Source organism: Bubalus bubalis, chromosome 18 (genome assembly GCF_019923935.1).
Source record: "Bubalus bubalis isolate 160015118507 breed Murrah chromosome 18, NDDB_SH_1, whole genome shotgun sequence".
NCBI lineage: Eukaryota > Metazoa > Chordata > Mammalia > Artiodactyla > Bovidae > Bubalus > Bubalus bubalis.
Window position 1 is genome coordinate 62,874,123 of NC_059174.1, and position 251,975 is coordinate 63,126,097.

At 52.3% G+C, this 251,975-nt stretch overlaps 5 protein-coding genes, 2 long non-coding RNA genes and 1 pseudogene across 63 annotated transcripts; 6 read left to right on the plus strand and 2 right to left on the minus strand.

Annotated features, from left to right (window-relative positions):
- The first annotated feature begins 4,475 nt into the window (after nt 1-4,475).
- On the plus strand, nt 4,476-73,823 carry LOC123464553 (leukocyte immunoglobulin-like receptor subfamily A member 6). 5 transcript variants are annotated; one of them, XM_045163628.1, is made up of 12 exons: nt 4,504-4,621; nt 4,756-4,791; nt 4,962-5,246; nt 5,379-5,681; nt 5,898-6,209; nt 6,429-6,731; nt 70,012-70,128; nt 71,127-71,169; nt 71,249-71,286; nt 71,566-71,618; nt 72,496-72,613; nt 72,810-73,823. In XM_045163628.1, exons 1-12 carry the CDS (start codon nt 4,588-4,590, stop codon nt 72,902-72,904), a joined length of 1,737 nt encoding a protein of 578 aa, XP_045019563.1. In that variant the 5' UTR covers nt 4,504-4,587; the 3' UTR covers nt 72,905-73,823. The 5 variants fall into 5 exon arrangements, with proteins under 5 accessions (XP_045019565.1, XP_045019567.1, XP_045019566.1 ...); XM_045163629.1 differs by lacking the exon at nt 4,962-5,246 and having other exon boundaries at nt 4,518-4,621; nt 72,810-73,817; XM_045163630.1 differs by lacking the exons at nt 70,012-70,128; nt 71,127-71,169; nt 71,249-71,286; ... (1 more) ...; nt 72,496-72,613; nt 72,810-73,823 and adding an exon at nt 7,779-8,770 and having other exon boundaries at nt 4,476-4,621.
- LOC123330187 lies at nt 8,908-22,013 on the minus strand. The gene is made up of 3 exons (XR_006545931.2): nt 21,863-22,013; nt 13,585-13,715; nt 8,908-9,041 (listed from the first exon to the last, which is right to left on the minus strand). It is a non-coding gene; the product is annotated as an uncharacterized LOC123330187 (long non-coding RNA).
- Nucleotides 29,400-35,444, minus strand: LOC123330188. The gene is made up of 2 exons (XR_006545932.2): nt 35,384-35,444; nt 29,400-30,041 (listed from the first exon to the last, which is right to left on the minus strand). It is a non-coding gene; the product is annotated as an uncharacterized LOC123330188 (long non-coding RNA).
- On the plus strand, nt 51,082-56,587 carry LOC123464548 (leukocyte immunoglobulin-like receptor subfamily A member 6). The gene is made up of 7 exons (XM_045163633.1): nt 51,082-51,338; nt 51,490-51,525; nt 51,702-51,986; nt 52,119-52,421; nt 52,639-52,950; nt 53,161-53,463; nt 54,548-56,587. Exons 1-7 carry the CDS (start codon nt 51,305-51,307, stop codon nt 54,667-54,669), a joined length of 1,395 nt encoding a protein of 464 aa, XP_045019568.1. The 5' UTR covers nt 51,082-51,304; the 3' UTR covers nt 54,670-56,587.
- On the plus strand, nt 66,532-241,129 carry LOC102401256 (leukocyte immunoglobulin-like receptor subfamily B member 3). Of its 50 annotated transcripts, XM_045163627.1 has the most exons (16): nt 121,489-121,623; nt 121,776-121,811; nt 121,969-122,253; nt 122,387-122,689; nt 122,907-123,218; nt 123,430-123,732; nt 138,237-138,539; nt 138,876-139,160; nt 139,294-139,596; nt 139,811-140,122; nt 140,335-140,637; nt 141,883-142,017; nt 143,016-143,058; nt 143,140-143,252; nt 239,605-239,657; nt 240,535-241,129. In XM_045163627.1, the coding sequence occupies exons 1-16, from the start codon at nt 121,590-121,592 to the stop codon at nt 240,679-240,681; spliced, it is 3,270 nt and encodes a 1,089-aa protein (XP_045019562.1). In that variant the 5' UTR covers nt 121,489-121,589; the 3' UTR covers nt 240,682-241,129. The 50 variants fall into 50 exon arrangements, 47 of the variants coding, with proteins under 47 accessions (XP_045019519.1, XP_045019539.1, XP_045019542.1 ...); XM_045163591.1 differs by lacking the exons at nt 121,489-121,623; nt 121,776-121,811; nt 121,969-122,253; ... (1 more) ...; nt 122,907-123,218; nt 123,430-123,732 and adding exons at nt 137,324-137,448; nt 137,605-137,640; nt 137,812-138,096; nt 140,926-141,073 and having other exon boundaries at nt 141,901-142,017; nt 143,140-143,177; nt 240,535-240,672; XM_045163590.1 differs by lacking the exons at nt 121,489-121,623; nt 121,776-121,811; nt 121,969-122,253; ... (3 more) ...; nt 239,605-239,657; nt 240,535-241,129 and adding exons at nt 137,324-137,448; nt 137,605-137,640; nt 137,812-138,096; ... (1 more) ...; nt 143,457-143,509; nt 144,401-144,537 and having other exon boundaries at nt 141,901-142,017; nt 143,140-143,177.
- LOC123465163 (leukocyte immunoglobulin-like receptor subfamily A member 6) lies at nt 149,407-153,952 on the plus strand. 3 transcript variants are annotated; one of them, XM_045163637.1, is made up of 5 exons: nt 149,414-150,759; nt 150,911-150,946; nt 151,123-151,407; nt 151,540-151,842; nt 152,060-152,574. In XM_045163637.1, the coding sequence occupies exons 1-5, from the start codon at nt 150,726-150,728 to the stop codon at nt 152,491-152,493; spliced, it is 1,092 nt and encodes a 363-aa protein (XP_045019572.1). In that variant the 5' UTR covers nt 149,414-150,725; the 3' UTR covers nt 152,494-152,574. The 3 variants fall into 3 exon arrangements, with proteins under 3 accessions (XP_045019571.1, XP_045019573.1, XP_045019572.1); XM_045163636.1 differs by having other exon boundaries at nt 149,407-150,759; nt 151,123-151,842; XM_045163638.1 differs by lacking the exon at nt 152,060-152,574 and adding an exon at nt 152,581-153,952 and having other exon boundaries at nt 149,412-150,759; nt 151,123-151,842.
- Nucleotides 166,219-167,862, plus strand: LOC123330186 (annotated as a pseudogene).
- LOC123465162 (leukocyte immunoglobulin-like receptor subfamily A member 6) lies at nt 180,656-185,918 on the plus strand. 2 transcript variants are annotated; one of them, XM_045163635.1, is made up of 7 exons: nt 180,656-181,047; nt 181,199-181,234; nt 181,444-181,676; nt 181,807-182,109; nt 182,328-182,624; nt 182,859-183,161; nt 184,214-185,918. In XM_045163635.1, exons 3-7 carry the CDS (start codon nt 181,583-181,585, stop codon nt 184,333-184,335), a joined length of 1,119 nt encoding a protein of 372 aa, XP_045019570.1. In that variant the 5' UTR covers nt 180,656-181,047; nt 181,199-181,234; nt 181,444-181,582; the 3' UTR covers nt 184,336-185,918. The 2 variants fall into 2 exon arrangements, with proteins under 2 accessions (XP_045019570.1, XP_045019569.1); XM_045163634.1 differs by having other exon boundaries at nt 180,664-181,047; nt 181,392-181,676.
- Nucleotides 241,130-251,975: the final 10,846 nt, after the last annotated feature.

Here is a 251,975-nt window from a genome sequence, read left to right on the forward strand (position 1 = left end):
ACAAGAAGTTTGCACCACTTACGTAGGCCGCAGGCGTCCTTCCGTTCTCCCGAAGGAGAGGAGACACTGAGGCCTCCCCGGTCGGATCTTAGAAGCCCAGGCATAATTAGCAAGCATGGTGGGTTCCGCACTCCAGATGGAGACTCAGCTAGAATTTGGGAGAGAGAGTGACATGGGGAGACCAAGTTTGAGTGAACAAGGCCCGCACTTTATTTTCCAAAGTAGTTTTTATACCTTAAGTTATGCATAGAGGATAATGGGGGAAGGGGTAGAGTCATGCAGCAAGCCAGGCTTTCTTCCTGCAAACTTATCATATGCAAAAGTTCAGGTGATTGACATCATCTTCTGGCCCGGAGGCCTGTTAACATTTTAAGAAACTTATTTTTCTCTAAAGGTGATTATTCCAAAGTCAGGCACCAGCCTTCCAAAAAGCATTGGACAAAGCTGCATTTTACATTTCTATACACCCACTATATCAATCAATACACTGCCAAGGACACAGTAGGTAAGGAGTATGGAGACTTAGCAGCAAACATTGGCCCAACAAGTGAAAAACCCTTCACCAATACAATTTCTAATCAATCTTTTAACTACTCAAAGGAATCTGTGTTTAGGCAGTTTAGAACATGTCCTGCCTCTCACAGTTGGGAGGCTCTGAACAATCACATGTGGCCGGAAAAACCTATTCAGGCAGGCTAGAGGATTTCCAAAGGAGTTTGTAGGTTGAAACACTGTCACACCCAGGAATTATTAACTGGAGCTGTAAGCTAACTCTTTTTTTCAGAGAGAGGTAGTGGGGGACAGCCCCCTGTAAAGTCAGAGCTGTAGGTGAAAGCACAAAGCAGAAAGTAGGCAGACTCTGGTTTGGGGGGTAGATGCTCGAGAATTTCCAGGGGGACTCCTGAGGCTCGATCCCGCCTTTGTGTATGCCGAGCCTCGTTCCTCATGACCTTTGTCATGGGCGGAGTTCCTCACGCCGGCTCCCGGCAGTGATAGAATTCCAGTTGAGCTATTCCAGGTCCTGAAAGATGATGCTGTGGAAAGTGCTGCACTCAATATTCAATATGCACTCAATATGCAATATGCCGGCTCCCGGCAAAATTTGCCTGTTACTCCAGGTGTTTCTTGACTTCCTACTTTTGCATTCCAGTCCTCTATAATGAAAAGGACATATTTTGGGGAGTGTTAGTTCTAAAAGATCTTGTACGTCTTCATAGAATCGTTCAGCTTCTTCAGCGTTACTGGTTGGGGCATAGACTTGGATTACTGTGATACTGAATGGTTTGCCATGGAAACGAACAGAGATCATTCTGTCATTTTTGAGATTGCACCCAAGTACTGCATTTCGGACTCTGTTGTTGACCATAATGGCTACTCCATTTCTTCTGAGGGATTCCTGACCGCAGTAGTAGATATAATGGTCATCTGAGTTAAATTCACCCATTCCAGTCCATCTTAGTTCACTGATTCCTAGAATGTCGACCATCACTCTTGCCATCTTCTGTTTGACCACTTCCAATTTGCCTTGATTCATGGACCTGACATTCCAGGTTCCTAGGCAATATTGCTCTTTACAGCATCAATTTTCTCAATTATACCTCAGTAAAGCTGAAAAGGTTTTCTTTCATTTAATTACACCAGGCACGTTGGGAGTTATTCCATTTCTCATTTTACGCACTTGCTCTCGTGCTTAAAATACGTATTTACATTTTTATTTCTGAACACGTATGCATCCTCCACCTCCTTTAGAAAAGACAAAGTTCTGACGGTGCTTCACCTGAACTCTGGGTACTCATATACACGTGTGTGGGTTGTGCACGGCTCTCTCCATGCACACGTGTGGGTGTTTTGTGCGTCAAGCGTGTGTCTGTGTACTTTTCCAAAGCTCATTTTCGGCCATGCGTTCCTCTGTGTTGCATCTCCCTGTCTCTCTGCCATCTCTTAGTATTCCTTTCTGTGTGAAAACCGTCAATATCCAAGAACTTGCACCTCTGGAAATGCCTTCTTTCACGCTCAGTCTCTTTTTATCAAGTTGCTTGAGAACACTTCCTATTTGGAATCCAGCGTGTGACTCAAGTACTAGGAGAGGAAAACGCTTGTCAAGGTTAAGGGCCCCATGCCCCCAGAGCCCTCCTCCTCTCTCAGGACCTGGTGCGTTGAGGCTGAGGCACGGCCCACAACGGGAGGCAGTGCGGAACCTCCTGGAAGCTGGGGATGTGCTCTGCATGAAGCTCTCACTTGTGCCCCTTGCAAGTGCTCCGACTCAGGGGGAAGTCTTCCTGGTTGATTCCCTGACAGCGTGGCTCCAGTACCCTTTAGCGCCCCCTTTTGGTAGGGGGCAGTCTGCTCCCAGTGGGCTGGTCATTCTCTTGATAATCTGCGTTTTCCACTGGAAGTAGTTTCAGGACAATTTCAGGGCCTCAGTCCACCCTCTTTTTTTTTTTTTTTTTTTTTTTAAGTTGAAATTTACTTAAAATAGAATTAACTGTTTCAAATTGTATAATTCAGTACAAAATACTTTTTAAATTTAACCTTCAGTTTCTCAGTTTACTATGAAAGGTCAAGATACGGATGATACTTCCATTTATTTTTAAAAATATGTAATTAATTAACCTATTTGTTGACGTCGCTGCCACACACAGGCTCTCCGTTGCAGGGTGTGGGGTCTTTAGCCCAAGTGTGCCGTGTCTGGATCTCTGGCCGGTGATCCCACCCGGACCCCTAAGTAAGGAGCGCCGAGTCTCAGTCAGGGGCCCAGCGGGGCGGCCCTCGGGTGTCATGTGCACACGCATGAGTCCCAGCCCTTTGCAGGTCGGTTCTCGTCAGTCAAGGAGGCTCCGTTATTTGCTTCCTCAGCCGTTGCCATCTGTCGTGAGCGTCTTCCCGTCTGACACTTACGACAGATACCACACTGGCCCTCAGCACAGGCCCGCCTCTCCTGAATCTCCCTGTCTGCTCTCTGTGCCGCACTCTGGACCATTTCCTCAGTGCCATACTCCCACTTCATACGTGGCCACTCAGCTGTCTTCTTGACTTCGTGACTTTTTAACGTGTTGAATCTACTGTATTGTTCACGTTGAAAATTTTCAACTCTTTTCAGTGACCACCTGTTCTTCTATAAAATAATCCACATGCTTGCCTCCCTTTATGTTTCTGTGACCATGGTTCTCTCTGTGTGTCCACATGGGTGGACACCTTCCTCTGACCTTGAGATGATCCCCACCACCGGAGCCACATGGCCTACCTCCGCTGCTGTGCTGTGGTTCCCCTCCATTTGGGGAACTTTCTTTCTGCCCTGGTCTGTGGCTACGTGTTTCAGAAACACTCTGCAGAGCACGTCTCAGCATTAGGAGCAGAGGAGGCTCTGGGTGGGCACCACACTCACCCTCTTCGTGCAGTCTCAGTCTGCAGCCCTTCACGTCCACCCTCTCCTGCAGTCACCTCATCTGGAAATTGACCACGATGACGGCAGCAAGAGCCCGCAGCCCCACTGAGGGCTGGGGTCGGGACAACAGGAGAGCAGGAAACTCAAGCGCAGAGAAAAAGGGCACCACCACCCCAGGTTACATGAGCAGCTGGCACATGTTTACAAGAGTATCTGTTCTCCAACAGAGTGAGAGCCCTGACCACAATCAATACCCCCTAAAGCTTGCAGGTGATGACAAGACCAGGGGGAGACTGTGCCCAAGGACCCTGGGGCCCCGAGGAGGCAGGAAGCACCCAGGGGCTTGTTCCCAGGAAGGCAGGCTGGACGGTGATGCGATAAAGAGAGACAACCCTCAAGGGGGCTGTGACAGGGAAACCACACTCCGGGGCAGGAGAGGAGTCATTTTCCTTTCTTATTCCGTGACCATCTCCTCTGGGCTCTCGGCACATGGACTCCACTGAGCCAGGGAGACGCTGACCGAGTGTCCCTCATAAAGAGCAGACTTGTGGACACAGAGGGGAGGGAGAGGGTGGGATGAGTGGAGAGAGTAGCATGGAAATGCGCACACCAGCTTGTGTAAAACAGACCACGGGGGAATGTGCTGTGTGACTCAGGGACCTCAAACAAGGGCTCTGTGACAACCTAGAGGGGAGGGAGGTGGGAGGAAGGGCATGTGACACACACGGCGGATCCATGCTGATGTATGAATGAAACCAGCACCATATTGTAAAGTAACGATCCTCCAATTAAAAAAAAAAAAATGTGTCTCTGGGGATCTGAGTCCTGCGGGCAGCAGGGGCTGGCATCCTCCCCGAAGCATCTCCAGGGCCTGGTGACCCCATCCATGGTGAGGACCCCACAGGGACCTGATGACGGGCGGGAAGAAGAGGAAGCAGACCCCGACACGAGGCTCGCAGAGAGAAGGCCAAGTCCTGGATGCCCTCTACTGGAAGGGGCGTCTGAGGAACACACTGGGACTGTCATGGGGATGACGCCAGGCTTTCAAGAAGAGGCTGTTCCCCTTCCTGCGGGGACACTGATGTGACAGCCACGTGACAGGAAGCCCCAGCCCCGGAGAGGACACACCCTGTGGTCTGTCTGTCCGTAGGACACCCAGGTCTCCTCCATCGTCACAGCCTGGACAGCAGGGAGGAGACGCCATGGCCCCCACGCTCCCCGCCCTGCTCTGCCTTGGTGAGATGGGAGGGGCAGGGGGAGCCCTGGTCTGGAAAGACCCCCCGGTCAGCCTACTCCGTCAGCAGGCTCCCGGGGCGGAGAGGCAATGCTTAGGGCTGAGGGCAGAGCTCTCACAGGTCGCTCTCTTCCAGGGCTGAGTGTGGGCCTGAGGACCCAGGTGCAGGCCGGTGAGTCTGTCCCAGGGCCCAGCTCCCTCTTCTCGAGGGGACAAGGTCACCCCCAGGCTGTGGGCAGGGGGAGGGCAGCTCGGGGCTCACGGAGGGGGAGTCTGGGAGGTCTGGGCTGAGGGCCGGGACCCGGAGGGATGCCTGGTGAGCCCACCCTGATTTCCTTCCAGGGACCCTCCCCAAACCCAGCATCTGGGCTGAGCCAGGCTCTGTGGTCCCCTGGGGGAGCACCGTGACCATCTGGTGTCAGGGGCCCCCAGGGGCCCAGGAGTTCCGTCTGCATAAAGAGGGAAACCCCGTTTTCTGGGACAGACAGATACCCCCGGGTCCCGGGGACAAGGCCAGGTTCTCCATCCAATACATGGGGCAGGACAATGCAGGGAGCTATGACTGCTACTACAGAACCCCCGCTGGCTGGTCAGAGCGCAGCGACCCCCTGCAGCTGGTGGTGACACGTGAGGGACCCTCGGGGGCCTTGGGCTCTGCCCTCGGGAGGGGGTCTGCTCTCAAGGGGTGTCCCTCTCACAGCCCAGCCCTGGGAAGGGAGGGGGAAGCCCCACAGATCCAGCTGCCTCCTTCTCTCCTAGAACGCTACGTCAAACCCAGCCTCTCAGCCCTGCCGAGCCCTGTGGTGACCTCAGGAGGGAGCGTGACCCTCCAGTGTGCCTCCTATCAGGGATTTAACAGATTTCTTCTGACCAAGGAAGGAGAAGACAAGTCCCCTCGGACCCTGGATGGACAGCGAACCCCCAACGGGTGGATCCAGGCCCTGTTCCCTGTGGGCCCCGTGACCCCCGGGCACAGGTGGACGTTCAGATGCTACGGCTCTAACAGGGATACCCCCTGGGTGTGGTCGGCCCCCAGCGACCCCCTGGAGCTCCTGGTCTCAGGTGAGGAATCCCATCCTGACCACATACATTTGTGCAGACAAGACAACGTACTGAGGTCTCTGCTCCCAGGGGAGCCCCTGTGAGAGGGTGGGGAGAGGAGCGTGGGGCTCACAGGACAGACACACAGACTGAGACACGGCCAGACCTGGGGCCAGGACTGGAGAAGGGGGTCCACGGGGAAGCGGTCCCTACAACCCAGCGCGTGTCTCTCCCCAGGGCTGTCTGGGAAGCCCTCCCTCCTGACCCTGCAGGGCCCTGTCGTCCCATCTGGACAGAACGTGACCCTCCAGTGTCGCTCTGACGTCGGCTACACCAGATTCGCTCTGTCCAAGGAGCGGGGACAGGACCTTCCCCAGCGCCCTGCCCGGACGCCCCAGGTGGGGCTCGCTCAGGCCGACTTCCCCCTGGGCCCGGTGGGCACAGTCCACAGGGGCCAGTACAGATGCTACGGTGGACACGGCCTCTCTTCCGAGTGGTCAGCCCCCAGCGACCCCCTGCACCTGCTGGTGGCAGGAGAGGAGCCAGCGGGTCAGTTGGGGACCAGACTCTGCACAGGCCCCACCGGGGAGCCCCAGGGGTTAGGGTTATGATGCTGGGACCAGGGAGACGGGTCCCAGGGAGGGACAGAGATGGGGTGGCAGGAGGGGAGAGACTCGGAAAAACAGAGACAGCGCCGAGGGGCCAGAGAGGCCCGCGAAGTCTCGCTCAGAACGAAGCCCGGTGCCCGCACCCCCTTCCTCTCTGCAGGATGGCTCAGAGACAGACCTTCCCTCTCGGTGCAGCCAGGCCCCTCGGTGGCCCCGGGGGAGACCGTCATCCTGCTGTGTCAGTCAGGAAACAGGACGGACACTTTCCTTCTGTCCAAGGAGGGGGCAGCCCATCGCCCCCTGCGTCTGCGCTCCCAGGACCAAGACGGGTGGTACCAGGCCGAGTTCTCCTTGAGCCCTGTGACCTCAGCCCACGGGGGCACCTACAGGTGCTACCGCTCACTCAGCACAGACCCCTACCTGCTGTCACAGCCCAGTGAGCCCCTGGTGCTCGTGGTCTCAGGTGAGCCTCAGTCTGTCCCTCTCACTCAGCAGCTCGGGGCCTGCCCTGGGAGTGCCAGGTGGTGGAGGAGGAGGCACTGAGGGAGTGGCCCCCTGAGGGAGGGGCCTCGGAGCCTGCGCCCCGCCCCTTCCTCCCACGCTGGGGTCCCAGAGGGGCAGGTGGGCAGTGCGAGGGTCTCGGGGAGGCCACAGAGCCCTTCAGGGCAGAGGGGGGTGAGGTGGGGACCCCAGGTCAGCCCAGCGTACGCCTTCCTGGGCTCATTCCCAGGACCCAGTATCCCAGCCACAGATCCAGATCCGAACCTGGGGACTCTCGGGGCTCTGTGCTCAGGGGAGACAGCCCACCCCAGGGCGCTTTAACATTCTTTGGGAGGACAAGGCCCCTCAGATTGTCAAGGGGCGGCGGGGAGTCAGGCAGAAATGGCGCTGGAGCCACAGGCTGCAGGGGCCTGAGGCTGCTGCATGGGGTTCAGTCTGTGGAGAAGCAGGTCCGCCCCCACCGCATCCTGCCCCCGGAGGCTGCAGGGATCACCTCCTCCCGTGCGCAGAGTCCAGCTGGCAGACACAGAGGGCTGAGCGAGCGTCTATAGGGGGAGGTGGATCCGTGGGAGCCACGGTTGGGTCCCACCCCGGGACCCCACAGACCACTGATCAGGGGCGGGGTTCCACCCCAGGACCCTGCAAACACCACTCAGGGGCGGGCCCCACCCTGGGACCCCACAGACCACCGCTCAGGGGAGGGCCCCACCCCACCCTGTGCTGTTGGAGCTCCTTCAGCTCAGGGTCCTGATAGGAACGTCTGAGACAGTAAGATAGAGAGACCCCAGGAGTCTCCCGAGAAGGAAACGGCCCACCCACAGCCTCCCTTCAGGACACCCGGGCCCGGCTGACACCCTCCCCCAGCACCGCTGTCAGACCCGCGAGTGTGAACGAGGACAGCGTCCCTGTCGGGTTGGGCTCGGGGCCGCGTCTTCTCACGGGAGACGGGTGCCCTGGGCACACACAGGGGGTAAGGGGGCCAGCGCTGACCTGTGCGCCCTCACCCCAGACTACACGGTGCAGAATCTCACCCGGATGGGCCTCGCGGCTTCGGTCCTGCTGCTCCTCGGGATCCTTCTCTGCCAGGCTCGGCACGACCACGGAGGAGCCCGAGACCCAGCCCGGAGCTGAGCACCGGGACCCCGCACTCCCCAGAGCGCAGGAGCCCGGGAGGGGAGCTTCTGGTGTGGGAGCTTCTGGATGAGCTTCTGACCCCGGGGGAGAGATGAGCCGCAGGGTGGGAGGAGGCCCAGGCGTCCCCAGGGGACTTGGCCTCTGCTCATGGGGCCCCCTCCCTCCTGGGGAGGACGCCCCGGCTCCCGGCTGCTCTCACCCCTGGCCCGAGGCGCATCCCACATGGCAGGGGCGGGTCGTCACCCTGTACGCCCTCAGGCTCTGTCCACTCTCATGGAGGACGTGAGCCTCATTGTTCATGCTCGCCATCTCTGCTGTGCACAATGACCTCCATCTCTTCTCAGAAACAGAACATCGTTTAAGTAACTGAATAAATGGGTGGAAGTGGGGCCCCGTTTGGAACAGTTGGATCCTAAACTCTTCCCTGAGCCCCCTCTGGACCCCTCACGCCCCTCCTCCTCGTCACAGGACACCCGCTGTAGTTTCTCCAGAAACACTGTCAGTGTGAAGGGACACCCTGGCGTTTGAAGTGACAGTCAGGGCTACGCTGGTAAATGAGCTCAGGAATATATCGTTGTGTAAAGAGCAACGATATGGGGTTTCCCTGGTGGTGAAGAGTCTGCCAGCCAATGCAGGAGACACGGGTTTAATCTGTGATCCTGGGGGACCCCACGCGCCAAGGAGCAACTGAGACGGTGAGCCACAGAGACTGAGGGCACGTCCTGGAGCCCGCCACAGAGAGTCCAGTGCTGCAGACGCCCAGACACCGCAGCGCGGGAGCAGCCCCGCTCACACAACCAGACACACCCCTGCAGCAACACAGCCCCGGCACAGACAAAATCAGCAGGCAATAAATGCTTAAAGTGCCTAGTGTGAACTGTGTGTCTCCTCTGGGGCAAACGCGCTCCGTGGCCAACCTCAAGGTGCCTGGGTGAAGGCTGGTGGGAAGGAAGGAGCAGGTGGACTATCCTAGTCTGGTGCCGCCAGACTGGCGCAGCCTGCGAGTCTGGTGCAGCCTGCCCCCACTGATGGGCCCACGTGCCCAGATGTGTCTTCTCATTACAATCACATAGGATCGTCTGCACCTCAGTTTTATGCCCCAAGTTCCCTGAAATGAGATGCCCACCTCCTAGTTCATCTGTAAGAGAGGGAAAGAGAAAACGATGGAGGAGACAAGGCTGACTCTGACGAAACCCAGCACATCACGGGCAGGGGTACTCATCAGCCCGGTCAATCTGGAGAGTCGACAGCAACTCTCAGTTAAAGGGCAGAGACACAGCGCTGGCCCACAGTTGTATAACCCAGAGGAAGATGCGTGCACGGCCACGCGTGTACAAGCAGAATATGGACACGTGGGTTGTTCACGTGGGAAAAGTCAAAATCACTTTCACCAAAATGAATGGTTTGGTGTATATATATGCAACATAATTTTACACAAAAAATGCACAAAGCTGGATTGCTACAGGAACACAAGTCAGTTTTCAAGCATGATGGTGAATAAGTGAAACACGACTGTAGGAGTCCAGTCCATCACATCAAATTCAAAAGGCAAAAACATGGGACTCAATACATAAAATAAGTAATGAGACGGGAGGAACAAGAGCTGCTACCAGGTTTCCCTGGTGGCTTGGCGGATAAGAATCCAGCCGCCAACACAGGGGACGCAGGTTCCATCCCTGCTGAGAGAAGATCCCGCGCCAGCCGCAAATGCTGAGCCTGCGGGCCCAGAGCCCTGCCCTGCGACAAGACACGTCACCAAAGCGAGGAGCCCAGGCACCGCAGCAAAGAGAAAAGCTTCCTGAGCTCAGCTCAATGGGAGGAAAGCCCCTGGGCAGCGAGGAAGACCCAGCACTGTCCTCTGTCCCTCAGGCGTGTCCAACTCTGTGACCACATGGACTGTAGCCAACCAGACTCCTCTGTCCGTGAGATTCTCCAGGTGAGAATACTGGAGTGGGTTGCATTGCCCTCCTCCGGGGATCTTCCCCACCCAGGGATCGAACCCAGGTTTCCTGCATTGCAGGCAGATTCTTTACCATCTGAGCCACGAGGGAAGTCCAACACAGCCAAAATTAATTAATAATAATTTTTAAAATTGATACCTCAGAGATACAAAAGTTTATACGAGAGTACTAAGAACACTGTGTGCTGAGCCATCCAACAGCAAACCTGGAAGACACACACGCGTCTCTAGAGACACACAGCCTGCCAGAACGGAGGCAAGAAGACCCAGACAGCCTGAACAGACCGGCCACTGGAAGCGACACAGAATCTGTAATAACACCAATGAAAACTCCATGCAAACCAGAGGCCAGAACTGGATGGCTTCATGGAGGACTTCTACCAAACTGACAACGAGGAACTTCTATGACCCTCTTCACACTCTCCCAGGAGACTGAAGAGGACGAAACGCTCCCAGAGTCTTTCTATGAGCCACCGTCCCCCCGATACCTAAATCACACAGAGACAACCAAAAAAGAAGTTACAGAACAGAGCGCTTTATGAACATAGATGCAAAATGCAAAACAAAATATTAGCTAACCAAATTCAACAACACACAAAAAGAATCACACACCACGATCAACTTGGATTCATACCAGGGTCACAAGGATAATTCAACATGTGCAAATCGATCAATGTGAATTGCCACATCAACAAGAGAAAAGACAGAACAACATGCTCATCTTAATAGGTTCAGAGAAAGCACTGATAAAATGCTACATCCTTTCATCATAAAAGGTCTCACCAAAGTGAGTAGAGAGGGAACATATCTCAGTGTAACAAAACCGATTTATGACAAGCACACAGTCAACACAGTACTCAAAGGTAACAAGCAGAAAGCCTTCCTAGAGCTCTGGGACAAGGTAAGGACGCCCACTCTCACCATCTGTGTTCAACACACCACTGGAAGTCCTAGTCATAGCAATCAGGCAAGAAAAAAAAAGGATTCAATCTGGGGCAGAAAGGAGGCAAAACTGTCCCTGTATGCAGATGACGTGGTACTCCATTTACAAAGCCCTAAAGATGCACACACAAACTGCAGAACCGAGGGAGGGGGCATCCGGTCTGCGGAGTGGGCAGGCGTGTTGTCTGGGTCTGCAGTCTCTTCGTGTGTGTGTGTGTGTGTGTGTGTGTGTGTGTGTGTGCGCTCGCTCAGTCACGTCCAACTCTTTGTGACTCCACAGACAGTAACCCGCCAGGCTCCTCTGCCCAGGGATTCTCCAGGCAAGAATACTGAGGTGGGCTGCCATGTCCTTCTCCAGGGGATCTTCCCCACCCAGGGATCGAATGCGAGTCTCTGCACCTCCTGGGCTGGCAGGCAGATTCCTTACCCCTGAGCTGCCTGGGGAGCCCGAGTGCAGCCTACCATCACTCCGTTTCTCTCATTCCAAAAGGGCGCCAGATACCTGCTTACCCTTCTCACTTTTCCCTGTGTATGTGGACTATCAGGGCTCCCCAGGGGGCACTAGTGGTGAAGAGCCCGCCTGCCAGCGCAGGAGACGTAAGAGACTTGGGTTCAATCCCTGGGTCGGGAAGATCCCCTGGAGGAGGGCATGGCCACCCCCTCCAGTATTCCTGCCTGGAGAATCCCATGCACAGAGGAGCGTGGCAGGCTACAGGCCATGGGGTTGCAAAGAATCAGACATGGCTGCAGCAACTGAGCACGCACACTAGTTAACTACCGTTTCCGTTTTCCATTTCTGGCCTCACTGTGACACATTTCAGAAATTTTAATCAGCGCTTTAAGCAAGATGGCAGATGGGGAAGTCCCAGCCCTCATCTTGCACAGAAACACTGATAAACCGGGATTATCTGGGCCTCATGACCTTTATGCAAACTGCAGAATGCAGCTAGTGAGCTGCAACACCTCGGATGAGCAGAAAACTGAGAAGAACCACTTCGAAGGATAAACAGAGGAGGTTCTGTTTTCCTGTCTCCTCTCCCGCAAGCTGGCAGAGCTCAGCGCTGAGAGGACCCTCCTGGGGCCCAGGCCCCCTGCTCTCCAGGAGAACAGTGGGTGCAGCCACGCCACGTCCCCAGGCTCCAGGCCACTGCCTCAGAGACCGCCTTGCTGCTCAGCTCATGAGAGCACCAGGTCACAGACACACATGGGGCTGCAAAGCAGGAAAAGAAGGGACAAGCTCTGTGCGGCCAGCTCGGCCTCGGGGGTTAGAGGAGCGCAGAGTCCTCAGACTTCTCCCTCAGTGCAGGGGCTCGACGGGGCGGGGGCACAGCATCGTCTCCCCAGACGGGAAGGCAGGGGAGCCTCATATCCACAGAGCACATCTCCTAGGCTCCAGAGTCTCTAACTGGGCTGGGGCAAAATACCACCATAAATCCAAGAGGAGGTGGCTGCTTCTCCCAGCGCACAGACAGCAAAGCAGAGCCACAAGAAACACTGAGAATCGGGAACCATGACTCTGCCAGGGCAGCAGAGAAAAACCCAGAACCAGGAAACATGACTCTTCCCAGGGCAGCAGAGAAACTGCAAGAAAACAGGAGATCTGCGAGCTCCCTTATTATGGAAAATATTGTCCCGAAGCAGCTCAGTGAGCTGATTTTCCACAGGTGCCAGGAACTTAGAATGGTAAAGGACACTGCCTTCAATAAACGATGCTGGAAGAGCTGCTTCTGCTGCAGCTGCTGCTGCTAATTTGCTTCAGTCGTGTCTGAGTCTGTGCGACCCCATAGACGGCAGCCCACCAGGCTCTCCCGTCGCTGGGATTCTCCAGGCAAGAACACTGGAGGGGGTTGCCATTTCCTTCTTCAATGCATGAAAGTGAAAAGTGAAAATGAAGTCTCTCAGTCGTGTCCGACTCTGTGTGTCCCCATGGACTGCAGCCTACCAGGCTCCTCCGTCCATGGGATTCTCCAGGCAAGAGTACTGGAGTGGGGTGCCATGGCCTTCTCCTGCTGGAAGAGGCAGATAACAGTAATTGTCTTAAAGAGCTTCAGTGAACTGATCTTCCACTGGGGTGCCCAGAACACAATGGAAAATCCCTTCAATAAATGGTGCCGGAAGAGCCTAATGACAGCAGGCAGGAGGACAAAACTGGACCCTTAGCTCAAACTATAAGTGAAATCATCTCAAAATGCAGCAGAGACACAGGGCCTGAAACCATGAAAGAACAAGAGGAAGACACAGGGGGAGCGTCGGGACATGGGTGTGGACAAGGTTTCTTTGGATATGACACCAAAAGCACAGGCAGCAAAGACAGAACCAGGCCAGGGGGAGTCCGGTAAATAAAACCCACCCAGCAAAGGAAACAGTCACAGGAAAGGCAATGGGTGCAACGGGAGTAGATGTGTGCAAACCACACATCTGATAAGGAGCTACTTCTCAAATATACAAGGAACTCACACAACTCAACTCAAAGTAACACCAACCCGGTTTTTAAATGGGCACAGGACCTGAACAGGTATCTCTCCAAAGACGATGTCCATATGACCAAACAGACATGGAAAGGCGCTCAACATCCACCAGTCGTCAGGGGAGCACACGCCAGAGCCAGTGAGATGTCACTGCACGTGTTACAGACACTCGACTGCTAGGAAAAAGACAAGTGCTGCCAAAATGCGGAGAGAAGAGAACCTTGTGCATGGTCGTTGGCAAGGCAATAGGTGCAGCCACTGTGGAAAACAGTGTGGAGTTTCCCCAAAAAACTAAACATAAAACCATCTACCATATGATCCAGCAATTCCACTCCGGGGTATGTATCCAAAGAAGAGGAAGCCAAGACCTCACAGACGTATCTGCACTCCTGTGTTCTGCAGCGTTGTTCCCAGTAGCAGGATGCGGCCACAACCTGGATGTCTGTCGATAGATAAATGCACAAAGAAAATGCCAGACACACACACACACAACAATGGAGTCTCACTCAGCCTTTAAAAAAAGGGAATCTCTCCTTTTGAGACAACAGGGGTGAAGCTGGAGGACATTATGCCGAGTAAACTAAGCCAGACACAGACAGGCAAACGCAGCAGGAGCTCACTGACCTGTGGAATCTAAAACAGACCCAGAGAAATGGAGGAGAACGTAGTCCCCAGAGGCTGGGAGCGGGGATAACGGGAAGGTGCTGGTCACGGGGAACAAAGTTTCAGGGACACCGACAACTAAGTTCTGGAGACCTGATGTGTACCAATGTGACTAGAGCCAACTGTACTCTACTGTAGACTCAATCCTGCTCAGAGGGTAGCCCCGAAGTGTCCTCACCCCACCCGCAGACCAAGGTGAACTACAGGAGCTGATGGACACGCTAATTATAATTGGCATGACTGCGGTACTTATTTCACAGCATAGACAGAAGTCAGAACATCAAGCTGTGCATGTGGAACAGATACAATTTTTGTCGATTCAGTTCAGTTCAGTTCAGTCACTCAGTCCTGTCTGACTCTTTGTGACCCCATGGATCCCAGCACGCCAGACCTCCCTGTCCATCACCACTCCCGGAGTTTACCCAAACTCATGTCCATTGAGTCCGTGATGCCATCCAACCATCTCATCCTCTGTAGTCCCCTTCTCCTCCTGCCCTCAATCTTTCCCAGCATCAGGATCTTTTCAAATGAGTCAGCTCTTCACATCAGGTGGCCAAACTATTGGAGTTTCAGCTTCAGCATCAGTCCTTCCAATGAACACTCAGGACTGATCTCCATTAGGATGGACTGGTTGGATCACCTTCCAGTCCAGAAGACTCTCAAGAGTCTTCTCCAACACCACAGTTCAAAAGCATTAATTCTTTGGTGCTCAGCTTTCTTTATAGGCCAACTCTCACATCCATACATGACTACTGGAAAAACCATAGCCTTGACTAGACAGACCTTTATTAGCAAAGTAATGTCTCTGCTTTTTAATATGCTGTCTAGGTTGGTCATAGCTTTCCTTCCAAGGAGAAAGTGTCTTTTAATTTCATGGCTGCAATCACCATCTGCAGTGATTTTGGAGCCCCCCAAAAATAAAGTCTGACACTGTTTCTATTGTTTCCCCATCTATTTGCCATGAAGTGATGGGACCAGATGCCATGATCTTAGTTTTCTGAATGTTGAGTTTTAAGCCAACTTTTTCATTCTCCTCTTTCACTTTCATCAAGACGTTCTTTAGTTCTTCTTTGGTTTCTGCCATAAGGGTGGTGTCATCTGCATATCTGGGGTTATTGATATTTCTCCCAGCAATCTTGATTCCAGCTTGTGCTTTCTCCAGTCCAGCGTTTCTCATGATGTACTCTGCATATAAGTTAAATAAGCAGGGTGACAATGTACAGCCTTGACATACTCCTTTTCCTACTTGGAACCAGTCTGTTGTTCCATGTCCAGTTCTAACTGTTGCTTCCTGACCTGCATACAGATTTGGCAAGAGACAGGTCAGGTGGTCTGGTATTCCCATCTCTTTCAGAATTGTCCACAGTTAATTGTGATCCACACAGTCAAAGGCTTTGGCATAGTCAATAAAACAGAAATATGGAGAAGGAAATGGCAACCCACTCCAGTGTTCTTGCCTGTAGAATCCCAGTGACGGGGGAGCCTGGTGGGCTGCCGTCTATGGGGTCGCAGAGTCGGACACAACTGAAGCAACTTAGCAGTAGCAGCAGCAGCTTTTGTTCTATCTTGTACAGAAAACAGTAATAGTATCATTGAATATGTTTTTTTCAGAACCATATATGTCTGTAACATTAATACTTCCTTTTAAGACAAATATAAATTCAAAAGAGATTTTATTTAGAGAAACTGTTCTAATTAAAATTGTTTTCCTTCACGCTAAGTGTATATTTAGATTCATAATTGTTGAGAGAAAAGAATTCGCTGTAAAATAATGCCAACCTATATAATGCTGTAATAAATTATTTTGTACTTAAAAAAAATAAAAAAAATAAAACAGAAATAGATATTTTCTGGAACGCTCTTGCTTTTTTGATGATTCAGTGGATGTTAGCAATTTGACCTCTGGTTCCTCTGGCTTTTCTAAAACCAGCTTGAACATCTGGAAGTTCCTGGTTCACGTATTGCTGAATCCTGGCTTGGAGAATTTGGAGCACTACTTTACTAGTGAAAGGTTGTTGTTGAATCACGCGAAGACACAGGGATTCTTGGCCCCCAGAGGAGAAGAATTCAATTCAGGGCCAGAGACGAGGCTTGATCGCTCAGAGCTTTTGTGTAATAAAGTTTTATTAAAGTATAAAGGAGATAGAGAAAGCTTCTGACATAGGCATAAGAAGGGGGCAGAAAGAGTACCCGCTCGCTAGTGTTAACAATGAAGTTACATAATCCAAAGAATGTCTGGAGGTTGTAAAGACCTCATCAGACTTACTCCCATAATTTACATTTTAAGATAACACTGTCCTCAGGCAGGATACATCCTTGTAAAGACCAGGTCTACTCCCATAATCTACATTTTAAGATAACAGAAGGTTTAATCCAGAGACTGGCCTTAGTCAGGATACATTATTGTTATATAATCCTAAGGAATGTGGAGAAAGAAAAAAAGTTTGTCCTTTCTTCCTCCTTGAGAATTCCAGACTCCTCTCTCCTTGGGGACCCCTAGACTCCTTATCAACCTGCTTAGGAAATGACTCTCTCATTCCCCTCTTTTCTTTTAGGAGAATTATGTTGCCTAGGGAAAAGGGGCATCGTTCTCTTTCCATAACTGCTTCTGAGCTGACAAGGGGTGTTGTCCCTAAATTGGTGAGGCAACATATTCTCCTATCCTCGTATTGAGGATATCTGATCCAGGGGCCCCAAATAGTAGTTGAAGGAAGCTGCAACAGTAGCAGGAGTTTGAGCAACCATTTGTAACTTAAAAGCTTTCATGCAGCTAGAAACAAATCCAGTTATACACTTACAGACGCAGGGAGCAAACAGCAAAAACACAACATTCAGAATAAAAATTAAAAGTCACATCATGTCCATAGCTAAAGTGCAAAGTGCTGCACCAGTCCATTTTAGGGTTGGCAGATGTCATCAGATGAATAAGAGACATCGCATGTGATTGTTGTCAAAGGTACTCACAGACTTGGAGAAAGTCTTTTCCTTGAAGTGGGGATGTCCACCACGGGAAGCCTTCCACTGATGAAGAGGGGAGTGCTCCCCAGACCCAGCAGTTAGACCGATTGTGGAATGCAGAGTAGGAGTGAGCCCAGGACAGGAAGGCATTGTCTTGAGGATCAAACGGCAGACTCAGGATTTTTGCAGTCAGCAGAAGAAGACTCACATAGATTATCAGGCCCATCAGCTCCCCTTTGCTTAACTCTAAAGCTCGTGTCAGAGCCACAAGCTCCGCTAACTGAGCACTGGTTCCCTGGGGGAGAGAGTTTGCTTCCAAAACGTGTTCAGCAGTCACCACGGCGTAACCTGCTTTACGCTTTCCATCCCGAACAAAAGAACTGCCATCTGTAAATATTTCCATGTCAGGATTGTCTAATGGGGTATCCTTTAGATCCTCCCGAGCTGCATAGTTTAAAGTTAGGAATTGAGAACAATCGTGATCAGGTGTTTCATTTTCCTTCTCAGGAAGGAAAGTGGCAGGATTTAAATTTCCACAAACTTTAAGCTTAGTTACTGGTCCTTCTAACAACAATGACTGATACTTAAGAAGCCTACTGTCTGTCATCCAAATATTAACCTTAGAATTTAATATTCCATTCACTTCATGAGAAGTCAATACAGTTTCGTCCATTAATTATTTTTAAAGCTTCAGGTGCTAATAAAGCCGCTGCCCCAATTACTCTTAGGCAGTGGGGCCACCCACATGAAACTACATCTAATTCTCTGCTTAGATAAGCAATAGTTTGCTGGTGAGGCCCTCGGGGTTGTGTCAAAACTCTCAATGCCACACCTTTTCTTTCAGTGACAAACAAATTAAATCCTGACCCTGTGGGCAAGCTCAGGGCTGGAGCTTGCAGGAGAGCAGTCTGAAGAAACTTAAAAGCCTTTTGAGTTTCTGGAGACCAAACCAGTTTGTCGGTTTGGGCCTGCTGAGTTTCAGCTATAAGTTTATATAAAGGCCGGGCAAGTTCCCTGTAACCCGGAATCCGAATGAGACAGTAACCTGTGATTCCTAAAAATCCTCTCAATTGTCTTAAAGTCATAGGTAGGGGATGATTTAGTATAGGTTTAATTCTCTCAGGGCCTATGGCCCTAGTCCCTTCTGATAGGATTAGGCCCAGATATCTAACCGATTGTTGACAAAGCTGAGCCTTTTCTCTTGATGCCTTGTAACCACAGTCTGCCAGAAAGTTTAAGAAATCTTCTGAGGCTCGCGAACAAGCTTCCTCTGTCTCAGCAGAGCAAAATATCATCTACATATTGTAACACCACTGCCTCAGAGCTATTAAAGTTTTGTAGATCCCGTGACAAACTTTGTCCGAATAAGTGAGGACTGTCACGAAATCCCTGAGGCAAAACTGTCCAGGTTAACTGAGAAGCTGGCTGTGTAGGGTCTTCAAAGGCAAATAGAAATTGACTTCCTTCCGCCAAAGGCACTGAATAGAAGGCATCCTTTAAATCAATTACTGAGAAATATTTGGCCCGTTCAGGAATTTCAGACAATAGAGTATAAGGATTAGGCACCACGGGGTGTAAAGGAACTACAGCCCCACTTATTATTCGTAAATCTTGAGCTAGTCTCCATTTACCATTCGATTCCTTTATACCCAAAATAGGAGTGTTGTGAGGACTGTTACAGGGAATTAATAGTCCCTGCTCCTTTAAATTTTCCATGATGGGTTTTAACCCTTCCTTAACTTCAGGTTTCAGTGGATACTGCTTCTTATGTGGAAATACATGTGGGTCGTTGAACTTAACAACCATAGGAATAGCATTTTGTGCTCGGCCCACAGATTTTCCATCAGCCCATACTCTAGGATTTACACTTTGTTCAACTAAAGGGAGAGAAAGGAAGGGCTCCATATTCATGAAAACAGAAGCATGGACCTTGCTCAGTATATCCCTTCCCAAAAGGGGTGAGGGAGATTCTGGCACGATCAGAAACAGCACATGAAAACAGCACAGAATCCCAGTTGCAAGATAAAGAATAACTGAAACAATACCTTTTGGCTCGTCCAGACAGTCCCATTATGGAAGCGGATCGGGAAGAAAGTGGGCCAGGGGCTTCAGTAAGCACAGAGTAAGTTGCCCCAGTATCTAAAAGGAAATCGACGGATTGCTGCTGCTGCTAAGTCACTTCAGTCGTGTCTGACTCTGTGCGACCCCAGAGACGACAGCCCACCAGGTTCCCCCGTCCCTGGGATTCTCCAGGCAAGAACACTGGAGTGGGTTGCCATTTCCTTCTCCAAATCGACAGATTGGCCCCCCACAATTATTAATACCCAGGGTTCCTCAGGTGTAATTAGGACAGGAGCCTGTGTGGGGATCCCCAGGCACCTTCAGTCTTGATTGTCTTGAGAAGCACCTTCAGTCTTGATTGTTTTGAGAGTCTGACCCAGAGACTTACGCCTCTGGGGGCAGTCTCTCTTCCAGTGTGGTCCTTTGCAGACCGGACATGGAGTCGGGGGTGGCTTAGATGCCTGACGGCAATCCCGCTTGAGGTGCCCCTCCTTTCCACAGTAATAGCAAGCCCATCCCTTTTCACCTGGGCTCCTCTGTGCATTTTTCTCAGGCTGTTTAAGAACGTTTTTCATAGCCATGGCGAAGGCTTCCGCCTTTTCCTTTGTATTTTTTTTTTTTGCCTTTCTTTTCCTCATATTCCCTACCATAATAGACTGTCTGAGCCAGTTCTAACAGAGTCTAAAGGCTGATTTGGTCCATACGCCTGTTTTAATAGCTTACGACGGATATCTGGAGCCGACTGAGTAAGAAATCTATCCTTTAAGATCACTTTTCCCTCTTCACTTTCAGGATCAACCTCAGTGAATCTGCAAAGGCCTTCTCTCAGTCTATCTAGGAATTTACCAGGAGCTTCCTTCTCCTCCTGTTCTATGTCTGCCAATTTGCCATAGTTTAAAGGCTTAGAACGCACCTGCCTAAGTCCTTCAAGAATACATCTAACAAAATGACTCTGATCCCATCTTCCTTTAGCTGTGTTGTAGTCCCAGTCTGGTTCTATAGTTGGGACCGCCTGATTCCCAGTGGCAAGGGCCGCTATCTCGTTCTCCCTCTCCCCTACTGATTCATTACCAAGCCATTCATCTCCATAAGCAACCGCTTTTCCCAAAACTCGAGTCTTTGACTCGGGAGTCAGCGTTTGTCCCAAGATATACATCACATCCTTCCAAGTGAGGTCATAAAGCAGAGTAACACCTTTAAAAGCTCTAATATATTTTTCTGGGTCATCAAAATAGTCTCCCAGATCCTCCTTGATTCTTTGTATTTCTTGATAAGAAAAAGGCTTATTAACTCTCACAGACTGATTATTTCTCCCGGTGGGCGTTTCATAAAGAGGCAACAGCTTGTGTGGCTGTTCCTCAGTCTCTCTGGCTGCTCTGCGCATATGATCCCAGGGATAGATTGGAGAAACCTGTTTTTCCTCTTCTCTTTGTCTCCTGTCCTCCATCTCATCTCTTACTTCGATGGTCTGAGTTTCTACTGAAGCCAGAGTAGTCTGAGGTCGTACTGAGACAGGAGTAGTTTGGACCTCCATGTGGGCAGTTTGAATCTCAGTTTGGAGTCCCAGGTATGGGGGCAAAGTAAGAAGACAAGAGGGAGCTGAAGGTTTCACGCCCAAATCTATACCCTTAGGACATAAGTCTGGCATATTTCGCAGAGAGAAAAAGGGCAACACATATGCTACTTCTACCCATTTCCCTTGTTCCTTCTAGACCCAGTCTAATTGTAGAACAGTATTATACTTAAAAGACCCTCCAACTGGCCACCGTTCACCGTCCTCCAATGGATACTGTGGCCATGCAGTATCACATAGGAAGACCAGGTGTGTCTTCTTTAAGCCCTGGGGATCAAATCTATCCCAGTTTTTCAGGATACAGTTTAAAGGAGTGAGGCTGGAATTGTTAGCTCCCATCTGTAAGAGAGAAAAAAAGCGACCAGCGCCATTTTTCTACCAGAGGCGTCCCTCCCTGCTCTAGATGGGGGTGTAGACAGACGTTACACCAAAAGCTTTTCCTTCCTGGTTGGGCTTAGTCTGTCCCTTACCAACGCAGGCACCGTACTAGTCCCTCCCGGTTCTACCACCAAGATGGGGTGGGGATGTACCTGGGTAGACTTGATGGCATCCTTACTTGACGTCCAGCTCTTCACCTTTCACCTTGCTTGCCTCTGCTGTCACCCAGGGTGAATCAGACTAACCTTCCGGAATGCCTCCAAAGCTAAAACTGCTAGGGGAAACATTCGTCACCTAAGTGCCTGTGCACGGCCCTGAGTATTTCCTGACTACAATAAGACCAACGGGAACATAAAACTGAGATGTTCTTTCCAAGCATCACCACACCAGTATAACAGCCTTCTCTGATCCACTAAGAACCGGCGTTACCAAAGAAAAAAACCCATTGCAGTCCCTATCTGAGTAACCTTTAACCTCAGAGATGTTCTGGGAGCTAGAGCTCCATCTAGCTTCTGAACTTTCGATTCCTAGCAAGGCTAGGCGCTTTCTTGGCTACCAATCCAAGTTTGGGACCTAAGCCACAGTACACAATAACAGTATAGGTCACAAGTCCCTTGAAAGTCTATGATCCGATAGATTAGGTTAGTACTTCTAATTCCCAAGGAGTTATGAAATGGTCAAAGAGACCGAAAAGTTTGACCAAGAAAGGAGAGTTCGGTCCACACTTTGCCCATTTCTGTTCGGTTCCCGAAGGAGACATTGGGTGCCTCTTGGCATTGGCAGGTCGGTATAACGCCCCGACAGGTTTCTGCCATAAGCCGTATGAGATCACCGTGGAACCGCAGAGCAGGGCTCCTTACTTGCTTCACGAAGGGCATGCCATTCATTCACACAAGCACACGGTAGAAAACGTGTTCACTAAGAGAACAAAGAACTAGAGCTCCAAGCATCCTTACCTTGTCCTGAAGGATCCCGGATGAGCCCTCAAAATGAAAGGTTGTTATTGAATCACGCGAAGACACCGGGATTCTTGGCCCCCGCAGGAGAAGAATTCAATCCGGGGCCAGAGACGAGGCTTGATCGCTCAGAGCTTTTGTGTAATAAAGTTTTATTAGAGTATAAAGCAGATAGAGAAAACTTCTGACATAGGCATCAGAAGGGGGCAGAAAGAGTACCCGCTCGCTAGTGTTAACAATGAAGTTATATAATCCAAAGAATGGCTGGAGGTTGTAAAGACCTCATCAGACCTACTTCCATAATTTACATTTTAAGATAACACTGTCCTCAGGCAGGATACATCCTTGTAAAGACCAGGTCTACTCCCATAATCTACATTTTAAGATAACAGAAGGTTTAATCCAGAGACTGGCCTTAGTCAGGATACATTATTGTTATATAATCCTAAGGAATGTGGAGAAAGAAAAAAAGTTTGTCCTTTCTTCCTCCTTGAGAATTCCAGACTCCTCTCTCCTTGGGGACCCCTAGACTCCATATCAACCAGCCTAGGAAATGACTCTCTCACTAGCGTATGAGATGAGTGCAATTGTGCAGTAGTTTGAGCATTATTTGGCATTACCTTTCTTAGGAATTGGAGTGAACTGACCTTTTCCAGTCCTGTGGCCACTACTGAGTTTTCCAACTTTGCTCCCATATTGAGTGCAGCACTTTCACAGCATCATATTTCAGGATTTGAAATAGCTCAACTGGAATGCCATCACCTCCACTAGCTTTGTTCAAAGTGATGCTTCCTAAGGCCCACTTGACTTCACATTCCAGGATGTGTGGCTCTAGGTGAGTGATCACACCATCGTGATTATCTGGGTCATGAAGATCTTCTATGTACAGTTCTGTGTATTCTTGCCATCTCTTCTTAATATCCTCTGCTACTGTTAGGTCGCTACTATTTCTGTCCTTTATCGAGCCCATCTTTGCATGAAACGTTCCCTTGGTATCTCTAATTTTCTTGAGATCTGTAGTCTTTCCCATTCTGTTGTTCTCCTCTATTTGTTTGCATTGATTGCTGAGGAAGGCTTTTTTTTTTTTTTTTAATCTCTCCTTGCTATTCTTGGAAGTTTGCATTCAGATGGGAATATCTTTCCTTTTCTCCTTTGCTTTTTGCTTCTCTTCTTTTCACAGCTATTTGTAAGGCCTCCTCAGACAGCCATTTTGCTTTTCTGCCTTTCTTTTCCGTGGGGATGCTCTTAATCCTTGCTCCTGTACAAAGTCACAAAACTCCGTCCAAAGTTCATCAGGCACTCTGTCTATCAGATCTAGTCCCTTAAATCTATTTCTCACTTCCACTGTATAATCATAAGGGATTTGATTTAGGTCATACCTGAATGGTCTAGAGGATTTCCCTACTTTCTTCAATTTCAGTCTGAATTTGGCAATAAGGAGTTCATGATCTGAGCCACAGTCAGCTACTGGTCTTTCTTCTTTTTTTTTTTTTTTTTTTTTTGCTGACTGTATAGAGCTTCTTCATCTTTGGCTGCAAAGAATATAATCAATCTGATTTTGGTGTTGACAATCTGGCGATGTCCATGTGTAGAGTCTTCTCTTGTGTTGTTGGAAGAGGGTATTTGCTATGACCAGTGCGTTCTCTTGGCAAAACTCTATTAGCCTTTTCCTTGTACTCCAAGGCCAAATTTGCCTGTTACTCCAGGAGTTTCTTGATTTCCTACATTTGCATTCCAGTCCGCTATAATGAAAAGGACATATTTTGGGGGGTGTTAGTTCTAAAAGGTCTTGTAGGTCTTCATACAATCGTTCAGCCTCTTCAGCGTTACTGGTTGGGGCATAGACTCGAACAGAGATCATTCTGTCGTTTTTGAGATTGCATCCAAGTACTGCATTTCGGACGCTCTTGTTGACATGATGGCTACTCCATTTCTTCTGAAGGATTCCTGCCCACAGTCGTAGATATAATGGTCATCTGAGTTAAATTCACCCATTGCAGTCCCTTTTAGTTCACTGATTCCTAGAATGTCGACGTTCACTCTTGCCATCTCCTGTTTGACCACTTCCAATTTGCCTTGATTCATGGACCTGACATTCCAGGTTCCTATGCAATATTGCTCTATACAGCATCAATTTTCTCAATTATACCTCAGTAAAGCTGAAAAGGTTTTCTTTCATTTAATTACACCAGGCACGTTGGGAGTTATTCCATTTCTCATTTTAGGCACTTGCTCTCGTGCTTAAAATACATATTTACATTTTTATTTCTGAACACGTATGCATTCTCCTCCTCCTTCAGAAAAGGCAAAGTTCTGACGGTGCTTCACCTGAACTCTGGGTACTCATATACACGTGTGTGGGTTGTGCACGGCTCTCTCCATGCACACGTGTGGGTGTGTTTGTGCATCAAGCGTGTGTCTGTGTACTTTTCCAGAGCTCATTTTCAGCCATGCGTTCCTCTCTGTTGCATCTCCCTGTCTCTCTGCCATCTCTTAGTATTCCTTTCCATGTGAAAACAGTCAGTATCTAAGAACTTGCACTTCTGAAAGTGCCTTCTCTCACAGTCATTCTCTTTTTATCAAGTTGCTTGAGAACACTTCCTATTTGGAATCCAGCGTGTGACTCAAGTACTAGGAGAGGAAAACGCTGGTCAAGGTTAAGGGCCCCATGCCCCCAGAGCCCGCCTCCTCTCTCAGGACTTGGCGGGTTGAAGCTGAGGCACTGCCCACAGTAGGAGGCAGTGCCGAACCTCCTGGAAGCTGGGGATGTGGTCTGCATGAAGCTCTCACTTCTGCCCCTTGCAAGTACTCCGACTCAGGGGGAACTCTTCCTGGTTAATTCCCTGATGGCACGGCTCCAGTATCCTTTAGCACCCCCTTTTGGTAGGGGGCAGTCTCCTCCCAATGGGCTGGTCATTCTCTTGGTAATCTGCGTTTTCCACAGGAAGTAGTTTCAGGACATTTTTAGGGCCTCAGTACAGTCCGTCTTGATTTTTCTTTTTTTTAGTTGAAATTTACTTAAAATAGAATTAACTGTTTCAAATTGTTTAATTCAGTACCAAATACTTTTAAAATTTACCTTCAGTTTCTCAGTTTACTATGAAAGGTCAAGATTCAGATGTTACTTCCATTTATTTTTAAACACATGTAGTTAATTAACCTATTTGTTGACGTCGCTGGGGCACACAGGCTCTCCGTTGCAGGGTGTAGGGTCTTTAGCTAAATGTGCCATGTCTGGACCCCTGGCCGGTGATCCCGCCCGGGCCCCTAAGTAAGGAGCGCCGAGTCTCAGTCAGGGGCCCAGCAGGGCGGCCCTCGGGTGTCACGTGCACACGCATGAGTCCCAGCCCTTCGCAGGTCGGTTCTCGTCAGTAAAGGAGGCTCCGTTATTTGCTGCCTCAGCCGTTGCCATCTGTCGTGAGCGTCTTCCCGTCTGACACTTACGACAGATACCACACTGGCCCTCAGCACAGGCCCGCCTCTCCTGAATCTCCCTGTCTGCTCTCTGTGCTGCACTCTGGACCATTTCCTCAGTGCCATACTCCCACTTCATACGTGGCCGCTCAGCTGTCTTCTTGACTGCAGGACTTTTTAACGTGTTGAATCTACTGTATTGTTCACGTTGAACATTTTCAACTCTTTTCAGTGACCACCTGTTCTTCTACAAAATAATCCACATGCTTGCCTCCCTTTATTTTTCTGTGACGATGGTTCCCTCTGTGTGTCCACACGGGTGGAAACCTTCCTCTGACCTTGAGATGATCCCCGCCGCCGGGGGCCACACGGCCTACCTCTCCTGCTTTGCTGTGGTTCCCCTCCATTTGGGGAACTTTCTTTCTGCCCTTGTCTGTGGCTACGTGTTTCAGAAACACTCTCCAGAGCACGTCTCAGCGTTAGGAGCAGAGGAGGCTCTGGGTGGGCACCACACTCACCCATTCGGTGCAGTCTCAGCCCACAGCCCTTCACGTCCACCCTCTCCTGCCGTCACCTCGTCTGGAAATTGACCATGATGACGGCAGCAAGAGCCTGCAGCCCCACTGAGGGCTGGGGTCGGGATAACAGGCAGAGGAGGAACCTCAGGCACAGAGAAAGGGCACCACCACCCCAGGTACATGAGCAGCAGGCACACATTTACAGGAGCATCTGTTCTCCAACAGAGTGAGAGCCTTGACCCCAATCAATACCCTCTAAAGCTTGCAGGTGATGACAAGACCAGGGGGAGACTGTGCCCAAGGACACCAGGGCCCTGAGGAGGCAGGAAGCACCCAGGGGCTTGTTCCCAGGAAGGGAGGCTGGACAGTGATGCGATAAAGAGAGACGCCCCTGAAGGGGGCTGTGACAGGGAAAACCCACACTCTGGGGCAGGGGAGGAATTAGTTTCCTTCCTTATTCCCTGAAGCCTCCTCTGGGCTCTCGGCCATGCGGACTCCACTGAGTCCCAGGGAGATACTGACGTGTGTCTCTGGGGAATTGAGCCCTGCGGAGAGCAGGGGCTGGCATCCTCCCCGAAGCATCTCCAGGGCCTGGTGACCCATCCATGGTGAGAACCCCACGGGGACCTGCTGATGTACGGGCATAGGAGGAAACAGACCCCGAAGTGAGGCTCTCGGAGGAAGGACATGCCCTGCTTGCCCACACCTGAAATGGGTGTCTCGGGAACACACTGGGACTTTCACGGGAACGAGAGCTAGGTTCTCACGAAGAGGTAGTTCCCCTCCCTGTGGCGTTGCTGATGTGATGTGAAGCACCAGTCTCAGAGAGGACACACCCTGTGGTCTGTCTTTCCGGAGGACACCCAGGTCTCCTTCATCCTCACAGCCTGGACCGCAGGGAGGAGACGCCATGGCCCCCGCGCTCCCTGCCCTGCTCTGCCTTGGTGAGATAAGAGAGGCAGGCAGAGCCGTGGTCTGGAGGGACCCCCCAGCCAGCCTGCTGTGTCGGGGGACCCCAGGGCCCAGGAGGCTCCCTAGGTGGAGAGGCACTGCTCAGAGCTGAGAGCACACCTCTCACAGGGCACTCTCTTCCAGGACTGAGTGTGGCCCTGAGGACCCAGGTGCAGGCCAGTGAGCCTGTCCCAGGGCCCAGCTCCCTCCTCTCATGGGGACAAGGTCACCCCCAGGCTATGGGCAGGGGGAAGGCAGCTCGGGGCTTACGGACAGGCAGTCTGGGAGGTCTGGGTTGAGAGCCGGGGCATGGGGGGGACGCCTGGTGAGCCCACCTCTGATTTCCTTCCAGGGACCCTCCCCAAATCCACCATCTGGGCTGAGCCAGGCTCTGTGGTCCCCTGGGGGAGCCCCATGATCATCTGGTGTCAGGGGCCCTTGGGGGCCCAGGAGTTCCACCTGGATAAAGAGGAAATCCCCGTTTTCTGGGACAGACAGAAAGCCCCGGGTCGGGGACAATGCCAGGTTCTCCATCCAATACATGGGACAGGACCACGCAGGGAGCTGACTGCTACTATGGAACCCGCACTGGCTGGTCAGAGCGCAGTGACCCCCTGGAGCTGGTGGTGACACGTGAGGGACACTTGGGGGCCTTGGGCTCTGCCCTCGGGAGGGCGTCTGCTCTCAGGGGGTGTCCCTCTCACAGCCCAGTCCTGGGGAGGGGAGGGCAGGGTGGGGGCCCCACGGAACCAGCTACCTCCTCCTCTCCTAGGACGCTACGTCAAACCCAGCCTCTCAGCCCTGCAGAGCCCTGTGGTGACTGCCGGGGTCCAGCCCCAGCTGATCCAGGGTATTCGAAGGAGAGACGGCATAGGCGAGGGTCAGGAAACAACTGCTTAATTAAACGTTAATTAAGGAAAAGAATAAGGATAGCTCAGTAGGAAAATTCAGTGGAGAAAAGAGGCTGAGTAGCTTGGTTTACGCGGGGGACCAATAAAACTTCAAGACAAGAAGTTTGCACCACTTACGTAGGCCGCAGGCGTCCTTCCGTTCTCCCGAAGGAGAGGAGACACTGAGGCCTCCCCGGTCGGATCTTAGAAGCCCAGGCATAATTAGTAAGCATGGTGGGTTCCGCGCTCCAGATGGAGACTCAACCAGAGTGAGAGAGAGAGAGACATGGGGAGACCAGTCTTTCGAGGAACTGATCCCCATTCTTTATTTTCCATGGTCTACTTTTATACACTGAGATGTTATGCAAAAGTCACGCGGGGTCAGCAGTCCTGACTTTTATCAAAGTCAGGTGCTTCATACAAATGTATACAGAGGTCTTAGGGGTGTTACATCATCTTCTGGCCAGGGGGCCTGCTGACAATTTACGACCCTCTCCTTGTGACAGCGGTCAGTCAACCAGGACACTTATTTCTCCAGGGGTGATTATTCTTAAAACAGACGCCACCCAAATAAAGTTACATTCCTATAGGGTGAGGGTGTAGTGGGTTTTAGTTAAGGAAAGAATTTACTTAGCCTAAGGTCTAACGTGATTTATATCAAACGTTAATACTTATTTCTTCTATATATTCATTAATGTGTGTAAGGGCAGGGGATATGGAGACTTAGCAGTAAACATCAGCTCAACAAATGAAAAACCCTTCACCAATATGATTTCTAATCAGCCCATTATACTTATACTAATAATTTTCTAACTTTTCTAAGGAACCTGTTTTTAGAAGGTTTAAAGCATCTCGTGCCTCTCACGGTTGGGAGGCTGTGAGCAATCACATGTGGCCGGACAAGCCTGTCAGGCAGGCTAGAGAACCTTCAGAGGAGTCTGTAGGTTAAAACACTCCTATCATGCCCAGGAATTATTATTAACTGGAGCTCTAAGTTAACTCCTTCTCCGAAAGAGGTGGTGGGGGACAGCCCCCCATAAAGCCAGAGGTGTAGGTGAGAGCACAAAGTAGTAAGGTAGGCAGGCTCTGGTTATGGGGGTAGATGCTTGAGGATTTTCAGGGGGACTCCTGAGGCTCGATCCCGCCTTTGCGTATGTCGAGCCTCCTTCCTCATGACCTTTGCCATGGGCGGAGTGCCTCACGCCGGCCCCCAACATCTCCCCCTTTTTTATTTCTTAAAACAGCCAGATGCAGCTCAGTCCCGAGCTTCCAAATGCTCTGCCGAAGAATCCTGACAATACAAGGAAGAATGTTTATGAGAAGTAGGATTTGAGCACCAACGACATCATAACTAGGGATATTAGACAGAATATTTTTTCCAGAAATAAAGTTAGAGAAGGTGTGAAAAAAGTCATTAGCTGCTCCAGCGGCGGTAAAATCCAGTCAAGAGTGTTCCAAGGTCTGTATTTGATTATGAAGTTTCCCTAAGTCCAGGCCAATATCAGAACTATTCCAAACACCTGAGATATGATTTTTAATCTTTTCCCATTCATAATCTGTCTCGTTTACCTTCAAAGATGTCACGCATATCCACCTGTAATCAGTGTGGCATGTCAAAGCCATCTTCACCTTTAAAGCCTGTAACTCAGTCCCAATATGCATAATTGCTTCTTCTAAGGCGTCTACTCTCATCTCTAATTTCCTATCTATAGCTTCCTGAGTCGCTAGAGTTAAAGAAACATTTTTAGACATGGTATCAACATATTGGGCAGTATGCACTTGTTGAGTCAATGATATTGCTGCCGCAGTAACAGAACTAATTGCTGCTATTAAAGCTGATATTCCTAAAATAAGTAAGCCCACAAACCGTCGCGATCGCATTAAATCCTGCAGTTGTTGTAACACAGCAAGACCATAGCTATCATATAGGCACCATAAGATAGGATGGGCAATGTAACACCACAAAGGAGCAAACATTACATTGAGGGTTTAAACAAGATGAAAGCATACATTGTTCACAAGTTACCACGTTAGGTCCACCTGAATAACTCATGAATACATTAAGTTTGTTGGAGTCATTAGTAAAAAGGAAAACATAAGGCAAGGGTAGACAAGCTAAAACAGAATAAATAGAATTATTTTTTGGTTGGAGTTCACGCTGCAGCAGCCCTGTCAGTCTCGCTGGGATCTCGATGTTTATCTTGTCTCCCCTGCTGGCGGGCGCCGCGCTGGTCTGGACGGCACTTTGCGGGTGCGCTCTCCTCTCTGGCCCTCACTCGCTGCACAAACTTCTTTGCTCTAGGTCGTGGGGTGCAGCGAGGAGGGTGCAGGGCGAGGCTGGAGGCGCGGAGGCGAGAGCTGCCTGGTGGGCGGGGCGAGCGAGCACGTGCCTCGAACCTGGCCTGTCTGGAACCCAAATTGGAGAATCTGCGTCCTCTGGAAAAATACAAGCACATCCTCGACCGCTAGTTAATAATGGGTCAGGACCCTTCCATTGTCCTGAGAGGAGGTCCTTCCATTTGACTAATGGTTTTGCATTTAATTGCTCTAGGCACCAATGACGAAGCATTGCAGTAATTCCAGCCAGATCAGTATTTAGAATATTTATTACGAAAAGAGCATGTTTGATGGGGAGATTTGATGGGGAGAGCTATACTTAAACTCCCCTTCTTTTAGTTTTTGAATTTGGATTTTTAATGTTTGATGCGGTCTTTCAACAATGGCCTGTCCCTGGGGATTATAAGGGATGACAGTATTATGTTTAATTTGAAACTTTATACAAAATTCCTGAAAAGACTTAGAAGTGTAAGCAGGAGCGTTGTCAGTTTTCAGAGCTTTTGGCAGGCCCAAATATGAAAAACAAGTAAAGAGATGTTGTATCACATCTTTAACTACTTCCCCTGTACGAGCAGTTGCAATAATAACGTGAGAAAAGGTATCTACAGTTACATTAACAAAAGACAGTTTTCCAAATGAAGAGACATGAGTTAACATCCATTTGCCAGAGTACGTTAGGTTTGAGACCGCGAGGATTAACTCCCATAGGTAGACTATTATAAACAGTGGGGCAGTGTAGGCAGGAACGCACAATCTCTCGAGCAGTCTCTCTAGGAATTTGGAATTGATATCTTAAGGCAGTAACGTATTGATGATGAAGTGAGTGAGAGGCTCTGGCCTCCTCAATCACAGTAGCCACTGTATTTCTGGTTAACAAGTCAGCCAAATCATTAAAGGCATTTAAAGGGCCGGGCAATCCGGAATGAGCCTGAATGTGTCCAATGAAAAATATTTTATTCCTTTTCCAAATTTGTTGCTGTAATTTACTTAACAAATGAAATATGGTAGTTTTATTTTCAGCAAAACCACAGTTTCAATATGTGGAAACAACCTGACAATATACTGAGAATCAGAATAAAAGTTAAATTTTTCATCTGCAAACATAGCAAAAGCCTCTATGACTGTTGTTATTTCAGCTCTTTGACCTGAAGTTTCCCGTGTTTTTAAAACCTTTTGGTGATTTTTAGTAACTATGGAGGCTTTACCATTTATTGACCCGTCAGTAAAAACTATCTGAGCATTTGGAATAGGAGATTGTTTACATCTGACAGGAAAAATAACTGGATGTCTGGATATAAAATTCAACAAAACATGTGAAGGTAAATGATGCAAAAATTTGACCAAAATAGTTTCCTATAGCAATCTGCCAATTTTCAAACATTAGAAGAGCATCAAGTTGTTTCTTATTATATGGAATTACAATTTCTGATGTCTCTTTACCAAATAATTTAATGTTCCGCTTTTTTCTTTTAATATCAAAGTAGCTATCAATCCTGGATAAGAAGCCGCTACTTTTTTAGTTTGAGCGGGAAGATGGACCCACTCTAGGGGGCCGTTTTGCCATAAAACCAATTTTTTGTCTGGCTACCCCAATTACACCTATGGGGGTTTCATGGTAAAGGAATTGTCAAGCAGTTGTCAATTTAATTTTTTAAATTTTTAAAATTTACATTTTAACAACATAAATTTAGGGATATGTTAATTTAGGTCTAATGTTTAGTTTAGGTCTCTGTATAAATTTAAATAACAAATGTATAAACTCCTTATCTCATTTTGGTATACAGATATGCCTAAATGCAAAATGTATTTATATATGTATTTATATATGGCAACAAGTATAAACTTATTGACATATAATATATAAAAATCAATATACTTGAATTAATCTTTATAATTATTAATTAATATATATTAAAGCAATACAATACGTACACAGCTAATACCAACCAACACAAACCAATATACTGTAATAATACATGTCACACATATATAATATAATTATACAGTATATAGAACATATATCACAGTACATCAATCCATACCAATTAATATCAGCCACACACACATTATATTACTGCAACACATATTTAATTATACAGTATATATATAATATGCATATATAGTATACATATTAATTATATACAAATTAATTAAGTATAGATCTACAAATAGAATTAAGTATACCTTTATTATATTTTATTTATACCCATATCTAATTAGGCAAACTGTAATTAGGCAAATATATTTATATTATGTATTTATAATAATAATATATATAGTATTGTTAATTGTACCGCCTGTTGATAACTAAGAAATTGAGAAAACCCTTCTCTGAGTATCTCCTATTTGAGACAGCACGTCCCTCCCCCATAGGGTAAAGGGGAGCGTAGGAACTACATAGGGTTGGAAAGTTTCACAGGTATCTTTAAACTGCCAATCTAACATTTTTGAACTTTTAACTACTATGGGGGCTTGAGGGCAAATGAAACAAAATTTGACCCCTGAAATCTATCAGGGCAACTTGCCAATGATCACTATCTTGTAAAAGACTTGCAGTTGATCCTTATTGAATGGAATTACTATATTTGCTACTTCTTTTCTAAAAAGTTCCACACTTCTTTTTTCCTCCTTTTATAATTAATTGTGCAACCAAGCTGGGATAAGATAAAACTATTTTTCTTGGGGTCACTGGTAGATGGAACCAACGGGCCTTTTTGTCACAAGCACCCTGTAGGTGTGTGTTTTGTGGCAAGAATAATTTAATCTCATCTTTTGGTAATATTAATCCTAATTAACTGATCATTTAAGGTCTCATCTACTTTAATAAGAGCCGTCTGTCGTCTTAGTCAACTTTCTCTTAGAACTGGAATTAGGATCGCCTTTTAAGCAATCAAACAAAGGCTTTAAATCTGCAGTAGTCAGTTTTGAATGTGGGCGTATCCAATTAATGTCCCCTAATAATTTTTGGAAATCATTTAAAGTTAGTAAACAATCTCTCCGCTTCAAAGGGGCAGTTTTTAAAACTTTTGGCAGACTTAAACATGAGAAGCAAGCAAAGAGGTGCTGTACAACATCCCCACAAGCTCTTCCAGTCATCATTTTGCAACCTAAATCTGGTCCATAGCTTTCCAGATGACAAGCAACCATCTAATCTTTGCTTGAATACTTCCAGCAATGGGGAACTCACTACTCTTCAAGGTTTTAAACTCTCCCTCACCTTTTTTTCTACAGCATTCCCACCCTGCATACCACTTTCTCTAATCTCACCAACTCATTTTCAATAGTATACGTGGGCCAGGAACTGGGCCAGTTTTTCCCAGCAATGTTAAGAGACGTCTGTTCTTGTGTCTAATAGCCCTGACATTTTATTTTCTTGAATTAAAAGATCTTTTAAAGGCCTTGGAGCTGTAATTTCCTGCACCCAAAAAGCTAGATCACTAAATCCAAATACTCTGTGGCTCCTAGCCTGAGAAGTCAAGTTTTTTTCCTGTCTGATACTAAGGTAAAAAGCAAAAACTGTGTTACTCTTTGACCTTTATTAATTTGCACAGTTTTAGTAGGCGGTGAGGTCAAAACTTCAATTTCTCCAATATAATCAGAATCGACTACACCGTGCACCACCAAAATTTTTTGAAAAGAAAGCGAGCTACGCCCTAGCACAAGTCCTACAATGCCCTCAGGTAGGGGGCCAGCCACTCCCATTGGAATTGGAGTAACCGGCTTGTCAGGGGTTAATATTGTTGCTAAATCCCCTTACCATTCTGCTTTCCTCTTAGCCTGGGTGAGACCCCCCTGAGGGGGTTTTCTCCAAGGAGCACCTTTGCATATTGTGCATGCAGTCTGTTTTAAAAGCTCCACTGTTTAAAAAACTGTTTATCTTTTTCAGGCTTAGGCAACACTTTGAGAGGCTTTGGGGGCAAAGTGGGGAACTCTTGGGCCCTGGAAGGCGCAAACGGAGGCGGCGGCTATCGCCCCAAATCAGAAAGTGGTGGATAAGTTTTTTTAAAGTTTGCGCAGAGGGGGAGGTAGCTCGCCAGGGCGTCTGGCCACAGTGTCCTGTAAGTCCTCTCCTCTCTCCTCTGCTGATTTTTTTTTCCTTCTTCTCTAAATCTTTCTCAAGTTTTCTTTCCCTCACTCTATCTTTTTTCCTTCCTCTTCTCTTCTCTTTTACTTTCTATCATTTCCTTCTTGTTTCCCTCTTTCATTCTCCCTTCTTCCTTCTTACTTTCTCTCTCTCCCCCTCTCTTTCTCTCTGTATCTCTTTTTCTAACTTCCTTTTTTCCTTTTTCTATCTTGCTGCATTCCCTGATTCCTTATTTCTCCGTTCCTCTCTCCTTTTCACTCTTTAGTTCTTTTTTTATCTTTAGATCTTTCTCTATTTTCTTTCCTTTTTTCTTTTTCACTTTTTTCTTTTTCTCTTTTTTTTTTTTTTGCTTGGGTGAGGCCCCCCTGAGGGGGTTTTTTTTGCAAGGAGCAGGCTCTGTATATTGTGTATTCTTTAAAAGCTCCTTTGTTTAAAAGAAAACTTTTAATCTTATTCAACCCTAGGCAATGCTCTGGGAGGCTTTGGATGTAAACTGGGGAATTCTTAGGCCCTGGGAGGTGCAAGCGGAGGTGGAGTAGTTGCCTTAAATCAGAAATTGTTGGATAAATTTTTAAAGGTTTGTGTAAAGGGAGAGGGGGCTCGCCAGGGCGCCCGGCCGCAGCGTCCTGTAAGCCCTCTCACTCCTCGGGAGGTAGAGCACAGTCTCCTTCCTTTTCCTCATCAATGGCAGAAAATATGATCTGCGCAGAAGGTGGAGACCCACTACCATCCACCGCTATAGCCTCTCCCATAGGTTATCCCACAGCCTCATGACGAGGGTTCAGAACATTTTTAATCATATTTATAGGATAAGTTTTTAGTTGTTTTTTTTTTTTTACCTTCACCCAAGTATCTAAATTAACAGTAGCCTCTTTAACAGTTTCAAGATTACTTGTATAAAGAGTTGCCATTCTTAGTTTCAGTGTTACCCATGTCAGAAAATTAAGTGTAATAGATTTTGCTTTTAGCTATCAAAAGATCAGGCCTTTCTTGTCAGCCTTTTTAGAAACCGTTTTTTCTCTCTAACTCTTCAACACTTTCAACACTTCCCACTCCTCTCGCCCTGTCGATCCTACAGGGGGGTCCGCGGCACCCTTGAGTGGGGTCCTAGCCGTCCCGAACACTGGAAGAACAATAGGGCTGATGACCCAGATTGTTCCGGGGGGGGGGGGGGAACAGCAGGCTGATGACCCAAAACTGTTCCGAGGGAGAAGCAGTAGAGCTGATGACCCAAACTGCTCCATGGGGGAACAAGAGGGCTGATGACCCAGTTGTTCCGAGAACGGGGGAGCAATAGAGCTGATGACCCTAATTGCAGGGAGCTTACCTTGGAATATCCTGTCTCGGGCGCCACCTGCCGGGGTCCAGCCCCAGCTGATCCAGGGTATTCGAAGGAGAGACGGCATAGGCGAGGGTCAGGAAACAACTGCTTAATTAAACGTTAATTAAGGAAAAGAATAAGGATAGCTCAGTAGGAAAATTCAGTGGAGAAAAGAGGCTGAGTAGCTTGGTTTACGCGGGGGACCAATAAAACTTCAAGACAAGAAGTTTGCACCACTTACGTAGGCCGCAGGCGTCCTTCCGTTCTCCCGAAGGAGAGGAGACACTGAGGCCTCCCCGGTCGGATCTTAGAAGCCCAGGCATAATTAGTAAGCATGGTGGGTTCCACGCTCCAGATGGAGACTCAACCAGAGTGAGAGAGAGAGAGACATGGGGAGACCAGTCTTTCGAGGAACTGATCCCCATTCTTTATTTTCCATGGTCTACTTTTATACACTGAGATGTTATGCAAAAGTCACGCGGGGTCAGCAGTCCTGACTTTTATCAAAATCAGGTGCTTCATACAAATGCATACAGAGGTCTTAGGGGTGTTACATCATCTTCTGGCCAGGGGGCCTGCTGACAATTTACGACCCTCTCCTTGTGACAGCGGTCAGTCAACCAGGACACTTATTTCTCCAGGGGTGATTATTCTTAAAACAGACGCCACCCAAATAAAGTTACATTCCTATAGGGTGAGGGTGTAGTGGGTTTTAGTTAAGGAAAGAATTTACTTAGCCTAAGGTCTAACGTGATTTATATCAAACGTTAATACTTATTTCTTCTATATATTCATTAATGTGTGTAAGGGCAGGGGATATGGAGACTTAGCAGTAAACATCAGCTCAACAAATGAAAAACCCTTCACCAATATGATTTCTAATCAGCCCATTATACTTATACTAATAATTTTCTAACTTTTCTAAGGAACCTGTTTTTAGAAGGTTTAAAGCATCTCGTGCCTCTCACGGTTGGGAGGCTGTGAGCAATCACATGTGGCCGGACAAGCCTGTCAGGCAGGCTAGAGAACCTTCAGAGGAGTCTGTAGGTTAAAACACTCCTATCATGCCCAGGAATTATTATTAACTGGAGCTCTAAGTTAACTCCTTCTCCGAAAGAGGTGGTGGGGGACAGCCCCCCGTAAAGCCAGAGGTGTAGGTGAGAGCACAAAGTAGTAAGGTAGGCAGGCTCTGGTTATGGGGGTAGATGCTTGAGGATTTTCAGGGGGACTCCTGAGGCTCGATCCCGCCTTTGCGTATGTCAAGCCTCCTTCCTCATGACCTTTGCCATGGGCGGAGTGCCTCACGCCGGCCCCCAACAGGTGACCTCGGGAGGGAACGTGACCCTCCAGTGTGCCTCCCGTCAGGGATTTAACAGATTCCTTCTGACCAAGGAAAGAGAAGACAAGTCCCCTCGGACCCTGGATGTACAGCAAACCCCCGACAGGCAGACCCAGGCCCTGTTCCCCGTGGGCCCCATGACCCCCAGGCACGGGTGGACGTTCAGATGCTACGGCTTTAACAGGGACACCCCTCGGGTGTGGTCGGCCCCCAGCGACCCCCTTGAGCTCCTGGTCCCAGGTGAGGAAGTCCCGTCCTGACCGCATACATTTGTTCAGACAAGACAACGTACTGGGGTCTCTACTCCCAAGGGGAGCCCCTGTGAGAGGGTGGGGAGAGAAGCATGGGGCTCACAGGACAGACACACAGACTGAGACACGGCAAGGCCTGGGGCCGGGCCGGGGGAGGGGGGTCCATGAGGGAAGCGGTCCCTACAAGCCAGAACGTGTCTCTCCCCAGGGCTCTCTGTGAAGCCCTCCCTCCTGACCCCGCAGGGCCCTGTTGTCATCTCTGGACAGAACCTGACCCTCCAGTGTGTCCCTTTGACATCAGCTACACCAGATTCGCTCTGTCCAAGGAGGGGGAACAGGACCTCCCCCAGCGCCATGCCCGGAGGCCCCAGGAGGGGCTCTCTCAGGCTGACTTCCCCCTGGGCCCAGTTGGCACCGTCCACGGGGGCCGGTACAGATGCTACGGTGGACACGGCCTCTCCTCCGAGTGGTCGGCCCCCAGCGAGCCCCTGGAGCTGCTGGTGGCAGGTGAGGAGCCAGCGGGTCAGCTGGGGACCAGACTCTGCACAGGCTCCACCGGGGAGCCTCAGGGGTGATGCTGGGACCAGGGGGAGGGGTCCCAGGGAGGGATAGAGAAACGGGGTCGGGGAGGGGAGAGACTTTGAGAAACAGAGACAGCGCTGAGGGGCCAGAGAGGCCCACGGAGTCTCGCTCAGAACCCGGGCCGGCGCCCACACCCCCTTCCTCTCTGCAGGACGGCTCAGACACAGACCCTCCCTCTCGGTGCGGCCAGGCCCCTCGGTGGCCCCGGGGGAGACCGTGACCCTGCTGTCAGTCAGGAAAACGGACGGACACCTTCCTTCTGTCCAAAGAGGGGGAAGCCCATCGCCCCCTGCATCTGCGCTCTCAGGACCAAAACGGGCGGTACCAGGCCGAGTTCTCCTTGAGCCCTGTGACCTCAGCCCACGGGGGCACCTACAGGTGCTACCGCTCACTCACCACAGACCCCTACCTGCTGTCACAGCCCAGTGAGCCCCTGGCGCTCGTGGTCTTAGGTGAGGCCCTGGTCTGTCCGTCTCACTCAGCAGCTCGGGGCTCTGCCCCGGGAGCGCAGGGCGGTCCTGGAGGAGGGGGCGCTGACGGAGGGGCCCCCTGAGGGAGGGGCCTCAGAGCCTGACCCCCGCCCCTGCCTCCCGCACTGGGGTCCCCGAGGGGCAGGTGGACAGTGCAAGGGTCTAGAGGAGCCCACAGGACCGTGCAGGGCAGAGGGGACTCTGGTGGGGACCCCGGGTTGACCCAGTCCACCCCCTCCTGGGCTTATTCCCAGGGCCCCATTCTCCCAGCCACAGACCCAGACCCGAACCTGGCGAGTCTCGTGGCTCTGTGCTCAGGGGAGACAGCCCACCCCAGGGCGCTTTGAAATTCTCTGGGAGGACAAGGCCCCTCAGATCGTCAAGGGCTGGTGGAGAGTCGGGTGGAGATGGCGCCGGAGCCACAGGCTGCAGGGGCCTGAGGCTGCTGGATTGGGGGTCAGTCTGCGGAGGCGCAGACCCGCCCCCACCCCATCATACTTCCGGAGGCTCCAGGGATCGCCCCCTCCCCCAGGCAGAGTCAAGACGGCAGACGCAGAGGACTGAGCGAGCGTCTGTAGGGGGTGGTGGTGGGTCCGTGGGACGTCGCAGACCACCGCTGAGGGGCGGCTCCCACCCCAGGACCCCGCAGACACCGCTCAGGGGCGGCCCCCACCCCGGGACCCAGCCGACTAAGCTAAGGGGTGGGCCCCACCCTGTGCTGTCTGAGCTCTGGCAGCTCAGGGTCCTGAGCAGGAACGTCTGAGACAGTAAGAGAGGCCCCGGGAGGCTCCCAAGGAGGACATGGACCACCCACAGCCTCCCTTCAGGACCCTCAGGCCCCCTGACACCCTTCCCCATCACCGCAGTCAGACCCACGAGTGGGAACAAGGACAGCGTCCCCGTCAGGGGCTGGGCTCCAGGGCCAGGTCCTCTCCCAGGAACCGGTGCCCTGGGCGCACACCCCGCTTCCTGGTGAAGGGGCCGGCTCTGACCTGTGCGCCCTCACCCCAGACTACACGGTGCAGAATCTCACTCGGATGGGCCTCACGGCCTCTGTCCTGCTGCCCCTCTGGATCCTTCTCTGCCAGGCTCGGCACGACTGCAGAGGAGCCCGAGACGCGGCCCGGAGCTGAGCATGGGGGCTCCACAGCGCCCAGAGCACCGGAGCCCGGGACGCCAGCTTCCAGCCCAGAAGCTTCAGGAAGAGCCTTTGCCACGCATGCTTGGTGCGCTGTCTGCAGAGACCCCTGGGGAAGAGATGCGCCGCGGGGGGCAGGAAGAGGCCATGGTGCCCTGGGGGGCTCAGCCTCTGCTCACGGGGGCACCCTCCCTCCCAGGGAGGACGCCCTGTCTCCTCTCACTCCCGGCCCGAGGCGCGTCCTACATGGCAGGGGCGGGTCCTCACCCTGCACGCCCGCAGGCTCTGTCCAGTCTCATGGAGGACGTGAGCCTCATTGTTCATACCCGCCTTCTCTGGTGTGCACAATGACCTCCATCCCTTCTCAGAAACACAATGTCGTTTAAGTAATTGAATGAATGGGTTAAAGTGGGGCCCTGTTTGGACCAGTTGGATCCTAAACTCTTCCCTGAGCCCCCTCTGGACCCCTCATGCCCCTCCTCCTCATCAGAGGACACCGGTGTAGTTTCTCCAGAAACACTGTCAGTGTGAAGGGACACCCTGGCGTTTGAAGTGACAGTCAGGGCTACGCTGGTAAATGAGCTCAGGAATATATCGTTGTGTAAAGAGCCCCGATATGGGGTTTCCCTGGTGGTGAAGAGTCTGCCAGCCAATGCAGGAGACACGGGTTCAATCTGTGATCCTGGGGGACCCCACGCGCCAAGGAGCAAGTGAGTCTGTGAGCCGCAGTGACTGCTCCAGGCACGTCCTGGAGCCCACGTGCCGCAGACAGACCAGTGCTGCAGACGCCTAGCGTCTGGAGACCGCAGCAAGGGAGTAGCCCCGCTCACACAACCAGACACACCCCCGCAGCAACACAGCCCCGGCACAGACAAAATCAGCAGGCAATACATGCTTAAAGAGCCCAGTGTGAACTGTGTGTCTCCTTTGGGACAAACGTGCTCCGTGGCCAACCTCAAGGAGCCCGGGTGAACACGCTGAAGGCTGGGTGGGAAGGAAGGAGCAGGCGGACTTTCCCACAGGGCGAGTCTGGTCCAGCCAGCCCCCACCGATGGCCCCACGTGTCCAGATGTGTCTTCTCATTACAATCACATAGGATCGTCTGCACCTCAGTTTTATGCCCCAGGTTCCCTGAAATGAGATGCCCACCTCCTAGTTCATCTGTAAGAGAGGGAAAGAGAAAACGATGGACGAGACAAGGCTGACTCTGAGGAATCCCAGCACATCACGGGCAGGGGTACTCATCAGCCCGGTCAGTCTGGAGAGTCTACAGCAACTCAGTTAAAGGGCAGAGACACAGCGCTGGCCCACAGTTGTATAACCCAGAGGAAGATGCGTGCACGGCCACACGTGTACAAGCAGAAAAAGGACACGTGGGTTGTTCACAGTAGGAAAAGTTACAGAAATCACTTTCACCAAAATGAATGGTTTGGTGTATATATATATATATGCAACAGAACTTTATACAAAAAATGCACAAAGCTGGACTGCTACAGGAACACAGATCAGTTTTCAAGCATGATGGTGAATAAGTGAAATACGACTGTAGGAGTCCAGTCCATCACATCAAATTCAAAAGGGAACAACGTGGGACTCAAATACATAAAATAAGAAATGAGACAGGAGGAACAAGAGCTGCTACCGGGTTTCCCTGGTGGCTTGGCGTATAAGAATCCAGCCGCCAACGCAGGGGATGCGGGTTCCATCCCTGCTTCGAGAAGATCCCGCGCAGGCCGCAAATGCTGAGCCCACGGGCCCAGAGCCCTGCCCTGCGACAAGACATGCCATCAAAGCGAGGAGCCTAGGCACCGCAGCGAAGAGAAAAGCTTCCTGAGCTAAGCTCAACGGGAGGAAAGCCCCTGGGCAGCGAGGAAGACCCAACACTGTCTGTCCTTCAGGCGTGTCGGACTCTTTGGGACCGAATGGACTGTAGCCCACCAGACTCCTGTGTCCGTGAGATTCTCCAGGTGAGAATACTGGAGTGGGTTGCATTGCCCTCCTCCAGGGGATCTTCCCCACCCAGGGATGAAACCCAGGTTTCCTGCATTGCAGGCAGATTCTTTACCATCTGAGCCACCAGGGAAGTCCAGCACAGTCAAAATTAATTAATAATTAATTTTTAAAATTGATACCTCAGAGATACAAAAGTTTATAAGAGAGTACTAAGAAGCACTGTGTGCTGAGCCATCCAACAGCAAAACTGGAAGAGACACACACGAGTCTCTAGAGACACACAGCCCGCCAGAATGCAGGCAAGAAGACCCAGACAGCCTGAACAGACCGGCCACTGGAAGCTACACAGAATCTGTAATAACACCAGTGAAAACTCCATGCAAACCAGAGGCCAGAACTGGATGGCTTCATGGAGGACTTCTACCAAACTGACAACGAGGAACTTCTATGACCCTCTTCACACTCTCCCAGGAGACTGAAGAGGACGAAACGCTCCCAGAGTCTTTCTATGAGCCACCGTCACCCCAGTATCTAAACCACACAAAGACACAACCAAAAAAGAAAACTTACAGAACAAAGTGCTCTATGAACATACATGCAAAACGTGCAACAAAATATTAGCTAACCAAATTCAACAACACACAAAAAGAATCACACGCCATGATCAACTTGGATTCATACCAGGGTCACAAGGATAATTCAACATGTGCAAATCAATCAAAGTGAATCGCCACATCAACAAGAGAAAAGACAAATCAACATGCTCGTCTTGATAGGTTCAGAGAAAGCACTGATAAAATTCAACATCCATTCATCATAAAAAGTCTCGCCAAAGTGAGTACAAAGGGAAGACATCTCAACGTAATAAAACCGATTTATGACAAGCACACAGTCAACACAGTACTCAAAGGTAACAAGCGGAAAGCCTTTCTAGAGCTCTGGGACAAGGTAAGGACGCCCACTCTCACCATCTGTGTTCAACACACCACTGGAAGTCCTAGTCATAGCAATCAGGCAAGAAAAAAAAAGGATTCAACTTGGGGCAGAAAGGAGGCAAAATTGTCCCTGTATGCAGATGACGTGGTACTCCATTTACAAAGCCCTGAAGATGCACACACAAACTGCAGAACCGAGGGAGGGGGCTCCCTGGTCTGCGGAGTGGGCAGGCGTGTTGTCTGGGTCTGCAGTCTCTTCGTGTGTGTGTGTGTGTGTGTGTGTGTGTGCGCTCGCTCAGTCGTGTCCAACTCTTTGTGACTCCACAGACAGTAAACCGCCAGGCTCCTCTGCCCAGGGATTCTCCAGGCAAGAATACTGAGGTGGGCTGCCATGTCCTTCTCCAGGGGATCTTCCCCACCCAGGGATCGAATGCGAGTCTCTGCACTTCCTGCGCTGGCAGGCAGATTCCTTACCCCTGAGCCGCCTGGGGAGCCCGAGTGCAGCCTACCATCACTCCGTTTCTCTCATTCCAAAAGGGCGCCAGATACCTGCTTACCCTTCTCGCTTTTCCCTGTGTATGTGGACTATCAGGGCTTCCCAGGGGGCACTAGTGGTGAAGAGCCCACCTGCCAGCGCAGGAGACGTAAGAGACTTGCGTTCAATCCCTGGATCGGGAAGATCCCCTGGAGGAGGGCATGGCCACCCCCTCCAGTATTCCTGCCTGGAGAATCTCATGGACAGAGGAGCGTGGCAGGCTACAGGCCGTGGGGTTGCAAAGAGTCGGACACGGCTGGGCGACTTAGCATGCACATGAGTTAACTATCATTTCTGTTTTCCATTTCTGGTCTCAGTGTGACACATTTCAGAAACTTTAATCAGCGCTTTATGCAGGATGGCAGATGGGGAAGTCCCAGCCCTCATCTCACACAGAAACACTGATAAACCGGGTTTATTTGCGCCTCATGACCTTTATGCAAACTGCAGAATTCAGCTAGTGAGCTGCAACACCTCGGATGAACAGAAAACCGAGAACTATTTTGAATGGATAAACGGAGGAGGTTCTGTTTCCCTGTCTCCCCTCCCACAAGCTGGCGCAGTTCAGCACTGAGAGGACCCTCCTTGGGCCCAGGCCCCTCCTCCCCGGGAGGACGGTGGGTGCAGCTGCGCCACGTCCCCAGGCTCCAGGCCGCTACCTCAGAGACCACCTTGCTGCTCAGCTCACAAGAGCACCAGGCCACAGACACACGTGGGGTCGCAAAGCAGGAAGAGAAGGGACAGGGCTCTGTGTGGCTGGCTTGGCCTCGGGGGTTACAGGAGCACGTGGTCCTCAGACTTCTCCCTCAGGGCAGGGGCACAACGGGGCGGGGGCACAGCATCGTCTCCCCGGACGGGAGGGCGGGGGAGCCTCATGTCACAGAGCATGTATCAGAGGCTCCAGAATCTCTAACTCGGCTGGGGACAAATCCCACCATAAATCCGAGAGGAGGCAGCTGCTTCTCCCAGCGTACAGACACCAAAGCAGAGCCACAAGAAACACCGAGAACCAGGAACCATGGCTCTGCCAAGGGCAGCATAGACGCCCCAAGAACTGGGAACCGACTCTGCCCAAGGCAGCAGAGAAACTGCAGGAAAACAGGAAATCTATGAGCTTCCTTGTTATGGAAAGTAATTGTCCCGAAGCAGCTCAGTGAACTGATCTTCCACAAGGTGCCCAGAGCACAGAAGGGGAAAGGACAGTCCCTTCAATAAACGGTGCTGGAAGAGCCAGATGACAGCCAGCAGGAGGGTGAAGCTGGACCCTCAGCTCACACTATACATGAATCATCTCAAAAGGCAGCAGAGACTTAAACACAGGGCCTGGAACCATGAGAACAAGAGGAAGACACAGGGGGAGCGTCGGGACATGGGTGTGGACAAGGTTTCTTTGGATATGACACCAAAAGCACAGGCAGCAAAGACAGAACCAGGCCAGGGGAAGTCCGGTAAATAAAACCCACCCAGCAAAGGAAACAGTCACAGGAAAGGCAATGGGTGCAAGAGGAGATGTGTGCAAACCACACATCTGACTTGGAGCTACTTCTCAAATATACAAGGAGCTCACACAACTCAACCCAAAGTAACACCAACCCAGTTTTTAAACGGGCACAGGACCTGAACAGGTATCTCTCAAAAGACGATGTCCAAATGACCAAACAGACATGGAAAGGTGCTCAGCATCCACCAGTCCTCAGGGGAGCACACGCCAGAGCCAGTGAGATGTCACTGCACGTGTTACAGACACTTGACTCCTAGGAAAAAGACAAGTGCTGCCAAAATGCAGAGAGAAGAGAACCTTGTGCATGGTCGTTGGTAAGGCAAATCGGTGCAGCCACCGTGGAAAACAGTGTGGAGTTTCTTTAAGAAACTAAAAACAGAACTACCGTATGACCCAGCAATTCCACTCCAGGGTATGTATCCAAAGAAGTCAGGACCTCACAGACGTATCTGCATTCCTGTGTTCTGCAGCGCTGTTCCCAGTAATAGGATGCGGCCACAACCTGGATGTCTGTCGATAGATAAATGCACAAAGAAAATGCCAGACACACACACACACACACACACACACACACACACACACACACAATGGAATCTCACTCAGCCTTTAAAAAAAAAGGAATCCTCCTTTTAAAACAACTTGGGTGAAGCTGGAGGACATTATGTCGAGTAAAGTAAGCCAGACACAGACATGCAAACGCAGCAGGAGCTCACTGAGTGTGGAATCTAAAACAGACTCAGGGAAACGGAGGAGAACGTAGTCCCCAGAGGCTGGGAGGGGGGATAACGGGGAGGTGCTGGTCACGGGGAACAAAGTTTCCTGGACAGCGATGAGTAAGTTCTGGAGACCTGATGTGCAGCAATGTGACTAGAGCTGACTGTACTCTACTGTAGACTCAATCCTGCTCAGAGGGTAGCCCAGAAGAGTCCTCACCAGACCCACAGACCAAGGTGAACTACAGGAGCTGATGGACATGCTAATTATAATTGGCATGACTGCAGTACTTATTTCACAGCGTAGACAGAAGTCAGAACGTCAAGCTGTGCGTGTGGAACAGATACAATTTTTGTCGATTCAGTTCAGTTCAGTTCAGTTCAGTCACTCAGTCATGTCTGACTCTTTGCAACCCCATGGATCGCAGCACACCAGGCCTCCCTGTTGATCACCACTCCCGGAGTTTACCCAAACTCAGGTCCATTGAGTCTGTGATGCATCCAACTATCTCATCCTGTGTAGTCCCCTTCTCCTCCTGCCCTCAATCTTTCCCAGCATCAGGATCTTTTCAAATGAGTCAGCTCTTCACATCCAGTGGCCAAACTATTGCAGTTTCAGCTTTAGCATCAGTTCTTCCAGTGAACACCCAGGACTGATCTCCTTCAGAATGGACTGGTTGGACCTCCTTGCAGTCCAAGGGACTCTCAAGAGTCTTCTCCAACACCACAGTTCAAAAGCATCAATTCTTCAGCACTCACCTTTCTTCACAGTCCAACTTTCACATCCATACATGACCACTGGAAAAACCATAGCCTTGACTAGACGAACCTTTGTTGGCAAAGTAATGTCTCTGCTTTTGAATATGCTATCTAGGTTGGTCATAACTTTCCTTCCAAGGAGTAAGCGTCTTTTAATTTCATGGCTGAAATCACCATCTGAAGTGATTTTGGAGCCCAAAAAATAAAGTCTGACACTGTTTCCACTGTTTCCCCATCTATTTCCCATGAAGTGATCGAACCAGATGCCATGATCTTAGTTTTCTGAATGTTGAGCTTTAAGCCAACTTTTTCACTCTCCTCTTTCACTTTCATCAAGAGGCTTTTGAGTTCCTCTTCACTTTCTGCCATAAGGGTGGTGTCGTCTGCATATCTGAGATTATTGATATTTCTCCCAGCAATCACGACTCCAGCTTGTGTTCATTCAGCCCAGCGTTTCTCATAATGTACTCTGCGTATAAGTTAAATAAGCAGGGCGACAATATACAGCCTTGACGTACTCCTTTTCCTATTTGGAACCAGTCTGTTGATCCATGTCCAGTTCTGATTGTTGCTTCCCACCTGCATACAGGTTTCTCAAGAGACAGGTCAGATGATATGGTATTCCCATCTATTTCTGAATAATCCACAGTTTATTGTGATCCACACAGTCAAAGGCTTTGGCATAGTCAATAAAGCAGAAATAGATGTTTTTCTGAAACTCTCTTGCTTTTTCGATGATCCAGCGAATGTTGACCATTTGATCTCTGGTTTCTCTGCCTTTTCTAAAACCAGCTTGAACATCAGGAAGTTCATGGTTCATGTACTTTGAAGAATTTGGAGCACTTCTTTACTAGCATGTGAGATGAGTGCAATTGTGCAGTGGTTTGAGCATTCTTTGGCATTGCCTTTCTTTGAGATTGGAATGAAAACTGACCTTTTCCAGTCCTGTGGCCACTGCTGAGTTTTCCAAATTTGCTGGCTTATCGAGTGCAGCACTTTTTTTTTAAATTTTATTTAACTTTACAATATTGTATTGGTTTTGCCATATATCAAAATGAATCTGCCACAGGTTAGATGTGTTTCCCATCCTGAACATGTGTTTCCCATCCTGAACCCTGCTCCCTCCTCCCTCCCCATACTATCCCTCTGGGTCGTCCCAAGCATCCAGTATGGTGCATCGAACCTGGACTGGTGACTCGTTTCATATATGATATTATACATATTTCAATGTCATTCTCCCAAATCATCCCACCCTCTCCCTCTCCCACAGAGTCCAAAAGACTGGTCTATACATCAGTGTCTCTTTTGACTTTCACAGCATCATCTTTCAGGATTTGAAATAGCTCAACTGGAATTCCATCACCTCCACTAGCTTTATTCAAAGTGATGCTTCCTAAGGCCCACTTGACTTCACATTCCAGGATGTGTGGCTCTAGGTGAGTGATCACACCATTGTGATTATCTGGGTCATGAAGATCTCTTTTGTACAGTTCTTCTGTGTATTCTTGCCATCTCTTCTTAATATCTTCTGCTTCTGTTAGGTCCATACCATTTCTGTCCTTTATCAAGCCCATCTTTGCATGAAATGTTCCCTTGGTATCTCTAATTTTCTTGAAGAGATCTTTAGTCTTTCCCATTCTGTTGTTTTCCTCTATTTCTTTGCATTGATTGCTGAGGAAGGCTTTTTTTTTTCATCTCTCCTTGCTATTCTTGGAACTTTGCATTCAGATGGGAATATCTTTCCTTTTCTCCTTTGCTTTTCACTTCTCTTCTTTTCACAGCTATTTGTAAGGCCTGCTCAGACAGCCATTTTTTGCATTTATTTTCCATAGGGATGGTCTTAATCCCTGCTCCTGTGCAAAGTCAGAAACTTCTATCCAGAGTTCATCAGGCACTCTATCAGATCTAGTCCCTTAAATCTATTTCTCACTTCCACTGTATAATCATAAGGGATTTGATTTAGGTCATACCTGAATGGTCTAGTGGTTTCCCCACTTTCTTCAATTTAAGTCTGAATTTGGCAATAAGGAGTTCATGATCTGAGCCACAGCCAGCTCCTGGTCTTCTTTTTACTGACTGTATAGAGCTTCTCCATCTTTGGCTGCAAAGAATATAATCAATCTGATTTTGGTGTTGACCTATAGAGTCTTCTCTTGTGTTGTTGGAAGAGGGTGTTTGCTATGACCAGTGCGTTCTCTTGGCAAAACTCTATTCGCCTTTGCCCTGCTTCATTCTGTACTCCAAGGCCAAATTTGCCTGTTACTCCAGGTGTTTCTTGACTTCCTACTTTTGCATTCCAGTCCGCTATAATTAAAAGGACATATTTTGGGGAGTGTTAGTTCTAAAAGGTCTTGTAGGTCATCATACAATCGTTCACTCTTCAGCGTTACTGGTTGGGGCATAGACTTGGATTACTGTGATACTGAATGGTTTGCCATGGAAACAAACAGAGATCATTCTGTCATTTTTGAGATTGCACCCAAGTACTGCATTTCGGACTCTGTTGTTGACCATAATGGCTACTCCATTTCTTCTGAGGGATTTCTGACCACAGTAGTAGATATAATGGTCATCTGAGTTAAATTCACCCATTCCAGTCCATCTTAGTTCGCTGATTCCTAGAATGTCGACCATCACTCTTGCCATCTTCTGTTTGACCACTTCCAATTTGCCTTGATTCATGGACCTGACATTCCAGGTTCCTGTGCAATATTGCTCTTTACAGGATCAAAATTTTCTCAATTATACCTCAGTAAAGCTGAAAAGGTTTTCTTTCATTTAATTACACCAGGCACGTTGGGAGTTATTCCATTTCTCATTTTAGGCACTTGCTCTCGTGCTTAAAATACGTATTTACATTTTTATTTCTGAACACGTATGCATCCTCCTCCTCCTTTGGAAAAGACAAAGTTCTGACGGTGCTTCACCTGAACTCTGGGTACTCATATACATGTGTGTGGGTTGTGCACGGCTCTCTCCATGCACACGTGTGGGTGTGTTTGTGCAGTCAAGCGTGTATCTGTGTACTTTTCCAAAGCTCATTTTCGGCCATGCATTCCTCTCTGTTGCATCTCCCTGTGTCTCTGCCATCTCTTAGTATTCCTTTCTGTGTGAAAACCGTCAATATCCAAGAACTTGCACCTCTGGAAATGCCTTCTTTCACGCTCAGTCTCTTTTTATCCAGTTGCTTGAGAACACTTCCTATTTGGAATCCAGCGTGTGACTCAAGTACTAGGAGAGGAAAACACTTGTCAAGGTTAAGGGCCCCATGCCCCCAGAGCCCTCCTCCTCTCTCAGGACCTGGTGCGTTGAGGCTGAGGCACGGCCCACAACGGGAGGCAGTGCGGAACCTCCTGGAAGCTGGGGATGTGCTCTGCATGAAGCTCTCACTTCTGCCCCTTGCAAGTACTCGGACTCAGGGGGAAGTCTTCCTGGTTGATTCCCTGACAGCGTGGCTCCAGTATCCTTTAGCGCCCCCTTTTGGTAGGGGGCAGTCTGCTCCCAGTGGGCTGGTCATTCTCTTGATAATCTGCGTTTTCCACTGGAAGTAGTTTCAGGACAATTTCAGGGCCTCAGTCCAGTCCCTCTTTTTTTTTTTTTTTTTAGGTGAAATTTACTTAGAATTAACTGTTTCAAATTTTATAATTCAGTATGAAATACTTTTAAAATTTAACCTTCAGTTTCTCATTTTACTATGAAAGGTCAAGATACGGATGATACTTCCATTTATTTTTAAAAATATGTAATTAATTAACCTATTTGTTGACGTCGCTGCCACACACAGGCTCTCCATTGCAGGGTGTGGGGTCTTTAGCCCAAGTGTGCCGTGTCTGGATCTCTGGCCGGTGATCCCGCCCGAGCCCCTAAGTAAGGAGCGCGGAGTCTCAGTCAGGGGCCCAGCGGGGCGGCCCTCAGGTGTCACGTGCACACGCATGAGTCCCAGCCCTTCGAAGGTCGGTTCTCGTCAGTAAAGGAGGCGCCGTTATTTGCTTCCTCAGCCGTTGCCGTCTGTCGTGAGCGTCTTCAGTCTGTCGTGAGCGTCTTCCCGTCTGACACTTACGACAGATAGCACACTGGCCCTCAGCACAGGCCCGCCTCTCCTGAATCTCCCTGTCTGCTCTCTGTGCTGCACTCTGGACCATTTCCTCAATGCCATACTCCCACTTCATATGTGGCCGCTCAACTGTCTTCTTCGCTGCATGACTTTTTAACGTGTTGAATCTACTGTATTGTTCACGTTGAAAATTTTTCAACTCTTTTCAGTGACCACCTGTTCTTCTACAAAATTATCCACATGCTTGCCTCCCTTTATTTTTCTGTGACCATGGCTCCCTCTGTGTGTCCACATGGGTGGAAACCTTCCTCTGACCTCCAGATGATCCCCAAGCCAGGGCCACACTGCCTACCTCACGTGCTTTCCTGTGGTTCCCCTCCATTTGGGTAACATTCTTTCTGCCCTGGTCTGTGGCTACGTGTTTCAGAAACACTCTCCAAGCACGTCTCAGCATTAGGAGCAGAGGAGGCTCTGGGTGGGCACCACATTCACCCTCTTCGTGCAGTCTCAGTCTGCAGCCCTTCACGTCCACCCTCTCCTGCAGTCACCTCATCTGGAAATTGACCACGATGACGGCAGCAAGAGCCCGCAGCCCCACTGAGGGATGGGGTCGGGACAACAGGAGAGCAGGAACCTCAAGCGCAGAGAAAAAGGTCACCACCACCCCAGGTTACATGAGCAGCTGGCACACGTTTACAAGAGTATCTGTTCTCCAACAGAGTGAGAGCCCTGACCCTAATCAATACCCCCCTAAAGCTTGCAGGTGATGACAAGACCAGGGGGAGACTGTGCCCAAGGACCCTGGGGCCCCGAGGAGGCAGGAAGCACCCAGGGGCTTGTTCCCAGGAAGGCAGGCTGGACGGTGATGCGATAAAGAGAGACGCCCCTCAAGGGGGCTGTGACAGGGAAACCACACTCCGGGGCAGGAGAGGAGTCATTTCCTTCCTTATTCCGTGACCGTCTCCTCTGGGCTCTTGGCACATGGACTCCACTGAGCCCAGGGAGACGCTGACCGAGTGTCCCTCATAAAGAGCAGACTTGTGGACACAGAGGGGAGTGAGAGGGTGGGATGAGTGGAGAGAGTAGCATGGAAATGCGCACACCAGCTTGTGTAAAACAGACCACGGGGGAATGTGCTGTGTGACTCAGGGACCTCAAACAAGGGCTCTGTGACAACCTAGAGGGGAGGGAGGTGGGAGGAAGGGCATGTGACACACACGGCAGATCCATGCTGATGTATGGCAGAAACCAGCACCATATTGTAAAGTAACGATCCTCCAATTAAAAAAAAAAAAAAATGTGTCTCTGGGGATCTGAGTCCTGCAGGCAGCATGGGCTGGCATCCTCCCCGAAGCATCTCCAGGGCATGGTGACCCCATCCATGGTGAGGACCCCACAGGGACCTGATGACGGGTGGGCAGAGGAGGAAGCAGACCCCGACGCGAGGCTCGCACAGGGAAGGCCACGTCGTGGATGCCCTCTACTGGAAGGGGCGTCTCAGGAACACACTGGGACTGTCATGGGGAGGACGCCAGGCTTTCAAGAAGAGGCTGTTCCCCTTCCTGCGGGGACACTGATGTGACAGCCGCGTAACAGGAAGCCCCAGCCCCGGAGAGGACACACCCTGTGGTCTGTCTGTCCGTAGGACACCCAGGTCTCCTCCATCGTCACAGCCTGGACCGCAGGGAGGAGACGCCATGGCCCCCACGCTCCCCGCCCTGCTCTGCCTTGGTGAGATGGGAGGGGCAGGGGGAGCCCTGGTCTGGAAAGACCCCCCAGTCAGCCTACTCCGTCAGGGGACCCCAAGACCCAGGAGGCTCCCGGGGCAGAGAGGCAATGCTTAGGGTTGAGGGCAGAACTCTCACAGGTCGCTCTCTTCCAGGGCTGAGTGTGGGCCTGAGGACCCCGGTGCAGGCCGGTGAGTCTGTCCTAGGGCCCAGCTCCGTCTTCTCAAGGGGACAAGGGTCACTCCCAGGCCATGGGGAGGGGGAGGGCAGCTCAGGGTTCATGCACGTACAGGGACTCTGGGAGGTCTGGGCTGACGGTCGGGACCTGGAGGGACGCCTGGTGAGTCCACATCTGATTTCTTTCCAGGGACCCTCCCCAAACCCACCATCTGGGCTGAGCCGGGCTCTGTAGTCCCCTGGGGGAGCCCCGTGACCATCTGGTGTCAGGGGCCCCCAGGGGCCCAGGAGTTCCATCTGGATAAAGAGGGAAACCCTGTTTTCTGGGACAGACAGAAACCCCCAGGTCCCGGGGACAAGGCCAGGTTCTCCATCCAATACATGGGACAGGTCCACACAGGGAGCTATGACTGCTACTACAGAACCCCCGCTGGCTGGTCAGAGCGCAGCGACCCCCTGGAGCTGGTGGTGACACGTGAGGGACCCTCGGGGGCCTTGGGCTCTGCCCTCGGGAGGGGGTCTGCTCTCAGGGGGTGTCCCTCTCACAGCCCAGCCCTGGGGAGGGAGGGGGAAGCCCCACAGATCCAGCTGCCTCCTTCTCTCCTAGAACGCTACGTCAAACCCAGCATCTCAGCCCTGCCGAGCCCTGTGGTGACCTCAGGAGGGAACATGACCCTCCAGTGTGCCTCCTATCAGGGATTGAACAGATTTCTTCTGACCAAGGAAGGAGAAGACAAGTCCCCTCGGACCCTGGATGGACAGCGAACCCCCAACGGGCGGATCCAGGCCCTGTTCCCTGTGGGCCCCGTGACCCCCGGGCACAGGTGGACGTTCAGATGCTACGGCTCTAACAGGGACACCCCCCGGGTGTGGTCGGCCCCCAGCGACCCCCTGGAGCTCCTGGTCCCAGGTGAGGAGTCCCGTCCTGACTGAATACATTTGTGCAGACAAGACAACGTACTGGGGTCTCTGCTCCCAGGGGAGCCCCTGTGAGAGGGTGGGGAGAGGAGCGTGGGGCTCACAGGACAGACACACAGACTGAGACACGGCCAGACCTGGGGCCGGGCCGGGAGAGGGGGGTCCACAGGGGAAGCAGTCCCAACAACCCAGCGTGTGTCTCTCCCCAGGGCTGTCTGTGAAGCCCTCCCTCCTGACCGCACAGGGCCCTGTCGTCACCTCTGGACAGAACGTGACCCTCCAGTGTCACTCTGACATCAGCTATGCCAGATTCGCTCTGTCCAAGGAGGGTGGACAGGACCTCCCCCAGCGCCCTGCCCGGAGGCCCCAGGGGGAGCTCTCTCAGGCCGACTTCCCCCTGGGCCCCGTGGGCACCATCCACGGGGGCCGGTACAGATGCTATGGTGGACACGGCCTCTCCTCCGAGTGGTCGGCCCCCAGCGACGCCCTGGAGCTGCTGGTGGTAGGAGAGGAGCCAGCGGGTCAGTAGGGGACCTGACTCTGCACAGGCCCCACCGGGGAGCCTCAGGGGTGATGCTGGGACCAGGGGGAGGGGTCCCAGGGAGGGGACAGAGAGACGGGGTCGGGGAGAGGAGAGACTCTGAGAAACAGAGACAGCGCTGAGGGCCAGGGAGGCCCATGGAGTCTCACTCAAACCAGGCCCGACGCCCGCACCCCCTTCCTCTCTGCAGGACGGCTCAGACACAGACCCTCCCTCTCGGTGCGGCCAGGCCCCTCGGTGGCCCCGGGGGAGAATGTGACCCTGCTGTGTCAGTCAGGAGACAGGACGGACACCTTCCTTCTGTCCAAGGAGGGGGGAGCCAATCGCCCCCTGCGTCTGCGCACCCAGGACCAAGACGGGCGGTACCAGGCCGAGTTCTCCTTGAGCCCTGTGACCTCAGCCCACGGGGGCACCTACAGGTGCTACCGCTCACTCAGCACAGACCCCTACCTGCTGTCACAGCCCAGTGAGCCCTTGGCGCTCGTGGTCTCAGGTGAGCCTCAGTCTGTCCCTCTCACTCAGCAGCTCGGGGCCTGCCCTGGGAGTGCCAGGTGGTGTAGGAGGAGGCACTGAGGGAGTGGCCCCCTGAGGGAAGGGACTCGGAGCCTGCGCCCCGCCCCTTCCTCCCACACTGGGGTCCCAGAGGGGCAGGTGGGCAGTGCGAGGGTCTCGGGGAGGCCACAGAGCCCTTCAGGGCAGAGGGGGGTGAGGTGGGGACCCCAGGTCAGCCCAGCGTACGCCTTCCTGGGCTCATTCCCAGGACCCAGTATCACAGCCACAGATCCAGATCCGAACCTGGGGACTCTCGGGGCTCTGTGCTCAGGGGAGACAGCCCACCCCAGGGCGCTTTAACATTCTTTGGGAGGACAAGGCCCCTCAGATTGTCAAGGGGCGGCGGGGAGTCAGGCAGAAATGGCGCCGGAGCCACAGGCTGCAGGGGCCTGAGGCTGCTGCATGGGGTTCAGTCTGTGGAGAAGCAAGTCCGCCCCCACCGCATCCTGCCCCCGGAGGCTGCAGGGATCACCTCCGCCCATGGGCAGAGTCCAGCTGGCAGACACAGAGGGCTGAGCGAGCGTCTATAGGGGGAGGTGGATCCGTGGGAGCCACGGTTGGGTCCCACCCCGGGACCCCACAGACCACTGATCAGGGGCGGGGTTCCACCCCAGCACCCTGCAAACACCACTCAGGGGCGGGCCCCACCCTGGGGCCCCACAGACCACTGCTCACGGGGGGCCCACCCCGGGACCCCACAGACCACCGCTCAGGGGAGGGCCCCACCCCACCCTGTGCTGTTGGAGCTCCTTCAGCTCAGGGTCCTGATAGGAACGTCTGAGACAGTAAGATAGACAGACCCCAGGAGTCTCCCGAGGAGGACACGGCCCACCCAGAGCCTCCCTTCAGGACACTCGGGCCGGCTGACACCCTCCCCCAGCACCGCTGTCAGACCCGCGAGTGTGAACGAGGACAGCGTCCCTGTCGGGTTGGGCTCGGGGCCGCGTCTTCTCACGGGAGACGGGTGCCCTGGGCACACACAGTGGGTAACGGGGCCAGCGCTGACCTGTGCGCCCTCACCCCAGACTACACGGTGCAGAATCTCACCCGGATGGGCCTCGCGGCTTCGGTCCTGCTGCTCCTCGGGATCCTTCTCTGCCAGGCTCGGCACGACCACGGAGGAGCCCGAGACCCAGCCCGGAGCTGAGCACCGGGACCCCGCACTCCCCAGAGCTCAGGAGCCCGGGAGGGGAGCTTCTGGTGTGGGAGCTTCTGGATGAGCTTCTGACCCCGGGGGAGAGATGAGCCGCAGGGTGGGAGGAGGCCCAGGCGTCCCCAGGGGACTTGGCCTCTGCTCATGGGGCCCCCTCCCTCCTGGGGAGGACGCCCCGGCTCCCGGCTGCTCTCACCCCTGGACCGAGGCGCATCCCACATGGCAGGGGCGGGTCGTCACCCTGCACGCCCTCAGGCTCTGTCCACTTGCATGGAGGACATGAGCTTCATTGTTCATGCTCGCTGTCTCTGGTGTGCACAATGACCTCCATCTCTTCTCAGAAACAGAACATCGTTTAAGTAACTGAATAAATGGGTGGAAGTGGGGCCCGTTTGGAACAGTTGGATCCTAAACTCTTCCCTGAGCCCCCTCTGGACCACTCACGCCCCTCCTCCTCGTCAGAGGACACCCGCTGTAGTTTCTCCAGAAACACTGTCAGTGTGAAGGGACACCCTGGTGTTTGAAGTGACGGTCAGGGCTATGCTGGTAAATGAGCTCAGGAATACATCATTTTGTAAAGAGCAACGATATGGGGTTTCCCTGGTGGTGAAGAGTCTGCCAGCCAATGCAGGAGACACGGGTTCAATCTGTGATCCTGGGGGACCCCACGCGCCAAGGAGCAAGTGAGTCTGTGAGCCGCAGTGACTGAGGCCGGCACGTCCTGGAGCCCACGTGCTGCAGACAGGCCAGTGCTGCAGACGCCCAGACACCGCAGCGAGGGAGCACCCCGCTCACACAACCAGACACACCCCCGCAGCAACACAGCCCCGGCACAGACAAAATCAGCAGGCAATACATGCTTAAAGAGCCCAGTGTGAACTGTGTGTCTCCCCTGGGGCAAACGCGCTCCGTGGCCAACTTCAAGGTGCCTGGGTGAAGGCCGGTGGGAAGGAAGGAGCAGGTGGACTATCCTAGTCTGGTGCCGCCAGACTGGCACAGCCTGTGAGTCTGGTGCAGCCAGCCTCCACCGATGGCCCCACGTGCCCAGATGTGTCTTCTCATTACAACCACATAGGATCGTCTCCACCTCAGTTTTATGCCCCAGGTTCCCTGAAATGAGATGCCCACCTCCTAGTTCATCTGTAAGAGAGGGAAAGAGAAAACGATGGATGAGACAAGGCTGACTCTGACGAATCCCAGCACATCACGGGCAGGGGTACTCATCAGCCCGGTCAATCTGGAGAGTCGACAGCAACTCTCAGTTAAAGGGCAGAGAGACAGCGCTGGCCCACAGTTGTATAACCCAGAGGAAGATGCGTGCACGGCCACGCGTGTACAAGCAGAATATGGACACGTGGGTTGTTCACGTGGGAAAAGTCGAAATCACTTTCACTAAAATGAATGGTTTGGTGTATATATATGCAACATAATTTTACACAAAAAATGCACAAAGCTGGATTGTTACAGGAACACAACTCAGTTTTCAAGCATGATGGTGAATAAGTGAAACACGACTGTAGGAGTCCAGTGCATCACATCAAATTCAAAAGGCAAAAACATGGGACTCAATACATAAAATAAGTAATGAGACGGGAGGAACAAGAGCTGCTACCAGGTTTCCCTGGTGGCTTGGCGGATAAGAATCCAGCCGCCAACACAGGGGACGCAGGTTCCATCCCTGCTGAGAGAAGATCCCGCGCCAGCCGCAAATGCTGAGCCTGCGGGCCCAGAGCCCTGCCCTGCGAGAAGACACGTCACCAAAGCGAGGAGCCCAGGCACCGCAGCAAAGAGAAAAGCTTCCTGAGCTCAGCTCAATGGGAGGAAATCCCCTGGGCAGCGAGGAAGACCCAGCACCGTCCTCTGTCCCTCAGGCGTGTCCAACTCTGTGACCACATGGACTGTAGCCAACCAGACTCCTCTGTCCGTGAGATTCTCCAGATGAGAATACTGGAGTGGGTTGCACTGCCCTCCTCCAGGGATCTTCCCCACCCAGGGATCGAACCCAGGTTTCCCGCATTGCAGGCAGATTCTTTACCGTCTGAGCCACGAGGGAAGTCCAACACAGCCAAAATTAATTAATAATTAATTTTTAAAATTGATACCTCAGAGATACAAAAGTTTATACGAGAGTACTAAGAACCACTGTGTGCTGAGCCATCCAACAGCAAACCTGGAAGACACGCACGCGTCTCTAGAGACACACAGCCCGCCAGAACGGAGGCAAGAAGACCCAGACAGCCTGAACAGACCGGCCACTGGAAGTGACACAGAATCTCTAATAACACCAATGAAAACTCCATGCAAACCAGAGGCCAGAACTGGATGCCTTCATGGACGACTTCTACCAAACTGACAAAGAGGAACTTCTATGACCCTCTTCACACTCTCCCAGGAGACTGAAGAGGACGAAACGCTCCCAGAGTCTTTCTATGAGCCACCGTCACCCCGGTACCTAAACCACACAGAGGCACAACCAAAAAAGAAGTTACAGAACAGAGCTCTTTATGAACATAGATGCAAAATGTGAAACAAAATATTAGCTAACCAAATTCAACAACACACAAAAAGAATCACACACCATGATCAAGTTGGATTCATACCAGGGACACAAGGATAATTCAACATGTGCAAATCGATCAATGTGAATTGCCACATCAACAAGAGAAGAGACAAAACAACATGCTCATCTTAATAGGTTCAGAGAAAGCACTGATAAAATGCAACATCCTTTCATCATAAAAGGTCTCGCCAAAGTGAGTAGAGGGAACATATCTCAACATAACAAAACCGATTTATGACAAGCACACAGTCAACACAGTACTCAAAGGTAACAAGCGGAAAGCCTTCCTAGAGCTCTGGGACAAGGTAAGGACGCCCACTCTCACCATCTGTGTTCAACACACCACTGGAAGTCCTAGTCATAGCAATCAGGCAAGGAAAAAAAAAAAAAAGGATTCTACTTGGGGCAGGAAGGAGGCAAAACTGTCCCTGTATGCAGATGACGTGGTACTCCATTTACAAAGCCCTGAAGATGCACACACAAACTCCAGAACCGAGGGAGGGGGCATCCGGTCTGCGGAGTGGGCAGGCGTGTTGTCTGGGTCTGCAGTCTCTTCGTGTGTGTGTGTGTGTGTGCGCGCGCGCGCACATGCACACGTGCTCAGTCGTGTCCAACTCTTCGTGACTCCACAGACAGTAACCCGCCAGGCTCCTCTGCCCATGGATTCTCCAGGCAAGAATACTGAGGTGGGCTGCCATGTCCTTCTCCAGGGGATCTTCCCCACCCAGGGATCGAATGCGAGTCTCTGCACCTCCTGCGCTGGCAGGCACATTCTTTACCCCTGAGCCGCCTGGGGAGCCCGAGTGCAGCCTACCATCACTCTGTTTCTCTCATTCCAAAAGGGCGCCAGATACCTGCTTACCCTTCTCGCTTTTCCCTGTGTATGTGGACTATCAGGGCTCCCCAGGGGGCACTAGTGGTGAAGAGCCTGCCTGCCAGCGCAGGAGACATAAGAGACTTTCGTGCAATCCCTGGGTCGGGAAGATCCCCTGGCGGAGGGCATGGCCACGCCCTCCAGTATTCCTGCCTGGAGAATCCCATGCACAGAGGAGCGTGGCAGGCTACAGGCCATGGGGTCGCAGAGTCGGACACGGCTGTAGTGACTGAGCACACACACTAGTTAACTATCGTTTCCGTTTTCCATTTCTGGCCTCACTGTGACACATTTCAGAAATTTTAATCAGCGCTTTAAGCAAGATGGCAGATGGGGAAGTCCCAGCCCTCATCTCGCACAGAAACACTGATAAACCGGGATTATCTGGGCCTCATGATTTTTATGCAAACTGCAGAATCCAGCTAGTGAGCTGCAACACCTCAGATGAGCAGAAAACCGGAAAGAAACACTTCAAAAGGATAAACGGAGGACGTTCTGTTTCTCTGTCTCCCTTCCCGCAAGCTGGCGCAGCTCAGTGCTGAGAGGACACCCCCTTGGGCCCAGGCCCTCGTCCCTGGGAGGACAGTGGATGCGGCTGCACCACATCCCCAGGCTCCGGGCCGCTGGCTCAGAGACTGCCTCGCTACTCAGCTCACAAGAGCACCAGGCAGCAGACACAAGTGGGGCCACAAAGCAGGAAGAGAAGGGATGGGGCTCTGTGCGGCTGGCTCGGCCTCGGGGGTTAGAGGAGCACGGGGTCCTCGGACTTCTCCCTCAAGGCAGGGGCTCGACAGGGTGGGGGCACAGCATCGTCTCCCTGGACGGGAGGGCGGGGGAGCCTCATGTCTACAGAGCACGTCTCCAAGGCTCCAGAATCTCTAACTGGGCTGGGGGCAAAATCCCACCACAGGTCCGAGCGGAGGCGGCTGCTTCTCCCAGCGCACAGACACCAAAGCAGAGCCACAAGAAACACCAAGAACCGGGAACCGTGACTGTGCCCAGGGTGGCAGAGAAACCCCGAGAACCAGGAACCATGACTCTGCCCAGGGCAGCAGTGAAACTGCAGGAAAATGGGAGATCTACAAGCCCCCTTATTATGGAAAATAATTGTCCTGAAGCAGCTCAGTGAATTGATCTTCCACAAGGTGCCCAGAGCACAGAAGGCGAAGGGACAGACCCTTCAATAAACGGTGCTGGAAGAGCCAGATGACAGCAGGCAGGAGGGTGATGCGGGACCCTCAGCTCACACTATATGTGAAATCATCTCAAAACGCAGCAGAGACTTAAACCCAGGGCCTGGAACCATGAAAGAACAAGAGGAAGACACAGGGGGAGCGTCGGGACATGGGTGTGGACAAGGTTTCTTTGGATATGACACCAAAAGCACAGGCAGCAAAGACAGAACCAGGCCAGGGGGAGTCCGGTAAATAAAACCCACCCAGCAAAGGAAACAGTCACAGGAAAGGCAATGGGTGCAAGAGGAGATGTGTGCAAACCACACATCTGCCTTGGAGCTACTTCTCAAATATACAAGGAGCTCACACAACTCAACCCAAAGTAACACCAACCCAGTTTTTAAATGGGCACAGGACCTGAACAGGTAGCTCTCAAAAGACGATGTCTGAATGACCAAACAGACATGGAAAGGTGCTCAGCATCCACCAGTCCTCAGGGCAGCACACGCCAGAGCCAGTGAGATGTCACTGCACGTGTTACAGACACTCGACTGCTAGGAAAAAGACAAGTGCTGCCAAAATGCAGAGGGAAGAGAACCTTGTGCATGGTCGTTGGCAAGGCAATCCGTGCAGCCACTTTGGAAAACAGTGTGGAGTTTCCTTAAGAAACTAAAAACAGAACAACCACATGATCCAGCAATTCCACTCCAGGGTATGTATCCAAAGAAGAAGCCAGGACCTCACAGACGTATCTGCACTCCTGTGTTCTGCAGCGTTGTTCCCAGTAGCAGGATGCGGCCACAACCTGGCTGTCTGTCGATAGATAAATGCACAAAGAAAACGCCAGACACACACACACACACACACACACACACACACACACACACACACACAATGGAGTCTCACTCAGCCTTTAAGAAAAGGGAATCTCTTCTTTTGAGACAACAGGGGTGAAGCTGGAGGACATTATGCTGAGTAAAGAAAGCCAGACACAGACAGGCAAACGCAGCAGGAGCTCACTGACCTGTGGAATCTAAAACAGACTCGGAGAAACGGAGGAGAACGTAGTCCCCAGAGGCTGGGAGCAGGGATAATGGGGAGGTGCTGGTCATAGGGAACAAAGTTTCAGGGACGCCGACGACTAAGTTCTGGAGACCTGATGTGCAGCAATGTGACTAGAGCCGACTGTACTCTACTGTAGACTCAATCCTCCTCAAAGGGTAGCCCTGAAGTGTCCTCACCAGACTCGCAGACCAAGGTGAACTACGGGAGCTGATGTACACGCTAATTATAATTGGCATGACTGCAGTACTTATTTCACAGTGTAGACAGAAGTGAGAACATCAAGCTGTGCATGTGGAACAGATACAATTTTTGTCGATTCAGTTCAGTTCAGTTCAGTCACTCAGTCGTGTCTGATTCTTTGTGACCCCATGGATCCCAGCACGCCAGACCTCCCTGTCCATCACCACTCCCGGAGTTTACCCAAACTCATGTCCATTGAGTCCGTGATGCCATCCAACCATCTCATCCTCTGTAGCCCCCTTCTCCTCCTGCCCTCAATCTTTCCCAGCATCAGGATCTTTTCAAATGAGTCAGCTCTTCACATCAGGTGGCCAAACTATTGGAATTTCAGCTTCATCATCAGTCCTTCCAATGAACACTCAGGACTGATCTCCTTTAGGATGGACTGGTTGGATCACCTTCCAGTCCAGGGGACTCTCAAAAGTCTTCTCCAACACCACAGTTCAAAAGCATTAATTCTTTGGTGCTCAGCTTTCTTTATAGGCCAACTCTCACATCCATACATGACTACTGGGAAAACCATAGCCTTGACTAGACGGACCTTTATTAGCAAAGTAATGTCTCTGCTTTTTAATATGCTGTCTAGGTTGGTCATAGCTTTCCTTCCAAGGAGAAAGTGTCTTTTAATTTCATGGCTGCAATCACCATCTGCAGTGATTTTGGAGCCCCCAAAAAATAAAGTCTGACACTGTTTCCACTGTTTCCCCATCTATTTGCCATGAAGTAATGGGACCAGATGCCATGATCTTAGTTTTCTGAATGTTGAGTTTTAAGCCAACTTTTTCATTCTCCTCTTTCACTTTCATCAAGACGCTCTTTAGTTCTTCTTTGGTTTCTGCCATAAGGGTGGTGTCATCTGCATATCTGGGGTTATTGATATTTCTCCCAGCAATCCTGATTCCAGCTTGTGCTTTCTCCAGTCCAGCATTTCTCATGATGTACTCTGCATATAAGTTAAATAAGCAGGGGGACAATGTACAGCCTTGACATACTCCTTTTCCTACTTGGAACCAGTCTGTTGTTCCATGTCCAGTTCTAACTGTTGCTTCCTGACCTGCATACAGATTTCTCAAGAGGCAGGTCAGGTGGTCTGGTATTCCCATCTCTTTCAGAATTGTCCACAGTTTACTGTGATCCACACAGTCAAAGGCTTTGGCATAGTCAATAAAACAGAAATAGATGTTTTCTGGAATGCTCTTGCTTTTTCGATGATTCAGTGGATGTTAGCAATTTGACCTCTGGTTCCTCTGTCTTTTCTAAAACCAGCTTGAACATCTGGAAGTTCATGGTTCACATATTGCTGAAGCCTGGTTTGGAGAATTTGGAGCATGACTTTACTAGCGTGTGAGATGAGGGCACTTGTGTGGTAGTTTGAGCATTCTTTGGCATTGCCTTTCTTTGGGATTGGAATGAAAACTGACCTTTTCCAGTTCTGTGGCCACTGCCGAGTTTTCCAACTTTGCTGGCATATTGAGTGCAGCACTTTCACAGCATCATCTTTCAGGATGAAATAGCTCAACTGGAATTCCATCACCTCCACTAGCTTTGTTCATAGTGATGCTTCCTAAGGCCCACTTGACTTCACATTCCAGGATGTGTGGCTCTAGGTGAGTGATCACACCATCGTGATTATCTGGGTCATGAAGATCTTTTTTGTACAGTTGTTCTGTGTATTCTTGCCATTGCTTAATATCCTATGCTTCTACTAGGTCCATACCATTTCTGTCCTTTATTGTGCCCATCTTTGCATGAAATGTTCCCTTGGTATCTCTAATTTTCTTGAAGAGATCTCTAGTCTTTCCCATTCTATTGTTTTCCTCTGTTTGCATTGATTGCTGAGGAAGGCTTTTTTAGCTCTCCTTGCTATTCTTTGGAACTCTGCATTCAGATGGGAATATCTTTCCTTTTCTCCTTTGCTTTTCGCTTCTCTTCTTTTCACAGCTATTTGTAAGGCCTTCTCAGACAGCCATTTTGCTTTTTTGCATTTCTTTTCCATGGAGATGGTCTTAATCCCTGCTCCTGTACAAAGTCATGAACCTCCATCCATAGTTTATCAGGCACTCTGTCTATCAGATCTAGTCCCTTAAATCTATTTCTCACTTCCACTGTATAATCATAAGGATTTTGATTTAGGTCATACCTGAATGGTCTAGTGGTTTTCCCCACTTTCTTCAATTTAAGTCTGAATTTGGCAATAAGGAGTTCATGATCTGAGCCTCAGTCAGCTCCACGTCCTGTTTTTGCTGACTGTATAGAACTTCTCCATCTTTGGCTGTCAAGAATATAATCAATCTGATTTCAGTGTTGACAATCTGGTGATGTCCATGTGTAGAGTCTTCTCTTGTGTTGTTGGAAGAGGGTGTTTGCTATGACCAGTGCGTTCTCTTGGCAAAACTCTATTAGCCTTTGCCCTGCTTCATTCTGTACTCCAAGGCCAAATTTGCCTGTTACTCCAGGAGTTTCCTGACTTCCTACATTTGCATTCCAGTCCCCTATGATGAAAAGGACATATTTTGGGGGGTGTTAGTTCTAAAAGGTCTTGTAGGTCTTCATACAATCGTTCAGCTTCTTCAGCATCGCTGGTTGGGGCATAGACTTTGATTACCATGATATTGAATGGTTTGCCTTGGAAACGAACAGAGATCATCCTGTCGTTTTTGAGATTGCATCCAAGTACTGCATTTCGGACTCTCTTGCTGACCATGATGGCTACTCTATTTCTTCTGAGGGAATCCTGCCCACAGTAGTAGATATAGTGGTCATCTGAGTTAAATTCACCCATTCCAGTCCATCTTAGTTCGCTGATTCCTAAGAATGTCACCGTTCACTCTTGCCATCTTCTGTTTGACCACTTCCAATTTGCCTTGATTCATGGACCTGACATTCCAGGTTCCTATGCAATATTGCTCTATACAGCATCAATTTTCTCAATTATACCTCAGTAAAGCTGAAAAGGTTTTCTTTCATTTAATTACACCAGGCACGTTGGGAGTTATTCCATTTCTCATTTTACGCACTTGCTCTCGTGCTTAAAATACATATTTACATTTTTATTTCTGAACACGTATGCATCCTCCACCTCCTTTAGAAAAGACAAAGTTCTGACGGTGCTTCACCTGAACTCTGGGTACTCATATACACGTGTGTGGGTTGTGCACGGCTCTCTCCATGCACACGTGTGGGTGTTTTGTGTGTCAAGCGTGTGTCTGTGTACTTTTCCAAAGCTCATTTTCGGCCATGCGTTCGTCTCTGTTGCATCTCCCTGTCTCTCTGCCATCTCTTAGTATTCCTTTCTGTGTGAAAACCGTCAATATCCAAGAACTTGCACCTCTGGAAATGCCTTCTTTCACGCTCAGTCTCTTTTTATCAAGTTGCTTGAGAACACTTCCTATTTGGAATCCAGCGTGTGACTCAAGTACTAGGAGAGGAAAACGCTGGTCAAGGTTAAGGGCCCCATGCCCCCAGAGCCCACCTCCTCTCTCAGGACCTGGCGGGTTGAGGCTGAGGCACGGCCCACAGGGGGAGGCGGTGCCGAACCTCCTGGAAGCTGGGGATGTGCTCTGCATGAAGCTCTCACTTCTGCCCCTTGCAAGTGCTCCGACTCAGGGGGAAGTCTTCCTGGTTGATTCCCTGTCTGCGTGGCTCCAGTACCCTTTAGCGCCCCCTTTTGGTAGGGGGCAGTCTGCTCCCAGGGCGCTGGTCATTCCCTTGGTAATCTGCGTTTTCTATAGGAAGTAGTTTCAGGACATTTTCAGGGCCTCAGTCCAGTCTGCCTTTTTTTAGTTGAAATTTACTTAAAATAGAAGTAACTTTCAAATTGTATAATTCAGTACTAAATACTTTTTAAATTTAACCTTCAGTTTAGGTTTACTATGAAAGGTCAAGATACGAATGTTACTTTTTTTACTATGTAGTTAATTACCCTATTTGTTCAGGTCGCTGCGGCACACGGGCTCTCCGTTGCAGGGTGTGGGGTCTTTAGCCCAAGTGTTCCGTGTCTGGACCCCTGGCCGGTGATCCCGCCCGGGCCCCTAAGTAAGGAGGGCCGAGTCTCAGTCAGGGGCCCAGAGGGGCACATACATGAATCCCAGCCCTTCGCAGGTCGGTTCTCGTCAGTAAAGGAGGCTCCGTTATTTGCTGCCTCAGCCGTTGCCCTCTGTTGTGAGCATCTTCCGTCTGTCGTGAGCATCTTCCCGTCTGACACAACAGATACCACACTGGCGCTCAGCACAGGCCCGCCTCTCCTGAATCTCCCTGTCTGCTCTCTGTGCTGCACTCTGGACCATTTCCTCAATGCTATACTCCGACTTCATACGTGGCCGCTCAGCTGTCTTCTTGACTTCATGATTTTTTAACGTGTTGAATCTACTGTATTGTTCACGTTGAAAATTTTCACCTCTTCAGTGACCACCTGTTCTTCTACAAAATAATCCACATGCTTGCCTCCCTTTATTTTTCTGTGACGATGGTTCCCTCTGTGTGTCCACACGGGTGGAAACCTTCCTCCAACCCCGAGATGATCCCTGCTGCAGAGGGCCACACCGCCTACCTCTTGTGCTTTGCTGTGGTTCCCCTTCATTTGGGGAACTTTCTTTCTGCCCTTGTCTGTTGCTACTTATTTCAGAAACACTCTCCGGAGCATGTCTCAGCGTTAGGAGCAGAGGAGGCTCTGGGTGGGCACCACACTCACCCATTCGGTGCAGTCTCAGCCCACAGCCCTTCATGTCCACCCTCTCCTGCCGTCACCTCATCTGGAAATTGACCATGATCACGGCAGCAAGAGCCTGCAGCCCATCTGTGGGCTGGGGTCGGGACAACAGGCAGAGGACGAACCTCAGGGGCAGAGAAAGGGCACCACCGCCGCCCCAGGTACATGAGCAGCGGGCACACGTTTACAGGAGCATCTGTTTTCCAACAGAGTGAGAGCCCTGACCCCAATCAATACCCCCTAAAGCTTGCAGGTGATGACAAGACCGGGAGGAGACTGTGCCCAAGGACCCCGGGGCTCCGAGGAGGCAGGAAGCACCCAGGGGCTTGAAAATTTTCAATGTGAACAATACAGTAGATTCAACACGTTAAAAAGTCATGCAGTCAAGAAGACAGCTGAGCGGCCACGTATGAAGACGGGCTGGACGGTGATGGGATAGAGACGCCCCTGAAGGGGGCTGTGATGGGGGAAACCCACACTCCGGGGCAGTGGAGGAATCAGTTTCCTTCCTTATTCCCTGAAGCCTCCTCTGGGCTCTTAGCCTGGCGGACGCCACTGAGCCCAGGGAGACTCTGATCGTTTGTCCCTCATAAAGAGCAGACTTGTGGACACAGAGGGGAAGGAGAGGGTGGGACGAATGGAGAGAGTAGCATGGAAACGCGCACACCAGCTTAGGTAAAACAGACCATGGGGGAATGTGCTGTGTGACTCAGGGACCTCACACAAGGGCTCTGTGACAACCTAGAGGGGAGGGAGGTGGGAGGAAGAGCATGTGACACACACGGCGGATCCATGCTGATGTATGAATGAAACCAGCACCATATTGTAAAGTAACGGTCCTCCAATTAAAAAAAAAAAAAATGTGTCTCTGGGGATCTGGGCCCTGCGGGCAGCAGGGGCTGGTATCCTCCCCGAAGCATCTCCAGGGCCTGGTGACCCCATCCATGGTGAGGACCCCACAGGGACCTGATGACGGGCGGGCAGAAGAGGAAGCAGACCCCAACGCGAGGCTCACAGAGGGAAGGCCACGTCCTGGATGCCCTCTACTGGAAGGGGCGTCTCAGGAACACACTGGGACTGTCATGGGGACGACGCCAGGCTTTCAAGAAGAGGCTGTTCCCCTTCCTGCGGGGACACTGATGTGACAGCCGCGTGAATGGAAGCCCCAGCCCCGGAGAGGGCACACCCTGTGGTCTGTCTGTCTGGAGGACACCCAGGCCTCCTCCATCCTCACAGCCTGGACTGCAGGGCGGAGATGCCATGGCCCCCGCGCTCCCCGCCCTGCTCTGCCTTGGTGAGATGGGAGGGGCAGAGGGAGTCCTGGTCTGGAGGGACCCCACAGCCAGCCTGCTCCATCAGGGGACCCCAGGGCCCAGAGACTTCCGGGGTGGAGAGGCGATGCTCAGAGCTGAGGGCACACCTTTCACAGGGCACTCTCTTCCAGGACTGAGTGTGGGCCTGAGGACCCAGGTGCAGGCCGGTGAGTCCCTCCCAGGGCCCAGCTCCCTCCTCTCGAGGGGACAAGGTCACCCCCAGGCTGTGGGCAGGGGGAGGGCAGCTCGGGGCTCACGGAGGGGGAGTCTGGGAGGTCTGGGCTGAGGGCTGGGACCGGAGGGATGCCTGGTGAGCCCGCCCTGATTTCCTTCCAGGGACCCTCCCCAAACCCACCATCTGGGCTGAGCCGGGCTCTGTGGTCCCCTGGGGGAGCACCGTGACCATCTGGTGTCAGGGGCCCCCAGGGGCCCAGGAGTTCCATCTGGATAAAGAGGGAAACCCCGTTTTCTGGGACAGACAGAAACCCCCGGGTCCCGGGGACAAGGCCAGGTTCTCCATCCAATACATGGGACAGGTCCACACAGGGAGCTATGACTGCTACTACAGAACCCCCGCTGGCTGGTCAGAGCGCAGCGACCCCCTGGAGCTGGTGGTGACACGTGAGGGACTCTCGGGGGCCTCGGGCTCTGCCCTCGGGAGGGGGTCTGCTCTCAGGGGGTGTCCCTCTCACAGCCCAGCCCTGGGCAGGGAGGGGGGAGACCCACAGATCCAGCTGCCTCCTTCTCTCCTAGAACGCTACGTCAAACCCAGCCTCACAGCCCTGCCGAGCCCTGTGGTGACCTCAGGAGGGAGCGTGACCCTCCAGTGTGCCTCCTATCAGGGATTGAACAGATTTCTTCTGACCAAGGAAGGAGAAGACAAGTCCCCTCGGACCCTGGATGGACAGCGAACCCCCAACGGGCGGATCCAGGCCCTGTTCCCCGTGGGCCCCGTGACCCCCGGGCACAGGTGGATGTTCAGATGCTACGGCTCTAACAGGGACACCCCCCGGGTGTCGTCGGCCCCCAGCGACCCCCTGGAGCTCCTGGTCCCAGGTGAAGAATCCCGTCCTGACCGCATACATTTGTGCAGACAAGACAACGTACTGGGGTCTCTGCTCCCAGGGGAGCCCCTGTGAGAGGGTGGGGAGAGGAGCGTGGGGCTCACAGGACAGACACACAGACTGAGACACGGCCAGGCCTGGGGCCAGGACTGGAGAAGGGGGTCCACGGGGAAGCGGTCCCTACAACCCAGCGCGTGTCTCTCCCCAGGGCTGTCTGGGAAGCCCTCCCTCCTGACCCTGCAGGGCCCTGTCGTCACCTCTGGACACAACGTGACCCTCCAGTGTCGCTCTGACTTCGGCTACACGAGATTCGCTCTGTCCAAGGAGGAGGGACAGGACCTCCCCCAGCGCCCTGCCCGGAGGCCCCAGGTGGGGCTCGCTCAGGCCGACTTCCCCCTGGGCCCCGTGGGCACCGTCCACAGGGGCCAGTACAGATGCTACGGTGGACACGGCCTCTCCTCCGAGTGGTCGGCCCCCAGCGACCCCCTGCAGCTGCTGGTGGCAGGAGAGGAGCCAGCGGGTCAGTCGGGGACCAGACTCTGCACAGGCCCCACAGTGGAGCCCCAGGGGTGATGCTGGGACCAGGGAGAGGGGTCCCAGGGAGGGACAGAGAGACAGGGGTGGGGGGAGGGGAGAGACTCTGAGAAACAGAGACAGCGCTCAGGGGCCAGAGAGGCCCGCGGAGTCTGGCTCAGAACCAGGCCCGGCGCCCGCACCCCCTTCCTCTCTGCAGGACGGCTCAGAGACAGACCTTCCCTCTCGGTGCGGCCGGGCCCCTCGGTGGCCCCGGGGGAGAATGTGACCCTGCTGTGTCAGTCAGGACAGAGGACGGACACTTTCCTTCTGTCCAAGGAGGGGGCAGCCCATCGCCCCCTGCGTCTGCGCTCCCAGGACCAAGACGGGCGGTACCAGGCCGAGTTCTCCTTGAGCCCTGTGACCTCAGCCCACGGGGGCACCTACAGGTGCTACCGCTCACTCAGCACAGACCCCTACCTGCTGTCACAGCCCAGTGAGCCCCTGGCACTCGTGGTCTCAGGTGAGGGTCAGTCTGTCCGTCTCACTTAGTCTCACTTAGCAGCTCGGGGCTCTGCCCTGGGAGCGCCAGGCGTTGGTGGAGGAGGGAGCGCTGAGGGAGGGGCCCCCTGAGGGAAGGGCCTCGGAGCCCGCGACCCGCCCTTTCCTCCCCGCACTGGGGACCCGGAGGGGCAGGTGGGCAGTGGGAGGGTCTCGGGGAGGCCACAGGGCCATGCAGGGCAAAGGGTCAGCCCGCGCACCCCTTCCTGGGCTCATTCCCAGGACCCATGGGCCCAGACCCCACCCTCGGGCCCCAATCCAACCACTGGGGAGTCATGGGGCTATGTGCTCAGGGGGAACAGCCCGCCCCAGGGCAGTGTGGGAGCCGGAAGGTCTAATACCCGCTCAAGTCCTCAAGGACTCGCTGGGAGTGGAGCAGAGATGCTGAGGGGGCAACGGGAAACACAGGCTGCGGGGCTCTGAGCTGCCGAGTGAAGGGCCGGGCGTCGTGGCCCCCAGCCTGGGGGGAGCAGGGCTGCGGAGGGGGGAAACGGCCCAGCCCCCACCGCCTTGCTGACCCCCAGGAGGCTCCAGGCATCAGTTCTATCAGCTCCATCCCTCAGTGGAGTCAGGAACTGCAGAGAGGGGAGCAGGCTCTTGACAAGGTGGTGGCGGTCCGGGGGCAGGCTGAATACGCCCTCAGTTCAAGTGCCTCTGGAGACTCTGATGTAGACTCTCTCACCCTCACCACACCCGCGTGCAGGCCTCAGTTTCTCCCAGTGTAAAAGGAGAGACCTGTGGCCCAGATCTTAGGTTTCCTCAGTTCTGAGTTGGGTGTGACCCCCCATAGGGCGAGGAACACAGGGAGCTCCCGAGGAAGTGACTGTGGGGGCCTGTCCCCTCCACTGCAGCGTGTGGGGAGGGAGGGGAGGACCCAGAGGCCCCTCCACACCACCGGCCCCTCCCCCAGCCCCCACTGAGGTGGGGGAGGAGAGGGGACAAGGGAGGACCCTCAGTTCCAGCTGAGACCCTCGGACAGCCCCCTGCAGGTGAGGGGCCCCCAGAGCAGGAAGCTGGTGTCCTCCTGGGGGCCAGCTCAGGAGGAGCTCAGGGCACCCACGGCCCTAGTTCCAGTCTCAGCTCTGCCCACTACAGGCTGGGTCACCAGGGCCCGTGATCTCCCTCTCTGGGCCTCAGTCTCCTCATCTGCAAATGGGTGGGATGGGCTGGAGATAGACGCACAGACCCCAGCACGAGTCCTCACACAGCAGGTGCTCAGTTAAACGGCACCCCTGGCTCACTCAGGCGTCTCTGGTGCCCCAGGCCTCACGTGGTACCTGAGTGTCCTCATCGGGGTCTCGGTGACCTTTGTCCTGCTGCTCCTCGTCCTCCTTTTTCTCTTCCTCCGCCACCGGGGTCAGGACAGATGCAGGAAGTCGTGTGAGTAGGGAACGGGGTGACTCGGACCCCTGGAGGCCTTAGGGCATCAGACAGAGGGAAACCAAGGACATGGGAACAGTCAGCTTAAAAAAATTTTTCCCACCATATGGAGGTTCCTTAAAAACTAAAAGCAGAATTATCATATGGTCCAGAAAATCCACTGCTGGCTATATGTTTCAATAAAATGAAAACTCTAATTTGAAAAGATACAAACATTCCAATATTCATGTAACCAATTTACAATGGACAAGATATGTGACCAACCCAACTGTCCAGCAACAGATTAATGAACAGAGAAAATGTGGTGTGTGTGTGTGTGTATATACCCACATATACATACAATGGAATATTACTCAGCCATAAAAAATAAGGGAACTCTGCCATTGGCAACAGCATTCATGGACCTAGAGAGTATTACGCTTACTGAAATAACTCAGAGGAAGATAAACGCTTCATGATAGCATTGGTACATACTGAATCTGGAAAATAATACAAAAGAACGCATACGAAAAACAGAAACAGAGTCCTTGATATAGAAAAATAGCCAATGATTACCGGGGGGTCGGGCAGATGAGGGGTGTGGACTAAGAGACACAGACTACTCTGTATGAAATAAACAAGAAGGATATACTGGATAGCACAGGGAATGTAGCAATTATTTCGTAATAACTTTAAATGGAGTATAAGCTATAAAAACATTGAATCATATGTTGTATGCCTGAAACTAATATATTACAAATCAATGATATTTCATTTAAAATTTTTCCAGAATCTCAAATCTGGAAATCTAGTGGAAAAAAACACCCACTGTCAGCCCACGTGCACTCATTTAAGCCATTCCCCTCCTTCTCAATGTCACGAACTGACACGCACCACGAGCCCAGGCTGCCTTCTCTCCTCCTGAATCCCACGTGGAGGGCGGGGGCACCACGTCCCCGGGGCCGAGCCTCTGTCCCGGGACCCAGCCCAGGCTGAGGCTGATTTCCAACCTCCCACAGGGGCGGCAGACCCAGGGCCCGAGGACAGGGGCCCGCAGAGCAGGTAACTCCCGCCCCAACACCCCCAGAGCCCCGCCCACAGCACCCCACCTTCTCCCCCTGACACAGTGTCTCCTCTTCAGCTCCAGCCCAGCCACAGACATCCAGGACCAGGCCATCTGTGAGCAGGAGAGGCGGCGGCCCGTGCCGGGGCACAGAGACTTCTGGAGGCAGTGGGGGGTGACGCTCAGAAGGGTGGTGGACCGGGGCTGGGGACTGAAACCCCACACAGCACTCCCCCGGGTGCAGGGTGGTGGGGGGGCACAGAGACCTCTGGAGGCCATGGGGGGGGTGTTCAGAAGGGTGGGGGACCACACAGCACCCCCGGGGAGGCAGGGCGCGGGCTCCAGCCCTGAGGCTCTCAGAACCCTGCCCAGCAGTGCCCCCTGCTCTGCTGCAGATGCTGCCGTGAGCGACGCACACTCTGAGGTGGGGCTGCAGTTGGACCATCGGGTGAGATCCTTGCTCCCATTTGGCCACCACAGACCTCCTGTTGCCAAACTCAGCCCAGCGCACACGCTGCTGTGCTCACACCCCAGCTCCAGCCACGCCCACCCCACCCCTCCTTCCGGGCTCCCTGGGTCCTGCTGTGGCCCCACCCTCCCCTTGCCCTGTGACCTCACAGCCCCTCCTTCGGGGCACCTTGTCCTCTGGCTGGCCTTCTGGTGTGAGCATGCAGCCCCAGGTCTCATGAGGACATGTACATCAGTGGGTGGCCCTCACGCCCCAGGCCCCCCTCCTTCATCCCCCAGCAAAGGGCGCGGGAGAGCAGGCGCCACCCCCCAGGCCCTGCAGGTACGGCGGGCGCTCAGCTCGTGGTGAGAGGGGCCCCACGCCAACAAGCTGGTGGAGTCCCAGAATGCAAGGTGCTGACGAGGAAAGTAAATCAAGAGACGGGACTGGGCGCACGGAGCAGGCACACTCGGTAGGAAGGTCCTGAGGCAGAAGGGACACACTTTAGCAGGAAGACGGCCGTGTGCCGGGCCAGATGAGCAAGAGGTCCGGGCTCAGACAGAAACCAGGGCCGCACAAAGCACCTAGAGGCTCCCGGGCGTCAGGAGGCCCCTGGAGTTTCCATCAGGAGAGAGCTGACCTGACCCGAGGGCAGCGGACCCAGGAGGCGCCTGTCGTGCCTCACTGCCTCCCTCCAGCACAACAGGCAGGAGGCAGGCCCGGGCGCCCTGTGAGCCCCCGAGATCATGAAGGCGGGAGGCGCCCCCCTGTCCTCCCGGTTGGGGGGATTCCGGGAAGGATGGACAAACACACAGCAGATGGGTCCCTCCTCTCCGGGCCCCCAGGCGCCCCATCTCACACACCTTCCCCCCCGCAGGCTGCCACATCTGAAGCCCCCCAGGACGTGACCTACGCCCAGCTGAACCACTCGACCGTCAGAAAGGGGACGGCTGCACCCCCGGCACCCCCGTCAGGGGAGCCCCCAGCAGAGCCCAGTGAGTATGCTGCTCTCGCTGTTCACTAGCCCAGGAAGGACCCGACCCCAGGCTCCCGGGACCAGATATCAGACCCCAGGAGGCACGTGAGCTGCCAGCAGTGGACACCACCTAACCACCAGCAGCAGTACCTGGGCTCCTAACAGACCACCAGGAGCCCCTGGGACCCTTTCGAGTCAACTGGTTCTACCCTCAGAAACAGCATCTTGGACCCCCGGTGGCCCAGCAGTTAAGAGTCTGCCAGCCAATGCACGGGACATGGGTCTGATCCATTTGCTGCCGGACAGCTGAGCCTGGGGTGCTGCAGCTGCCGAAGCCCTGGTGCCCAGAGCCGGTGTTCCTCGAGAGGAGCCAGTGCGTGAGCAGGCCGTGCACAGCCAGGCACCACCCTCCACTCGCTGCAACCAGAGAGAGCCCACGCGCAGCAGGGAAGACCTAGCACAGCCACAAATAAACAGATTACTAAAAAACTGAAAGGCATGTTTCAGTTTCCTTAAAAAAGATAATTAATATCCTCATATTTTATAAAGAAGGCAACAGACTCTCAATTATCAGTGATTTTGAAAAAGATCAGCACAGGACTCCAAACGAAGGGAGGAACAGGGAAACAACAATGACAAGGGTAGCGACCACTGAGGACAAACAAGGAGAGGATAATCAGAAAAGCCAGAAAGCTTCGTCCCTGAGAGCGTGGATCACACTCACACATGCTAGGCACAAGGACCAAGTCAGAAAGAGAGAAGGTGTTGCTTTACCGCCATCAGGACACGACAGCAGGTCCTTCAGACTTTAGAAAGATAAAACTTCATCGAAGGACAGTTCTATGCTATTATAGTAGAAAATGTAGATGACACAGACCAAAAGCCTCAAAAATAAAATTTATCAAAATTATGGACATAAGGATAAACAGAAAATCTGAATTGTCCTATATGTTAAAGTGAACTCTAAATCCAGAGAGTTTCACAGGTGAATGCATCTGAACACGTGGGCACTCATGAAACACACACACTCGTACACACACCTACCAAGCTTACACCAGCTTACGCTGAGAGGGGAGAAGGAAGGAAGGGCACACTCCACAAAACATTTCACTGTGCCAGAAAAACCTGAGACCAAACGGTGACATGGAAACTACAAAATGGGAAAATCTCAGGAAGCTCTTTTTTCCTGGTTTCTGTTTTCCTAAACAAAAATTTACAAAGAGGATTCATCAGTAAATAAAATGGACCACATATCACGCACATGCACCTATTTTTTTCAAGAATGTGTGGTTAGTTTCATCCACAAAAATCAATCAATACAATTCAAATATTAAAAGAACAAATTTTAAAACATCATGATAACAGATGAAAAGTTTTGGATAGAATACACCACCAATTTATACTGAAAAAGTCCTAAGTAGAAGGGAATTTCCTATCATTTATCAAAGCATCTTCTAAAACCTGCATTACAAATCTAGTTTTTATGTTTGTTTATTTATTCATTGTTGCTGTGTGGGCTTTTCTCCAGTTGCAGCCATTTGATCTCTGGTTTCTCTGCCTTTTCTAAAACCAGCTTGAACATCTGGAAGTTCACGGTTCATGTACTTTGAAGCCTGGCTTGGAGAATTTGGAGCACTACTTTACTAGCGTGTGAGATGACTGCAATTGTGCGGTAGTTTGAGCACTCTTTGGCATGGCCTTTCTTTGGGATTGGAATGAAAACTCACCTTTTCCAGTCCTGTGGCCACTGCTGAGTTTTCCAACTTTGCTGGCGTATCGAGTGCAGCACTTTCACAGCATCATCTTTCAGGATTTGAAATAGCTCAACTGGAATTCCATCACCTCTACTAGCTTTGTTCATAGTGATGCTTCCTAAGGCCCACTTGACTTCACATTCCAGGATGTCTGGCTCTAGGTCAGTGATCACACCATCGTGATTATCTGGGTCATGAAGATCTCTTTTGTACAGTTCTTCTGTGTATTCTTGCCACCTCTTAATATCTTCTGCTTCTGTTAGGTCCATACCATTTCTGTCCTTTATTCTGCCCATCTTTGCCTGAAATGTTCCCTTGGTATCTCTAATTTTCTTGAAGGGATCTCTAGTCTTCCCCATTCTGTTCTTTTCCTCTATTTCTTTGCAATGGTTGCTGAGGAAGGCTTTCTTATCTCTTCTTGCTATTCTTGGAACTTTGCATTCAGATGGGAATATCTTTCCTTTTCTCCTTTGCTTTTCGCTTCTCTTCTTTCCACAGCTATTTGTAAGGCCTCCTCAGACAGCCATTTTTTGCATTTCTTTTCCATGGGGATGGTCTTCATCCCTGCTCCTGTACAAAGTCACGAACCTCCGTCCGGAGTTCATCAGGCACTCTATCAGATCTAGTCCCTTAAATCTATTTCTCACTTCCACTGTATAATCATAAGGGATTTGATTTAGGTCATACCTGAATGGTCTAGAGGTTTTCCCTACTTTCTTCAATTTAAGTCTGAATTTGGCAATAAGGAGTTCGTGATCTGAGCCACAGTCAGCTCCTGATCTTGTTTTTGCTGACTGTATAGAGCTTCTCCATCTTTGGCTGTCAAGAATATAATCCATCTGATTTCGGTGTTGACCATCTGGTGATGTCCATGTGTAGAGTCTTCTCTTGTGTTGTTGGAAGACGGTGTTTGATATGACCAGTGCGTTCTCTTGGCAAAACTATATTAGCCTTTGCCCTGCTTCATTCCATACTCCAAGCCAAATTTGCCTGTTACTCCAGGAGTTTCTTGACTTCCTACATTTGCATTCCAGTCCCGTGTAATGAAAAGGACATATTTTGGGGGGTCTTAGTTCTAAAAGGTCTTGTAGGTCTTCATAGAATCCTTCAGCTTCTTCAGCGTTACTGGTTGGGACATAGATTTGGATTACTGTGATACTGAATGGTTTGCCATCGAAACGAACAGAGATCATTCTGTCATTTTTGAGATTGCACCCAAGTACTGCATTTCGGACTCTGTTGTTGACCATGATGGCTACTTCATTTCTTCTGAGGGATTCCTGCCCACAGTAGTAGATATTATGGTCATCTGAGTTAAATTCACCCATTCCAGTCCATCTTAGTTCACTGATTCCTAGAATGTCGACCATCACTCTTGCCATCTCCTGTATGACCACTTCCAATTTGCCTTGATTCATGGACCTGACATTCCAGGTTCGTATTGAATATTGCTCTTTACAGCATCAATTTTGTCAATTATACCTCCGTAAGCCTGAAAAGGTTTTCTTTCATTTAATTACACCAGGCACGTTTGCAGTTATTCCATTTCTTATTTTAGGCACTTAAAATACATATTTACATTTTTATTTCTGAACATGTATGCATCCTCCACCTCCTTTAGAAAAGACAAAGATCTGACGGTGCTTCACCTGAACTCTGGGTACTCATATACACGTGTGTGGGTTGTGCACGGCTCTCTCCATGCACACGTGTGGGTGTGTTTGTGCATCAAGCGTGTGTCTGTGTACTTTTCCAAAGCTCATTTTCAGCCATGCGTTCCTCTCTGTTGCGTCTCACTGTCTCTCTGCCATCTCTTAGTATTCCTTTCTGTGTGAAAACCGTCAATATCCAAGAACTTGCACCTCTGGAAATTCCTTCTTTCACGTTCATTCTTTTTATCAAGTTGCTTGAGAACACTTCCTATTTGGAATCCAGCGTGTGACTCAAGTACTAGGAGAGGAAAACGCTTGTCAAGGTTAAGGGCCCTATGCCCCCAGAGCCCACCTCCTCTCTCAGGACCTGGTGGGTTGAGGCTGAGGCACAGCCCACACCGGGAGGCGGTGCCGAACCTCCTGGAAGCTGGGGATGTGCTCTGCATGAAGCTCTCACTTCTGCCCCTTGCAAGTGCTCCGACTCAGGGGGAACTCTTCCTGGTTGATTCCCTGACAGCGTGGCTCCAGTACCCTTTAGCGCCCCCTTTTGGTAGGGGGCAGTCTGCTCGCAATGGGCTGGTCATTCTCCTGGTAATCTGCGTTTTCCAATGGAAGTAGTTTCAGGACATTTTTAGGGCCTCAGTCCGGTCCGCCTTGATTTTTTTTTTAGTTGAAAATTATTTAAAATAGAATTAACTGTTTCAAATTGTATAATTCAGTTCGAAATACTTTTTAAATTTAACCTTCAGTTTCTCAGTTTACTATGAAAGGTCAAAATATGGTTGTTACTTTTTTTACCATGTATTTAATTAACCTATTTGTTGACCTCGCTGCGGCACACGGGCTCTCCGTTGCAGGGTGTGGGGTCTTTAGCTCAAGTGTGCCATGTCTGGACCCCTGGCCGGTGATCCCGCCCGGGCCCCTAGGTAAGGAGGGCCGAGTCTCAGTCAGGGGCCCAGCGGGGCGGCCCTCGGGTGTCACGTGCGCATACATGAGTCCCAGCCCTTCGCAGGTCTGTTCTCGTCAGTAAAGGAGGCTCCGTTATTTGCTGCCTCAGCCGTTGCCCTCTGTTGTGAGCATCTTCCGTCTGTCGTGAGCGTCTTCCCGTCTGACACTTACGACAGATACCACACTGGCCCTCAGCACAGGCCCGCCTCTCCTGAATCTCCCTGTCTGCTCTCTGTGCTGCACTCTGGACCATTTCCTCAGTGCTATACTTCGACTTCACACGTGGCCGCTCAGCTGTCTTCTTGGCTTCATGACTTTTTAATGTGTTGAATCTACTGTATTGTTCACGTCGAAAATTTTCATCTCTTTTCAGTGACCACCTGTTCTTCTACAAAATAATCCACATGCTTGCCTGCCTTTATTTTTCTGTGAGGATGGTCTCCTCTCTGTGTGCACACGGGGGGGAACCTCTTCCTCTGACCCTGAGAACACTCTGGCCGCCGTGGCCACACCGCCGACCTCCCGTGCTTCCCTGTGGTTCCCCTCCATTTGGGGAACTTTCTTTCTGCCCTTGTCTGTGGCTACGTGTTTCAGAAACACTCTCCGAGCATGTCTCAGCGTTAGGAGCAGAGGAGGCTCTGGGTGGGCACCACACTCACCCCCTTCCGTGCAGTCTCAGTCTGCAGCCCTTCAGTCCACCCTCTCCTGATGTCACCTCGTCTGGAAATTGACCATGATGACGGCAGCAAGACCCCACAGCCCCTCTGAGGGACAGGGTTTGGGACAACATGCAGAGGAGGAACCTCAGGTGCAGAGAAAGGGCACCGCCGCCCCAGGTACATGAGCAGTGGGCACACGTTTACAGGAGCATCTGTTCTCCATCAGAGTGAGAGCTCTGACTGCAATCAATACGCCCTAAAGCTTGCAGGTGATGACAAGCCCGGGAAGAGACTGTGCCCAAGGACCCCGGGGCCCCGAGGAGGCAGGACGCACCCAGGGGCTTGTTTCCAGGAAGGCGGGCTGGACGGTGATGCGATAAAGAGAGACGCCCTGAAGGGGGATGTGACAGGGGAAAACCACACTCCGGGGCAGGGGAGGAGTCAGTTTCCTTCCTTATTCCCTGAGCGTCTCCTCTGGGCTCTCGGCCACATGGACGGCACTGAGCCCAGGGAGACACTGACCGTGTGCCCCTCATAAAGAGCAGACTTGTGGACACAGAGGCGAGGGAGAGGGTGGGACGAGTGGAGAGAGTAGCATGGAAACGTGCACACCAGCTTGTGTAAAACAGACGATGGGGGGAATGTGCCGCGTGACTCAGGGAGCTCACACAAGGGCTCTGTGACAACCTAGAGGGGAGGGAGGTTCTAGAGGGAGGGCATGTGACACACACGGCCGATCCATGCTGATGTAGGAGTGAAACCAACACCATATTGTAAAGTAACGATCCTCCGATTAAAAAAAAAATGTATCTCTGGGGATCTGAGCCCTGCAGGGAGCAGGAGCTGACATCCTCCCTGAAGCATCTCCAGGGTCTGGTGACCCGTCCATGGTGAGGACCCCCAGGGACCTGCTGATGGGTGGGCAGAGGAGGAAGCAGACCTGGAGGAGAGGCTCACAAAGAGAAGGCCACGTCCTGGATGCCCTCTACTGGAAGGGGCATCTCAGGAACACACTGGGACTGTCATGGGGATGACGCCAGGCTTTCAAGAAGAGGCTGTTCCCCTTCCTGCGGGGATGCTGATATGACAGCCACGTGACAGGAAGCCCCAGCCCCGGAGAGGACACACCCTGTGGTCTGTCTGTCGGAGGACACCCAGATCTCCTCCATCCTCACAGCCTGGACTGCAGGGAGGAGACGCCATGGCCCCCACCCTCCCTGCCTTGCTCTGCCTCGGTGAGATGAAGAGGGGAAGGGGGAGCCCTGGTCTGGAGGGACCCCCCAGCCAGCCTGCTCCCTCAGGGAACCCCAGGGCCCAGGAGGCTCCCGGGGAAGAGAGGCGCTGCTCACAGCTGAGGGCACACCTCTCACAGGGCACTCTCTTCCAGGGCTGAGTATGGGCCTGAGGACCCAGGTGCAGGCTGGTGAGTCTGTTCCAGGGCCCAGCTCCCTGCTCTTGTGGGGACAAGGGTCACCCCCAAGCTGCGGGGAGGGGGAGGGCAGCTCGGGGCTCACTGAGGGGGAGTCTGGGATGTCTGGGCTGAGAGCTGGGGCCAGGGGGAGACGCCTGGTGAGCCCGCCTCTGATTTCCTTCTAGGGACCCTCCCCAAACCCACCATCTGGGCTGAGCCAGGCTCTGTGGTCCCCAGGGATAGCTCCGTGACCATCTGGTGTCAGGGGGCCCTGGAGGCCCAGGAGTTCCATCTGGATAAAGAGGGAACCTCAGTCCCCTGGGACAGACAGAAACCCCCGGGGCACGGGGACAAGGCCCAGCTGGCCATCCCACAGATGACCGAGCAGCACGCAGGGAGCTATTGGTGCTACTACAGAACCCCCACTGGCTGGTCAGAGCCCAGTGACCGCCTGGAGCTGGTGGTGACAGGTGAGGGACTCTCGTGGGGCCTCGGGCTCTGCCCTCGGGAGGGGGTCTGCTCTCAGGGGGTGTCCCTCTCACAGCCCAGCCCTGGGGGGCAGGGCGGGAGACCCAGGGAACCAGCTGCCTCCTTCTCTCCTAGGATCCTACAGCAAACCCAGCCTCTCAGCCCTGCCGAGCCCTGTGGTGACCTCTGGAGGGAACGTGACCCTGCAGTGTGCCTCCCGTCAGGGATTTAACAGATTCCTTCTGACCAAGGAAGGAGAAGACAAGTCCTCTTGGACCCTGGATGGACAGCAAACCCCCAACTGGCAGACCCAGGCCCTGTTCCCCGTGGGCCCCGTGACCCCCGGGCACAGGTGGACGTTCAGATGCTACAGCTTTTACAGGCACACCCCCAGGGTGTGGTCGGCCCCCAGCGACCCCCTGGAGCTCCTGGTCTCAGGTGAGGAAGTCCCGTCCTGACCCCATACATTTGTGCAGACAAGACAACGTACTGGGGTCTCTGCTCCCAGGGGAGCCCCTGTGAGAGGGTGGGGAGAGGAGCGTGGGGCTCACAGGACAGACACACAGACTGAGACACGGTGAGGCCTGGGGCTGGGACTGGAGATGGGGGTCCACAGGGGAAGCGGTCCCAACAACCCAGCGCGTGTCTCTCCCCAGGGCTGTCTGGGAAGCCCTCCCTCCTGACCATGCAGGGCCCTGTCGTCACCTCTGGACAGAACCTGACCCTCCAGTGTCGCTCTGACATCAGCTATGCCAGATTCACTCTGTCCAAGGAGGGTGGACAGGACCTCCCCCAGCGCCCTGTCCAGAGGACCCAGGAAGGGCTCTCTCAGGCCGACTTCCCCCTGGGCCCCATGGGCACCATCCACGGGGGCCGGTACAGATGCTACGGTGGACACGGCCTCTCCTCCGAGTGGTCGGCGCCCAGTGAGCCCCTGGAGCTGCTGGTGGCAGGAGAGGAGCCAGCGGGTCAGTCGGGGACCAGACTCTGCACAGGCCCCACGGGGAGCCCCAGGGGTGATGCTGGGACCAGGGAGAGGGGTCCCAAGGAGGGGACAGAGAGACGGGGTCGGGGAGAGGAGAGACTCTGAGAAACAGAGACAGCGCAGAGGGCCAGGGAGGCCCGCGGAGTCTGGCTCAGAACCAGGCCCGGCACCCGCACCCCCTTCCTCTCTGCAGGATGGCTCAGAGACAGACCCTCCCTCTCGGTGCGGCCGGGCCCCTCGGTGGCCCCAGGGGAGACTGTGACCCTGCTGTGTCAGTCAGGAAACAGGACGGACACTTTCCTTCTGTCCAAGGAGGGGGCAGCCCATCGCCCCCTGCGTCTGCGCTCCCAGGACCAAGACGGGTGGTACCAGGCCGAGTTCTCCTTGAGCCCTGTGACCTCAGCCCACGGGGGCACCTACAGGTGCTACCGCTCACTCAGCACAGACCCCTACCTGCTGTCACAGCCCAGTGAGCCCCTGGCGCTCGTGGTCTCAGGTGAGCCTCAGTCTGTCCCTCTCACTCAGCAGCTCGGGGCCTGCCCTGGGAGTGCCAGGTGGTGGAGGAGGAGGCACTGAGGGAGTGGCCCCCTGAGGGAGGGGACTCGGAGCCTGTGCCCCGCCCCTTCCTCCCACACTGGGGTCCCAGAGGGGCAGGTGGGCAGTGCGAGGGTCTCGGGGTGGCCACAGAGCCCTTCAGGGCAGAGGGGGTGATGTGGGGACCCCAGGTCAGCCCAGCGTACGCCTTCCTGGGCTCATTCCCAGGACCCAGTATCCCAGCCACAGATCCAGATTCGAACCTGGGGACTCTCGGGGCTCTGTGCTCAGGGGAGACTGCCCACCCCAGGGCGCTTTAACATTCTTTGGGAGGACAAGGCCCCTCAGATTGTCAAGGGGCGGCGGGGAGTCAGGCAGAAATGGCGCCGGAGCCACAGGCTGCAGGGGCCTGAGGCTGCTGCATGGGGTTCAGTCTGTGGAGAAGCAAGTCCATCCCCACCGCATCCTGCCCCCGGAGGCTGCAGGGATCACCTCCTCCCATGGGCAGAGTCCAGCTCGCAGACAGAGAGGGCAGAGCGAGCATCTATAGGGGGAGGTGGATCCGTGGGAGCCACGGTTGGGTCCCACCCCGGGACCCCACAGACCACTGATCAGGGGCGGGGTCCCACCCCAGGACTCTGCAAACACCACTCAGGGGCGGGCCCCACCCTGGGACCCCACAGACCATTGCTCACGGGGGGCCCACCCCGGGACTCCACAGACCACTGCTCAGGGGAGGGCCCCACCCCACCCTGTGCTGTTGGAGCTCCTTCAGCTCAGGGTCCTGATAGGAACGTCTGAGACAGTAAGATAGAGAGACGCCAGGAGTCTCCCGAGGAGGACACGGCCCACCCACAGCCTCCCTTCAGGACACTCGGGCCCGGCTGACACCCTCCCCCAGCACCGCTGTCAGACCCGCGAGTGTGAACGAGGACAGCGTCCCCGTCGGGTTGGGCTCGGGGCCACGTCTTCTCACGGGAGACGGGTGCCCTGGGCACACACAGGGGTAACGGGGCCGGCGCTGACCTGTGCGCCCTCACCCCAGACTACAGGGTGCAGAATCTCACCCGGATGGGCCTCGCGGCTTCGGTCCTACTGCTCCTTGGGATCCTCCTCTGCCAGGCTTGGCACGACCACGGAGGAGCCCGAGACGCGGCCCGGAGCTGAGCACCGGGACCCCACACTCCCCAGAGCGCAGGAGCCCGGGAGGCGAGCTTCTGGTGTGGGAGCTTCTGGATGAACCTCTGACCCCGGAAGAGAGATGAGCCGCAGGGTGGGAGGAGGCCCAGGCGTCCCCAGGGGACTTGGCCTCTGCTCATGGGGCCCCCTCCCTCCTGGGGAGGACGCCCCGGCTCCCGGCTGCTCTCACCCCTGGACCGAGGCGCATCCCACATGGCAGGGGCGGGTCGTCACCCTGCACGCCCTCAGGCTCTGTCCACTCGCATGGAGGACGTGAGCCTCATTGTTCACGCCAGCCATCTCTGGTGTGCACAATGACCTCCATCTCTTCTCAGAAACAGAACATCGTTTAAGTAACTGAATAAATGGGTGGAAGTGGGGCCCGTTTGGAACAGTTGGATCCTAAACTCTTCCCTGAGCCCCCTCTGGACCCCTCACGCCCCTCCTCCTCGTCAGAGGACACCCGCTGTAGTTTCTCCAGAAACACTGTCAGTGTGAAGGGACACCCTGGTGTTTGAAGTGACAGTCAGGGCTATGCTGGTAAATGAGCTCAGGAATACATCATTTTGTAAAGAGCAACGATATGGGGTTTCCCTGGTGGTGAAGAGTCTGCCAGCCAATGCAGGAGACACGGGTTTAATCTGTGATCCTGGGGGACCCCATGTGCCGAGGAGCAACTGAAACGGTGAGCCACAGAGACTGAGGGCACGTCCTGGAACCCGCCACAGAGAGTCCAGTGCTGCAGATGCCCAGACACCACAGCGAGGGAGCAGCCCCGCTCACACAACCAGACACACCCCCGCAGCAACACAGCCCCGTCACAGAAAAAATCATTAGGCAATAAATGTTTAAAGTGCCCAGTGTGAACTGTGTGTCTCCTCTGGGGCAAACGCGCTCCGTGGCCAACTTCAAGGTGCCTGGGTGAAGGCCGGTGGGAAGGAAGGACCAGGTGGACTTTCCTATAGGGCGAGTCTGGTGCAGCCAGCCCCCACCGATGGCCCCACGTGTCCAGATGTGTCTTCTCATTACAATCACATAGGATCGTCTGCACCTCAGTTTTATGCCCCAGGTTCCCTGAAATGAGATGCCCACCTCCTAGTTCATCTGTAAGAGAGGGAAAGAGAAAACGATGGATGAGACAAGGCTGACTCTGAGGAATCCCAGCACATCACGGGCAGGGGTACTCATCAGCCCGGTCAATCTGGAGAGTCGACAGCAACTCTCAGTTAAAGGGCAGAGACACAGCGCTGGCCCACAGTTGTATAACCCAGAGGAAGATGCGTGCACGGCCACGCGGGTACAAGCAGAAAAAGGACACGTGGGTTGTTCACAGTAGAAAAAGTTACAGAAATCACTTTCACCAAAATGAATGGTTTGGTGTATATATATGCAACATAATTTTACACAAAAAATGCACAAAGCTGGATTGCTACAGGAACACAAGTCAGTTTTCAAGCATGATGGTGAATAAGTGAAACACGACTGTAGGAGTCCAGTGCATCACATCAAATTCAAAAGGCAACAACATGGGACTCAATACATAAAATAAGAAATGAGACAGGAGGAACAAGAGCTGCTACCGGGTTTCCCTGGTGGCTTGGCGGATAAGAATCCAGCCGCCAACACAGGGGATGCAGGTTCCATCCCTGCTGAGAGAAGATCCCGCGCCAGCCGCAAATGCTGAGCCTGCGGGCCCAGAGCCCTGCCCTGCGACAAGACACGTCACCAAAGCGAGGAGCCCAGGCACCGCAGCAAAGAGAAAAGCTTCCTGAGCTCAGCTCAACGGGAGGAAAGCCCCTGGGCAGCGAGGAAGACCCAGCACCGTCCTCTGTGCCTCAGGCGTGTCCAACTCTGTGACCACATGGACTGTAGCCAACCAGCCTCCTCTGTCCATGAGATTCTCCAGGTGAGAATACTGGAGTGGGTTGCATTGCCCTCCTCCAGGGATCTTCCCCACCCAGGGATCAAACCCAGGTTTCCCACATTGCAGGCAGATTCTTTACCATCTGAGCCACGAGGGAAGTTCAACACAGCCAAAATTAATTAATAATTAATTTTTAAAATTGATACCTCAGAGATACAAAAGTTTATACGAGAGTACTAAGAACACTGTGTGCTGAGCCATCCAACAGCAAACCTGGAAGACACGCACGCGTCTCTAGAGACACACAGCCCGCCAGAACGCAGGCAAGAAGACCCAGACAGCCTGAACAGACTGGCCACTGGAAGCGACACAGAATCTGTAATAACACCAATGAAAACTCCATGCAAACCAGAGGCCAGAACTGGATGGCTTCATGGAGGACTTCTGCCAAACTGACAAAGAGGAACTTCTATCACCCTCTTCACACTGTCCCAGGAGACTGAAGAGGACGAAACGCTCCCAGAGTCTTTCTATGAGCCACCGTCACCCCGGTACCTAAACCACACAAAGACACAACCAAAAAAGAAGTTACAGAACAGAGCGCTTTATGAACATAGATGCAAAATGTGAAACAAAATATTAGCTCACCAAATTCAACAACACACAAAAAGAATCACACACCATGATCAAGTTGGATTCATACCAGGGTCACAAGGATAATTCAACATGTGCAAATCGATCAATGTGAATTGCCACATCAACAAGAGAAAAGACAGAACAACATGCTCGTCTTAATAGGTTCAGAGAAAGCACTGATAAAATGCAACATCCTTTCATCATAAAAGGTCTCACCAAAGTGAGTAGAGGGAACATATCTGAATGTAACAAAACCGATTTATGACAAGCACACAATCAACACAGTACTCAAAGGTAACAAGCGGAAAGCCTTCCTAGAGCTCTGGGACAAGGTAAGGACGCCCACTCTCACCATCTGTGTTCAACACACCACTGGAAGTCCTAGTCATAGCAATCAGGCAAGAAAAAAAAAGGATTCAACTTGGCGGCAGGAAGGAGGCAAAACTGTCCCTGTATGCAGATGACGTGGTACCCCATTTACAAAGCCCTGAAGATGCACACACAAACTGCAGAACCGAGGGAGGGGGCATCCGGTCTGCGGAGTGGGCAGGCGTGTTGTCTGGGTCTGCAGTCTCTTCGTGTGTGTGTGTGTGTGTGTGTGTGTGTGCGTGCGCACATGCACACGTGCTCAGTCGTGTCCAACTCTTTGTGACTCCACAGACAGTAGCCCGCCAGGCTCCTCTGCCCATGGATTCTCCAGGCAAGAGTACTGAGGTGGGCTGCCATGGCCTTCTCCAGGGGATCTTCCCCACCCAGGGGTCGAACTCGAGTCTCTGCACTTCCTGCGCTGGCAGGCAGATTCCTTACCCCTGAGCCGCCTGGGGAGCCCAAGTGCAGTCTACCATCACTCTGTTTCTCTCATTCCAAAAGGGCGCCAGATACCTGCTTACCCTTCTCGCTTTTCCCTGTGTATGTGGACTATCAGGGCTTCCCAGGGGGCACTAGTGGTGAAGAGCCCGCCTGCCAGCGCAGGAGACGTAAGAGACTTGCATTCAATCCTGGGTCGGGAAGATCCCCTGGCAGAGGGCATGGCCACCCCCTCCAGTATTCCTGCCTGGAGAATCCCATGCACAGAGGAGCGTGGCAGGCTACAGGCCATGGGGTTGCAAAGAATCAGACATGGCTGCAGCAACTGAGCACGCACACTAGTTAACTACCGTTTCTGTTTTCCATTTCTGGCCTCACTGTGACACATTTCAGAAATTTTAATCAGCGCTTTAAGCAAGATGGCAGATGGGGAAGTCCCAGCCCTCATCTCGCACAGAAACACTGATAAACTGGGATTATCTGGGCCTCATGACTTTTATGCAAACTGCAGAATCCAGCTAGTGAGCTGCAACACCTCAGATGAGCAGAAAACCGGAAAGAAACACTTCAAAAGGATAAACGGAGGACGTTCTGTTTCTCTGTCTCCCTTCCCGCAAGCTGGCGCAGCTCAGTGCTGAGAGGACACCCCCTTGGGCCCAGGCCCTCGTCCCTGGGAGGACAGTGGATGCGGCTGCGCCACATCCCCAGGCTCCGGGCTGCTGGCTCAGAGACCGCCTCGCTACTCAGCTCACAAGAGCACCAGGCAGCAGACACACGTGGGGCCACAAAGCAGGAAGAGAAGGGACGGGGTCTGTGCGGCCGGCTCGGCCTCGGGGTTAGAGGAGCACGGGGTCCTCGGACTTCTCCCTCAAGGCAGGGGCTCGACAGGGTGGGGGCACAGCATCGTCTCCCTGGACGGGAGGGCGGGGGAGCCTCATGTCCACAGAGCACGTCTCCAAGGCTCCAGAATCTCTAACTGGGCTGGGGGCAAAATCCCACCACAGGTCCGAGCGGAGGCGGCTGCTTCTCCCAGCGCACAGACACCAAAGCAGAGCCACAAGAAACACCGAGAACTGGGAACCGTGACTGTGCCCAGGGTGGCAGAGAAACCCCGAGAACCAGGAACCATGACTCTGCCCAGTGCAGCAGTGAAACTGCAGGAAAATGGGAGATCTACAAGCTCCCTTATTATGGAAAATAATTGTCCTGAAGCAGCTCAGTGAACTGATCTTCCACAAGGTGCCCAGAGCACAGAAGGGGAAGGGACAGACCCTTCAATAAACGGTGCTGGAAGAGCCAGATGACAGCAGGCAGGAGGGTGAAGCGGGACCCTCAGCTCACACTATATGTGAAATCATCTCAAAACGCAGCAGACACTTAAACCCAGGGCCTGGAACCATGAACGAACAAGAGGAAGACACAGGGGGAGCGTCGGGACATGGGTGTGGACAAGGTTTCTTTGGATATGACACCAAAAGCACAGGCAGCAAAGACAGAACCAGGCCAGGGGGAGTCCGGTAAATAAAACCCACCCAGCAAAGGAAACAGTCACAGGAAAGGCAATGGGTGCAAGAGGAGATGTGTGCAAACCACACATCTGCCTTGGAGCTACTTCTCAAATATACAAGGAGCTCACACAACTCAACCCAAAGTAACACCAACCCAGTTTTTAAATGGGCACAGGACCTGAACAGGTAGCTCTCAAAAGACAATGTCTGAATGACCAAACAGACATGGAAAGGTGCTCAGCATCCACCAGTCCTCAGGGGAGCACACGCCAGAGCCAGTGAGATGTCACTGCACGTGTTACAGACACTCGACTGCTAGGAAAAAGACAAGTGCTGCCAAAATGCAGAGGGAAGAGAACCTTGTGCATGGTCGTTGGCAAGGCAGTCGGTGCAGCCACCGTGGAAAACAGTGTGGAGTTTCCCCAAAAAACTAAACGTAGAACCACCTACCACATGACCCAGCAATTCCCTCCAGGGTATGTATCCAAAGAAGAATCCAGGACCTCACAGATGTATCTGCACTCCTGTGTTCTGCAGCGTTGTTCCCAGTAGCAGGATGCGGCCACAACCTGGATGTCTGTCGATAGATAAATGCACAAAGAAAATGCCAGACACACACACACACAACAATGGAGTCTCACTCAGCCTTTAAAAAAAGGGAATCCCTCCTTTTGAGACAACATGGGTGAAGCTGGAGGACATTATGTCGAGTAAAGTAAGCCAGACACAGACAGGCAAACGCAGCAGGAGCTCACTGACCTGTGGAATCTAAAACACACTCGGTGAAATGGAGGAGAATGTAGTCCCCAGAGGCTGGGAGCGGGGATAACGGGGAGGTGCTGGTCACGGGGAACAAAGTTTCGTGGACACCGATGAGTGAGTTCTAGAGACCTGATGTGCAGCGATGTGACTACAGCTGACCATACCATACTGTAGACTCAATCCTGCTCAGAGGGTAGCCTGAAGTCTCCTCACCAGACCCACAGACCAAGGTGAACTACAGGAGCTGATGGACACGCTAATTATAATTGGCATGACTGCGGTGCTTATTTCACAGCATAGACAGAAGTCAGAACGTCAAGCTGTGCATGTGGAACAGATACAATTTTTGTCGATTCAGTTCAGTTCAGTTCAGTCACTCAGTCGTGTCTGACTCTCTGCAACCCCATGAATCACAGCACGCCAGTCCTCCCTGTCCATCACCACTCCCAGAGTTTACCCAAACTCATGTCCATTGAGTCCATGATGCCATCCAACCATCTCATCCTCTGTAGTCCCCTTCTCCTCCTGCCCTCAATCTTCTCAGAATCAGGATCTTTTCAAATGAGTCAGTTCTTCACATCAGGTGGCCAAAGTATTGGAGTTTCAGCGTTAGCATCAGTCCTTCCAATGAATACCCAGTGACTGATCTCCTTTAGGATAGACTGGTTGGACCTCCCTGCAGTCCAAGGGACTCTCAGGCGTCTTCTTCAACACCACAGTTTAAAAGCATCAATTCTTCGGCACTCAGCTTTCTTCATAGACCAACTCTCACATCCATACATGACTACTGGAAAAGCCATAGCCTTGACTAGACAAACCTTTGTTGGCAAAGTAATGTTTCTGCTTTTGAATATGCTATCTAGGTTGGTCATGACTTTCCTTCCAAGGAGTAAGCGTCTTTTAATTTCATGGCTGCAATCACCATCTGCAGTGATTTTGGAGACCAAAAAATAAAGTCTGACACTGTTTCCACTGTTCCCCCATCTATTCCCCATGAAATGATGGGACAAGATGCCGTGATCTTAGTTTTCTGAATGTTGAGTTTTAAGCCAACTTTTTCATTCTCCTCTTTCACTTTCATCAAGACGCTCTTTAGTTCTTCTTTGGTTTCTGCCATAAGGGTGGTGTCATCTGCATATCTGGGGTTATTGATATTTCTCCCAGCAATCCTGATTCCAGCTTGTGCTTTCTCCAGTCCAGCATTTCTCATGATGTACTCTGCATATAAGTTAAATAAGCAGGGGGACAATGTACAGCCTTGACATACTCCTTTTCCTACTTGGAACCAGTCTGTTGTTCCATGTCCAGTTCTAACTGTTGCTTCCTGACCTGCATACAGATTTCTCAAGAGGCAGGTCAGGTGGTCTGGTATTCCCATCTCTTTCAGAATTGTCCACAGTTTACTGTGATCCACACAGTCAAAGGCTTTGGCATAGTCAATAAAGCAGAAATAGATGTTTTCTGGAACGCTCTTGCTTTTTCGATGATTCAGTGGATGTTAGCAATTTGACCTCTGGTTCCTCTGTCTTTTCTAAAACCAGCTTGAACATCTGGAAGTTCATGGTTCACGTATTGCTGAAGCCTGGTTTGGAGAATTTGGAGCATGACTTTACTAGCGTATGAGATGAGGGCACTTGTGTGGTAGTTTGAGCATTCTTTGGCATTGCCTTTCTTTGGGATTGGAATGAAAACTGACCTTTTCCAGTCCTGTGGCCACTGCCGAGTTTTCCAACTTTGCTGGCATATTGAGTGCAGCACTTTCACGGCATCATCTTTCAGGATTTGAAATAGCTCAACTGGAATTCCATCACCTCCACTAGCTTTGTTCATAGTGATGCTTCCTAAGGCCCACTTGACTTCACATTCCAGGATGTGTGGCTCTAGGTGAGTGATCACACCATCGTGATTATCTGGGTCATGAAGATCTCTTTTGTACAGTTCTTCTGTGTATTCTTGCCATTGCTTAATATCCTATGCTTCTACTAGGTCCATACCATTTCTGTCCTTTATTGTGCCCATCTTTGCATGAAATGTTCCCTTGGTATCTCTAATTTTCTTGAAGAGATCTCTAGTCTTTCCCATTCTATTGTTTTCCTCTGTTTGCATTGATTGCTGAGGAAGGCTTTTTTAGCTCTCCTTGCTATTCTTTGGAACTCTGCATTCAGATGGGAATATCTTTCCTTTTCTCCTTTGCTTTTTGCTTCTCTTCTTTTCACAGCTATTTGTAAGGCCTCTCAGACAGCCATTTTTCTTTTTTGCATTTCTTTTCCATGGGGATGGTCTTAATCCCTGCTCCTGTACAAAGTCATGAACCTCCATCCATAGTTCATCAGGCACTCTGTCTATCAGATCTAGTCCCCTAAAACTATTTCTCACTTCCACTGTATAATCATAAGGATTTTGATTTAGGTCATACCTGAATGGTCTAGTGGTTTTCCCCACTTTCTTCAATTTAAGTCTGAATTTGGCAATAAGGAGTTCATGATCTGAGCCTCAGTCAGCTCCACGTCCTGTTTTTGCTGACTGTATAGAGCTTCTCCATCTTTGGCTGTCAAGAATATAATCAATCTGATTTCGGTGTTGACAATCTGGTGATGTCCATGTGTAGAGTCTTCTCTTGTGTTGTTGGAAAAGGGTGTTTGCTATGACCAGTGCGTTCTCTTGGCAAAACTCTATTAGCCTTTGCCCTGCTTCATTCTGTACTCCAAGGCCAAATTTGCCTGTTACTCCAGGAGTTTCCTGACTTCCTACATTTGCATTCCAGTCCCCTATGATGAAAAGGACATATTTTGGGGGGTGTTAGTTCTAAAAGGTCTTGTAGGTCTTCATACAATCGTTCAGCTTCTTCAGCATCGCTGGTTGGGGCATAGACTTGGATTACCATGATATTGAATGGTTTGCCTTGGAAACGAACAGAGATCATCCTGTCGTTTTTGAGATTGCATCCAAGTACTGCATTTCGGACTCTCTTGCTGACCATGATGGCTACTCCATTTCTTCTGAGGGATTCCTGCCCACAGTAGTAGATATAGTGGTCATCTGAGTTAAATTCACCCATTCCAGTCCATCTTAGTTCGCTGATTCCTAAGAATGTCACCGTTCACTCTTGCCATCTTCTGTTTGACCACTTCCAATTTGCCTTGATTCATGGACCTAACATTGCAGGTTCCTATGCAATATTGCTCTATACAGCATCAATTTTCTCAATTATACCTCAGTAAAGCTGAAAAGGTTTTCTTTCATTTAATTACACCAGGCACGTTGGGAGTTATTCCATTTCTCATTTTAGGCACTTGCTCTCGTGCTTAAAATACATATTTACATTTTTATTTCTGAACACGTATGCATCCTCCACCTCCTTTAGAAAAGACAAAGTTCTGACGGTGCTTCACCTGAACTCTGGGTACTCATATACACGTGTGTGGGTTGTGCACGGCTCTCTCCATGCACACGTGTAGGTGTTTTGTGTGTCAAGCGTGTGTCTGTGTACTTTTCCAAAGCTCATTTTCGGCCATGCGTTCCTCTCTGTTGCATCTCCCTGTCTCTCTGCCATCTCTTAGTATTCCTTTCTGTGTGAAAACCGTCAATATCCAAGAACTTGCACCTCTGGAAATGCCTTCTTTCACGCTCAGTCTCTTTTTATCAAGTTGCTTGAGAACACTTCCTATTTGGAATCCAGCGTGTGACTCAAGTACTAGGAGAGGAAAACGCTGGTCAAGGTTAAGGGCCCCATGCCCCCAGAGCCCACCTCCTCTCTCAGGACCTGGCGGGTTGAGGCCGAGGCACGGCTCACAGCGGGAGGCGGTGCCGAACCTCCTGGAAGCTGGGGATGTGCTCTGCATGAAGCTCTCACTTCTGCCCCTTGCAAGTGCTCCGACTCAGGGGGAAGTCTTCCTGGTTGATTCCCTGACAGCATGGCTCCAGTACCCTTTAGCGCCCCCTTTTGGTAGGGGGCAGTCTGCTCCCAGTGGGCTGGTCATTCCCTTGGTAATCTGCGTTTTCTACAGGAAGTAGTTTCAGGACATTTTTAGGGCCTCAGTCCAATCTGCCTTTTTTTAGTTGAAATTTACTTAAAATAGAAGTAACTGTTTCAAATTGTATAATTCAGTACGAAATACTTTTTAAATTTAACCTTCAGTTTATGTTTACTATGAAAGGTCAAGATACGAATGTTACTTTTTTTACTATGTAGTTAATTACCCTATTTGTTCAGGTCGCTGCGGCACACAGGCTCTCCGTTGCAGGGTGTGGGGTCTTTAGCCCAAGTGTGCCGTGTCTGGACCCCTGGCCGGTGATCCCACCCGGGCCCCTAAGTAAGTAGGGCCGAGTCTCAGTCAGGGGCCCAGCGGGGCGGCCCTCGGGTGTCACGTGCACATACATGAGTCCCAGGCCTTCGCAGGTCGGTTCTCGTCAGTAAAGGAGGCTCCGTTATTTGCTTCCTCAGCCGTTGCCGTCTCTTGTGAGCATCTTCCGTCTGTCGTGAGCATCTTCCCGTCTGACACAACAGATACCACACTGGCCCTCAGCACAGGCCCGCCTCTCCTGAATCTCCCTGTCTGCTCTCTGTGCTGCACTCTGGACCATTTCCTCAGTGCTATACTCCGACTTCATACGTGGTCGCTCAGCTGTCTTCTTGACTTCATGATTTTTTAACGTGTTGGATCTACTGTATTGTTCACGTTCAAAATTTTCACCTCTTTTCAGTGACCACCTGTTCTTCTACAAAATAATCCACATGCTTGCCTCCCTTTATTTTTCTGTGACCATGGTTCCCTCTGTGTGTCCACATGGGTGGAAACCTTCCTCCGACCCCGAGAGGATCCCCGCCACGGAGGGCCACACCGCCTACCTCTTGTGCTTTGCTGTGGTTCCCCTTCATTTGGGGAACTTTCTTTCTGCACTTGTCTGTTGCTACGTATTTCAGAAACACTCTCCGGAGCACGTCTCAGCGTTAGGAGCAGAGGAGGCTCTGGGTGGGCACCACACTCACCCACTTTGGTGCAGTCTCAGCCCGCAGCCCTTCATGTCCACCCTCTCCTGCCGTCACCTCGTCTGGAAATTGACCATGATCACGGCAGCAAGAGCCTGCAGCCCATCTGTGGGCTGGGGTCGGGACAACAGGCAGAGGACGAACCTCAGGCGCAGAGAAAGGGCACTACCACTGCCCCAGGTACATGAGCAGCGGGCACACGTTTACAGGAGCATCTGTTTTCTAACAGAGTGAGAGCCCTGACCCCAATCAATACCCCCTAAAGCTTGCAGGTGATGACAAGACTGGGAGGAGACTGTGCCCAAGGACCTCGGGGCTCCGAGGAGGCAGGAAGACGGGCTGGACGGTGATGGGATAGAGACGCCCCTGAAGGGGGTTGTGATGGGGGAAACCCACACTCTGGGGCAGTGGAGGAATCAGTTTCCTTCCTTATTTCCTGAAGCCTCCTCTGGGCTCTTAGCCTCGCGGACGCCACTGAGCCCAGGGAGACTGATCGTTTGTCCCTCATAAAGAGCAGACTTGTGGACACAGAGGGGAAGGAGAGGGTGGGACGAATGGAGAGAGTAACATGGAAACGCGCACACCAGCTTGTGTAAAACAGACCACGGGGGAATGTGCTGTGTGACTCAGGGACCTCACACAAGGGCTCTGACAACCTAGAGGGGAGAGAGGTGGGAGGGAGGGCATGTGACACACACGGCGGATCCATGCTGATGTATGAATGAAACCAGCACCATATTGTAAAGTAACGATCCTCCAATTAAAAAAAAAAAGTGTCTCTGGGGATCTGAGTCCTGCGGGCAGCAGGGGCTGGCATCCTCTCTGAAGCATCTCCAGGGCCTGGTGACCCCATCCATGGTGAGGACCCCACAGGGACCTGATGACGGGTGGGCAGAAGAGGAAGCAGACCCCGACGCAAGGCTCGCAGAGGGAAGGCCACGTCCTGGATGCCCTCTACTGGAAGGGGCGTCTCAGGAACACACTGGGACTGTCATGGGGAGGACGCCAGGCTTTCAAGAAGAGGCTGTTCCCCTTCCTGCGGGGACACTGATGTGACAGCCGCGTGACAGGAAGCCCCAGCCCGGGAGAGGACACACCCTGTGGTCTGTCTGTCTGGAGGACACCCAGGCCTCCTCCATCCTCACAGCCTGGACTGCAGGGCGGAGATGCCATGGCCCCCGCGCTCCCCGTCCTGCTCTGCCTTGGTGAGATGGGAGGGGCAGGGGGAGTCCTGGTCTGGAGGGACCCCCCAGCCAGCCTGCTCCATCAGGGGACCCCAGGGCCCAGAGACTCCCGGGGTGGAGAGGCGCTGCTCAGAGCTGAGGGCACACCTCTCACAGGGCACTCTCTTCCAGGACTGAGTGTGGGCCTGAGGACCCAGGTGCAGGCCGGTGAGTCCCTCCCAGGGCCCAGCTCCCTCCTCTCGAGGGGACAAGGTCGCCCCCAGGCTGTGGGCAGGGGGAGGGCAGCTCGGGGCTCAAGGAGGGGGGAGTCTGGGAGGTCTGGGCTGAGGGCCGGGACCCGGAGGGATGCCTGGTGAGCCCGCCCTGATTTCCTTCCAGGGACCCTCCCCAAACCCACCATCTGGGCTGAGCCGGGCTCTGTGGTCCCCTGGGGGAGCACCGTGACCATCTGGTGTCAGGGGCCCCCAGGGGCCCAGGAGTTCCATCTGGATAAAGAGGGAAACCCCGTTTTCTGGGACAGACAGAAACCCCCGGGTCCCGGGGACAAGGCCAGGTTCTCCATCCAATACATGGGGCAGGACCACGCAGGGAGCTATGACTGCTACTACGGAACCCCCGCTGGCTGGTCAGAGCGCAGCGACCCCCTGGAGCTGGTGGTGACACGTGAGGGACACTCCGTGGCCTTGGGCTCTGCCCTCGGGAGGGGGTCTGCTCTCAGGGGGTGTCCCTCTCACAGCCCAGCCCTGGGCAGGGAGGGGGGAGCCCCACAGATCCAGCTGCCTCCTTCTCTCCTAGAACGCTACGTCAAACCCAGCCTCACAGCCCTGCCGAGCCCTGTGGTGACCTCAGGAGGGAGCGTGACCCTCCAGTGTGCCTCCTATCAGGGATTTAACAGATTTCTTCTGACCAAGGAAGGAGAAGACAAGTCCCCTCGGACCCTGGATGGACAGCGAACCCCCAACGGGTGGATCCAGGCCCTGTTCCCCGTAGGCCCGGTGACCCCCGGGCACAGGTGGACGTTCAGATGCTACGGCTCTAACAGGGACACCCCCTGGGTGTGGTCAGCCCCCAGCGACCCCCTGGAGCTCCTGGTCCCAGGTGAGGAATCCCGTCCTGACCGCATACATTTGTGCAGACAAGACAAAGTACTGGGGTCTCTGCTCCCAGGGGAGCCCCTGTGAGAGGGTGGGGAGAGGAGCGTGGGGCTCACAGGACAGACACACAGACTGAGACATGGCCAGACCTGGGGCCAGGACTGGAGAAGGGGGTCCACGGGGAAGCGGTCCCTACAACCCAGCGCCTGTCTCTCCCCAGGGCTGTCTGGGAAGCCCTCCCTCCTGACCCCACAGGGCCCTGTCGTCACCTCTGGACAGAACGTGACCCTCCAGTGTCGCTCTGACGTCGGCTACACCAGATTCGCTCTGTCCAAAGAGCGGGGACAGGACCTCCCCCATCGCCCTGCCCGGAGGCCCCAGGTGGGGCTCTCTCAGGCCGACTTCCCCCTGGGCCCCGTGGGCACCGTCCACAGGGGCCAGTACAGATGCTACGGTGGACACGGCCTCTCCTCCGAGTGGTCGGCCCCCAGCGAGCCCCTGGAGCTGCTGGTGGCAGGTGAGGAGCCAGCGGGTCAGTCGGGGACCAGACTCTGCACAGGCCCCACCGGGGAGCCCCAGGGGTGATGCTGGGACCAGGGGGAGGGGTCCCAGGGAGGGACAGAGACGGGGTGGTAGGAGGGGAGAGACTCGGAAAAACAGAGACAGCGCCGAGGGGCCAGAGAGGCCCGCGAAGTCTCGCTCAGAACCCGGCCGGGCGCCCACACCCCCTTCCTCTCTGCAGGATGGCTCAGAGACAGACCCTCCCTCTCGGTGCGGCCGGGCCCCTCGGTGGCCCCGGGGGAGAATGTGACCCTGCTGTGTCAGTCAGGAGACAGGACGGACACTTTCCTTCTGTCCAAGGAGGGGGCAGCCCATCGCCCCCTGCGTCTGCACTCCCAGGACCAAGACGGGCGGTACCAGGCCGAGTTCTCCTTGAGCCCTGTGACCTCAGCCCACGGGGGCACCTACAGGTGCTACTGCTCACTCAGCACAGACCCCTACCTGCTGTCACAGCCCAGTGAGCCCCTGGCACTCGTGGTCTCAGGTGAGGCCCAGTCTGTCCGTCTCACTTAGTCTCACTTAGCAGCTTGGGGCTCTGCCCTGGGAGCGCCAGGCGGTAGTGGAGGAGGGAGCGCTGAGGGAGGGGCCCCCTGAGGGAAGGGCCTCGGAGCCCGCGACCCGCCCTTTCCTCCCGCACTGGGGACCCGGAGGGGCAGGTGGGCAGTGGGAGGGTCTCGGGGAGGCCACAGGGCCGTGCAGGGCAAAGGGTCAGCCCGCGCACCCCTTCCTGGGCTCATTCCCAGGACCCATGGGCCCAGACCCCACCCTCGGGCCCCAATCCAACCACTGGGGAGTCATGGGGCTATGTGCTCAGGGGGAACAGCCCGCCCCAGGGCAGTGTGGGAGCCGGAAGGTCTAATACCCGCTCAAGTCCTCAAGGACTCGCTGGGAGTGGAGCAGAGATGCTGAGGGGGCAACGGGAAACACAGGCTGCGGGGCTCTGAGCTGCCGAGTGAAGGGCCGGGCGTCGTGGCCCCCAGCCTGGGGGCAGCAGGGCTGCGGAGGGGGGAAACGGCCCAGCCCCCACCGCCTTGCTGACCCCCAGGAGGCTCCAGGCATCAGTTCTATCAGCTCCACCCCTCAGTGAAGTCAGGAACTGCAGAGAGGGGAGCAGGCTCTTGACGAGGTGGTGGCGGGTTCGGGGGCAGGCTGAATACGCCCTCAGTTCAAGCGCCTCTGGAGACTCTGATGTGGACTCTCTCACCCTCACCACACCCGCGTGCAGGCCTCAGTTTCTCCCACTGTAAAAGGAGAGACCTGTGGCCCAGATCTTAGGTTTCCTCAGTTCTGAGTTGGGTGTGACCCCCCCATAGGGCGAGGAACACAGGGAGCTCCCGAGGAAGTGACTGTGGGGGCCTGTCCCCTCCACTGCAGCGTGTGGGGAGGGAGGGGAGGACCCAGAGGCCCCTCCACACCGCCGGCCCCTCCCCCAGCCCCCACTGAGGTGGGGGAGGAGAGGGGACAAGGGAGGACCCTCAGTTCCAGCTGAGACCCTTGGACAGCCCCCTGCAGGTGAGGGTCCCCCAGAGCAGGAAGCTGGTGTCCTCCTGGGGGCCAGCTCAGGAGGAGCTCAGGGCACCCACGGCCCTAGTTCCAGTCTCAGCTCTGCCCACTACAGGCTGGGTCACCAGGGCCCGTGATCTCCCTCTCTGGGCCTCAGTCTCCTCGTCTGCAAATGGGTGGGATGGGCTGGAGATAGACGCACAGACCCTCACACAGCAGGTGCTCAGTTAAACGGCACCCCTGGCTCACTCAGGCGTCTCTGGTGCCCCAGGCCTCACATGGTACCTGAGTGTCTTCATCGGGGTCTCGGTGACCTTTGTCCTCCTGCTCCTCGTCCTCCTCTTCCTCTTCCTCCGATACCGGGGTCAGGACAGACGCAGGAAGTCGGGTGAGTAGGGAACGGGGTGACTCGGACCCCTGGAGGCCTTAGGGCATCAGACAGAGGGAAACCAAGGACATGGGAACAGTCAACTTAAAAAAGGTTTTCCCACCATATGGAGGTTCCTTAAAAAGTAAAGGCAGAATTATCATATGGTCCAGCAAATCCACCGCTGGCTATATGTTTCAATAAACTGAAAACTAATTTGAAAAGATACAAACATTCCAGTATTCATATAGGCAATTTACAATAGCCAAGATATGTCAGCAACCCAACTGTCCAGCAAGAAACGAATAGAGAAAATGTGGTGTGTGCGTGTGTGTGTGTGTGTGTGTGTGTATACGCACATATACATACAATGGAATATTATTCAGCCATAAAAAAGAAGGAAACTCTGCCATTGGCAACAGCATACATGGACCTAGAGAGTATTACGCTTACTGAAATAACTCAGAGGAAGATAAACGCTTCATGATAGCATTGGTCATACTGAATCTGGAAAATAATACAAAAGAACGCATACAAAAAACAGAAACAGAGTCCTTGATATAGAAAAATAGCCAATGATTACCGGGGGGTCGGGCAGATGAGGGGTGTGGACTAGAGACACAGACTACTGTGTATGAAATAAACAAGAAGGATATACTGGATAGCACAGGGAATGTAGCAATTATTTCGTAATAACTTTAAATGGAGTATAAGCTATAAAAACATTGAATCATATGTTGTATGCCTGAAACTAATATATTACAAATCAATGATATTTCATTTAAAATTTTTCCAGAATCTCAAATCTGGAAATCTAGTGGAAAAAAACACCCACTGTCAGCCCACGTGCACTCATTTAAGCCATTCCCCTCCTTCTCAATGTCACGAACTGACACGCACCACGAGCCCAGGCTGCCTTCTCTCCTCCTGAATCCCACGTGGAGGGCGGGGGCACCACGTCCCCGGGGCCGAGCCTCTGTCCCGGGACCCAGCCCAGGCTGAGGCTGATTTCCAACCTCCCACAGGGGCGGCAGACCCAGGGCCCGAGGACAGGGGCCCGCAGAGCAGGTAACTCCCGCCCCAACACCCCCAGAACCCCGCCCACAGCACCCCACCTTCTCCCCCTGACACAGTGTCTCCTCTTCAGCTCCAGCCCAGCCACAGACATCCAGGACCAGGCCATCTGTGAGCAGGAGAGGCGGCGGCCCGTGCCGGGGCACAGAGACTTCTGGAGGCAGTGGGGGGTGACGCTCAGAAGGGTGGTGGACCGGGGCTGGGGACTGAAACCCCACACAGCATTCCCCCGGGTGCAGGGTGGTGGGGGGGCACAGAGACCTCTGGAGGCCAAGGGGGGGGTGTTCAGAAGGGTGGGGGACCACACAGCACCCCCGGGGAGGCAGGGCGGGGGCTCCAGCCCTGAGGCTCTCAGAACCCTGCCCAGCAGTGCCCCCTGCTCTGCTGCAGATGCTGCCGTGAGCGACGCACACTCTGAGGTGGGGCTGCAGTTGGACCATCGGGTGAGATCCTTGCTCCCATTTGACCACCACAGACCTCCTGTTGCCAAACTCAGCCCAGCGCACACGCTGCTGTGCTCACACCCCAGCTCCAGCCACGCCCACCCCACCCCTCCTTCCGGGCTCCCTGGGTCCTGCTGTGGCCCCACCCTCCCCTTGCCCTGTGACCTCACAGCCCCTCCTTCGGGGCACCTTGTCCTCTGGCTGGCCTTCTGGTGTGAGCATGCAGCCCCAGGTCTCATGAGGACATGTACATCAGTGGGTGGCCCTCACGCCCCAGGCCCCCCTCCTTCATCCCCCAGCAAAGGGCGCGGGAGAGCAGGCGCCACCCCCCAGGCCCTGCAGCTACGGCGGGCGCTCAGCTCGTGGTGAGAGGGGCCCCACGCCAACAAGCTGGTGGAGTCCCAGAATGCAAGGTGCTGACGAGGAAAGTAAATCAAGAGATGGGACTGGGCGCACGGAGCAGGCACACTCGGTAGGAAGGTCCTGAGGCAGAAGGGACACATTTTAGCAGGAAGACGGCCGTGTGCCGGGCCAGATGAGCAAGAGGTCCGGGCTCAGACAGAAACCAGGGCCGCACAAAGCACCTAGAGGCTCCCGGGCGTCAGGAGGCCCCTGGAGTTTCCATCAGGAGAGAGCTGACCTGACCCGAGGGCAGCGGACCCAGGAGGCGCCTGTCGTGCCTCACTGCCTCCCTCCAGCACAACAGGCAGGAGGCAGGCCCGGGCGCCCTGTGAGCCCCCGAGATCATGAAGGCGGGAGGCGCCCCCCTGTCCTCCCGGTTGGGGGGATTCCGGGAAGGATGGACAAACACACAGCAGATGGGTCCCTCCTCTCCGGGCCCCCAGGCGTCCCATCTCACACACCTTCCCCCCCGCAGGCTGCCACATCTGAAGCCCCCCAGGACGTGACCTACGCCCAGCTGAACCACTCGACCGTCAGAAAGGGGACGGCTGCACCCCCGGCACCCCCGTCAGGGGAGCCCCCAGCAGAGCCCAGTGAGTATGCTGCTCTCGCTGTTCACTAGCCCAGGAAGGACCCGACCCCAGGCTCCCGGGACCAGATATCAGACCCCAGGAGGCACGTGAGCTGCCAGCAGTGGACACCACCTAACCACCAGCAGCAGTACCTGGGCTCCTAACAGACCACCAGGAGCCCCTGGGACCCTTTCGAGTCAACTGGTTCTACCCTCAGAAACAGCATCTTGGACCCCCGGTGGCCCAGCAGTTAAGAGTCTGCCAGCCAATGCACGGGACATGGGTCTGATCCACTTGCTGCTGGACAGCTGAGCCTGGGGCGCTGCAGCTGCCGAAGCCCTGGTGCCCAGAGCCGGTGTTCCTCGAGAGGAGCCAGTGCGTGAGCAGGCCGTGCACAGCCAGGCACCACCCTCCACTCGCTGCAACCAGAGAGAGCCCACGCGCAGCAGGGAAGACCTAGCACAGCCACAAATAAACAGATTACTAAAAAACTGAACGGCATGTTTCAGTTTCCTTAAAAAAGATAATTAATATCCTCATATTTTATAAAGAAGGCAACAGACTCTCAATTATCAGTGATTTTGAAAAAGATCAGCACATGACTCCAAACGAAGGGAGGAACAGGGAAACAACAATGACAAGGGTAGCGACCACTGAGGACAAACAAGGAGAGGAAAATCAGAAAAGCCAGAAAGCTTCGTCCCTGAGAGCGTGGATCACACTCACACATGCTAGGCACAAGGACCAAGTCAGAAAGAGAGAAGGTGTTGCTTTACCGCCATCAGGACACGACAGCAGGTCCTTCAGACTTTAGAAAGATAAAACTTCATCGAAGGACAGTTTTATGCTATTATAGTAGAAAATGTAGATGACACAGACCAAAAGCCTCAAAAATAAAATTTATCAAAATTATGGACATAAGGATAAACAGAAAATCTGAATTGTCCTATATGTTAAAGTGAACTCTAAATCCAGAGAGTTTCACAGGTGAATGCATCTGAACACGTGGGCACTCATGAAACACACACACTCGTACACACACCTACCAAGCTTACACCAGCTTACGCAGAGAGGGGAGAAGGAAGGAAGGGCACACTCCACAAAACATTTCACTGTGCCAGAAAAACCTGAGACCAAACGGTGACATGGAAACTACAAAATGGGAAAATCTCAGGAAGCTCTTTTTTCCTGGTTTCTGTTTTCCTAAACAAATATTTACAAAGAGGATTCATCAGTAAATAAAATGGACCACATATCACTCACATGCACCTATTTTTTTCAAGAATGTGTGGTTAGTTTCATCCACAAAAATCAATCAATACAATTCAAATATTAAAAGAACAAATTTTAAAACATCATGATAACAGATGAAAAGTTTTGGATAGAATACACCACCAATTTATACTGAAAAAGTCCTAAGTAGAAGGGAATTTCCTATCATTTATCAAAGCATCTTCTAAAACCTGCATTACAAATCTAGTTTTTATGTTTGTTTATTTATTCATTGTTGCTGTGTGGGCTTTTCTCCAGTTGCAGCCATTTGATCTCTGGTTTCTCTGCCTTTTCTAAAACCAGCTTGAACATCTGGAAGTTCACGGTTCATGTACTTTGAAGCCTGGCTTGGAGAATTTGGAGCACTACTTTACTAGCGTGTGAGATGACTGCAATTGTGCGGTAGTTTGAGCATTCTTTGGCATGGCCTTTCTTTGGGATTGGAATGAAAACTCACCTTTTCCAGTCCTGTGGCCACTGCTGAATTTTCCAACTTTGCTGGCGTATCGAGTGCAGCACTTTCACAGCATCATCTTTCAGGATTTGAAATAGCTCAACTGGAATTCCATCACCTCTACTAGCTTTGTTCATAGTGATGCTTCCTAAGGCCCACTTGACTTCACATTCCAGGATGTCTGGCTCTAGGTCAGTGATCACACCATCGTGATTATCTGGGTCATGAAGATCTCTTTTGTACAGTTCTTCTGTGTATTCTTGCCACCTCTTAATATCTTCTGCTTCTGTTAGGTCCATACCATTTCTGTCCTTTATTGTGCCCATCTTTGCCTGAAATGTTCCCTTGGTATCTCTAATTTTCTTGAAGGGATCTCTAGTCTTCCCCATTCTGTTCTTTTCCTCTATTTCTTTGCAATGGTTGCTGAGGAAGGCTTTCTTATCTCTTCTTGCTAGTCTTGGAACTTTGCATTCAGATGGGAATATCTTTCCTTTTCTCCTTTGCTTTTCGCTTCTCTTCTTTCCACAGCTATTTGTAAGGCCTCCTCAGACAGCCATTTTTTGCATTTCTTTTCCATGGGGATGGTCTTCATCCCTGCTCCTGTACAAAGTCACGAACCTCCGTCCGGAGTTCATCAGGCACTCTATCAGATCTAGTCCCTTAAATCTATTTCTCAATTCCACTGTATAATCATAAGGGATTTGATTTAGGTCATACCTGAATGGTCTAGAGGTTTTCCCTACTTTCTTCAATTTAAGTCTGAATTTGGCAATAAGGAGTTCGTGATTTGAGCCACAGTCAGCTGCTGATCTTGTTTTTGCTGACTGTATAGAGCTTCTCCATCTTTGGCTGTCAAGAATATAATCCATCTGATTTCGGTGTTTACCGTCTGATGATGTCCATGTGTAGAGTCTTCTCTTTTGTTGTTGGAAGACGGTGTTTGCTATGACCAGTGCGTTCTCTTGGCAAAACTCTATTCGCCTTTGCCCTGCTTCATTCCATACTCCAAGCCAAATTTGCCTGTTACTCCAGGAGTTTCTTGACTTCCTACATTTGCATTCCAGTCCCGTGTAATGAAAAGGACATATTTTGGGGGGTCTTAGTTCTAAAAGGTCTTGTAGGTCTTCATAGAATCCTTCAGCTTCTTCAGCGTTACTGGTTGGGACATAGATTTGGATTAATGTGATACTGAATGGTTTGCCATGGAAACGAACAGAGATCATTCTGTCATTTTTGAGATTGCACCCAAGTACTGCATTTCGGACTCTGTTGTTGACCATGATCGCTACTTCATTTCTTCTGAGGGATTCCTGCCCACAGTAGTAGATATTATGGTCATCTGAGTTAAATTCACCCATTCCAGTCCATCTTAGTTCACTGATTCCTAGAATGTCGACCATCACTCTTGCCATCTCCTGTATGACCACTTCCAATTTGCCTTGATTCATGGACCTGACATTCCAGGTTCCTATTGAATATTGCTCTTTACAGCATCAATTTTGTCAATTATACCTCCGTAAACCTGAAAAGGTTTTCTTTCATTTAATTACACCAGGCACGTTTGCAGTTATTCCATTTCTTATTTTAGGCACTTAAAATACATATTTACATTTTTATTTCTGAACATGTATGCATCCTCCACCTCCTTTAGAAAAGACAAAGTTCTGACGGTGCTTCACCTGAACTCTGGGTACTCATATACACGTGTGTGGGTTGTGCACGGCTCTCTCCATGCACACGTGTGGGTGTGTTTGTGCATCAAGCGTGTGTCTGTGTACTTTTCCAAAGCTCATTTTCAGCCATGCGTTCCTCTCTGTTGCGTCTCACTGTCTCTCTGCCATCTCTTAGTATTCCTTTCTGTGTGAAAACCGTCAATATCCAAGAACTTGCACCTCTGGAAATTCCTTCTTTCACGTTCATTCTCTTTTTATCAAGTTGCTTGAGAACACTTCCTATTTGGAATCCAGCGTGTGACTCAAGTACTAGGAGAGGAAAACGCTTGTCAAGGTTAAGGGCCCTATGCCCCCAGAGCCCACCTCCTCTCTCAGGACCTGGCGGGTTGAGGCTGAGGCACGGCCCACACCGGGAGGCAGTGCCGCACCTCCTGGAAGCTGGGGATGTGCTCTGCATGAAGCTCTCACTTCTGCCCCTTGCAAGTACTGCGACTCAGGGGGAACTCTTCCTGGTTGATTCCCTGACTGCGTGGCTCCAGTACCCTTTAGCGCCCCCTTTTGGTAGGCTGGTCATTCTCTTGGTAATCTGCGTTTTCCACTAGAAGTAGTTTCAGGACATTTTTAGGGCCTCAGTCCGGTCCGCCTTGATTTTTTTTTGAGTTGAAAATTATTTAAAATAGAATTAACTGTTTCAAATGGTATAATTCAGTTCGAAATACTTTTTAAATTTAACCTTCAGTTTCTCAGTTTACTATGAAAGGTCAAAATATGGTTGTTACTTTTTTTACCATGTATTTAATTAACCTATTTGTTGACCTCGCTGCGGCACACGGGCTCTCCGTTGCAGGGTGTGGGGTCTTTAGCTCAAGTGTGCCGTGTCTGGATCCCTGGCCGGTGATCCCGCTCGGGCCCCTAGGTAAGGAGGGCCGAGTCTCAGTCAGGGGCCCAGCGGGGCGGCCCTCGGGTGTCACGTGCACATACATGAGTCCCAGCCCTTCGCAGGTCGGTTCTCGTCAGTAAAGGAGGCTCCGTTATTTGCTTCCTCAGCCGTTGCCATCTGTCGTGAGCGTCTTCCCGTCTGACACCTACGACAGATAGCACACTGGCCCTCAGCACAGGCCCGCCTCTCCTGAATCTCCCTGTCTGCTCTCTGTGCCGCACTCTGGACCATTTTCTCAATGCTATACTTCGACTTCACACGTGGCCGCTCAGCTGTCTTCTTGGCTGCATGACTTTTTAACGTGTTGAATCTAATGTACTGTTCACGTTGAAAATTTTCACCTCTTTTCAGTGACCACCTGTTCTTCTACAAAATAATCCACATGCTTGCCTCCCTTTATTTTTCTGTGACCATGGTTCCCTCTGTGTGTCCACATGGGTGGAAACCTTCCTCTGACCTCGAGATGATCCCCACCACCGGAGCCACATGGCCTACCTCTCCTGCTGTGCTGTGGTTCCCCTCCATTTGGGGAACTTTCTTTCTGCCCTGGTCTGTGGCTACGTGTTTCAGAAACACTCTCCAAGCACGTCTCAGCATTAGGAGCAGAGGAGGGTCTGGGTGGGCACCACACTCACCCTCTTCATGCAGTCTCAGTCTGCAGCCCTTCACGTCCACCCTCTCCTGCAGTCACCTCATCTGGAAATTGACCACGATGACGGCAGCAAGAGCCCGCAGCCCCACTGAGGGATGGGGTCAGGACAACAGGAGAGCAGGAACCTCAAGCGCAGAGAAAAAGGGCACCACCACCCCAGGTTACATGAGCAGCTGGCACACGTTTACAAGAGTATCTGTTCTCCAACAGAGTGAGAGCTCTGACCCCAATCAATACCACCTAAAGCTTGCAGGTGATAACAAGACCAGGGGGAGACTGTGCCCAAGCACCCTGGGGCCCCGAGGAGGCAGGAAGCACCCAGGGGCTTGTTCCCAGGAAGGCAGGCTGGACGGTGATGCAATAAAGAGAGACACCCCTCAAGGGGGCTGTGAAAGGGAAACCACACTCCGGGGCAGGAGAGGAGTCATTTTCCTTCCTTATTCCGTGACTGTCTCCTCTGGGCTCTCGGCACATGGACTCCACTGAGCCCAGGGAGACGCTGACCGAGTGTCCCTCATAAAGAGCAGACTTGTGGACACAGAGGGGAGGGAGAGGGTGGGATGAGTGGAGAGAGTAGCATGGAAATGCGCACACCAGCTTGTGTAAAACAGACCACTGGGGAATGTGCTGTGTGACTCAGGGACCTCACACAAGGGCTCTGTGACAACCTAGAGGGGAGGGAGGTGGGAGGGAGGGCATGTGACACACACGGCGGATCCATGCTGATGTATGAATGAAACCAGCACCATATTGTAAAGTAACGAGCCTCCAATTAAAAAAAAAAAAAAATGTGTCTCTGGGGATCTGAGCCCTGCGGGGAGCAGGAGCTGACATCCTCCCCGAAGCATCTCCAGGGCATGGTGACCCCATCCATGGTGAGGACCCCACAGGGACCTGATGACGGGTGGGCAGAAGAGGAAGCAGACCCCGACGCGAGGCTCGCAGAGGGAAGGCCACGTCGTGGATGACCTCTACTGGAAGGGGCGTCTCAGGAACACACTGGGACTGTCATGGGGACGACGCCAGGCTTTCAAGAAGAGGCTGTTCCCCTTCCTGCGGGGACACTGATGTGATAGCCACGTAACAGGAAGCCCCAGCCCCGGAGAGGACACACCCTGTGGTCTGTCTGTCCGTAGGACACCCAGGTCTCCTCCATCGTCACAGCCTGGACCGCAGGGAGGAGACGCCATGGCTCCCACGCTCCCCGCCCTGCTCTGCCTTGGTGAGATGGGAGGGGCAGGGGGAGCCCTGGTCTGGAAAGACCCCCCAGTCAGCCTACTCCGTCAGGGGACCCCAAGACCCAGGAGGCTCCCGGGACAGAGAGGCAATGCTTAGGGTTGAGGGCAGAACTCTCACAGGTCGCTCTCTTCCAGGGCTGAGTGTGGGCCTGAGGACCCCGGTGCAGGCCGGTGAGTCTGTCCCAGGGCCCAGCTCCCTCTTTTCAAGGGGACAAGGGTCACTCCCAGGCCATGGGGAGGGGAAGGGCAGCTCGGGGTTCATGCACGTACAGGGACTCTGGGAGGTCTGGGCTGACGGTCGGGACCTGGAGGGACGCCTGGTGAGCCTACATCTGATTTCTTTCCAGGGACCCTCCCCAAACCCACCATCTGGGCTGAGCCGGGCTCTGTAGTCCCCTGGGGGAGCCCCGTGACCATCTGGTGTCAGGGGCCCCCAGGGGCCGAGGAGTTCCATCTGGATAAAGAGGGAAACCCTGTTTTCTGGGACAGACAGAAACCCCCGGGACCCGGGGACAAGGCCAGGCTCTCCATCCAATACATGGGGCAGGACCACACAGGGAGCTATGACTGCTACTACGGAACCCCCGCTGGCTGGTCAGAGCGCAGCGACCCCCTGGAGCTGGTGGTGACACGTGAGGGACCCTCGGGGGCCTCGGGCTCTGCCCTCGGGAGGGGGTCTGCTCTCAGGGGGTGTCCCTCTCACAGCCCAGCCCTGGGCAGGGAGGGGGGAGCCCCACAGATCCAGCTGCCTCCTTCTCTCCTAGGACTCTACGTCAAACCCAGCCTCTCAGCCCTGCCGAGCCCTGTGGTGACATCAGGAGGGAGCGTGACCCTCCAGTGTGCCTCCTATCAGGGATTTAACAGATTTCTTCTGACCAAGGAAGGAGAAGACAAGTCCCCTCGGACCCTGGATGGACAGCGAACCCCCAACGGGCGGATCCAGGCCCTGTTCCCCGTGGGCCCCGTGACCCCCGGGCACAGGTGGACGTTCAGATGCTACGGCTCTAACAGGGACACCCCCCGGGTGTGGTCGGCCCCCAGCGACCCCCTGGAGCTCCTGGTCCCAGGGGAGGAGTCCCGTCCTGACCGCATACATTTGTGCAGACAAGACAACGTACTGGGGTCTCTGCTCCCAGGGGAGCCCCTGTGAGAGTGTGGGGAGAGGAGTGTGGGGCTCACAGGACAGACACACAGACTGAGACACGGCCAGACCTGGGGCCGGGCGGGGAGAGGGGGGTCCACAGGGGAAGCAGTCCCTACAACCCAGCGCCTGTCTCTCCCCAGGGCTGTCTGGGAAGCCCTCCCTCCTGACCCTGCAGGGCCCTGTCGTCACCTCTGGACAGAACGTGACCCTCCAGTGTCGCTCTGACTTCGGCTACACCAGATTCGCTCTGTCCAAGGAGGGGGAACAGGACCTCCCCCAGCACCGTGCCCAGAGGCCCCAGGAGGGGCTCTCTCAGGCTGACTTCCCCCTGGGACCAGTTGGCACCGTCCAAGGGGGCCGATACAGATGCTACGGTGGACATGGCCTCTCCTCCGAGTGGTCGGCGCCCAGCGAGCCCCTGGAGCTGCTGGTGGCAGGAGAGGAGCCAGCGGGTCAGTCAGGGACCAGACTCTGCACAGGCCCCACGGGGGAGCCCCAGGGGTGATGCTTGGACCAGGGGCAGGGGTTCCAGGGAGGGACAGAGAAACGAGGTCGGGGAGGGGAGAGACTCTGAGAAACAGAGACAGCGCTGAGGGGCCAGAGAGGCCCGCCGAGTCTTGCTCAGAACCCAGGCCGGGGCCCACACCCCCTTTCCTCTCTGCAGGACGGCTCAGAGACAGACCTTCCCTCTCGGTGCGGCCGGGCCCCTCGGTGGCCCCGGGGGAGACCGTGACCCTGCTGTGTCAGTCAGGAAAACGGACGGACACCTTCCTTCTGTCCAAAGAGGGGGAAGCCCATCGCCCCCTGCATCTGCGCTCCCAGGACCAAAACGGGCGGTACCAGGCCGAGTTCTCCTTGAGCCCTGTGACCTCAGCCCACGGGGGCACCTACAGGTGCTACCGCTCACTCAGCACAGACCCCTACCTGCTGTCACAGCCCAGTGGGCCCCTGGCGCTCGTGGTCTCAGGTGAGGCCCAGTCTGTCCCTCTCACTCAGCAGCTCGGGGCTCTGCCCCGGGAGCGCAGGGCGGTCCTGGAGGAGGGGGCGCTGACGGAGGGGCCCCCTGAGGGAGGGGCCTCAGAGCCTGACCCCCGCCCCTGCCTCCCGCACTGGGGTCCCCGAGGGACAGGTGGACAGTGCAAGGGTCTAGAGGAGGCCACAGGACCATGCAGGGCAGAGGGGAGTGAGGTGGGGACCCCGGGTTGACCCAGTCCACCCCCTCCTGGGCTTATTCCCAGGGCCCCATTCTCCCAGCCACAGACCCAGACCCGAACCTGGCGAGTCTCGTGGCTCTGTGCTCAGGGGAGACAGCCCACCCCAGGGCGCTTTGAAATTCTCTGGGAGGACAAGGCCCCTCAGATCGTCAAGGGCTGGTGGAGAGTCGGGTGGAGATGACGCCGGAGCCACAGGCTGCAGGGGCCTGAGGCTGCTGGATTGGGGGTCAGTCTGCGGAGGCGCAGACCCGCCCCCACCCCATCATGCTTCCGGAGGCTCCAGGGATCGCCCCCTCCCCCAGGCAGTCAAGACAGCAGACGCAGAGGACTGAGCGAGGGTCTGTAGGGGGTGGTGGTGGGTCCGTGGGACGTCGCAGACCACCGCTGAGGGGCGGCTCCCACCCCAGGACCCCGCAGACATCGCTCAGGGGCGGCCCCCACCCCGGGACCCAGCCGACCAAGCCAAGGGGTGGGCCCCACCCTGTGGGCCCCACCCTGTGCTGTCTGAGCTCTGGCAGCTCAGGGTCCTGAGCAGGAACGTCTGAGACACTAAGAGAGGCCCCAGGAGGCTCCCAAGGAGGACATGGACCACCCACAGCCTCCCTTCAGGACCCTCAGGACCCCTGACACCCTTCCCCATCACCGCAGTCAGACCCACGAGTGGGAACAAGGACAGCGTCCCCGTCAGGGGCTGGGCTCCAGGGCCAGGTCCTCTCCCAGGAACCGGTGCCCTGGGCGCACACCCCGCTTGCGGGTGACGGGGCCGGCTCTGACCTGTGCGCCCTCACCCCAGACTACACGGTGTAGAATCTCACTCAGGTGGGCCTCGCGGCCTCGGTCCTGCTGCTCCTTGGGATCCTTCTCTGCCAGGCTCGGCACGACTGCAGAGGAGCCCGAGACGCAGCCCGGAGCTGAGCACGTGGGCTCCACACAGCCCGGAGCACCGGAGCCCGGGACACCAGCTTCCAGCCCAGAAGCTTCGGGAAGAGCCTTTGCCACGCATGCTTGGTGCGCTGTCTGCAGAGACCCCTGGGGAAGAGACGCGCCGCGGGGGGCAGGAAGAGGCCCCGGTGCCCTGGGGGGCTCAGTCTCTGCTCACGGGGGCGCCCTCACTCCCAGGGAGGACGCCCTGTCTCCTCTCACTCCCGGCCCGAGGCGCGTCCCACATGGCAGGGGCGGGTCCTCACCCTGCACGCCTGCAGGCTCTGTCCACTCTCATGGAGGACGTGAGCCTCATTGTTCATACCCGCCATCTCTGGTGTACACAATGACCTCCATCCCTTCTCAGAAACACAATGTCGTTTAAGTAACTGAATGAATGGGTTAAAGTGGGGCCCTGTTTGGAACAGTTGGATCCTAAACTCTTCCCTGAGCCCCCTCTGGTCCCCTCATGCCCCTCCTCCTCATCAGAGGACACCGGTGTAGTTTCTCCAGAAACACTGTCAGTGTGAAGGGACACCCTGGCGTTTGAAGTGACCGTCAGGGCTACTCTGGTAAATGAGCTCAGGAATATATCGTTGTGAAAAGAGCCCCGATATGGGGTTTCCCTGGTGGTGAAGAGTCTGCCAGCCAATGCAGGAGACACGGGTTCAATCTGTGATCCTGGGGGACCCCACGCGCCAAGGAGCAAGTGAGTCTGTGAGCCGCAGTGACTGCTCCAGGCACGTCCTGGAGCCCACGTGCCGCAGACAGGCCAGTGCTGCAGACGCCCAGCGTCTGGAGACCACAGCGCGGGAGCAGCCCCGCTCACACAACCAGACACACCCCCGCAGCAACACAGCCCCGGCACAGACAAAATCAGCAGGCAATACATGCTTAAAGAGCCCAGTGTGAACTGTGTGTCTCCTTTGGGACAAACGCACTCCGTGGCCAACCTCAAGGAGCCCGGGTGAACACGCTGAAGGCCGGGTGGGAAGGAAGGAGCAGGCGGACTTTCCCACAGGGCGAGTCTGGTCCAGCCAGACCCCACCGATGGCCCCACGTGTCCAGATGTGTCTTCTCATTACAATCACATAGGATCGTCTGCACCTCAGTTTTATGCCCCAGGTTCCTGAAATGAGATGCCCACCTCCTAGTTCATCTGTAAGAGAGCGAAAGAGAAAACGATAGAGGAGACAAGGCTGACTCTGAGGAATCCCAGCACATCACGGGCAGGGGTACTCATCAGCCCGGTCAATCTGGAGAGTCGACAGCAACTCAGTTAAAGGGCAGAGACACAGCGCTGGCCCACAGTTGTATAACCCAGAGGAAGATGCGTGCACGGCCACGCGTGTACAAGCAGAAAAAGGACACGTGGGTTGTTCACAGTAGGAAAAGTTACAGAAATCACTTTCACCAAAATGAATGGTTTGGTGTATATATATATGTGACAGAATTTTACACAAAAAATGCACAAAGCTGGACTGCTACAGGAACACAGATCAGTTTTCAAGCATGATGGTGAATAAGTGAAATACGACTGTAGGAGTCCAGTCCATCACATCAAATTCAAAAGGCAACAACGTGGGACTCAAATACATAAAATAAGAAATGAGACAGGAGGAACAAGAGCTGCTACCGGGTTTCCCTGGTGGCTTGGCGTATAAGAATCCAGCCGCCAACGCAGGGGATGCGGGTTCCATCCCTGCTTCGAGAAGATCCCGCGCGGGCCGCAAATGCTGAGCCCACGGGCCCAGAGCCCTGCCCTGCGACAAGACACGCCATCAAAGCGAGGAGCCCAGGCACCGCAGCGAAGAGAAAAGCTTCCTGAGCTCAGCTCAACGGGAGGAAAGCCCTTGGGCAGCGAGGAAGACCCAACACTGTCTGTCCCTCAGGCGTGTCAGACTCTTTGGGACCACATGGACTGCAGCCCACCAGACTCCTGTGTCCGTGAGATTCTCCAGGTGAGAATACTGGAGTGGGTTGCATTGCCCTCCTCCAGGGGATCTTCCCCACCCAGGGATCAAACCCAGATTTCCTGCATTGCAGGCAGATTCTTTACCATCTGAGCCACCAGGGAAGTCCAGCACAGCCAAAATTAATTAATAATTAATTTTTAAAATTGACCTCAGAGATACAAAAGTTTATAAGAGACTACTAAGAAGCACTGTGTGCTGACCCATCCGACAGCAAACCTGGAAGAGACACGCACGAGTCTCTAGAGACACACAGCCCGCCAGAACGGAGGCAAGAAGACCCAGACAGCCTGAACAGACCGGCCACTGGAAGCTACACAGAATCTGTAATAACACCAGTGAAAACTCCATGCAAACCAGAGGCCAGAACTGGATGGCTTCATGGAGGACTTCTACCAAACTGACAAAGAGGAACTTCTATGACCCTCTTCACACTCTCCCAGGAGACTGAAGAGGACAAAACGCTCCCAGAGTCTTTCTATGAGCCACCGTCACCCCGGTACCTAAACCACACAAAGACACAACCAAAAAAGAAAACTTACAGAACAAAGTGCTCTATGAACATACATGCAAAACGTGCAACAAAATATTAGCTAACCGAATTCAACAACACACAAAAAGAATCACACCCCATGATCAACTTGGATTCATACCAGGGTCACAAGGATAATTCAACATGTGCAAATCGATCAAAGTGAATCGCCACATCAACAAGAGAAAAGACAAAACAACATGCTCGTCTTAATAGGTTCAGAGAAAGCACTGATAAAATGCAACATCCATTCATCATAAAAAGTCTCGCCAAAGTGAGTACAGAGGGAAGACATCTCAACGTAATAAAACCGATTTATGACAAGCACACAGTCAACACAGTACTCAAAGGTAACAAGCGGAAAGCCTTCCTAGAGCTCTGGGACAAGGTAAGGATGCCCACTCTCACCATTTGTGTTCAACACACCACTGGAAGTCCTAGTCATAGCAATCAGGCAAGAAAAAAAAAGGATTCAACTTGGGGCAGGAAGGAGGCAAAACTGTCCCTGTATGCAGATGACGTGGTACTCCATTTACAAAGCCCTGAAGATGCACACACAAACTGCAGAACCGAGGGAGGGGGCATCCGGTCTGCGGAGTGGGCAGGCGTGTTGTCTGGGTCTGCAGTCTCTTCGTGTGTGTGTGTGTGTGTGTGTGTGTGCGCGCGCGCACGCACGCAGTCGTGTCCAACTCTTTGTGACTCCACAGACAGTAACCTGCCAGGCTCCTCTGCCCAGGGATTCTCCAGGCAAGAGTACTGAGGTGGGCTGCCATGTCCTTCTCCAGGGGATCTTCCCCACCCAGGGATCGAACTCGAGTCTCTGCACTTCCTGCGCTGGCAGGCAGATTCCTTACCCCTGAGCCGCCTGGGGAGCCCAAGTGCAGTCTACCATCACTCTGTTTCTCTCATTCCAAAAGGGCGCCAGATACCTGCTTACCCTTCTCGCTTTTCCCTGTGTATGTGGACTATCAGGGCTCCCCAGGGGGCACTAGTGGTGAAGAGCCCGCCTGCCAGCGCAGGAGACGTAAGAGACTTGCGTTCAATCCCTGGGTCAGGAAGATCCCCTGGAGGAGGGCATGGCCACCCCCTCCAGTATTCCTGCCTGGAGAATCCCATGCACAGAGGAGCGTGGCAGGCTACAGGCCGTGGGGTCACAAAGAGTCGGACACGGCTGGGCGACTTATCATGCACATGAGTTAACTATCATTTCTCTTTTCCATTTCTGGTCTCAGTGTGACACATTTCAGAAACTTTAATCAGCGCTTTATGCAGGATGGCAGATGGGGAAGTCCCAGCCCTCATCTCACACAGAAACACTGATAAACCGGGATTATTTGCGCCTCATGACCTTTATGCAAACTGCAGAATTCAGCTAGCAAGCGGCAACACCTCGGATGAACAGAAAACCGAGAACTATTTTGAATGGATAAACGGAGGAGGTTCTGTTTCCCTGTCTCCCCTCCCACAAGCTGGTGCAGTTCAGCACTGAGAGGACCCTCCTTGGGCCCAGGCCCCTCCTCCCCGGGAGGACAGTGGGTGCAGCTGCACCATGTCCCCAGGCTCCAGGCCACTACCTCAGAGACCACCTTGCTGCTCAGCTCACAAGAGCACCAGGCCACAGACACACGTGGGGTCGCAAAGCAGGAAGAGAAGGGACAGGGCTCTGTGTGGCCGGCTTGGCCTCGGGGGTTAGAGGAGCATGTGGTCCTCAGACTTCTCCCTCAGGGCAGGGTCACAACGGGGTGGGGGCACAGCATCGTCTCCCCGGACGGGAGGGCGGGGGAGCCTCATGTCACAGAGCATGTATCAGAGGCTCTAGAATCTCTAACTGGGCTGGGGACAAATCCCACCATAAATCCGAGAGGAGGCAGCTGCTTCTCCCAGCGTACAGACACCAAAGCAGAGCCACAAGAAACACCGAGAACCAGGAACCATGGCTCTGCCAAGGGCATCATAGACGCCCCAAGAACTGGGAACTGACTCTGCCCAAGGCAGCAGAGAAACTGCAGGAAAACAGGAAATCTACGAGCTTCCTTGTTATGGAAAGTAATTGTCCCGAAGCAGCTCAGTGAACTGATCTTCCACAAGGTGCCCAGAGCACAGAAGGGGAAAGGACAGTCCCTTCAATAAACGGTGCTGGAAAAGCCAGATGACAGCCAGCAGTAGGGTGAAGCTGGACCCTCAGCTCACACTATACATGAATCATCTCAAAAGGCAGCAGAGACTTAAACACAGGGCCTGGAACCATGAGAACAAGAGGAAGACACAGGGGGAGCGTCGGGACATGGGTGTGGACAAGGTTTCTTTGGATATGACACCAAAAGCACAGGCAGCAAGACAGAACCAGGCCAGGGGGAGTCCCGTAAATATAAACCTACCCAGCAAAGGAAACAGTCACAGGAAAGGCAATGGGTGCAAGAGGAGATGTGTGCAAACCACACATCTGCCTTGGAGCTACTTCTCAAATATACAAGGAGCTCACACAACTCAACCCAAAGTAACACCAACCCAGTTTTTAATTGGGCACAGGACCCGAACAGGTATCTCTCAAAAGATGATGTCCAAATGACCAAACAGTCGTGGAAATGTGCTCAGCATCCACCAGTCCTCAGGGGAGCACACGCCAGAGCCAGTGAGATGTCACTGCACGTGTTACAGACACTCGACTGCTAGGAAAAAGACAAGTGCTGCCAAAATGCAGAGGGAAGAGAACCTTGTGCATGGTCGTTGGCAAGGCAATCCGTGCAGCCACTTTGGAAAACAGTGTGGAGTTTCCTTAAGAAACTAAAAACAGAACAACCACATGATCCAGCAATTCCACTCCAGGGTATGTATCCAAAGAAGAAGCCAGGACCTCACAGACGTATCTGCACTCCTGTGTTCTGCAGCGTTGTTCCCAGTAGCAGGATGCGGCCACAACCTGGATGTCTGTCGATAGATAAATGCACAAAGAAAATGCCAGACACACACACACACACACACAATGGAGTCTCACTCAGCCTTTAAAAAAAAGGAATCCTCCTTTTAAGACAACTTGGGTGAAGCTGGAGGACATTATGTCGAGTAAAGTAAGCCAGACACAGACAGGCAAACACAGCAGGAGCTCACTGAGTGTGGAATCTAAAACAGACTCAGAGAAACGGAGGAGAACGTAGTCCCCAGAGGCTGGGAGGGGGGATAACGGGGAGGTGCTGGTCACGGGGAACAAAGTTTCCTGGACAGCGATGAGTAAGTTCTGGAGACCTGATGTGCAGCAATGTGACTAGAGCTGACCGTACTATACTGTAGATTCAATCCTGCTCAGAGGGTAGCCCGGAAGAGTCCTCACCAGACCCACAGACCAAGGTGAACTACAGGAGCTGATGGACACGCTAATTATAATTGGCATGACTGCGGTACTTATTTCAGAGCATAGACAGAAGTGAGAACATCAAGCTGTGCATGTGGAACAGATACAATTTTTGTCGATTCAGTTCAGTTCAGTTCAGTTCAGTCACTCAGTCATGTCTGACTCTTTGCAACCCCATGGATCGCAGCACACCAGGCCTCCCTGTTGATCACCACTCCCGGAGTTTACCCAAACTCAGGTCCATTGAGTCTGTGATGCATCCAACTATCTCATCCTGTGTAGTCCCCTTCTCCTCCTGCCCTCAATCTTTCCCAGCATCAGGATCTTTTCAAATGAGTCAGCTCTTCACATCCAGTGGCCAAACTATTGGAGTTTCAGCTTTAGCATCAGTTCTTCCAATGAACACCCTGGACTGATCTCCTTCAGTATGGACTGGTTGGACCTCCTTGCAGTCCAAGGGACTCTCAAGAGTCTTCTCCAACACCACAGTTCAAAAGCATCAATTCTTTGGCGCTCAGCTTTCTTCACAGTCCAACTCTCACATCCATACATGACCACTGGAAAAACCATAGCCTTGACTAGACGAACCTTTGTTGGCAAAGTAATGTCTCTGCTTTTGAATATGCTATCTAGGTTGGTCATAACTTTCCTTCCAAGGAGTAAGCGTCTTTTAATTTCATGGCTGAAATCACCATCTGAAGTGATTTTGGAGCCCAAAAAATAAAGTCTGACACTGTTTCCACTGTTTCCCCATCTATTCCCCATGAAGTGATCGAACCAGATGCCATGATCTTAGTTTTCTGAATGTTGAGCTTTAAGCCAACTTTTTCACTCTCCTCTTTCACTTTCATCAAGAGGCTTTTGAGTTCCTCTTCACTTTCTGCCGTAAGGGTGGTGTCGTCTGCATATCTGAGATTATTGATATTTCTCCCAGCAATCACGACTCCAGCTTGTGTTCATTCAGCCCAGCGTTTCTCATAATGTACTCTGCGTATAAGTTAAATAAGCAGGGTGACAATATACAGCCTTTACGTACTCCTTTTCCTCTTTGGACCCAGTCTGTTGTTCCATGTCCAGTTCTAATTGTTGCTTCCCACCTGCATACAGGTTTCTCAAGAGACAGGTCAGATGATATGGTATTCCCATCTATTTCTGAATAATCCACAGTTTATTGTGATCCACACAGTCAAAGGCTTTGGCATAGTCAATAAAGCAGAAATAGATGTTTTTCTGGAACTCTCTTGCTTTTTCGATGATCCAGTGAATGTTGACCATTTGATCTCTGGTTTCTCTGCCTTTTCTAAAACCAGCTTGAACATCAGGAAGTTCATGGTTCACGTACTTTGAAGCCTGGCTTGGAGAATTTGGAGCACTTCTTTACTAGCGTGTGAGATGAGTGCAATTGTGCAGTAGTTTGAGCATTCTTTGGCATTGCCTTTCTTTGAGATTGGAATGAAAACTGACCTTTTCCAGTCCTGTGGCCACTGCTGAGTTTTCCAAATTTGCTGGCTTATCGAGTGCAGCACTTTTTTTTTTTAATTTTATTTAACTTTACAATATTGTATTGGTTTTGCCATATATCAAAATGAATCTGCCACAGGTTAGATGTGTTTCCCATCCTGAACATGTGTTTCCCATCCTGAACCCTGCTCCCTCCTCCCTCCCCATACTATCCCTCTGGGTCGTCCCAAGCATCCAGTATGGTGCATCGAACCTGGACTGGTGACTCGTTTCATATATGATATTATACATATTTCAATGTCATTCTCCCAAATCATCCCACCCTCTCCCTCTCCCACAGAGTCCAAAAGACTGGTCTATACATCAGTGTCTCTTTTGACTTTCACAGCATCATCTTTCAGGATTTGAAATAGCTCAACTGGAATTCCATCACCTCCACTAGCTTTATTCAAAGTGATGCTTCCTAAGGCCCACTTGACTTCACATTCCAGGATGTGTGGCTCTAGGTGAGTGATCACACCATCGTGATTATCTGGGTCATGAAGATCTCTTTTGTACAGTTCTTCTGTGTATTCTTGCCACGTCTTAATATCTTCTGCTTCTGTTAAGTCCATACCATTTCTGTCCTTTATTGTGCCCATCTTTGCATGAAATGTTCCCTTGGTATCTCTAATTTTCTTGAAGAGATCTCTAGTCCTTCCCATTCTGTTCTTTTCCTCTATTTGTTTGCATTGATTGCTGAGGAAGGCTTTTTTTCTCTCTCCTTGCTATTCTTGGAAATTTGCATTCAGATGGGACTATCTTTCCTTTTCTTCTTTGCTTTTCACTTCTCTTCTTTTCACAGCTATTTGTAAGGCCTCCTCAGACAGCCATTTTTTGCATTTCTTTTCCATGGGGATGGTCTTGATCCCTGCTCTTGTACAAAGTCACAAACCTCCGCCCAGAGTTCATAGTGACTCTATCAGATCTAGTCGCTTAAATCTATTTCTCACTTCCACTGTATAATCATAAGGGATTTGATTTAGGTCATACCTGAATGGTCTAGTGGTTTTCCCTACTTTCTTCAATTTCAGTCTGAATTTGGCAATAAGGAGTTCATGATCTGAGCCACAGTCAGCTCCAAGTCTTGTTTTTGCTGACTGTATAGAGCTTCTCCATCTTTGGCTGCAAAGAATATAATCCATCTGATTTCGGTGTTGACCATCTGGTGATGTCCATGTGTAGAGTCTTCTCTTGTGTTGTTGGAAGAGGGTGTTTGCGTTCTCTTGGCAAAACTCTATTCGTCTTTGCCCTGCTTCATTCTGTACTCCAAGGCCAAATTTGCCTGTTACTCCAGGAGTTTCTTGACTTCCTACTTTTGCATTCCAGTCCTCTATAATGATAAGGACATATTTTGGGGAGTGTTAGTTCTAAAAGGTCTTGTAGGTCTTCATAGAATTGTTCAGCTTCTTCAGCATTACTGGTTGGGGCATAGACTTGGATTACTGTGATACTGAATGGTTTGCCATGGAAACGAACAGAGATCATTCTGTCATTTTTGAGATTGCACCCAAGTACTGCATTTCGGACTCTTTTGTTGACCATGATGGCTACTCCATTTCTTCTGAGGGATTCCTGCCCACAGTAGTAGATATAATGGTCATCTGAGTTAAATTCACCCATTCCAGTCCATCTTAGTTCGCTGATTCCTAGAATGTCGACCACCACTCTTGCCATCTCCTGTATGACCACTTCCAATTTGCCTTGATTCATGGACCTGACATTCCAGGTTCCTATGCAATATTGCTCTTTACAGCATCAATTTTCTCAATTATACCTCAGTAAAGCTGAAAAGGTTTTCTTTCATTTAATTACACCAGGCACGCTGGGAGTTATTCCATTTCTGATTTTAGGCACTTGCTCTCGTGCTTAAAATACGTATTTACATTTTTATTTCTGAACACGTATGCATTCTCCTCCTCCTTTAGAAAAGACAAAGTTCTGACGGTGCTTCACCTGAACTCTGGGTACTCATATACATGTGTGTGGGTTGTGCACGGCTCTCTCCATGCACACGTGTGGGTGTGTTTTTGCGGTCAAGCGTGTATCTGTGTACTTTTCCAAAGCTCATTTTCGGCCATGCGTTCCTCTCTGTTGCATCTCCCTGTCTCTCTGCCATCTCTTAGTATTCCTTTCTGTGTGAAAACCGTCAATATCCAAGAACTTGCACCTCTGGAAATGCCTTCTTTCACGCTCAGTCTCTTTTTATCCAGTTGCTTGAGAACACTTCCTATTTGGAATCCAGCGTGTGACTCAAGTACTAGGAGAGGAAAACGCTTGTCAAGGTTAAGGGCCCCATGCCCCCAGAGCCCACCTCCTCTCTCAGGACCTGGTGGGTTGAGGCTGAGGCACGGCCCACACCGGGAGGCGGTGCCGAACCTCCTGGAAGCTGGGGATGTGCTCTGCATGAAGCTCTCACTTCTGCCCCTTGCAAGGGCTCCGACTCAGGGGGAAGTCTTCCTGGTTGATTCCCTGACGGCGTGGCTCCAGTATCCTTTAGCGCCCCCTTTTGGTAGGGGGCAGTTTGCTCCCATGGCTGGTCATTCTCTTGATAATCTGCGTTTTCCACAGGAAGTAGTTTCAGGACATTTTCAGGGCCTCAGTCCAGTCCCTCTTTTTTTTTTTTTAAGTTTAAATTTACTTAAAATAGAAGTAACTGTTTCAAATTGTATAATTCAGTACGAAATACTTTTTAAATTTAACCTTCAGTTTCTCAGTTTACTATGAAAGGTCAAGATACGGATGATACTTCCATTTATTTTTAAAAATATGTAATTAATTAACCTATTTGTTGATGTCGCTTCGGCACACAGGTTTTCCGTTGCAGGGTGTGGGGTCTTTAGCCCAAGTGTGCGGTGTCTGGATCCCTGGCGGGTGATCCCGCCCGGGCCCCTAGGTAAGGAGCGCCGAGTCTCAGTCAGGGGCCCAGCGGGGCGGCCCTCGGGTGTCACGTGCGCATACACGAGTCCCAGCCCTTCGCAGGTCGGTTCTCGTCAGTCAAGGAGGCTCCGTTATTTGCTGCCTCAGCCGTTGCCCTCTGTTGTGAGCATCTTCCGTCTGTCGTGAGCGTCTTACCGTCTGACACTTACGACAGATACCACACTGGCCCTCAGCACAGGCCCGCCTCTCCTGAATCTCCCTGTCTGCTCTCTGTGCTGCACTCTGGACCATTTCCTCAGTGCCATACTCCAACTTCACACGTGGCCGCTCAGCTGTCTTCTTGGCTGCATGACTTTTTAATGTGTTGAATCTACTGTATTGTTCACGTCGAAAATTTTCAACTCTTTTCAGTGACCACCTGTTCTACAAAATAATCCACATGCTTGCCTGCCTTTATTTTTCTGTGAGGATGGTCTCCTCTCTGTGTGCACACGGGGGGGAACCTCTTCCTCTGACCCTGAGAACACTCTGGCCGCCGTGGCCACACCGCTGACCTCCTGTGCTTCCCTGTGGTTCCCCTCCATTTGGGGAACTTTCTTTCTGCCCTTGTCTGTGGCTACGTGTTTCAGAAACACTCTCCAAGCATGTCTCAGCGTTAGGAGCAGAGGAGGCTCTGGGTGGGCACCACACTCACCCCCTTCCGTGCAGTCTCAGTCTGCAGCCCTTCAGTCCACCCTCTCCTGATGTCACCTCGTCTGGAAACTGACCATGATGACGGCAGCAAGACCCCACAGCCCCTCCGAGGGCCAGGGTTCGGGACAACATGCAGAGGAGGAACCTCAGGTGGAGAGAAAGGGCACCGCCGCCCCAGGTACATGAGCAGCAGGCACACGTTTACAGGAGCATCTGTTCTCCAACAGAGTGAGAGCTCTGACCGCAATCAATACTCCCTAAAGCTTGCAGGTGATGACAAGCCCGGGAAGAGACTGTGCCCAAGGACCCCGGGGCCCCGAGGAGGCAGGATGCACCCAGGGGCTTGTTTCCAGGAAGGCGGGCTGGACGGTGATGCGATAAAGAGAGACGCCCTGAAGGGGGATGTGACAGGGGAAAACCACACTCCGGGGCAGGGGAGGAGTCAGTTTCCTTCCTTATTCCCTGAGCTTCTCCTCTGGGCTCTCGGCCACGCGGACGGCACTGAGCCCAGGGAGACGCTGACCGTGTGCCCCTCATAAAGAGCAGACTTGTGGACACAGAGCGGAGGGAGAGGGTGGGACGAGTGGAGAGAGTAGCATGGAAACATGCACACCAGCTTGTGTAAAACAGACGATGGGGGGAATGTGCCGCGTGACTCAGGGAGCCCACACAAGGGCTCTGTGACAACCTAGAGGGGAGGGAGGTTCTAGAGGGAGGGCATGTGACACACACGGCCGATCCATGCTGATGTATGAGTGAAACCAGCACCATATTGTAAAGTAACAATCCTCCAATTAAAAAAAAAATGTATCTCTGGGGATCTGAGCCCTTCGGGGAGCAGGAGCTGACATCCTCCGTGAAGCATCTCCAGGGTCTGGTGACCCGTCCATGGTGAGGACCCCCAGGAACCTGCTGATGGGTGGGCAGAGGAGGAAGCAGACCCCGAGGAGAGGCTCACAAAGAGAAGGCCACCTCCTGGATGCCCTCTACTGGAAGGGGCATCTCAGGAACACACTGGGACTGTCATGGGGATGACGCCAGGCTTTCAAGAAGAGGCTGTTCCCCTTCCTGCGGGGATGCTGATGTGACAGCCACGTGACAGGAAGCGCAAGCCCCGGAGAGGACACACCCTGTGGTCTGTCTGTCCGGAGGACACCCAGGTCTCCTCCATCCTCACAGCCTGGACTGCAGGGAGGAGATGCCATGGCCCCCACACTCCCTGCCTTGCTCTGCCTCGGTGAGATGAGGAGGGGAAGGGGGAGCCCTGGTCTGGAGGGACCCCCCAGCCAGCCTGCTCCCTCAGGGAACCCCAGGGCCCAGGAGGCTCCCGGGGAAGAGAGGCGCTGCTCAGAGCTGAGGGCACACCTCTCACAGGGCACTCTCTTCCAGGGCTGAGTGTGGGCCTGAGGACCCATGTGCAGGCTGGTGAGTCTGTCCCAGGGCCCAGCTCCCTCCTCTCATGGGGACAAGGGTCACCCCCAGGCCGCGGGGAGGGAGAGGGCAGCTTGGGTCTGGGTGGTCTAGGCTGAGAGCCGGGGCCAGGGGGAGACGCCTGGCGAGCCCGCCTCTGATTTCCTTCCAGGGACCCTCCCCAAACCCACCATCTGGGCTGAGCCGGGCTCTGTGGTCCCCAGGGATAGCTCCGTGACCATCTGGTGTCAGGGGTCCCCGAGGGCCCAGGAGTTCCGTCTGGATAAAGAGGGAATCCCAGATTTCTGGGACAGACAGAAACCCCTGGAGCCCGGGGACAAGGCCAAGTTCTCCATCCACTACATGGGACAGGTCTACGCAGGGAGCTATTGGTGCTACTACAGAACCCCCACTGGCTGGTCAGAGCCCAGTGACCCCCTGGAGCTGGTGGTGACAGGTGAGGGACACTCGGGGGCCTCGGGCTCTGCCCTCGGGAGGGGGTCTGCTCTCAGGGGGTGTCCCTCTCACAGCCCAGCCCTGGGCAGGGAGGGCGGGAGCCCCAGGGAACCAGCTGCCTCCTTCTCTCCTAGGATCCTACAGCAAACCCAGCCTCTCAGCCCTGCCGAGCCCTGTGGTGACCTCGGGAGGGAACGTGACCCTCCAGTGTGCCTCCCGTCAGGGATTTAACAGATTCCTTCTGACCAAGGAAGGAGAAGACGAGTCCTCTCGGACCCTGGATGGACAGCAAACCCCCGACAGGCAGACCCAGGCCCTGTTCCCCGTGGGCCCCGTGACTCCCGGGCACAGGTGGACGTTCAGATGCTACAGCTTTTACAGGCACACCCCCAGGGTGTGGTCGGCCCCCAGCGACCCCCTGGAGCTCCTGGTCTCAGGTGAGGAAGTCCCGTCCTGACCCCATACATTTGTGCAGACAAGACAACGTACTGGGGTCTCTGCTCCCAGGGGAGCCCCTGTGAGAGGGTGGGGAGAGGAGCGTGGGGCTCACAGGACAGACACACAGACTGAGACATGGCGAGGCCTGGGGCTGGGACTGGAGATGGGGGTCCACAGGGGAAGCGGTCCCAACAACCCAGCACCTGTCTCTCCCAGGGCTGTCTGGGAAGCCCTCCCTCCTGACCACGCAGGGCCCTGTCGTCACCTCTGGACAGAACCTGACCCTCCAGTGTCGCTCTGACATCAGCTATGCCAGATTCGCTCTGTCCAAGGAGGGTGGACAGGACCTCCCCCAGCGCCCTGCCCGGAGGCCCCAGGAGGGGCTCTCTCAGGCCGACTTCCCCCTGGGCCCCGTGGGCACCATCCACGGGGGCCGGTACAGATGCTACGGTGGACACGGCCTCTCCTCCGAGTGGTCGGGGCCCAGTGAGCCCCTGGAGCTTCTGGTGGCAGGAGAGGAGCCAGCGGGTCAGTCGGGGACCAGACTCTGCACAGGCCCCACCGGGGAGCCCTAGGGGTGAGGCTGGGACCAGGGGGAGGGGTCCCAGGGAGGGGACAGAGAGACGGGGTCGGGGAGAGGAGAGACTCTGAGAAACAGAGACAGCGCGGAGGGCCAGGGAGGCCCGCAGAGTCTGGCTCAGAACCAGGCCCGGCGCCCACACCCCCTTCCTCTCTGCAGGACGGCTCAGAGACAGACCCTCCCTCTCGGTGCGGCCAGGCCCCTCTGTGGCCCCGGGGGAGACTGTGACCCTGCTGTGTCAGTCAGGAAACAGGACGGACACTTTCCTTCTGTCCAAGGAGGGGGCAGCCCATCGCCCCCTGCGTCTGCGCTCCCAGGACCAAGACGGGCGGTACCATGCCGAGTTCTCCTTGAGCCCTGTGACCTCAGCCCACGGGGGCACCTACAGGTGCTACCGCTCACTCAGCACAGACCCCTACCTGCTGTCACAGCCCAGTGAGCCCCTGGCGCTCGTGGTCTCAGGTGAGCCTCAGTCTGTCCCTCTCACTCAGCAGCTCGGGGCCTGCCCTGGGAGTGCCAGGTGGTGGAGGAGGAGGCACTGAGGGAGTGGCCCCCTGAGGGAGGGGACTCGGAGCCTGCGCCCCGCCCCTTCCTCCCACACTGGGGTCCCGGAGGGGCAGGTGGGCAGTGCAAGGGTCTCGGGGTGGCCACAGAGCCCTTCAGGGCAGAGGGGGTGATGTGGGGACCCCAGGTCAGCCCAGCGTACGCCTTCCTGGGCTCATTCCCAGGACCCAGTATCCCAGCCACAGATCCAGATCCGAACCTGGGGACTCTCGGGGCTCTGTGCTCAGGGGAGACTGCCCACCCCAGGGCGCTTTAACATTCTTTGGGAGGACAAGGCCCCTCAGATTGTCAAGGGGCGGCGGGGAGTCAGGCAGAAATGGCGCCGGAGCCACAGGCTGCAGGGGCCTGAGGCTGCTGCATGGGGTTCAGTCTGTGGAGAAGCAGGTCCGCCCCCACCGCATCCTGCCCCCGAAGGCTGCAGGGATCACCTCCTCCCATGGGCAGAGTCCAGCTGGCAGACACAGAGGGCTGAGCGAGTGTCTATAGGGGGAGGTGGATCCATGGGAGCCACGGTTTGGTCCCACCCCGGGACCCCACAGACCACTGATCAGGGGCGGGGTCCCACCCCAGGACTCTGCAAACACCACTCAGGGGCGGGCCCCACCCTGGGACCCCACAGACCACTGCTCACGGGGGGCCCACCCCGGGACCCCACAGACCACCGCTCAGGGGAGGGCCCCACCCCACCCTGTGCTGTTGGAGCTCCTTCAGCTCAGGGTCCTGATAGGAACGTCTGAGACAGTAAGATAGAGAGACCCCAGGAGTCTCCCGAGGAGGACACGGCCCACCCACAGCCTCCCTTCAGGACACTCGGGCCCAGCTGACACCCTCCCCCAGCACCGCTGTCAGACCCGCGAGTGTGAACGAGGACAGCGTCCCCGTCGGGTTGGGCTCGGGGCCACGTCTTCTCACGGGAGACGGGTGCCCTGGGCACACACAGGGGTAACGGGGCCGGCGCTGACCTGTGCGCCCTCACCCCAGACTACAGGGTGCAGAATCTCACCCGGATGGGCCTCGCGGCTTCGGTCCTACTGCTCCTTGGGATCCTCCTCTGCCAGGCTTGGCACGACCACGGAGGAGCCCGAGACGCGGCCCGGAGCTGAGCACCGGGACCCCACACTCCCCAGAGCACAGGAGCCCAGGAGGCGAGCTTCTGGTGTGGGAGCTTCTGGATGAGCCTCTGACCCCGGAAGAGAGATGAGCCGCAGGGTGGGAGGAGGCCCAGGCATCCCCAGGGGGCTCAGCCTCTGCTCATGGGGCCCCCTCCCTCCTGGGGAGGACGCCCCGGCTCCCGGCTGCTCTCACCCCTGGCCCGAGGCGCATCCCACATGGCAGGGGCGGGTCGTCACCCTGCACGCCCTCAGGCTCTGTCCACTCGCATGGAGGACGTGAGCCTCATTGTTCATGCTCGCCGTCTCTGCTGTGCACAATGACCTCCATCTCTTCTCAGAAACAGAACATCGTTTAAGTAACTGAATAAATGGGTGGAAGTGGGGCCCCGTTTGGAACAGTTGGATCCTAAACTCTTCCCTGAGCCCCCTCTGGACCCCTCACGCCCCTCCTCCTCGTCAGAGGACACCCGCTGTAGTTTCTCCAGAAACACTGTCAGTGTGAAGGGACACCCTGGCGTTTGAAGTGACAGTCAGGGCTACGCTGGTAAATGAGCTTAGGAATATATCATTTTGTAAAGAGCAACGATATGGGGTTTCCCTGGTGGTGAAGAGTCTGCCAGCCAATGCAGGAGACACGGGTTTAATCTGTGATCCTGGGGACCCCATGTGCCGAGGAGCAACTGAGACGGTGAGCCACAGCGACTGAGGGCAAGTCCTGGAGCCCGCCATAGACAGGCAGTGCTGCAGACGCCCAGACACCGCAGCGCGGGAGCACCCCGCTCACACAACCAGACACACCCCCGCAGCAACACAGACCCGGCGCAGACAAAATCAGCAGGCAATAAATGCTTAAAGAGCCCAGTGTGAACTGTGTGTCTCCTCTGGGGCAAACGCACTCCGTGGCCAACTTCAAGGTGCCTGGGTGAAGGCCGGGTGGGAAGAAAGGACCAGGTGGACTTTCCTACAGGGCGAGTCTGGTGCAGGCAGCCCCCACCGATGGCCCCACGTGTCCAGATGTGTCTTCTCATTACAATCACATAGGATCGTCTGCACCTCAGTTTTATGCCCCAGGTTCCCTGAAATGAGATGCCCACCTCCTAGTTCATCTGTAAGAGAGGGAAAGAGAAAACGATGGAGGAGACAAGGCTGACTCTGAGGAATCCCAGCACATCACGGGCAGGGATACTCATCAGCCCGGTCAATCTGGAGAGTCAACAGCAACTCTCAGTTAAAGGGCAGAGACACAGCGCTGGCCCACAGTTGTATAACCCAGAGGAAGATGCGTGCACGGCCATGCGTGTACAAGGAGAAAAAGGACACGTGGGTTGTTCGCAGTAGGAAAAGTTACAGAAATCACTTTCACCAAAATGAATGGTTTGGTGTATATATATGCAACAGAATTTTATACAAAAAATGCACAAAGCTGGACTGCTACAGGAACACAGATCAGTTTTCAAGCATGATGGTGAATAAGTGAAACACGACTGTAGGAGTCCAGTGCATCACATCAAATTCAAAAGGCAACAACATGGGACTCAATACATAAAATAAGAAATGAGACGGGAGGAACAAGAGCTGCTACCGGGGTTCCCTGGTGGTTTGGCGTGTAACAATCCAGCCGCCAATGCAGGGGACGCGGGCCCAGATCCCTGCTGTGAGAAGATCCGGGACGGACCGCAAATGCTGAGCCCGCGGGCCCAGAACCCTGCCCCGCGACAAGACACGCCATCAAAGCGAGGAGCCCAGGCACCGCAGCGAAGAGAAAAGCTTCCTGAGCTCAGCTCAACGGGAGGAAAGCCCCTGGGCAGCGAGGAAGACCCAGCACCGTCCTTTGTCACTCGGGTGTGTCTGACTCTTTGCGACCCCTTAGACAGTAGTAGCCCACCAGGCTCCTCTGGGCAGCGAGGAAGACCCAGCACCATCTGTCCCTCAGTCGTGTCCGACTCTTTGCGACCGCATGGACTGTAGCCCACCAGGCTCTCCTGTCCATGAGATTCTCCAGGAGAGAATACTGGAGGGGGTTGCCAGGCCCTCCTCCAGGGGATCTTCCCCACCCAGGGATCGAACCCAGGTTTCCTGCATTGCAGGCAGATTCTTTACCATCTGAGCCATAGGGAATTCCAGAACAGCCCAAACTAATTAATAATTAATTTTTAAAAATTGATACTTCAGAAACACAAAAATTTTTAAGAGAATACTAAGAACCAGTGTGTGTTGACCCATCCAACAGCAAACCTGGAAGAGACACGCACGAGTCTCTAGAGACACACAGCCCGCCAGAACGCAGGCAAGAAGACCCAGACAGCCTGAACAGACTGGCCACTGGAAGCGACACAGAATCTGTAATAACACCAATGAAAACTCCATGCAAACCAGAGGCCAGAACTGGATGCCTTCATGGACGACTTCTACCAAACTGACAAAGAGGAACTTATATGGCCCTCTTCACACTCTCCCAGGAGACTGAAGAGGACGAAACGCTCCCAGAGTCTTTCTATGAGCCACCGTCACCCCGATACCTAAACCACACAGAGACACAACCAAAAAAGAAAAGTTACAGAACAGAGCACTTTATGAACATACATGCAAAACACACAACAAAATATTAGCTAACCGAATTCAAAACACGCAAAAAGAATCACACACCATGATCAACTTGGATTCATACCAGGGTCACAAGGATAATTCAACATGTGCAAATCGATCAATGTGAATTGCCACATCAACAAGAGAAAAGACAAAACAACATGCTCGTCTTGATAGGTTCAGAGAAAGCACTGGTAAAATTCAACATCCAGTTGTTAGGGGAAGCACACTGATTGAAACCGCCCACTCTGGCCAGGCACCATAGTATCCATTTGCATGCGTTGTTTTATGACAGGAGATCCTGATAAGGAATACGGAACTAATGAGCCACCACCAACCGGAAGAGTTCAGGAAAGGTCTAAAGGAGACACCGCGTGTCCGTCCACTTCCCAGAATCCCTCTCGCTACCATCCATCTTGGCTGAGCGATGCGTGCGCCACCAGGAAAGACTCTGAATTAGAATGATTGGCCAAACACCACAAGGAAACTAATCCCATCACCATAAAACCCGACATTGTGAGCCACACGGGTTCCCTTACCCTACTGCTCTCCACCCGGGTGCCCTTTCCCAATAAAATCTCTTGTTTTGGCAGCACATGTGTCTCCTCAGACAATTCATTTCTGAGCATCAGACAAGAGCCCAGTTTCAGGCCCTGGAAGGGGTCCTCCTTCCTGCAACAAATGGCGACTCTGGTGGGGACTCTTCTTGGCTGAGACTGACATCCTGACCACTCGGGGTACTCAGGGGCCAGCTTGCCTGACAATGGACCAGACCCAGCGGCCGCAACTGGGACCCTTTTGTCCCTGGTCTCTTCCTGACGCAGACAACTGGCCAGAGTGCCCCGACCGGTAAGGAACAAGAGACTTTATTGACCTCTCTCCCCTTCCCTCTCTCTTTCCTCTCCTTAACCCTTCCTATCCTTCCCTGTTTTTCTAGTCCCCCGGTCCTGGACGCAGGAATCTGGTCGAAGGGCCCTCAGCCTGAGCTGAGGATTGGAGACTGATCACCTCCTCTTGGCAGAGAACTCGAATTCTGATTCTGGTCTGGTCTGATTTCTGGTAGGGCCGAGTTTCAGTCGTCCCTTCTCTGGAGGCCCAGGGAAAAGTCCCATAACGCCTGGGTGTCTGTAGGTGGCAGGAGACGTCTGTAAGGCCACCCCTTTCACCCGCCTCTCCCGCCTCCTCCCCCTTCTTCTTTCAACCTGGCTTCCTTTCCTCCCTTTGAAATCTTTGATCTGAAGTTCTGTGTCTCTATAGGAGGTTTTCTGAGATACTGTATTCTTGTATTTAAGGGAGTGTCTGATGAAGACTCCTAGGTTTATATGTGTGTGTTTTAACTCTCTGTTCTGTGTTATTTTTGATGGCCATTTCCTTTGTCTGGCCACCATTTGGTTTAGACCTGCTGCCATTTTGTTAGAACTTGATTTTCTTTCCCTGTGCCTTGAGACCAGGGCTCTCAGGAACACTTATCTAGACCATCTCTAAGTCCTGAGACTGAGGGAAAAGGGGAAAAAGATTTTTAAAATTTTATTTATTTCAACTGTTTTTTTTTTTTTATAAACTAGTAAATTTTATGTTGTAATATCTAATTTATGACTAAACTTAGAAAATGAAGCTAGATCTTGCACTGTGTCTGTATAAATATGTCTTGGTATGTATTTGTCTCTGGGTAATATTTTTGAGGTTAATTTGTAAATGAGCTCTATTTATTTGGCTTAAAAAAGGTAAGCGCTTACAAATCAAATAATTCTAAATTAAACAATAAATTCCAGGTTCATGTGAACTGGGGAATATTCAGTATTAAATACCTGATATTAATGTTTGTTTGTTGACCTATCTAATATAGACATGTCTTAGAGTAATTAACACTAAATAGAATATTTTCATTGTACCTAGGTTTAATATAAGTTAAATATTATATCTGTTACAAGTTTGTCAACAAGGAAATTACCTCGAGTGAAGTAACTTCTAAAAAATGTAAATGAGTTATGAGCTTTTATATAAATTCTATGAAGAATAATTATTCTTTAGAAATATCTGTCTAAAATAGTCTCTCCAGATTGGCGTAGCTTAAATTTCTAAGGGTTGTGCCAAGTGTGCTAAGTGTTGGAAGTCTGTTGAGTAGTTAGGTCATTTCCAAATAAAATAAGATTTTAAAACATTTACTAATAAACACTCATTTCCTTTTACAGAGAAATTAAAGAGATTTGGGACTATAAATGAATAATGTTTGGTGCCATCCTAAAATGTTCTAAGAAAGCAAGGGTTTTAGAAATTATCACTGGTATTTATGCTCACCAATCTATAAAATGCTAATATAAAAGTTAGTTCTTGGTTGCTAAAGGGAAGTAGGAAGTGTGTTTCCAGTTTAAAAAAAAGGGGGGTATGAAAAATACTAAAAAGAGTTATGCATGATCAGGATTTTCTAAAATTGAATTACAGTTAGTTAGATAAATGGATTTTGTTAGGAATGACACAGCCATAAGAAAACTGGTTAGAGCCAACTAGGTCCAAGATGGCGGAGCTGACTTTCACTAGACCTTGAGCCTGGGTATTTATGCCCATTGTGACATATCAACAAGCTAAATGATACACCCATCAACGTTGACTAAATCTGACCAAATGTTCTAAACCCTTTTAATTGATCTTGTTGATAAAACTTCCTAAATCGAATTCTTTTGAAGTTCCTTTGACCTCTAGCTAACTTTGGGATGCTTCAGAGGGCCCCTGAAACATCCCAAAGAGAGATATTAAACTGTGTTTATTTGGTTGGTTAAATTACATGAAAAAGATTGTCAAATGAGTAATAAATCCGCTCATGTTATAATGTATGGTAAAATTACTAATACAGATATCCTAGAAATTATATGGAGTTCTTAACATTCTGATATGTCCTGGTATTCTAATAGAAAACCTGATGGCTTCACAAAAGTTAACAAAAGGACTGAATGAAGCAGCGAATATGCTTATAACTTTTATGGTTTCTATCTGAAAAATTACGGGTTTTCAGGGAGTAGGGAAAACCTTCCCCTCAAACGAATTAGGACAAAACTTTGGTAAAATTAAACGTTATAAACAAAACAATTATATTTTCTCTCTATCTGACTCCTCCAAAAATTGGAAATTCTTAGGTTTCCAGTAATTTTATCAAATGAGTTAGGAATGTTATCTCACGGGTACAAAAATCTCAAGAAATTTTTGAAACCTTAAAAAGGGAAGAATTCACTTAGATTTGTTAGGCAAAATCTGTGATAAGCCTTTGGTGTGAGTTTCCCAGCCGTGTTTTATTTTAAAAGTTCAGTCTGAGACTCTATAAATGTTTCAGCAAAATAAAAAGTCCATAATCGATTATGGTTATAAAAATCACCAGACCAAAATTAGTGAGAACAGACCTATTTTGCAAACAAGCTAGCCTTCATTGGTTATATTTGATAAAAATGAGGGTAACTTTAGGGAGAAAAAGATATTTCAAAAAAATGTTAAATCCAAGTTTGTTAATGAAGGTCTGCATCTACTAAGACTCATCTCTTAGATAGTTCTTTGCTGTTATGTGATATTAATGTGCAATTTAATTGAATTCTTAAAGAACACCCTAAGTTTGTTTCTGAAGCTTATCTCAGTAATCTATCTTTGGATGAAGATCAGATGCCTCATGACCTGCAACCAGGACTGGAAAAAGACATAATTTAAGGGACTGTCTCCAACCTGGATGGAAGGACTTTTTTACCAGGTACTCTTAACTAGCTCTTGCACAATGAAACTGAAGGGAAATTAACTCTTAGATTAATTCCCACTTCCAAAGGCCCCTACACTGGATTGGTTTACAGAGAAGACAGCTGACCTGATCTCACCTTAAAATGATGCTTAAGCAGGAGAAACTACACCAGGATGAGAAGACGACGACATCAGAGGTAGACAGCTTGCCCAAGATGCTGGACCTGATTCGTATGATCATTTATGTTTTCTTGACTTCTTAGACCTTTGCATATAAATCAAATGCTTTTCTATCATAGGCCTGATTCTATGCTAGTTTTAGAAATCAATTCAATTGTTGGATTTGTGGCCAATTACCTGTGTCTAGTTCTGGGTTACCTTCTTAAATTTCTCTACTACAAGACTCTAACTGCTTGGCCCTGAGAAATTTACTTAAAAAAAAAATTATAGTCATGTTCAGGTTACTGTGATATTACTAGATGGGATCCCCTCACCGGGCCAATTAATAATGGCTGCTCTGACTCTGGCCATAAATTTGAGCTTTTTTCTATTACTCAAGCTCAATCAGAACAACAAGAAAGTTTCAGCAAAGGAGGAAATATCACACATAATTATGGGATGGATTTATATAGATAACACCAGGCTATGGTAATTTAGGTTTAAAGTCTCCTCTGTGTTGGAAACAATTAAATCATACTAAGGACAATCAGTCTAGTAACACGAGAAAACGGGGCTATGTGCCTTGTAGACGGTGCCAATATATAATTTCCCTGGAAGATAAACATTCTACAGAACAGACTAAGTCAGATGACCTGAGATATACTGGGCTACATCTAATGGAAGCTCTTAACTTGAGTCTTACTTGTGACTTTACTAATACTGCTGGCTACGTCATTTGTATTTCACCTGTTTTACAAAATTACTGTCTCTTACACTGTCAAATGTGTGTGTGAGGCCTCCAATTGAATAATATATAGTCCCATATGAGATCGATGATGGTAACAGTGTAACTCTAGATATGGGAAGAAGCAACAAGAGGGAATATTTTCCTGGACCAAGAGGCTAGCAAGACAGGTGGTCCAGAGAATTTTGGATACTGTTTTATGGCCTAGTTCAATAACAGCACATTGAGTGGCCTGTCAACAAAATCTTTGCCAAACCTGAGAATGGACATTCTCAGCACCTTGGGATAAAATGGTCATGAAATGCCCCCTGAAAATCATGGTCAAGTTTATGAGCAAAAGGGGGCTCTACCAACTGAAAACTGACACTTGCCATCTCCATCTACAAAGATTAAATCATGGCCGCTGCAACTGCTGACTTTCAACGCCCCTGAAAGGAGTTCAGGGTGAAAACCAGGAATGAGGCACTCTGTGCTCTGGGAAAAACTGGCAGAATAGGTCTTCAGATAGTTAGGTCTTTTCAGGACAAGATTTTATGAGTTCCAATTCTTGCATCTTCTCATACCTAGAGAAACACTGACATCATTAACTGTGAAATCTGCTCTGGCTATTAGAAAAAGTTTACAATTAAACGTCAAAATAGAGTAGCTATGGTTCAGATATCCTGGGAAATAACTAGGTGATGCTATGGGTGTACTTTCAGATTAGACCTTGTATTGCTAAACACTTGAGTTTTCTGAGTCGTGTCAGGCTTGGATGCCACCATTCTCAAAACAGTGTCTGCTGGAAGCTAGTAACTGCAACCTTACTTTTTATAAAACTAGGCAACTGGCTACCTGTCTCCCTGAAGTGCCAGGTCCAGACTGGGCTTTAGGCCTATTCTTCTAAAAAGAAATGAGATTTATTTTGTCTTCTAAATTCCAGTTATCACTCCTCCAACTACTTCTAACTGCGTCTGTTACACCAAAATGGCAGACCAAGGGATTGAGATTTTAATCATACATGACTGAGATCTAGAAGTTGGAACTCAGAAATACTTCCAATTCAGTGTCTATACTCCAAGCTGAGGCAGTCCTATGCTCCATATTGACAGGAAGTTATCACAGTCATAGCTGCCTAGTTCCCTAAATTAAAACTGAGTAGAACTCAGTGGGGCTCTGGAGTAGAGATCTGTTCTGTGTCCTCCATTTCTTGTCTGTAGGATATAGGCTTCATTCAGCCTCCTTGACCTTCCGTGAGTTCCAAAGGGTGGATTCAAACAATTGCTAATCAGGGAAGGGAGGGGATACAGAAACAGGAGAAACAATCAAAGGTTGGTACAGCCTCCAGACAGAGTCCTTGTTCCTACTCAAAGAAATATGCATAACAATGTCTTTTTTAGTTCTTCTACATAACTGGAGCCCCCACCCAGGCGGAGGATAGTGACTTCAGACAGAACACAAGATTCCTGGAGCACAGCTCTGTTGCCTCACCACCAACCAATCAAAAAGGATCACAAACCCTGCAACCCTCACCCCAAATGTTGCCTTCTGTTTCCAGGACCGAAGAGGACCATCCTGCTAGGTCTCCTGTTTGGCCCTGTCTATTTCATCTCTGAGAGGGGCCAACAGTTTCCCACTAAATTGCTGTTACTAAAAGGGTGGAAGCTGGTTTCAGATGTGGAACACCCCAACTTAGATCAGGGAGAGAGAGAGACTTCTGCTCTGCCAGGCAGGCCTACGCCCATGCACAGCAGGAAGAAGTTACAGAAGAAAGAGACCTCCGCCCCAATTCCCAAGAAGTATCTTGAGTATGAAGTCTCTCAGCGGGGAGTTGTTAGGGGAAGCACACTGATTGAAACCGCCCACCCTGGCCAGGCACCATAGTACCCATTTGCATGAGTTGTTTTCTGACAGGAGATCCTGATAAGGAATACTGAACTAATGAGCCACTACCAACCTGAAGAGTTCAGGAAAGGTCAAAAGGAGACACGGAGTGTCTGTCCACTTCCCAGAATCCCTCTCGCTAGCATCCATCTTGGCTGAGCGATGCGTGCACCACCAGGAAAGACTCTGAATTAGAATGATTGGCCAAACACCACCCAGAAACTAATCCCATCACCGTAAAACCCGAGACTGCGAGGCACGCGGCAGAGCAGTTCTCCTGGGTTCCCTTCCTCTACTGCTCTCCACGCGGGTGCCCTTTCCCAATAAAATCTCTTGCTTTGTCAGCACATGTGTCTCCTCAGACAATTCATTTCCGAGTGTTAGACAAGAGCCCAGTTTCGAGCCCTAGAAGGGGTCCTCCTTCCTGCAACAGTTCTTCTCGGTTTTCTGCTCATACGAGGTGTTGCAGCTCACTCCATATAATTTCTAGGATATCTTATTAGTAATTTTACCATACATTATAACATGAGTCGATTTATTACTCATTTGATAATCTTTTTCATGTAATTTAACCAACCAAATTAACACAGTTTAATATCTCTCTTTGGGATGTTTCAGGGGCCCTCTGAAGCACCCCAAAGTTAGCTAAGGGTCAAATGAATTCTATTTAGGAAGTTTTATTGAAAAGATCAATTAAAAAGGTTTAGAACATTTGGTCAGATTTAGTCAACGTTGATGGGTGCATCATTTAGCTTGCTGATATGTCACACTGGGCATAAATACCCAGGCTCAAGGGCTAGTGAAAGTCAGCGCTGCCATCTTGGACCTAGTTGACTCTATAAACCAGTTTTCTTATGGCTGTGTCATTCCTAACAAAACCCATTTATCTAACTAATTGTAATCCAATTTTAGAAAATCCTGATCCTGCATAACTCTAGTATTTTTCATATCTTTTTCTTTCTTTTTTTTTTATACTGAAAACACACTTCCTACTTTCCTTTAGCAACCAAGAACTAACTTTAATATTAGCATTTAATAGATTGGTGAGCATAAATACCAGTGATGTCTAAAACCCTTGCTTTCTTAGAACTCTTCCTGGTTAATTCCCTGACCGCGTGGCTCCAGTATCCTTTAGCGCCCCCTTTTGGTAGGGGGCAGTCTGCTCCCAGTGGGCTGGTCATTCTCTTGATAATCTGCGTTTTCCACTGGAAGTAGTTTCAGGACATTTTTAGGGCCTCAGTCCAGTCCTCCTTGATTTTTTTTTTTAGTTGAAATTTACTTAAAATACAATTAACTGTTTCAAATTGTATAATTCAGTACGAAGTACTTTTTAAATTTAACCTTCAGTTTCTCAGTTTACTATGAAAGGTCAAGATTCAGATGTTACTTCCATTTATTTTTAAAAATATGTAGTTAATTAACCTGTTTGTTGACGTGGCTGCAGCACACGGGCTCTCCGTTGCAGGGTGTGGGGTCTTTAGCCCAAATGTGTGGTGTCTGGACCCCTGGCCGGTGATCCCGCCCGGGCCCCTAAGTAAGGAGCGCGGAGTCTCAGTCAGGGGCCCAGCGGGGCGGCCCTCGGGTGTCACGTGCGCATACACCAGTCCCAGCCCTTCGCAGGTCGGTTCTCGTCAGTAAAGGAGGCTCCGTTATTTGCTGCCTCAGCCGTTGCCCTCTGTTGTGAGCATCTTCCGTCTGTCGTGAGCGTCTTCCCGTCTGACACTTACGACAGATACCACACTGGCCCTCAGCACAGGCCCGCCTCTCCTGAATCTCCCTGTCTGCTCTCTGTGCTGCACTCTGGACCATTTCCTCAGTGCTATACTTCGACTTCACACGTGGCCGCTCAGCTGTCTTCTTGGCTTCATGACTTTTTAATGTGTTGAATCTACTGTATTGTTCACGTCGAAAATTTTTCAACTCTTTTCAGTGACCACCTATTCTTCTACAAAATAATCCACATGCTTGCCTCCCTTTATTTTTCTGTGACCATGGTTCCCTCTGTGTGTCCACACTGGTGGAAACCTTCCTCTGACCTCAAGATGATCCGCACAGCCAGGGGCCACACCGCCTACCTCTCGTGCTTTCCTGTGGTTCCCCTCCACTTGGGGAACTTTCTTTCTGCCCTTGTCTGTGACTATGTGTTTCAGAAACACTCTCCAAGCAGGTCTCAGTGTTAGGAGGAGAGGAGGCTCTGGGTGGGCACCACACTCACCCATTCGGTGCAGTCTCAGCCCACAGCCCTTCACGTTAACCCTCTCCTGTGGTCACCTCGTCTGGAAATTGACCATGATGATGGCAGCAAGAGCCCACAGCCCATCTGAGGGCTTGGGTCGGGACAACATGCAGAGGAGGAACCTCAGGCGCAGAGAAAGGGCACCGCCACCCCAAGTTACATGACCAACGGGCACACATTTACAGAAATATCTGTTCTCCATCAGAGTGAGAGTTCTGATAGCAATCAATACTCCCTAATGCTTGCAGGTGATGACAAGACCGGGAAGAGACTGTGCCCAAGGACCCCGCGGCCCTGAGGAGGCAGGAAGCACCCAGGGGCTTGTTCCCAGGAAGGCTGGCTGGATGATGATGCCATAAAGACAGATGCCCCTGAAGGGGGCTCTGATGGGGAAAACCCACACTCTGGGGCAAGTGAGGAGTCAGTTTCCTTCCTTATTCCTTGAGTGTCTCCTCTGGGCTCTCGGCCACATACACTCCACTGAGCCCAGGGAGACGCTGACCGTGTGTCCCTCAAAAAGAGCAGACTTGTGGACCCAGAGCGGAGGGAGAGGGTGGGACGAATGCAGAGAGTAGCATGGAAACGCACACACCGGCACGTGTAAAACAGACCACGGGGGAATGTGCCGTGTGACCTAGGGAGCTCACACAAGGGGTCTGTGACAACCTAGAGGGGAGGGAGGTTCTAGAAGGAGGGCATGTGATCCATGCTGATGTATGGCAGAAACCAGCACCATATTGTAAAGTAACGATCCTCCAATTAAAAAAAAAATGTGTCTCTGGGAATCTGAGTCCTGCGGGCAGCAGGGGCTGGCATCCTCCGTGAAGCATCTCCAGGGCCTGGTGACCCCATCCTCGGTGAGGACCCCCAGGGACCCGCTTGATGGGTGGGCAGAGGAGGAAGCAGACCCCGAGGCGAGGCTCGCAAAGAGAAGGCCGCCTCCTGGATGCCCTCAACTGGAAGGGGAGTCTCAGAAACACACTGGGACTGTCATGGGGAAGACGGCAGGCTTTCAAGAAGAGGCTGTTCCCCTTACTGCGGGGACGCTGATGTGACAGCCGCGTGACAGGAAGCCCCAGCCTCTGACACACCCTGTGGTCTGTCTGTCCGGAGGATACCCAGGTCTCCTCCGTCCTCACAGCCAGGACTGCAGGGAGGAGACGCCATGGCCCCCGTGCTCCCCACCCTGCTCTGCCTCGGTGAGATGAGGAGGGGCAGGGGGAGCCCTGGTCTGGAGGGACCCCCCCCCCAGCCAGCCTGCTCTGTCAGGGAACCCCAGAGCCCAGGAGGCTCCCGGGGCGGAGAGGTGCTTCTGAGAGCTGAGGGCACACCTCTCACAGGGCACTCTCTTCCAGGACTGAGTGTGGGCCTGAGGACCCAGGTGCAGGCCGGTGAGTCTCTCCCAGGGCCCAGCTCCCTCCTTTCATGAGGACAAGGTCACTCCCAGGCTTGGGGAGGGCAGCTCAGGGCTCACGGAGGGGGAGTCTGGGAGGTCTGGGCTTAGAGCCGGGGCCTGGGGGGGGGGGGGACGCCTGGCGAGCCCACATTTGATTTCCTTCCAGGGACCCTCCCCAAACCCACCATCTGGGCTGAGCCGGGCTCTGTGGTCCCCTGGGGGAGCCCCGTGACCATCTGGTGCCGGGGAACCCTGGGGGCCCAGGAGTTCCGTCTGGATAAAGATGGAAGCCCAGTTCTCTGGGACAGACAGAGACCCCTGGAGCCCAGGGACAAGGCCAAGTTCTCCATCCACTACATGGGGCAGGACCACGCAGGCAGCTATCAGTGCTACCACAGCACCCCCACTGGCTGGTCAGAGCCCAGTGACCGCCTGGAGCTGGTGGTGACAGGTGAGGGACACTCGGGGGCCTCGGGCTCTGCCCTCGGGAGGGGGTCTGCTCTCAGGGGGTGTCGCTCTCACAGCCCAGCTTTCGAGGGGGAGAGGGAAGGGTGGGAGCCCCACGGAACCAGCTGCCTCCTTCTCTCCTAGGACTCTATGGCAAACCCAGCCTCTCAGCCCTGCCGAGTCCTGTGGTGACCTCGGGAGGGAGCGTGACCCTCCAGTGTGCCTCCCGTCAGGGATTTAACATATTCCTTCTGACCAAAGAAGGAGAAGACAAGTCCTCTTGGACCCTGGCTGGACAGCGAAGCCCAGATGGGTGGACCCAGGTCCTGTTCCTTGTGGGCCCTGTGACCCCCGGACACGGGTGGAGGTTCAGATGCTACGGCTTTAACAGGATCACCCCCTGGGTGTGGTCGGCCCCCAGTGACCCCCTGGAGCTCCTGGTGGCAGGTGAGGAAGTCCCGTCCTGACCTCCCAACTTGCTGAGGCACCAGGGTGGGCATTCGATGCTTTTCTGCTGGGGCTGTCCCAGAAGAGAGGGTGAGGTGAGGGGGTGGGGATCACGGGACAGACACACAGACTGAGAGACGGTGAGGCCTGGGGACCAGAACAGGAGAAGGGGCTCATGGGAGGAGCCCGTCCCTACAGCCTAGTCTCCGCAGGGATGTCTGGCAATGAGATGGGGAGGGCAGCTTGGGCCTCACGGAGGGGGAGTCTGGGAGGTCTGGGCTGAGAGCCGGGGCCTGGGGGGGACGCCTGGTGAGCCCAACTCTGATTTCTTTCCAGGGACCCTCCGCAAACCCACCATCTGGGCTGAGCCGGGCTCTGTGGTTCCCTTGGGGACCCCCGTGACCATCTGGTGTCAGGGGACCCTGGAGGCCCAGGAGTTCCATCTGGATAAAGAGGGAACCTCAGTCCCCTGGGACAGACAGAAACCCCCGGGGCACGGGGACAAGGCCCAGCTGGCCATCCCACAGATGACGGAGCAGCACGCAGGGAGCTCTCAGTGCTACTTCAGAACCCCCACTGGCTGGTCAGAGCCCAGTGACCGCCTGGAGCTGGTGGTGACAGGTGAGGGACTCTCGGGGGCTACGAGTTCTGCCCTCAGGAGGGGGTCTGCTCTCAGGGGCTGTCCCTCTCACAGCCCAGGCCTGGGGAGGGGATGGGGGAGCCCCACGGATCCAGCTGCCTCCTTCTCTCCTAGGATCCTACAGCAAACCCAGCCTCTCAGCCCTGCCGAGCCCTGTGGTGACCTCGGGAGGCAGCGTGACCCTCCAGTGTGGCTCCCGTCAGGGATTTAACAGATTCCTTCTGACCAAGGAAGGAGAAGACGAGTCCCCTCGGACCCTGGATGGACAGCGAACCCCCGACGGGCAGACCCAGGCCCTGTTCCCTGTGGGCCCCGTGACCCCCGGGCACAGGTGGACGTTCAGATGCTACGGCTTTTACAGGGACACCCCCAGGGTGTGGTCGGCCCCCAGCAACCCCCTGGAGCTCCTGGTCCCAGGTGAGGAAGTCCTGTCCTGACACCATATATTTCTGCAGACAAGACAACTGGGGTCTCTGCTCCCAGGGGAGCCCCTGTGAGAGGGTGGGGAGAGGAGCGTGGGGCTCACAGGACAGACACACAGACTGACACACGGCGAGGCCTGGGGCCGGGACGGGAGAGGGGCATCCACAGGGGAAGCACTCCCTACAACCCAGCGCCTGTCTCTCCCCAGGGCTGTCTGGGAAGCCCTCCCTCCTGACCCCGCAGGGCCCTGTCGTCACCTCTGGACAGAACCTGACCCTCCAGTGCCGCTCTGATGTCAGCTACGCCAGATTCGCTCTGTCCAAGGAGGAGGGACAGGACCTCCCCCAGCGCCCTGCCCAGATGCCCCAGGAAGGGCTCTCTCAGGCCGACTTCCCCCTGGGCCCAGTTGGCACCGTCCAAGGGGGCCGATACAGATGCTACGGTGGACACGGCCTCTCCTCCGAGTGGTCGGCGCCCAGTGAGCCCTTGGAGCTGCTGGTGGCAGGAGAGGAGCCAGCGGGTCAGTCGGGGACCAGACTCTGCACAGGCCCCACCGGGGAGCCCCAAGGGTGATGCAGGGACCAGGGGGAGGGGTCCCGGGGAGGGGACAGAGAGACGGGGTCGAGGAGGGGAGAGACTCTGAGAAACAGAGACAGCGCTAAGGGGCCAGAGAGGCCCATGGAGTCTCGCTCAGAACCCGGGCCGGCGCCCATACCCCCTTCCTCTCTGCAGGACGGCTCAGAGACAGGCCCTCCCTCTCGGTGCGGCCAGGCCCCTCGGTGGCCCCGGGGGAGAATGTGACCCTGCTGTGTCAGTCAGGAGACAGGACGGACACCTTCCTTCTGTCCAAGGAGGGGGGAGCCAATCGCCTCCTGCGTCTGCGCTCCCAGGACCAAGACGGGCGGTACCAGGCCGAGTTCTCCTTGAGCCCTGTGACCTCAGCCCACGGGGGCACCTACAGGTGCTACCGCTCACTCAGCACAGACCCCTACCTGCTGTCACAGCCCAGTGAGCCCCTGGCGCTCGTGGTCTCAGGTGAGGCCCAGTCTGTCCCTCTCACTCAGCAGCTCGGGGCTCTGCCCTGGGAGGGCAGGGTGGTGGTGGAGGAGGGGGCGCTGAGGGAGGGGCCCCCTGGGGGAGGGGCCTCGGAGCCTGCGCCCCGCCCCTTTCTCCCGCACTGTGGTCCCGGAGGGGCAGGTGGGCAGTGCGAGGGTCTCAGGGAGACCACAGGGCCGTGCAGGGCAAAGGGGAGTGAAGTGGGGACCCCGGGTCGGCCCATGCACCCCTTCCTGGGCTCAAGCTCCCAAGGCCCCATTGTCCCAGCCACAGACCCAGATCCGAACGTGGGGAGTCTCGGGGTTCTGTGCTCAGGGGAGACAGCCCAGCCCAGGGCTGTGTGGGAGCCGGAAGATCTAATACCCTATCAGGTCATCAACAGGAAACACAGGCTGCAGGGGCTCCGAGCTGCCAGGTGAAGGGCCAGGGGTCGGGGGGCCCAGGCTGGGAGAGCATGGCTGCGGAGGGGGAAAGCGGCCCTGCCCCCACCCGCTTTCTGACCCCCAGGGACCTCCAGGCATCCATTCCATCAGCTCCACCCCTCAGTGGAGTCAGAAACTGCAGAGAGCGGAGCAGGCTCTTGGGGAGGTGGTGGCGGTTCTGGGGCGGAGCAGGGCTGAGTTATGCCGCCGGTTCAGGCGCCTCTGGAGACACTGATGTGGACTCCCTCACCGTCACCACACCCCCGTGAGGGCCTCAGCTTCTCCCAGTATAAAAGGAGAGACCCGTGCCCCAGATCTTCGATTTCCTCAGTTCTGACCTGGGTGTGACCCCGCATCAGACGAGCACAGGGAGCCTCCGAGGAGGTGACTGTGGGGCCTTCCCCTCCACTGCAGCGTGTGGGGAGGGAGGGGAGGACCCAGAGGCCCCTCCACGCAGCCCGCTCCTCACCCCGCCCCCGCTGCGCTGGGGGAGGGGAGGGGGCAAGGGAGGACCCTCAGTTCCAGCTGAGGCCCTCGGACAGCCCCCTGCAGGTGAGGGGCCCCCAGAGCAGGAAGCTGGTGTCCTCCTGGAGACCAGCTCAGGAGGAGCTCAGGGTGCCCACGGCCCTGGTTCCAGTCCCGGCTCTGCCACCTCCAGGCTGGGTCACCAAGGCCCGTGATCTCCCTCTCTGGGCCTCAGTCTCCTCGTCTGCAAATGGGTGGGATGGGCTGGACGCACAGACCCCGGCACGAGTCCTCACACTGCAGGTGCCCAGTTAAACCGCACCCCTGGCTCACTCAGGCGTCTCTGGTGCCCCAGGCTTCACGTGGTACCTGAGTGTCCTCATCGGGGTCTCGGTGACCTTCGTCCTGCTGCTCCTCATCCTCCTCTTCCTCTTCCTCCGCCACCGGGGTCAGGACAGATGCAAGAAGTCGTGTGAGTAGGGAACGGGGTGACTCGGACCCCTGGAGGCCTTAGGGCATCAGACAGAGGGAAACCAAGGACATGGGAACAGTCAGCTTAAAAAAATTTTTCCCACCATATGGAGGTTCCTTAAAAACTAAAAGCAGAATTATCATATGGTCCAGAAAATCCACTGCTGGCTATATGTTTCAATAAAATGAAAACTCTAATTTGAAAAGATACAAACATTCCAATATTCATGTAGCCAATTTACAATGGCCAAGATATGTGACCAACCCAACTGTCCAGCAACAGATTAATGAACAGAGAAAATGTGTGTGTGTGTGTGTGTGTGTATACCCACATATACATACAATGGAATATTACTCAGCCATAAAAAAGAAGGAACCTCTGCCATTTGCAACAGCATTCATGGACCTAGAGAGTATTACGCTTACTGAAATAACTCAGAGGAAGATAAACGCTTCATGATAGCATTGGTCATACTGAATCTGGAAAATAATACAAAGGGATGTATATGAAAAACAGAAACAGAGTCCTTGATATAGAAAAATAACTAATGGTTACCGGGGGGTCGGGCAGATGAGGGGTGTGGACTAGAGACACGGACTACTATGTATGAAATAAGCAAGAAGGATATACTGGATAGCACAGTGAATGTAGCAATTATTTCGTAATAACTTCAAATGGAGTATAAGCTATAAAAACATTGAATCATATGTTGTATGCTTGAAACTAATATATTACAAATCAACGATATTTCATTTAAAAATTTTTCCAGAATCTCAAATGTGAAAATCTTGTGCAAAAAAACACCCACTGTCAGCCCACGTGCACTCATTTAAGCCATTCCCCTCCTTCTCAATGTCACGAACTGACACGCACCACGAGCCCAGGCTGCCTTCTCTCCTCCTGAATCCCACGTGGAGGGCGGGGGCACCACGTCCCCGGGGCCGAGCCTCTGTCCCGGGACCCAGCCCAGGCTGAGGCTGATTTCCGACCTCCCACAGGGGCCGCAGATCCAGGGCCCGAGGACAGGGGCCAGCAGAGCAGGTAACTCCCACCCCAACACCCACAGAGGCCCCCGCCCACAGCACCCCACCTTCTCCCCCTGACACAGTGTCTCCTCCTCAGCTCCAGCCCAGCCACAGACGCCCAGGACCAGGCCATCTGTGAGCAGGAGAGATGGCAGCCCGCGGGGGGGCACAGAGACTTCTGGAGGCAGTGCAGGGGGGACACTCAGAAGGGTGGGGGACCGGGGCTGGGGACTGAAACCCCACACAGCACTCCCCCGGGTGCAGGGTAGGGGGGCACAGAGACCTCTGGAGGCTGTGGGGGGATGCTTAGAAGGGTGGGGGACTACTCAGCACCCCCCTACAGGGTGCAAGGCAGGGGCTCCAGCCCTGAGGCTCTTGGAACCCCACCCAGCGGTGCCTCCTACTCTGCTGCAGATGCTGCCATGAACAACACACACTCTGAGGTGGGGCTGCAGCTGGACCATCAGGTGAGACCCTTGCTCCTGTCTGGCCACCACAGACCTCCTGTTGCTAAACTCAGCCCAGCGCACACATAGCTGTGCTCACACCCCAGCTCCAGCCACGCCCTCCCCACCCCTCCTTCCCAGCTCCCTGGGTCCTGCTGTGACCCCACCCTCCCCTTGCCCTGTGACCTCACAGCCCCCTCCTTTGGGCGCCTTGTCCTCTGGCTGGCCTTCTGGTGTGGGTGTGCAGCCCCAGGTCTCATGAGGACGCATGCATCAGTGAGTGGCCTGCACGGCCCAGGCCCCCTCCTTCACCCCACAGCAAAGGGCGCAGGAGAGCGGGCGCCACCCCGCAGGCCCTGCAGGTACGGCAGGCGCTCACCTCGCAGTGAGAGGGGCCCCATGCCAACAAGCTGGCGGAGTCCCAGAATGCAAGGTGCTGACGAGGAAAGTAAATCAAGAGACGGGACTGGGCGCTCGGGGCAGGCACACTCTGGTAGGAAGGTCCTGAGGCGGGAGGGACGCGCTTTAGCAGGAAGACGGCTGTGTGCCAGGCCAGATGAGCAAGAGGTCTGGGCTCAAAGAGAAACCAGGGCCGCACAAAACACCCGGAGGCTCCCGGGTGTCAGGAGGCCCCTGGAGTTTCCATCAGGAAAGAGAGCTGACCTGACCCAAGGGCGGCAGACCCAGGAGGCGCCTGTCCTGCCTCACTGTCTCCCTCCAGCACAACAGGCGGGAGGCAGGCCCCCAGGAGGGGACGGGCGCCCTGTGAGCCCCCAAGATCACTAAGGCGGGAGGTGCCCCCCTGTCCTCCCAGTCGGGGGGATTCCGGGAAGGATGGACTGACGCACAGCAGATGGGTCCCTCCTCTCCAGGCCCCCAGGCGCCCCATCTCACACACCTTCCTCCCCGCAGGCTGCCACATCTGAAGCCCCCCAGGACGTGACCTACGCCCAGTTGAACCACTCGATCGTCAGAAGGGGGACGGCCACACCCCCGGCCCCCCGGTCAGGGGAGCCCCCAGCAGAGCCCAGTGAGTACGCTACTCTCGCCGTTCGCTAGCCCCGGAAGGACTCAACCCCAGGCTCCCAGGACCAGATCTCAGACCCCAGGAGGCACGTGAGCTGCCAGCAGTGGACACCACCTAACCACCAGCAGCCAGTACCTGGGCTCCTAACAGACCACCAGGAGCCCCTGGGACCCTTTCGGGTCAACTGGTTCTACCCTCAGAAACAGCATCTTGGACCCCCGGTGGCCCAGCGGTTAAGAGTCTGCCAGCCAATGCAGGGGACATGGGTCTGATCCATTTGCTGCCGGACAGCTGAGCCCAGGGGCGCTGCAGCTGCCGAAGCCCTGGTGCCCAGAGCCGGTGTTCCTCGAGAGGAGCCAGTGCGTGAGCAGGCCGTGCACAGCCAGGCACCACCCTCCACTCGCTGCAACCAGAGAGAGCCCACGCGCAGCAGGGAAGACCCAGCACAGCCACAAATAAACAGATTACTAAAAAACTGAAAGGCATGTTTCAGTTTCCTTAAAAAAGATAATTAATATCCTCATATTTTATAAAGAAGGCAACAGACTCTCAATTATCAGTGATTTTGAAAAAGATCAGCACAGGACTCCAAACGAAGGGAGGAACAGGGAAACAACAATGACAAGGGTAGCGACCACTGAGGACAAACAAGGAGAGGAAAATCAGAAAAGCCAGAAAGCTTCGTCCCTGAGAGCGTGGATCACACTCACACATGCTAGGCACAAGGACCAAGTCAGAAAGAGAGAAGGTGTTGCTTTACCGCCATCAGGACACGACAGCAGGTCCTTCAGACTTTAGAAAGATAAAACTTCATCGAAGTACAGTTTTATGCTATTATAGTAGAAAATGTAGATGACACAGACCAAAAGCCTCAAAAATAAAATTTATCAAAATTATGGACATAAGGATAAACAGAAAATCGGAATTGTCCTATATGTTAAAGTGAACTCTAAATCCAGAGAGTTTCCCAGGTGAATGCATCTGAACACGTGGGCACTCATGAAACACACACACTCGTACACACACCTACCGAGCTTACATCAGCTTACGCAGAGAGGGGAGAAGGAAGGAAGGGCACACTCCACAAAACATTTCACTGTGCCAGAAAAACCTGAGACCAAACAGTGACACGGAAACTGCAAAATGGGAAAATCTCAGGAAGCTCTTTTTTCCTGGTTTCTGTTTTCCTTAACAAACATTCACAAAGAGGATTCATCAGTAAATAAAATGGACCACATATCACGCACATGCACCTATTTTTTTCAAGAATGTGTGGTTAGTTTCATCCACAAAAATCAATCAATACAATTCAAATATTAAAAGAAGAAATTTTAAAACATCATGATAACAGATGAAAAGTTTTGGATAGAATACACCACCAATTTATACTGAAAAAGTCCTAAGTAGAAGGGAATTTCCTATCATTTATCAAAGCATCTTCTAAAACCTGCATTAGAAATCTAGTTTTTATGTTTGTTTATTTATTCATTGTTTCTGTGTGGGCTTTTCTCCAGTTGCAGCCATTTGATCTCTGGTTTCTCTGCCTTTTCTAAAACCAGCTTGAACATCTGGAAGTTCACGGTTCATGTACTTTGAAGCCTGGCTTGGAGAATTTGGAGCACTACTTTACTAGCGTGTGAGATGAGTGCAATTGTGCGGTAGTTTGAGCACTCTTTGGCATGGCCTTTCTTTGGGATTGGAATGAAAACTCACCTTTTCCAGTCCCGTGGCCACTGCTGAGTTTTCCAATTTTGCTGGCGTATCGAGTGCAGCACTTTCACAGCATCATCTTTCAGGATTTGAAATAGCTCAACTGGAATTCCATCACCTCCACTAGCTTTGTTCGTAGTGATGCTTCCTAAGGCCCACTTGACTTCACATTCCAGGATGTCTGGCTCTAGGTCAGTGATCACACCATCGTGATTATCTGGGTCATGAAGATCTCTTTTGTACAGTTCTTCTGTGTATTCTTGCCACCTCTTAATATCTTCTGCTTCTGTTAGGTCCATACCATTTCTGTCCTTTATTCTGCCCATCTTTGCATGAAATGTTCCCTTGGTATCTCTAATTTTCTTGAAGGGATCTCTAGTCTTCCCCATTCTGTTCTTTTCCTCTATTTCTTTGCAATGGTTGCTGAGGAAGGCTTTCTTATCTCTTCTTGCTATTTTTGGAACTTTGCATTCAGATGGGAATATCTTTCCTTTTCTCCTTTTCTTTTCACTTCTCTTCTTTTCACAGCTATTTGTAAGGCCTCCTCAGACAGCCATTTTTTGCATTTCTTTTCCATGGGGATGGTCTTCATCCCTGCTCCTGTACAAAGTCACGAACCTCCGTCCGGAGTTCATCAGGCACTCTATCAGATCTAGGCCCTTAAATCTATTTCTCACTTCCACTGTATAATCATAAGGGATTTGATTTAGGTCATACCTGAATGGTCTAGAGGTTTTCCCTACTTTCTTCAATTTAAGTCTGAATTTGGCAATAAGGAGTTCGTGATCTGAGCCACAGTCAGCTCCTGATCTTGTTTTTGCTGACTGTATAGAGCTTCTCCATCTTTGGCTGTCAAGAATATAATCCATCTGATTTCGGTGTTGACCATCTGGTGATGTCCATGTGTAGAGTCTTCTCTTGTGTTGTTGGAAGACGGTGTTTGCTATGACCAGTGTGTTCTCTTGGCAAAACTCTATTAGCCTTTGCCCTGCTTCATTCCATACTCCAAGCCAAATTTGCCTGTTACTCCAGGAGTTTCTTGACTTCCTACTTTTGCATTCCAGTCCCGTGTAATGAAAAGGACATATTTTGGGGGGTCTTAGTTCTAAAAGGTCTTCTAGGTCTTCATAGAATCCTTCAGCTTCTTCAGCGTTACTGGTTGGGACATAGATTTGGATTACTGTGATACTGAATGGTTTGCCATGGAAACGAACAGAGATCATTCTGTCATTTTTGAGATTGCACCCAAGTACTGCATTTCGGACTCTGTTGTTGACCATGATGGCTACTTTATTTCTTCTGAGGGATTCCTGCCCACAGTAGTAGATATTATGGTCATCTGAGTTAAATTCACCCATTCCAGTCCATCTTAGTTCACTGATTCCTAGAATGTTGACCATCACTCTTGCCATCTCCTGTATGACCACTTCCAATTTGCCTTGATTCATGGACCTGACATTCCAGGTTCCTATGCAATATTGCTCTTTACAGCATCAATTTTCTCAATTATACCTCCGTAAACCTGAAAGGGTTTTCTTTCATTTAATTACACCAGGCACGTTTGCAGTTATTCCATTTCTTATTTTAGGCACTTAAAATACATATTTACATTTTTATTTCTGAACACGTATGCATTCTCCTCCTCCTTTAGAAAAGACAAAGTTCTGACAGTGCTTCACCTGAACTCTGGGTACTCATATACACGTGTGTGGGTTGTGCACGGCTCTCTCCATGCACTCGTGTGGGTGTGTTTGTGCATCAAGCGTGTATCTGTGTACTTTTCCAAAGCTCATTTTCAGCCATGCGTTCCTCTCTGTTGCGTCTCACTGTCTCTCTGCCATCTCTTAGTATTCCTTTCTGTGTGAAAACCGTCAATATCCAAGAACTTGCACCTCTGGAAATGCCTTCTTTCACGTTCATTCTTTTTATCCAGTTGCTTGAGAACACTTCCTCTTTGGAATCCAGCGTGTGACTCAAGTACTAGGAGAGGAAAACGCTTGTCAAGGTTAAGGGCCCCATGCCCCCAGAGCCCACCTCCTCTCTCAGGACCTGGCGGGTTGAGGCTGAGGCACAGCCCACATCGGGAGGCGGTGCCGAACCTCCTGGAAGCTGGGGATGTGCTCTGCATGAAGCTCTCACTTCTGCCCCTTGCAAGTACTGCGACTCAGGGGGAAGTCTTCCTGGTTGATTCCCTGACGGCCTGGCTCCAGTATCCTTTAGCGCCCCCTTTTGGTAGGGGGCAGTCTGCTCCCAGTGGGCTGGTCATTCTCTTGGTAATCTGCGTTTTCCACTAGAAGTAGTTTCAGGACATTTTTAGGGCCTCAGTCCGGTCCACCTTGATTTTTTTTTTAGTTGAAAATTATTTAAAATAGAATTAACTGTTTCAAATTGTATAATTCAGTTCGAAATACTTTTTAAATTTAACCTTCAGTTTCTCAGTTTACTATGAAAGGTCAAAATATGGTTGTTACTTTTTTTACCATGTATTTAATTAACCTATTTGTTGACCTCGCTGCGGCACACGGGCTCTCCGTTGCAGGGTGTGGGGTCTTTAGCCCAAGTGTGCCGTGTCTGGATCCCTGGCCGGTGATCCCGCCCGGGCCCCTAGGTAAGGAGGGCTGAGTCTCAGTCAGGGGCCCAGCGGGGCGGCCCTCGGGTGTCACGTGCGCATACATGAGTCCCAGCCCTTCGCAGGTCGGTTCTTGTCAGTAAAGGAGGCTCCGTTATTTGCTTCCTCAGCCGTTGCCCTCTGTTGTGAGCATCTTCCGTCTGTCGTGAGCGTCTTCCCGTCTGACACTTACGACAGATAGCACACTGGCCCTCAGCACAGGCCCGCCTCTCCTGAATCTCCCTGTCTGCTCTCTGTGCCGCACTCTGGACCATTTCCTCAGTGCCATACTCCGACTTCACACGTGGCCGCTCAGCTGTCTTCTTGGCTGCATGACTTTTTAACGTGTTGAATCTACTGTATTGTTCACGTTGAAAATTTTCACCTCTTTTCAGTGACCACCTGTTCTTCTACAAAATAATCCACATGCTTGCCTCCCTTTATTTTTCTGTGACCATGGTTCTCTCTGTGTGTCCACATGGGTGGAATCCTTCCTCTGACCTCGAGATGATCCCCACCACCGGAGCCACATGGCCTACCTCTCCTGCTGTGCTGTGGTTCCCCTCCATTTGGGGAACATTCTTTCTGCCCTTGTCTGTGGCTACGTGTTTCAGAAACACTCTCCAAGCACGTCTCAGCATTAGGAGCAGAGGAGGCTCTGGGAGGGCACCACATTCACCCTCTTCGTGCAGTCTCAGTCTGCAGCCCTTCACGTCCACCCTCTCCTGCAGTCACCTCATCTGGAAATTGACCACGATGACGGCAGCAAGAGCCCGCAGCCCCACTGAGGGATGGGGTCAGGACAACAGGAGAGCAGGAACCTCAAGCGCAGAGAAAAAGGGCACCACCACCCCAGGTTACATGAGCAGCTGGCACACGTTTACAAGAGTATCTGTTCTCCAACAGAGTGAGAGCCCTGACCCCAATCAATACCCCCTAAAGCTTGCAGGTGATGACAAGACCAGGGGGAGACTGTGCCCAAGGACCCTGGGGCCTCGAGGAGGCAGGAAGCACCCAGGGGCTTGTTCCCAGGAAGGCAGGCTGGACGGTGATGCAATAAAGAGAGACACCCCTCAAGGGGGCTGTGAAAGGGAAACCACACTCCGGGGCAGGAGAGGAGTCATTTTCCTTCCTTATTCCGTGACTGTCTCCTCTGGGCTCTCGGCACATGGACTCCACTGAGCCCAGGGAGACGCTGACCGAGTGTCCCTCATAAAGAGCAGACTTGTGGACACAGAGGGGAGGGAGAGGGTGGGATGAGTGGAGAGAGTAGCATGGAAATGCGCACACCAGCTTGTGTAAAACAGACCACGGGGGAATGTGCTGTGTGACTCAGGGACCTCACACAAGGGCTCTGTGACAACCTAGAGGGGAGGGAGGTGGGAGGGAGGGCATGTGACACACACGGCGGATCCATGCTGATGTATGAATGAAACCAGCACCATATTGTAAAGTAACGAGCCTCCAATTTAAAAAAAAAAAAAAAAAAAAAATGTGTCTCTGGGGATCTGAGCCCTGCGGGCAGCAGGGGCTGGCATCCTCCCCGAAGCATCTCCAGGGCCTGGTGACCCCATCCATGGGGAGGACCCCACAGGGACCTGATGACGGGTGGGCAGAAGAGGAAGCAGACCCCGACGCGAGGCTCGCAGAGGGAAGGCCACGTCGTGGATGACCTCTACTGGAAGGGGCGTCTCAGGAACACACTGGGACTGTCATGAGGACGACGCGAGGCTTTCAAGAAGAGGCTGTTCCCCTTCCTGCGGGGACACTGATGTGACAGCCACGTAACAGGAAGCCCCAGCCCCGGAGAGGACACACCCTGTGGTCTGTCTGTCCGTAGGACACCCAGGTCTCCTCCATCGTCACAGCCTGGACCGCAGGGAGGAGACGCCATGGCTCCCACGCTCCCCGTCCTGCTCTGCCTTGGTGAGATGGGAGGGGCAGGGGGAGCCCTGGTCTGGAAAGACCCCCCAGTCAGCCTACTCCGTCAGGGGACCCCAAGACCCAGGAGGCTCCCGGGGCAGAGAGGCAATGCTTAGGGTTGAGGGCAGAACTCTCACAGGTCGCTCTCTTCCAGGGCTGAGTGTGGGCCTGAGGACCCCGGTGCAGGCCGGTGAGTCTGTCCCAGGGCCCAGCTCCCTCTTCTCAAGGGGACAAGGGTCACTCCCAGGCCATGGGGAGGGGAAGGGCAGCTCGGGGTTCATGCACGTACAGGGACTCTGGGAGGTCTGGGCTGACGGTCGGGACCTGGAGGGACGCCTGGTGAGCCTACAACTGATTTCTTTCCAGGGACCCTCCCCAAACCCACCATCTGGGCTGAGCCGGGCTCTGTAGTCCCGTGGGGGAGCCCCGTGACCATCTGGTGTCAGGGGCCCCCAGGGGCCCAGGAGTTCCATCTGGATAAAGAGGGAAACCCTGTTTTCTGGGACAGACAGAAACCCCCAGGTCCCGGGGACAAGGCCAGGTTCTCCATCCAATACATGGGGCAGGACCACGCAGGGAGCTATGACTGCTACTACAGAACCCCCGCTGGCTGGTCAGAGCGCAGCGACCCCCTGGAGCTGGTGGTGACACGTGAGGGACCCTCGGGGGCCTTGGGCTCTGCCCTCGGGAGGGGGTCTGCTCTCAGGGGGTGTCCCTCTCACAGCCCAGCCCTGGGCAGGGAGGGGGGAGCCCCACAGATCCAGCTGCCTCCTTCTCTCCTAGAACGCTACGTCAAACCCAGCCTCTCAGCCCTGCCGAGCCCTGTGGTGACCTCAGGAGGGAACATGACACTCCAGTGTGCCTCCTATCAGGGATTTAACAGATTTCTTCTGACCAAGGAAGGAGAAGACAAGTCCCCTCGGACCCTGGATGGACAGCGAACCCCCAACGGGCGGATCCAGGCCCTGTTCCCCGTGGGCCCCGTGACCCCCGGGCACAGGTGGATGTTCAGATGCTACGGCTCTAACAGGGACACCCCCCGGGTGTGGTCGGCCCCCAGCGACCCCCTGGAGCTCCTGGTCCCAGGTGAGGAGTCCCGTCCTGACTGAATACATTTGTGCAGACAAGACAACGTACTGGGGTCTCTGCTCCCAGGGGAGCCCCTGTGAGAGGGTGGGGAGAGGAGCGTGGGGCTCACAGGACAGACACACAGACTGAGACACGGCCAGACCTGGGGCCGGGCCGGGAGAGGGGGGTCCACAGGGGAAGCAGTCCCAACAACCCAGCATGTGTCTCTCCCCAGGGCTGTCTGGGAAGCCCTCCCTCCAGACCGCGCAGGGCCCTGTCATCACCTCTGGACAGAACGTGACCCTCCAGTGTCACTCTGACATCAGCTATGCCAGATTCGCTCTGTCCAAGGAGGGTGGACAGGACCTCCCCCAGCGCCCTGCCCGGAGGCCTCAGTGGGAGCTCTCTCAGGCCGACTTCCCCCTGGGCCCCGTGGGCACCATCCATGGGGGCCGGTACAGATGCTATGGTGGACACGGCCTCTCCTCCGAGTGGTCAGCCCCCAGCGACCCCCTGGAGCTGCTGGTGGCAGGAGAGGAGCCAGCCGGTCATAGGGGACCTGACTCTGCACAGGCCCCAAAGGGGAGCTCCAGGGGTGATGCTGGGACCAGGGGGAGGGGTCCCAGGGAGGGGACAGAGAGACGGGGTCGGGGAGAGGAGAGACTCTGAGAAACAGAGACAGCGCTGAGGGCCAGGGAGGCCCATGGAGTCTCACTCAAACCAGGCCCGACGCCCGCACCCCCTTCCTCTCTGCAGGACGGCTCAGAGACAGACCGTCCCTCTCGGTGCGGCCGGGCCCCTCGGTGGCCCCGGGGCAGAATGTGACTCTGCTGTGTCAGTCAGGAGACAGGACGGACACCTTCCTTCTGTCCAAGTAGCGGGCAGCCCATAGTCCTCTGCGTCTGCACTCCCAGGACCAAGACGGGCGGTACCAGGCCGAGTTCTCCTTGAGCCCTGTGACCTCAGCCCACGGGGGCACCTACAGGTGCTACCGCTCACTCAGCACAGACCCCTACCTGCTGTCACAGCCCAGTGAGCCCCTGGTGCTCGTGGTCTCAGGTGAGGCTCAGTCTGTCCCTCTCACTCAGCAGCTCGGGGCCTGCCCTGGGAGTGCCAGGTGGTGGAGGAGGAGGCACTGAGGGAGTGGCCCCCTGAGGGAGGGGACTCGGAGCCTGCGCCCCGCCCCTTCCTCCCACACTGGGGTCCCAGAGGGGCAGGTGGGCAGTGCGAGGGTCTCGGGGAGGCCACAGAGCGGTGCAGGGCAGAGGGGGGTGAGGTGGGGACCCCAGGTCAGCCCAGCATACGCCTTCCTGGGCTCATTCCCAGGACCCAGTATCCCAGCCACAGATCCAGATCCGAACCTGGGGACTCTCGGGGCTCTGTGCTCAGGGGAGACAGCCCACCCCAGGGCGCTTTAACATTCTTTGGGAGGACAAGGCCCCTCAGATTGTCAAGGGGCGGCGGGGAGTCAGGCAGAAATGGCGCCGGAGCCACAGGCTGCAGGGGCCTGAGGCTGCTGGATGGGGTTCAGTCTGTGGAGAAGCAGGTCCGCCCCCACCGCATCCTGCCCCCGGAGGCTGCAGGGATCACCTCCTCCCATGGGCAGAGTCCAGCTGGCAGACACAGAGGGCTGAGCGAGCGTCTACAGGGGGAGGTGGATCCGTGGGAGCTACGGTTGGGTCCCACCCCGGGACCCCACAGACCACTGATCAGGGGCGGGGTTCCACCCCAGGACTCTGCAAACACCACTCAGGGGCGGGCCCCACCCTGGGACCCCACAGACCACTGCTCACGGGGGGCCCACCCTGGGACCCCACAGACCACCGCTCAGGGGAGGGCCCCACCCCACCCTGTGCTGTTGGAGCTCCTTCAGCTCAGGGTCCTGATAGGAACGTCTGAGACAGTAAGATAGAGAGACCCCAGGAGTCTCCCGAGGAGGACACGGCCCACCCACAGCCTCCCTTCAGGACACTCGGGCCCGGCTGACACCCTCCCCCAGCACCGCTGTCAGACCCGCGAGTGTGAACGAGGACAGCGTCCCCGTCAGGTTGGGCTCGGGGCCGCGTCTTCTCATGGGAGACGGGTGCCCTGGGCACACACAGGGGGTAACGGGGCCAGCGCTGACCTGTGCGCCCTCACCCCAGACTACACGGTGCAGAATCTCACCCGGATGGGCCTCGCGGCTTCGGTCCTACTGCTCCTCGGGATCCTTCTCTGCCAGGCTCGGCACGACCACGGAGGAGCCCGAGACGCGGCCCGGAGCTGAGCACCGGGACCCCACACTCCCCAGAGCGCAGGAGCCCGGGAGGCGAGCTTCTGGTGTGGGAGCTTCTGGATGAGCTTCTGACCCCGGGGGAGAGATGAGCCGCAGGGTGGGAGGAGGCCCAGGCGTCCCCAGGGGGCTTGGCCTCTGCTCATGGGGCCCCCTCCCTCCTGGGGAGGACGCCCCGGCTCCCAGCTGCTCTCACCCCTGGACCGAGGCGCATCCCACATGGCAGGGGCGGGTCGTCACCCTGCACGCCCTCAGGCTCTGTCCACTCTCATGGAGGACGTGAGCCTCATTGTTCATGCTCGCCGTCTCTGGTGTGCACAATGACCTCCATCTCTTCTCAGAAACAGAACATCGTTTAAGTAACTGAATAAATGGGTGGAAGTGGGGCCCATTTGGAACAGTTGGATCCTAAACTCTTCCCTGAGCCCCCTCTTGACCCCTCACGCCCCTCCTCCTCGTCAGAGGACACCCGCTGTAGTTTCTCCAGAAACACTGTCAGTGTGAAGGGACACCCTGGCGTTTGAAGTGACCGTCAGGGTTATGCTGGTAAATGAGCTCAGGAATACATCATTTTGTAAAGAGCAACGATATGGGGTTTCCCTGGTGGTGAAGAGTCTGCCAGCCAATGCAGGAGACACGGGTTTAATCTGTGATCCTGGGGGACCCCATGTGCCGAGGAGCAACTGAGACGGTGAGCCACAGCGACTGAGGGCACGTCCTGGAGCCCGCCACAGAGAGTCCAGTGCTGCAGACGCCCAGACACCGCAGCGAGGGAGCAGCCCCGCTCACACAACCAGACACACCCCTGCAGCAACACAGCCCCAGCACAGACAATATCATCAGGCAATAAATGCTTAAAGAGCCCAGTGTGAACTGTGTGTCTCCTCTGGGGCAAACGCACTCCGTGGCCAACTTCAAAGTGCCTGGGTGAAGGCCGGGTGGGAAGGAACGACCAGGTGGACTTTCCTACAGGGCGAGTCTGGTGCAGCCAGCCCCCACCGATGGCCCCACGTGCCCAGATGTGTCTTCTCATTACAATCACCTAGGATGGTCTCCACCTCAGTTTTATGCCCCAGGTTCCCTGAAATGAGATGCCCACCTCCTAGTTCATCTGTAAGAGAGCGAAAGAGAAAATGATGGAGGAGACAAGGCTGACTCTGAGGAATCCCAGCACATCACGGGCAGGGGTACTCATCAGCCCGGTCAATCTGGAGAGTCGACAGCAACTCTCAGTTAAAGGGCAGAGACACAGCGCTGGCCCACAGTTGTATAACCCAGAGGAAGATGCGTGCACGGCCACGCGTGTACAAGCAGAATATGGACACGTGGGTTGTTCACGTGGGAAAAGTCGAAATCACTTTCACCAAAATGAATGGTTTGGTGTATATATATGCAACATAATTTTACACAAAAAATGCACAAAGCTGGATTGCTACAGGAACACAAGTCAGTTTTCAAGCATGATGGTGAATAAGTGAAACACGACTGTAGGAGTCCAGTGCATCACATCAAATTCAAAAGGCAAAAACATGGGACTCAATACATAAAATAAGAAATGAGACGGGAGGAACAAGAGCTGCTACCAGGTTTCCCTGGTGGCTTGGCGGATAAGAATCCAGCCGCCAACACAGGGGACGCAGGTTCCATCCCTGCTGAGAGAAGATCCCGCGCCAGCCGCAAATGCTGAGCCTGCGGGCCCAGAGCCCTGCCCTGCGACAAGACACGTCACCAAAGCGAGGAGCCCAGGCACCGCAGCAAAGAGAAAAGCTTCCTGAGCTCAGCTCAACGGGAGGAAATCCCCTGGGCAGCGAGGAAGACCCAGCACCGTCCTCTGTCCCTCAGGCATGTCCAACTCTGTGACCACATGGACTGTAGCCAACCAGACTCCTCTGTCCATGAGATTCTCCAGGTGAGAATACTGGAGTGGGTTGCATTGCCCTCCTCCAGGGATCTTCCCCACCCAGGGATCGAACCCAGGTTTCCCGCATTGCAGGCAGATTCTTAACCATCTGAGCCACGAGGGAAGTCCAACACAGCCAAAATTAATTAATAATTAATTTTTAAAATTGATACCTCAGAGATACAAAAGTTTATACGAGACTACTAAGAACACTGTGTGCTGAGCCATCCAACAGCAAACCTGGAAGACATGCACGCGTCTCTAGAGACACACAGCCCGCCAGAACGGAGGCAAGAAGACCCAGACAGCCTGAACAGACTGGCCACTGGAAGCGACACAGAATCTCTAATAACACCAATGAAAACTCCATGCAAACCAGAGGCCAGAACTGGATGCCTTCATGGACGACTTCTACCAAACTGACAAAGAGGAACTTCTATGACCCTCTTCACACTCTCCCAGGAGACTGAAGAGGACGAAACGCTCCCAGAGTCTTTCTATGAGCCACCGTCACCCCGGTACCTAAACCACACAAAGACACAACCAAAAAAGAAGTTACAGAACAGAGCGCTTTATGAACATAGATGCAAAATGCGAAACAAAATATTAGCTAACCAAATTCAACAACACACAAAAAGAATCACACACCATGATCAACTTGGATTCATACCAGGGACACAAGGATAATTCAACATGTGCAAATCGATCAATGTGAATTGCACATCAACAAGAGAAAAGACAAAACAACATGCTCGTCTTAATAGGTTCAGAGAAAGCACTGATAAAATGCAACATCCTTTCATCATAAAAGGTCTCACCGAAGTGAGTAGAGAGGGAACATATCTCAACGTAACAAAACCGATTTATCACAAGCACACAATCAACACAGTACTCAAAGGTAACAAGCGGAAAGCCTTTCTAGAGCTCTGGGACAAGGTAAGGACGCCCACTCTCACCATCTGTGTTCAACACACCACTGGAAGTCCTAGTCATAGCAATCAGGCAAGAAAAAAAAAGGATTCAACCTGGGGCAGAAAGGAGGCAAAACTGTCCCTGTATGCAGATGACATGGTACTCCATTTACAAAGCCCTGAAGATGCACACACAAACTGCAGAACTGAGGGAGGGGGCTCCCTGGTCTGCGGAGTGGGCAGGCGTGTTGTCTGGGTCTGCAGTCTCTTCGTGTGTGTGTGTGTGTGTGTGTGTGTGTGTGCGCGCGCGCACATGCACACGTGCTCAGTCGTGTCCAACTCTTCGTGACTCCACAGACAGTAACCCGCCAGGCTCCTCTGCCCATGGATTCTCCAGGCAAGAATACTGAGGTGGGCTGCCATGTCCTTCTCCAGGGGATCTTCCCCACCCAGGGATGGGACGAGAGTCTCTGCACCTCCTGCGCTGGCAGGCAGATTCCTTACCCCTAAGCCGCCTGGGGAGCCCGAGTGCAGCCTACCATCACTCTGTTTCTCTCATTCCAAAAGGGCGCCAGATACCTGCTTACCCTTCTCGCTTTTCCCTGTGTATGTGGACTATCAGGGCTCCCCAGGGGGCACTAGTGGTGAAGAGCCTGCCTGCCAGCGCAGGAGACGTAAGAGACTTGCGTTCAATCCCTGGGTCGGGAAGATCCCCTGGAGGAGGGCATGGCCACCCCCTCCAGTATTCCTGCCTGGAGAATCCCATGCACAGAGGAGCGTGGCAGGCTACAGGCCGTGTGGTCGCAGAGTCGGACACGGCTGTAGTGACTGAGCACACACACTAGTTAACTATCGTTTCCGTTTTCCATTTCTGGTCTCACTGTGACACATTTCAGAAATTTTAATCAGCGCTTCAAGCAAGATGGCAGATGGGGAAGTCCCAGCCCTCATCTCGCACAGAAACACTGATAAACTGGGATTATCTGGGCCTCATGACTTTTATGCAAACTGCAGAATCCAGCTAGTGAGCTGCAACACCTCAGATGAGCAGAAAACCGGAAAGAAACACTTCAAAAGGATAAACGGAGGACGTTCTGTTTCTCTGTCTCCCTTCCCACAAGCTGGCGCAGCTCAGTGCTGAGAGGACACCCCCTTGGGCCCAGGCCCTCGGCCCTGGGAGGACAGTGGATGCGGCTGCTCCACATCCCCAGGCTCCGGGCCGCTGGCTCAGAGACTGCCTTGCTGCTCAGCTCACAAGAGCACCAGGCAGCAGACACACGTGGGGCCACAAAGCAGGAAGAGAAGGGACGGGGCTCTGTGCGGCTGGCTCGGCCTCGGGGGTTAGAGGAGCACGGGGTCCTCGGACTTCTCCCTCAAGGCAGGGGCTCGACAGGGTGGGGGCACAGCATCGTCTCCCTGGACGGGAGGGCGGGGGAGCCTCATGTCCACAGAGCACGTCTCCAAGGCTCCAGAATCTCTAACTGGGCTGGGGGCAAAATCCCACCACAGGTCCGAGCGGAGGCGGCTGCTTCTCCCAGCGCACAGACACCAAAGCAGAGCCACAAGAAACACCGAGAACTGGGAACCGTGACTGTGCCCAGGGTGGCAGAGAAACCCCGAGAACCAGGAACCATGACTCTGCCCAGTGCAGCAGTGAAACTGCAGGAAAATGGGAGATCTACAAGCTCCCTTATTATGGAAAATAATTGTCCTGAAGCAGCTCAGTGAACTGATCTTCCACAAGGTGCCCAGAGCACAGAAGGGGAAGGGACAGACCCTTCAATAAACGGTGCTGGAAGAGCCAGATGACAGCAGGCAGGAGGGTGAAGCGGGACCCTCAGCTCACACTATATGTGAAATCATCTCAAAACGCAGCAGAAACTTAAACCCAGGGCCTGGAACCATGAAAGAACAAGAGGAAGACACAGGGGGAGCGTCGGGACATGGGTGTGGACAAGGTTTCTTTGGATATGACACCAAAAGCACAGGCAGCAAAGACAGAACCAGGCCAGGGGGAGTCCGGTAAATAAAACCCACCCAGCAAAGGAAACAGTCACAGGAAAGGCAATGGGTGCAAGAGGAGATGTGTGCAAACCACACATCTGCCTTGGAGCTACTTCTCAAATATACAAGGAGCTCACACAACTCAACCCAAAGTAACACCAACCCAGTTTTTAAATGGGCACAGGACCTGAACAGGTAGCTCTCAAAAGACAATGTCTGAATGACCAAACAGACATGGAAAGGTGCTCAGCATCCACCAGTCCTCAGGGGAGCACACGCCAGAGCCAGTGAGATGTCACTGCACGTGTTACAGACACTCGACTGCTAGGAAAAAGACAAGTGCTGCCAAAATGCAGAGGGAAGAGAACCTTGTGCATGGTCGTTGGCAAGGCAATCCGTGCACCCACTTTGGAAAACAGTGTGGAGTTTCCTTAAGAAACTAAAAACAGAACAACCACATGATCCAGCAATTCCACTCCAGGGTATGTATCCAAAGAAGAAGCCAGGACCTCACAGACGTATCTGCACTCCTGTGTTCTGCAGCGTTGTTCCCAGTAGCAGGATGCGGCCACAACCTGGCTGTCTGTCGATAGATAAATACACAAAGAAAACGCCAGACACACACACACACACACACACACACACAATGGAGTCTCACTCAGCCTTTAAGAAAAGGGAATCTCTTCTTTTGAGACAACAGGGGTGAAGCTGGAGGACATTATGCTGAGTAAAGAAAGCCAGACACAGACAGGCAAACGCAGCAGGAGCTCACTGACCTGTGGAATCTAAAACAGACTTGGAGAAACGGAGGAGAACGTAGTCCCCAGAGGCTGGGAGCAGGGATAACGGGGAGGTGCTGGTCATAGGGAACAAAGTTTCAGGGACGCCGACGACTAAGTTCTGGAGACCTGATGTGCAGCAATGTGACTAGAGCCGACCGTACTCTACTGTAGACTCAATCCTCCTCAAAGGGTAGCCCTGAAGTGTCCTCACCAGACTCGCAGACCAAGGTGAACTACGGGAGCTGATGTACACGCTAATTATAATTGGCATGACTGCGGTACTTATTTCACAGCACAGACAGAAGTGAGAACATCAAGCTGTGCATGTGGAACAGATACAATTTTTGTCGATTCAGTTCAGTTCAGTTCAGTCACTCAGTCCTGTCTGACTCTTTGTGACCCCATGGATCCCAGCACGCCAGACCTCCCTGTCCATCACCACTCCCGGAGTTTACCCAAACTCATGTCCATTGAGTCCGTGATGCCATCCAACCATCTCATCCTGTGTAGTCCCCTTCTCCTCCTGCCCTCAATCTTTCCCAGCATCAGGATCTTTTCAAATGAGTCAGCTCTTCACATCAGGTGGCCAAACTATTGGAGTTTCATCTTCAGCATCAGTCCTTCCAATGAACACTCAGGACTGATCTCCTTTAGGATGGACTGGTTGGATCACCTTCCAGTCCAGGGGACTCTCAAGAGTCTTCTCCAACACCACAGTTCAAAAGCATTAATTCTTTGGTGCTCAGCTTTCTTTATAGGCCAACTCTCACATCCATACATGACTACTGGGAAAACCATAGCCTTGACTAGACGGACCTTTATTAGCAAAGTAATGTCTCTGCTTTTTAATATGCTGTCTAGGTTGGTCATAGCTTTCCTTCCAAGGAGAAAGTGTCTTTTAATTTCATGGCTGCAATCACCATCTGCAGTGATTTTGGAGCCCCCAAAAAATAAAGTCTGACACTGTTTCCACTGTTTCCCCATCTATTTGCCATGAAGTGATGGGACCAGATGCCATGATCTTAGTTTTCTGAATGTTGAGTTTTAAGCCAACTTTTTCATTCTCCTCTTTCACTTTCATCAAGACGCTCTTTAGTTCTTCTTTGGTTTCTGCCATAAGGGTGGTGTCATCTGCATATCTGGGGTTATTGGTATTTCTCCCAGCAATCCTGATTCCAGCTTGTGCTTTCTCCAGTCCAGCATTTCTCATGATGTACTCTGCATATAAGTTAAATAAGCAGGGGGACAATGTACAGCCTTGACATACTCCTTTTCCTACTTGGAACCAGTCTGTTGTTCCATGTCCAGTTCTAACTGTTGCTTCCTGACCTGCATACAGATTTCTCAAGAGGCAGGTCAGGTGGTCTGGTATTCCCATCTCTTTCAGAATTGTCCACAGTTTATTGTGATCCACACAGTCAAAGGCTTTGGCATAGTCAATAAAACAGAAATAGATGTTTTCTGGAACGCTCTTGCTTTTTCGATGATTCAGTGGATGTTAGCAATTTGACCTCTGGTTCCTCTGTCTTTTCTAAAACCAGCTTGAACATCTGGAAGTTCATGGATCACGTATTGCTGAAGCCTGGTTTGGAGAATTTGGAGCATGACTTTACTAGCGTGTGAGATGAGGGCACTTGTGTGGTAGTTTGAGCATTCTTTGGCATTGCCTTTCTTTGGGATTGGAATGAAAACTGACCTTTTCCAGTCCTGTGGCCACTGCCGAGTTTTCCAACTTTGCTGGCATATTGAGTGCAGCACTTTCACAGCATCATCTTTCAGGATTTGAAATAGCTCAACTGGAATTCCATCACCTCCACTAGCTTTGTTCATAGTGATGCTTCCTAAGGCCCACTTGACTTCACATTCCAGGATGTGTGGATCTAGGTGAGTGATCACAACATCGTGATTATCTGGGGCATGAAGATCTTCTATGTACAGTTCTGTGTATTCTTGCCACCTCTTCTTAATATCCTCTGCTTCTGTTAGGTCGCTACTATTTCTGTCCTTTATCGAGCCCATCTTTGCATGAAACGTTCCCTTGGTATCTCTAATTTTCTTGAAGAGATCTGTAGTCTTTCCCATTCTGTTGTTCTCCTCTATTTGTTTGCATTGATTGCTGAGGAAGGCTTTTTTTTTTTTTTTTTTTAATCTCTCCTTGCTATTTTTGGACGTTTGCATTCAGATGGGAATATCTTTCCTTTTCTCCTTTGCTTTTTGCTTCTCTTCTTTTCACAGCTATTTGTAAGGCCTCCCCAGACAGCCATTTTGCTTTTCTGCATTTCTTTTCCGTATGGATGCTCTTAATCCTTGCTCCTGTACAAAGTCACAAACCTCCGTCCAAAGTTCATCAGGCACTCTGTCTATCAGATCTAGTCCCTTAAATCTATTTCTCACTTCCACTGTATAATCATAAGGGATTTGATTTAGGTCATACCTGAATGGTCTAGAGGTTTTCCCTACTTTCTTCAATTTAAGTCTGAATTTGGCAATAAGGAGTTCATGATCTGAGCCACAGTCAGCTCCAAGTCTTGTTTTTGCTGACTGTATAGAGCTTCTTCATCTTTGGCTGCAAAGAATATAATCAATCTGATTTTGGTGTTGACAATCTGATGATGTCCATGTGTAGAGTCTTCTCTTGTGTTGTTGGAAGAGGGTGTTTGCTATGACCAGTGCGTTCTCTTGGCAAAACTCTATTAGCCTTTTCCTTGTACTCCAAGGCCAAATTTGCCTGTTACTCCAGGAGTTTCTTGATTTCCTACATTTGCATTCCAGTCCGCTATAATGAAAAGGACATATTTTGGGGGGTGTTAGTTCTAAAAGGTCTTGTAGGTCTTCATACAATCGTTCAGCCTCTTCAGCGTTACTGGTTGGGGCATAGACTTGGATTACTGTGATATTGAATGGTTTGCCTTGGAAACGAACAGAGATCATTCTGTCGTTTTTGAGATTGCATCCAAGTACTGCATTTCGGACGCTCTTGTTGACCATGATGGCTACTCCATTTCTTCTGAAGGATTCCTGCCCACAGTCGTAGATATAATGGTCATCTGAGTTAAATTCACCCATTGCAGTCCCTTTTAGTTCGCTGAGTCCTAGAATGTCACTGTTCACTCTTGCCATCTCCTGTTTGACCACTTCCAATTTGCCTTGATTCATGGACCTAACATTGCAGGTTCCTATGCAATATTGCTCTTTACAGCATCAATTTTCTCAATTATACCTCAGTAAAGCTGAAAAGGTTTTCTTTCATTTAATTACACCAGGCACATTTGGAGTTATTCCATTTCTGATTTTAGGCACTTGCTCTCATGCTTAAAATACGTATTTCCATTTTTATTTCTGAACACGTATGCATTCTCCTCCTCCTTCAGAAAAGGCAAAGTTCTGACGGTGCTTCACCTGAGCTCTGGGTACTCGTATACACATGTGTGGGTTGTGCACGGCTCTCTCCATGCACACGTGTGGGTGTGTTTGTGCATCAAGCGTGTGTCTGTGTACTTTTCCAGAGCTCATTTTCAGCCATGCGTTCCTCTCTGTTGCGTCTCACTGTCTCTCTGCCATCTCTTAGTATTCCTTTCCATGTGAAAACAGTCAGTATCTAAGAACTTGCACTTCTGAAAGTGCCTTCTCTCACAGTCATTCTCTTTTTATCAAGTTGCTTGAGAACACTTCCTATTTGGAATCCAGCGTGTGACTCAAGTACTAGGAGAGGAAAACGCTGGTCAAGGTTAAGGGCCCCATGCCCCCAGAGCCCGCCTCCTCTCTCAGGACTTGGCGGGTTGAAGCTGAGGCACTGCCCACAGTAGGAGGCGGTGCCGAACCTCGTGGAAGCTGGGGATGTGGTCTGCATGAAGCTCTCACTTCTGCCCCTTGCAAGTACTCCGACTCAGGGGGAACTCTTCCTGGTTAATTCCCTGACGGCACGGCTCCAGTATCCTTTAGCACCCCCTTTTGGTAGGGGGCAGTCTCCTCCCAATGGGCTGGTCATTCTCTTGATAATCTGCGTTTTCCACAGGAAGTAGTTTCAGGACCTTTTTAGGGCCTCAGTACAGTCCGCCGTGATTTTTCTTTTTTTTAGTTGAAATTTACTTAAAATAGAATTAACTGTTTCAAATTGTTTAATTCAGTACCAAATACTTTTAAAATTTACCTTCAGTTTCTCAGTTTACTATGAAAGGTCAAGATTCAGATGTTACTTCCATTTATTTTTAAACACATGTAGTTAATTAACCTATTTGTTGACGTCGCTGGGGCACACAGGCTCTCCGTTGCAGGGTGTAGGGTCTTTAGTAAATGTGCCATGTCTGGACCCCTGGCCGGTGATCCCGCCCGGGCCCCTAAGTAAGGAGCGCCGAGTCTCAGGGGCCCAGCAGGGCGGCCCTCGGGTGTCATGTGCACACGCATGAGTCCCAGCCCTTCGCAGGTCGGTTCTCGTCAGTCAAGGAGGCTCCGTTATTTGCTGCCTCAGCCGTTGCCATCTGTCGTGAGCGTCTTCCCGTCTGACACCTACGACAGATAGCACACTGGCCCTCAGCACAGGCCCGCCTCTCCTGAATCTCCCTGTCTGCTCTCTGTGCTGCACTCTGGACCATTTCCTCAGTGCCATACTCCAACTTCACACGTGGCCGCTCAGCTGTCTTCTTGACTGCATGACTTTTTAATGTGTTGAATCTACTGTATTGTTCACGTTGAACATTTTCAACTCTTTTCAATGACCACCTGTTCTTCTACAAAATAATCCACATGCTTGCCTCCCTTTATTTTTCTGTGACGATGGTTCCCTCTGTGTGTCCACAGGGGTGGAAACCTTCCTCTGACCTTGAGATGATCCCTGCCGCCGGGGGCCACATGGCCTACCTCTCCTGCTTTGCTGTGGTTCCCATCCATTTGGGGAACTTTCTTTCTGCCCTTGTCTGTGGCTACGTGTTTCAGAAACACTTTCCAGAGCACGTCTCAGCGTTAGGAGCAGAGGAGGCTCTGGGTGGGCACCACACTCACCCATTCGGTGCAGTCTCAGCCCACAGCCCTTCACGTCCACCCTCTCCTGCCGTCACCTCATCTGGAAATTGACCATGATGACGGCAGCAAGAGCCTGTAGCCCCTCTGAAGGCTGGGGTCGGGATAACAGGCAGAGGAGGAACCTCAGGCACAGAGAAAGGGCACCACCGCCCCAGGTACATGAGCAGCGGGCACACATTTACAGGAGCATCTGTTCTCCAACAGAGTGAGAGCCTTGACCCCAATCAATACACCCTAAAGCTTGCAGGTTATGACAAGACCAGGTGGAGACTGTGCCCAAGGACACCAGGGCCCTGAGGAGGCAGGAAGCACCCAGGGGCTTGTTCCCAGGAAGGGAGGCTGGACAGTGATGCGATAAAGAGAGACGCCCCTGAAGGGGGCTGTGACAGGGAAAACCCACACTCTGGGGCAGGGGAGGAATTAGTTTCCTTCCTTATTCCCTGAAGCCTCCTCTGGGCTCTCGGCCACGCGGACTCCACTGAGTCCCAGGGAGATACTGACGTGTGTCTCTGGGGAATTGAGCCCTGAGGAGAGCAGGGGCTGGCATCCTCCCCGAAGCATCTCCAGGGCCTGGTGACCCATCCATGGTGAGAACCCCACGGGGACCTGCTGATGTACGGGCATAGGAGGAAACAGACCCCAAAGTGAGGCTCTCGGAGGAAGGACATGCCCTGCTTGCCCACACCAGAAATGGGTGTCTCGGGAACACACTGGGACTTTCACGGGAACGAGAGCTAGGTTCTCACGAAGAGGTAGTTCCCCTTCCTGTGGCGTTGCTGATGTGATGTGAAGCACCAGCCTCAGAGAGGACACACCCTGTGGTCTGTCTGTCCGGAGGACACCCAGGTCTCCTTCATCCTCACAGCCTGGACCGCAGGGAGGAGACGCCATGGCCCCTGCGCTCCCCGCCCTGCTCTGCCTTGGTGAGATAAGAGGGGCAGGCAGAGCCGTGGTCTGGAGGGACCCCCCAGCCAGCCTGCTGTGTCGGGGGACCCCAGGGCCCAGGAGGCTCCCTAGGTGGAGAGGCACTGCTCAGAGCTGAGGGCACACCTCTCACAGGGCGCTCTCTTCGAGGACTGAGTGTGGCCCTGAGGACCCAGGTGCAGGCCAGTGAGCCTGTCCCAGGGCCCAGCTCCCTCCTCTCATGGGGACAAGGTCACCCCCAGGCCATGGGCAGGGGGAAGGCAGCTCGGGGCTTACGGACAGGCAGTTTGGGAGGTCTGGGTTGAGAGTCGGGGCGTGGGGGGGACGCCTGGTGAGCCCACCTCTGATTTCCTTCCAGGGACCCTCCCCAAATCCACCATCTGGGCTGAGCCAGGCTCTGTGGTCCCCTGGGGGAGCCCCATGATCATCTGGTGTCAGGGGCCCTTGAGGGCCCAGGAGTTCCATCTGGATAAAGAGGGAAACCCCGTTTTCTGGGACAGACAGAAACCCCCGGGTCAGGGACAATGCCAGGTTCTCCATCCAATACATGGGACAGGACCACGCAGGGAGCTGACTGCTACTATGGAACCCGCACTGGCTGGTCAAGCGCAGTGACCCCCTGGAGCTGGTGGTGACACGTGAGGGACACTTGAGGGCCTTGGGCTCTGCCCTCGGGAGGGGGTCTGCTCTCAGGGGGTGTCCCTCTCACAGCCCAGCCCTGGGGAGGGGAGGGCAGGGTGGGGGCCCCATGGAACCAGCTACCTCCTCCTCTCCTAAGACGCTACGTCAAACCCAGCCTCTCAGCCCTGCCGAGCCCTGTGGTGACCTCGGGAGGGAACGTGACCCTCCAGTGTGCCTCCTATCAGGGATTTAACAGATTCCTTCTGACCAAGGAAAGAGAAGACAAGTCCCCTCGGACCCTGGATGGACAGCAAACCCCCGACAGGCAGACCCAGGCCCTGTTCCCCGTGGGCCCCATGACCCCCAGGCACGGGTGGACGTTCACATGCTACGGCTTTAACAGGGACACCCCTCGGGTGTGGTCGGCCCCCAGCGACCGCCTTGAGCTCCTGGTCCCAGGTGAGGAAGTCCCGTCCTGACCGCATACATTTGTTCAGACAAGACAACGTACTGGGGTCTCTGCTCCCAAGGGGAGCCCCTGTGAGAGGGTGGGGAGAGAAGCATGGGGCTCACAGGACAGACACACAGACTGAGACACGGCGAGGCCTGGGGCCGGGCCGGGGGAGGGAGGTCCATGAGGGAAGCGGTCCCTACAAGCCAGAATGTGTCTCTCCCCAGGGCTCTCTGTGAAGCCCTCCCTCCTGACCCCGCAGGGCCCTGTTGTCATCTCTGGACAGAACCTGACCCTCCAGTGTGTCCCTTTGACATCAGCTACACCAGATTCGCTCTGTCCAAGGAGGGGGAACAGGACCTCCCCCAGCACCATGCCCGGAGGCCCCAGGAGGGGCTCTCTCAGGCTGACTTCCCCCTGGGCCCAGTTGGCACCGTCCACGGGGGCCGGTACAGATGCTACGGTGGACACGGCCTCTCCTCCGAGTGGTCGGCCCCCAGCCAGCCCCTGGAGCTGCTGGTGGCAGGTGAGGAGCCAGCGGGTCAGCTGGGGACCAGACTCTGCACAGGCCCCACCGGGGAGCCTCAGGGGTGATGCTGGGGCCAGGGGGAGGGGTCCCATGGAGGGACAGAGAAACGGGGTCGGGGAGGGGAGAGACTTTGAGAAACAGAGACAGCGCTGAGGGGCCAGAGAGGCCCACGGAGTCTCACTCAGAACCCAGGCCGGCGCCCACACCCCCTTCCTCTCTGCAAGATGGCTCAGAGACAGACCCTCCCTCTCGGTGCGGCTGGGCCCCTCGGTGGCCCCGGGGGAGACCGTGACCCTGCTGTCAGTCAGGAAAACGGACGGACACCTTCCTTCTGTCCAAAGAGGGGGAAGCCCATCGCCCCCTGCGTCTGCACTCCCAGGACCAAAATGGGCGGTACCAGGCCGAGTTCTCCTTGAGCCCTGTGACCTCAGCCCACGGGGGCACCTACAGGTGCTACCGCTCACTCACCACAGACCCCTACCTGCTGTCACAGCCCAGTGGGCCCCTGGCGCTCGTGGTCTTAGGTGAGGCCCTGGTCTGTCCCTCTCACTCAGCAGCTCGGGGCTCTGCCCCGGGAGCGCAGGGCGGTCCTGGAGGAGGGGGCGCTGACGGAGGGGCCCCCTGAGGGAGGGGCCTCAGAGCCTGACCCCTGCCCCTTCCTCCCACACTGGGGTCCCAGAGGGGCGGGTGGACAGTGCAAGGGTCTAGAGGAGGCCACAGGGCCGTGCAGGGCAGAGGGGAGTGAGGTGGGGACCCCGGGTTGACCCAGTCCACCCCCTCCTGGGCTTATTCCCAGGGCCCCATTCTCCCAGCCACAGACCCAGACCCGAACCTGGCGAGTCTCGTGGCTCTGTGCTCAGGGGAGACAGCCCACCCCAGGGCGCTTTGAAATTCTCTGGGAGGACAAGGCCCCTCAGATCGTCAAGGGCTGGTGGAGAGTCGGGTGGAGATGGCGCCGGAGCCACAGGCTGCAGGGGCCTGAGGCTGCTGGATTGGGGGTCAGTCTGCGGAGGCGCAGACCCGCCCCCACCCCATCATACTTCCGGAGGCTCCAGGGATCGCCCCCTCCCCCAGGCAGAGTCAAGACGGCAGACGCAGAGGACTGAGCGAGCGTCTGTAGGGGGTGGTGGTGGGTCCGTGGGACGTCGCAGACCACCGCTGAGGGGCGGCTCCCACCCCGGGACCCAGCCGACCAAGCTAAGGGGTGGGCCCCACCCTGTGCTGTCTGAGCTCTGGCAGCTCAGGGTCCTGAGCAGGAACGTCTGAGACAGTAAGAGAGGCCCCGGGAGGCTCCCAAGGAGGACATGGACCACCCACAGCCTCCCTTCAGGACCCTCAGGCCCCCTGACACCCTTCCCCATCACCGCAGTCAGACCCACGAGTGGGAACAAGGACAGCGTCCCCGTCAGGGGCTGGGCTCCAGGGCCAGGTCCTCTCCCAGGAACCGGTGCCCTGGGCGCACACCCCGCTTCCTGGTGAAGGGGCCGGCTCTGACCTGTGCGCCCTCACCCCAGACTACACGGTGCAGAATCTCACTCGGATGGGCCTCGCGGCCTCTGTCCTGCTGCTCCTCGGGATCCTTCTCTGCCAGGCTCGGCACGACTGCAGAGGAGCCCGAGACGCGGCCCGGAGCTGAGCACGGGGGCTCCACACCGCCCAGAGCACCGGAGCCCGGGACGCCAGCTTCCAGCCCAGAAGCTTCGGGAAGAGCCTTTGCCACGCATGCTTGGTGCGCTGTCTGCAGAGACCCCGGGGGAAGAGACGCGCCGCGGGGGGCAGGAAGAGGCCCCGGTGCCCCGGGGGGCTCAGCCTCTGCTCACGGGGGCGCCCTCCCTCCCAGGGAGGACGCCCTGTCTCCTCTCACTCCCGGCCCGAGGCGCGTCCTACATGGCAGGGGCGGGTCCTCACCCTGCACGCCCGCAGGCTCTGTCCAGTCTCATGGAGGACGTGAGCCTCATTGTTCATACCCGCCTTCTCTGGCGTGCACAATGACCTCCATCCCTTCTCAGAAACACAATGTCGTTTAAGTAATTGAATGAATGGGTTAAAGTGGGGCCCTGTTTGGACCAGTTGGATCCTAAACTCTTCCCTGAGCCCCCTCTGGACCCCTCATGCCCCTCCTCCTCATCAGAGGACACCGGTGTAGTTTCTCCAGAAACACTGTCAGTGTGAAGGGACACCCTGGCGTTTGAAGTGACAGTCAGGGCTACGCTGGTAAATGAGCTCAGGAATATATCGTTGTGTAAAGAGCCCCGATATGGGGTTTCCCTGGTGGTGAAGAGTCTGCCAGCCAATGCAGGAGACACGGGTTCAATCTGTGATCCTGGGGGACCCCACGCGCCAAGGAGCAAGTGAGTCTGTGAGCCGCAGTGACTGAGGCCGGCACGTCCTGGAGCCCACGTGCCGCAGACAGGCCAGTGCTGCAGACGCCCAGCGTCTGGAGACCACAGCGCGGGAGCAGCCCCGCTCACACAACCAGACACACCCCCGCAGCAACACAGCCCCGGCACAGACAAAATCAGCAGGCAATACATGCTTAAAGAGCCCAGTGTGAACTGTGTGTCTCCTTTGGGACAAACGCGCTCCGTGGCCAACCTCAAGGAGCCCGGGTGAACACGCTGAAGGCCGGGTGGGAAGGAAGGAGCAGGCGGACTTTCCCACAGGGCGAGTCTGGTCCAGCCAGCCCCCACCGATGGCCCCACGTGTCCAGATGTGTCTTCTCATTACAATCACATAGGATCGTCTGCACCTCAGTTTTATGCCCCAGGTTCCCTGAAATGAGATGCCCACCTCCTAGTTCATCTGTAAGAGAGGGAAAGAGAAAACGATGGAGGAGACAAGGCTGACTCTGAGGAATCCCAGCACATCACGGGCAGGGGTACTCATCAGCCCGGTCAATCTGGAGAGTCGACAGCAACTCTCAGTTAAAGGGCAGAGACACAGCGCTGGCCCACAGTTGTATAACCCAGAGGAAGATGCGTGCACGGCCACGCGTGTACAAGCAGAAAAAGGACACGTGGGTTGTTCACAGTAGGAAAAGTTACAGAAATCACTTTCACCAAAATGAATGGTTTGGTGTATATATATATGTGACAGAATTTTATACAAAAAATGCACAAAGCTGGACTGCTACAGGAACACAGATCAGTTTTCAAGCATGATGGTGAATAAGTGAAATACGACTGTAGGAGTCCAGTCCATCACATCAAATTCAAAAGGCAACAACGTGGGACTCAAATACATACAATAAGAAATGAGACAGGAGGAACAAGAGCTGCTACCGGGTTTCCCTGGTGGCTTGGCGGATAAGAATCCAGCCGCCAACACAGGGGATGCGGGTTCCATCCCTGCTTCGAGAAGATCCCGCGCGGGCCGCAAATGCTGAGCCCACGGGCCCAGAGCCCTGCCCTGCGACAAGACACGCCATCAAAGCGAGGAGCCCAGGCACCGCAGCGAAGAGAAAAGCTTCCTGAGCTCAGCTCAACGGGAGGAAAGCCCTTGGGCAGCGAGGAAGACCCAACACTGTCTGTCCCTCAGGCGTGTCGGACTCTTTGGGACCACATGGACTGTAGCCCACCAGACTCCTGTGTCCATGAGATTCTCCAGGTGAGAATACTGGAGTGGGTTGCATTGCCCTCCTCCACGGGATCTTCCCCACCCAGGGATCAAACCCAGGTTTCCTGCATTGCAGGCAGATTCTTACCATCTGAGCCACCAGGGAAGTCCAGCACAGCCAAAATTAATTAATAATTAATTTTTAAAATTGACCTCAGAGATACAAAAGTTTATAAGAGAGTACTAAGAAGCACTGTGTGCTGACCCATCCGACAGCAAACCTGGAAGAGACACGCACGAGTCTCTAGAGACACACAGCCCGCCAGAACGCAGGCAAGAAGACCCAGACAGCCTGAACAGACCGGCCACTGGAAGCTACACAGAATGTGTAATAACACCAGTGAAAACTCCATGCAAACCAGAGGCCAGAACTGGATGGCTTCATGGAGGACTTCTACCAAACTGACAAAGAGGAACTTCTATGACCCTCTTCACACTCTCCCAGGAGACTGAAGAGGACGAAACGCTCCCAGAGTCTTTCTATGAGCCACCGTCACCCCGGTACCTAAACCACACAAAGACACAACCAAAAAAGAAAACTTACAGAACAAAGTGCTCTATGAACATACATGCAAAACGTGCAACAAAATATTAGCTAACCGAATTCAACAACACACAAAAAGAATCACACCCCATGATCAACTTGGATTCATACCAGGGTCACAAGGATAATTCAACATGTGCAAATCGATCAAAGTGAATCGCCACATCAACAAGAGAAAAGACAAAACAACATGCTCGTCTTTTAATAGGTTCAGAGAAAGCACTGATAAAATGCAACATCCATTCATCATAAAAAGTCTCGCCAAAGTGAGTACAGAGGGAAGACATCTCAACGTAATAAAACCGATTTATGACAAGCACACAGTCAACACAGTACTCAAAGGTAACAAGCAGAAAGCCTTCCTAGAGCTCTGGGACAAGGTAAGGACGCCCACTCTCACCATTTGTGTTCAACACACCACTGGAAGTCCTAGTCATAGCAATCAGGCAAGAAAAGAAAAGGATTCAACCTGGGGCAGGAAGGAGGCAAAACTGTCCCTGTATGCAGATGACGTGGTACTCCATTTACAAAGCCCTGAAGATGCACACACAAACTGCAGAACCGAGGGAGGGGGCATCCGGTCTGCAGAGTGGGCAGGCGTGTTGTCTGGGTCTGCAGTCTCTTCGTGTGTGTGTGTGTGTGTGTGTGTGTGTGTGTGCGCGCGCACATGCACACATGCTCAGTCGTGTCCAACTCTTTGTGACTCCACAGACAGTAGCCCGCCAGGCTCCTCTGCCCATGGATTCTCCAGGCAAGAGTACTGAGGTGGGCTGCCATGTCCTTCTCCATGGGATCTTCCCCACCCAGGGATCGAACTCGAGTCTCTGCACTTCCTGCGCTGGCAGGCAGATTCCTTACCCCTGAGCCGCCTGGGGAGCCCAAGTGCAGTCTACCATCACTCTGTTTCTCTCATTCCAAAAGGGCGCCAGATACCTGCTTACCCTTCTCACTTTTCCCTGTGTATGTGGACTATCAGGGCTCCCCAGGGGGCACTAGTGGTGAAGAGCCCGCCTGCTAGCGCAGGAGACGTAAGAGACTTGCGTTCAATCCCTGGGTCGGGAAGATCCCCTGGAGGAGGGCATGGCCACCCCCTCCAGTATTCCTGCCTGGAGAATCCCATGCACAGAGGAGCGTGGCAGGCTACAGGCCATGGGGTCACAAAGAGTCGGACACGGCTGGGCGACTTATCATGCACATGAGTTAACTATCATTTCTGTTTTCCATTTCTGGTCTCAGTGTGACACATTTCAGAAACTTTAATCAGCGCTTTATGCAGGATGGCAGATGGGGAAGTCCCAGCCCTCATCTCACACAGAAACACTGATAAACCGGGATTATTTGAGCCTCATGACCTTTATGCAAACTGCAGAATTCAGCTAGCAAGCGGCAACACCTCGGATGAACAGAAAACCGAGAACTATTTTGAATGGATAAACGGAGGAGGTTCTGTTTCCCTGTCTCCCCTCCCACAAGCTGGTGCAGTTCAGCACTGAGAGGACCCTCCTTGGGCCCAGGCCCCTCCTCCCCGGGAGGACGGTGGGTGCAGCTGCACCATGTCCCCAGGCTCCAGGCCACTACCTCAGAGACCACCTTGCTGCTCAGCTCACAAGAGCACCAGGCCACAGACACACGTGGGGTCGCAAAGCAGGAAGAGAAGGGACAGGGCTCTGTGTGGCCGGCTTGGCCTCGGGGGTTAGAGGAGCACGTGGTCCTCAGACTTCTCCCTCAGGGCAGGGGCACAACGGGGTGGGGGCACAGCATCGTCTCCCCGGACGGGAGGGCGGGGGAGCCTCATGTCACAGAGCATGTATCAGAGGCTCTAGAATCTCTAACTGGGCTGGGGGCAAATCCCACCATAAATCCGAGAGGAGGCAGCTGCTTCTCCCAGCGTACAGACACCAAAGCAGAGCCACAAGAAACACCGAGAACCAGGAACCATGGCTCTGCCAAGGGCATCATAGACGCCCCAAGAACTGGGAACCGACTCTGCCCAAGGCAGCAGAGAAACTGCAGGAAAACAGGAAATCTACGAGCTTCCTTGTTATGGAAAGTAATTGTCCCGAAGCAGCTCAGTGAACTGATCTTCCACAAGGTGCCCAGAGCACAGAAGGGGAAAGGACAGTCCCTTCAATAAACGGTGCTGGAAAAGCCAGATGACAGCCAGCAGGAGGGTGAAGCGGGACCCTCAGCTCACAGTATATGTGAAATCATCTCAAAACGCAGCAGAAACTTAAACCGAGGGCCTGGAACCATGAACGAACAAGAGGAAGACACAGGGGGAGCGTCAGGACATGGGTGTGGACAAGGTTTCTTTGGATATGACACCAAAAGCACAGGCAGCAAAGACAGAACCAGGCCAGGGGGAGTCCGGTAAATAAAACCCACCCAGCAAAGGAAACAGTCACAGGAAAGGCAATGGGTGCAAGAGGAGATGTGTGCAAACCACACATCTGCCTTGGAGCTACTTCTCAAATATACAAGGAGCTCACACAACTCAACCCAAAGTAACACCAACCCAGTTTTTAATTGGGCACAGGACCTGAACAGGTAGCTCTCAAAAGACGATGTCCAAATGACCAAACAGACGTGGAAATGTGCTCAGCATCCACCAGTCCTCAGGGGAGCACACGCCAGAGCCAGTGAGATGTCACTGCACGTGTTACAGACACTCGACTGCTAGGAAAAAGACAAGTGCTGCCAAAATGCAGAGGGAAGAGAACCTTGTGCATGGTCGTTGGCAAGGCAATCCGTGCAGCCACTTTGGAAAACAGTGTAGAGTTTCCTTAAGAAACTAAAAACAGAACAACCACATGATCCAGCAATTCCACTCCAGGGTATGTATCCAAAGAAGAAGCCAGGACCTCACAGACGTATCTGCACTCCTGTGTTCTGCAGCGTTGTTCCCAGTAGCAGGATGCGGCCACAACCTGGATGTCTGTCGATAGATAAATGCACAAAGAAAATGCCAGACACACACACACACACACACACACACAATGGAGTCTCACTCAGCCTTTAAAAAAAAGGAATCCTCCTTTTAAGACAACTTGGGTGAAGCTGGAGGACATTATGTCGAGTAAAGTAAGCCAGACACAGACAGGCAAACACAGCAGGAGCTCACTGAGTGTGGAATCTAAAACAGACTCAGAGAAACGGAGGAGAACGTAGTCCCCAGAGGCTGGGAGCGGGGATAACGGGGAGGTGCTGGTCATGGGGGACAAAGTTTCCTGGACAGCGATGAGTAAGTTCTGGAGACCTGATGTGCAGCAATGTGACTAGAGCTGACCGTACTATACTGTAGATTCAATCCTGCTCAGAGGGTAGCCCGGAAGAGTCCTCACCAGACCCACAGACCAAGGTGAACTACAGGAGCTGATGGACACGCTAATTATAATTGGCATGACTGCGGTACTTATTTCACAGCGTAGACAGAAGTCAGAAAGTCAAGCTGTGCGTGTGGAACAGATACAATTTTTGTCGATTCAGTTCAGTTCAGTTCAGTTCAGTCACTCAGTCATGTCTGACTCTTTGCAACCCCATGGATCGCAGCACACCAGGCCTCCCTGTTGATCACCACTCCCGGAGTTTACCCAAACTCAGGTCCATTGAGTCTGTGATGCATCCAACTGTCTCATCCTGTGTAGTCTCCTTCTCCTCCTGCCCTCAATCTTTCCCAGCATCAGGATCTTTTCAAATGAGTCAGCTCTTCACATCCAGTGGCCAAACTATTGGAGTTTCAGCTTTAGCATCAGTTCTTCCAATGAACACCCTGGACTGATCTCCTTCAGAATGGACTGGTTGGACCTCCTTGCAGTCCAAGGGACTCTCAAGAGTCTTCTCCAACACCACAGTTCAAAAGCATCAATTCTTCGGCACTCAGCTTTCTTCACAGTCCAACTCTCACATCCATACATGACCACTGGAAAAACCATAGCCTTGACTAGACGAACCTTTGTTGGCAAAGTAATGTCTCTGCTTTTGAATATGCTATCTAGGTTGGTCATAACTTTCCTTCCAAGGAGTAAGCGTCTTTTAATTTCATGGCTGAAATCACCATCTGAAGTGATTTTGGAGCCCAAAAAATAAAGTCTGACACCGTTTCCACTGTTTCCCCATCTATTCCCCATGAAGTGATCGAACCAGATGCCATGATCTTAGTTTTCTGAATGTTGAGCTTTAAGCCAACTTTTTCACTCTCCTCTTTCACTTTCATCAAGAGGCTTTTGAGTTCCTCTTCACTTTCTGCCATAAGGGTGGTGTCGTCTGCATATCTGAGATTATTGATATTTCTCCCAGCAATCACGACTCCAGCTTGTGTTCATTCAGCCCAGCGTTTCTCATAATGTACTCTTCGTATAAGTTAAATAAACAGGGTGACAATATACAGCCTTTACGTACTCCTTTTCCTCTTTGGACCCAGTCTGTTGTTCCATGTCCAGTTCTAATTGTTGCTTCCCACCTGCATACAGGTTTCTCAAGAGACAGGTCAGATGATATGGTATTCCCATCTATTTCTGAATAATCCACAGTTTATTGTGATCCACACAGTCAAAGGCTTTGGCATAGTCAATAAAGCAGAAATAGATGTTTTTCTGGAACTCTCTTGCTTTTTCGATGATCCAGTGAATGTTGACCATTTGATCTCTGGTTTCTCTGCCTTTTCTAAAACCAGCTTGAACATCAGGAAGTTCATGGTTCACGTACTTTGAAGCCTGGCTTGGAGAATTTGGAGCACTTCTTTACTAGCGTGTGAGATGAGTGCAATTGTGCAGTAGTTTGAGCATTCTTTGGCATTGCCTTTCTTTGAGATTGGAATGAAAACTGACCTTTTCCAGTCCTGTGGCCACTGCTGAGTTTTCCAAATTTGCTGGCTTATCGAGTGCAGCACTTTTTTTTTAATTTTATTTAACTTTACAATATTGTATTGGTTTTGCCATATATCAAAATGAATCTGCCACAGGTTAGATGTGTTTCCCATCCTGAACATGTGTTTCCCATCCTGAACCCTGCTCCCTCCTCCCTCCCCATACTATCCCTCTGGGTCGTCCCAAGCATCCAGTATGGTGCATCCAACCTGGACTGGTGACTCGTTTCATATATGATATTATACATATTTCAATGTCATTCTCCCAAATCATCCCACCCTCTCCCTCTCTCACAGAGTCCAAAAGACTGGTCTATACATCAGTGTCTCTTTTGACTTTCACAGCATCATCTTTCAGGATTTGAAATAGCTCAACTGGAATTCCATCACCTCCACTAGCTTTATTCAAAGTGATGCTTCCTAAGGCCCACTTGACTTCACATTCCAGGATGTGTGGCTCTAGGTGAGTGATCACACCATCATGATTATCTGGGTCATGAAGATCTCTTTTGTACAGTTCTTCTGTGTATTCTTGCCACGTCTTAATATCTTCTGCTTCTGTTAGGTCCATACCATTTCTGTCCTTTATTGTGCCCATCTTTGCATGAAATGTTCCCTTGGTATCTCTAATTTTCTTGAAGAGATCTCTAGTCCTTCCCATTCTGTTCTTTTCCTCTATTTGTTTGCATTGATTGCTGAGGAAGGCTTTTTTTCTCTCTCCTTGCTATTCTTGGAAATTTGCATTCAGATGGGAATATCTTTCCTTTTCTCCTTTGCTTTTCACTTCTCTTCTTTTCACAGCTATTTGTAAGGCCTCCTCAGACAGCCATTTTTTGCATTTCTTTTCCATGGGGATGGTCTTGATCCCTGCTCTTGTACAAAGTCACAAACCTCCGCCCAGAGTTCATAGTGACTCTATTAGATCTAGTCGCTTAAATCTATTTCTCACTTCCACTGTATAATCATAAGGGATTTGATTTAGGTCATACCTGAATGGTCTAGTGGTTTTCCCTACTTTCTTCAATTTCAGTCTGAATTTGGCAATAAGGAGTTCATGATCTGAGCCACAGTCAGCTCCAAGTCTTGTTTTTGCTGACTGTATAGAGCTTCTCCATCTTTGGCTGCAAAGAATATAATCCATCTGATTTCGGTGTTGACCATCTGGTGATGTCCATGTGTAGAGTCTTCTCTTGTGTTGTTGGAAGAGGGTGTTTGCGTTCTCTTGGCAAAACTCTATTCGTCTTTGCCCTGCTTCATTCTGTACTCCAAGGCCAAATTTGCCTGTTACTCCAGGAGTTTCTTGACTTCCTACTTTTGCATTCCAGTCCTCTATAATGATAAGGACATATTTTGGGGAGTGTTAGTTCTAAAAGGTCTTGTAGGTCTTCACAGAATTGTTCAGCTTCTTCAGCATTACTGGTTGGGGCATAGACTTGGATTACTGTGATACTGAATGGTTTGCCATGGAAACGAACAGAGATCATTCTGTCATTTTTGAGATTGCACCCAAGTACTGCATTTCGGACTCTTTTGTTGACCATGATGGCTACTCCATTTCTTCTGAGGGATTCCTGCCCACAGTAGTAGATATAATGGTCATCTGAGTTAAATTCACCCATTCCAGTCCATCTTAGTTCGCTGATTCCTAGAATGTCGACCATCACTCTTGCCATCTTCTGTTTGACCACTTCCAATTTGCCTTGATTCATGGACCTGACATTCCAGGTTCCTATGCAATATTGCTCTTTACAGCATCAATTTTCTCAATTATACCTCAGTAAAGCTGAAAAGGTTTTCTTTCATTTAATTACACCAGGCACGTTGGGAGTTATTCCATTTCTCATTTTAGGCACTTGCTCTCGTGCTTAAAATACGTATTTACATTTTTATTTCTGAACACGTATGCATTCTCCTCCTCCTTTAGAAAAGACAAAGTTCTGACGGTGCTTCACCTGAACTCTGGGTACTCATATACATGTGTGTGGGTTGTGCACGGCTCTCTCCATGCACACGTGTGGGTGTGTTTTTGCGGTCAAGCGTGTATCTGTGTACTTTTCCAAAGCTCATTTTCGGCCATGCGTTCCTCTCTGTTGCATCTCCCTGTCTCTCTGCCATCTCTTAGTATTCCTTTCTGTGTGAAAACCGTCAATATCCAAGAACTTGCACCTCTGGAAATGCCTTCTTTCACGCTCAGTCTCTTTTTATCCAGTTGCTTGAGAACACTTCCTATTTGGAATCCAGCGTGTGACTCAAGTACTAGGAGAGGAAAACGCTGGTCAAGGTTAAGGGCCCCATGCCCCCAGAGCCCAGCTCCTCTCTCAGGACCTGGCGGGTTGAGGCCGAGGCACGGCCCACACCGGGAGGCGGTGCTGAACCTCCTGGAAGCTGGGGATGTGCTCTGCATGAAGCTCTCACTTCTGCTCCTTGCAAGGGCTCCGACTCAGGGGGAACTCTTCCTGGTTGATTCCCTGACGGCGTGGCTCCAGTATCCTTTAGCGCCCCCTTTTGGTAGGGGGCAGTTTGCTTCCATGGCTGGTCATTCTCTTGATAATCTGCGTTTTCCACAGGAAGTAGTTTCAGGACATTTTCAGGGCCTCAGTCCAGTCCCTCTTTTTTTTTTTTAAGTTTAAATTTACTTAAAATAGAATTAACTGTTTCAAATTGTATAATTCAGTACGAAATACTTTTTAAATTTAACCTTCAGTTTCTCAGTTTACTATGAAAGGTCAAGATACGGATGATACTTCCATTTATTTTTAAAAATATGTAATTAATTAACCTATTTGTTGATGTCGCTTCGGCACACAGGTTTTCCGTTGCAGGGTGTGGGGTCTTTAGCCCAAGTGTGCAGTGTCTGGATCCCTGGCCGGTGATCCCGCCCGGGCCCCTAGGTAAGGAGCGCCGAGTCTCAGTCAGGGGCCCAGCGGGGCGGCCCTCGGGTGTCATGTGCGCATACATGAGTCCCAGCCCTTCGCAGGTCGGTTCTCCTCAGTAAAGGAGGCTCCGTTATTTGCTTCCTCAGCCGTTGCCGTCTGTCGTGAGCGTCTTCCCGTCTGACACCTACGACAGATAGCACACTGGCCCTCAGCACAGGCCCGCCTCTCCTGAATCTCCCTGTCTGCTCTCTGTGCTGCACTCTGGACCATTTCCTCAATGCCATACTCCAACTTCACACGTGGCCGCTCAGCTGTCTTCTTGACTGCATGACTTTTTAATGTGTTGAATCTACTGTATTGTTCACGTTGAACATTTTCACCTCTTTTCAATGACCACCTGTTCTTCTACAAAATAATCCACATGCTTGCCTGCCTTTATTTTTCTGTGAGGATGGTCTCCTCTCTGTGTGCACATGGGGGGAAACCTCTTCCTCTGACCCTGAGAACACTCTGGCCGCCGTGGCCACACCGCCGACCTCCCGTGCTTCCTTGTGGTTCCCCTCCATTTGGGGAACTTTCTTTCTGCCCTTGTCTGTGGCTACGTGTTTCAGAAACACTCTCCGAGCATGTCTCAGCGTTAGGAGCAGAGGAGGCTCTGGGTGGGCACCACACTCACCCCCTTCCGTGCAGTCTCAGTCTGCAGCCCTTCAGTCCACCCTCTCCTGATGTCACCTCGTCTGGAAATTGACCATGATGACGGCAGCAAGACCCCACAGCCCCTCTGAGGGACAGGGTTTGGGACAACATGCAGAGGAGGAACCTCAGGTGCAGAGAAAGGGCACCGCCGCCCCAGGTACATGAGCAGTGGGCACACGTTTACAGGAGCATCTGTTCTCCATCAGAGTGAGAGCTCTGACCGCAATCAATACTCCCTAAAGCTTGCAGGTGATGACAAGCCCGGGAAGAGACTGTGCCCAAGGACCCCGGGGCCCCGAGGAGGCAGGATGCACCCAGGGGCTTGTTTCCAGGAAGGCGGGCTGGACCGTGATGTGATAAAGAGAGACGCCGTGAAGGGGGCGGTGACGGGGAAAACCACACTCCAGGGCAGGGGAGGAGTCAGTTTCCTTCCTTATTCCCTGAGCGTCTCCTCTGGGCTCTCGGCCACATGGACGGCACTGAGCCCAGGGAGACACTGACCATGTGTCCCTCATAAAGAGCAGACTTGTGGACACAGAGGCGAGGGAGAGGGTGGGACGAGTGGAGAGAGTAGCATGGAAACGCGCACACCAGCTTGTGTAAAACAGACGATGGGGGGAATGTGCCACGTGACTCAGGGAGCTCACACAAGGGCTCTGTGACAACCTAGAGGGGAGGGAGGTTCTAGAGGGAGGGCATGTGACACACACGGCCGATCCATGCTGATGTATGAGTGAAACCAGCACCATATTGTAAAGTAACAATCCTCCAATTAAAAAAAAAATGTATCTCTGGGGATCTGAGCCCTGCGGGGAGCAGGAGCTGACATCCTCCCTGAAGCATCTCCAGGGTCTGGTGACCCGTCCATGGTGAGGACCCCCAGGGACCTGCTGATGGGTGGGCAGAGGAGGAAGCAGACCCTGAGGAGAGGCTCACAAAGAGAAGGCCACCTCCTGGATGCCCTCTACTGGAAGGGGCGTCTCAGGAACACACTGGGACTGTCATGGGGATGACGCCAGGCTTTCAAGAAGAGGCTGTTCCCCTTCCTGGGGGGATGCTGATGTGACAGCCACGTGACAGGAAGCCCCAGCCCCGGAGAGGACACACCCTGTGGTCTGTCTGTCCGGAGGACACCCAGGTCTCTTCCATCCTCACAGCCTGGACCAAAGGGAGGAGACGCCATGGCCCCCGTGATCCCCGCCCTGCTCTGCCTCGGTGAGATGAGGAGGGGAAGGGGGAGCCCTGGTCTGGAGGGACCCCCAGCTAGCCTGATCCGTCAGGGGACCCCAGGGCCCAGGAGGCTCCCGGGGAGGAGCGGCGCTGCTCAGAGCTGAGGGCACACCTCTCACAGGGCACTCTCTTCCAGGGCTGAGTGTGGGCCTGAGGACCCATGTGCAGGCTGGTGAGTCTGTTCCAGGGCCCAGCTCCCTGCTCTTGTGGGGACAAGGGTCACCCCCAGGCCGCGGGGAGGGAGAGGGCAGCTTGGGTCTGGGTGGTCTAGGCTGAGAGCCGGGGCCAGGGGGAGACGCCTGGCGAGCCCGCCTCTGATTTCCTTCCAGGGACCCTCCCCAAACCCACCATCTGGGCTGAGCCGGGCTCTGTGGTCCCCAGGGATAGCTCCGTGACCATCTGGTGTCAGGGGTCCCCGGGGGCCCAGGAGTTCCATCTGGATAAAGAGGGAAACCCAGATCTCTGGGACAGACAGAAACCCCTGGAGCCCAGGGACAAGGCCAAGTTCTCCATCCACTACATGCGGCAGGCGCACACAGGGAGTTATTGGTGCTACTACAGAACCCCCACTGGCTGGTCAGAGCGCAGTGACGCCCTGGAGCTGGTGGTGACAGGTGAGGGGCTCTCGGGGGCCTCGGGCTCTGCCCTCGGGAGGGGTCTGCTCTCAGGGGGTGTCCCTCTCACAGCCCAGCCCTGGGCGGAGGGCGGGAGACCCAGGGAACCAGCTGCCTCCTTCTCTCCTAGGATCCTATGGCAAACCCAGCCTCTCAGCCCTGCCGAGCCCTGTGGTGACCTCTGGAGGGAACGTGACCCTCCAGTGTGCCTCCAGTCAGGGATTTAACAGATTCCTTCTGACCAAGGAAGGAGAAGACGAGTCCTCTCGGACCCTGGATGGACAGCAAACCCCCAACTGGCAAACCCAGGCCCTGTTCCCCGTGGGCCCCGTGACTCCCGGGCACAGGTGGACATTCAGATGCTATGGCTTTTACAGGCACACCCCCAGGGTGTGGTCGGCCCCCAGAGACCCCCTGGAGCTCCTGGTCTCAGGTGAGGAAGTCCCGTCCTGACCCCATACATTTGTGCAGACAAGACAACGTACTGGGGTCTCTGCTCCCAGGGGAGCCCCTGTGAGAGAATGGGGAGAGGAGCGTGGGGCTCACAGGACAGACACACAGACTGAGACACTGTGAGGCCTGGGGCTGGGACTGGAGATGGGGGTCCACAGGGGAAGCGGTCCCAACAACCCAGCGCGTGTCTCTCCCCAGGGCTGTCTGGGAAGCCCTCCCTCCTGACCGCGCAGGGCCCTGTCCTCACCTCTGGACAGAACCTGACCCTCCAGTGTCGCTCTGACATCAGCTATGCCAGATTCGCTCTGTCCAAGGAGGGTGGACAGGACTTCCCCCAGCGCCCTGCCCGGAGGCCCCAGGAAGGGCTCTCTCAGGCCGACTTCCCCCTGGGCCCCGTGGGCACCATCCACGGGGGCCAGTACAGATGCTATGGTGGACACGGCCTCTCCTCCGAGTGGTCGGCCCCCAGCGACCCCCTGCAGCTGCTGGTGGCAGGTGAGGAGCCAGCGGATCAGTAGGGGACCTGACTCTGCACAGGCCCCACCGGGGAGCCCCAGGGGTTAGGGTTATGATGCTGGGACCAGGGAGAGGGGTCCCAGGGAGGGACAGAGACGGGGTGGTAGGAGGGGAGAGACTCGGAAAAACAGAGACAGCGCCGAGGGGCCAGAGAGGCCCGGGAAGTCTCGCTCAGAACCAGGCCCGGCGCATGCACCCCCTTCCTCTCTGCAGGACGGCTCAGAGACAGACCTTCCCTCTCGGTGCAGCCAGGCCCCTCGGTGGCCCCGGGGGAGACCGTCACCCTGCTGTGTCAGTCAGGAAACAGGAAGGACACTTTCCTTCTGTCCAAGGAGGGGGCAGCCCATCGCCCCCTGCGTCTGCGCTCCCAGGACCAAGACGGGTGTTACCAGGCCGAGTTCTCCTTGAGCCCTGTGACCTCAGCCCACGGGGGCACCTACAGGTGCTACCGCTCACTCAGCACAGACCCCTACCTGCTGTCACAGCCCAGTGAGCCCCTGGCGCTCGTGGTCTCAGGTGAGCCTCAGTCTGTCCCTCTCAGTCAGCAGCTCGGGGCCTGCCCTGGGAGTGCCAGGTGGTGGAGGAGGGGGCACTGAGGGAGTGGCCCCCTGAGGGAGGGGACTCGGAGCCTGCGCCCCGCCCCTTCCTCCCACACTGAGGTCCTGGAGGGGCAGGTGGGCAGTGTGAGGGTCTCGGGGAGGCCACAGAGCCCTTCAGGGCAGAGGGGGTGATGTGGGGACCCCAGGTCAGCCCAGCGTACGCCTTCCTGGGCTCATTCCCAGGACCCAGTATCCCAGCCACAGATCCAGATCCGAACCTGGGGACTCTAGGGGCTCTGTGCTCAGGGGAGACAGCCCACCCCAGGGCGCTTTAACATTCTTTGGGAACAAGGCCCCTCAGATTGTCAAGGGGCGGTGGGGAGTCAGGCAGAAATGGCGCCGGAGCCACAGGCTGCAGGGGCCTGAGGCTGCTGCATGGGGTTCAGTCTGTGGAGAAGCAGGTCTGCCCCCACCGCATCCTGCCCCCGGAGGCTGCAGGGATCACTTCCTCCCATGGGCAGAGTTCAGCTGGCAGACAGAGAGGGCTGAGCGAGCATCTATAGGGGGAGGTGGATCCGTGGAAGCCACGGTTGGGTCCCATCCCGGGACCCCACAGACCACTGATCAGGGGCGGGGTTCCACCCCAGGACCCTGCAAACACTACTCAGGGGCGGGCCCCACCCTGGGACCCCACAGACCACTGCTCACGGGGGGCCCACCCCCGGACCCCACAGACCACCGCTCAGGGGAGGGCCCCACCCCACCCTGTGCTGTTGGAGCTCCTTCAGCTCAGGGTCCTGATAGGAACATCTGAGACAGTAAGATAGAGAGACCCCAGGAGTCTCCCTTCAGGACACTCGGGCCCAGCTGACACCCTCCCCCAGCACCGCTGTCAGACCCGCGAGTGTGAACGAGGACAGCGTCCCCGTCGGGTTGGGCTTGGGGCCGCGTCTTCTCACGGGAGACGGGTGCCCTGGGCACACACAGAGGGTAACGGGGCCGGCGCTGACCTGTGCGCCCTCACCCCAGACTACACGGTGCAGAGTCTCACCCGGATGGGCCTTGCGGCTTCGGTCCTGCTGCTCCTCGGGATCCTTCTCTGCCAGGCTCGGCACGACCACGGAGGACCCCGAGACGCAGCCCGGAGCTGAGCACCGGGACCCCACACTCCCCAGAGTGCAGGAGCCCGGGAGGCGAGCTTCTGGTGTGGGAGCTTCTGGATGAGCCTCTGACCCCGGAAGAGAGATGAGCCGCAGGGTAGGAGGAGGCCCAGGCATCCTCAGGGGGCTTGGCCTCTGCTCATGGGGCCCCCTCCCTCCTGGGGAGGACGCCCCGGCTCCCGGCTGCTCTCACCCCTGGACCAAGGCGCATCCCACATGGCAGGGGCGGGTCGTCACCCTGCACGCCCTCAGGCTCTGTCCACTCGCATGGAGGACGTGAGCCTCATTGTTCATGCTCGCCGTCTCTGCTGTGCACAATGACCTCCATCTCTTCTCAGAAACAGAACATCGTTTAAGTAACTGAATAAATGGGTGGAAGTGGGGCCCCATTTGGAACAGTTGGATCCTAAACTCTTCCCTGAGCCCCCTCTGGACCCCTCACGCCCCTCCTCCTCGTCACAGGACACCCGCTGTAGTTTCTCCAGAAACACTGTCAGTGTGAAGGGACACCCTGGCGTTTGAAGTGACCGTCAGGGCTACACTGGTAAATGAGCTCAGGAATATATCATTTTGTAAAGAGCAACGATATGGGGTTTCCCTGGTGGTGAAGAGTCTGCCAGCCAATGCAGGAGACACGGGTTCAATCTGTGATCCTGGGGGACCCCACGCGCCGAGGAGCAACTGAGTCCGTGAGCCACAGAGACTGAGGGCACGTCCTGGAGCCCGCCACAGAGAGTCCAGTGCTGCAGACGCCCAGACACCGCAGCGCGGGAGCAGCCCCGCTCACACAACCAGACACACCCCCGCAGCAACACATCCCCGGCGCAGACAAAATCAGCAGGCAATACATGCTTAAAGAGCCCAGTGTGAACTGTGTGTCTCCTCTGGGGCAAACGCACTCCGTGGCCAACCTCAAGGTGCCTGGATGAAGGCCGGTGGGAAGGAAGGAGCAGGTGGACTATCCTAGTCTGGTGCCTCCAGACTGGTGCAGCCTGCGAGTCTGGTGCAGCCAGCCTCCACCGATGGCCACACGTGCCCAGATGTGTCTTCTCATTACAACCACATAGGATCGTCTCCACCTCAGTTTTATGCCCCAGGTTCCCTGAAATGAGATGCCCACCTCCTAGTTCATCTGTAAGAGAGGGAAAGAGAAAACGATGGACAAGTCAAGGCTGACTCTGACGAATCCTAGTACATCACGGGCAGGGATATTCATCAGCCCGGTCAATCTGGAGAGTCGACAGCAACTCTCAGTTAAAGGGCAGAGACACAGCGCTGGCCCACAGTTGTATAACCCAGAGGAAGATGCGTGCACGGCCACGCATGTACAAGCAGAATATGGACACGTGGGTTGTTCACGTGGGAAAAGTCGAAATCACTTTCACCAAAATGAATGGTTTGGTGTATATATATGCAACATAATTTTACACAAAAAATGCACAAAGCTGGATTGCTACAGGAACACAAGTCAGTTTTCAAGCATGATGGTGAATAAGTGAAACACGACTGTAGGAGTCCAGTGCATCACATCAAATTCAAAAGGCAAAAACATGGGACTCAATACATAAAATAAGTAATCAGACGGGAGGAACAAGAGCTGCTACCAGGTTTCCCTGGTGGCTTGGCGGATAAGAATCCAGCCGCCAACACAGGGGACGCAGGTTCCATCCCTGCTGAGAGAAGATCCCGCGCCAGCCACAAATGCTGAGCCTGCGGGCCCAGAGCCCTGCCCTGCGACAAGACACGTCACCAAAGCGAGGAGCCCAGGCACTGCAGCAAAGAGAAAAGCTTCCTGAGCTCAGCTCAACGGGAGGAAATCCCCTGGGCAGCGAGGAAGACCCAGCACCGTCCTCTGTCCCTCAGGCGTGTCCAACTCTGTGACCACATGGACTGTAGCCAACCAGACTCCTGTGTCCATGAGATTCTCCAGGTGAGAATACTGGAGTGGGTTGCATTGCCCTCCTCCAGGGATCTTCCCCACCCAGGGATCGAACCCAGGTTTCCCGCATTGCAGGCAGATTCTTAACCATCTGAGCCACGAGGGAAGTCCAACACAGCCAAAATTAATTAATAATTAATTTTTAAAATTGATACCTCAGAGATACAAAAGTTTATACGAGAGTGCTAAGAACACTGTGTGCTGAGCCATCCAACAGCAAACCTGGAAGACATGCACGCGTCTCTAGAGACACACAGCCTGCCAGAACGGAGGCAAGAAGACCCAGACAGCCTGAACAGACTGGCCACTGGAAGCGACACAGAATCTCTAATAACACCAATGAAAACTCCATGCAAACCAGAGGCCAGAACTGGATGGCTTCATGGAGGACTTCTACCAAACTGACAAAGAGGAACTTCTATGACCCTCTTCACACTCTCCCAGGAGACTGAAGAGGACGAAACGCTCCCAGAGTCTTTCTATGAGCCACCGTCACCCCGGTACCTAACCCACACAAAGACACAACCAAAAAAGAAGTTACAGAACAGAGCGCTTTATGAACATAGATGCAAAATGCGAAACAAAATATTAGCTAACCAAATTCAACAACACACAAAAAGAATCACACACCATGATCAACTTGGATTCATACCAGGGTCACAAGGATAATTCAACATGTGCAAATCGATCAATGTGAATTGCCACATCAACAAGAGAAAAGACAGAACAACATGCTCGTCTTAATAGGTTCAGAGAAAGCACTGATAAAATGCAACATCCTTTCATCATAAAAGGTCTCGCCAAAGTGAGTAGAGGGAACATATCTCAATGTAACAAAACCGATTTATCACAAGCACACAGTCAACACAGTACTCAAAGGTAACAAGCAGAAAGCCTTCCTAGAGCTCTGGGACAAGGTAAGGATGCCCACTCTCACCATCTGTGTTCAACACACCACTGGAAGTCCTAGTCATAGCAATCAGGCAAGAAAAAAAAAAAAAAAAGGATTCAACTTGGCGGCAGGAAGGAGGCAAAACTGTCCCTGTATGCAGATGACGTGATACTGCATTTATAAAACACTGAAGATGCACACACAAACTGCAGAACCGAGGGAGGGGGCATCCGGTCTGCGGAGTGGGCAGGCGTGTTGTCTGGGTCTGCAGTCTCTTCGTGTGTGTGTGTGTGTGTGTGTGTGTGTGTGTGCACTCGCTCAGTCGTGTCCAACTCTTCGTGACTCCACAGACAGTAGCCCGCCAGGCTCCTCTGCCCAGGGATTCTCCAGGCAAGAATACTGAGGTGGGCTGCCACGTCCTTCTCCAGGGGATCTTCCCCACCCAGGGATCGAATGCGAGTCTCTGCACCTCCTGCGCTGGCAGGCACATTCTTTACCCCTGAGCCGCCTGGGGAGCCCGAGTGCAGCCTACCATCACTCTGTTTCTCTCATTCCAAAAGGGCGCCAGATACCTGCTTACTCTTCTCCCTTTTCCCTGTGTATGTGGACTATCAGGGCTTCCCAGGGGGCACTAGTGGTGAAGAGCCCGCCTGCCAGCGCAGGAGACGCAAGAGACTTGGGTTCAATCCCTGGGTCAGGAAGATGCCCTGGAGGAGGGCATGGCCACCCCCTCCAGTATTCCTGCCTGGAGAATCCCATGCACAGAGGAGCGTGGCAGGCTACAGGCCGTGGGGTCGCAGAGTCGGACACGGCTGTAGTGACTGAGCACGCACACTAGTTAACTATCGTTTCCGTTTTCCATTTCTGGCTTCACTGTGACACATTTCAGAAATTTTAATCAGCGCTTTAAGCAAGATGGCAGATGGGGAAGTCCCAGCCCTCATCTCGCACAGAAACACTGATAAACCGGGATTATCTGGGCCTCATGACTTTTATGCAAACTGCAGAATCCAGCTAGTGAGCTGCAACACCTCAGATGAACAGAAAACCGGAAAGAAACACTTCAAAAGGATAAACGGAGGACGTTCTGTTTCTCTGTCTCCCTTCCCGCAAGCTGGCGCAGCTCAGTGCTGAGAGGACACCCCCTTGGGCCCAGGCCCTCGTCCCTGGGAGGACAGTGGATGCGGTTGCGCCACATCCCCAGGCTCCGGGCCGCTGGCTCAGAGACTGCCTTGCTGCTCAGCTCACAAGAGCACCAGGCAGCAGACACACGTGGGGCCACAAAGCAGGAAGAGAAGGGACGGGGCTCTGTGCGGCTGGCTCGGCCTCGGGGTTAGAGGAGCACGGGGTCCTCGGACTTCTCCCTCAAGGCAGGGGCTCGACAGGGTGGGGGCACAGCATCGTTTCCCTGGACGGGAGGGCGGGGGAGCCTCATGTCCACCGAGCACGTCTCCAAGGCTCCAGAATCTCTAACTGGGCTGGGGGCAAAATCCCACCACAGGTCCGAGCGGAGGCGGCTGCTTCTCCCAGCGCACAGACACCAAAGCAGAGCCACAAGAAACACCGAGAACTGGGAACCGTGACTGTGCCCAGGGTGGCAGAGAAACCCCGAGAACCAGGAACCATGACTCTGCCCAGGGCAGCAGTGAAACTGCAGGAAAATGGGAGATCTACAAGCTCCCTTATTATGGAAAATAATTGTCCTGAAGCAGCTCAGTGAACTGATCTTCCACAAGGTGCCCAGAGCACAGAAGGGGAAGGGACAGACCCTTCAATAAACGGTGCTGGAAGAGCCAGATGACAGCAGGCAGGAGGGTGAAGCGGGACCCTCAGCTCACACTATATGTGAAATCATCTCAAAACGCAGCAGAGACTTAAACCCAGGGCCTGGAACCATGAAAGAACAAGAGGAAGACACAGGGGGAGCGTCGGGACATGGGTGTGGACAAGGTTTCTTTGGATATGACACCAAAAGCACAGGCAGCAAAGACAGAACCAGGCCAGGGGGAGTCCGGTAAATAAAACCCACCCAGCAAAGGAAACAGTCACAGGAAAGGCAATGGGTGCAAGAGGAGATGTGTGCAAACCACACATCTGCCTTGGAGCTACTTCTCAAATATACAAGGAGCTCACACAACTCAACCCAAAGTAACACCAACCCAGTTTTTAAATGGGCACAGGACCTGAACAGGTAGCTCTCAAAAGACAATGTCCATATGACCAAACAGACATGGAAAGGCGCTCAGCATCCACCAGTCCTCAGGGGAGCACACGCCAGAGCCAGTGAGATGTCACTGCACGTGTTACAGACACTCGACTGCTAGGAAAAAGACAAGTGCTGCCAAAATGCGGAGAGAAGAGAACCTTGTGCATGGTCGTTGGCAAGGCAATCGGTGCAGCCACTGTGGAAAACAGTGTGGAGTTTCCCCAAAAAACTAAACGTAGAACCACCTACCACATGACCCAGCAATTCCCTCCAGGGTATGTATCCAAAGAAGAATCCAGGACCTCACAGATGTATCTGCACTCCTGTGTTCTGCAGCGTTGTTCCCAGTAGCAGGATGCGGCCACAACCTGGATGTCTGTCGATAGATAAATGCACAAAGAAAATGCCAGACACACACACACACAACAATGGAGTCTCACTCAGCCTTTAAAAAAAGGGAATCCCTCCTTTTGAGACAACATGGGTGAAGCTGGAGAACATTATGTCGAGTAAAGTAAGCCAGACACAGACAGGCAAACGCAGCAGGAGCTCACTGACCTGTGGAATCTAAAACACACTCGGTGAAATGGAGGAGAATGTAGTCCCCAGAGGCTGGGAGCAGGGATAACGGGGAGGTGCTGGTCACGGGGAACAAAGTTTCCTGGACACCGATGAGTGAGTTCTAGAGACCTGATGTGCAGCGATGTGACTACAGCTGACCATACCATACTGTAGACTCAATCCTGCTCAGAGGGTAGCCTGAAGTCTCCTTACCAGACCCACAGACCAAGGTGAACTACAGGAGCTGATGGACACGCTAATTATAATTGGCATGACTGCGGTACTTATTTCACAGCGTAGACAGAAGTCAGAACGTCAAGCTGTGCATGTGGAACAGATACAATTTTTGTCGATTCAGTTCAGTTCAGTTCAGTCACTCAGTCGTGTCTGACTCTCTGCAACCCCATGAATCACAGCACGCCAGTCCTCCCTGTCCATCACCACTCCCAGAGTTTACCCAAACTCATGTCCATTGAGTCCGTGATGCCATCCAACCATCTCATCCTCTGTAGTCCCCTTCTCCTCCTGCCCTCAATCTTCTCAGAATCAGGATCTTTTCAAATGAGTCAGTTCTTCACATCAGGTGGCCAAAGTATTGGAGTTTCAGCGTTAGCATCAGTCCTTCCAATGAATACCCAGTGACTGATCTCCTTTAGGATAGACTGGTTGGACCTCCCTGCAGTCCAAGGGACTCTCAGGCGTTTTCTTCAACACCACAGTTTAAAAGCATCAATTCTTCGGCACTCAGCTTTCTTCATAGACCAACTCTCACATCCATACATGACTACTGGAAAAACCATAGCCTTGACTAGACAAACCTTTGTTGGCAAAGTAATGTTTCTGCTTTTGAATATGCTATCTAGGTTGGTCATGACTTTCCTTCCAAGGAGTAAGCGTCTTTTAATTTCATGGCTGCAATCACCATCTGCAGTGATTTTGGAGACCAAAAAATAAAGTCTGACACTGTTTCCACTGTTCCCCCATCTATTCCCCATGAAATGATGGGACAAGATGCCGTGATCTTAGTTTTCTGAAATTTGAGCTTTAAGCCAACTTTTGCACTCTCCTCTTTCACTTTCATCAAGAGGCTTTTTAGTTCCTCTTCACTTTCTGCCATAGAGGTGGTGTCGTCTGCATATCTGAGATTATTAATATTTCTCTCAGCAATCAGGATTCCAGCTTGTGTTTCATCCAGTCCAGCGTTTCTCATGACGTACTCTGCATATAAGTTAATTAAACAGGGTGACAATATACAGCCTTGAAATACTCCTTTTCCTATTTTGAACCAGTCTGCTGATCCATGTCCAGTTCTAACTGTTGCTTCCCACCTGCATAGAGGTTTCTCAAGAGACAGGTCAGATGATATGGTATTCCCATCGCTTTCAGAATTTTCCACAGTTTATTGTGATCCACACAGTCAAAGGCTTTGGCATAGTCAATAAAGCAGAAATAGATGGTTTTTCTGGAACTCTATTGCTTTTTCTATGATCCAGTAAATGTTGGCAATTTGATCTCTGGTTTCTCTGCCTTTTCTAAAACCAGCTTGAACATCTGGAAGTTCACGGTTCACATATTACTGAAGCCTGGCTTGGAGAATTTTGAGCATTACTTTACTAGCGTGTGAGATGAGTGCAATTGTGCGGTAGTTTGAGCACTCTTTGGCATTGCCTTCCTTTGGGATTGGAATGAAAACTGACCTTTTCGAGTCCTGTGGCCACTGCTGAGTTTTCCAACTTTGCTGGCATATCGAGTTCAGCACTTTCACGGCATCATCTTTCAGGATTTGAAATAGCTCAACTGGAATTCCATCACCTCCACTAGCTTTATTCAAAATAATGCTTCCTAAGGCCCACTTGACTTCACATTCCAGGATGTGTGGCTCTAGGTGAGTGATCAGACCATTATGATTATCTGGGTCATGAAGAGCTGTTTTGTACAGTTCTTCTGTGTATTCTTGCCACCTCTTAATATCTTCTGCTTCTGTTAGGTCCATACCATTTCTGTCCTTTATTGTGCCCATCTTTGCATGAAATGTTCCCTTGGTATCTCTAATTTTCTTGAAGAGATCTTTAGTCTTTTCCATTCTGTTGTTTTCCTCTATTTCTTTGCATTGATTGCTGAGGAAGGCTTTTTTAGCTCTCCTTGCTATTTTTTGGAACTTTGCATTCAGATGGGAATATCTTTCCTTTTCTCCTTTGCTTTTCACTTCTCTTCTTTTCACAACTATTTGTAAGGCCTCCTCAGACAGCCATTTTTTGCATTTCTTTTCCATGGGGATGGTCTTGATCCCTGTCCCGTACAAAGTCACAAACCTCCGTCCAGAGTTCATCAGGCACTCTATCAGATCTAGTCCCTTAAATCTATTTCTCACTTCCACTGTATAATCATAAGGGATTTGATTTAGATCATACCTGAATGGTCTAGTGGTTTTCCCCACTTTCTTCAATTTAAGTCTGAATTTGGCAATAAGGAGTTCATGATCTGAGCCACAGTCAGCTGCATGTCTTGTTTGTGCTGACTGAATAGAGCTTCTCCATCTTTGGCTGCAAAGAATATAATCAATCTGATTCCTTTCTGTGTGAAAACCGTCAATATCCAAGAACTTGCACCTCTGGAAATGCCTTCTTTCACGCTCAGTCTCTTTTTATCCAGTTGCTTGAGAACACTTCCTATTTGGAATCCAGCGTGTGACTCAAGTACTAGGAGAGGAAAACGCTTGTCAAGGTTAAGGGCCCCATGCCCCCAGAGCCCTCCTCCTCTCTCAGGACCTGGCGGGTTGAGGCCGAGGCACGGCCCACACCGGGAGGTGGTGCCGAACCTCGTGGAAGCTGGGGATGTGCTCTGCATGAAGCTCTCACTTCTGCCCCTTGCAAGTGCTCCGACTCAGGGGGAAGTCTTCCTGGTTGATTCCCTGTCTGCGTGGCTCCAGTACCCTTTAGCGCCCCCTTTTGGTAGGGGGCAGTCTGCTCCCAGTGGGCTGGTCATTCCCTTGGTAATCTGCGTTTTCCACTGGAAGTAGTTTCAGGACTTTTTCAGGGCCTCAGTCAGTCTGCCTTTTTTTAGTTGAAATTTACTTAAAATAGAAGTAACTGTTTCAAATTGTATAATTCAGTGGGAAATACTTTTTAATTTAACCTTCAGTTTCTCAATTTACTATGAAAGGTCAAGATACGAATGTTACTTTTTTTCCCCATTTAATTAATTAACCTATTTGTTGACGTTGTTGCGGCACACGGGCTCTCCGTTGCAGGGTGTGGGGTCTTTAGCCCAAGTGTGCCCTATCTGGATCCCTGGCCGGTGATCCCGCCCGGGCCCCTAGGTAAGGAGCGCGGAGTCTCAGTCAAGGGCCCAGCGGGGCACATACATGAGTCCCAGGCCTTCGCAGGTCGGTTCTCGTCAGTAAAGGAGGCGCCGTTATTTGCTTCCTCAGCCGTCGCTGTCTGTCATGATCGTCTTCCGTCTGTCGTGAGCGTCTTCCCGTCTGACACCTACGACAGATACCACACTGGCCCTCAGCACAGGCCCGCCTCTCCTGAATCTCCCTGTCTGCTCTCTGTGCCGCACTCTGGACCATTTCCTCAATGCCATACTCCCACTTCATACGTGGCCGCTCAGCTGTCTTCTTGACTGCATGACTTTTTAGCGTGTTAAATCTACTGGATTTTTCACGTCGAAAATTTTCAACTCTTTAGAGTAACTGCCTGTTCTTCTACAAAATAATCCACATGCTTGCCTCCCTTTATTTCTCTGTGAGGATGGGTGCCTCTCTGTGTGCACACGGGGGGAAACCTCTGCCTCTGATCCTGAGAACATTCTGGCCACCGGGGGCCACACCGCCGAACTCTCGTGCTTTGCTGTGGTTCCCCTCCATTTCGGGAACTTTCTTTCTGCCCTTGTCTGTGGCTACGTGTTTCAGAAACACTCTCCAAGCACGTCTCAGAGTTAGGAGCAGAGGAAGCTCTGAGTGGGCACCACACTCACCCCCTTCCGTGCAGTCTCCGCCCACAGCCCTTCAGTCCACCCTCTCCTGCCGTCACCTCGTCTGGAAATTGACCGTGATGATGGAAGCAAGAGCCCGTAGCCCCTCTGAGGGCTGGGGTCGGGACAAGATGCAGAGGAGGAACCTCAGGCGCAGAGAAAGGGCACCGCCGCCCCAGGTACATGAGCAGAGGGCACGCGTTTACAGGAGCATCTGTTCTCCAACAGAGTGAGAGCTCTGACCACAATCAATACTGCCTAAAGCTTGCAGGTGATGACAAGACTGGGAGGAGACTGTGCCCAAGGACCCCGGGGCCCCAAGGAGGCAGGACGCACCCAGGGGCTTGTTTCCAGGAAGGCGGGCTGGACTGTGACGCAATAAAGAGAGATGCACCGAAGGGGGCTGTGACAGGGGAAAACCATACTCCGGGGCAAGGGACTAGTCAGTTTCCTTCCTTATTCCCTGACCGTCTCCTCTGGGCTCTCGGCCACGTGGACTCCACTGAGCCCAGGGAGACACTGACCATGTGTCCCTCATAAAGACCAGACTTGGTGACACAGAGCGGAGGGAGAGGGTGGGAGGAATGCAGAGAGTAGCATGGAAACACACACACCAGCTCGTATAAAACAGACCATGGGGGAATGTGCCATGTGACTCAGGGACCTCACACAAGGGCTCTGTGACAACCTAGAGGGGAGGGAGGTTCTAGAGGAGGGGCATGTGACACACACGGCCGATTCATGTTGATGTATGGCAGAAACCAGCACCATATTGTAAAGTAACAATCCTCCAATGAAAAAAAAAAGTGTCTCTTGGGATCTGAGTCCTGCGGGCAGCAGGGGCTGGCATCCTCCCTGAAGCATCTCCAGGGCCTGGTGACCTGTCCACGGTGAGGACCCCACAGGGACCTGCTGATGGGCGGGCAGAGGAGGAAGCAGACCCCGAGGCTAGGCTCTCAGAGGAAAGGACATGCCCTGCTTGCTCACACCTGAAACAGGCGTCTCAGGAACACCCTGGGACTGTCACAGGAACAACGCCGGCTTTCAAGAAGAGGCTGTTCCCCTTCCTGCAGGGACGCTGAAGTGACAGCCGCGTGACAGGAAGCCCCAGCCCCGGAGAGGACACACCCTGTGGTCTGTCTGTCCGGAGGACACCCAGGTCTCCTCCATCCTCACAGCCTGGACCGCAGGGAGGAGACGCCATGGCCCCCACGATCCCCGCCCTGCTCTGCCTTGGTGAGATGGGAGGGGCAGGGGGAGCCCTGGTCTGGAGGGAACCCCCCAGCCAGCCTGCTCCGTCAGGGGACCCCAGGGCCCAGGAGGCTCCCAGGGTGGAGAGGCGCTGCTCAGAGCTGAGGGCACACTTCTCACAGGGCACTCTCTTCCAGGACTGAGTGTGGGCCTGAGGACCCAGGTGCAGGCCGGTGAGTCTGTCCAGGGCCCAGCTCCCTCCTCTCGTGGGGACAAGGTCACCCCCAGGCTGCAGGCAGGGGGAGGGCAGCTCGGGGTCACAGGGGGGGAGTCTGGGAGGTCTGGGCTGAGAGCTGGGGCCTGGGTGGGACGCCTGGTGAGCCCACCTCTGATTTCCTTCCAGGAACCTTCCCCAAACCCACCATCTGGGCTGAGCCGGGCTCTGTGGTCCCCTGGGGGAGCCCCGTGACCATCTGGTGTCAGGGGACCCTGGAGGCCCAGGAGTTCCATCTGGATAAAGAGGGAAGCCTGTTTGTCTGGGTCAGACAGAGACCCCTGGAGCCCAGGGACAAGGCCTGGTTCTCCATCCAACACATGGGGCAGGACCACGCAGGCAGCTATCAGTGCTACCACAGCACCCCCACTGGCTGGTCAGAGCGCAGTGACCCCCTGGAGCTGGTGGTGACAGGTGAGGGACACTCGGGGGCCTCGGGGTCTGCCCTCGGGAGAGGGGTCTGCTCTCAGGGGCTGTCCCTCTCCCAGTGCAGCCCTGGGCAGGGGGAGGGTGGGAGCCTCATGGAACAGGCTGCCTCCTTCTCTCCTAGGATCCTACAGCAAACCCAGCCTCTCAGCCCTACCGAGCCCTGTGGTGATGTCGGGAGGGAACGTGACCCTCCAGTGTGGCTCCAGTCAGGGATTTAACAGATTCCTTCTGACCAAGGAAGGAGAAGACAAGTCCTCTTGGACCCTGGATGGAGAGCAACGACCTGACGGGCAGACCCAGGCCCTGTTCCCCGTGGGCCCCGTGACTCCCGGGCACGGGTGGATGTTCAGATGCTACGGCTTTTACAGGGACACCCCCAGGGTGTGGTCAGCCCCCAGCAATCCCCTGGAGCTCCTGGTCTCAGGTGAAGTCCGTCCTGACCCCATACATTTGTGCAGACAAAACAACATACTGGGGTCTCTGCTTCCAGGGGAGCCCCTGTGAGAGGGTGGGGAGAGGAGCGTGGGGCTCACAGGACAGATACACAGACAGAGATGGCGAGGCCTGGGGCCGGGACTGGAGAGGGGCATCCATGCGGGAAGCGGTCCCTACAACCCAGCGCGTGTCTCTCCCCAGGGCTGTCTGGGAAGCCCTCCCTCCTGACCCTGAAGGGCCCTGTCATCATTTCTGGACAGAATCTGACCCTCCAGTGTCGCTCTGATGTCAGCTACGCCAGATTCGCTCTGTCCAAGGAGGGGGGACAGAACCTCCTCCAGCGCCCTGCCTGGAGGCCCCAGGGGGGGCTCACTCAGGCCGACTTCCCCCTGGGCCCCGTGGGCACCGTCCATGGGGGCCGGTACAGATGCTACGGTGGACACGGCCTCTCCTCCGAGTGGTCGGCGCCCAGTGAGCCCCTGGAGCTGCTGGTGGCAGGAGAGGAGCCAGCGGGTCAGTAGGGGACCTGACTCTGCACAGGCCCCACCGGGGAGCCCCAGGGGTTAGGGTTATGATGCTGGGACCAGGGAGAGGGGTCCCAGGGAGGGACAGAGACGGGGTGGCAGGAGGGGAGAGACTCGGAAAAACAGAGACAGCGCCGAGGGGCCAGAGAGGCCCGCGAAGTCTCGCTCAGAACCAGGCCCGGCGCCGGCACCCCCTTCCTCTCTGCAGGACGGCTCAGAGACAGACCTTCCCTCTCGGTGCGGCCAGGCCCCTCGGTGGCCCCGGGGGAGACCGTCACCCTGCTGTGTCAGTCAGGAGACAGGACGGACACTTTCCTTCTGTCCAAGGAGGGGGCAGCACATCGTCCCCTGCGTCTGCGATCCCAGGACCAAGACGGGCGGTACCAGGCCGAGTTCTCCTTGAGCCCTGTGACCTCAGCCCACGGGGGCACCTACAGGTGCTACCGCTCACTCAGCACAGACCCCTACCTGCTGTCACAGCCCAGTGAGCCCCTGGCGCTCGTGGTCTCAGGTGAGGGTCAGTCTGTCCGTCAACTCAGCAGCTGGGGCTCTGCCCTGACAGCGCCAGGCGTTGGTGGAGGAGGGGCCCCCTGGGGGCGGGGCCTCGGAGCCCGCGCCCCGCCCCTGCCTCCCGCACTGGGGTCCCGGAGGGGCAGGTGGGCAATGCGAGGGTCTTGGGGAGCCCACAGGGCCGTGCAGGGCAGAGGGGAGTGAGGTGGGGACCCCGGTCAGCCCAGAGCACCCCTTCCTGGGCTCAACCTCCCAAGATCCCATTCTCCCAGCCACAGACCCAGACCCGAACCTACGGCGTCTCGGGGCTCTCTGCTCAGGGGAGACAGCCCAGCCCAGGGCGGTGTGGGAGCCGGAAGATCTAATACCCCCTCAGGTCATCAACGGGAAACACAGGCTGCAGGGGCTCCGAGCTGCCGGATGAAGGGCCAGGGGTCGGGGGCCCAGGTTGGGGCTAGCAGGGCTGCGGAGGGGGAAAGCGGCCCCGGCCCCACCCCCTTCCTAACCCCCAGGGGCCTCCAGGCATCAGTTCCATCAGCTCCACCCCTCAGTGGAGTCAGAAACTGCAGAGAGGGGAGCAGGCTCTTGGGGACGTGGTGGCGGTTCTGCGGAGGAGCAGGGCTGAGTTATGCTGCCGGTTCAGGCGCCTCTGGAGACACTGATGTGGACTCCCTCACCGTCACCACACCCCGGTGCGGGCCTCAGCTTCTCCCAGTGTAAAAGGAGAGACCCGTGCCCCAGATCTTAGATTTCCTCAGTTCTGACCTGGGTGTGACCCCACATCGGGCTAGGACCACAGGGAGCCCCCAAGGAGGTGACTGTGGGGATCTGTGCCCTCCACTGCAGCATGTGGGAAGGGAGGGGAGGACCCAGAAGCCCCTCCACGCAGCCCGCCCCTCCCCGCTGAGTGGGGGAGGGGAGGGGACAAGGGAGGACCCTCAGCTCCAGGTGAGACCCTCGGACAGCCCCCTGCAGGTGAGGGGCCCCCAGAGCAGAAAGCTGGTGTCCTCCTGGGGGCTAGCTCAAGAGGAGCTCAGGGCGCCCATGGCTCTGGTTCCAGTCCCGGCTCTGCCTGCTCCAGGCTGGGTCACCAGAGCCCATGATCTCCCTCTCTATGCCTCAGGCTCCTCCTCTATAAGTGGGTGGGATGGGCTGGATATGGACGCACAGACCCAAGCACAAGTCTGCACACAGCAGGTGCCCAGTTAAACGGCACCCCTGGCTCACTCAGGCGTCTCTGGTGCCCCAGGCCTCACGTGGTACCTGAGTGTCCTCATCGGGGTCTCGGTGACCTTCGTCCTGCTGCTCCTCGTCCTCCTCTTCCTCTTCCTCCAACACCGGGGTCAGGAATGTTGCAGGAAGTCGCGTGAGTAGGGAATGGGGTGACTCAGACCCCTGGAGGCCTTAGGGCATCAGACAGAGGGAAACCAAGGACATGGGAACAGTCAGCTTAAAAAATTTTTTCCCACCATACTGAGGTTCCTTAAAAACTAAAAGCAGAATTATCACATGGTCCAGAAAATCCACTGCTGCCTATATATTTCAAGAAAATGAATTTGAAAAGATACAAACATTCCAATATTCATATAGGCAATTTACAATGGCCAAGATATGACAGCAACCCAACTGTCCAGCAAGAAATGAATAGAGAAACTGTGGGGGGTGTGTGTGTGTGTATATATACATATATATATACCCACATATACATACAATGGAATATTACTCAGCCATAAAAAAGAAGGAAACTCTACCATTTGCAACAGCATACATGGACCTAGAGAGTATTACGCTTACTGAAATAACTCAGAGGAAGATAAATGCGTTATGATAGCATTGGTACATACTGAATCTGGAAAATAATACAAAGGAACGTATATGAAAAACAGAAACAGAGTCCTTGATATAGAAAAATAACTAATGGTTACCAGGGGGTCGGGCAGATTAGGGGTATGGACTAAGAGACACAGACTCAGTTCAGTTCAGATCAGTTGCTCAGTCGTGTCTGATTCTTTGTGACCCCATGAATCGCAGCACGCCAGGCCTCCCTGTCCATCACAAACTCCAGGAGTTCACCCAGACTCACGTCCATCGAGTCAGTGATGCCATCCACCCATCTCATCCTCTGTCGTCCCCTTCTCCTCCTGCCCCCAATCCCTCCCAGCATCAGAGTCTTTTCCAATGAGTCAACTCTTCGCATGAGGTGGCCAAAGTACTGGAGTTTCAGCTTTAGCATCATTCCCTCCAAAGAAATCCCAGGGCTGATCTCATTCACAATGGACTGGTTGGATCTCCTTGCAGTCCAAGGGACTCTCAAGAGTCTTCTCCAACACCACAGTTCAAAAGCATCAATTCTTCGGTGCTCAGCCTTCTTCACAGTCCAACTCTCATATCCATACATGACCAGTGGAAAAACCATAGCCTTGACCAGACGGACCTTTGTTGGCAAAGTAATGTCTCTGCTTTTGAATATGCTATCTAGGTTGGTCATAACTTTCCTTCTAAGGAGTAAGCATCTTTTAATTTCATGGCTGCAGTCACCATCTGCAGTGATTTTGAAGCCCCCCAAAATAAAGTCTGACACTGTTTCCACTGTTTCCCCATCTATTTCCTATGAAATGATGGGACCGGATGCCATGATCTTTGTTTTCTGAATGTTGAGCTTTAAGCCAACTTTTGCACTCTCCCCTTTCACATTCATCAACAGGCTTTTTAGTTCCTGTTCACTTTCTGCCATAAGGGTGGTGTCACCTGCATATCTGAGGTTATTGATATTTCTCCCGGCAATCTTGATTCCAGCTTGTGCTTCTTCCAGTCCAGCGTTTCTCATGATGTACTCTGCATATAAGTTAAATAAGCAGGGTGATACTATCCAGCCTTGACGTACTCTTTTCCTATTTGGAACCAGTCTGTTGTTCCATGTCCAGTTCTAACTGTTGCTTCCTGACCTGCATACACAATTCTCTATAGGCAGGTAGGTGGTCTGGTATTCCCAACTCTTTCAGAATTTTCCACAGTTTATTGTGATTCACACAGTCAAAGGCTTTGGCATAGTCAATAAAGCAGAAATAGATGTTTTTCTGGAACTCTCTTGCTTTTTCCATGATCCAGCAGATGTTGGCAATTTGATCTCTGGTTCCTCTGCCTTTTCTAAAACCAGCTTGAACATCAGGAAGTTAACGGTTCATGTATTGCTGAAGCCTGGCTTGGAGAATTTGGAGAATTACTTTACTAGTGTGTGAGATGAGTGCAATTGTGCGGTAGTTTGAGCATTCTTTGGCATTGCCTTTCTTTGGGATTGGAATGAAAACTCACCTTTTCCAGTCCTGTGGCCACTGCTGAGTTTTCCAACTTTGCTGGCGTATCGAGTGCAGCACTTTCACAGCATCATCTTTCAGGATTTGGAATAGCCCAACTGGAATTCCATCACCTCCACTAGCTTTGTTCATAGTGATGCTTTCTAAGGCCCACTTGACTTCACATTCCAGGATGTCTGGCTCTAGGTCAGTGATCACACCATCGTGATTATCTGGGTCGTGAAGATCTTTTTTGTACAGTTCTTCTGTATATTCTTGTCACCTCTTAATATCTTCTGCTTCTGTTAGGTCCATACCATTTCTGCCCTTTATCGAGCCCATCTTTGCATGAAGTGTCCCCTTGATATATCTAATTTTCTTGAAGAGATCTCTAGTCTTTCCCATTCTGTTGTTTTCCTCTATTTCTTTGCATTGATTGCTGAGGAAGGCTTTCTTATCTCTTCTTGCTATTCTTTGAACTCTGCATTCAGATGCTTATATCTTTCCTTTTCTCCTTTGCTTTTTGCTTCTCTTCTTTTCACAGCTATATGTAAGGCCTCCCCAGACAGCCATTTTCCTTTTTTGCATTTCTTTTCCATGGGGATGGTCTTGATCCTTGTCTCCTGTACAATGTCACGAACCTCTTCCATAGTTCATCAGGCACTCTATCTATCAGATCTAGGCCCTTAAATCTACTTCTCACTTCCACTGTATAATCATACTGCTACTGCTGCTACTGCTAAGTCGCTCAGACGTGTCCAACTCTGTGCGACCCCATAGATGGCAGCCCACCAGGCTCCACCGTCCCTGGGATTCTCCAGGCAAGAACATTGGAGTGGGTTGCCATTTCCTTCTCCAATGCAGGAAAGTGAAAAGTGAAAGGGAAGTCGCTCAGTTGTGTCCGACTCTTCACGACCCCATGAACTGCAGCCCACCAGGCTCCTCCGTCCATGGGATTTTCCAGGCAAGAGTGCTGGAGTGGGATGCCATTGCCTTCTGCATGTATAATCATAAGGGATTTGATTTAGGTCATACCTGAATGGTCTAGTGATTTTCCCTACTTTCTTCAATTTAAGTCTGAATTTGGTAATAAGGAGTTCATGATCTGAGCCACAGTCAGCTCCACATCTTCTTTTTGCTGACTGTATAGAGCTTCTCCATCTTTGGCTGCAAAGAATATAATCCATCTGATTTCGGTGTTGACCATCTGGTGATGTCCATGTGTAGAGTCTTCTCTTGTGTTGTTGGAAGAGGGTGTTTGCTATGACCAGTGCATGTTCTTCGCAAAACTCTATAGGTCTTTGCCCTGCTTCATTCCGTATTCCAAGGCCAAATTTGCCTGTTACTCCAGGTGTTTCTTGACTTCCTACTTTTGCATTCCAGTCCCTTATAATGAAAAGGACATCTTTTTTGGGTGTTAGTTCTAAAAGGTCTTGTAGGTCTTCATAGAACCGTTCAACTTCAGCTTCTTCAGCGTTACTGGTTGGGGCATAGACTTGGATTACTATGATATTGAATGGTTTGCCTCGGAAACGAACAGAGATCATTCTGTCGTTTTTGAGATTGCATCCAAGTACTGCATTTCGGACTCTTTTGTTGACCATGATGGCTAATCCATTTCTTCTGAGGGATTCCAGCCTGCAGTAGTAGATATAATGGTCATCTGAGTTAAATTCACCCATTCCAGTCCATTTTAGTTCGCTGATTCCTAAAATGTCGACATTCACTCTTGCCATCTCTTGTTTGACCACTTCCAATTTGCCTTGATTCATGGACCTGACATTCCAGGTTCCTATGCAGACTACTGTGTATGAAATAAACAAGAAGGATATACTGGATAGCACAGGGAATGTAGCAATTATTTCGTAATAACTTTAAATGGAGTATAACCTATAAAAACATTGAATCATATGTTGTATGCCTGAACCTAATATATTACAAACCAACGATATTTCATTTAAAAATTTTTCCAGAATCTCAAATCTGAAAATCTAGTGGAAAAAAACACCCACTGTCAGCCCACGTGCACTCATTTAAGCCATTCCCCTCCTTCTCAATGTCACGAACTGACACGCACCACGAGCCCAGGCTGCCTTCTCTCCTCCTGAATCCCACGTGGAGGGCGGGGGCACCATGTCCCTGGGACCGAGCCTCTGTCCTGGGACGCAGCCCAGGCTGAGGCTGATTTCCGACCTCCCACAGGGGCCGCAGATCCAGGGCCCGAGGACAGGGGCCTGCAGAGCAGGTAACTACCACCCCAACACCCCCAGAGCCCCCCGCCCACAGCACCCCAACTTCTCCCCCTGACACAGCATCTCCTCCTCAGCTCCAGCCCAGCCACAGACGCCCAGGACCAGGCCATCTGTGAGCAGGAGAGACGGCAGCCCGCGGGGGGGCACAGAGATTTCTGGAGGCAGTGAGGGGGGGACACTCAGAAGGGTGGGGGACCAGGGCTGGGGACTGAAACCCCACACAGCACTCCCCCGGGTGCAGGGTAGGGGGGCACAGAGACCTCTGGAGGCCGTGGGGGGATGCTTAGAAGGGTGGGGGACTACGCAGCACCCCCCTACAGGGTGCAAGGCAGGGGCTCCAGCCCTGAGGCTCTTGGAACCCCACCCAGCGGTGCCTCCTACTCTGCTGCAGATGCTGCCATGAACGACACACACTCTGAGGTGGGGCTGCAGCTGGACCATCAGGTGAGACCCTTGCTCCTGTCTGGCCACCACAGACCTCCTGTTGCCAAACTCAGCCCAGCGCACACATAGCTGTGCTCACACCCCAGCTCCAGCCACGCCCTCCCCACCCCTCCTTCCCAGCTCCCTGGGTCCTGCTGTGACCCCACCCTCCCCTTTCCCTGTGACCTCACAGCCCCTCCTTCGGGGCGCCTTGTCCTCTGGCTGACCTTCTGGTGTGGGGGTGTAGCCCCAGGTCTCATGAGGATGCGTGCATCAGTGGGTGGCCCACATGGCCCAGGCCCCCCTCCTTCACCCCCCAGCAAAGGACGCGGGAGAGCGGGCGCCACCCCCCAGGCCCTGCAGGTATGGCAGGTGCTCAGCTCGTGGTGAGAGGGGCCCCACGCCAACAAGCTGGTGGAGTCCCAGAATGCAAGGTGCTGATGAAGAAAGTAAATCAAGAGATGGGACTGGGCGCTCGGAGCAGGCACACTCGGTAGGAAGGTCCTGAGGCGGAAGGGACGAGCTTTAGCAGGAAGACGGCTGTGTGCCGGGCCAGATGAGCAAGAGGTCTGGGCTCAAAGAGAAACCAGGGCAGCACAAAGCACCCGGAGGCTCCCGGGCGTCAGGAGGCCCCTGGAGTTTCCATCATGAAAGAGAGCTGACCTGACCCGAGGGCGGCAGACCCAGGAGGCGCCTGTCCTGCCTCACTGTCTCCCTCTAGCACAACAGGTGGGAGGCAGGCCCCCAGGAGGGGACGAGCGCCCTGTGAGCCCCCGAGATCACTAAGGCGGGAGGCGCCCCCCTATCCTCCCAGTCGGGGGGATTCCGGGAAGGATGGACTGATGCACAGCAGATCCTCTCCAGGCCCCCAGGCGCCCCATCTCACACACCTTCCTCCCCGCAGGCTGCCACATCTGAAGCCCCCCAGGACGTGACCTACGCCCAGTTGAACCACTCGATCGTCAGAAGGGGGACGGCCACACCCCCGGCCCCCCAGTCAGGGGAGCCCCCAGCAGAGCCCAGTGAGTATGCTACTCTCGCCGTTCGCTAGCCCCGGAAGGACTCAACCCCAGGCTCCCGGGACCAGATCTCAGACCCCAGGAGGCACGTGAGCTGCCAGCAGTGGACACCACCTAACCACCAGCAGCAGTACCTGGGCTCCTAACAGACCACCAGGAGCCCCTGGGACCCTTTCGGGTCAACTGGTTCTACCCTCAGAAACAGAATCCTGGACCCCAGTGGCCCAGGGTTAAGAGTCTGCCAGCCAATGCAGGGGACATGGGTCTGATCCACTTGCTGCCGGACAGCTGAGCCCAGGGGCGCTGCAGCTGCCGAAGCCCTGGTGCCCAGAGCCGGTGTTCCTCGAGAGGAGCCAATGCGTGAGCAGGCCGTGCACAGCCAGGCACCACCCTCCACTCGCTGCAACCAGAGAGAGCCCACGCGCAGCAGGGAAGACCCAGCACAGCCACAAATAAACAGATTACTAAAAAACTGAAAGGCATGTTTCAGTTTCCTTAAAAAAGGTAATTAATATCCTCATATTTTATAAAGAAGGCAACAGACTCTCAATTATCAGTGATTTTGAAAAAGATCAGCACAGGACTCCAAACGAAGGGAGGAACAGGGAAACAACAATGACAAGGGTAGCGACCACTGAGGACAAACAAGGAGAGGAAAATCAGAAAAGCCAGAAAGCTTCGTCCCTGAGAGCGTGGATCACACGCACACATGCTAGGCACAAAGACCAAGTCAGACAGAGAGAAGGCATTGCTTTACTGCCATCAGGACATGACAGCAGGTCCTTCAGACTTTAGAAAGATAAAACTTCATCGAAGGACAGTTTTATGCTATTATAGTAGAAAATGTAGATGACACAGACCAAAAGCCTCAAAAATAAAATTTATCAAAATTATGGACATAAGGATAAACAGAAAATCGGAATTGTCCTATATGTTAAAGTGAACTCTGAATCCAGAGAGTTTCACAGGTGAATGCATCTGAACATGTGGGCACTCATGAAGCACACACTCGTACACACACCTACCGAGCTTACACCAGCTTACGCAGAGAGGGGAGAAGGAAGGAAGGGCACACTCCACAAAACATTTCACTGTGCCAGAAAAACCTGAGACCAAACAGTGACACGGAAACTGCAAAATGGGAAAATCTCAGGAAGCTCTTTTTTCCTGGTTTCTGTTTTCCTAAACAAACATTCACAAAGAGGATTCATCAGTAAGTAAAATGGACCACATATCACACACGTGCACCTATTTTTTTCAAGAATGTCTGGTTGGTTTCATCTGCAAAAATCAGTCAATACAATTCAAATATTAAAAGAAGAAATTTTAAAACATCATGATAACAGATGAAAAGTTTTGGATAGAATACACCACCAATTTATACTGAAAAAGTCCTAAGTAGAAGGGAATTTCCTATCATTTATCAAAGCATCTTTTAAAACCTGCATTAGAAATCTAGTTTTTATGTTTGTTTATTTATTCATTGTTGCTGTGTGGGCTTTTCTCCAGTTGTAGCCATTTGATCTCTGGTTTCTCTGCCTTTTCTAAAACCAGCTTGAACATCTGGAAGTTCACGGTTCATGTACTTTGAAGCCTGGCTTGGAGAATTTGGAGCACTACTTTACTAGCGTGTGAGATGAGTGCAATTGTGCGGTAGTTTGAGCACTCTTTGGCATGGCCTTTCTTTGGGATTGGAATGAAAACTCACCTTTTCCAGTCCTGTGGCCACTGCTGAGTTTTCCAACTTTGCTGGCATATCGAGTGCAGCACTTTCACAGCATCATCTTTCAGGATTTGAAATAGCTCAACTGGAATTCCATCACCTCTACTAGCTTTGTTCATAGTGATGCTTCCTAAGGCCCACTTGACTTCACATTCCAGGATGTCTGGCTCTAGGTGAGTGATCACACCATCGTGATTATCTGGGTCATGAAGATCTCTTTTGTACAGTTCTTCTGTGTATTCTTGCCACGTCTTAATATCTTCTGCTTCTGTTAGGTCCATACCATTTCTGTCCTTTATTGTGCCCATCTTTCCCTGAAATATTCCCTTGGTATCTCTAATTTTCTTGAAGGGATCTCTAGTCTTCCCCATTCTGTTCTTTTCCTCTATTTCTTTGCAATGGTTGCTGAGGAAGGCTTTCTTATCTCTTCTTGCTATTCTTGGAACTTTGCATTCAGATGTTTATATCTTTCCTTTTCTCCTTTGCTTTTCGCTTCTCTTCTTTTCACAGCTATTTGTAAGGCCTCCTCAGACAGCCATTTTTTGCATTTCTTTTCCATGGGGATGGTCTTCATCCCTGCTCCTGTACAAAGTCACGAACCTCCGTCCGGAGTTCATCAGGCACTCTATCAGATCTAGTCCCTTAAATCTGTTTCTCACTTCCACTGTATAATCATAAGGGATTTGATTTAGGTCATACCTGAATAGTCTAGCGGTTTTCCCTACTTTCTTCAATTTAAGTCTGAATTTGGCAATAAGGAGTTCGTGATCTGAGCCACAGTCAGCTCCTGATCTTGTTTTTGCTGACTGTATAGAGCTTCTCCATCTTTGGCTGTCAAGAATATAATCCATCTGATTTCAGTGTTGACCATCTGGTGATGTCCATGTGTAGAGTCTTCTCTTGTGTTGTTGGAAGACGGTGTTTGCTATGACCAGTGCGTTCTCTTGGCAAAACTCTATTAGCCTTTGCCCTGCTTCATTCCATACTCCAAGCCAAATTTGCCTGTTACTCCAGGAGTTTCTTGACTTCCTACATTTGCATTCCAGTCCCGTGTAATGAAAAGGACATATTTTGGGGGGTGTTAGTTCTAAAAGGTCTTGTAGGTCTTCATAGAATCCTTCAGCTTCTTCAGTGTTACTGGTTGGGACATAGACTTGGATTACTGTGATACTGAATGGTTTGCCATGGAAACGAACAGAGATCATTCTGTCATTTTTGAGATTGCACCCAAGTACTGCATTTCGGACTCTGTTGTTGACCATGATGGCTACTTCATTTCTTCTGAGGGATTCCTGCCCACAGTAGTAGATATTATGGTCATCTGAGTTAAATTCACCCATTCCAGTCCATCTTAGTTCACTGATTCCTAGAATGTTGACCATCACTCTTGCCATCTCCTGTATGACCACTTCCAATTTGCCTTGATTCATGGACCTGACATTCCAGGTTCCTATTGAATATTGCTCTTTACAGCATCAATTTTGTCAATTATACCTCCGTAAACCTGAAAAGGTTTTCTTTCATTTAATTACACCAGGCACGTTTGGAGTTATTCCATTTCTTATTTTAGGCACTTAAAATACATATTTACATTTTTATTTCTGAACACGTATGCATTCTCCTCCTCCTTTAGAAAAGACAAAGTTCTGACAGTGCTTCACCTGAAATCTGGGTACTCATATACACGTGTGTGGGTTGTGCACGGCTCTCTCCATGCACACGTGTGGGTGTGTTTGTGCGTCAAGCCTGTGTCTGTGTACTTTTCCAAAGCTCATTTTCGGCCATGCGTTCCTCTCTGTTGCATCTCCCTGTCTCTCTGCCATCTCTTAGTATTCCTTTCTGTGTGAAAACCGTCAATATCCAAGAACTTGCACCTCTGGAAATGCCTTCTTTCACGTTCATTCTCTTTTTATCAAGTTGCTTGAGAACACTTCCTATTTGGAATCCAGCGTGTGACTCAAGTACTAGGAGAGGAAAACGCTTGTCAAGGTTAAGGGCCCCATGCCCCCAGAGCCCACCTCCTCTCTCAGGACCTGGCGGGTTGAGGCTGAGGCACGGCCCACAGGGGGAGGCGGTGCCGAACCTCCTGGAAGCTGGGGATGTGCCCTGCATGAAGCTCTCACTTCTGCCCCTTGCAAGTACTGCGACTCAGGGGGAACTCTTCCTGGTTGATTCCCTGAGAGCATGGCTCCAGTGTCCTTTAGCGCCCCCTTTTGGTAGGGGGCAGTCTGCTCCCAATGGGCTGGTCATTCTCCTGGTAATCTGCGTTTTCCACTGGAAGTAGTTTCAGGACATTTTTAGGGCCTCAGTCCGGTCCGCCTTGATTTTTTTTTTAGTTGAAAATTATTTAAAATAGAATTAACTGTTTCAAATTGTATAATTCAGTTCGAAATACTTTTTAAATTTAACCTTCAGTTTCTCAGTTTACTATGAAAGGTCAAAATATGGTTGTTACTTTTTTTTACCATGTATTTAATTAACCTATTTGTTGACCTCGCTGCGGCACACGGGCTCTCCGTTGCAGGGTGTGGGGTCTTTAGCCCAAGTGTGCCATGTCTGGACCCCTGGCCGGTGATCCCGCCCGGGCCCCTAGGTAAGGAGCGCCGAGTCTCAGTCACGGGCCCAGCGGGGCGGCCCTCGGGTGTCACGTGCGCATACATGAGTCCCAGCCCTTCGCAGGTCGGTTCTTGTCAGTAAAGGAGGCTCCGTTATTTGCTGCCTCAGCCGTTGCCCTCTGTTGTGAGCATCTTCCGTCTGTCGTGAGCGTCTTCCCGTCTGACACCTACGACAGATAGCACACTGGCCCTCAGCACAGGCCCGCCTCTCCTGAATCTCCCTGTCTGCTCTCTGTGCCGCACTCTGGACCATTTCCTCAATGCCATACTCCCACTTCATACGTGGCCGCTCAGCTGTCTTCTTGACTGCATGACTTTTTAACGTGTTGAATCTACTGTATTGTTCACGTTGAACATTTTCAACTCTTTTCAGTGACCACCTGTTCTTCTACAAAATAATCCACATGCTTGCCTCCCTTTATTTTTCTGTGACCATGGTTCCCTCTGTGTGTCCACAGGGGTGGAAACCTTCCTCTGACCTTGAGATGATCCCCGCCGCCGGGGGCCACACGGCCTACCTCTCCTGCTTTGCTGTGGTTCCCCTCCATTTGGGGAACTTTCTTTCTGCCCTTGTCTGTGGCTACGTGTTTCAGAAACACTCTCCAGAGCACGTCTCAGCGTTAGGAGCAGAGGAGGCTCTGGGTGGGCACCACACTCACCCATTCGGTGCAGTCTCAGCCCACAGCCCTTCACGTCCACCCTCTCCTGCCGTCACCTCGTCTGGAAATTGACCATGATGACGGCAGCAAGAGCCTGCAGCCCCACTGAGGGCTGGGGTCGGGATAACAGGCAGAGGAGGAACCTCAGGCACAGAGAAAGGGCACCACCACCCCAGGTACATGAGCAGCGGGCACACATTTACAGGAGCATCTGTTCTCCAACAGAGTGAGAGCCTTGACCCCAATCAATACCCTCTAAAGCTTGCAGGTGATGACAAGACCAGGGGGAGACTGTGCCCAAGGACACCAGGGCCCTGAGGAGGCAGGAAGCACCCAGGGGCTTGTTCCCAGGAAGGGAGGCTGGACAGTGATGCGATAAAGAGAGACGCCCCTGAAGGGGGCTGTGACAGGGAAAACCCACACTCTGGGGCAGGGGAGGAATTAGTTTCCTTCCTTATTCCCTGAAGCCTCCTCTGGGCTCTCGGCCACGCGGACTCCACTGAGTCCCAGGGAGATACTGACGTGTGTCTCTGGGGAATTGAGCCCTGCGGAGAGCAGGGGCTGGCATCCTCCCCGAAGCATCTCCAGGGCCTGGTGACCCATCCATGGTGAGAACCCCACGGGGACCTGCTGATGTACGGGCATAGGAGGAAACAGACCCCGAAGTGAGGCTCTCGGAGGAAGGACATGCCCTGCTTGCCCACACCTGAAATGGGTGTCTCGGGAACACACTGGGACTTTCACGGGAACGAGAGCTAGGTTCTCACGAAGAGGTAGTTCCCCTTCCTGTGGCGTTGCTGATGTGATGTGAAGCACCAGCCTCAGAGAGGACACACCCTGTGGTCTGTCTTTCCGGAGGACACCCAGGTCTCCTTCATCCTCACAGCCTGGACCGCAGGGAGGAGACGCCATGGCCCCCGCGCTCCCTGCCCTGCTCTGCCTTGGTGAGATAAGAGGGGCAGGCAGAGCCGTGGTCTGGAGGGACCCCCCAGCCAGCCTGCTGTGTCGGGGGACCCCAGGGCCCAGGAGGCTCCCTAGGTGGAGAGGCACTGCTCAGAGCTGAGAGCACACCTCTCACAGGGCGCTCTCTTCCAGGACTGAGTGTGGCCCTGAGGACCCAGGTGCAGGCCAGTGAGCCTGTCCCAGGGCCCAGCTCCCTCCTCTCATGGGGACAAGGTCACCCCCAGGCTATGGGCAGGGGGAAGGCAGCTCGGGGCTTACGGACAGGCAGTCTGGAGGTCTGGGTTGAGAGCCGGGGCATGGGGGGGACGCCTGGTGAGCCCACCTCTGATTTCCTTCCAGGGACCCTCCCCAAATCCACCATCTGGGCTGAGCCAGGCTCTGTGGTCCCCTGGGGGAGCCCCATGATCATCTGGTGTCAGGGGCCCTTGGGGGCCCAGGAGTTCCATCTGGATAAAGAGGAAATCCCCGTTTTCTGGGACAGACAGAAACCCCCGGGTCGGGGACAATGCCAGGTTCTCCATCCAATACATGGGACAGGACCACGCAGGGAGCTGACTGCTACTATGGAACCCGCACTGGCTGGTCAGAGCGCAGTGACCCCCTGGAGCTGGTGGTGACACATGAGGGACACTTGGGGGCCTTGGGCTCTGCCCTCGGGAGGGCGTCTGCTCTCAGGGGGTGTCCCTCTCACAGCCCAGTCCTGGGGAGGGGAGGGCAGGGTGGGGGCCCCATGGAACCAGCTACCTCCTCCTCTCCTAGGACGCTACGTCAAACCCAGCCTCTCAGCCCTGCAGAGCCCTGTGGTGACTGCCGGGGTCCAGCCCCAGCTGATCCAGGGTATTCGAAGGAGAGACGGCATAGGCGAGGGTCAGGAAACAACTGCTTAATTACACGTTAATTAAGGATACAAAGAGTAATAGAATGAGGATAGCTCAGTAGGAAAATTCAGTGGAGAAAAGAGGCTGAGTAGCTTGGTTTACGCGGGGGACCAATAAAACTTCAAGACAAGAAGCTTGCACCACTTACGTAGGCCACAGGCGTCCTTCCGTTCTCCCGAAGGAGAGGAGACACTGAGGCCTCCCCGGTCGGATCTTAGAAGCCCAGGCATAATTAGTAAGCATGGTGGGTTCCGCGCTCCAGATGGAGACTCAACCAGAGTGAGAGAGAGAGAGACATGGGGAGACCAGTCTTTCGAGGAACTGATCCCAATTCTTTATTTTCCATGGTCTACTTTTATACACTGAGATGTTATGCAAAAGTCACGTGGGGTCAGCAGTCCTGACTTTTATCAAAGTCAGGTGCTTCATACAAAAGTATACAGAGGTCTTAGGGGTGTTACATCATCTTCTGGCCGGGGGGCCTGCTGACAATTTACGACCCTCTCCTTGTGACAGCGGTCAGTCAACCAGGACACTTATTTCTCCAGGGGTGATTATTCTTAAAACAGACGCCACCCAAATAAAGTTACATTCCTATAGGGTGAGGGTGTATTGGGTTTTAGTTAAGGAAAGAATTTACTTAGCCTAAGGTCTAACGTGATTTATATCAAAGGTTAATACTTATTTCTTCTATATATTCATTAATGTGTGTAAGGGCAGGGGATGTGGAGACTTAGCAGTAAACATTGGCTCAACAAATGAAAAACCCTTCACCAATACAATTTCTAATCAGCCCATTACACTTATACTAATAATTTTCTAACTTCTCTAAGGAACCTGTTTTTAGAAGGTTTAAAGCATCTCGTGCCTCTCACAGTTGGGAGGCTGTGAGCAATCACATGTGGCCGGACAAGCCTGTCAGGCAGGCTAGAGAACCTTCAGAGGAGTTTGTAGGTTAAAACACTCCTATCACGCCCAGGAATTATTATTAACTGGAGCTCTAAGTTAACTCCTTCTCCGAAAGAGGTGGTGGGGGACAGCCCCCCGTAAAGCCAGAGGTGTAGGTGAGAGCACAAAGTAGTAAAGTAGGCAGGCTCTGGTTATGGGGGTAGATGCTTGAGGATTTCCAGGGGGACTCCTGAGGCTCGATCCCGCCTTTGCGTATGTCAAGCCTCCTTCCTCATGACCTTTGCCATGGGCGGAGTGCCTCACGCCGGCCCCCAACATCTCCCCCTTTTTTATTTCTTAAAACAGCCAGATGCAGCTCAGTCGCGAGCTTCCAAATGCTCTGCCGAAGAATCCTGACAATACAAGGAAGAATGTTTATGAGAAGTAGGATTTGAGCACCAACGACAGCATAACTAGGGATATTAGACAGAATATTTTTTCCAGAAATTAAGTTAGAGAAGGTATGAAAAAAGTCATTAGCTGCTCCAGCGGCGGTAAAATCCAGTCGAGAGTGTTCCAAGGTCTGTATTTGACTATGAAGTTTCCCTAAGTCCAGGCCAATATCAGAACTATTCCAAACACCTGAGATATGATTTTTAATCTTTTCCCATTCATAATCTGTCTCATTTACCTTCAAAGATGTCACGCATATCCACCTGTAATCAGTGTGGCATGTCAAAGCCATCTTCACCTTTAAAGCCTGTAACTCAGTCCCAATATGCATAATTGCTTCTTCTAAGGCGTCTACTCTCATCTCTAATTTCCTATCTATAGCTTCCTGAGTTGCTAAAGAAACATTTTTAGATATGGTATCAACATATTGGGCAGTATGCACTTGTTGAGTCAATGATATTGCTGCCGCAGTAACAGAACTAATTGCTGCTATTAAAGCTGATATTCCTAAAATAAGTAAGCCCACAAACCGTCGCGATCGCATTAAATCCTGCAGTTGTTGTAACACAGCAAGACCATAGCTATCATATAGGCACCATAAGATAGGATGGGCGTTGTAACACCACAAAGGAGCAAACATTACATTGAGGGTTTAAACAAGATGAAAGCATACATTGTTCACAAGTTACCACGTTAGGTCCACCTGAATAATTCATGAATACATTAAGTTTGTTGGAGTCATTAGTAAAAAGGAAAACATAAGGCAAGGGTAGACAAGCTAAAACAGAATAAATAGAATTATTTTTTGGTTGGAGTTCACACTGCAGCAGCCCTGTCAGTCTCGCCGGGATCTCGATGTTTATTTTGTCTCCTCTGCTGGCGGGCGCCGCGCTGGTCTGGACGGCACTTTGGGGGTGCGCTCTCCTCTCTGGCCCTCACTCGCTGCACAAACTTCTTTGCTCTAGGTCGTGGGGTGCAGCGAGGAGGGTGCAGGGCGAGGCTGGAGGCGCGGAGGCGAGAGCTGCCTGGTGGGCGGGGCGAGCGAATGCGCGCCGCGAACCTGGCCTGTCTGGAACCCAAATTGGTGAATCTGCGTCCTGTGGAAAAATACATGCACATCCTCGACCGCTAGTTAATAATGGGTCAGGACCCTCCCATTGTCCTGAGAAGAGGTCCTTCCATTTGAATAATGGTTTTGCATTTAATTGCTCTAGGCACCAATGACGAAGCATTGCAGTAGTTCCAGCCAGATCAGTATTTAGAATATTTATTACAAAAAGAGCATGTTTGATGGAGAGATTTGATGGGGAGAGCTATACTTAAACTCCCCTTCTTTTAGTTTTTGAATTTGGATTTTTAATGTTTGATGCGCTCTTTCAACAATGGCCTGTCCCTGGGGATTATAAGGGATGACAGTATTATGTTTAATTTGAAACTTTATACAAAATTCCTGAAAAGACTTAGAAGTGTAAGCAGGAGCATTGTCAGTTTTCAGAGCTTTTGGCAGGCCCAAATATGAAAAACAAGTAAAGAGATGTTGTATCACATCTTTAACTACTTCCCCTGTACGAGCAGTTGCAATAATAACGTGAGAAAAGGTATCTACAGTTACATTAACAAAAGACAGTTTTCCAAATGAAGAGACATGAGTTAACATCCATTTGCCAGAGTACGTTAGGTTTGAGACCGCGAGGATTAATTCTCATAGGTAAACTATTATAAACAGTGGGGCAGTGTAGGCAAGAACGCACAATCTCTCGAGCAGTCTCTCTAGGAATTTGGAATTGATATCTTAAGGCAGTAGCGTATTGATGATGAAGTGAGTGAGAGGCTCTGGCCTCCTCAATCACAGTAGCCACTGTATTTCTGGTTAACAAGTCAGCCAAATCATTAAAGGCATTTAAAGGGCCGGGCAATCCGGAATGAGCCCGAATGTGTCCAATGAAAAATATTTTATTTCTTTTCCAAATTTGTTGCTGTAAATTACTTAACAAATGAAATATGGTAGTTTTATTTTCAGGCAAAACCGCAGTTTCAGTGTGTGGAAACAACCTGACAATATACTGAGAATCAGAGTAAAGATTAAATTCCTCATCTGCAAACATAGCAAAAGCCTCTATGACTGCTGTTATTTCAGCTCTTTGAGCTGAAGTTTCCCGTGTTTCTAAAATCTTTTGGTGATTTTTAGTAACTATGGAGGCTTTACCATTTGCTGACCCATCAGTAAAAATTATCTGAGCATTTGGAATAGGAGATTGTTTACATCTGACAGGAAAAATAACTGGATGTCTGGATATAAAATTCAACAAAACATGTGAAGGTAAATGATGCAAAAATTTGACCAAAATAGTTTCCTATAGCAATCTGCCAATCCTCATCAAACATTAGAAGAGCATCAAGTTGTTCTTTATTATATGGAATTACAATTTCTGATGTCTCTTTACCAAATAATTTAATGTTCTGCTTTTTTCTTTTAATATCAAAGTAGCTATCAATCCTGGATAAGAAGCCGCTACTTTTTTAGTTTGAGCGGGAAGATGGACCCACTCTAGGGGGCCATTTTGCCATAAAACCAATTTTTTGTCTGGCTACCCCAATTACACCTATGGGGGTTTCATGGTAAAGGAATTGTCAAGCAGTTGTCAATTTAATTTTTTAAATTTTTAAAATTTACATTTTAACAACATAAATTTAGGGATATGTTAATTTAGGTCTAATGTTTAGTTTAGGTCTCTATAAATTTAAATAACAAATGTATAAACTCCTTATCTCATTTTGGTATACAGATATGCCTAAATGCAAAATGTATTTATATATGTATTTATATATGGCAACAAGTATAAACTTATTGACATCTAATATATATAAATCAATATACTTGAATTAATCTTTATGTTAATTAATATATATTACAGCAATACAACACATACACAGCTAATACCAACCAACACAAACCAATGTACTGTAATAATACATGTCACACATACATAATATAATTATACAGTATATAGAACATATATCATCACAGCATCAATCCATACCAATTAATATCAGCCACACACACATTATATCACTGCAATATATATTTAATTATATAGTATATATATAATATGCATATATAGTATACATATTAATTATATACAAATTAATTAAGTATAGATCTACAAATAGAATTAAGTATACCTTTATTATATTTTATTTGTACCCATATCTAATTAGGCAAACTGCAATTAGGCAAATATATTTATATTATGTATTTATAATAATATATATAGTATTGTTAATTGTACTGTCTGTTGATAACTAAGAAATTGAGAAAACCCTTCTCTGAGTATCTCTTATTTGAGACAGCACATCCCTCTCCCATAGGGTAAAGGGGAGCGTAGGAACTACATAGGGTTGGAAAGTTTCACAGGTGTCTTTAAACTGCCAATCTAACATTTTTGAACTTTTAACTACTATGGGGGCTTGAGGGCAAATGAAACAAAATTTGACCCCTGAAATCTATCAGGGCAACTTGCCAATGATCACTATCTTGTAAAAGACTTGCAGTTGATCCTTATTGAATGGAATTACTATATTTGCTACTTCTTTTCTAAAAAGTTCCACACTTCTTTTTTCCTCCTTTTATAATTAATTGTGCAACCAAGCTGGGATAAGATAAAACTATTTTTCTTGGGGTCACTGGTAGATGGAACCAATGGGCCTTTTTGTCACAAGCACCCTGTAGGTGTATGTTTTGTGGCAAGAATAATTTAATCTCATCTTTTGGTATTATTAATCCTAATTAACTGATCATTTAAGGTCTCATCTACTTTAATAAGAGCTGTCTCTGTCTCGTTAGTCAACTTTTTCTTAGAACTGGAATTAGGATCGCTTTTTAAGTAATCAAACAAAGGCTTTAAATCTGCAGTATTCAGTTTTAAATGTGGGCGTATCCAATTAATGTCCCCTAATAATTTTTGGAAATCATTTAAAGTTAGTAAACAATCTCTCCGCTTCAAAGGGGCAGTTTTTAAAACTTTTGGCAGACTTAAATATGAGAAGCAAGTAAAGAGGTGTTGTACAACATCTTTATAAGCTTTTCCAGTTATCATTTTGTAACCTAAATCTGGTCTATAGCTTTTCAGATGACAAGCAACCATCTAATCTTTGCTTGAATACTTCCAGCAATGGGGAACTCACTACTCCTCAAGGTTTTAAACTCTCCCTCACCTTTTTTTCTACAGCATTCCCACCCTGCATACCACTTTCTCTAATCTCACCAACTCATTTTCAATAGTATACGTGGGCCAGGAACTGGGCCAGTTTTTCCCAGCAATGTTAAGAGACGTCTGTTCTTGTGTCTAATAGCCCTGACATTTTATTTTCTTGAATTAAAAGATCTTTTAAAGGCCTTGGAGCTGTAATTTCCTGCACCCAAAAAGCTAGATCACTAGCTCTGCGGCTCTTGGCTTGAGAAGTCAAGAGTTTTCTTGTCTGATACTAAGGTAAAAGCAAAAGCTGTGTTACTCTTTGACCTTTATTAATTTGCAGTTTTAGTAGGCGGTGAGGTCAAAATTTTAATTTCTCAATATAATCAGAATCTACTACACCATGCACCACCGAAATTTTTTGAAAAGAAAGCGAGCTACGCCCTAGCACAAGTCCTACAATGCCCTCAGGTAGGGGGCCAGCCACTCCCATTGGAATTGGAGTAACCGGCTTGTCAAGGGTTAATATTGTTGCTAAATCCCCTTACCATTCTGCTTTCCTCTTAGCCTGGGTGAGACCCCCCTGAGGGGGTTTTCTCCAAGGAGCACCTTTGCATATTGTGCATGCAGTCTGTTTTAAAAGCTCCACTGTTTAAAAAACTTTTTATCTTTTTCAGGCTTAGGCAACACTTTGAGAGGCTTTGGGGGCAAAGTGGGGAACTTTTGGGCCCTGGAAGGCGCAAACGGAGGCGGCGGCTATCGCCCCAAATCAGAAAGTGGTGGATAAGTTTTTTTAAAGTTGGCGCAGAGGGGGAGGTAGCTCACCAGGGCGTCTGGCCACCGTGTCCTGTAAGTCCTCTCCTCTCTCCTCTGCTGATTTTTTTTTTTCCTTCTTCTCTAAATCTTTCTCAAGTTTTCTTTCCCTCACTCTATCTTTTTTCCTTCCTCTTCTCTTCTCTTTCACTTTCTATCATTTCCTTCTTGTTTCCCTCTTTCATTCTCCCTTCTTCCTTCTTACTTTCTCTCTCTCTCCCTCTCTTTTTTATGTATCTCTTTTTCTAACTTCCTTTTTTCCTTTTTCTATCTTGCTGCGTTCCCTGATTCCTTCTTTCTCCGTTCCTCTCTCCTTTTCACTCTTTAGTTCTTTTTTTATCTTTAGATCTTTCTCTATTTTCTTTCCTTTTTTCTTTTTCACTTTTTTCTTTTTCTCTTTTTTTTTTTTTTTTGCTTGGGTGAGGCCCCCCTGAGGGGGTTTTTTGCAAGGAGCAGGCTCTGTATATTGTGTATTCTTTAAAAGCTCCTTTGTTTAAAAGAAAACTTTTTATCTTTTTCAACCTTAGGCAATGTTCTGGGAGGCTTTGGATGTAAACTGGGGAATTCTTAGGCCCTGGGAGGTGCAAGCGGAGGTGGAGTAGTCGCCTTAAATCAGAAATTGTTGGATAAATTTTTAAAGGTTTGTGTAGAGGGAGAGGGGGCTCACCAGGGCGCCCGGCCGCAGCGTCCTGTAAGCCCTCTCACTCCTCGGGAGGTAGAGCACAGTCTCCTTTTCCTTGTCAATGGCAGAAAATATGATCTGCGCAGAAGGTGGAGACCCACTACCATCCACCGCTGTAGCCTCTCCCATAGGCTATCCCACAGCCTCATGACGAGGGTTCAGAACATTTTTAATCATATTTATAGGATAAATTTTTAGTTGTTTTTTACCTTCACCCAAGTATCTAAATTAACAGTAGCCTCTTTAACAGTTTCAAGATTACTTGTATAAAGAGTTGCCATTCTTAGTTTCAGTGTTACCCATGTCAGAAAATTAAGTGTAATAGATTTTGCTTTTAGCTATCAAAAGATCAGGCCTTTCTTGTCAGCCTTTTTAGAAACCGTTTTTTCTCTCTAACTCTTCAACACTTTCAACACTTCCCACTCCTCTCGCCCTGTCTATCCTACAGGGGGGTCCGCGGCACCCTTGAGTGGGGTCCTAGCCGTCCCGAACACTGGAAGAACAATAGGGCTGATGACCCAGATTGTTCCGGGGGGGGGAACAGTAGGCTGATGACCCAAAACTGTTCCGAGGGAGAGGCAGTAGGGCTGATGACCCAAACTGCTCCGTGGGGGAACAAGAGGGCTGATGACCCAGTTGTTCCGAGAAGGGGAGGCAATAGGGCTGATGACCCTAATTGCAGGGAGCTTACCTTGGAATAGCCTGTCTCGGGCGCCACCTGCCGGGGTCCAGCCCCAGCTGATTCAGGGTATTTGAAGGAGAGACGGCATAGGCGAGGGTCAGGAAACAACTGCTTAATTACACGTTAATTAAGGATACAAAGAGTAATAGAATGAGGATAGCTCAGTAGGAAAATTCAGTGGAGAAAAGAGGCTGAGTAGCTTGGTTTACGCGGGGGACCAATAAAACTTCAAGACAAGAAGCTTGCACCACTTACGTAGGCCACAGGCGTCCTTCCGTTCTCCCGAAGGAGAGGAGACACTGAGGCCTCCCCGGTCGGATCTTAGAAGCCCAGGCATAATTAGTAAGCATGGTGGGTTCCGCGCTCCAGATGGAGACTCAACCAGAGTGAGAGAGAGAGAGACATGGGGAGACCAGTCTTTCGAGGAACTGATCCCAATTCTTTATTTTCCATGGTCTACTTTTATACACTGAGATGTTATGCAAAAGTCACGTGGGGTCAGCAGTCCTGACTTTTATCAAAGTCAGGTGCTTCATACAAAAGTATACAGAGGTCTTAGGGGTGTTACATCATCTTCTGGCCGGGGGGCCTGCTGACAATTTACGACCCTCTCCTTGTGACAGCGGTCAGTCAACCAGGACACTTATTTCTCCAGGGGTGATTATTCTTAAAACAGACGCCACCCAAATAAAGTTACATTCCTATAGGGTGAGGGTGTATTGGGTTTTAGTTAAGGAAAGAATTTACTTAGCCTAAGGTCTAACGTGATTTATATCAAAGGTTAATACTTATTTCTTCTATATATTCATTAATGTGTGTAAGGGCAGGGGATGTGGAGACTTAGCAGTAAACATTGGCTCAACAAATGAAAAACCCTTCACCAATACAATTTCTAATCAGCCCATTACACTTATACTAATAATTTTCTAACTTCTCTAAGGAACCTGTTTTTAGAAGGTTTAAAGCATCTCGTGCCTCTCACAGTTGGGAGGCTGTGAGCAATCACATGTGGCCAGACAAGCCTGTCAGGCAGGCTAGAGAACCTTCAGAGGAGTTTGTAGGTTAAAACACTCCTATCACGCCCAGGAATTATTATTAACTGGAGCTCTAAGTTAACTCCTTCTCCGAAAGAGGTGGTGGGGGACAGCCCCCCGTAAAGCCAGAGGTGTAGGTGAGAGCACAAAGTAGTAAAGTAGGCAGGCTCTGGTAATGGGGGTAGATGCTTGAGGATTTCCAGGGGGACTCCTGAGGCTCGATCCCGCCTTTGCGTATGTCAAGCCTCCTTCCTCATGACCTTTGCCATGGGCGGAGTGCCTCACGCCGGCCCCCAGCAGGTGACATCGGGAGGGAACGTGACCCTGCAGTGTGCCTCCCGTCAGGGATTTAACAGATTCCTTCTGACCAAGGAAAGAGAAGACAAGTCCCCTCGGACCCTGGATGGACAGCAAACCCCCAACAGGCAGACCCAGGCCCTGTTCCCCGTGGGCCCCATGACCCCCAGGCACGGGTGGACGTTCAGATGCTACGGCTTTAACAGGGACACCCCTCGGGTGTGGTCGGCCCCCAGCGACCCCCTTGAGCTCCTGGTCCCAGGTGAGGAAGTCCCGTCCTGACCGCATACATTTGTTCAGACAAGACAACGTACTGGGGTCTCTGCTCCCAAGGGGAGCCCCTGTGAGAGGGTGGGGAGAGAAGCATGGGGCTCACAGGACAGACACACAGACTGAGACACGGCAAGGCCTGGGGCCGGGCCGGGGGAGGGGGGTCCATGAGGGAAGCGGTCCCTACAAGCCAGAACGTGTCTCTCCCCAGGGCTCTCTGTGAAGCCCTCCCTCCTGACCCCGCAGGGCCCTGTTGTCATCTCTGGACAGAACCTGACCCTCCAGTGTGTCCCTTTGACATCAGCTACACCAGATTCGCTCTGTCCAAGGAGGGGGAACAGGACCTCCCCCAGCGCCATGCCCGGAGGCCCCAGGAGGGGCTCTCTCAGGCTGACTTCCCCCTGGGCCCAGTTGGCACCGTCCACGGGGGCCGGTACAGATGCTACGGTGGACACGGCCTCTCCTCCGAGTGGTCGGCCCCCAGCGAGCCCCTGGAGCTGCTGGTGGCAGGTGAGGAGCCAGCGGGTCAGCTGGGGACCAGACTCTGCACAGGCTCCACCGGGGAGCCTCAGGGGTGATGCTGGGACCAGGGGGAGGGGTCCCAGGGAGGGACAGAGAAACGGGGTCGGGGAGGGGAGAGACTTTGAGAAACAGAGACAGCGCTGAGGGGCCAGAGAGGCCCACGGAGTCTCGCTCAGAACCCGGGCCGGCGCCCACACCCCCTTCCTCTCTGCAGGACGGCTCAGAGACAGACCCTCCCTCTCGGTGCGGCCAGGCCCCTCGGTGGCCCCGGGGGAGACCGTGACCCTGCTGTCAGTCAGGAAAACGGACGGACACCTTCCTTCTGTCCAAAGAGGGGGAAGCCCATCGCCCCCTGCATCTGCGCTCTCAGGACCAAAACGGGCGGTACCAGGCCGAGTTCTCCTTGAGCCCTGTGACCTCAGCCCACGGGGGCACCTACAGGTGCTACCGCTCACTCAGCACAGACCCCTACCTGCTGTCACAGCCCAGTGAGCCCCTGGTGCTCGTGGTCTTAGGTGAGGCCCTGGTCTGTCCGTCTCACTCAGCAGCTCGGGGCTCTGCCCCGGGAGCGCAGGGCGGTCCTGGAGGAGGGGGCGCTGACGGAGGGGCCCCCTGAGGGAGGGGCCTCAGAGCCTGACCCCCGCCCCTGCCTCCCGCACTGGGGTCCCCGAGGGGCAGGTGGACAGTGCAAGGGTCTAGAGGAGCCCACAGGACCGTGCAGGGCAGACGGGAGTGAGGTGGGGACCCCGGGTTGACCCAGTCCACCCCCTCCTGGGCTTATTCCCAGGGCCCCATTCTCCCAGCCACAGACCCAGACCCGAACCTGGCGAGTCTCGTGGCTCTGTGCTCAGGGGAGACAGCCCACCCCAGGGCGCTTTGAAATTCTCTGGGAGGATAAGGCCCCTCAGATCGTCAAGGGCTGGTGGAGAGTCGGGTGGAGATGGCGCCGGAGCCACAGGCTGCAGGGGCCTGAGGCTGCTGGATTGGGGGTCAGTCTGCGGAGGCGCAGACCTGCCCCCACCCCATCATACTTCCGGAGGCTCCAGGGATCGCCCCCTCCCCCAGGCAGAGTCAAGACGGCAGACGCAGAGGACTGAGCGAGCGTCTGTAGGGGGTGGTGGTGGGTCCGTGGGACGTCGCAGACCACCGCTGAGGGGCGGCTCCCACCCCAGGACCCCGCAGACACCGCTCAGGGGCGGCCCCCACCCCGGGACCCAGCCGACCAAGCTAAGGGGTGGGCCCCACCCTGTGCTGTCTGAGCTCTGGCAGCTCAGGGTCCTGAGCAGGAACGTCTGAGACAGTAAGAGAGGCCCCGGGAGGCTCCCAAGGAGGACATGGACCACCCACAGCCTCCCTTCAGGACCCTCAGGCCCCCTGACACCCTTCCCCATCACCGCAGTCAGACCCACGAGTGGGAACAAGGACAGCGTCCCCGTCAGGGGCTGGGCTCCAGGGCCAGGTCCTCTCCCAGGAACCGGTGCCCTGGGCGCACACCCCGCTTCCTGGTGAAGGGGCCGGCTCTGACCTGTGCGCCCTCACCCCAGACTACACGGTGCAGAATCTCACTCGGATGGGCCTCGCGGCCTCTGTCCTGCTGCTCCTCTGGATCCTTCTCTGCCAGGCTCGGCACGACTGCAGAGGAGCCCGAGACGCGGCCCGGAGCTGAGCACGGGGGCTCCACACCGCCCAGAGCACCGGAGCCCGGGACGCCAGCTTCCAGCCCAGAAGCTTCGGGAAGAGCCTTTGCCACGCATGCTTGGTGCGCTGTCTGCAGAGACCCCTGGGGAAGAGACGCGCCGCGGGGGGCAGGAAGAGGCCCCGGTGCCCCGGGGGGCTCAGCCTCTGCTCACGGGGGCGCCCTCCCTCCCAGGGAGGACGCCCTGTCTCCTCTCACTCCCGGCCCGAGGCGCGTCCTACATGGCAGGGGTGGGTCCTCACCCTGCACGCCCGCAGGCTCTGTCCAGTCTCATGGAGGACGTGAGCCTCATTGTTCATACCCGCCTTCTCTGGTGTACACAATGACCTCCATCCCTTCTCAGAAACACAATGTCGTTTAAGTAATTGAATGAATGGGTTAAAGTGGGGCCCTGTTTGGAACAGTTGGATCCTAAACTCTTCCCTGAGCCCCCTCTGGACCCCTCATGCCCCTCCTCCTCATCAGAGGACACCGGTGTAGTTTCTCCAGAAACACTGTCAGTGTGAAGGGACACCCTGGCGTTTGAAGTGACAGTCAGGGCTACGCTGGTAAATGAGCTCAGGAATATATCGTTGTGTAAAGAGCCCCAATATGGGGTTTCCCTGGTGGTGAAGAGTCTGCCGGCCAATGCAGGAGACACGGGTTCAATCTGTGATCCTGGGGGACCCCACGCGCCAAGGAGCAAGTGAGTCTGTGAGCCGCAGTGACTGCTCCAGGCACGTCCTGGAGCCCACGTGCCGCAGACAGACCAGTGCTGCAGACGCCTAGCGTCTGGAGACCGCAGCAAGGGAGTAGCCCCGCTCACATAACCAGACACACCCCCGCAGCAACACAGCCCCGGCACAGACAAAATCAGCAGGCAATACATGCTTAAAGAGCCCAGTGTGAACTGTGTGTCTCCTTTGGGACAAACGCGCTCCGTGGCCAACCTCAAGGAGCCCGGGTGAACACGCTGAAGGCCGGGTGGGAAGGAAGGAGCAGGCGGACTTTCCCACAGGGCGAGTCTGGTCCAGCCAGCCCCCACCGATGGCCCCACGTGTCCAGATGTGTCTTCTCATTACAATCACATAGGATCGTCTGCACCTCAGTTTTATGCCCCAGGTTCCCTGAAATGAGATGTCCACCTCCTAGTTCATCTGTAAGAGAGGGAAAGAGAAAACGATGGAGGAGACAAGGCTGACTCTGAGGAATCCCAGCACATCACGGGCAGGGGTACTCATCAGCCCGGTCAATCTGGAGAGTCGACAGCAACTCAGTTAAAGGGCAGAGACACAGCGCTGGCCCACAGTTGTATAACCCAGAGGAAGATGCGTGCACGGCCACACGTGTACAAGCAGAAAAAGGACACGTGGGTTGTTCACAGTAGGAAAAGTTACAGAAATCACTTTCACCAAAATGAATGGTTTGGTGTATATATATATATATGTGCCAGAATTTTATACAAAAAATGCACAAAGCTGGACTGCTACAGGAACACAGATCAGTTTTCAAGCATGATGGTGAATAAGTGAAATACGACTGTAGGAGTCCAGTCCATCACATCAAATTCAAAAGGCAACAACGTGGGACTCAAATACATAAAATAAGAAATGAGACAGGAGGAACAAGAGCTGCTACCGGGTTTCCCTGGTGGCTTGGCGTATAAGAATCCAGCCACCAACGCAGGGGATGCGGGTTCCATCCCTGCTTCGAGAAGATCCCGCGCAGGCCGCAAATGCTGAGCCCATGGGCCCAGAGCCCTGCCCTGCGACAAGACATGCCATCAAAGCGAGGAGCCTAGGCACCGCAGCGAAGAGAAAAGCTTCCTGAGCTAAGCTCAACGGGAGGAAAGCCCCTGGGCAGCGAGGAAGACCCAACACTGTCTGTCCCTCAGGCGTGTCGGACTCTTTGGGACCGCATGGACTGTAGCCCACCAGACTCCTGTGTCCATGAGATTCTCCAGGTGAGAATACTGGAGTGGGTTGCATTGCCCTCCTCCAGGGGATCTTCCCCACCCAGGGATGAAACCCAGGTTTCCTGCATTGCAGGCAGATTCTTTACCATCTGAGCCACCAGGGAAGTCCAGCACAGCCAAAATTAATTAATAATTAATTTTTAAAATTGATACCTCAGAGATACAAAAGTTTATAAGAGAGTACTAAGAAGCACTGTGTGCTGAGCCATCCGACAGCAAAACTGGAAGAGACACACACGAGTCTCTAGAGACACACAGCCCGCCAGAATGCAGGCAAGAAGACCCAGACAGCCTGAACAGACCAGCCACTGGAAGCTACACAGAATCTGTAATAACACCAGTGAAAACTCCATGCAAACCAGAGGCCAGAACTGGATGGCTTCATGGAGGACTTCTACCAAACTGACAAAGAGGAACTTATATGACCCTCTTCACACTCTCCCAGGAGACTGAAGAGGACGAAACGCTCCCAGAGTCTTTCTATGAGCCACCGTCACCCCGGTATCTAAACCACACAAAGACACAACCAAAAAAGAAAACTTACAGAACAAAGTGCTCTATGAACATACATGCAAAACGTGCAACAAAATATTAGCTAACCGAATTCAACAACACACAAAAAGAATCACACGCCATGATCAACTTGGATTCATACCAGGGTCACAAGGATAATTCAACATGTGCAAATCAATCAAAGTGAATCGCCACATCAACAAGAGAAAAGACAAATCAACATGCTCGTCTTGATAGGTTCAGAGAAAGCACTGATAAAATTCAACATCCATTCATCATAAAAAGTCTCGCCAAAGTGAGTACAAAGGGAAGACATCTCAACGTAATAAAACCGATTTATGACAAGCACACAGTCAACACAGTACTCAAAGGTAACAAGCGGAAAGCCTTTCTAGAGCTCTGGGACAAGGTAAGGACGCCCACTCTCACCATTTGTGTTCAACACACCACTGGAAGTCCTAGTCATAGCAATCAGGCAAGAAAAAAAAAAGGATTCAACTTGGGGCAGGAAGGAGGCAAAACTGTCCCTGTATGCAGATGACGTGGTACTCCATTTACAAAGCCCTGAAGATGCACACACAAACTGCAGAACCGAGGGAGGGGGCATCCGGTCTGCAGAGTGGGCAGGCGTGTTGTCTGGGTCTGCAGTCTCTTCGTGTGTGTGTGTGTGTGTGTGTGTGTGTGGGTGCACGCACATGCACACGTGCTCAGTCGTGTCCAACTCTTTGTGACTCCACAGACAGTAGCCCGCCAGGCTCCTCTGCCCATGGATTCTCCAGGCAAGAATACTGAGGTGGGCTGCCATGTCCTTCTCCAGGGGATCTTCCCCACCCAGGGATGGGACGAGAGTCTCTGCACCTCCTGCGCTGGCAGGCAGATTCCTTACCCCTGAGCCACCTGGGGAGCCCGAGTGCAGCCTACCATCACTCCGTTTCTCTCATTCCAAAAGGGCGCCAGATACCTGCTTACCCTTCTCGCTTTTCCCTGTGTATGTGGACTATCAGGGCTCCCCAGGGGGCACTAGTGGTGAAGAGCCCGCCTGCCAGTACAGGAGACGCAAGAGACTTGCGTTCAATCCCTGGGTCGGGAAGATCCCCTGGAGGAGGGCATGGCCACCCCCTCCAGTATTCCTGCCTGGAGAATCCCATGCACAGAGGAGCGTGGCAGGCTACAGGCCATGGGGTCGCAAAGAGTCGGACACGGCTGGGCGACTTAGCATGCACATGAGTTAACTATCATTTCTGTTTTCCATTTCTGGTCTCAGTGTGACACATTTCAGAAACTTTAATCAGCGCTTTATGCAGGATGGCAGATGGGGAAGTCCCAGCCCTCATCTCACACAGAAACACTGATAAACCGGGATTATTTGCGCCTCATGACCTTTATGCAAACTGCAGAATTCAGCTAGTGAGCTGCAACACCTCGGATGAACAGAAAACCGAGAACTATTTTGAATGGATAAACAGAGGAGGTTCTGTTTCCCTGTCTCCCCTCCCATAAGCTGGCGCAGTTCAGCACTGAGAGGACCCTCCTTGGGCCCAGGCCCCTCCTCCCCGGGAGGACGGTGGGTGCAGTTGCGCCACGTCCCCAGGCTCCAGGCCGCTACCTCAGAGACCACCTTGCTGCTCAGCTCACAAGAGCACCAGGCCACAGACACACGTGGGGTCGCAAAGCAGGAAGAAAAGGGACAGGGCTCTGTGTGGCCGGCTTGGCCTCGGGGGTTAGAGGAGCACGTGGTCCTCAGACTTCTCCCTCAGGGCAGGGGCACAATGGGGCGGGGGCACAGCATCGTCTCCCCGGATGGGAGGGCGGGGGAGCCTCATGTCACAGAGCATGTATCAGAGGCTCCAGAATCTCTAACTCGGCTGGGGACAAATCCCACCATAAATCCGAGAGGAGGCAGCTGCTTCTCCCAGCGTACAGACACCAAAGCAGAGCCACAAGAAACACCGAGAACCAGGAACCATGGCTCTGCCAAGGGCAGCATAGACGCCCCAAGAACTGGGATCTGACTCTGCCCAAGGCAGCAGAGAAACTGCAGGAAAACAGGAAATCTATGAGCTTCCTTGTTATGGAAAGTAATTGTCCCGAAGCAGCTCAGTGAACTGATCTTCCACAAGGTGCCCAGAGCACAGAAGGCGAAAGGACAGTCCCTTCAATAAACGGTGCTGGAAGAGCCAGATGACAGCCAGCAGGAGGGTGAAGCTGGACCCTCAGCTCACACTATACATGAATCATCTCAAAAGGCAGCAGAGACTTAAACACAGGGCCTGGAACCATGAGAACAAGAGGAAGACACAGGGGGAGCGTCGGGACATGGGTGTGGACAAGGTTTCTTTGGATATGACACCAAAAGCACAGGCAGCAAAGACAGAACCAGGCCAGGGGGAGTCTGGTAAATATAAACCTACCCAGCAAAGGAAACAGTCACAGGAAAGGCAATGGGTGCAAGAGGAGATGTGTGCAAACCACACATCTGACTTGGAGCTACTTCTCAAATATACAAGGAGCTCACACAACTCAACTCAAAGTAACACCAACCCAGTTTTTAAACGGGCACAGGACCTGAACAGGTATCTCTCAAAAGACGATGTCCAAATGACCAAACAGACATGGAAAGGTGCTCAGCATCCACTAGTCCTCAGGGGAGCACACGCCAGAGCCAGTGAGATGTCACTGCACGTGTTACAGACACTCGACTGCTAGGAAAAAGACAAGTGCTGCCAAAATGCAGAGGGAAGAGAACCTTGTGCTTGGTCGTTGGCAAGGCAGTCAGTGCAGCCACCGTGGAAAACAGTGTGGAGTTTCTTTAAGAAACTAAAAACAGAACTACCATATGACCCAGCAATTCCACTCCAGGGTATGTATCCAAAGAAGTCGGGACCTCACAGACGTATCTGCATTCCTGTGTTCTGCAGCGCTGTTCCCAGTAGCAGGATGCGGCCACAACCTGGATGTCTGTCGATAGATAAATGCACAAAGAAAATGCCAGACACACACACACACACACACACACACACACACACACACACACACAATGGAGTCTCACTCAGCCTTTAAAAAAAAGGAATCCTCCTTTTAAGACAACTTGGGTGAAGCTGGAGGACATTATGTCGAGTAAAGTAAGCCAGACACAGACAGGCAAATGCAGCAGGAGCTCACTGAGTGTGGAATCTAAAACAGACTCAGAGAAACGGAGGAGAACGTAGTCCCCAGAGGCTGGGAGCGGGGATAACAGGGAGGTGCTGGTCACGGGGGACAAAGTTTCCTGGACAGCGATGAGTAAGTTCTGGAGACCTGATGTGCAGCAATGTGACTAGAGCTGACCGTACTATACTGTAGATTCAATCCTGCTCAGAGGGTAGCCCGGAGGAGTCCTCACCAGACCCACAGACCAAGGTGAACTACAGGAGCTGATGGACACGCTAATTATAATTGGCATGACTGCGGTACTTATTTCACAGCGTAGACAGAAGTCAGAACGTCAAGCTGTGCGTGTGGAACAGATACAATTTTTGTCGATTCAGTTCAGTTCAGTTCAGTTCAGTCACTCAGTCATGTCTGACTCTTTGCAACCCCATGGATCACAGCACACCAGGCCTCCCTGTCGATCACCACTCCTGGAGTTTACCCAAACTCATGTCCATTGAGTCTGTGATGCATCCAACTATCTCATCCTGTGTAGTCTCCTTCTCCTCCTGCCCTCAATCTTTCCCAGCATCAGGATCTTTTCAAATGAGTCAGCTCTTCACATCCAGTGGCCAAACTATTGGAGTTTCAGCTTTAGCATCAGTTCTTCCAGTGAACACCCAGGACTGATCTCCTTCAGAATGGACTGGTTGGACCTCCTTGCAGTCCAAGGGACTCTCAAGAGTCTTCTCCAACACCACAGTTCAAAAGCATCAATTCTTTGGTGCTCAGCTTTCTTCACAGTCCAACTCTCACATCCATACATGACCACTGGAAAAACCATAGCCTTGATTAGACAGACCTTTGTTGGCAAAGTAATGTCTCTGCTTTTGAATATGCTATCTAGGTTGGTCATAACTTTCCTTCCAAGGAGTAAGCGTCTTTTAATTTCATGGCTGAAATCACCATCTGAAGTGATTTTGGAGCCCAAAAAATAAAGTCTGACACTGTTTCCACTGTTTCCCCATCTATTCCCCATGAAGTGATCGAACCAGATGCCATGATCTTAGTTTTCTGAATGTTGAGCTTTAAGCCAACTTTTTCACTCTCCTCTTTCACTTTCATCAAGAGGCTTTTTAGTTCCTCTTCACTTTCTGCCATAAGCGTGGTGTCATCTGCATATCTAAGATTATTGATATTTCTCCCAGCAATCACGACTCCAGCTTGTGTTCATTCAGCCCAGCATTTCTCATAATGTACTCTGCGTATAAGTTAAATAAGCAGGGTGACAATATACAGCCTTTACGTACTCCTTTTCCTCTTTGGAACCAGTCTGATGTTTTTCTGGAACTCTCTTGCTTTTTCGATGATCCAGTGAATGTTGACCATTTGATCTCTGGTTTCTCTGCCTTTTCTAAAACCAGCTTGAACATCAGGAAGTTCATGGTTCACGTACTTTGAAGCCTGGCTTGGAGAATTTGGAGCACTTCTTTACTAGCGTGTGAGATGAGTGCAATTGTGCAGTAGTTTGAGCATTCTTTGGCATTGCCTTTCTTTGAGATTGGAATGAAAACTGACCTTTTCCAGTCCTGTGGCCACTGCTGAGTTTTCCAAATTTGCTGGCTTATCGAGTGCAGCACTTTTTTTTTTAATTTTATTTAACTTTACAATATTGTATTGGTTTTGCCATATATCAAAATGAATCTGCCACAGGTTAGATGTGTTTCCCATCCTGAACATGTGTTTCCCATCCTGAACCCTGCTCCCTCCTCCCTCCCCATACTATCCCTCTGGGTCGTCCCAAGCATCCAGTATGGTGCATCGAACCTGGACTGGTGACTCGTTTCATATATGATATTATACATATTTCAATGTCATTCTCCCAAATCATCCCACCCTCTCCCTCTCCCACAGAGTCCAAAAGACTGGTCTATACATCAGTGTCTCTTTTGACTTTCACAGCATCATCTTTCAGGATTTGAAATAGCTCAACTGGAATTCCATCACCTCCACTAGCTTTATTCAAAGTGATGCTTCCTAAGGCCCACTTGACTTCACATTCCAGGATGTGTGGCTCTAGGTGAGTGATCACACCATCGTGATTATCTGGGTCATGAAGATCTCTTTTGTACAGTTCTTCTGTGTATTCTTGCCACGTCTTAATATCTTCTGCTTCTGTTAGGTCCATACCATTTCTGTCCTTTATTGTGCCCATCTTTGCATGAAATGTTCCCTTGGTATCTCTAATTTTCTTGAAGAGATCTCTAGTCCTTCCCATTCTGTTCTTTTCCTCTATTTGTTTGCACTGATTGCTGAGGAAGGCTTTTTTTTCTCTCTCCTTGCTATTCTTGGAACTTTGCATTCAGATGGGAATATCTTTCCTTTTCTCCTTTGCTTTTCACTTCTCTTCTTTTCACAGCTATTTGTAAGGCCTCCTCAGACAGCCATTTTTTGCATTTCTTTTCCATGGGGATGGTCTTGATCCCTGCTCTTGTACAAAGTCACAAACCTCCGCCCAGAGTTCATAGTGACTCTATTAGATCTAGTCGCTTAAATCTATTTCTCACTTCCACTGTATAATCATAAGGGATTTGATTTAGGTCATACCTGAATGGTCTAGTGGTTTTCCCTACTTTCTTCAATTTCAGTCTGAATTTGGCAATAAGGAGTTCATGATCTGAGCCACAGTCAGCTCCAAGTCTTGTTTTTGCTGACTGTATAGAGCTTCTCCATCTTTGGCTGCAAAGAATATAATCCATCTGATTTTGGTGTTGACCATCTGGTGATGTCCATGTGTAGAGTCTTCTCTTGTGTTGTTGGAAGAGGGTGTTTGCGTTCTCTTGGCAAAACTCTATTCATCTTTGCCCTGCTTCATTCTGTACTCCAAGGCCAAATTTGCCTGTTACTCCAGGTGTTTCTTGACTTCCTACTTTTGCATTCCAGTCCTCTATAATGAAAAGGACATATTTTGGGGGGTGTTAGTTCTAAAAGGTCTTGTAGGTGTTCATAGAATTGTTCAGCTTCTTCAGCATTACTGGTTGGGGCATAGACTTGGATTACTGTGATACTGAATGGTTTGCCACGGAAATGAACAGAGATCATTCTGTCATTTTTGAGATTGCACCCAAGTACTGCATTTCAGACTCTTCTGTTGACCATTATGGCTACTCCATTTCTTCTGAGGGATTCCTGCCCACAGTAGTAGATATAATGGTCATCTGAGTTAAATTCACCCATTCCAGTCCATCTTAGTTCGCTAATTCCTAGAATGTCGACCATCACTCTTGCCATCTTCTGTTTGACCACTTCCAATTTGCCTTGATTCATGGACCTGACATTCCAGGTTCCTATGCAATATTGCTCTTTACAGCATCAATTTTCTCAATTATACCTCAGTAAAGCTGAAAAGGTTTTCTTTCATTTAATTACACCAGGCATGCTGGGAGTTATTCCATTTCTCATTTTAGGCACTTGCTCTCGTGCTTAAAATACGTATTTACATTTTTATTTCCGAACAGGTATGCATTCTCCTCCTCCTTTAGAAAAGACAAAGTTCTGACGGTGCTTCACCTGAACTCTGGGTACTCATATACACGTGTGTGGGTTGTGCACGTCTCTCTCCATGCACACGTGTGGGTGTGTTTGTGTGGTCAAGCGTGTATCTGTGTACTTTTCCAAAGCTCATTTTCGGCCATGCGTTCCTCTCTGTTGCATCTCCCTGTCTCTCTGCCATCTCTTAGTATTCCTTTCTGTGTGAAAACCATCAATATCCAAGAACTTGCACCTCTGGAAATGCCTTCTTTCACGCTCAGTCTCTTTTTATCCAGTTGCTTGAGAACACTTCCTATTTGGAATCCAGCGTGTGACTCAAGTACTAGGAGAGGAAAACGTTTGTCAAGGTTAAGGGCCCTATGCCCCCAGAGCCCAGCTCCTCTCTCAGGACCTGGTGCGTTGAGGCTGAGGCACGGCCCACAACGGGAGGCAGTGCGGAACCTCCTGGAAGCTGGGGATGTGCTCTGCATGAAGCTCTCACTTCTGCCCCTTGCAAGTGCTCCGACTCAGGGGGAAGTCTTCCTGGTTGATTCCCTGACGGCGTGGCTCCAGTACCCTTTAGCGCCCCCTTTTGGTAGGGGGCAGTTTGCTCCCATGGCTGGTCATTCTCTTGATAATCTGCGTTTTCCACAGGAAGTAGTTTCAGGACATTTTCAGGGCCTCAGTCCAGTCCCTCTTTTTTTTTTTTAAGTTTAAATTTACTTAAAATAGAATTAACTGTTTCAAATTGTATAATTCAGTACGAAATACTTTTTAAATTTAACCTTCAGTTTCTCAGTTTACTATGAAAGGTCAAGATACGGATGATACTTCCATTTATTTTTAAAAATATGTAATTAATTAACCTACTTGTTGATGTCGCTTCGGCACACAGGCTCTCTGTTGCAGGGTGTGGGGTCTTTAGCCCAAGTGTGCGGTGTCTGGATCCCTGGCCGGTGATCCCGCCCGGGCCCCTAGGTAAGGAGCGCCGAGTCTCAGTCAGGGGCCCAGCGGGGCGGCCCTCGGTGTCACGTGTGCATACATGAGTCCCAGCCCTTCGCAGGTCGGTTCTCGTCAGTAAAGGGGCTCCGTTATTTGCTGCCTCAGCCGTTGCCATCTGTCGTGAGCTCTTCCCGTCTGACACTTACGACAGATAGCACACTGGCCCTCAGCACAGGCCCGCCTCTCCTGAATCTCCCTGTCTGCTCTCTGTGCTGCACTCTGGACCATTTCCTCAGTGCTATATTCCCACTTCATATGTGGCCGCTCAACTGTCTTCTTCGCTGCATGACTTTTTAACGTGTTGAATCTACTGTATTGTTCACGTTGAAAATTTTTCAACTCTTTTCAGTGACCACCTGTTCTTCTACAAAATTATCCACATGCTTGCCTCCCTTTATTTTTCTGTGACCATGGCTCCCTCTGTGTGTCCACATGGGTGGAAACCTTCCTCTGACCTCCAGATGATCCCCAAGCCAGGGCCACACTGCCTACCTCACGTGCTTTCCTGTGGTTCCCCTCCATTTGGGGAACATTCTTTCTGCCCTGGTCTGTGGCTACGTGTTTCAGAAACACTCTCCAAGCACGTCTCAGCATTAGGAGCAGAGGAGGCTCTGGGTGGGCACCACATTCACCCTCTTCGTGCAGTCTCAGTCTGCAGCCCTTCACGTCCACCCTCTCCTGCAGTCACCTCATCTGGAAATTGACCACGATGACGGCAGCAAGAGCCCGCAGCCCCACTGAGGGATGGGGTCGGGACAACAGGAGAGCAGGAACCTCAAGCGCAGAGAAAAAGGTCACCACCACCCCAGGTTACATGAGCAGCTGGCACACGTTTACAAGAGTATCTGTTCTCCAACAGAGTGAGAGCCCTGACCCCAATCAATACCCCCTAAAGCTTGCAGGTGATGACAAGACCAGGGGGAGACTGTGCCCAAGGACCCTGGGGCCCCGAGGAGGCAGGAAGCACCCAGGGGCTTGTTCCCAGGAAGGCAGGCTGGACGGTGATGCGATAAAGAGAGACGCCCCTCAAGGGGGCTGTGACAGGGAAACCACACTCCGGGGCAGGAGAGGAGTCATTTTCCTTCCTTATTCCGTGACCGTCTCCTCTGGGCTCTCGGCACATGGACTCCACTGAGCCCAGGGAGACGCTGACCGAGTGTCCCTCATAAAGAGCAGACTTGTGGACACAGAGGGGAGTGAGAGGGTGGGATGAGTGGAGAGAGTAGCATGGAAATGCGCACACCAGCTTGTGTAAAACAGACCACGGGGGAATGTGCTGTGTGACTCAGGGACCTCAAACAAGGGCTCTGTGACAACCTAGAGGGGAGGGAGGTGGGAGGAAGGGCATGTGACACACACGGCAGATCCATGCTGATGTATGGCAGAAACCAGCACCATATTGTAAAGTAACGATCCTCCAATTAAAAAAAAAAAAAAATGTGTCTCTGGGGATCTGAGTCCTGCAGGCAGCAGGGGCTGGCATCCTCCCCGAAGCATCTCCAGGGCATGGTGACCCCATCCATGGTGAGGACCCCACAGGGACCTGATGACGGGCGGGAAGAAGAGGAAGCAGACCCCGATGCGAGGCTCACAGAGAGAAGGCCACGTCCTGGATGCCCTCTACTGGAAGGGGCGTCTCAGGAACACACTGGGACTGTCATGGGGATGACGCCAGGCTTTCAAGAAGAGGCTGTTCCCCTTCCTGCGGGGACACTGATGTGACAGCCGCGTGACAGGAAGCCCCAGCCCCGGAGAGGACACACCCTGTGGTCTGTCTGTCCGTAGGACACCCAGGTCTCCTCCATCGTCACAGCCTGGACCGCAGGGAGGAGACGCCATGGCCCCCACGCTCCCCGCCCTGCTCTGCCTTGGTGAGATGGGAGGGGCAGGGGGAGCCCTGGTCTCGAAAGACCCCCCAGTCAGCTTACTCCGTCAGGGGACCCCAAGACCCAGGAGGCTCCCAGGGCGGAGAGGCAATGCTTAGGGCTGAGGGCAGAGCTCTCACAGGTCGCTCTCTTCCAGGGCTGAGTGTGGGCCTGAGGACCCAGGTGCAGGCTGGTGAGTCTGTCCCAGGGCCCAGCTCCCTCTTCTCGAGGGGACAAGGTCACCCCCAGGCTGTGGGCAGGGGGAGGGCAGCTCGGGGCTCACGGAGGGGGAGTCTGGGAGGTCTGGGCTGAGGGCCGGGACCCGGAGGGATGCCTGGTGAGCCCGCCCTGATTTCCTTCCAGGGACCCTCCCCAAACCCACCATCTGGGCTGAGCCGGGCTCTGTGGTCCCCTGGGGGAGCACCGTGACCATCTGGTGTCAGGGGCCCCCAGGGGCCCAGGAGTTCCATCTGGATAAAGAGGGAAACCCCGTTTTCTGGGACAGACAGAAACCCCCGGGACCCGGGGACAAGGCCAGGCTCTCCATCCAATACATGGGGCAGGACCACGCAGGGAGCTATGACTGCTACTACAGAACCCCCGCTGGCTGGTCAGAGCGCAGCGACCCCCTGCAGCTGGTGGTGACACGTGAGGGACCCTCGGGGGCCTCGGGCTCTGCCCTCGGGAGGGGGTCTGCTCTCAGGGGGTGTCCCTCTCACAGCCCAGCCCTGGGCAGGGAGGGGGGAGCCCCACAGATCCAGCTGCCTCCTTCTCTCCTAGGACTCTACATCAAACCCAGCCTCTCAGCCCTGCCGAGCCCTGTGGTGACCTCAGGAGGGAGCGTGACCCTCCAGTGTGCCTCCTATCAGGGATTTAACAGATTCCTTCTGACCAAGGAAGGAGAAGACAAGTCCCCTCGGACCCTGGATGGACAGCGAACCCCCAACGGGCGGATCCAGGCCCTGTTCCCCGTGGGCCCCGTGACCCCCGGGCACAGGTGGATGTTCAGATGCTACGGCTCTAACAGGGACACCCCCTGGGTGTGGTCGGCCCCCAGCGACCCCCTGGAGCTCCTGGTCCCAGGTGAGGAATCCCATCCTGACCGCATACATTTGTGCAGACAAGACAAAGTACTGGGGTCTCTGCTCCCAGGGGAGCCCCTGTGAGAGGGTGGGGAGAGGAGCGTGGGGCTCACAGGACAGACACACAGACTGAGACACGGCCAGACCTGGGGCCAGGACTGGAGAAGGGGGTCCACGGGGAAGCGGTCCCTACAACCCAGCACGTGTCTCTCCCAGGGCTGTCTGGGAAGCCCTCCCTCCTGAGCCTGCAGGGCCCTGTCGTCACCTCTGGACAGAACGTGACCCTCCAGTGTCGCTCTGACGTTGGCTACACCAGATTCGCTCTGTCCAAGGAGCGGGGACAGGACCTCCCCCAGCGCCCTGCCCGGAGGCCCCAGGTGGGGCTCTCTCAGGCCGACTTCCCCCTGGGCCCCGTGGGCACTGTCCACAGGGGCCAGTACAGATGCTACGGTGGACACGGCCTCTCCTCCGAGTGGTCGGCGCCCAGCGAGCCCCTGGAGCTGCTGGTGGCAGGAGAGGAGCCAGCGGGTCAGTCGGGGACCAGACTCTGCACAGGCCCCACCGGGGAGCCCCAGGGGTGATGCTGGGACCAGGGGGAGGGGTCCCAGGGAGGGACAGAGACGGGGTGGTAGGAGGGGAGAGACTCGGAAAAACAGAGACAGCGCCGAGGGGCCAGAGAGGCCCGCGAAGTCTCGCTCAGAACCAGGCCGGGCACCCGCACCCCCTTCCTCTCTGCAGGATGGCTCAGAGACAGACCCTCCCTCTCGGTGCGGCCGGGCCCCTCGGTGGCCCCGGGGGAGAATGTGACCCTGCTGTGTCAGTCAGGAGACAGGACGGACACTTTCCTTCTGTCCAAGGAGGGGGCAGCCCATCGCCCCCTGCGTCTGCGCTCCCAGGACCAAGACGGGCGGTACCAGGCCGAGTTCTCCTTGAGCCCTGTGACCTCAGCCCACGGGGGCACCTACAGGTGCTACCGCTCACTCAGCACAGACCCCTACCTGCTGTCACAGCCCAGTGAGCCCCTGGCGCTCATGGTCTCAGGTGAGGCCCAGTCTGTCCGTCTCACTTAGTCTCACTTAGCAGCTTGGGGCTCTGCCCTGGGAGCGCCAGGCGGTAGTGGAGGAGGGAGCGCTGAGGGAGGGGCCCCCTGAGGGAGGGGCCTCGGAGCCCGCGACCCGCCCTTTCCTCCCGCACTGGGGACCCGGAGGGGCAGGTGGGCAGTGGGAGGGTCTCGGGGAGGCCACAGGGCCGTGCAGGGCAAAGGGTCAGCCCACGCACCCCTTCCTGGGCTCATTCCCAGGACCCATGGGCCCAGACCCCACCCTCGGGCCCCAATCCAACCACTGGGGAGTCATGGGGCTATGTGCTCAGGGGGAACAGCCCGCCCCAGGGCAGTGTGGGAGCCGGAAGGTCTAATACCCGCTCAAGTCCTCAAGGACTCGCTGAGAGTGGAGCAGAGATGCTGAGGGGGCAACGGGAAACACAGGCTGCGGGGCTCTGAGCTGCCGAGTGAAGGGCCGGGCGTCGTGGCCCCCAGCCTGGGGGGAGCAGGGCTGCGGAGGGGGGAAACGGCCCAGCCCCCACCGCCTTGCTGACCCCCAGGAGGCTCCAGGCATCAGTTCTATCAGCTCCACCCCTCAGTGGAGTCAGGAACTGCAGAGAGGGGAGCAGGCTCTTGACGAGGTGGTGGCGGGTTCGGGGGCAGGCTGAATACGCCCTCAGTTCAAGCGCCTCTGGAGACTCTGATGTGGACTCTCTCACCCTCACCACACCCGCGTGCAGGCCTCAGTTTCTCCCACTGTAAAAGGAGAGACCTGTGGCCCAGATCTTAGGTTTCCTCAGTTCTGAGTTGGGTGTGACCCCCCCATAGGGCGAGGAACACAGGGAGCTCCCGAGGAAGTGACTGTGGGGGCCTGTCCCCTCCACTGCAGCGTGTGGGGAGGGAGGGGAGGACCCAGAGGCCCCTCCACACTGCCGGCCCCTCCCCCAGCCCCCACTGAGGTGGGGGAGGAGAGGGGACAAGGGAGGACCCTCAGTTCCAGCTGAGACCCTTGGACAGCCCCCTGCAGGTGAGGGTCCCCCAGAGCAGGAAGCTGGTGTCCTCCTGGGGGCCAGCTCAGGAGGAGCTCAGGGCACCCACGGCCCTAGTTCCAGTCTCAGCTCTGCCTACTACAGGCTGGGTCACCAGGGCCCGTGATCTCCCTCTCTGGGCCTCAGTCTCCTCGTCTGCAAATGGGTGGGATGGGCTGGAGATAGACGCACAGACCCCAGCACGAGTCCTCACACAGCAGGTGCTCAGTTAAACGGCACCCCTGGCTCACTCAGGCGTCTCTGGTGCCCCAGGCCTCACGTGGTACCTGAGTGTCCTCATCGGGGTCTCGGTGACCTTTGTCCTGCTGCTCCTCGTCCTCCTCTTCCTCTTCCTCCGACACCGGGGTCAGGACAGACGCAGGAAGTCGGGTGAGTAGGGAACGGGGTGACTCGGACCCCTGGAGGCCTTAGGGCATCAGACAGAGGGAAACCAAGGACATGGGAACAGTCAACTTAAAAAAGTTTTTCCCACCATATGGAGGTTCCTTAAAAAGTAAAGGCAGAATTATCATATGGTCCAGCAAATCCACTGCTGGCTATATGTTTCAATAAACTGAAAACTAATTTGAAAAGATACAAACATTCCAGTATTCATATAGGCAATTTACAATAGCCAAGATATGTCAGCAACCCAACTGTCCAGCAAGAAATGAATAGAGAAAATGTGGTGTGTGTGTGTGTGTATATACCCACATATACATACAATGGAATATTACTCAGCCATAAAAAAGAAGGAAACTCTGCCATTGGCAACAGCATACATGGACCTAGAGAGTATTACGCTTACTGAAATAACTCAGAGGAAGATAAACGCTTCATGATAGCATTGGTACATACTGAATCTGGAAAATAATACAAAAGAACGCATACGAAAAACAGAAACAGAGTCCTTGATATAGAAAAATAGCTAATGATTACCGGGGGGTCGGGCAGATGAGGGGTGTGGACTAAGAGACACAGACTACTGTGTATGAAATAAACAAGAAGGATATACTGGATAGCACAGGGAATGTAGCAATTATTTCGTAATAACTTTAAATGGAGTATAAGCTATAAAAACATTGAATCATATGTTGTATGCCTGAAACTAATATATTACAAATCAATGATATTTCATTTAAAATTTTTCCAGAATCTCAAATCTGGAAATCTAGTGGAAAAAAACACCCACTGTCAGCCCACGTGCACTCATTTAAGCCATTCCCCTCCTTCTCAATGTCACGAACTGACACACACCACGAGCCCAGGCTGCCTTCTCTCCTCCTGAATCCCATGTGGAGGGTGGGGGCACCACGTCCCCGGGGCCGAGCCTCTGTCCCGGGACCCAGCCCAGGCTGAGGCTGATTTCCAACCTCCCACAGGAGCGGCAGACCCAGGGCCCGAGGACAGGGGCCCGCAGAGCAGGTAACTCCCGCCCCAACACCCCCAGAGCCCCGCCCACAGCACCCCACCTTCTCCCCCTGACACAGTGTCTCCTCTTCAGCTCCAGCCCAGCCACAGACATCCAGGACCAGGCCATCTGTGAGCAGGAGAGGCGGCGGCCCGTGCCGGGGCACAGAGACTTCTGGAGGCAGTGGGGGGTGACGCTCAGAAGGGTGGTGGACCGGGGCTGGGGACTGAAACCCCACACAGCACTCCCCCGGGTGCAGGGTGGTGGGGGGGCACAGAGACCTCTGGAGGCCATGGGGGGGTGTTCAGAAGGGTGGGGGACCACACAGCACCCCCGGGGAGGCAGGGCGGGGGCTCCAGCCCTGAGGCTCTCAGAACCCTGCCCAGCAGTGCCCCCTGCTCTGCTGCAGATGCTGCCGTGAGCGACGCACACTCTGAGGTGGGGCTGCAGTTGGACCATCGGGTGAGATCCTTGCTCCCATTTGGCCACCACAGACCTCCTGTTGCCAAACTCAGCCCAGCGCACACGCTGCTGTGCTCACACCCCAGCTCCAGCCACGCCCACCCCACCCCTCCTTCCGGGCTCCCTGGGTCCTGCTGTGGCCCCACCCTCCCCTTGTCCTGTGACCTCACAGCCCCTCCTTCGGGGCACCTTGTCCTCTGGCTGGCCTTCTGGTGTGAGCATGCAGCCCCAGGTCTCATGAGGACATGTACATCAGTGGGTGGCCCTCACGCCCCAGGCCCCCCTCCTTCATCCCCCAGCAAAGGGCGCGGGAGAGCAGGCGCCACCCCCCAGGCCCTGCAGGTACGGCGGGCGCTCAGCTCGAGGTGAGAGGGGCCCCACGCCAACAAGCTGGTGGAGTCCCAGAATGCAAGGTGCTGACGAGGAAAGTAAATCAAGAGACGGGACTGGGCACACGGAGCAGGCACACTCGGTAGGAAGGTCCTGAGGCAGAAGGGACACACTTTAGCAGGAAGACGGCCGTGTGCCGGGCCAGATGAGCAAGAGGTCCGGGCTCAGACAGAAACCAGGGCCGCACAAAGCACCTAGAGGCTCCCGGGCGTCAGGAGGCCCCTGGAGTTTCCATCAGGAGAGACCTGACCTGACCCAAGGGCAGCGGACCCAGGAGGCGCCTGTCGTGCCTCACTGCCTCCCTCCAGCACAACAGGCAGGAGGCAGGCCCGGGCGCCCTGTGAGCCCCCGAGATCATGAAGGCGGGAGGCGCCCCCCTGTCCTCCCGGTTGGGGGGATTCCGGGAAGGATGGACAAACACACAGCAGATGGGTCCCTCCTCTCCGGGCCCCCAGGCGCCCCATCTCACACACCTTCCCCCCCGCAGGCTGCCACATCTGAAGCCCCCCAGGACGTGACCTACGCCCAGCTGAACCACTCGACCGTCAGAAAGGGGACGGCTGCACCCCCGGCCCCCCCGTCAGGGGAGCCCCCAGCAGAGCCCAGTGAGTATGCTGCTCTCGCTGTTCGCTAGCCCAGGAAGGACCCGACCCCAGGCTCCCGGGACCAGATCTCAGACCCCAGGAGGCACGTGAGCTGCCAGCAGTGGACACCACCTAACCAACAGCAGCAGTACCTGGGCTCCTAACAGACCACCAGGAGCCCCTGGGACTCTTTCGGGTCAACTGGTTCTACCCTCAGAAACAGCATCCTGGACCCCCGGTGGCCCAGCGGTTAAGAGTCTGCCAGCCAATGCAGGGGACATGGGTCTGATCCATTTGCTGCTGGACAGCTGAGCCTAGGGGCGCTGCAGCTGCCGAAGCCCTGGTGCCCAGAGCCAGTGTTCCTCGAGAGGAGCCAGTGCGTGAGCAGGCCGTGCACAGCCAGGCACCACCCTCCACTCGCTGCAACCAGAGAGAGCCCACGCGCAGCAGGGAAGACCCAGCACGGCCACAAATAAACAGATTACTAAAAAACTGAAAGGCATGTTTCAGTTTCCTTAAAAAAGATAATATCCTCATATTTTATAAAGAAGGCAACAGACTCTCAATTATCAGTGATTTTGAAAAAGATCAGCACATTACTCCAAATGAAGGGAGAAACAGGGAAACAACAATGACAAGGGTAGCTACTACTGAAGACAAACAAGAAGGAGAGGAAAATCAGAAAAGCCAGAAAGCTTCGTCCTTGAGAGCGTGGATCACACGCATACATGCTAGGCACAAGGACCAAGTCAGACAGAGGGAAGGCATTGCTTTACTGCCATCAGGACACGATGGCGGGTCCTTCAGACTTTAGAAAAATAAAAACTTCATCAAAGGACAGTTTTATGCTATTATAGTAGAAAATGCAGATGACACAGACCAAAAGCCTCAAAAATAAAATTTATCAAAATTATGGACATAAGGATAAACAGAAAATCTGAATTGTCCTATATGTTAAAGTGAACTCTGAGTCGAGAGAGTTTCACAGGTGAATGCATCTGAACACGTGGGCACTCATGAAGCACACACTCGTACACACACCTACCGGGCTTACACCAGCTTATGCAGAGAGGGGAGAAGGAAGGAAGGGCACACTCCACAAAACATTTCACTGCGCCAGAAAAACCTGAGACCAAATGGTGACAAGGAAACTACAAAATGGGAAAATCTCAGGAAGCTCTTTTTCCCTGGTTTCTGTTTTCCTAAACAAACATTCACAAAGAGGATTCATCAGTAAATAAAATGAACCACATATCATGCACGTGCACCTATTTTTCTTCAGGAATGTGTGGTTGGTTTCATCCACAAAAATCAATCAATACAATTCAAATATTAATTTTAAAACATCATGATAACAGATGAAAAGTTTTTGATAAAATATACCACCAATTTATAATGAAAAAGTCGTAAGTAGAAGGGAATTTCCTATCATTTATCAAAGCATCTCTTAAAACCTGCACTAGAAATCTACTTTTTATGTTTGTTTATTCATTGTTGGCTGTGCGGGGTCTTGGTAGCTGCGTGGGCTTTTCTCCAGTTGCAGCGAGCAGGGGGACTCTCCTTGCAGTGCCCGGCTTCTCACTGCAGGGACGTCTCTGGCTGCACAGCTCAGGCTCCAGGGTGCCCAGCTTCAGCAGTTGTGGCTCGTGGGTAAGCGGCTCCCAGGCTCTCAGCAGAGGTTCAGTGGTGCTGGTGGATGGTGCGTGTGGCATCTTCCCAGGTCAGGGACCGAACCCGGGTCTCCTGCATTGGCAGGCAGATTCTTCACCACTGAGCCGCCAGGGAAGCCCAGAGATCACTAAGGTAAAAATGTACAACCTTTCTGCCTGCGATTCAGACTGAGCCAAGAAAGTTTACTATTATATTTCTATTCAGCAGGGTCCTGGATGAACCAACCACTTTAGTCAAAAAAAAAAAAAAAAAGCTAGGCACAGAGGGATGGAATAAAACTGTATTGCAAAAAAAAAAAAAAAAAACCACCAAAAATCTGTATTGTTCACAGATTACAAAACTATGCATAGAAAATCCAAATAATATAATAATCTATTTTTCTGATTTGAAAAGGATCTATCTAATATCACTGGGTATACTCAATATATAAAAATCAGGTGCGTTTCAGACTTCCAGTGTTGGACCAGGAGGAAATAGAGGTTTGTTTCCTTAACCCCCCACCAGGCACTGTTAAGTTCCTGGACATTACATATACAATCGCAAGAATACAGGCATGCCTCCTTTTACTGTGCTTCCCAGATAATCTGAGTTTTTACAGCTTGAAGGTTTGTGGCAACCCGCATCAGGCAAGCCTATCAGTGCCATTTCCCCACTAGCATTGGTTTTTAATTGAAGTGTCTACTTTGTTGTATCAGGAATAATGCTCCTACAGACCTACAGACCACAGTATAGTGTGAACATAACTTTGATAGACACTGGGAGCACAAAAGAGTTTCCGTAACTCACTCTGCTGTGATATCTGCTTTGTTGCTGTGGTCTCCAAGTGAGCCCACAACATCTCTGGGGTCTGCCTGTACTCTGAAGACTGGAGAGAAGGCAGCAGACAGACAAAGAGTGGTAAGACCCCAGGAGTGAAACGGTGCGTATCAAAGGGGACCCCGTAGGGTACCTGGACTGCCCCACCCACCAGGCAGGGATGAGTCATACCCCAGCGATGCGTCAGGTAAGCCCTTTATAACAAAAGATCTCCTTAAGACCCAGACGCTCACAACATAATATCTAAAATGTCCAGGTCTCAATTTGAAAACTCATTCCTCAACACGAGAACCAGGAAAATCTCAGCTTGAGTACTTTGGCCACCTGATACAAAGAGCCAACACACTAGAAAAGACCCTGATGCTGGGAAAGATTGAGGGCAGGGGGAGAAGGGGTCGACAGAGGATAAGATGGTTGGGTGGCATCGCCGACTCTATGGACATGAGTTTGAGCAAACTCCGGGAGATGGTGAGTGACAGGGGAGCCTGGCGTGCTGCAGTCCATGGGGTTGTAAAGGGTTGGACACAACTGAGTGACTGAAAACAGCTGCTAACACTGAGATGACAGAGCTGTTGAAATTATCGGACAAGCACTGTAAAACAGTCATGATAAAAAATGCTCTGAGGAGCAATTATACGTGTGCTTAAAGTAAATCTAAAAAAGCTAGACAGTCTCAGCAAAGAAACAGAAGATATAAAGAACTCAGTGGATATTTCAGATCTGAAAGACGCAACAATTAAAACAGAAGCCCCCGTGGATGAATGGACTCAACAGCAGAATGGAGGTGACTGGGGACAGGGGATGGAAGAGGCAGCAACAGCAACTCCAGTCTGAACACCAGGGAGCACAGATTCTGGAAAGGCATGGGAACAGAGTCTCAACAGCCTCCAATCCTGCAGATCGGGGATCAGTCTCTGATTCCTAGAAGGAGAAGAGAGAGAGGATGAGACTGGAAAGCAATTCATGAAAGAGTGGCTGGAATTTCCCCAAACTTGGCAGAAGTCATAAATCTACAGATTCATGAAACTCAGAAAAACCCAAACAGGATGAGCCCCAGAAATCCATGCCAAGATGCAACACAATTCGACAAAAGAGGAAGACACTCCCTGGACGCGGTGGGACCGAAGTGCCGCCCACTCGCATGATGGTGCACTTATCAGAACCTCAAGGGCAGGAAGGAAATGGTGCAACAGCTTCAAGAGCTGAAAGAAAACTGCCGATCCGGATTCTATAAGTGGTGTCCACCTCTCGGCGACCCCACGGACTGTAGTCTGCCAGGCTCCTCTGTCCATGGGATTTCCAGGCAAGAATCCTGGAGTGGGTTACCATTTCTTCCTCCGTTCTTTCAGAAATGAAGGGAAGGGGGGAAGACACTCTCAGGTACCCTCACAAGCATGCCTGGCCTAGATCAGTGGCCAAGGGAAGTTCTGGTCCCAGAAAAGGGAGGAATCTTGGGACATCCGGAAGCAAGAAAGAAGAATGGGGAAACAGAAACGTGGGCGGGAAGACAGCGGGCCCGCCCCGCCCCGCTAGCTCTCCTCCCCGGGCACTAGGCTCACATTTTGAGGGGAAAAACCAAGTCACACTCATTGTCACCCAATGATAGTGTCATCATGCATTTATCTACTAATGTTTTAAGAAATGTTGGTAAATGAGCATTGTGTTTCAATTCCTGGAGCCTGTACGGGGATGGGAGATGTTTGAATTCCATGTAGTATAAAGAACGTATGCGGGTTTCCCTGGTGGCTCACTGGTAAAGAATCCGCCTGCCAATGCAGGAGACACAGGTTCAATCCCTGGTGTGGGAAGATCCCACATGCCACGGAGCAACCGAGCCGGGGAGCCACAGCTGCTGAAGCGCGCGTGCCCGAGAGCCTGTGCTCTCAGCGAGAGGCCACCGCGGCGAGAAACCTGCGCACCACAACTAGACGGGAGCCCCCGCTCACCACAGCTACAGAGAAGCCCGGCGGCAACGAAGACCCAGCACAGCCAGCAATAAACAAAGACTTTAAAAAAAAAAAAAAAAAAAGAACGTATGGAACACTCAGGACAATCAAACACACTCAGAGAAGCCACACCCTCACAATAAGGCCTAAGGAACTCTAGAATATTCCCAAACAGAGGTTGTTTTTAAGCCTTGAAAGGATAAGCTGAACCAGTCATTTTACCAACCTCCAAAACATAGTTAGTTTCACTGTAAAGACAGGAAGCAGAATCTGTATACTCAACAGCATAACTTTGGGGACTTCCCTGGCAGTCCAGGGGTTAGGACTCTGTCCTTTCACAGCCGAGGGCGTGAGTTCACTCCCTGCTCGGGAACAAAGTTCCTGCAAGCTGACTGGCTCGAACGAAAAAACGAAAAACGACTGTCCTATCACAGAGCGCATAGGCAGTCAAAAGCAACGCTGCAGTCAGGTGGGGTGGCAGGGGTCAGCGCCACCGCGAAGACTTCGGTCGGTAGTGGGGCTGATGCACCGCACTCCTGCTCAGCACCCAGCCTGGCCTCTGCAGACCTGACGGATGAAAGTTGGTTGGCAGGCCTCAGACTTCACCCACGTTAGCTCCTGTCACAGCTGCTGTGTGGGAAGCGTACTTCCCCCAAAACAGAATTAGGCAGCCTTGGCTCACTTGTATGCAGCTGTGGATCTGGTAACTAAGAAGCAGTTCGTGTTCACCTAGGCTGGACTGCAGTTCACGTCCACACTTTGCTGGAGGCAAATTAATTCTCCCCACCTCGCAGCACAGTCCAAAGGGGCCCCCAGCTCCCTGACATCGGGCAGAACACCCCATCTGTCTGCAGCATCGATGACATCTTGTTAACTCGACCTCCTGGCTAGGGGGCGGCGAGTACTCTGGCAACCCTGGTATACACTACGAAAGGTGGGAGTTGTCGTTTTGTTTCTGCTTTTTAAGAAAAAAGAAATTCAGCGATCCAGAGCGTCCCAAAGCAGGGAGGTTAACAGAGGTCCTGTTCTTGGAGGCTGTGTGTAGTAAGCCACGGGCCACTGCACCTTGCAACACTTAACCCTGAGAGAGAGGCACGGTTCTGGGTGGGCATCCTCGACTTGCAGAAGCAGCATATGTCATCCTTGGGAAAACAAGTGACTTCTCACGTGACTGAGAAGCTGGCGGACCTGAGTGGAGCCCCAAGGCAGGGTTCTGCAGTAGCTTCAGTCCTGGGACCCCCATATCCGGGTGTAGTGGAGGCTGCATGAATTCTCAGCAAGCCCCAGCAACAGAGGTGAGGTTTAGTCCTATGGGCTCACGCCATCACACCCACCATCTGCAACTGAGAGCCAGAGGCTACTTAAAGAACGGTCCCTGGGGCTTCCCAGGTGGCTCAGTGGTAAAGAACACGCCTGCCGATGCAGGAAATACAAGACCTCCATTTCCATCCATGGGTCGGGAAGATCCCCTGCAGCAGGAAATGGCAGCCCACTCCAGTGTTCTTGCCTGGAGAATCCCATGGACAGAGGAGCCTGGTGGGCTACAGTCCAGGGAGTTGCAAAAGAGTCAGACACAACTTAGCGACTAAGCACCAACAAACACAGATCCCAGATGCTCTCAGTCTGACTAAAGAGGCCCCTTCCCTTCCTACATAGCTGGGCATTTTATTAATTTTACCAAATGGTTCTGATGCCCAAACTTATGTAATGATGTGGGTGTTCTTTGTTAGTCTATTAACATGGTGCATGAACCCTGCTGCTGCTGCTGCTAAGTCGCTTCAGTCATGTCCGACTCTGCGACCCCATAGACAGCAGCCCACCAGGCTCCCCCATCCCTGGGATTCTCCAGGCAAGAACACTGGAGTGGGTTGCCATTTCCTTCTCCAGTGCATGAAAGTGAAAAGTGAAAGGGAAGTCGCTCAGTCGTGTCTGACTCTTAGCGACCCCATGGACTGCAGCCCACCAGGCTCCTCCTTCCATGGGATTTTCCAGGCAAGAGTACTGGAGTGGGGTGCCATTGCCTTCTCTGGGATGAACCCTACTGGTTTTCAAACACTGAACCAGCCCAGCATCTGATGGTAAACCACACTTCGTTGTGGTGTGCTATCCTTTTCAGACTTGCTTGGCTTTCATTTATCAATATTTTGGTGAGAATTTCTGTATCTGTCTTCCTGAGGTGTACTGTCTGCAACTCTCTTTCCTTTTCCTGACTTGAGTCTAAAGTAACGCTTAACCTCTTAAAACTGCTGCCCAGTGTTTTCTTTCCCTTCTGTTTTCTGGATGAGATTGTACAAAATTGTATTATTTCTTCCCTAAACGTTTAGTAGTACATGCCAGGGAACCCATTCTGCCTTGGAGTCTTTCTTCTTTGTTGGAAAGTTACCACAAATTCAATTTCTTTAATATTTTTTAATGAATATTCAGATTGTTTCTTCTCAAGTGAGTTTTGGCAGCCTGTGTCTCTAGAGAGTTGCCAAGATTATGGGCACAGAACTGTTCGTTATTTTCTTCTTATGATCCTATTTATGTCAGTGGGGTCTCTAGGGATAATCTGTCATTCATCAGGTTGATTATATTCTTTGCAGCCAAAGATGGAGAAGCTCTATACAGTCAGCAAAAACAAGACCAGGAGCTGACTGTGGCTCAGATCATGAACTTCTTATTGCCAAATTCAGACTTAAATTGAAGAAAGTAGGGAAAACCACTAGACCATTCAGGCATGACCTAAATCAAATCCCTTATGATTATACAGTGGAAGTGAGAAATAGATTTAAGGGCCTAGATCTGATAGATAGAGTGCCTGATGAGCTATGGAATGAGGTTCATGACATTGTACAGGAGACAGGGATCAAGACCATCCCCATGGAAAAGAAATGCAAAAAAGCAAAATGGCTGTCTGGGGAGGCCTTACAAATAGCTGTGAAAAGAAGAGAAGCAAAAAGCAAAGGAGAAAAGGAAAGATATAAACATCTGAATGCAGAGTTCCAAAGAATAGCAAGAAGAGATAAGAAAGCCTTCTTCAGCAATCAATGCAAAGAAATAGAGGAAAACAACAGAATGGGAAAGACTAGAGATCTCTTCAAGAAAATCAGAGATACCAAGGGAACATTTCATGCAAAGATGGGCTTGATAAAGGACAGAAATGGTATGGACCTAACAGAAGCAGAAGATATTGAGAAGAGGTGGCAAGAATACACAGAAGAACTGTACAAAAAAGATCTTCATGACCCAGATAATCATGATGGTGTGATCACTCACCTAGAGCCACACATCCTGGAATGTGAAGTCAAGTGGGCCTTAGGAAGCATCACTACGAACAAAGCTAGTGGAAGTGATGGAATTCCAGTTGAGCTATTTCAAATCCTGAAAGATGATGCTGTGAAAGTGCTGCACTCAGTATGCCAGCAAAGTTGGAAAACTCAGCAGTGGCCACAAGACTGGAAAAGGTCAGTTTTCATTCCAATCCCAAAGAAAGGCAATGCCAAAGAATGGTCAAACTACCGCACAATTGCACTCATCTCACACGCTAGTAAAGAAATGCTTAAAATTCTCCAAGCCAGGCTTCAGCAATATGTGAACTTCCTGATATTCAAGCTGGTTTTAGAAAAGGCAGAGGAACCAGAGATCAAATTGCCAACATCTGCTGGATCATGGAAAAAGCAAGAGAGTTCCAGAAAAACATCTATTTCTGCTTTATTGACTATGCCAAAGCCTTTGACTGTGTGGATCACAATAAACTGTGGACAATTCTGAAAGAGATGGGAATACCAGACCACCTGATCTGCCTCTTGAGAAATTTGTATGCAGGTCAGGAAGCAACAGTTAGAACTGGACATGGAACAACCGACTGGTTCCAAATAGGAAAAGGAGTACGTAAAGGCTGTATATTGTCACCCTGTTTACTTAACTTATATGCAGAGTACATCATGAGAAACGCTGGACTGGAAGAAACACAAACTGGAATCAAGATTGCCAGGAGAAATATCAATAACTTCAGATATGCAGATGACACCACCCTTATGGCAGAAAGTGAAGAGGAACTCAAAAGCCTCTTGATGAAGGTGAAAATTGAGAGTGAAAAAGTTGGCTTAAAGGTCAACATTCAGAAAACGAAGATCATGGCATCCGGTCCCATCACTTCATGGGAAATAGATGGGAAACAGTGGAAACAGTGTCAGACTTTATTTTTCTGGGCTCCAAAATCACTGCAGATGATGACTGCAGCCATGAAATTAAAATTTCTCCTTAAATAAAATAAAATTTTACTCCATAAAATAAAAATTACTCCTTGGAAGGAAAGTTATGACCAACCTAGATAGCATATTCAAAAGCAGAGACATTACTTTGCCAACAAAGGTTCATCTAGTCAAGGCTATGGTTTTTCCTGTGGTCATGTATGGATGTGAGAGTTGGACTGTGAAGAAGGCTGAGCCCTGAAGAATTGATGCCTTTGAACTGTGGTGTTGGAGAAGACTCTTGAGAGTCCCTTGGACTGCAAGGAGATCCAACCAGTCCATTCTGAAGGAGATAAGCCCTGGGATTTCTTTGGAAGGAATGATGCTAAAACTGAAACTCCAGTACTTTGGCCACCTCATGCAAAGAGTTGACTCATTGGAAAAGACTCTGATGCTGGGAGGGATTGGGGGCAGGAGGAGAAGGGGACAACAGAGGATGAGATGGCTGGATGGCATCACTGACTCGATGGACATGAGTCTGAATGAACTCCGGGAGTTGGTGATGGACAGGGAGGCCTGGCGTGCTGCTATTCATGGGGTCGCAAAGAGTCGGACACGACTGAGCAACTGATCTGATCTGATCTGATTGGCAAATGGTGTCTTCCTTCCCTCTTTCTTCCATGGTTTCTCTGACTAGTGGTTTGTCAATTTCACTGACCTTTCTAAAGAACTGGCCCTGGGTTTCATTCATTCCTATTATAGTTTTTCTGTTTTGTTTCATGGAGTTCTGCCCTTTACTGGTTTTAAAGTATTATTTATTTCTTCATGGCTGTGCTGGGTCTGTGCTGTGTGCGGGCTTTCTCCAGCTGCCATGAACAGGGCTGCTCTCTACTTGTGGTGCAAGGGCTTCTCCTCACGGTGGCTCCTCTTGTTGCGGAGCAGGGGCGCCAGGGTACATGGGCCCAGTTGCCCTGCGGCCTGTGGGATCTTCCTGGACCAGGGATGGAACCTGTGTCCCCTGCATAAGCAGGTGGGTTCTTAACCACTGGACCACCAGGGAATCCTTTATTATTTATTATGCTTACTTTGAGGCGAGTCTGCTCTTTTTCTGTGTCTTAAAATGGAAAGTTAGGTTCGTGATTAGAAAACATTCTTTTTTTAAATGTGAACACTTGCTGGTCTCACCTGCCTTCTAAACGCTGCTTCACCGGCATCCCACAGGCTACTGTACTTTCACTTTCATCCAGGTCAGAATATGTTTCCAATTTTCCTTGAGCTCCTCTTTGTGCTCTGGGTTATTTAGAAGTGTGTTGTTTAATTCCCAAAGAGTTTAAGATTTTCCAGATAGCTTTCTGGTGATAGATTTTAACTTAAATCCCAATAAGGTCAGAAGACAAGTCATGAGTGGCAGCAACTCTTTTAAATCTGCTAAGCTGTTTAACAACCAAGAATAAAGAGTACCTTGGCCAATATTTCATGTACTCTTGAAAAAAAGTGCATTTGCAATATGGTTGAACGTGTTCTGTGTGCCAGTTAGGTCAAGTCAGCTGATACGATGGTTAAGGTTTTCTATATCCTTGCCGATTGCCCATCTATTTACTCTACCAAGAGAGGAGTATTAAGGTCCCTGACTATATCTGTTGACTCATCTATCTGTCTTTTCATTTCCGTCAGTTTCTGCTTTCAGTATTTTGAAGCTCTGCTGCAGTTTTGTGTGCAGACCTTTGGGATTACTGTGTCTTCCTGATGAACTGACCTTTTTATCTTCAACCCCAATAATCTTCTTGCTCTAAAGTCTCTGGTGTGTGTTATTGTAGTGTCTCGCACAGCACAGCCACTGAGGAAGGTAATGCCACTTCCTTGCTGTCCCAAAGATATCCGAGCCCTAGTCCCGCAAACTATGGATATATTACCTTACATGGCGAAAGGGGCTCTGCAGACATGACTAAAGCAAGTATCTTGAGATAGGGGCATTATTCTACGTAATCTGGGGGAGCCCAGTGTGTTCACAAGGCTTCTTGTAAGAGGGAGACAAGAGGGCAGAGTCAGGGGTAGGAAACTGACGGCGGAGGTTGGAGTGAGGGCAGGAAGGGCCCAAAAGCCAGGCACTGCTGGCCGGCCCTGGAAGACGAGAAAGGCAAAGCACAGAGCCACTGAGAGCAACCAGCTCTGCGGACACCTCAGCTCTAGCCCGGTGTGGCTGGCTTTGTACTTGTGACCTCCAGAAGAGGAAGATACCACATCTGTGTTGTTTAAAGCCCCTAAGTCCACGGTAATTTGTCACACACCAGTAGGAAACTAAGGCAGCCACATAAGCTTTCTTTTGATGAGTGTTTGCATAATACATGCTTTCATCCTGTTAACCTATTTACCCCACGTATTAAGTGAATCTCGTGAGGTTCACTGGTTGGGTCTTCCTTATTGTTAATCCAGTTTTACAATCGCTGCCCCTTAATTGTATTTTTGCCATTTATATTTAATGTAGTTACTGACAATGTTGTATTTAGGTTTCAGTGCAGTTCAGTCACTCAGTCGTGTCCAACTCTTTGTGACCCCGTGGACCACAGCACGCCAGGCCTCCCTGTCCATCACCAACTCCCAGAGCTTGCTCAAACTCCTGTCCATCGAATCAGTGATGCCAGCCAACCACCTCTTTCTCTGTCATCCCCTTCTCCTCCTGCCTTCAGTCTTTCCCAACATCAGGGTCTTTTCCAATGAGTCAACTCTTCGCATGAG

Excerpts from the sequence above, each read along its gene's own strand:
- LOC123465162 (XM_045163634.1), top strand. The coding sequence starts at position 181,014 with ATGGCCCCCGTGATCCCCGCCCTGCTCTGCCTCG. Across the intron at positions 181,048-181,198 it reads CCCCGCCCTGCTCTGCCTCG|GGCTGAGTGTGGGCCTGAGG; the intron begins GTGAGATGAGGA and ends ACTCTCTTCCAG. Across the intron at positions 181,677-181,806 it reads CCTGGAGCTGGTGGTGACAG|GATCCTATGGCAAACCCAGC; the intron begins GTGAGGGGCTCT and ends CTTCTCTCCTAG.
- LOC123464548 (XM_045163633.1), top strand. The coding sequence starts at position 51,305 with ATGGCCCCCACGCTCCCCGCCCTGCTCTGCCTTG. Across the intron at positions 51,987-52,118 it reads CCTGGAGCTGGTGGTGACAC|AACGCTACGTCAAACCCAGC; the intron begins GTGAGGGACCCT and ends CTTCTCTCCTAG. Across the intron at positions 52,951-53,160 it reads GGTAGGAGAGGAGCCAGCGG|GACGGCTCAGACACAGACCC; the intron begins GTCAGTAGGGGA and ends TCCTCTCTGCAG.
- LOC123465163 (XM_045163636.1), top strand. The coding sequence starts at position 150,726 with ATGGCTCCCACGCTCCCCGTCCTGCTCTGCCTTG. Across the intron at positions 150,760-150,910 it reads CCCCGTCCTGCTCTGCCTTG|GGCTGAGTGTGGGCCTGAGG; the intron begins GTGAGATGGGAG and ends GCTCTCTTCCAG. Across the intron at positions 151,843-152,059 it reads CCTGGAGCTCCTGGTCCCAG|GGCTGTCTGGGAAGCCCTCC; the intron begins GTGAGGAGTCCC and ends GTCTCTCCCCAG.
- LOC102401256 (XM_045163627.1), top strand. The coding sequence starts at position 121,590 with ATGGCCCCCACACTCCCTGCCTTGCTCTGCCTCG. Across the intron at positions 121,624-121,775 it reads CCCTGCCTTGCTCTGCCTCG|GGCTGAGTGTGGGCCTGAGG; the intron begins GTGAGATGAGGA and ends ACTCTCTTCCAG. Across the intron at positions 140,123-140,334 it reads GGCAGGAGAGGAGCCAGCGG|GACGGCTCAGAGACAGGCCC; the intron begins GTCAGTCGGGGA and ends TCCTCTCTGCAG.
- LOC123464553 (XM_045163628.1), top strand. The coding sequence starts at position 4,588 with ATGGCCCCCACGCTCCCCGCCCTGCTCTGCCTTG. Across the intron at positions 6,210-6,428 it reads GGCAGGAGAGGAGCCAGCGG|GATGGCTCAGAGACAGACCT; the intron begins GTCAGTTGGGGA and ends TCCTCTCTGCAG. Across the intron at positions 6,732-70,011 it reads CCTGGTGCTCGTGGTCTCAG|GCCTCACGTGGTACCTGAGT; the intron begins GTGAGCCTCAGT and ends CTGGTGCCCCAG.